Source organism: Anthonomus grandis, chromosome 1 (genome assembly GCF_022605725.1).
Source record: "Anthonomus grandis grandis chromosome 1, icAntGran1.3, whole genome shotgun sequence".
Classification (NCBI taxonomy): Eukaryota; Metazoa; Arthropoda; class Insecta; order Coleoptera; family Curculionidae; genus Anthonomus; species Anthonomus grandis.
Genome location: NC_065546.1, coordinates 54872509 through 55105219, shown reverse-complemented (window position 1 = coordinate 55105219; position 232711 = coordinate 54872509). Strand labels below are relative to the sequence as shown.

The window sequence follows — 232711 nt, the reverse complement described above, 5'->3', positions numbered from 1 at the left end:
TAAAGTTGAATTGGAAAACTTAAAAATTAAAGAAGGTGAAATGTTGGCATTACTGAAAGTGAGTGAAAGTGCAAGTCTTGAGTTCAATTCACAAATTAGCAAGCTAAATATCCTAAATAAAAATTTAATAGTAACGATAAAAACATTAGAAAATGAGTCTTCAACCTATAAGACTGAAATAAACTTGCTACAAAAAGACGTAAACGACTTAACTAACTTAAATAAGAAGATGTTAGACTCCGTAAAGGTGTTGGAGGTTGAAAAAGATACTTGTTATTCCGACATTTGGGCATTGAAGGAACAGTTACAGATATCTAAATCTGTTGTTATTAATTCTACAACACAGCTACCAACTAGGCCAAATACACCTGACGATAGTCGACCTCGGCTTCTCTTTGTTAGTCGAAATTGTAGCAGAGTGTTCCTAAAACATTTACATTTAAAGTTTGAAGCTTACTACAAGGTCCAGTGTTTCCTGAAGCCGGGAAGTTCAAGCAGTGAGGTGATTAGGACAGCATCAAATTTAGTTAAGGACTTTACGAAAGAAGATTTAATAGTAATGTTAAATGTTCTTCATCTGATGTTTTAAAAAATTTAATTCAAAATCATGTTGATACAAACACTTTAGTGATGACGTGATTTAGTGAAGCCCTTATACTTATTTAAACCATAATGTTATCTATAATAGTAATAAGGCCCTTTATCGTACTTTTCATGCAAATAATATTAATCTGTATGGGATTTTAGAGTCTAATCACGCCAGTAACTTTGGTTCAGACTTGGCATCATTATTACATGCACATATTTTCAAATATTTTAAAATTAATATTTCATCGAATAAATTGTCTTTGAATCATCAAATTAATGAGTCTGAACTGATTACTGATCGTGAATTGAATTCTTCTTTTTTATAGACATGTCCACGAAGGTTGAATCTCATTCATGTTCATATTCTACTAGTAAAATTGAAATTAGCTCTTCGAAAAGCTTAAGTATCTTTATTCTTAATATACAATCCCTAAGAAACAAGATGGATGAGCTTCATCTTTTGCTGGACACATGTAATTTTCCTGATATTGTACTTCTGACTGAGCACTGGTTGAGGCCTATAGTGAATGTTTTTTAATATCTGATTATGTTCCTATATCAAATTTTTGTCGTCAACAATCTATACATGGAGGAACCATGATCTTGGCTAGGCAAACAATTGAAACGATTTTTTGTAATATTGATAAGTATGATAATCTTCTGTTAGAGAATGTTTTTGATTTCTCTCTTTTTTTTTGTAAGCGTTTTAATATATATATGCTTTGTGTTTATAGGCCACCTACAGGAGATATTGCTATGTTTCTGGACAAACTTAATTCTCTTTTATCCCAGTTGTCCCTACACTCTAAAGTTATATTGGCTGGTGACTTTAATATCAACTACACTGATGAAACCTTGCCACGTACTTCTCTTTTAAGTATTTTAAATTCTTACGACTTGAAAATGCACGTTCTTTCTCCCACACAAATAACTTCTTCATCTGCAACTACAATTGACTATTTCTGTACAAATTTTGATGACGTTTTATGCACAGTACTCCCATCTGGAATTTCCGACCATGAAGCTATTCTTGCTAAAATGCCATATAATACTGTATCATCTTCATCTCATTATATGGGAAGAATTTTCAGCAGGAGAAATTTCAATGCTTTTTCTGCTGCTACAGCTTCGGTAAATTGGAATGCACTTGAAACGGCTTCTGACCCACTTACTTTTTTTTTTCAAGTTCTGTGTGATAAGATCAATCAGTGCTTTCCTAAAATGAGGCTTAAAACTAAGAAACGAAAACCATGGGTTACAAGAGGCCTTAGAATTTCAGCTAAAAACCTCCGTTTTTTGACTAAATTGTGCAAATATACCACAAATGAAAATATCCTTGTATATCATCAGAAATATCGTAGTCTGTACAGAAAGACAATTAAAGCAGCAAAATCTAATTATTATAGGGATCGCTTAAATATGTCATCAAATAGGCAAAGAGAGTGTTGGTCGATTATTAATGATTACTATTATTGTGATATACCTAATATCTTGCTCAAGGGCATTCGTAGTAACATTGATCCCTGCACTATCTTCAACAAGTGTCGGTTCAGCATTCATTTTTCTTTCATCCTGTCGAACTTACCGAAGTAAAAAATGAAAGCAAACGCCTAAAAAACCATAAATTATCTGGAGCTGATGGGATATCTTCGAGGTTGTTACTCTTTTTGCCTGATTCAGCCTTAAATGCTTTAGTTTCTGCCATAAACAATTCTTTACATATTAGCATTTTTCCTTCATGTTTAAAAGAGGCAGTGGTTATCCCTCTTCATAAGAGTGGAGATTTGGATCAGCCTTGTAATTTCCGTCCCATTTCTATTTTGTCTACCCTCTCTAAGATAGTTGAAAAACTTGCAAAAAGCAGAATTTTGTCCTTTTTACATCATAATGGCATCTTGTCTGCAAATCAGTTTGGATTTTAAGCCGGTAAAGGGACTCATGATGCTGTTTTTAGCATTTTGGAGAGCGTCTATGTGTCCTTGAATTCTGGAGAGTCATCGGCGGCAGTGTTTTGTGATCTATCCAAAGCATTTGACTGTGTGGATCATGGAATACTGTTATCTAGATTGTAGATTGTAGATTGAGAAGGGAGTCGTTTCGGCTGATCCGCCGATCAGCACTGCTACCTGTGAGATATTTTGTGCATAACTCTACTTGTCTTAGTTTGTCTCAAAAAGTCTTAGACTACTGCCGTACAAAGCTATATTTTTGGGAGGTAGTTGTCCCACTTCTTGAGGTGTTGGTTGTACCCCTTCCAGGTACTTGAGCCTCTTGCAGAGTTGGGTCGGGCATTCACAGAGCAGGTGTTCTGCTGTTTCTGTGGCATTGCTGCAGAATCTACATTGGTCGTCCTCTGTTATACCTATTGCCTTTAGGTGATATTTCACTGGGCAATGACCGGTTAGGAGTCCGACTGCTGTTCTGATGTCTGATCTGTTCATGTCTAGGAGCTGTTCAGCTCTTTTTCTAGAAGTGGTTATAAACTTTTTTGCCTGTCTTAGTCCTGGTGCTCTTCTCCAGTGCGACAGCAATTGTTCTTTTTCCCACCTGTTTAGGTCTTCGGTGATGTGGGTCTTCATTAAACCACAGTATGGCTCTGGACCATAGTATGGTGTTTGAGCCCCTTTTTTTCCAAGGCGATCGGCTTCTTCGTTCCCCTCTATACCCCGGTGGCCAGGTAGCCACATTAGTGTTACTTGATTCTTTGTTGTAAGGCGCTTTAGGGTTTGTTTGCACTCCCAGACTAGCTTTGAATCACATTTAAAGGCTTTCAGGACCCTTAGAGCAGCTTGGCTGTCTGATAGTATAAATATACTATAATAAGTATAAATATAATACTCTTCTGCACATATGTCTATGGCAAGCACTTCAGCTTGAAAGATGTTAGGGTATTTGCCCAGTGACTTTGAGATCTTAATGTTGACACGCCCAGTCCTGCTCCTTCTGTTAGTTTGGAACCGTCTGTGTACCATAGCGATGCATTGTCGGCTTTTGGTACTTCTTTTTTCTCCCATGATTGGCGATCATCTATGATCACTTCGAATAGAATTTCTAGATTCAGCATGGCCGTTATGTGGTCACGTGGTTTGCTGGCATTTTCCAGTTTACTGTTATCTAAGCTCGATAAATATGGTTTTAGGGGCGTAGCGTTGCGATGGCTTGAGTCCTATCTATTAAATCGTACTCAGAAGGTTACAGTGTCTGGGCATTTGTCTGCTTCTAGATCCCTAAAATGCGGCGTTCCCCAGAGTTCAATGTTGGAACCACTGTAATTTTTACTGTATGTGGATGACTTGAGTTCATTGAAACTGCAGGGCAAGGTGGTTCAGTTTGCTAATGATACCACCATATTATGGAGCCATGAAAATTCTGATTATATTAAGACTTGTATCCTTGAAGACCTTCAGATTTTATCAGGGTGGTGTGCTTCCAACAGGCTCGTGTTTAATGTAAGAAAAACGTCTATTATGGGGTTTAAGTGCTATGTTCAGGGTCTGATGTTTGACAAAAATTCCCTCTTGCAGAATAAAGAGTGCTGCAAGTTCCTAGGAATTACCATTGATGGTCGCCTTCGGTTTGAAGATCATATTTTACATTTAGCTGGGAAATTATCTTCTGGATGTTTCGCAGTAAGAATGGCAAAACAAGTTGGAGAGGTAAGAGTGGCAAACAAAGCTGGGAGGGGTGGTTGCACGTTCAGTGTACTTTTCACTTATTGAATCTCATATTCAGTATGGCTTGCCTTTTTGGGGTTTAACCAATAAGGGGCTACTTAACATTGTCTTTGTTATTCAAAAAAAAGCAGTTAGATCCCTGTGTTCTGCTAAGTTAAGAGATTCTTGCAAACCCCTCTTCATTTCTGAAAAAATCCTAACTCTTTTTTCACTCTTTATCTTAGAAACAGCTGCTCTTATTCACAAAATTCCCAAACTACCCTCTGACACTGGCCATTTGACTCGTCGTGTAAATGATGTTCCCCTACCTATTCCTACATCTTCCCTTACCAAAAACTCATTAATTTACATAAGTAAAAAAATTTACAATCATGTTCCTCTATGTGTTTTCCTTTTTCTTCACTAGTTTTGTCAACAAGTTTACCTTTATTTAGTAATTGATTGTTTTATTTAGTTATCTTTAATTCAAGTATGTTCAAAAAGTTTTGTCTTCTGTTGTTTAATTTTGTTGATTGTTTTGTCAATTTTTTAAATTGTATTTTTGTTTTGTTTTTTTAGCTTGTAGGATGCTTGTACACAAGATTATTCTTACGTAATATAGCACATTTTCTTTCTTTCTTTCTTTCTTTCTTAGTGATGTTGGAATTTATGGATCATACATATGATTCCTAACCTCACTAATTAGCAGATAAAAAGAAATTAGCGACAAAGATCATATATTCTTTAAGTATTACACGTTAATTCAGTTAATATATTTTATCCATATGGGGAATGCATCGGTGGGATTGATTCTCAAAAAAAAGCAATTTTTTTAGATAAAAACTAAAAAAAAAGGCAATTTTGACTTTAGGTTATGGGCGCTTTTGGCGCGCGAATTCACCGGTGCATACACCGACTTGCACCTGCAGTAACCGAGGCCTTTTAGAATTAACCCGGTACAAAAAAACCCACGTTTCAAAATTAACCGGTGAAATCAGCTGGTTGCGACCGACGATGTATCGGATTTTATATCGGGATTTTAAGGTGGAATCTCGGTTAAATAGATTATTCCTAGGATTCCTAACCTAGTTTTGCGCCTTAGTTTTTGTGTAAATTTTGTTGTTGATATTTTAAGTTTATTTTATTAGTCGAGTGAGAATAGTAGAAGGATAGCAGAAAACATTAATACATTATCTACAAACATAGGAAACTCAGAAGATAAGTACGGTTAATCCACGACATCAGTAGGAATAAGCGAAGGTGCAAAATTGCAAATGTCAACCGAAAGGACCGAAAAAAATTATCGGTCCTTTCGGTTGACATTTGCAACCAATTTTTCGGGAACCGCGTTTCATCAAGCGCGTTATGGAACGGTAACCGGCACAACCGGAGAAACCGGTTAAGTTACGGAACTTACCCTAAGTAACCGAACGGCAATCTGAGATCTACCGAAATCTTTTTTGATTAACCGGTTAATTCAACCGGTGAAGTAATAGTGAATTCTAAGTGCCCTATGTTGAAAATCCGATCGAAAGTGGCGTTGACAGCTGACAGCTTTGACACTTGTTAATTAATGGTGGCTTGTGTGTATGTATGTTTTCCGTTTTAAAACGTTTCTAATTTCCTAATTAAAAACCCTTAAATTAGTAAAATTATTGGCTTTATAGCTAGTAATGTGGACTATATCCCATATTACATAATATTCAGAAGCAGGTAAGTTTATATTTCCAATTTAATTTGCTCAAAAGTAGTTTGTATATGCCTGCATCATAACCTCAAAATAAAAACCCAGATACAGGCAGCATATAAAACCCCAAACAACATCATTTTAAAACTCAAACCGATATAATTCCCAAAATACTCTTGCACTACCCAAATTTAAACAACAAAAAATGCAATTTTATAACGCTGCTTGCATGTATTTCCAGTTAAGTTTCTAAACACCCGGACACTAATATGTCAATGCCACCATATTTGCTGGGCCCCAACCCTTGGGCCCAGATGATGGCTCAGCAGCAGCTCGCGGCGGCCCACGCTCAGGCTCAAGCGGCCGCTGTTCAGGCACAGGCTCACGCTCATGCTATGCAGCAACAGATGCCACCACCACATCCCAAACCCGACATAATGACCGAGGATAAATTACAAGAGAAAGGTATGTGATGTTTTTTTATATTAGTTGTTTATTTACTCAAAAGTCATTTATTAGGAAATGTTATTTTCATACAGGTAATCGGACTTGTTACAGATACAAGAAAATACTTCATTTGTTCGTTTTTGTCTCCTTTTTTTACTAACACTTTTCGTTCTTTGGGTGAGAGGTAAAACGCGCTTTCGTCAGCACTGAATACCTTTTTGGGGTCATCAGTTACTTGATAGAGATCATGGGACGTTAGATACTCCTTTATTTTCTGAAACCATTTACGAATTTGTCCTGAAGTTACACTTTCTCTGGATGTTGTCAAATTTTGCGATATTCTTTGTGAAATTTCCGGATGTCTTCTCAAAAATAGCAGAAACCATTTGTCGCTAGGACGATTATTGTTAGTAAACGATTTTGCCTGTTCTGCATTACTCATGATTTTTTTAACTGAATCTAAAAGCTGCATTTTTGAAACGGGAAAATGTCTTTCAGATAGTTCAATAATCCATTTAACCAATAGGGATTCCTCATGCTTGTTAAGTATTGTTGAGAACCCCATGATACAAACAACTTCAGACTTTCCTTGCATCTTATGAAGTAGGGTTGTCCGTGGAACATGGTGGTTTCGAGCAACCACTGCAACTGGTACACCATTTCTTACTTGCGCCAGTGCAGCTGTCATTTGGTCAGAGGTATAATTTCTTCTAGGCGACATTTCTGAAAAAGCCGAAGGACTTAAATATATCTAGTTTTGGCTCATCCAAATATTGTTATCATTTATCATACATCATTCATCTTACTTTGTTTGAAAAAAATGAATGATTGGCAACATTGTCTTGATACGTATTTCACACTCAAAATGTGATTGGTCAAAAGTATTAAAAACCAATAGTTGACAGTTGTGTCAATAACTGGTGGAAGGAATAGTCCTTGAAATCAGTTATTGACACCTCCATTTTCTTGTAAACAAATAAATATGGGGTATATAATAACAATAGTAATATTAACAAAAATTTACTTACCTTATTTTTTACGCACTAAGGAGCACAAAAAACACCAAAAATTTGGAACACGGGTTTACAACATGAACTGACCTGACAAAATGACTGACCAGAAAATTCTGGAAATATGTTTAGGGTTGCCAGATTTACAGAGGATTGCATAGGTTTCACCTTTAATATGAAATTCAAATGCGTTTTCTTATTTTAGGGAAAATTGTAGAATGGTGTCAATGATTGGTGAAATGTCAATAACTAGTTCTTTACCTTAGCCTCTTGCAACTAAGGGCTCTTTAACACATTTTCTAAAAGAATTACATTGTGATATCTAGGTACTGTCGTTTAAAAAATTCTCACAGGGGAACATTAATTATGATAAATATAAACCTCTTAGCGGACTTTAAGTTTAAACAGATAGATAAATTTAATTAGCTTCTGGAGGAGGGGACATTTGAATTCTCTTTGGCATTTTCTCACGGTTAGTCTCTTTATGTTTTAGCTTTGTATAGATCTCCATTAGGAAAAGCAGATATATTTTTAGAAAAACTAGAAATACTAATATGTAGGTTGCCTATAGACTCTAAAGTATTGCTATGTGGTGACTTAAACATAAACTTTTTAAATAAACAAGATAAGCAAACTATATAAGCATAGACATGGATCAGCCAACTCGTTTTACAGCAGGTTCATCTTCATTAATAGATTATTTCTGTTCTAATCTTGATCAGCACAATATTTATTGCAAAATTGTTAATGCTGGGTTGTCTGACCACAAGGCAGTTCCTGGTTGGCAGATTTCAGGGTGAAACAAGTAAACTTCAGTGCGAGATTAGGTAGATTATATAGTGCAAAAAGTTTTAAAGAATTTCAGTTGAAATGTAGTCTGATGGACTGGCAGAGTGTCCTTGTTGAAGATAGCCCCATGGAGGAATTTCATCAGAAATTGTGTAATTTATTTAATATGTCTTTTCCTCTCATAAGTATTAATTTGCCAAAAAGAAAGTCTTTGTACACCAAGGGTCTTAGAGTGTCTGGGAGAAAGAATATGCGATTGCTACATTATATCATAAATTTTTGATACATAATCAATACTTCTTAAAATATTTTAATAATTACAGAAGACCTTACAGAGCCTTCATTTTAATGGCAAAAAAAACTTACTTTCAAGAAAGAAATAAAAAATCAAGTAATAGGGCTAAAGAATCATGGAGAATCGTAAATACCTTGAGGGGTAAGGCTGGTCATTTTGACTCATCTTTCAAGAGATTTGAAAGCTGACAATTTAAATTCATTTTACTGTACTATAGCTAATAACCTCTCAAAAAGTATACCACAGGTTGGAAATCCCTTGAAACATTTGTCACATGTAGGTGTAACTGACTCTTTTTTTTCTTGCTCCCACTGACATTTTAGAAGTGAGGGAGATTCTTTCTAGAATTAAAAATAAAACTAGTTCAGGTTGGAATAAGATATCTTTGCATATTTTTCTGGCTCTTCCTACAGAGGTGCTGGAGATACTTGTAGCTGCGATAAACACCTCTTTTGTCAGGGGTGTGTTTTTCTCATGCTTGAAGAAGGCTGTCATTATCCCTCTTCACAAGGGTGGAGATCCTAATGATCCATCAAATTTCCGTGCCGTTGCGCTTCTTCCTACATTGGCAAAGGTTCTTGAAAGACTTGTTAAGGTGAGAGTTGTTTCATTTCTTAAGGGACATGATATTTTGAGTATTGAGCAGTTTGGATTTCGACAGGATGTTGGGTTGGCACCGGCGACGCGATTTTCGCATTTCTTCGAGTGCTCTATGATATGTTAAATGCCGGTGATGCTGCTGCAGAGATGTTTTGTGATTTGTTGAAAGCTTTTGACTGCGTGAATCGTGAAATACTGCTGGAAAAGTTAAACAAAAACGGTTTCTGGGGTGTTTTTTAACCTTTATTTTTTTTAGTATACAGAATATCCTTGAGTTCGTTTAGGTTTGTAGGTATAAAGAAGAAGGAATTTGGAACATGAATGGCTGGCATAAAGGAAAGAGGATCCACAGAAGGGTTCAAATTTTGCTGAAGTTGTAGAGCAATATTAGAAAAAAAATTGTTAAAATCATTGGGAGAGACTTCAGGGCATTGTCTTGACTGCGTCACAATTGTGACGAATATCATTAATAATTTTCCAACTCTCCTTATATTTGTTAGATGAACCACTTAAACGGTTGAAGTAGTAAGTTTGCTTAGAGATTCTTATCAGACGACGATACAAGGCTTGGTGAGAATTGAAATAGCTATGAAAAACTGGAGAGTCAGTGAACTTTCTTATTGTGTGAAGAGATCTCAGATTTCTTGACGATACTTTCAAACCCCTCGTGAACCAAGATTTTATAGGTTTGGATTTCGGTTTGATTTTAATCATTGGGAAGGAAGCATCAAAGAGCTTAACAATTTTTGTGTGAAAGGAAGATAAACCGAGAATAGAATTCCAGGACTCAAGAGCTGAAAGTTGACGAAACTTATTAAAGTTATTAATACCAAAAATTCGACTATATCGCTGTGCAGATACACTACATTCCTTTTGTATATTTGCTATTTTACATAATATAAACTCATGGTCTGATAAAGCAGAATTTGCGACTGTACACTCCACGGAGTCATATGGAAAATTAGAACAAATATAGTCAATAGTGGAGCTTGTTGACTGTGTTATACGAGTAGAATCTTTTACATGCATATGTATATTAAATGCCCCCATTAGATGATCGAGGCGCAGAGTAAAGACAGAATTTTTATCATTAAAGTTGATATTAAAGTCTCCTGTAAGAACTACGTAAGCCGCCGATGGAATTTCAAATAAAAGTGCCTCTAATTTTAAAAAGAATTCGCTGCAGTCTCCTAGAGGAGATCTATAAATACAAATTACATATAAGTTTATGGATTTGGAGTAAATTACTATAAATTCAAAAGTAATTTTCTTTAGGAGATGGTTAAATTTATCGACTTGTTGAAAAGAGTTGTGTTCTAAAAAGTTTTTACATAATAATATCATACATCCACCATGAGAAGACAAAATCCGACAAAATAACATAATTTGGTAGATCAATAAGTTCGCCCGGTTTAAGCCAGTGCTCAGTAAGTAATAAAATACTAGGATAGTTTAAGTCAAAATGCAAAAAAAGTGAAAGTTCACTAGTTTTATGTCACAGAGATTGAATATTTGACAACATTAGAGTTAGTTGACTAGGTAAAACATTAGATTGAATGTGTTTTACATTTACATGATTGTTGCTAGCTTGTATGTCAACAGTAGAGAGTTTACTATTCCCAAATGTTACATTGGACTGAGATGTTGACAGTCTTGGTGAAAATTCAATTTAATATTATTTAATTGACGGAAATCAATGAGATAATGTATCATGCGCTCCTTATTTATGTAATGGCCAACAATGGGTACAAGCGTAGTTCCATTTAACATTAAATGTCCAAAAAACCAACTATATTGCATTCTCAAAGACTAAAATAAATCGACCATTGTTCACACACTTAGATATTCAAAATCTACCAGATAAAATACAGGAAGCATCAAATGTAAAGTATTTGGGAATTATCATTGATAGTAACATGAAATGGGACTTACATACTGCACATTTAACAAAAAAATTAAATTTCCTAGTCTACAAATTTTACACTATTAGAAATGTTTTAGACAGAAATATGCTTATAACCATATACCCAAGTTTAGTGGAATCAATACTAAGATATGGAATATTACTCTGGGGCAGTATGCATTACAATTCTTTAAATCCTCTTCAGATAATGCAGAATAAAATATTAAAAATAATCCTTAAAAAACCATTCTAATACCCTACTAAAGAAATTTATAATGAAACCTATATAAACATAAGAACTTTATTCTGTATAACTGTTTGTTGCTTCATACACAATCGTGAAAATATTAGATATCCAATAAACCATAACCAAAACACTAGATCTAATGAAGATAATCAACTAATTCTTCCTGTATGCTATAGTGAGTTTGGAAAGAGATCCATTAAATTTATAGGACCAAAACTGTACAATTTATTACCTAAACATATTAGAAACATCAAAAATAAAAAAAATTCAAAAATAGTGAAGGAATATATTGTAAACAATCTTAATAAGTTTAAGTCTGTTGTATCCTAATATTAGTAGATGCCTTCCCTTGTTAAATTATTTAGGTTACTATTTTATAAATATACTTAGGAGCTCATATTAATGTATATATTTTTTCTTTAAATAAGTTGAACAGAAGAAAAATGTTTATTGTACACTATTCATTTATTACTTCCCATACAGATGCTTGCATCTAGGGGAATATAACTGCATAATTTTGATATTGTAATAACTTATTATAACTGTGTAACTATAATATGATGTTATAAATAAAAAAAAATAAAAAAATTAGGGATTTAATGCATTTTGAGATTTCGCGATGTTGTGACGTTATAAATGAATTAAGTATGGGCCTATTTTTAAACAGAGACGGTCCTATTAAAACTACGTTTGTATTATCTATGTTTCTAAGTCTTTTTTGAATATCCCCAATGCTGCATCGTTTCCCGAGCACTGATTCAAGTGAACCAAGAAACACAACAACGAAGTCCGATTTAGTAAACCGTTCGGAGAATTGGAGAGTCTTTTGAAGCAGGTCTTCAGTCAGCAAATTAGATGTCTTTTGGCAGTTTAGATCATACTTGCTACCAATTGATTTTTTAAAGAGTGACAGATATCCTCTAACATCCGATCCAATGACCAACATTTTGTTCTTCCTGGGATAGCGTCGTTCTGTTTGGTATTGGTAAAGGTATTGCTGGGTTTGGGTACATTTTCTGAGGATGTAGGACAGGATTGAACTCGGGTAGCCTCATATTTTAGACTCTCAACTTCCATACGCTGCGCCGCATTTTCCAGTTCTAGTGTACGGATCGTTGATATCATGTTCTTGCTAGTACTTGTAAGATCTTGTAGGCGCTGATTTAGATCAGTTTCCAAGTCCTTATACTTTTGTATAGTTTCTCTTAGAGTTAGCTCTTCAGATTGGAGTTTTTTTAATTTCATCCTGAAGTGTTATAATTCTTTGGCTTTGTTTTTCCAAATCGGAAGCAAATTTATTTTCTGCCTCTGTGACTAGACTGTCATAATTGGCACTATTACGCCGTAATCTTTCGATGAACCTGTCTTTGAGCTCGAGATCTTTAGAAAGTGTGTCTATTTTTGTGGTGTAGGTAGCTTTTTCTTCTTCCTCTTCTTGTCGTCGCAGCTGGCAACTCTTTGCGCAAATAATTGAGTGACCTCCAATTCTTATAACTTCTGGACATCGTTCCATACAGCTGGGATGATAAACACCAAGACATACTGCACAACAAAATTGCTTGAAGTCTTTTTTACAGCATTTAAAAACTTGCTGCATGGTTACTAGATTTATATGTCAATAACTTTTCAAAATTAGTTTCGGAGGGTTCAATATATTCACGACAGAGGTCAAGTTTAGCAAAACACTCGCGGAAAACGGATATTATTCTATTATTCTGAAAATAGATATTTTGCACGTCGCGTCGATGCGATGTCAGGTCAAAGCAAATCAAAACAAAAGAAAGCATCAATAACGGCGAAGCCGACGAGCAAAAACACGACCGTCTCGTGTGTTTGTTTAGAGTGGTTTAAGTCTTACCTGTCTGGCCGAGTCCAGGGAGTACTTTTCAATGATGGAATATCAGAGGAGTTGCCTGTCAATGCTGGTGTTCCCCAGGGTTCAGTATTGGGCCCACTGTTATTTCTTTTATATGTCAACGACCTTCCCCAAATTTTTACTGAAGGGAGGTTCACTATGTTTGCAGACGATACAACCATCTTATGGCATGATGCATATCCGTCTCAATTAAGCAAAAAAATAACTGCCAGTCTTCACAAAGTAAAAACCTGGTGTGACTCAAATTTGTTGAGTTTTAACGTTTCAAAGACTAATATTGTCAATTTTAAAGGTTCCATTAATAATATTTTTATGGACTTTTGTTTTGTTGCAACCCAACAGTTTAATAAATTTTTGGGTTTAACCATTGATGATACTTTAAAATTTGAGGAACACATCTCTTGTGTTTACAGTAAGGTCTCATCTGGGTGTTATGCTCTTAGAGTGATAATAAATAATTTGGATTTTGCAATATCTAAAAATGCATATTATGTCCTAATTGAGACACATCTTCGGTATGGTATCTCATTCTGGGGGTCCTGTTGGTTTTTCATAACAGAGCATTTACGTGGACTAAGGTCTGCTAATCAGTCCTGTCGTCCTTTATTTCTTAAATGTAAAATTTTGACTTTATGCTGCCTCTATGTTTTGGAAACGGTAACACTTATTTGTGAGAAATTTTGAGGAGACCTTCAGCTCGAAAGACACTATGCGACCCGCCAGGTCTGTTTGCTTGGGTTGCCTATTCCTCACGCTAGTCTTGTTAGGAATTCATTGAAGGTAGAAAACTGTTTAACCATTTACCCTTAAACATAAGACAAATAAAGTGCACAAAAAGGTTTAAAAGAGCATCAAGGACACTTTTTGTAAATAAGGGATTCTATAGCTTGGAGGAGTTTTATGCAGATAATTTGATCTGATGCTTCTTTTAATGTTTCTGTTTATCGCCATTGACGAAATTTTAATTTTATTACATCTAGGTTACTTATGTTGTATTGAATATGTAATTTTAATGTATGACTGTTCTTATTGTATTTTTTAGTGTTTCATATTTTCTCAAGTTTTTTATATTTCTTGGTTCCTATTATAAGTATTATAATTAAATTTTTGTTTTACACTTAAATTTTTGTTTTACCAAATGGCTTTGTCAATAACTATGTTATAATAAAGCTATTTTTGACTTTAAATATTATTATTATTTTTTGTGTGATAAAATTGATGCTTTAGGATATATAAAAGTTCACAAAAGCGTTTTCCTTATGTAGCACAAAAGTGGCAACAGCTGCAATCCAAAAGGTTCGCCGACAAAAGGAAACTGGGATTTATCGAGGCCCAAAAAGAAGACATGCCTCCAGAACATATAAGGAAAATCATCAGGGACCACGGCGACATGAGCAGTAGAAAATACAGACACGACAAGAGAGTTTATTTGGGTGCATTGAAGTATATGCCGCACGCGGTGATGAAACTCTTGGAGAACATGCCGATGCCCTGGGAACAAATTCGAGATGTGAAGGTGCTGTATCATATTACGGGAGCGATCACTTTTGTGAATGAAATACCTTGGGTGATTGAACCAGTTTATATCGCCCAATGGGGGTAACTATTTCCACACACACACACACATATATTTTCATTTATATAATAATAATTTTTTTTTAGCACCATGTGGATTATGATGAGAAGGGAAAAGCGCGATCGTCGCCACTTTAAAAGAATGAGGTTCCCTCCGTTTGACGACGAAGAACCTCCACTGGATTACGCCGATAACGTTTTGGACGTGGAACCTTTGGAGGCCATCCAAATCGAGTTGGACCAGGACGAGGATTCCGCCATCGCCAAATGGTTCTACGACCATAAGCCCTTGGTGGGAACCAAGTACGTGAACGGTTCGACTTATCGCAAGTGGAATTTAAGTTTGCCACAGATGGCCACACTTTACCGATTGGCCAATCAACTTTTAACGGATTTGGTCGATTATAATTACTTCTATTTGTTTGATACGAAAAGTTTTTTTACCGCTAAGGCTTTGAATATGGCGATACCCGGCGGACCAAAGTTTGAACCTTTGATTAAGGATATGAACCCAGCGTGAGTTAATTGCTTGAATATTCGCTGGTAGGTTTAATGTTAAATTGTCTTTTAGGGATGAAGACTGGAATGAGTTTAATGATATTAATAAGATTATCATTAGGCAACCCATAAGAACCGAGTACCGGATTGCCTTTCCTTATTTGTATAATAATATGCCACACTTTGTACATCTGTCGTGGTAAGTAACATTTTGACGATTTTTATGTTATAAAGCCCACATTTAGTTTTTCATTTTGCTCTCTATTAATGAGAAAATGGAATAGCAGTGTGGAAAATTATGTTACATGAATGATATGGTTTCCATTTGGAAGGCTTATAATGGAAAAGCTGATAAATCATGTACAGTATAAGTTTTTAAAGTGCTTGAAACTTCAAGTTTGCATTTTTATCATTTTCATATAAGAGATAAATTTAATCAATCAATCCCTTTATTGTCAAAAAATTTTACAATTTGTAGATATTAAATAAGGTATGGTTGAACACAATAAAACACAAGTGATTTAACTTCAATATCGATTATATTTCTTTTACCGTAATTCTAGGCTTTATGCGTGAGAGCTTATTAAGAACTAACTAAAAAAAAACAAAAACAGTGTTGTTGGCAATATATATTTTTATATACACAAAGAGCGGCATGACTGCTTCATACACAAAAACTCTTATTCAGCTAGATTAGAAGGCCAGTCATTTAGGAAATCGTTTTCTAAACAATCTTTTATAAACATACACGAATATCCTTTTTGCTTATTGACCAACACACCCCCTCAAAAAGATATGAGTTTAAATCTTTTAAAATTTACGGCTTACGGGGAGTAACAATGATCCAACATTTGTTGCATGGGTTAGGGAAAACCCCACAAAAACTTAACCAGATCATAAGCGGTTTAAATTAGTATTTAACATACATTTTAATTATTTGCAATTTACAATTTTACAATTTTAACCATTATTAAAAAAAAATATTATTAAACCTTTTATAGCTTCCTTATTTCTCTTGAAGACCCATTTTTTCTCTTATGTCCTTGTATTGCTGTGGTGGCAAGGACTTTGTCAATAGGTCAGCTTCTTGTTCACCTGTGGGCAAATATTTCAAACAGATAATCTTGTTTTCAATTTGTTCACGAGTAAAATGGTATTTAATGTCGATATGTTTAGAACGTTTATGGTTGACAGGATTATTTGCCATTGCTATGCAACTTTGATTGTCTTCATATAAAACTATTGGTTTAAACATATTGACATTGATACTCATCAATAAAGACCTAAGCCATAAAATTTCTTTTATTGCCTCAAATACCGCCATGTATTTAGCTTCAGTTGATGACGTAGCAACTGAATTTTGTCGCCGTGTAATCCAAGTTATTGTACAATTCTCAAATAACTTAAATAGACAACCTGTTGTACTTCGGCGATCAATTTCATTATTAGCCCAAACGGCATCAACATAGCCTATGGTGATAGTTTTCAATACGTTTGTATACCAATTTTATATTTAATGTTCCTTTAACATATCGCAACACTCGCTTTAAACATAATCATAGTTCTTTATTTCCTTTTGTCTGATATCTACTTAATAGATTTATGGCAGTACATAAATCTGGACTGGACGTGTACAAAGCATTGCGTACATTAAACAGCCAATTAAATTTTTAGAGGGTGCATCAAAACTATCTTCTGAATTTAATGCTGTATAGTTTAATTTTACAGGCAATGGGGTGCTGACGGGGTTGCATTCACTCATGTTAAATTTTTGCAAAAACAGATTTTAAATATACAGTTTGATCTAAAGAAACTTCAGAATTTGACCTATTTATTCTTATTCCTAAGAAATAATTCATTTCTTTTAGATCAACCATATCAAACCGCTTCATCAAAAACTCTTTAAAGCTATTCATTGTTTTTATATCCTTTGTTGCAATTACCAAATCATCGACATATAAAATGATATAAATATTTTTATTTACATTACCTCTGTCAAAAAGATATCAACAATGATCTGCTGAGGAATTTACAAATCCCTTTTCTATCAATACATTATTAAAGCATTCATACCAGCACCGGGCTGATTGCTTTAAACCATACAACGATTTATTTAATTTACAAACTAAATCATTTGTCGGGACTACAACACCGTCAGGAACCCTCATAAAAATGTTTTCTTTTAAAATCCCATTAAGCAAAGCCGCCTTCACATCCATTTGATGTGTCAACAGTTCGTATTGGTTTGCTAACGCAAGAATACACCGGAATGTACTGATACGCGCAACCGGCGCAAACGTTTTATTATAATCCAGAGATTTTCTTTGGCTAAAACCGCGTGCTACTAAGCGACCCAATTTTCGTTACTATCGCCTTTTATTGTAAACACCCATTTACAGTCGACGATATTTACATTATTTGGCTTTTGTACAAACGTCCACGTTTTATTCTGTTCTAAGGATTTGAATTCGTCTTTAATTGCTTTTTCCCATTCAACCCTATTTGGATTATTAGCTACGTCTTGATAACATTGAGGAATTTCATTTTCAGATATTTTATTAAAACCTGTTAAGCAATTATACATTTCAAAGTTATCCTCTTTATAAGAAATTATTGGTTTAGCTTTTAACCTTTCACTTCTCCTTATTTACTGTGAATTATTTAATGTCCCCGGATGATAATAATTATTATCATCTGAGGTACATGGACTTTCATTACCACTATTTGAGCTCATACTTATTTGTTCAGGTACATCCTATAAACTTGAAGATGTTTGACCTTGAGTGCAATTTTTAGGGACACTTCTACTGAGTGTTTGTTTGCACTTCTTACTGTCCATTTCACCAGGAATAAAATTATTTACAGAGTTATTTTCATCAACAACTCCTGTTGATAATTTATTATTTGTACCTATTGGTATATTATTTACCTCTGTATTTACGTCACTATCAATTTCGCTACCAATTTTTACTAATTCATCAAGTTCTAATCTTGATGTTTTATATGAAATTTCATCAAAAATTATATCGCGCGCAATAATGAATTTTCCTGATTTTACATCAAAAATCTTATATCCACTTAGCGCTTAACCCACAAAAATACCCTTAAACGATTTACTATCGAATTTAGTTTTTCTTGTTTTATTATGCACATATGTGGTGCAGCCAAATATTTTTAAGTTACCTACTTTTGGCTTTCTACTATGCCACATTTAATACGGGGTTTTGTCTAAATTTATTGCTTTTGTTGGAGACCTGTTTACTAAATAGGTTGCAGTTAAGATTGCTTCGCCCCAGAAGCGTTTGTCTAGACCTGCACTATGTACAAACGCACGTGCTTTTTCGGTTAAAGTACGATTCATTCGCTCCGCCACACCATTTTGTTGCGGAGTGTATGGCACCGTAAGATTATAATGTTATTCCGTTTTGTTTACAGAAATCTTTCATTTCGCCCGATAAGTACTCCCGACCGTTGTCACAATATAAATTTACTAATTTTGTGTTAAAGTGGGCTTCTCCTTTTAGAACGTAATCTTTAAAACAAATAAAGACTTCTGATTTATTTGACATCAGGTATGTTACCGTATAATGAGTATACTCATCAATAAAAGTTACAAAATAGTTTTTATTGTTTATTGTCGAAGGAGTTATTTTCCCACATACGTCAGAATGCACTATAAATAACGGTCTTTGTGGGTACTTTTTATCTTTAATTTTTTTTTAAAGGGCAGACGTGTTTGTTTTCCGCTGATACACGCTTCACATAATAAGTTAATAGAATTTATATCTTTTAAGCAATTATTATCACTAGCTAGTCCTTTTACTTTAAATTGAGAGAATTTTTCCTTACTTATGTGACCTAATCGCTTATGCCATATTTTATTTTTGTCACAAATAATTTCAGCCACGTGACCTACAGCCCGTGCTGTCTTATACGCATTTTTTTATTAATAACTTTATAATATACAAGTTATTTATGCGCTTACCTTTTATCATTGTTGTTTCGGCTCGTTTGATCTCACACCTCCAGTCTCAGTAAATACAACTGACAGTCTCGCCTCTTGAATGCGCCTCACTGATATAAGGTTGACGGGCACACTGCTGCTGCTGTAGAGGACATCGACCAATTCACCACTATAGCCAAGGGTTGTCGTTACATTTAGAGTGCCAATATGTGTCGCTTCTATAATTGTATCCTTTTGCGCAACACTTATACGAATTGGCTCCAATAGTTCTTTATATGTAGTAAACAACTCCATATTATTGATAATATGTTCTGTGGCACCAGAATCTAATACAAAACGCCCTGATTGTTTTGTATTGGAGCTATTACACATCATAAATGCAAATGACTCATTTATAACAGCTGTCGATACACTGGCCTCCTAATTTCCCTGATTATTTCTTTTCTTAAACTTATTATCATAATGCATTTTTATACTTTGTTTATAAAAATAGCAATCTCGCTTCAAATGATTTTTCCTACCACAATGCAGACATTTTTGCACTTGTTTATTTTTAAATGATTTTCTTGTATGAAATGTATCTTTCTTCTTCCATTTGTCATTTTTTGTTGGAGCTCTAAAATGGAGCGCTTTCATGCTGGTGTCAGCATTTTCCCGTATTAAATACTCCTCATGCTCCATTAGCATACCTTTTACAAATGCTAATGTCAGTCTATCGACAGTCATAGTTTTAATTGCAGCTTTTACAGGTGCATAAGTTGCGGGTAATGAGTTGAGCATGTACCAAACTTTAGTAGTTTTGCTCACCTCCATGCCACAGGCAGTTAAATCACGCACCATTTCTTCTATCTCCATCATGTGCTTTTTTCTGGGAGTTCCTGGTTTAAGCTTGCAATTAAATAAACGATCCTGTACACATAACTGGGTTGACACCTTTTTGCAAGCATATAAGGAATCGAATTTTTCCAGAATTTCCCTAGCTGTTGCACGGCCCCTTGCAAAACGTTCCCATTTTACCCACTCATCAGTTAGTGGTATTGGTAGTTCTTCACTAAGCACTTTACTTGCACCTTGTTCTATTATTTCACTAAGCCTAAATTTCCACATTAAATAGTTTTCTCCATTAAAAAATTTTAAATTACGTTTGGTTACACTAGCCATTGTTTTATTTTATTGTTTTTATTTGCACCAAGATACACAATCACTCGCGATCACTTATGTGTCTGGGCCCATAACCTATTAAATAAGGTATGGTTGAACACAATAAAACACAAGTGATTTAACTTCAATATCGATTATATTTCTTTTACCGTAATTCTAGGCTTTATGCGTGAGAGCTTATTAAGAACTAACTAAAAAAAAAAAACAGTGTTGTTGGCAATATATATTTTTATATACACAAAGAGCGGCATGACTGCTTCATACACAAAAACTCTTATTCAGCTAGATTAGAAGGCCAGTCATTTAGGAAATCGTTTTCTAAACAATCTTTTATAAACATACACGAATATGCTTTTTGCTTATTAACCAACAGTAGACAAAGCAAACAAACAGGTTTGTATTTAAAGATAGCTGTTTTTTCAAAATGTCCAAAAGCCAAAAAACGATTTAAAATTTAAGAGAAATTCTTTTAAGTATTTAAAGTTTCTTACTCTATAGATCTTGACGATATGTGCACTATATGTAACGCAAATGTAAAGCAGAGCTTTAGGCACATATTTTTTGAGTGCGCCCCTCTTCGTCAGGGTCCAATTTCTTCTGATGAGGTTGTATTTAGTGTGCACAACTTTATGTGCTTTTTAAACAACATAATACCTCAAAAAGGTAAACCTGTTGTACAGGGTGGCCAGATAAGAATACAAAGTGCTGTATTTTGGAAACTATTCGTCGTAGAGACTTGCGGTAAAAAATTTTGTGATCAAAAGAATACCGCGGAAAATATTTTCAGATTTCGAAGATGGTCGCGATCTTAAACTTTTTAAGTAATTTTTCACTGAAATCTACCCAGTAAATGTTACGAAAAAATATATGCTTTTTAATGCTCAGCTTTACTCGAGTAATTTTTGTTTTGGCCGGAATAAACCAGTTTCTCGTAGTCGGCTATAAATTCTTTGGAATAATTTATGATTTGGCTGTTTTCTATCTGGAAATATTTCCTGATACCATGCGTCTTGCATGCCGTTCATTAAAATGTACTTGCGCATAAACACAAAGCATATCACGCATCTCCAAATTGGTAAACAAATTATACCTAGGCATTACTTAAAACGATTAGACTTAAGAGAAAAACTTTTTTACTCGTTTTAAAAGTTTTATATGACATTCAAAAAGATTGACATAAATAATACAAACACTTGTCTCCAACGCCAACTGCCAAAGATGCGATTTAAATAAACCAGTAAATAAATGTTATTTAAAATTTTTTTTTGTGTAAATGGTGATTATGTCGAAAATGGTTGCTCCTAGCGACTTTAATAAGGTATACATTTTTTATGTAAAGTTAAAAAAAGGAATTTACTTTGATACTTTTTAAACCGATATACGGGACTGAAAAAAAGTTAGGGATTCTAAAAAAATAAAAACTAACGCAACAAGGGCCCTCTACCGAAAACACGAAAACTGTATACGAAATTTTCTTTTTCTTTTAAAAGACTCGTATGTTCAGTATGTCATATTTGGTTTAGGACCTATGAGAAAAAAATTATAAATCAATTAATACTTTGTCACCCTGTATTTCAGTTACTATAAAGTTAGGATAAGGGAAGTTGGCAAATCACATTATTTTGATGTAAGGAATCTACTGTTGTTCTATGTCCCATTACTTTCTGGACACCCTGTATAACCCTCCACCCTCAGTTGTATTGTTACTTTCACATGTATCATCCTAACAGTAGACAATTCTTTTAAGGTATCACGCTCCGAACGTCGTCTACATAAAAACCGAAGATCCCGATCTACCAGCGTTCTATTTCGATCCGTTAATAAACCCAATATCTCATAGACACGCCGTGAAAAGTTTAGAGCCTCTGCCGGACGATGAGGAAGAATTTATTCTTCCAGAGCATGTCCAATCATTTTTACAAGAAACGCCTCTCTATACAGACAATACTGCTAACGGAATCGCTTTGCTATGGGCCCCAAGACCATTTAACATGAGATCAGGTAAATTACTAAGCATCTTATCGGTCATTTTGTGCACGAAATTATTAAATGTATAGGTCGAACAAGACGAGCCGAGGACGTTCCCTTAGTAAAATCGTGGTACATGGAACACTCGCCGCCCGGACAACCCGTTAAAGTTCGCGTCAGCTACCAAAAACTATTGAAGTATTACGTTTTGAACGCGTTAAAGCATCGACCGCCTAAGCCGCAAAAGAAACGATACTTGTTCCGTTCGTTTAAGTCCACCAAGTTCTTCCAGACGACCACATTGGATTGGGTTGAGGCCGGATTGCAAGTGTGTCGTCAAGGGTACAACATGTTGAATTTGCTGATACACAGGAAAAATCTCAATTATCTTCATTTGGATTATAATTTCAATTTGAAACCGGTGAAGACTCTGACGACTAAGGAGAGGAAAAAGTCACGGTTTGGAAATGGTGAGTAAGATTTTTTTATATGGTTAGTCTGGACAACTTTTTCTTATTAGTAACGCTGATCTTAAAACTCTACCCTAATGTAGATGGTAACTATTAAGGGTGTTCCATCTCATTATTTTCAAATTTTGAGAGAATAAGTTTAGTTACAGTTTAGTACAAGCAAAGATAATTATACTAACGAATAGATAACCCACGTAAATGGCAAGCTGTGAACCGACAAGGAGACATCAATGCTTCCTTAAATAAGAATATTTTATGCGCTAACCGCGTAAGAATCGAAGCGACGTTGACATGACTGATACTGAACATTTTAAATTTTATATAATTCTCTGGCGCCGCGCCGTATAAAGGCAGAACGAGGTATTAGCAAAAATTAAGTTTTGGGAAAATGGATGTTTTAATTAATTTTTAGTTTATTCTTAACATATTGATTTAACTTATTATTAGAAACTTGTGACTATGTTTTTTATCTTATTTATTTAGATACACTGAGATAAAATTGCTTGGACCTTAATATGAGTGAGGTTTTGTCGCCTGCATTATTTGCTTTTGTAAAACTACATAAAATCTTACACCTACCATATTATTGCATTAAAAAAATTTGTAAAAATCGCGAAAAATTGTTGAGTCATCATTTTGGTTTTGTTCGCATTAAAATTAAAACTTCTCCATTATTATTTCAAACGCTAAAATTAAAAAAAATGCGCGTGCCTAGAAAAATAAAATGATTCCAAATCTATAAAGACTTAATTTTTGGCATTTTTTGCATTGATTTGTCTTTGTACTGCATCGCAGAATTATTATTGATAAGGCCTTAATCTTTAAAGTTGACATTTGAAGTTAATTAGGAACAAAGTGGAGGAATATGTTCTAATATGTTTTAATAAAAAATAATTCTCACAAACATTTTAATTAACAAAATCAAAGAAACATTACTAGTACCTATATTATTTTTATGAAAAAAACTTAAAATTATGGTTTAAAGCTAATTAAACAGGACAAAATGCCGGGTTGAATTTTGGTGCATAATTGCCTATATTTTATAACAAAAATTTTAAAACTTCTAATTTTAATAATATAGGTATGTACTTACATAATATATGTATATGTACTAAGTATATGTATATTATACTTCCTACTTAAGTTATTCTAAAATTGGATTTTTATATACATGTAGGTAGTACATATTTACATTTTTATAACATTACTAAAATCTTGGATTCGCAAATAATTAACACTTTTAGACGAAAAAAAAAGACAATTATTCTAATACTTATACTTATATGTACATCACATACATATAATATATATCATCTAATACACCTGTACACCCTGTATATATAATCTAATACAATAGAAATACAAATTATTTTAATTTACAGCTATATAATTGATACAGTTAAGTGTTCAAACTTAAATTGTAGGATTTTTCATAAATATGAGAATACAGGTTAAAAAAAACATAAAATTTGATGCAATTAATGGGTATTGTTTTCTTAATTTTCTCCCTAAAAAATCCACAAACTAGTTAAAAAAATGAGCGGTTGACAAAAAAATTGCAAATAAAATATGCACATTTTTAATAAAGCGTGTCCCTGGATGAACGTAGTCGAAAACCATTTACAAAAGAATTGTTTTCGAAAACAAGAAATTATAAAATCTGGCAATTTGATAGGGTTGATAGGGATGGGGAGGCATACGACTTAAATATTTTTATGCTGGTGGCACTTCCGGTTATACAGGAAGTTAATGCTCATTAGCTTATATTAAATTATGTCTATACAGTGTGTCCCACTTAAAGGTTAGCCACCCCTCTAAAATTTTTGTTTCTTGACCAATTTTCAAAAACTTTTTTTTGTTGGATAGATGGTCAAAAATGGCAAGTTCGACATTTAGAGAAAGCAGGTCATGGCCTACTCGATTCAAGTTTGAAGTGCGAAAAATCCAGAAGTAGTATTAGCGATATTTATTTTTGAAAAATGGTACTGGATTATTGTTCAGTACCACTTAAAACATAAGTGTACCAAATTTGGTACAAGGTGTTGAAATAAATTGGAGTCAAATTTTTAACAGGCGCAATAACATTTTTAATCAAATACGAATATTTTTTAAATATTTTGGCTAAATGGCATGCGCCTTGAGAACACAAAGTTTGGAAATATCCTTCAATAGTAAAAAACATTCATTCATGAATGTTTTTCGTAGATTAAATTTAACGTAGAATTAAAAAATTAATTGAAGTGTAGAGCGTGCCTTTTAAAATAAGGAAGTTAGCAAAAACTTATGGTATAACCGGAAATGCCATCACCATGAACATATTTTAGTCATATGTCTCCATTAGCCTTATCATGTTACCAACTGAAAAAATTGTTTTCGATATATCGATCGCGTCAGTTCGTGGGACACCCTGTATAATGAAGAAAGCTTGATAATAACAAATAATACAAAAAACTATTAATTTTTTAAATTTTTTAGTTTTTGTTTTTATTCTTTTTTTAAAGGCTCGTCCCATTTGCAAAATTTAAATATATTACTGATAACCAAATGATGCACTAAAAAAAGTTTGTGTGAGTAACAAGAATCGTCCTTACTTCCTAGCCAAGTAGAAATCTCTTTTTGAGCAATAATTTTGTTCTTTATTTTGAGACTCAAACAATCTTGCACTTTATATTCAATAAAATGTTTTTTGGACAAAATAAACATCTTTTGGACTGAACTACTATATTTACTACCAATGCAGAAGGCATGTATAAAATGACAAACTTATTTAACGGTCCACTAGTCAAGATAAAAAAATGTTGGTTGTTACCTGTAAATACATTGCAATAAAAAAAGATAATTTTTTAATTTTTATATAGATTTTTGGCTATAAAGCTTAATAAAGCTCACAGAACCGGCGTGAATTGATATATATGTCAAAGGTATTTTGACTATCAAAGTAATAAGTGGTAGAGATTTAAGCTATTTAAATAAGTAAAAAATGTCTATGCGTGACGTGCTATTTTATTGCTGTACTATTTTATAGGCTGTAGATTTTAGTGCTCTTTAATAAATTTTAATACTTTTTTCTCTAAGTTAAAGAGGAAAGCCAATCCCTATAAAAAATAACATGGGATTTCCTGTGTCCCACTTAGCAATGGCAACACTAAGTATACAAAACTGCATGAGCACAAAAAAACGATGGCGCGCAAAAGAGAAATTCTATCAAAAATATTTATATCAACGATCCTCAATCTTCCCCAAAATTGGTATCATATAATACCTACCTATTTAAAAAGAAAAGCGTAACTTATATTTTTTGTCAACCTGATGATCTAAATTTGACGATTCGCTAATTTTTGAGTTTGTATACTTTAAAGTTGGTCAAGATTAGAAGATTCAGTATAATAAAATAAAATAATATATTTTTCGCCTTCACTCAAAAAGTTCACTTTATTGACTTTTACAGATGAGGCAGTAGAATGATTAATAGGGACTAAAATGATGAAGTTTACTACACGAGCTTTAGCAAAGGGAGTAATTTTAAAACGCCTATTTTACTCTAATAAATAACTATTATTATTTTTCATGGTACTATTTTTAAGGTTTTATCTCAAAGTAATTATTGTTTTGTAATTTGACTATTTAAACCGGTATTATATATTTTTATTCTTTAAATTTAATTTTCAGTATTCAAAAATTAACTTTGTACATCACCTCATAGTTTTACCACCTTAGAATTTTTCATTTACCTAAAAGTCAGAAAATTATAGTTTTTGGTTAACTGTAATTTTCATTACCGAATAGTTCCCAATTAAAACTTGAGATAGATATAGATTGTAGGTGATGTTCATTTCACAGGTATTCAGCTGTAACTTTGCGTAAAAATACACGTATTTATACCTGGCTCTTCTAGGAGCCACATTTAAAGACCCTTCGACGTATTTTAACTCGCAGAATTTGAAAATCGTAATAAGAAAACAATGTCGTCAGTCTTTTTTGTTTTTTATGGAATTGTTTTCTTATTACGATTTTGAAATTCTTCGAGTTAAAATACGTCGATTGGCTATCTTCAATTTTTTTTTAAATATACCGGGAAAGTCAAAAAATATGCCGTTTTTCCTCTTAAATGGAACACCCTGTACTTACTTACTAAGGCACTGTTAAGGTTGAGTATGTTTATAGAACTCTAGGACTTACTGCAATTTAAAATCTTATATCTCTAAAATCTATAACTTTCGCAAATACTTGGATTTTTATAAGGAAATTTAAACATCTTTAAGGTAGGATTCTGTCTTCTAGTTCGCCTACAGTCATAATATTGGCATACATTGCCCGACATTATGTATGACAGAAGCAATGACAAAATTTTAAAAAAATAACAGAATTACGTCCATCACAAGAGCGAATAACAAAAATAATATTGTGTTGCTCAGCCAAGTCGCAGCCGCCGAATTAAATTTCGCAACACAGCCAAGCGATCGGCCAGATTTCAACGCGTAATTTCACCGATGGATCCTCGCTCGAAAAGCGGGGATCCTTTTAGGTGGTCAAAAAATTTACACGGGATGGATTTTCTATAGTTTACTATTATTTTCTTTGGTACAAGCTTATGAAAACTTATCTTATTTTACAAATCTGCAATTAGTGTTCAATTCCTCGTAAATAACCCTTAAAAATTTAAAGAATGGAGAAAGAAGAGTTTTCAAAAGCAGTGTGCAAAGCATTAGAGAGTAAATACCTTCAACTCCTGATAACAGCGTTGAACAGCTCTTGGTTTCCATTGGATCGACTAATAAGAACTTGTATATTAGGAGCTGTGTACATCCTCCCTAATTTTGTTGGCAATTTCAACTAACGGACCGGATTTCGCAGATGAATTCCATATGCTTTTCACTATCAGTCAGTATTGCGTTTGTGCGTATTGCAATTTGTGCCCAAGTGATATCCAACACGTGTAGTTTTCAACACGTGTAGTTTTCACAACTTATTTTGACTAAACACTTGTTTAACGTCGCACAATAGCCAGCCAGTTTTTTTCAGGACATTTGGCGACTAGTTACAGCAAAATAGAGAGAATGCCGGGGATGGGTTTGAGGGTAAAACCCAGGTCCGCTCGATTTTACATCAGAATATTGTGCTGACAATACAAAAACTTACTCAAGTAGCAATCTGATATCAAAATATTTCGAATTTGTTGAAAGTGTGTAAATTTAGGCCATCAAATCCATCGTGGTGGCGGATTTAAATAATGGACCGCCGATGTTGGTTAGATTTCTGGTTAGACAGCAACCATTGTTTAAAGTTACCAAATTTACTTTGTTAATCTGATTATGAGGAAAAATTGACATTGGTTTTAAGGCAGTTAGAGTTGACTAGGTTTACTTTTGATAATTTATTATACAGGATTTGAGACCTTTCAGCCATAAAGTAAGAAAGTAAATGTAGGGTGGTCTCTAATGTTATCAAAATTAAATGCCTTACAGAAATCAATAAACGTGGCAGCAGCGTATTAAGGCATAGTGCTAAACTTATTAAAAAAAAGTCGGTTTTCTCGTTCCTTGCGTTTGCAAAACTATTTTTTGCTCTTATTATAATGAAGAAGGAAAGGTCTTCTTAAATTATTGATTTTAACCCAAACTCTTCTGCCCTCTTCTTTTTTAATATTTATCATCGAAACTATGTATATGTAACCTTTTATATAATCCAAAAATTGATGATCTTACATGTGATAAGTTTGCTACCTATTAAGGCTTCAGCATTGGCTGGATTTTTTCGGAACTTACCTTGGTACCGGTACTTCTATAATTTAAGAATTTTAGTATCAATTGTGACTCAAACTTCGTTACCATTTCTCTTACAATTACTTCTGATGATCTCAGTGACATTGATGGTTTTCAGGGCATTCCTAGTTTTGATGCAAAGGATTAAGCTTTCACACTTTCACCTCCTTTGTTTGTACCATATTTGTAATCTCATACTTGAAACTGGAGTATTTTCGGTGACAGATGGAAGCTGTATTTATCGCCTTATATACCGGGTGACACAGAAAAACACTTTTTAACTAATAACTTTTTTACTTTTTAAGTTATAATGAATTATAATGAAATTTGGTATATCCATAGGATAGTTATAAGAGCATCTTTATTAAAACTTTTAACACATTCATGGCACCCTATTTTAAAATTTAAACTCATGATTTTTTCTATGAATATAAAACAAAATGTAGCAAATGCAATATCATTATTCTCAGAATATGATTTTCTATCGAAATACGTAATATTATACCAAGTGTCCCATTTAAAGTAAGAAAATGTGGAAAAACAACTGAATATGTCAAAAGATACTCTTATAAACATTTCATCTGGGGCTCAGACCCCAAAACATCTCTTAAGTTTTATAGAGCTTTTACTAGATCCTTCCTGTTATCTAATCTAGTTCTGCTACCAAAACTAGATTGGATAAAGTCGACCGTATCCAGAATAAAGCCTTGGCACAGGCCTTGCTAGTAGAAACTTATGAGCCACCTCTATATGTATGGAAAAAAATGTTGGCTGAAGAAGTACAGTTTTGCAATAATTTGCTTATTGAAAAAATCCATAGGCTTGGAATATCCAATCTAGCAATAAAATATTGGATTACCAAAAATATCCCTCCGTTACCGGAAGCCTTCGTAAATACTAAACATATTCATCAGCTTATAGAGGAAAATAATGGGTATTGATTTTACAGATTACCATATGGAATCAATCATTTTGAACCACATATTTTAATACCCAACTTTACAGAATGTGTTATGGCAAATAAAAATATATTAATGGACACTCTTAACAAGTTTCCAAACTACTTACAAGTTTACACAGATGATTCTAAGACTGGAGAGGGCACATCTACTATCCCTAAATTAAAGATTCAAATTGGTTTTAGATGTGAAGAAAATGCTTCACGGCAGAAGCATTGGCTATATTAAAGGCTTTGGAATATGTAAACAATACCAATACTCCCTTTAATATGTTAATTCTGTTGGATTCTAGATCAGCCATACAAACTCTAGGTAATAGACATAACTTAAACCATCCAATCATTTTCAAAATTAGAGCTGTTCTGGTAAATCTTAGCCTATATAACAAAAAAATAGTCATTGTTTGGATAAAAGGTCAGTCAGGATTATTGAGTAATGAGTTAGTAGATAAGGAAGCAAAGAAAGCCATTTCATGCAACAACTTTATACCTAAAGTACACTACAGGGACTTATTCCCTTTTATCTACTTAAAATAAGTCTTTGAATGTTGGAAAAACACATTTTTGGAATATGTATCAAACACAAAAAATTACTATACTTCAGTTAGAAAAAGGCTGGACAAAAACACTTTAGTCCTTAGCCATAATTTTCCAAGATACTTGTCAATATCCAATTTTAGGTTTTTGGTAGGACACGGTAATTTCAATCAATAACTATATAAAATAAACATGAAAGACACAAACATTTTGCGATTGTAATAATCAGGTAATTGAGCCTGGTCTCAAGCCATTCAATTTTTAAACATGGAACTTGGAAAACTATCCTCACTTCCAATGTGCCACGCAACCCTTATGGTAGAAGTTACCACAAATAAAAAACTAGAAGCAATTTTTGTTAAATTTTTAAAGCTATGTAAAAACAGAATATAATTCACATAAAAACTAGACCTGCAATATTGAATAGTAAAATTACAATAGTATACTATGTTAGTTTAGAATAAGATATAATTCGAGATGGGATGTAAAATATAAGCTAGTTAAAGACACCCCCTATGTTTTTCCTAGTGTTATTTTCCTTCCTATCCGAGTCACCTTGTATTGTCTTAAATTAAAACAATGCCTTGCTTGGACTCCAAGGCGAGAAGTAAGTGACCCTGTCTAAAATTTTCAAAAGTCAATGTCCTATTCTTTCCTATTAGGTAGTAGATATATAAAAATAAATAAAGTAAATGAGTGTTATAAGCACAGATATTAAAATAATTGATTTCAGTAGATGATTAAGTAAACCAATGAGTTTTTCTAATTTGTTTGAGACACAGGTGTATAGGTGGCTGTGAGATAAGAGCCATCATATAACATGAATACCGTTGTTCCACTTGGATCTTATGGCTAAATGTGCTTGACGCAAGGCCATAAAAAAAGATTTCATCGATATACCAAATTTCATTTGTTTATGTTAAAGAGCAAAATAGTTATTAAGTGTTCCCTTTTTCCTGTGTCACCCGGTATATTACAGCCTCTTGTTCATCCTTCTCCAAAGCATTCAATAGATCACCCTGACACAGCAAGTTTGTAATAGTAGACCTGCCACAACTGAACTTATGCAGTTCACCTAACAGAAGTTCTATGCAATAAAAATTAATTTGGTCATAAATAAGACTGTCTAGAAGTTTTAGAATGGCAGACTGTACGCACCCTTTTCTGTAATTGCATTTCATTTCACTGCTAATAAATCATTTCATTATAGCAGCATCACATTTAAATATGGGCGTAATAAAATTGAGTTTCCACTGGGATGGAAAAACTGTCAAGTCTAAATTGGGGGGATAAGAGAGGGTGCATGCAATTTTTTTTTTCAACTACAAAAAATTTAAACACTGTTTTTTTTTAGCTTTCCACTTATGCAGAGAAATTTTACGTCTCACCAAACTAATAATCGACTCCCATGTACAGTACCGCCTGAATAATGTGGACGCCTTCCAGTTGGCCGACGGTTTACAGTACATCTTTGCCCACGTGGGTCAACTGACAGGAATGTACCGATACAAGTACAAACTGATGAGGCAAATCAGGATGTGCAAGGACCTGAAACATCTTATCTACTACAGATTTAACACTGTAAGTCATTTATGAACAAACGTCATTCAAAATTACAGAGCGATATCGATTTTATGTAATTTCTTCAAACTTTTTGAAATAGTTCTTTAAAATAGAGTATATGCCCATGTCGAATTAGACATTAGACACTTAATCAATTTGGTTTCGTTAAAAATCGCTCCTGTACAGTAAACCTGGGCTTGCCTAAATGATTATTTGTGTCAGCATTTGGATAATAGACGTCATGTTGATGTAATGATGTAATTGACTTCTGCAAAGCTTTTGACCAAATTGACCACTTTGTACTTCTTCATAAGCTAACATTTTGTTGGTTTTTTCTAAGGATTTAGTTGCTTTAATAAAATCTTATTTACGAGGTCGTAAACAATTTGTGGAATATGAAGGCTTTAAGTCTCCCGTATATGAATAAGTCAATAGACTATATTTAAATGTTAATAAATACTCTATTCTCTCATTTTCTAGAAAACTGTTGCCGATCAGTTTTAACTATAGAGCAAATAATGTGGTGTTAACCAAAGTGAATGAGGCAATCGATCTGGGAATTATTTATGATGTGAAATTAAGTTTCGCCAAGCATGTAGCAAAAATAGTTTCAGATTTTGCCAAATTGTTGGGTTTCATTTATGGAAACTGTTGGCATTTTGAAAATATTAATAATTCAAAACTACTCGCTTCTCTTACATACGCTCAAAATTAGAATATGAATCTGTAATTTGGTACCCAATTTATAGCTGATAGATGATATTGAGCGTATTCAGCGCCAAAAAGTGTCTTTCCGGCAAGAGGTTTCCATAGTCAATTATACTTAACACATTGAGTTCCGCGTGCCCACCGGTGGGCATTTCGACTTTGCTTTCTGGGACCACATTCTCACCGGTGGGCACATCGCATCGTTTATTCAGGGACACTATACATTGATTCTGCCTATACCAAACGACGGTCTGGTCCCAGGATGAGCCAAAAAATATATTGGGTTGGGCAGTTTGGATAGTTTAGGTATTTAGTTTATAAGAGTAGAAAAAAACAACATTTGAGTTAATATACCATGTTATATTACCTTAAAACAGGAAAAATACTCTTAAAACTTAAAAATAAATTGTCATAAAAAAACAGTCGTTTTCTTATGTAACCAAAACTTAAAATACCATAAAAATGACTAACCTAAATATAATAAAACTTACTAAAACGACCTAACGTTTGACGAAATACACACTGCCACAAAGAAACTGCTGACACTAAAGTTTTAAGCGTACGCAGCATTGTGAGCCATTGAAATGGTGCTGTAGCATTTAGTGCATCTCTTTCAAGTAACTCGTTTTTGGCCTTCCACTTCCTTCAACGTGCAGCGTTGCGTTAGGCGTAACACTAGGCGTTTGTACCATTTTGAAGTTCGCCTTAGAAAAGTCGCGTATCCTGACATTTGATCCGACAAGTCGATAAAGGCCTTGCCCTGATTATAGTCAACAATTACTTTCGGTTTAATAACTTCCTTTCCTTTCTTTGCTATAGTAACGGTAGAATCATCGTGTTTGGTGCTTAGCATGATGACGTCTCTCTTATCCTTCCACTTCAGGACTACAGTTTTGTCATTACCTTGCCGAGCTACAATTCCACCTCGATTCAACTTTTCCTTTATTACTTCCTGAGGATTACCTTTGCGGTTTGCTCTAATTGTACCAACTAAATGCGTTTTTCGGTCAATCAGTCTTTTGGATAATGATACGCTCGTGTACCAGTTGTCAGTGTAAAGTGTGCGGCCATTGTCCAAAATACCTTCCATCAATTCCATGACTACCTTTTCAGAAACTGCAAATTCACTTGATTTTTCTCTGCCGGTATATACTTTGAAATCCCAGGTGTATCCTCCAGATAGACACACACAACTTGAAAAGCTTTATACCGTAGCGATGTCGCATATTGGGTATATATTGTCTGAAATAAATGCGTCCTCGAAACGGGACGTTACTTTCGTCGATACAAATGTCTTTTTCGGGCATGTAGGAGGACTTAAATTTCTTTTGCAGCATATCAAGAAATTCGGATATTTTGTAAAGTCGGTCATCAGAGGGTCTGTCCTTCTCATTATCACTTACATGGAACATGCCCAAAATACCTTCAAATCTGTTTCTACTCATAATTGTGGGTATGCGATTTTGGTACCACGATTTGGTTGACCAATAATCCCGTAAATGAGGCATTGGAAGAAGAGAAATCCATAATATAATGTCAAAAAATTTTCCAATTTGTAAATAATTCAGTTGGTTCTTTCCCTGCAAAGTCTGCACTAACAGTTGGAACAACACCAACACTCTCATTTCTACGAGCGAATCATCTCTCTGAATCCTCTGAAAATCCGGTAATTTCATCTTCTATTATATGTCTTGACTCGTCGTCGGACAGATTCTCCAGCTCATTTGCCAACTCCTGATCCGATAGATAATTCTTAACCATATTTGCTTAACTCTGAAACAAAAAAACACATTAAAGCTAGTGTCCACGGGTGGGCATTCGGTCCCAAAATGTAAAATAGCATTCTGGGACCACGTGCCCACCCGTGGGTCACCGCAAAAAACTTACAAAAACAGCCAAATGTCGACAGTGTATTGATCTGACATGAGTATTGATCCACAAACAACATAAACTGCAAAAAAATAACTATTAACAAAAAATATCCAGAATGAAAATTTGGTCCCTGGAAGTAAAATCCAAATGCCCCACCGGTGGGCATGCAGGGCTCAACGTGTTAAATAAATGTAATATTATACCCTTAACAAAAAGAAGAGAAATTCTTTCCATAAAATTCTTATACCGGGTGGTGCGTCGCCGAGCATAGGAAATCCTTTGTAAATTTTAAGGGGGTCAATTATTGGCTTCCCTGTACATTTTACAGAAAAAATGTAAGGTAACATTTTGAAGAGACCAATCTGGCAAACCCTCGTGCAAAGTTTCGAATCTTGAATTATTCAATTAAATGTAATTGCAAAATTACCAAATCTTACATTTTTTCTATAAAATGTACAGGGAAGCCAATAATTGACCCCCTTAACATGTACATGGGTTTTCCTATGTTCCGCTCGGCGACGCACCACCTGGTATATTATACCTTTAGCAAAAAGAAGAGAAATTCTTTCCATAAAATTCTTCTATATTCTTATTTATAAGAAGATTGACTTTCCCACCCTTTTGGCTGGATTAAATTTTCGAATACCAAGAATAAACTTTAGACAAAATAATAGCAGTATGACCACAACGAAAAGAAAAATGTTTTTTTTTATTGGGAAATTTTAAGTAAAGCAAATACATTTTTATGTAATGAAATACTAAAAATAATAAAAAAAGTGCATTTACAATTTATGTAACACTTTAATAATTTATGGTAAAGCCTTTGTTTGCAATTACTGCTTCACATCGTCCTCGCGTAGAGTTTACAAGAAGATCTTGGCATCTCGATAACGGGATGCTATGCCAGGAATTGCTAATAACCCTCCAGCGTTCTTCTTGATTTTTTTGGTTTCTCACGTGACACAGCATCCTTAATGTCTCCTCACAAACTCTCGATGGGATTGAGATCTGCGCTCTGCGCAGGCCATCCTAGCATATTAATGTTGTGGTCAATTAAAAATTGTTTACAGAGACGGCTGGTTTGTTTGGGATCATTATCTTGCATGAATACCCACTGAAGTGGCATTTCATATTCTGCAAAAGGTAGCATAACCTCCCGTAAAATATCGACATAAATATGAGATGTCATATTTTTTATCCAATATATTGGTCCTACCCCATATATGAAAAACTGGCCCTATCCATAATTTTAGAACAACCGTGCTTAATCGTCTTAATGGTGTATTTAGGTTGATGGGCGGTATTTAAAGGGCGTCTAACATATGTTCTACGTCCTGTATTACCAAACAAAACTATTTTGCTTCCATCTGTCCATAAAATATTTCGCCATTTAGACGCAGGCCATGCTAAATGTTCCTTGGCAAATTTTATTCTTTTCCTAATTTGGCTTTTATTTAATAATGGCACTTTTCGTGGGATTCTGGCAAACAAATTAGCTTCTCTCAATCGACGTCTTATAGTTCGACTGGTTCCAGTTCTACAAGGTCTTGGAGTTGAGAAGCAGAGGCAAATGGGTTTTCTTTGAGGCTCGAATTAAAAGTTTTTCCTGTCTATTTGTAGTTTTGCGTTGACAATTCTATTCTATTTATTAATTCTAACAGTAGGGTACACGTATTTCGCTCATATTATCAGACCGTAAAAATCGACTACAAACAGTACATGCTTTACGGTCACATTAAACACACACACACTAACCTACTGCTAGAATTAATAAATACTTTTGAGACAGAGGCTTTGTGTAGTTCCTTTTAAATTATCTTTCTTTTTTTGTTATCTGCAATAAAGCATCAACAATTGCCTCAGCTTTACGCCCATCTATACCTTCGTGCCAAAGAACGCAGCAGCTTTTATATTTGGGCTCTTTGACGTTCCTGCAGTTACATGGTAGAGGGAATACTTTCTGAGATAATCGCCTCCAATTACTCAAATCAAAACACAGTAACTCCTGACAAAATACAGTAACTACTGAGTAGTTACATGGTTTTGAACTGAGTTTTGTTTGTTACTGTGTTTTGTAATAGGAAAGGACTGCATTGAGTGTCAGTTATTGTGTTTCGGGCATGCTATATTTTCTATATTTATTATCCGATTTTACCTTAAAAAAAAAGCCAAAAGATAAACTCCAAATCACTAAATAAGTCGATCTTTGCAAAAATGTCAGTTACTGTGTTTCGCAATGGGACAGCCTATAGTTGCTATATATGCTATATTTTAGGGCCCAGTGGGTAAGGGCCCGGGCTGCGGTTTCTGGGCCCCCGGATGGCGCGTGTGGCTCTTTTTCATGCGCGGCATCACGCCCCTGCTCGAACGCTGGCTGGGCAACCTGCTGTCCCGGCAATTCGAGGGGCGACACTCGAAAGGGGTCGCGAAAACCGTCACCAAACAACGGGTCGAGTCCCACTTCGATTTGGAGCTGCGCGCCTCCGTTATGCACGATATCGTCGACATGATGCCCGAGGGAATCAAACAAAACAAAGCGAGGACCATCTTGCAGCATTTATCTGAGGCGTGGAGGTGCTGGAAGGCCAATATTCCCTGGAAGGTACCGGTGTTGTGGTGCTTCATTACCGATGCGACACTTAATGGATATATATTTTTTAGGTGCCCGGTTTGCCGATTCCCATAGAAAATATGATCTTGCGTTACGTGAAAATGAAAGCCGACTGGTGGACGAACACCGCCCATTATAACAGGGAGAGAATCAGGAGGGGCGCCACCGTTGATAAGACGGTTTGCAAAAAAAACCTGGGAAGGCTCACCAGGTTGTACCTTAAGGCCGAACAGGAGAGGCAACATAACTATTTGAAGGTAAAAAGTGTTTTATTAAAGTTGAAAGTAATATAACAATATTAGAAAGCGGCCATTTCAAGCATGTGGACGGGACAAATCACAAAATAGGATATGCGAAAAAAAATGTTGTCAATTTGTTAGGTAATATTTCTTCACCAAAATTAGCAAATATATTCTTTATTAATTAGACAATATTTTAAAAAATATAAATGCAAGCAACATGTTTTTATAGTAGAGATAATAGCAATAAACGACGGTTGTGGACGGGACCGGAAAATTCCGTATCATTTATGTTACATAAAAAAACAACCAAATTTTCTGAAATGGTTGTTTTAAGAAAAAAGATATCGTTTTTAATTTTCAACAAAATACTAGTAAATCACATTAAATGATTAAGAAAGAATTTTTCTTTAAGAATTCGTAACTAAAAAATGATATTTATTGGTTGTGGACGGGACGGTTGTGGACCGGACAAAAAACCTGAATAACTTTAGAATATTTTTTTATAATTTATTTTAGTATAAATAACAATATACAATGTAATACAACTAAATTAAAGGGAATGATTACGACGAATTAGTTCAATAATAAATAATTAATGATTATAATGTTTTGTTACAGATATCTTTCTTATATTGTTTTGATGGGTCTGACCAATTTCCAATATTTTTTCGGACACAGGCCTAAAAAAGTGGCATGATTGGAGCCCTGCAATGGACAGGATACTTTCCCATCGAGCGGTTAACATGTTTTTGTTATCCTGAATCTTTTGGCTTATAACGTAGATAAGATTTATATTGGTTTTACCATTAAGTGCATTAAAAAAGTCTTTGGAATTATTAATAAGTAGTTTTCTACTTTTCACCATTTCCAAGGCTACTCTTGTAAGCTTGCCTCCTACTCCGTCTACAGCCAGATATATCGAAATCTTCATGAAAATGACATAAATTCGATAGAGTAAACTTATTTTTAAACTGTGCTGCACAGCCATCAGAAAATATCGATACAGTTCTCAAAGTACTATAGGCATTTCTTAACCAATGAACTATTTTTTTTAGAAATGCCCAGACTGCAAACTTATCATGTGATAACTCATCACTGATGATAGCAAACGAATGATGGGTATTTTTAGTCCAGGCTACTGCCGTAAATATTGTGACCTGTCTGTGGCTCCAGTGCGCACTTTGTATCTCGTCCTGACTTATACATGAGTAATTTTCTGCGAAGTCTACTTGCAGGACAACTTTTTCTTCATTTAGATTATTTTTTTCTTTCTCAAAATTGCGTTCTTGTGTGGTTTTTAAAAAGCAATGAACTGTAAATTTCTCCATAGATTCTTGCAGTTGATCCAAAGCAGTAAAGTACTAGATACTTCTAATACTTGGGGTTTATGAAGATTGACTTGCCACCTTTTCCATTTTATTTCGGTCTCCAAATCGATATTTAAAGGCACCAAAGCAAATTCAATATCGGTATCACAGTTTGGGCATAAATTATTCATACAGTCGAAATTATCTGTATCGCAACATATGGATGAAAGTAATTCCTTGGAAGATTTTGGAAATTCATGTACATTTTTGAAAATAGCCTCAACCAAAAAATTAAAGTTCGCATGGTACTTGCGTGAGGCATTTGGGAACTTAGCAAGACATGTTTGGGTTGATATTCGTAAAATTTTGTTAGTTTAACATCTATAATTCGGGATTTTCATGTATAAACAACTGATAAGCTTCCTTTACAGTAACATAGTCATGTGCCGCTTTTGCTTTTTTTCTTTGATTCCTGATTCATTTTTTAAAGCGATAACGTCTCTTTTCCCTAGCGCCTGTCTACTTATCACATCCCTGGTGTAAAACCGTTCAACACTTTCCTTAAGTTGGCTTTCCAATTTGTTCCAAGGTGTTACTTTTTCTGCACAGACTAAACTTGTTTCTTTTGGAAATTCGGCATAAAAAAAATTCTTTAAAACCTCCTTTTTTTGCTTCTCAATGGGATTGAGATCCGGACTACATGAGGGCCAATCAAGTACATCCACATGGTTATCGTCAAACCATTTTTTTACAGACTTAGCCGTGTGCTTAGGATCATTGTCTTGTTGCAAAACCCAAGACACCGGCAAAGTTTCATCAGCAAACGACAACTAGTGGTTCTCCATAATATCTTTATATTTTTCTTGGTCAAGAATACTGTCAATTTTCACTAATGGACCACCCTGATAGCATAAAATATTCATTAAATATTTAAAAAAAATGTTTTTTTTAATATTTAGAGCGACAGATCAAATTGATCAAATATTTATTTTAAATATTTCTATTATAAATAATTCATATATTTTTGTAATATTTTTTATTACAAAAATATATAATATTAAAAATATATATTTAAAGACAGATTTTTAAAGAATAATCTGGGTATCCTGATCGCCACCTAAAATCTATTTTGTTAATCCCATAAACTATTTATATTATTTGGGAAATTCTTTGTAAGATTAACAAGTCGATTTTAGGCTACTATAACTGATATTTTTATTCCTTATATATAAGAAACTATTTATTGGTAATTTTAGCGAAATCTGTAGGATTGCTTTTCAAAACTTGGCTTTTTAAAGAAAATTCATTAAGAATAAAACCAATAATGATATAATTTATAGGTATATTTAATAGTCAGTACAAAAAGTTTACATTTTAAATGTGGATTTAATCGTGTCTTTTTAAGCTTCATCTGCGTCTACCGAATACTTCCCTAAAAAAAAAGACAATTTATTATTATGAACTCTTATTGAATACCTTATACACCCGAAATGCATATTGTATAACACATTTCAGTGCTAGCTTTTTTAAATTCCATTTATTTTCAATACTTTTTTTATACTATTAACTTTATCTAAATAAACTCTATAAATTCATTCTGAAATAGGTGGATTTATGGAGAAATTATTAGTACTAATATTTAACTTCAGATGCAAATCATTCAAGCGCTTTTTTCTATAGCGGTATTTTTTACAATATAAAGAGTTACGTTTTTTTATTATCTGCCATAACTGATGATAACTCAGATATAATAAATAATAAAATAAAGTTTCCCTCCCCTCTAGTTACATAAATAATTCACTGTTTAGTAGATAAAGTACCTGAATGGATTCCAAAATAATTACCGTCACAATAATGTTTCACATAAAAATCACAAATTAAATTACTCCACATACAAATAAATCACAAAGTTATCACTTACGCACTTCAAACAAATTGTAATTTATAATAATATGATGATATATTATAATATAATGTAATAACACGGCTAGTCGGCTACTAAACTAAAACAGCACGAAGCAGGGGACGCTCCACGCTCGCATCTCATTGGCTGGTTACGAATGTAGGAACGCATTCGCGACATACCTTTGTTTGTGGTCTCTGTCCTTCTTAAATGTATTTCTGTATAATTTCAAAGGTAACGTATGTCGAAGCAGCCAATTTCACGTATTGATGAATACGGATTGATACTATTTTGGTTTGGCTTGGCAGGGGTAGTCCATAATGGATGGATATAGACCGAACAAAAAAAAAAAATAGGCGCAGCAAATAGCAAATAAAATTAAAACGTTGATCTGTCGAAGTGCGAGGATACCAAGCTGATTATATACAATTTGTATATGATCAGCTTTTGGCGAAATTATTAACAACCAATTATTTTTGAAATATTATTAACTGTATGCCTAACAGATTTGTATACCTACCGATAATTCATTTCTAATAAAAATTTAAAAAAACGATAAATTAATAATAGAAATAAACACTCCGTGGTAATGACATTTTAAAATATTTACTTAACATTTCAAATTTATATTTTCTCGAATATTTGATATAAATCAATAATCGAATATTTATATTATATTTTCATATAAATATTACTTTTTCAATGTATAACAAATATTAGTAAAATAATCAGAACAAATATTTAAAAACAAATATATAATGAATATTTTTTTTAGATAACTATTTAAAATTTTAAAAATCATATGATATTTGTTAAATATAAAAAAAATATTTTACAAATATTTCATGCTATCAGGGCAACACCACGCCACGAAAAACATCCCCATAATTTTATATTTCCACCTCCATGTTTGACTGTGCTGGTTGGATACTTCGGATTATTTTCCGCACCCCTTGGTCTTCTCACAAATACTCTACCATCACTACCAATGCGATTTATTTTTGTCTCATCAGGCCATAATACTTTTTTCCACTCTTTTATGGTCCAATTAATGGTCCAATTAATTAATAGTCCTTAGCGAATTTTAATCTAGCCTGGCGATTTTTCCTCTTTAGCAGTGGTTTCTTGCGAGATACTCGTCCAAATAAGTTGGCCTCATTAGGTCGTCGTCTTATAGTTCGTGATGATATCGCGATAGCTGGAGAAAGTTCTTCTTTAATCTGGTTGGAGGTTAAAAATGGATTCATTTTAGCCATTCGAACAATAGTTTTATCAGTTCGTTGGCTGTTTTTTTTAGATCTTCTCTTGCGTGGACTATTTTCGTACGTTTTATGTTCTTTTATGTGTTTGAGTGCATAGAAAACCATTTTTTTTTGAACATTTTACGTGGTCAGCTATTTTACTATAAGTCCAACCTCTTTCCCTTAGCGTAAAAATTATTTTACGCATTGACGGATCACAATTTTTTTTTCTACCCATTTTAAACTGTGGAAGACACAAAGACAAGGCTTGTAGATACAAAAAACACAAATTGTTACCAGTACCAAAGGTTTGAAATGAACTATACGCGCGTTTATTTTCGTCGTTTCTAAGTTGATGGCCAACTGTGTTATCTATAAATTTTGTTTATATTCTGCATTCCTTACAAATTTCTTAGTGTAATGTCTATAAATAAATTATATATTGCTGTTGTGATGAACAATCAAAATTTTACAACAAGTTGGTTTTAATTTATTTTAAAGAACTGAAACATTGAATAAAGTATTTTTTTTTTAATCGTTTCTAATTAGTTGGCCACCACTGTATAAGGGATTAAAAAATCAATTTTTTGGGAAAAAATGTTTTTTTTTGTTAAAACATCACATAATGTCAATAATTCAAAAACCAAAAAGTTTGACATCTGAAAATTTGTACACGTATTCCTTATTTAAATTTATTAGAGATCTTTTTCAGCGCCTTTTTTTTGGAAAATATACAGGGGATTAAAAAAATATATGTTTTATTTTTTGGGAACAGGTGGAACAGGAACAATTTTATCAAAAAAAAAAAAACAAAATTCCCTTACATCAAGAACCGGAAGACTTTAAAATGTTTACTTGTATTGTTCATTCAAAATTTTGTATTATTTAAAAAAAAAATTATAAAAAAAAGATGATTATCTTTAAATATAAACAAAACCTAACCTATTTACCATTAATTTTTATGCTTAACATTGATACATTCAATACCAGAGATTTTATGTACTACTTTGGCGATACAAATAGAGTTTCACAAAACTGTAAAATACAGTCAAATGTTTTACATACGCATACAATGAAGTTATCGAAAAATTAACAGTAAATATGTTCTCACTATTCACCACGACATACCACTTTAATTTCTCAAATTTCATCTCATAAGGACGGACCGTACATATCCCCTGAAGAAGCGGTAGCCATCTACACCACCACCGTCCATTGGCTGGAGTCGAGACGGTTCGCCCCGATCCCGTTCCCCCCCTTATCCTACAAACACGACACGAAACTGCTCATTTTGGCCCTGGAACGATTGAAAGAGGCGTACAGCGTCAAATCCAGACTAAACCAGAGCCAACGGGAAGAACTGGGACTGATCGAGCAGGCTTACGATAATCCCCACGAGGCTCTTTCCAGGATCAAGCGTCACTTGTTGACCCAGAGGGCTTTTAAAGAGGTTTAAAAAAAAAAACAAAAGCATTTAGATGAATAAAAATTGCTCAAAATGTTTGTTTTTCAGGTTGGTATTGAGTTTATGGACCTGTACAGCCACCTTATCCCGGTGTACGATGTAGAACCTTTGGAAAAAATTACGGATGCTTATTTGGATCAGTATTTGTGGTATGAGGCGGATAAAAGGAGGCTGTTTCCGCCATGGATTAAACCGGCTGATACTGAGCCGCCGCCCTTACTAGTTTACAAATGGTGTCAAGGTAAGGCGCAACATATTTACCGGAAAATTAAAGACTTTTAGTTTTTATACAAAATACAATCATACCGTGCAGAAGTATAGGTACATTATCGAAAAACTCGATTTTTTGTGTTTGCGTTAATTTATTGTATTCAACAGCATTTTAGTATTAAATATTGCATATAAACTAGAACGTTGACTATTTTGTCATGTTTTATCTTCATTATTTCCAAATTTTGTATGACAATATTTAAAAATACCGAAAAATTCATAAGTTGAATTAGATTTCTTTTATCAATGTGTCCACATGGTGCTTTCCATGATTGCATCATAAATTTTTAGTTGCAAATTGTCCCAAGCCACTTTCAAATTGAAATGGCACTGGCAATAATAATAATTTGTCTTTATTCATTCATAGATTGATAACATAAGACATAATTCTAACATTGGCGACGTTCATGTACATTACATGCTCTTCGACGCAACCATCTTATGTATTTAAATATACAACTAACTACTTAATATTACATTTACCTATTGTTATGCTAAATTGATGCAAATACTAAAATAAACAAGCAAATAAAGGTAGCTATAAATACAGGCTATAGAGAATCTTCTACAAGAACACATGTATATAAGATCAAGAGTAATGGCAATAGTCTGAAACAATTTAAGTTCTTACCAGGTCTTAAGTGATAATGCATGATTTCGACATTTCCCCTTAATATTCAAATCCAAAAGACATTGCAAATGCATTTGCGCAACATTTTTAGTACTTACGAAAATCAAAGATAAGAGTCCACATTTCAGTGGCAGCACCTTTAAATTTTCGTTAATTACTGAAAAAAATGTCATCAATGGCATAAAAAAACTTAAAAAAAAAAAACAACTGGTCCCGACAATGTACCGGCCTACATAAACAAAGGTGTGGCTGAGTTTATTGCTTCACCTCTAAAAATACAGTATATTTTTATATACTATATATTTTTTTAATCTTGCCATAAAAAATAACAAATAATCCAGAAGCACTAAAAACTGCAGAAATACCGGTATTTTTTAAGAGTGACAGTAAAAATGACACTAACAATTATAGACCAATTAGTTTAATTAATGTTTTAGCTATAATTTTTGAAAGCATTTTAGTTGATGATTTATATAGTTTCTTAGAACCCAAAATTACAAACTTTTGACATGGATTTATCAGAAGCCATACATATTGATTGTATTGAAGGGGTTCAGGAAAGATTTTTGTGATACCTATATGTATTAAAAAAATAACACATATCCCTTGAAAGTTTCATATAAATCTATATTAATATATCCTTATTACATCCTAAATAATATAAATACAAAGAATGTTAATTAATTATGTAAATTTTACTGTGCCAAAGATTAATTTAAAAATCCCAAATAATTACAAATTATTTAGTGTAGATCCAAATAGTATATCTCCTTTTAATAGAATGATGGTAGTAACTAATGAAACTCTCTGTGAGGGTCAAACAGATCTTTTTAACATTAGTCTCATATATTTAAAGGCTTTGCTATAACTTCTCTATTGTGTTAGCGTTGATTGAATATTTGGGAAGATACGCAATCCTGTGTTAAAAAGTGTACCCAGTCGACTATCGGATTGCCGTTCAGTTTCGTGCACCGTGTGGTGCTGCCGCGAAGCGTCAAATCTAGGAACGATTTATCTTAGCTGCGTGGACTTGGCTTTTGGCTTCTTTGAGTCAGGTTTTCAATGACGCTGGAATCTCCGGTTACGGGGCCGTGTTGGATATTTTTTTAAGATATGGGATGATGCTGCCAACCATGTTTTTATTTTTTTTTTTGAACATACAGCATGGTGTCATTTATGTGGTGGTCAAGTGATAAGTGATATACTTAAGGGTGGAGGCATATTGATTTCTTAAAAGTTAAATTTTAAAAACAAATAATTACTTACCAAAATATGTTTTTGAGACAAAAATTAATACAAAAATATATATAAAAAGCTATTTTTACAAAATTACCAACAAAGTTTAATACAAGTTATAATTCCAACAAACATTATGTTTCCTCCATTTTGTGTTCAAGAGGGTCAAGTTTTTAAATAAAAAGCCCGTTGCACTTAATTAACTAAAAACTAATATACAAAAAATATGTGGAACAAATTTTAAGATATAAGTAGGTTTCACGTAAATATTATAAAGAATAATTGAAATAATTCATCAGACTTAATACCGATGGTAATATAACTTCTTGATCAATAATTTTTTGTAAAAAGTAACCCATTTTGTCATGTGATTCAATATCTGAAAAATTGTGCCGCGTAGTGAGATCTGTAAAGTAAGGGGTTGTGAGTGAGGATGTTAATAGAAATAGAAAATAGGCCACATTTTAAGTTTTAAGCGACACAGGAAAATTCTCAATTACCAGTTGTTACATACTTAAAACTATAAAAAGATACCTAGTAATAAAAAAAGAAACATTTTGTTTAAAGACCCCGCATCACGGTTATACAGGACGTCAATAGAGGTGGTATAATTAGAGGAAAGTTAAGCAATATAGTGTCCTTTTATAATAAAATCTAAATATTTCCTAAATTTTGCAAAAAACTGAAATTTGGCAAAATCATTTTATTTTTTTTTCTGGCGTTATTTCAAGATATATGACAAAAGTATTTATTACATAAATAAGTTATTGTGACCACTTCTTCTGGCCTATACGATGACACCTTTAAATTTAAAATACGACGTTCTGTCTTTAAAGAGCCATCATCAACTTGTTTTGTTTTTCTTTGTCGGCGCTATATTGACCATTTGTAACGACGCGGGAATCTTTGGGCGCCCGGCCGTTTTGTTATTTTTTTAAGACAAGGGCGATGATGATAACAGCCCTTTTATTTATTTTGTTATTGCCGATATTTAAATGCGCTGTGATCTCGCATAAATAACTAGATAAATGTGGTGGTCAAGTAATGTATTGGAAGGTGCTATCTCTTACAACTTAAATTTTATGAACAAATAATTACTTACCAAAATCCTTTTTTGAGACAAAAATAAATAAATAAAAACAAACCAAAAATTCAATAAGCTTTTATTTATTAATTAGAAAATTAACAAAAATATTAAATAAAGGTGATGATATAGGTAGGTTTCACGTAAATATAAAGAGTAAATTCAATAATTAAATATTTTATATCTATATACGGTACTATAGTTTTTTAGAGTCAATAATTTTTTGCAAAAAGTAGCCCGTAATGTGATTTTTGACAATACGGGTGTGTGAAACCAGCCAATATCTCAAAAACTGTGTAGGGTAGTGAGATCTGTGAAGTACACTTTTTTTGGACAAAAATATTGAAAAATAGATACCTGAATAATAAAGAATAGATAACTGAAATTAATATAAAAATAAAATCGCAAAATTTAAAAGGTTTTGAATAAGGGTGTAACAACACTATAAAATATAGAAAATAGTCCACATTTTAATTTGCATAACAGGTAAACACTTAATTACTAATTCTTAAAACTAGAAAAAGTTAATAAGAAAAAAAACAAATATTTTGTTTAACAGTATGAAGGGTCTCATCGCGATTATACAGGAGGTCCAAAGTAAGGATGAGCAGTAAATGGTTTAAGGAGGCGAAAGTTGCGCAATATAAATGCAATGATTGAATAAATGCAATCTAAAAATTGGAAAAATGCCAAATACTTCCTAATATTCAGGAAAAAGGTGAAATTTGGCAAAATGGTTTTTTATTTTTTCTGGCGTTATTTGAAAATATAAAATAAAATCATTTATACATTGTTGTAAACACTTTCTCTCATTTACAAGTTAACACCTTTAACTTTTAAATACGACGTTCCTTCTTTAGAGAGTCATAATCAACTTTTTTTCTTCTTGTCGACGCCATGTTGGCCACTTCCAGTTTTGAATAACCCTTTTACTTTTTTAACGAGGTAATTTCTAGTGAGTAGTTGGAATCATCCCTATTAAATATTATATACCTCTCTCTCTTTTAAATACAATTTCGAATTTCAAAAAATTCAAAACATACTTTATTCATGAATACATGGTACCTACTTGTTGACATGGTACTTCTATGATATAAAATAGGCACATTAATCGACATATTACTAACACATAATTTAAAAACAATACACAATAGTGTGTTCAACATACTAGTATAAACACAAAATGTATTTTCAATTTCAAAGCTAGACGACTTAAAAATTTTTTAGAGTAACATCACAAATTCTAACCTTTACATCATTACTAAAAACTAATTATATACTATTGGCCTAGTCCTAATTATCTTTAAAAAATTCTAATGCTATAAAAATACTTGCTTTTAAGAAGTTTCGTTAAGGACTTTTTAAAGCGAGGAGAACTTCTAGGGACTTTTATGACATTTGGAAAATGATTAAAAATTTGTATGCTCAAGTAAATAAGAGAATTCCTAGTTCACTTTTCGGGATGGGCATTGCATTATTGTATTCTTTTCTGATATTATAATGTTTTAAGGAGCCATTATTTTGAAGATACAATTTATATTTTTTATATATTAGGCAAGCAGACTCAACAATAAACAAGCAACACAAGGAAAGTATCTTTAAATAGGGGTCTGCATGTCCTGTGGAGATTTATGACACTTATATTTAATGGCTCGTTTCCATACTGATTCCATACTGTAGGTATTTTTGTATGAAAGTAAGTTCCAACTTTCAACAACAAAAAAATAGACCGTTTTTGCAGATATCAATCTCAGTTCATTTAAAACCACTCTAACAGCATAACATCGTCTAGCCAGTTTTTGCCTTCTGACATATCTCCATAAAACTTAGGTTTATGATCGATAATAATTCCAAGAATCTGTTAAAATTATTCACTTCCAATTCTTTGTTGTGAATCATGAACAGCTCTGAACATAAAAACTTAACAATTTAGTCTTATCTATGTTTAAAGACAACAAATTAGCATCAAACCACTGTTTAATCATTAATAAATCTTTAGAAATTGTTCTTGTTAATGTGCTTTTATTATTGTCTGCCCATAAGATAGTGGTGTCATCTGCAAAAATAGTGAAGAATCCTCTTATCTGGAGAGACGCCAGGTCATTTATATACAATAGAAATAAAATAGGACCGAGAAACGAACCCTGCTTACTACACAAAGTTCAGACAAACTGCCATTTGGCCAAACAAACTTTTTTCTGTCTAACAAAACAAAATTTTAACCATTCTAGAGCAACTCCCCTAAACTCATATCTAGAAAGCTTACCTAGCAGTATTCCATGGTTGACACAGTCAAAGTCTTTAGAGAAGTCGCAGAATACCGCTGCAGCAAAGTGACCTTCTTCAAGCTCAAATATAATCTCTCCAGGAATGAAAACATTACTCGACATTCATTTAATATGTTATTTTTTTTAATTAGGAAAGCTACCATTCGTACTATTATAACCAGTTTTTCAATAACTTTAAAGGCTTTTTAGGCTTTATTTTTATCTTTTTCATGAATGAATTTCATCATGAAAACAATTATTGAAAATACTTAAAACACTAAAGACCATAAACATAATATATTGATTTAAAATTTTCTTAAAGTAAAAAAAAGAAAAAGAGAAAATGGCTCTCATAGACATGAAGAGACAATATCTCTAAGAGTTCGGATTGATTTTTGTAGAAAAAATAGATTTTAAAAGGAAAGAGATTTTTTTTAAAGATTTTCTAATAAGATTTTGAGATTCCCATTTTAGGTTGTTATAAATCAAAGTCTTAATTAATAAATGCAAAAATTTATCAATATGCTGTGGACATAGGTTTGGTTTATTTATATTTATTTTATCTAGTTATATTTTATAATAATTGACTTGCATATATTATTATTTACTTTTAGAGTATGATAAAGTTCATTAAAGGATTTTATTGTGTTTTAACATAAATTTGAAAAATTCTCTGATGGGTTTATTAGAGAAGATACATTATTTGATCTAACAAAGCTTTTATTAATTAAAAATATTTCTATCTTAAAAAACTGAGAACATTGTTTTTACATTTTCTTACATTATTGCACCCACGATAAGCACACTGATTAATTTTGCCTAAAGGAGCCATTGTCTTACAAACTAAACACATTTACATATATCTATCTATTTGTGATTATGATATCCAAGAAAATTTTAATTTAACTACGAAATTTCAATACGGCAAACACGAACCTGTGCAAAAACTCTCCCACATGACTCAGGGATGATCGGCCGATTACTAATGAGAAGCGACGGACGAAATTATTTTCGCGCATACTGGAGAGAATCGCCATCTATTTTTCACGCATATTTGCGGTCACGCTTTAGCCCATAAGGTTGCGTATCTTCCCAAATATTCAATCAACGGTGTTAGGTTTCTTCTTTTTTTTGTTACCTAGTTGTAGTTTTTGTTAAATAGTAACTTTGCATGTTGTTATGGTAGATGGCGTGTCAAGAGTAAAGTAGTGTCGAACTAGCTCTCCAAAGTTTCTACGAAATATACAAAAATTTGTTGTTTAAGGAGTTCAATGTTCAATGTGTGAAAGTTCCAATAAGCTTTAAGTGTGAGTTAGATTGCTTGTGAAGTTTTGGTCGAGTTTTCCAGTAATTGATGATTATTTGTTTTGCCGAATTGGCGCCATAACATGGGCTTGTCAAGCACGGATTTGAGAGAAATTAAGTCTACCATAGTAGGTACCTTTAATGAGAAATTTCTAGAAGAAATTATAGACAAGGTAGCCGTTGGGGTCGAGAAGAAGTTTGAGGAACGGCTACGTGCCCAGGGAGAGAAGATAGAAGCCCTGGAAAGCTTTTCTAAAGAGTTTAAAGAAGAAAATCTTACCCTGCGCGGATTCATTGAGGGGCAAGAATAAGCAGTGCGTAATATGAATGTGCGCATTCAAGGAATAGCGGTCAAAACTGGCGAAAATTTTAGAGCCAAAGTTATTAGTTTATTTACTAAGAAAATGAAGGTATATATTCAAGACATTGATATTAAAAAATTTCACCGCGTGCCTGATAAAACCACGAGCAACAGACCTCCTGCAGTTTTAGTGCGGTTTACGACGGACGGACGCAGTAAGAATATCGGTGATGAAAAACAAAAAAAATTAAAAAAATTCCGGGATTTTGATTAAGGAGGATCTGACAAAAATGATGCATCTGTTGTTATTTAGTCGTGCAGTGCGGGAGTTTTCGTTTAAAAATGCGTGGGTGGTAAGTGGACATGTATATGTTAATAACAATGCTGTGCATCGCATTTCGCAGGAATCGAATACAGACAAAATAAACACGGCGGTTTAATTATTCCATTGTTATTTGTTAGAATGACATTATCTATCAATATCTGTGAGTAGTTTAAACATTTTTTTAAAAATTAGTACCTATATAAACTCAATTATTTATTTTTCTTCGCCATGGCGACATTTTGGACTTTATTAACTGATACTTGGTGTTCAGAAGTTTTTAATTTTGTAGTAATTTTTTTTGGCTTTCTTATACAAAGTTTGGATTATTTTTTAATTTCTGATGAGTCTCGAAGTACAATGAAGAGCGATAAGACATGTACATACTTTAATTTTCTATTGCTGTTTTATTATTTATGTATAATTAAGATGGGTTTAACGTCATTTATTGGCATTTTTAAGGGTATATTTTGTTGGCTATATATATATTTATATTTGCTTCTTTGCTGTTTAAATTTACTCTTTATTACGTAATACTACTTTCGATTTGATTTATTCTACACTATGGTTGGTACACTAAGACAGAACGCTATTTCACTTTACATGGTCATTTAAATGTGCGCTCTCTTTTTACCAATTTAAATTAGTGGCTGAACTGAATAATTTTGATATTTTGCTTTTATCTGAAACTTGGCTTAATCAAGATAATAATTCCGAGCATTTTAATACACCTAATTACCGGTTAATTAGGAGAGATCGAGTTGGTGTTGTGAAAACTAATTTTACTCTGAAAATGGTAGCTTTCGATTTTGAATTTAATGCAGCTTGAATATTTAATATTTAAAATAAAAACTATGCTTTTGTGTTTTCTATAAACCGCCAAAATTTAATTTGAATCTTTTTTAATTTCCGATTTTGATAATATTTTTTCACACCTTTATCCCACCGGCGATGAAATTTTTTATTTGGGAGATTTTAGCATAAATTTTCTTAATCTGCAAAACCCATTGGTACCCTTATTTGAAAACTATAATTTTGAGCAGATTTAAGAAAATTTGAAAAAAAAAACATTTTTTCTTTGAAAATTTTATACAATAATAGGCACATATTAAGTAAATCCCTTAAACAAAGCTTATGTGAAACTCTTGTGTTCTATCTAATTTTACATACTGTGGCTACGTTTATGGTTTTTCTTTGGGTTTGGAGAGCACGAATCGCATACGGAAGGTGCAGAATGCTTGCTTGAGGTTTATTTGTGGTTTTCACAAGTTTGATCATATTTCACCCCTTATATCAGGACCTTGGGTGGTTAAAGATGAATGATCGTAGAATTTTGCACTTTTCTTGTTTCTTATTAAAGATGCTAAATAATCCGTTTTCTCCCAATTCAATAAAAGAGCGCTTAGTATTTCGAAATACCATTCACAATGTTAATATTAGAAATGTAAAAAAGGTAACTATGCCGCTGCATACCACTGCAATTTTCCGGCGATCCTGTTCATATAACGCTATAAAGCAATACAATTCAATACCGGAATATTATCTTACTCTAAGCCCTAAAAATTTTAAGAGGAAGTACAAGACTTACTTATTTAATCAAAGCAACCAAATTTAATAATATTAAGATTTCTTTAACCTTAAGATTATTGGATTATTTGCATATTTTTTCCTTATCTAATAATTAATGTTTTTAATATATTTTTTGTGTAATAAAATAATCAATGAACTAATAGTGTAGTAATTTAGCTAAAATTAATATATTTCTTATTTTAGTTTAGCTAAAAGATGTATCTAAAATATTATTATAGTGTTTATGTCTGGTTCAGTTGAGTAGCTTTAAGCTAGACTTGCGCCAGACTTAAACTGCATTAACACAAAAATGAGGTATTGTATGAGCATTTATTCATTATGTAGATTTTTGTTTTAATAAAAGTCATTATTTATTTATTTATGCTGTCCCACTTAAGATCGATACAAACCACAGGTGGAGAATAAATAGTGTCCTAAAGGTAGTTTACTCTTGAATCGAACCCTCTATTAAAACGTACATCTATGAGGTATCGCATTTCTTATCCTGGGCAAAATGTGCGCCGTATAACCAAAAAAGAAAAAGATCGCTCAACAAACAACTTATATTGGCTTGTATGCATCTTAAGTGGGGCACCCTGTATGTTTGAAATTACAGCGCAAAAATGATTTAAAAAGTTACTTAAGTGAAAGATTTCAATATGTTGCATTTTTCTATATGATATAGGGCAATGTTTTTCACATATTACCTACGCTTTATATGCAGATGATCTTAAAATCTCAAAAACTATTAATTCGGCTGCTGATGGACTAATGTAATTGTATTTTGTTTTCTAAGAAGCCTGCTTTTCTGCAAGCTAAGTATGATCTTTGCCTAAACAATGTTAAGCTTAAATATTTGGATTATATTAAAGATCTTGGGGTGACATTGGATCCTAAGCTTTTGTTCGAAAAACATCTTGAAAATATTGTACAAAAGGCTTTTAAGAATCTTGGATTCGTTTTTCGAACAACAAAAGGATTTGGCAACGTAAATTCCTTAACAATTTTATTTAATAGTATAGTAAAACCTGCAGTGGAATATGCCACAACAGTTTGGAATCCAATGTACGCCAAATATATTAACCGGCTAGAAAGTGTGCATTCGTAAATTTGTTAATTATAGATTTAACAGAAGACGGCATTTCATTAGTTATGATGATAATTTAAAATTTTATAATATGCAATCGTTGGAGGTCCGGAGAAGGAATTTTGATTTAATATTTATATACAAGACTCTAAACAATATCATTCATTCTTTATCTGTTTTAGAAAAACTCAATTTTAACATCAATCCCTACATCATTCGAAATAGACAAACTTTTGTAGTATTTAGTAATATAGTAGGTATTTTTCCAATTACTTATCAAATTTTCTAATTATTAGATGTACCCGTATGTATAATAGTTTAGAGTTAAAGCATCCTAATAGTAATTAAATCGTGCTTTCTTATTATTGGATAGCATCTTCGGGAGACGATAAAAACTTAGAGTTGGTTCATAGGAGGAGATAGGATAATCCAGACGGCGCACAGTGGAACGCCTATATGGAGATATCGGGCCGTGATATTATTTTATGTGATATTTGTACTTACAGTGATGATTTCACTAAAAACAAGTTTTTATTTATCTTTACTATGCTTCTGATGCTTTTAGCTTTTTTCTGGATGCTTTTTTAAAAAATGTATGACGAAATGGTTTTTTCGCAACAGCTTATATGCTATTTTGGAAATTTTCGAACATGTTTTGTATTTGACGCTCACTTGGAGAATTAAATTTTTTTCTTGCGTTAACGGAATTACCACCTAATAATAAAATAACTTGAATACAAATTCATAATAATTACATATTCAAGCATAATACAATACCTATATTCTGATTTAACGAAAGCTCAAAAGGCTGGTCTAACCATTCCTTATTTTGATTAATAAAGCGTGACTCGACTCACAGCATTTGGTCCACTTCGAATATAATTTTGCACAAAATTTTTTAATTTTTTTTCTACTCCAAATTTTAAATTATCAGTATTAGCTAGCTCTTTTACTTTGTTAACGGCTCTTCCATCATTTTTAAAACTTATTTTGGCATCTTTCAGTATCAGATATAAGTCACGATTTGTTTTAATGAAATCCATATTAAGTATCCTAAATAAAAATAGCACTTAATATAATATAAATATAATTATTAACAATGGCTGAGCAACGAAAAACACTTAATTCGACTCTACTCAGTAATATTATAAATAACATTAAATTTTGAAAGCATTAAAACTCTAGTTAGCAACGCGAATACCTTTGTGCTAATCAACTGTCAAAAAATAACGCTTTGAGCATATATACTGAGATTTTGTTTATTCCATGGCACGTTTGTAGCAGATAAATGTAACATTTTCGTAATTACTGTACTACATCAATTATATTGATATTAATGGTAGAGCGAATCCTGGCGAATCTTAAATGTTCTAGCTTCCAAGACTTTGACCTGTGTATTTTTTTAGAAATTTTACATACAGAGAGCACACTTAAAAAATATCGAAATTCGTAATAGCTTACCCTTAAAGAAAAAACTTGCTGTATTACGATACGAATACCCCAAAGTTTCAATACGATAATAATAATAGGTGATTGCTATGAATTTCAATGCAAGTTAAATGGTAAAAAAATAAACATAATTTTATTCTGTATGTCTCTGATTTTATATTAAGCCGTTCCACTGTGCGGCGTAACTAGCACCGAAATAGACGTAATATTTACAAAAATGCAAGGGTACTAAAAAGAGTCCTCACTAAGGGCAAGAAATATATATCCAAACCTACCGACCATCAAAGACAACTAACGTTAAATAAGGATGAGATCATCAAGATCATGGAAGGGTTTTATCAGAGAGCTGTACAGAGAAGAGAACTAAAACGAAGATATTAGGATCGACACAGTAGAAAATATAGGTGCAAAGGACATTCCAGAAATAAACACTCTTTGAGTTTTAATCTTCTACCGAAGATGCTAACATCGTTAGCGAAACACGTGTCGAGAGTAAAAATAAAGAGTTGATTAGTGGTAAAACTTTCTCGTAATTTAAGGATCATACCAAAGGTTCCAACCATAGGACTGACAAACTAGTGGTAGTTTTTGTTAAATAGTAACTTTGCATGTAGTTACTGTTATAATATGGTGTTTGTAAAGTATTCAATAAATACATAAACGATCGTAAAATAATTGAGTGCAATAAAAAATGATCACATACCAAAAAAAATATTTTCGATAGTGTCCTTATACTTTTGCACGGTACTGTATAAAACTAAAAAATAATGCGAACTATAAAATATAGGTTACATTTGACTTATTGTAAGACACATTTAGTATTAATTTCTCAATTGAATTAAGTCTGTGCTCTTTTTCAGGCATTAACAACCTACAAGACGTCTGGGACGTAAACGAAGGCGAGTGCAACGTCTTACTAGAATCGAAATTTGAAAAACTATACGAAAAGATCGATTTGACGCTGCTTAACAGATTGTTAAGGTTAATCGTGGACCACAATATCGCCGATTATATGACGGCCAAGAACAACGTGGTGATCAATTACAAAGATATGAATCATACGAACAGTTATGGGATCATTAGAGGTCGGTCCTCATAGGTGAATTTAATCCTGGATTAATAGAGAAATGGCTGTTTTTTTTTTAGGTTTACAATTCGCCTCATTCATCACCCAGTATTACGGTCTCGTATTGGACTTGTTGATACTAGGTTTGCAGCGCGCAAGCGAAATGGCCGGCCCCCCGCAGATGCCCAACGATTTTCTCACGTTTCAAGACGTTCAGACCGAAAGTTGCCATCCGATTCGGCTGTATTGTCGTTACGTGGATAGAATCCACATGTTCTTCAGGTATGTCTAGTCTTGCATTTTTTTAAATTTAAATAGATTAATTGGGTTGTTTAACAGATTTTCGGCGGAAGAAGCAAAAGACCTCATCCAAAGATACTTGACGGAACATCCGGACCCGAACAACGAAAATATCGTCGGTTATAATAACAAAAAGTGTTGGCCGAGAGACGCCAGAATGAGATTGATGAAGCACGATGTCAATTTGTAAGTTCGGCCCTGTAAAATATTTTTTTTGTGATCGTGCATGTCTCGGGTATAATTATATTTAAGATTGCATATTTTTTTTTTGCCTTGAAATGCTAACGAACTATTCATGTATATTTGATTTGCATACAGAATAATGAAGAATTACTAAAAAACGTTTGTCCAAGATAAGGATGAACTGCATGAGGATCTCGGAAACGGTAGGAGATACGAGGTCGGTTAAATTAGAGAAAACTTGCGCAATTCTAATTTAAAATTCCGAATACTTCCGGAAATATCCGGAAAAAAAACGAAATTTGGCAAAATAGTTTTTAATTTTTTACCAGCTCTATTTAAAAAGATACCAAAAAACCGAAAGCACTTTTTTATTGCCACACTTTGTGTTTTACAATTTGATCTATAAATAGTTTAAATCCGACGTTTTGTCTCTGAGTTATTATCATCAACTTTAATTTTTTATCTGGACCGAAAAAAAACTACACCCTCTGTATGAAAACCTATTTAATGACAATTACAACGAGGTATGGCATATAATATTTAAAAAAGTTTTATGGTCAAAAAGTCACTTTTTATGAAAATTTGTATTTTGTGTCCTAGTAAACCATGAAGGAGCATTTAAAAAGCATTTAGCGCTTACTCATATTAAAAAAGAGCAAGGATTAACTAACTTACTAAAGCATTTTGACATTTGCTCTCAGCTTTTACTATAACAATAATTTAAGGCTAATAAGAACCATACATATAAGTTACCTCTTATTAATATGACTTATTTATATTAATACAGAATTGGCCAGTATGCCCTGTGCGAGTAGGTACTGGAAAAACAATTTCTACTCATTGCAATGAGATAAAAAGTGTTTTCTCAGTTAATTTGTTTTTGTTATTTAGTGATTTACAGTATTGTGCATAAATATAGCAACGAGCGATGTTTTCAAAAATATTATTTGCTCCTTTATTTCGCGGGTGCATGGGAAAAAAGTTGTATGTCAAAAATAGTGAATTTGAGTAATTCGCACTTGAAGTGTTATTTTGGGCTGTGACTAAAATTTGAAACATATATTTTTTTTTTGCTTAGAATCAAGTAGAATAAAAGGAGCATTTTTATTGTAAAGTAAATAAACTTTTCTAGTGTTTGGTATAAAATAGTATTTACATTTTTTTGACTTACAACATTTAGATTTAGATTAGATAAAATTATTTAGAAGAGCGACTAGACAGCCTTCCACTTGGAATAATTAGTGTTGGTTTTGAGAGTGAAGAGGAACTTCAAGTATTAGTGACCGAAGCTATTGAAATTTAATAGGCTTTCATACAGAAAGTGTAGTTTTTTTCGGTCCATATAAATAATAAAAGTTGATGATGAAATTCAGAGGATTTAAACTATTTATATATCAAATTGTTAAGCACAAAAAGTGGCAATGAAAAAGTGCTTTCGGTTTTTTGGTATCTGTTAAACTAAAGTTGGTAAAAAATAAAAACCCTTTTGCCAAATTTTTTTTTCCGGAAGTATTCGGAATTTTAAAATGGCTGAAACTGTATTTAATTAGGGATCGACATGCGCAACTTTTCTCTAATTTAACCGATCTCGTACCTCCTACCTTTTCCGAGATCCCCATGCTTATCTTGGATACCCTGTATATCCCATATTCATTACCACCTTTTTAACCCACATCCATCATCAGGAATTCTTTTATATTATTGTGAAAAAATTATTACGTTATTTTGAGTGGTTTAAGTTATATTCAAAAACATCCGCGAATGATGTTTCCATTTAAGCCTCAAATTTGGTGGCTCTTGGGCCTTGGACGAAATTGCCTTAACAAGAGTTTTTACGATACAAGGAACCTTCTTTTATCGTTTTATTCGGTTAGAAATAATCTTTCTTTAGACAAAACTCTTTCAAGAATATTCTTACTAATTCATGAAAATGTTCTCAAATTAAGCAAATATTTAGTAGGAAAATTAGGAACGAAAATTATCCCAACCAAAATATCCTAAACCTAAAAAATCCCTAACTACCCAAAGTCTTACCCCCATAATCACGTTTTTACCCTCAAATTTATCCGCAGGAATGCCTTTATATTTGTGTGTAAAAATATTTTGAGGGGTCTCTGACTTATATTCAAAAACGTGGACTTTGGTTGACAAAAATGCCTATAATTCATAGAGTTTTTAAGATACAAGAAACGTTCTGATTTGAATTTATTGGATAAGAGATGCTCTTTCTTTCAATAAATAATCAACCCTTTTAATAATATTCGTATTCATTTATAAAAAAATTCTCCTAAGTAAATATTTACTAGGAAAATATGCCAGGTAGTGCCGTTTAGTACTCTTTCCAAATTCTTTTATTATTATTTTTATAATTTAATTCTATAATGCAGTTCCCTTTTCCCCTTTTATCATGAGCGCAAAAATAATAATGATAATAATAATAAATATTTTTTATTTGCATAGAAGAAACAAAAAAAAATACAAGTTTACAAAATCTAGTAATAAATTTACGCAAATAAAAGGCCTACAAATTCAGAATTCTGCCATGGCAGATTCTGGTCTTTAACATTGTGGCCCCACACTTCATTAAAAAAAATGGTAATGTCAGTAACGCTCATTAACAGTAACGCTTAACTAACAACTGATTAAATACAGCTTTTTCTTTAATTATATACCTAATAAACCTACATATAAAAGTTCTAAATTCTAAATTTGACAGTTTAACATCAAGCAAAACAATACACATTGCAAATAGCCAAAAAACAGATTAAATTTTTTGTCAAATAACAAAAAATAGAAAAATTATTACAGACAATAAATAAATAAATGAAATGATCCCAATACCAAAAATTGTAATAAATTACTCAAGAAAACAACCATTTAAAAAGTTAAAAAAGAAGAACTTAAATTATATACCCTGCTGATTCATTAGATGTACAATCATCCTATTACGAAAAGTATTACAAGAAATTGATAATCGGTCCGGATCCAAATTTAAAGAATTTATTTCATAAGCAAAATTGTAAGAAAATGATCGTTCAAATAACTGTGTTTTATGTCTGGGAATGAGAATAGTATTTCTTCTTAAATTTAAATGGTGTACATCATTTCTGAAAGTTATTTTTTGATAGGGCGGACTACGATATATTAAAATTTTATAAAAAAATGTTAAAGAATGAGCAATTCTTCGATTTTGCATATTAAGCCATCCAAGTTCGTGAAGTTTATGGGAAATGCGGTTTCTCCTGCGAATGCCAAATATTAGTCGAATGCAAGAGTTTTGGAGCTTTTGCAGCCTACCCCTATCCTCATAATGAAGACACCAGCCGTACACTACATCACAGTAATTACATTGTGAAAGGACCAACGAATCACATAAAAGCTTCTTAATATCTTTACTTAAATAGTGTCTATGCAAATAAATTAATTTTAAAGCAAGATATGCCTTTTTAAGAATATTAGACACGTGATGTTTAAAACGAATATTATTATCTACTATAAGGCCCAAACTCTTACATTTGTCAACAACTGGAATTCTTTCGTCCCCCAATTTAATGTTTATACCGTTCAAAATATTATTTACATTAGTTCGATTACCTATGAATATTATAAATGGCTTCGAAGGATTTTATTTTAATAAATGCTTTGAAGAAACATCACAAATAGCTTGTAAATCCTGATTAATTTTAAACTCAGCCATTTTAAAATCTTTTGGTAAAAATGAATAATGTAACTGCGTGTCGTCTGCGTAAAAATGATGGGCACAATGCTTTAATTGAAGATAAAATCTAGACGTGTAAATGATAAAAAACAAGGGTCCTAAAATACTACCCTGAGGCACACCACTTTCAACTTCCAAAGGATCAGATATTTCGTTATCTATTTTAACACGTTCAATCCGATTATTTAAATAAGAGACAATTAAATTAATAGCAGCATCAGAAAAACCAATATAATGAAACAAAGACTTTAAAATTGAGTGGCTAACGAAATCAAAAGCTTTAGTATAATCCAACAACACCAGAGCAGAAATCTTACCATCATCCCTAGCCCGAATTACGTCATCAATAACGTCCGCCATAGCCGAAGTACAACTATAATTTGTTCTAAATCCAGATTGCTTAGATGGTAAAATATCATTATTATTAAGAAAACTACGAATTTGAGAGTCTAGAATGCGTTCGAGAATTTTTGAAAACGTTGGTAAAATACTGATAGACCTAAATTGACTAAAATCCCTTGGATTATGCACTTTCGGCAATGGCAACACAAAGGCTTCTTTCCAGCATTTGGGAAAGTACTTTTTATTAATACACTCGTTAACAATATGTAAAATAAAGGGTATAATAAAAGGACAGCATAGTTGAATTAACGTAATATTAAGATTATCCACCCCGAATGCTTTAGACTTAATACGTAATATAATTGCAGAAATAGTATTATAATCAGTGGGATGAAAAGAAAACTTATTTAAGGTTGGTAATGCATTCTGATCATAAAAATTAATTAACTCATCACAGTTATCAATATTTGTCATTCTTGTACTATCTATAAAATATGAATTAAAATTGTTGGTATTTACAAAAGATTTAGCAATTTGCTTCTGCTTTGATGGCAATATTTTTCTTAGTTCACGCCACTTGTCCTTGTATGTACAATTCTCAAATTTATCACTTTAAAAAGTCCTTTTTTCCGCTCTAATCGCTGTTGTTGTATAGTTTCTAAGCTGTTTGTAATAATTCCATTTAGCTGGCAGTTTAGTTGTTTCAAAATCCTTTAATGCCTTATTTCTTAATTTTTGCAATAGTTTAATATTATATGTCAGCCACGGAGAATCTTTTTTTTTCGAACAACTATAGTTCTAATAGGAGCATGCTTGTCGAACAATTTGAGTAAGTTATTGTTTAAAAAATGTATCTTATCATCTATGGATTCGAATTCATATATTAAATGAAATGGAACAGCCTCCAAATCCTCTTGAAAGTTGTTTAGGTTTATATCTTTTAAGGATCTATAAGATACAATGTGCGGTTGTACAATAGACTCCGTGACATTAAATTCACAAAAAACGCCAAAATGGTCAGAAAATGTAGAGCTTATTATGCCAGATTTCAAAATGCCACCATGATTTGTAAAAATAAGATCTATAATTGAACTAGTGTTGTTGGTCAAACGAGTAGTTGCTCGGTTATAAGCTGCTTAAAATCGAAAGTTTCACACAAAGAAATAAGCTTAGTTGCATGACTGTAATTTAATTTAGATATATCAATGTTAAAATCACCTAGACACGTTATATTATTAAAATTTGAAAAAATGTCAATTAGTGTTTCCTCTAATCGTCCCTGTCCTTGGTTTTCTTTGCTAATACAAAGTGTTTTAATAAAAGAAACTTTTGGATACTCACAAATTCGTAATATCGTAATATAATCACGCTTTTATCCTCAAATCCATCTTCAGGACCTCGTCTATCTATATTCAATAAAAAAAACTACTTTTCCTCAAGACCTAATCCATAAAACGACAACCAATTCACACAACGTTTTCACACCTTATAACGCTTCTTTTCGCCTTAAAGGGGCCGAGCCGTATTCTGGGACATCAAAAACCGCCTGCCCCGCTCAGTAACCACCATCCAATGGGAGAACAGTTTCGTCAGCGTCTACTCGAAAGACAACCCGAACCTGTTGTTCAACATGAGCGGATTCGAGTGCCGCATTTTACCGAAATGCCGTACCCAACACGAGGAGTTCACCCATAGGGACGGCGTGTGGAATTTACAGCACGAGGGCAGCAAAGAGAGAACCGCCCAGTGTTTCTTGAGGGTCGACGACGAGTCGATGAGCCGATTCCATAACAGGGTGAGGCAGATCTTGATGGCGTCCGGCTCCACCACGTTCACGAAGATCGTTAATAAGTGGAATACCGCCCTTATCGGACTTATGACTTATTTTAGGTATGTAAGAGATTTTTTTTAGTTGTATTCTGTTGAAGTTTCAATCTATATCCTCGGTATTTACTGATTTAGGCCCGGTTGTACAAGCAGTGGTTTCACTTAAGTTCTACTAAACTGCAGTTTTTCGTTTAACGTAGTTCAGAGGTTCGTGTGTTGTTCCAGTACAAGTTTAGTTAAACTTGTATTTAAAGTTTGCAATAGCCACATAAAAAAGAAAAGAGTATGCCACAAAAATATTTTCCTAAAAATATATTTTGTATTAGTTGCATTGTTATAATATGTTGTATTAGTTGTCAAATGTTATATTATTTAAATGCACTAGTTAACCCCTTAAAGTTTAAATACAAATGTTCTGAAGCCAATAATTGACCTCCTTAAAATTTACATAGGTTTTCCTATGTTCCGCTCGGCGACGCACCACCCGGTATGTAAAATATAACATTTTAGAAATATGACCCCAAAAAACTTTTGCATTTAACTGTTTTGTAATCTCTGACAGGCTCCGAGAATAGGCATAGGCCCATAATGAGCAGTAGACATCCTGTATAACGACGCTTGCCTTTGCCGCAGGTACTTACCTTAGATTTGTTTGATGTTTCAATAAAATAGTGCCTAATGTATTTATTAATGTATAGTATGATGTATAACGTGATTATTGTTATTTCACATTATTGGTTAACTCTATTGCAGCTGCAAGTTCTTCATTGATGCTTGGAGGATTCGCATCTTCCATAGATAAATATGAAGAACCACTGCAGCCATAACAATAGCCTCCACTTTTTCCCGTTGTAGTCTTATTCCTAAAGAAAGTATAGGGAATCTTCTTTTTAAACTTCCAAAGCATCTCTCTATGGGGGGATTCCTTGTTTAGATTTGAGACTCATTAACATGTTCGGCTCGAGTTTGAGGGTTTAATTAGAGGTTAAACGACTTACCTGTAAGGAAGTTCAATCCTCAATTATACGAGATGGCCCCGTCCGAAAAGATCACCCTGTAGTATATGCTTCTCTCAGCTTGGCCGGCGTAATGTTTATAGAAAGATTAAAAACTGCTGATGTATTAATGACTCTTTGGGTGTCGCCCGACTGAACCCTCATTATGTTTCGATTGTTGTCAGATCGAGGAATTTTGGGATTTAGCGGCAGGCGGGTGGTGATCTTTTCGGACGGGGCCATCTCGTATAATTGAGGATTGAACTTCCTTACAGGTAAGTCGTTTAACCTCTAATTATACTTCGATGGCCCCGTCCTCAAGATCACCCTGTAGATGTTTAGAGATGGTACCTCGATCTGAGTTTAAAATGACATGTTTTGAATGTATAGAAAAAAGTAAAAGAAGTTTTTTTTTTAATTCACTTCAATACGTATGCAAAAATTACCTGACAGTTAATTTTATCGACAATTGTCAGATATTACTTATAGAACGTAACTAAAACATATATGTTAACTACGTACTTTAACTTTTTAATATAAAACTAAATAAGATAAAAATAATAAACCTTACATTCTACATAATTACAAATAATCCCAATTTTATTTATTTGGTACCTTAACTAGTAAAGCTTTTGCAAATTCTGATTTTGGTAGAATAGGTCTATTGTAGAATTTATTAAAAGTGTTGGATTTTTCACTCCACCCAGCTGTTCGTCTGATTCGACTGATGAGTTTCAAGACTTATGAAATAAATTGTGTCAACACCAGCAAGTGTAAGACCTTTTTTAATCCACTTGGAAATGGTTTGGCTTGTAACCGGATGATAAGGTTTTTTAATTGTTAACAGTAATAAATCATGATAGATAGATAGAGATCTATTTCTGATAGATTCTGTGATGATTATATAATGCTTTCATGTCGTTGCTTTGCATAAGCCTGGTTTGTTATTAAAAATGGGGGAGTATAATTATTGGTTGACACTTTTTTGAAGAGGATGTTTTTATTAAATCTGTTATAATGACTTCTACTCTATCATCAAAATAATAAAAGTTAGATAATTTTATTTTTGATAAAGTTTGAGCTCTTTGGCTTGAGGTCAATGCCAATAAAACTATTAGTTTATAGGTTAAAAGTTCTAACGACAAGAAATCTAGGGGCATTAATGAATTTAAATACTCCAAAACAGGATATGTATCCCATGTTTCGTTGTACCTTGGAAAAACTGGTTTTCGACGAAAAACGCCTTTCATGAACCTAGTTACTGATTTGTGATCTATGGTTTCCAGCAGAGTATTTATTGCGGATCTGTGTTGGTTTAGTGTATTATAAGTGCCTCCCTTTTCCAATTCGTTATTTAAAAAATTAATGATTTTATTTGGATCTGCAGTGAAGATATCCGAACCCTGGCAATAGTCCCACCATTTTTTATAGGTCACATTATATTGTTTCAAGGTGTTATCTGCTAATGATGCTATTAAAACATTTATAGCTTTTTTTAGAGAGAAAGGGGGAAAGGCATAGAAAAATGTTTTTGACCAGTCCAGTGTAAATGCGTCAATTGCCAAACTCTCAGGATCGGGGTGCCAAGAAACAAAGTTTTTTTTATTTCTTGTTTTGATATGAGGGAAAAAGGTCAATTTGTGGATTTCCTAAAACAGTTTTTATTTTTAAAAATGCGGAATTACTTAAGGCATATTCGGTGTCCATGTTTTTTTGTCGTGACGCTAAATCTGCTGTAACATTGAATTTGGTGTTTATGTAAGAAGCGAAAATAAAAATATTCCTTAGCTCACACCATTCCCAAATTTGCTGAGATATCGAATTAAGAGCAGGAAATTTTATGCCGCCCATGCGATTTATATATGATACCGCGGTTACGTTTTCTATTCTCATTAAAATATTAAGATTTTGTTTGTGCTTGCAAAAAAAGATTTTAAACCATTAAAAGCAGCTAAAAGTTCCAGATAATTTATGTGAAATTTAGCTTCTGAGCCAGACCAGAACCCTTTTGCTATTTTGTCCTTATACACCGCACCCCCTCCTGATTTACTGGCATCTGTATGAATACAGAAATTATAATCTTTTACTTTTAAAGACATTTCCCCTTTTTTAATATTTTTAAGCCACCAAGAAAAATCCTTTTTAAGATGGGAAGCTATTTCTATTTTAGCTTCATAATCCTCACGGCATATTTTTAATGCCTTAAATTTTTCTCTTTCATAACTCTTGATGTGAGCCCAACTATAAGGAATTGCCGGGCATATAGACACTAAGGTCCCTATGACCCTCACAAATTGTCTTATTTTAATTTTGGATTTATTTTGGAAACCATTTAATTTCTCGACAATTTTCCCCGATTTATCTGGTGGTACTGACATTGTCACATTTTTGCTATTAAAGGTAAAACCTAAATATGTCATGCATTGTTTCGGTTCTAGATCACTTTTTTCTTGGTTTATAATAAAACCGTTGATTGAATATTTGGGAAGATACGCAACCTTATGGGCTAAAGCGTGACCGCAAATATGCGTGAAAAATAGATGGCGATTCTCTCCAGTATGCGCGAAAATAATTTCGTCCGTCGCTTCTCATTAGTAATCGGCCGATCATCCGAGTCGTGTGGGAGAGTTTTTGCACAGGTTCGTGTTTGCCGTATTGCAATTTGGTAGTTGTTAAAAAATTTTCTTGGATATCATAATCACAAATAGATAGATATATGTAAATGTGTTTAGTTTGTGAGACGATGGCTCCTTTAGGCAAAATTAATCAGTGTGCGTATATTAATTAAGACTTTGATTTATAACAACCTAATATGGGAATCTCAAAATCTTATTAGAAAATCTTTAAAAAAATCTAATTATAAACCTCACAGAAAATTATCTATTTTATCTACAAAAATCAATCCGAACTCTTAAAAATACTGTCTCTTCATGTCTATGAGAGCCATTTTCTCTTTTTCTTTTTTTTACTTTAAGAAAATTTTAAATCAATATATTATGTTTATGGTCTTTAGTGTTTTAAGTATTTTCAATAATTGTTTTCATGATGAAATTCATTCATGAAAAAGATAAAAATAAAGCCTAAAAAGCCTTTAAAGTTATTGAGAAACTGGTTATAGTACGAATGGTAGCTTTCCTAATAAAAAAAATAACATATTAAATGAATGTCGAGTAATGTTTTCATTCCTGGAGAGATTATATTTGAGCTTGAAGAAGGTCACTTTGCTGCAGCGGTATTCTGCGACTTCTCTAAAGACTTTGACTGTGTCAACCATGGAAATTGCTCGATAAGCTTTCTAGATATGGGTTTAGGGGAGTTGCTCTAGAATGGTTAAAATTTTGTTTTGTTAGACAGAAAAAAGTTTGTTTGGCCAAATGGCAGTTTGTCTGAACTTTGTGTAGTAAGCAGGGTTCGTTTCTCGGTCCTATTTTATTTCTATTGTATATAAATGACCTGGCGTTTCTCCAGATAAGAGGATTCTTCACTATTTTTGCAGATGACACCACTATCTTATGGGCAGACAATAATAAAAGCACATTAACAAAAACAATTTCTACAGATTTATTAATGATTAAACAGTGATTTGATGCTAATTTGTTGTCTTTAAACATAGATAAGACTAAATTGTTAAGTTTTTATGTTCAGAGCAGTTCATGATTCACAAGAAAGAATTGGAAGTGAATAATTTTAACAGATTTCTTCGAATTGTTATCGATCATAAACGTAAGTTTTATGGAGATATGTCAGGAGGCAAAAACTGGCTAGACGATGTTATGCTGTTAGAGTGGTTTTAAATAAACTGAGATTGATATCTGCAAAAACGATCTATTTTTTTTTGTCGAAAGTTGGAACTTACTTTCATACAAAAATACCTACAGTATAGAATAACATTTTGGAGTTGCATTAGTAAACGGCTTTTTGACTCGATGTTTGTTTTTAAAAAACGAGCCATTAAATATATGTGTCATAAATCTCCACAGGGCATGCAGACCCCTATTTAAAGATACTTTCCTTGTGTTGCTTGTTTATTGTTGAGTCTGCTTGCCTAATATATAAAAAATATAAATTGTATCTTCAAAATAATGGCTCCTTAAAACGTTATAATATCAGAAAAGAATACAATATTCCAATGCCCATCCCGAAAAGTGAACTAAGAATTCTCTTATTTACTTGAGCATAAAATTTTTTAATCATTTTCCAAATGTCATAAAAGTCTCTAGAAGTTCTCCTCGCTTTAAAAAGTTCTTAACGAAACTTCTTAAAAGCAAGTATTTTTATAGCATTAGAATTTTTTTAAGATAGTTAGGAACAGGCCAATCGTATATAATTAGTTTTTAGTAAAGATGTAAAGGTTAGAATTTGTGATGTTACTCTAAGAAATTTTTAAGTCGTCTTGCTTTGAAATTGAAAATACATTTTGTGTTTATACTAGTATGTTGAACCCACTATTGTGTATTGTTTTTAAATTATGTGTTAGTAATATATCGATTAATGTGCCTATTTTATATCATAGAAGTACCATGTCAACAAGTAGGTACCATGTATTTATGAATAAAGTATGTTTTGAATTTTTTGAAATTCGAAATTGTATTTAAAAGAGAGAGAGGTATATAATATTTAATAGGGATGATTCCAACTACTCACTAGAAATTACCTCGTTGAAAAAGTAATTCTTGTTGTAAAAGGGTTATTCAAAACTGCAAGTGGCCAACATGGAGTCGACAAGAAGAAAAAAAGTTGATTATGACTCTCTAAAGAAGGATTTAAGAGTTATTAAACGTCGTATTTAAAAGTTAAAGATGTTAACTTGTAAATGAGAGAAAGCGTTTACAACGATGTATAAATGATTTTATTTTATATTTTCAAATAACGCCAGAAAAAAATAAAAAACCATTTTGCCAAATTTCACCTTTTTCCTGAATATTAGGAAGTATTTGGCATTTTTCCAATTTTTAGATTGCATTTATTCAATCATTGCATTTATATTGCGCAACTTTCGCCTAATTAAACCATTTATTGCTCATCCTTATTTTGGACATCCTGTATAACCGCGATGAGACCCTTCATACTGTTAAACAAAATATTTGTTTTTTTTTCTTATTAACTTTTTCTAGTTTTAAGAATTAGTAATTAAGTGTTTCCCTGTATTGCAAATTAAAGTGTGGCCTATTTTCGATATTTTATAGTGTTGTTACACCCTTGTTCAAAACATTTCAACCCTTATTCAAACATTCATACATTACTTAACCACCACATTTATCTATAACTATCTTTATTGTTATTTATGCGAGATCACAGCGCATTTAAATATCGGCAATAACAAAATAAATAAAAGCGCTGTTATCATCATCGCCCTTGTCTTAAAAAAATAACAAAACGGCCGGGCGGCCAAAGATTCCCGCGTCGTTAAACTGCAAATGGTCAATATAGCGCCGACAAAGAAAAACAAAGTTGATGATGGCTCTTTAAAGACAGAACGTCGTATTTTAAATTTTAAAGGTGTCATCGTATAGGCGAGAAAAAGTGGTCACAATAATTTATTCATTTAATAAATACTTTTGTCATATATTTTGAAATAACGCCAGAAAAAAATAAAATGATTTTGCCAAATTTCAGTTTTTTGCAAAATTTAGGAAGTATTTAGATTTTATTATAAAAGGACACTATATTGCTCAACTTTCCTCTAATTATTCCACCTTTATTGACGTCCTGTATAACCGTGATGCGGGGTCTTTAAACAAAATGTTTTTTTTTTGATACTAGGTATCTTTTTATAGTTTTAAGTATAGTTGTAACAACTGGTAATTGAGAATTTTCCTGTGTCGCTTAAAACTTAAAATGTGGCCTATTTTCTATTTCTATTAACATCCTCACTCACAACCCCTTACTTTACAGATGTCACTACGCTGCACATTTTTCAGATATGGAATCACATGACAAAATGGGTTACTTTTTACAAAAAATTATTGATCAAGAAGTTATATTATGATCGGTATTAAGTCTTATGAATTATTTCAATTATTCTTTATAATATTTACGTGAAACCTACTTATATCTTAAAATTTGTTCCACATATTTTTTGTATATTAGTTTTTAGTTAATTAAGTGCAACGGGCTTTTTATTTAAAAACTTGACCCTCTTGAACACAAAATGAAGGAAACAATGTTTGTTGGAATTATAACTTGTATTAAACTTTGTTGGTAGTTTTGTAAAAATAGCTTTTTATATATATTTTTGTATTAATTTTTGTCTCAAAAACATATTTTGGTAAGTAATTATTTGTTTATAAAATTTAACTTTTAAGAAATTTCAATATGCCTCCACCCTTAAGTATATCACTTATCACTTGACCACCACATAAATGACACCGTGTTGTATGTTCAAAAAAAATAATAAAAACATAATTGGCAGCATCATCCCATATCTTAAAAAAATATCCAACACGGCCGCGTAACCGGAGATTCCAGCGTCGTTGAAAACCTGACTCAAAGAAGCCAAAAGCCAAGTCCACACAGCTAAAATAAATCGTTCCTAGATATGACGCTTCGCGGCAGCACCACACGGTGCACGAAACTGAACGGCAATCCGATAGTCGACCGGGTACACTTTTTAACACAGGATTGCGTATCTTCCCAAATATTCAATCAACGATAAAACCAAGAGATTTTAAAAATTGGATAGTGTAATTTATGTGGTCTAAAAGAACTGAGATGTTTTTGTTTATTAATAAAATGTCATCTAAATATGATATTAAAGTGTCGCCTTTTGATCGCAAATGATGTAAAATCGGTTTTAGAAGTTTAGTGAATAAAAATGGCGCAATCGATAAACCAAATGGTAAACATGTAAAATCGTATTTTTTATGTATTGGTATTAAAAAATATGCGTTGTTTTACCGTTCGATAATCCTCGAATTTAAAATGAGGACAGTTTAAAAAACCATTAAGTTTTTTAAGATTTAATATAAATCTGTACTTTCCATTTGGCTTAACCCTTAAAAAGTATGGAGATATAAACTGGTTTTTACAATATTTACTAATTTGAATAGCGCCAATTTTTAAAAGATTTTGAATGCTATCGTGATATGCTGGTGAGAATTTTATTTTTTGGCGCCCTTTTTTGAGTGGGTTGTTTAAAAAAAAAAGGAATTTTATATCCTTTGACCCAATTTTTGATTTTATGATTATCAGTAATTAGTGTCCAGTTTTTAAAAAATGTTTTACGTACCTCTAATTGTAACGGTTCTTTTTCTGATATGTCTGGTAGGGTTCTTATTTCTTGTATTTCCTGAACTGCTGGGACTGCTTCCGAGGCATCCCATATCTGTCCCCCCTCCTTCCTTCTTGAGTTTTGAATTTGGTCCTGTACTTGGACCGCTGGAAGTTTTTTGGCGTTTTATTGTCTTTGCTTGTACTATGTTTTGTGAAGTCTTTGGCTGACACTTCAACATTTTTTGGTCACTTTTGGTCACTTGTGATTTTTTGTACTTTATCGTTAAAGTAGGAGTTCAGCTGGTATTTTCGGTGTAATGATAAGGTATGGAACATATCTGTAGCCAGCTTGCCGGAGTCCACCAATGCTTGTATAATTGTGGGCTCGGTCCCTTCCCGTTGGGCAAGAATCTTCGTGAGAGCAGAACCCGTGGCGGCGATTCCTTTTCCCATCATTTCTTGCAGATTTTGCAAGAACTTGTCTTTTTTAGTGTCTGCTGGGGATAATAAGGCTTCGACCTCTGGATTAAATTCAGGAGCCTTTAAATGCGGACAGTTGCTTGGCACTTGCCAGGTTTTTGTAAGCGATTTTCTTGTCTCCTTATCAAGGCCTGACGCCAGATAAGATTCCCAGCGTGTCGCAAGTTCCGGTGCTATTTCAGGTCCCTGACTGACGTTATTTGACGGGATAACGCCTAGTATATTATCTAAATTATCAAGCTCTATAGGTGCAGGAGCATCTGTATTTTCAGGACCATTTTGAATGCCCATGGTAGGTCGAGAGGAATCGACTGAGCTTGTAGAGCTTGAGGATGACGAAGTGTCTATGTCGTCATCACCTAGGACCATTTTTATGTTAGGACCAAGAATGTTTAAAAAAAATTTTCTTAATAAGAGAATTTAAAGTTCCAACAACCGATGGATTAAAATCTTACTCAACAATCTGTTAGGTATTAATGAATATAAATTGATAAACATGTCGCTATTAATTTTCACCCATAATAGGGAAAATTAAAGACAATTTGCAAGGGATCTTCTTTACTATATTCTAATGTTATAGTACTAGTGACTAATATATTGGTATTAGTCATTGTTGAATATAAATTAATAATGGACATGTAGCTAATAATATTTACCCATTATAGGGAAAATTAAGATAGTTTGTATACTATTTTTCAACAATGTATTAGTAATTATTGAATATCAATTGGCAGGTATTTTGTACAATTTTCACCCATTATAGGAAAAATAAAGAAAATGATGATAGATCAAAAACTGTCAGTATGATAGGTTTTCCTTATAAATATATAAAGACAAAAAAACATGTAGCTAATATAGGTACTTACTTGAGCAGAAATTATCCAGTAATTTGTGTAATTTAGCCATTTTTCGCCTAACTTTGCCTTTAAATTCACTCACTTTCCGTTTTTGATTCGGCATTTTTAGTATTCGAAAAAAAAACAAACACGGCACAACCAAGCGTAAGAAACATAATGAGGGTTCAGTCGGGCGACACCCAAAGTTATTAATACATCAGCAGGTTTTAATCTTTCTATAAACATGACGCCGGCCAAGCTGAGAGAAGCATATACTACAGGGTGATCTTGAGGACGGGGCCATCGAAGTATAATAGAGATATTATAACATATAACTTGATGGCATAACCACTGTCTGCTAAAACTTTTACAGATTTAGAGGTTATAACATCCTATAATTCTTCCTCAAAACGGATAAATTCCCTTCAACTGACATTTTGATCCTAGAGATATTCCCGCACTAATTTAACCCTCAAAATCAATCCTTGTAAACAGAGCTGTACTAAATAAAAAAAGTCTCATTTAATCTATAGACTAAATAGATCCGCGCGTTGTAAACATAGCTAATGAAAAATACAGTTGCATATCTCGTCAATTTGAGAAAGAAAAGTTGCTCTATATGAAAAATATGAATTAACTGTTTTTTTTTTTCGATAGAGAGGCGGTAGTAAACACCCAAGAACTATTGGATCTCTTAGTAAAGTGCGAGAACAAAATCCAAACTCGAATCAAGATCGGTCTCAATTCGAAAATGCCGAGCCGTTTCCCTCCGGTGGTGTTTTACACGCCGAAAGAGTTGGGCGGCCTGGGCATGTTGTCGATGGGCCACGTGCTTATTCCCCAATCGGATCTCAGGTGGTCGAAGCAAACCGACGTGGGAATCACCCATTTCCGTTCCGGTATGTCCCACGACGAGGACCAACTTATACCGAATTTGTACCGTTACATCCAGCCGTGGGAGTCGGAGTTTATCGATTCGCAACGGGTGTGGGCCGAATACGCGTTGAAACGACAGGAGGCGAACGCGCAGAACCGCCGATTGACGTTGGAGGACCTGGAGGACTCGTGGGATCGGGGCATCCCGAGGATCAACACGCTGTTCCAGAAGGACCGTCACACGTTGGCTTACGATAAGGGATGGAGGATCAGGACCGAGTTTAAACAGTATCAGGTGCTGAAACAGAATCCGTTTTGGTGGACGCATCAGAGGCACGACGGGAAATTGTGGAATTTGAACAATTATAGGACGGACATGATTCAGGCCCTCGGGGGTGTGGAGGGTATTTTGGAACATACGTTGTTTAAAGGGACTTATTTCCCTACTTGGGAGGGTCTGTTCTGGTAAGTAACCTAAAATTATTCAAAGGCTTTCGATGTAATCGATCGTGACTTTTGTTAGTCGCCAAGTTAAAGTTTTATGGTTGCAATGAAGTTGTTCTTTCTTTTTTTAAGTACTCAACGAGTACGTGTCAATAACAATTACTCCGATTCGAAACACATAATTTCTGGAGTTCCTCAAGAATGGATTCTTGGGCCTGTTTCATTCTTGCTATATACTTCGGATCTTTCTTTAGTCGTAAAGAGCTCTGAGGTGTACCAGTACGCTGACGATACTCAGTTAATTCATTATTTCGATCCAGATGACATAGAACAGGCTTCTGAAAATGTAAATAGAGACCTAAACTTAATCTGGCGCTACTCGAAAGAACACAATCTTAATATTAATGCCAATAAGACTAACGTATTACTTTTTGCCAATAAAAATCGTGGTGCTAACGTTGAAAAAAATATATACATTCAATATGATAATAAGCCCTTGGCTTTTACTGAGAGCGTCAAGATTCTAGGTTTAACTATTGATTCTTCTTTAAGATTCCAAGGACATATTAATGCTATCTTGCAGAAGTGGCTCCATGCTAACAAACATATCGCACATGTAATTCAAAAGTGTCACTATACGAAAAATGTAAATTTTTCAGGAGAGCAATTTAAAGTTTTCGGCAAAATGGAAAGACAAATAACGGTGATTATATTAATAATAAATGAACGATTTTTTTATCACAGTGAACGATGTTTTGGCTTTAACCATTTTACTAAACAGGAATGGAAAATAAATTCTTTTATTTGTTTATTTTTTAGTTTTTTTATTTATAGTGTCACTTTTCCATTTATTATATGCAATATTTTTAGAATTTGTCAACATTTTTCAAACCATAAAATTAAAAAAAAAATATAGAAATATGTAGAAAAGCATAATATTATTATATTAAATGGTACATGAAACATTTATTTTTACACACAACCGCTTGAACAAAAAATGATGTAGGTAGGTACTTCTAAAAAATATTTTTTATCTTAACTACTAACTTAACTTAAACCGACCATCTAAATGACCACTTATGCACCGCGAACTTAACTATAGCTTAAAATTTAAACCATTACTGTTATTTTCCATTCAAATTCATACAAAATAGCTGTCGTTTATGTTTAAATTTTAAATTACGGTTAAATTTACACTGTGCCAATAAAAGTTTACATCACTGATACAGAAATGGCACTAAAGCCAAATTAATGGCTATAAAAACAACTGCAAAATTAAAAAATTAATTCCTAAAACAAAATATTCAAAAACCTGGTAAATACAACATAAACACAACTTTAAATATGGACAGCTTCCATTATGAAAAAACAAAATATTTTCGTTCGGTAAATTAAATATAGTGGGTAATTATCATTACAAAATATTATTATAAAAGGAGTGTACATTGTACATAGCATTGAGGTATTAAGGAATTTTCAATAAGACTTTTGATTTCGGACAATTTTAATCTTTCTGTGTAAAGTTTATTTAATTGAAAACTTTTGCGATTTTAACGTGTTGAACGAGGCGCCGAACAACTAATTTGCTTAAAAGTTTGGTGACTGTATGAAGTTTTGTAATATATTTCAATTTGGGTTTGGCTAAACCGTCACTAAACAAAAAATGTCACTATTGCCCGCCACGAGCGTATTAATATTGCGTAAGCCATAATGACACTTGCGCCATCTAGAGATCTCTAATGTAATTATTCAAGATATTTTGTATAGTGACATTGTTGCCGGTGTGGTTCCGAAGAGTTTTATTGTAAAAAGTACATTTTGCAAATATTTTGTATAGTGACACTTTTGGATTACATGTGCGATATTTTAAATTTTAAGACAAAAAAAACTCCCTGTATCGTTAGTATTATCCATTTTAAATTACTGTTTTATCGTTTATTATCCTTGTCTTGATAAAATATCTTGTTATCTTGATAAAACCCAGCGGAAACTGCAACGTGTACAAAATACGTATTGTCGATTTGTGTGTAATTTAAGAAAATTTGAAAAGTTACCCATTGACCTATTAACTCCACTTCAAGAATGGGCTACTTCTTCAACACATTCAAAATTTATTAAAACGATTAAAATAAATTGTGTGAAAGGTTTGTAGTCCTCGAACATTGACCAAAAAGGACCGTGGACAAAAGGAAGAATTGTGGCATTAGATTCGCATATAATCAAGAAAATCTAAATATCTTTTGCACATTCGTAAAATTTCTAGGATTCATTCTTATATAGAAAAAATTTTTCAGGGAAAAAGCCTCCGGTTTTGAAGAATCAATGAAATATAAAAAGCTGACGAACGCCCAAAGATCCGGTTTGAACCAGATCCCGAACCGTCGATTCACCCTCTGGTGGTCGCCGACGATAAACAGGGCGAACGTCTACGTGGGTTTCCAGGTGCAACTGGACCTGACGGGAATTTTCATGCACGGCAAAATTCCCACCTTGAAAATTTCCCTCATTCAGATCTTCCGGGCGCATTTGTGGCAAAAAGTGCACGAATCGATCGTCATGGACTTGTGTCAAGTGAGTTCTTTGTGTTTGGTTAAAACCGATAAAATTGATTTTAATTTAAACGTTTTAAATTGTAGGTGTTCGATCAAGAACTAGACGCTCTGGAAATAGAAACAGTCCAAAAGGAAACCATCCATCCGAGGAAATCTTACAAGATGAACTCCTCGTGTGCTGATATACTGTTGTTTTCCGCTTATAAGTGGAATGTTTCTAGGCCGTCCCTGCTAGCCGATACAAAGTAAGTTTTATAAAGGGGCAACTTAAATTGCTATGGGCTACAATAGTGAAACACAGTTCATGGTCGATCAGACTAATCGCTGCTTCTGCGATCTACAGGCGATCCTTATCCTCTATCCTATAATCTGGATAATATATACCGTACTACCGCATAAAATGTACGCATTTATTTAATACACCCTTGCAAGAGTATTCTTAGAAACACTATTCAATACTTGTTGAACTCAACAATACTCAATGTTGAATTTAAAATTTATTCTGACACTTATGCCAGAAAAATTAATTCTGCCGGATGAAACCTGTAGCGATAATGGATTTCGGAACTTAGATAGGAGTGCCTAAATTCGTTGGGTATCATCAAATTTATCTTTAATTAGCCACCTAGGTTTTTTTCTTTGATTTTCGGGTTTAGGATTAACTAAAACCTGCAACTCACTTCGAGTTAATGTCGTCCATAAAAAAAGAATTGTCGATTGGTTTAAAAGTCATCGTGGGTTAAAGGAGATTTTAAATTTATCCTCCACGTTCGCCGATTGATGTCGAATTATTTATGTTTAATTCTTTTGAAGCTAGAACGATTTTTTTAAACACGAATTTGTTATTTTGAATTTTCGCGGGCAGGTTCACCAACTCTTAACAAATTTTAAAACAAGAATACTGGTTTCAATGTGGAAGTTTTAAATAAATTATAATTGTGTTAACGCTTTATAAAAAAAATACATGAAAATGTATATGAAGCTACAAGCTGTCCAATAAAAAGAATAGAATTGAAAAGAATATGAAAAAGAATAAGAAAGAATAAAATTGTTTTGATTTAAAGTTATCGCCAAAGTATATAGATTTCAGACGTAGAATCACTTCTTTGATCGCCTCGAAATGCCGCCTTTTTTTATAAGCGGTCGTAAATCACTTGTAAACTACGCCGGCACCCCTCGCATGACAGGATACAAGTCCATCTACAAAGTTCACATTAGAAATGCGTTTACGGGGGGCAATAAGGAAAGTATTAAGTTTAATAATATTATTGGGTAAAATCAAGGTTTTTTATTTTAAAATATTTTGATGAGTTTTGACGCTTATTCATTGTGACACATTAAATAAACAACAACTAGGTAATAAGTAATATATTTATGTATGCATCCAGTGGCCATTTTTTCTTTGCTTTTATTTCTTTTTATAATACTAATAAAACGCTTAAATTTGAGTCAAAACCTTGGGATTGTGATGAAAACTGAAATCTGAAAATGAAGTGAAGAATGAAGAAAACTAGAATCCCCTAAAAACCCTTTAATCTTAATAAAGGTGTACCTAATATAAAGGGTGTAAACCTATATGTATACCTTAATTGCCGACTAGTTAAGCTGAATTTATACAGACAAATAGAATAAAATAAGGCCTTATTTGACAATTATGCATTTAAACAGCAAAATAAAATAAGAAATAAGGAATTATCAATCACATGCCAGGTATAGTTCAAGAAATTGACCAATTACATACCAGGTACATTTTATCTCTTTGTCTTTCAATGGGTTTTCTGACCAAAACGCCATGCGTACTTTCGTTTTCAAATAAAAATATAAGATTAGTTGCATTTTGGTCAACTTCTTATTTTATTTTGCTGTATAAATGCCTTATGGGGGTTTGTGTAAATTGAACTCTTATTTTAGTCTTATTTTATTCAATCCAGCATTATTATTCTCAATAATAAAAACGTAGGGTTGTACCGATTATCTTTATTTTTTTGATTGACCTGGTTACTTAAGAGGAATCATTTGGTTCAGACACTTAATTTAGACACCCTTTATTTAATCCTTTACTTGTTTGGGAATTTTCCAAAAATCCACTTTACCTACTATGTAGGTATGTAGAAACCTGGACGTTTATTAGAATGACGTTTATTTCTACCTGGATGTTTACTACCATTTATTATTAAATGGAATATAAATTTGTTGAATCACAGTTGGCTGATCAAAACACATGTAATTAGTGGGAAACTGCAAAAAGGAAAATAATTTTAAAAAAACACTTGATTTATATGTAGGTATATGCATATATTTTTTATTTGTTAATAATCGTAATTGCATTACAATGCATACTTACTATCCTATTACACAGTAAAAAATATTAAATATATTGCTTACCTTATGTTATCATTGGGAATACAAAGAAAAGAAACATTTGGGTCGTTTGAATGTTTTTTTTGCAAAAGATTCAACACAGCAGTATTGTCCGTGAGAAGCCATTACCAAACAACTACTATTAATATAAATTATATTAAAGTAAAAATCCGTAAAACTAGCACTAAATGACAGAATATTAAATTCACAAAAACAAAAAATATTTGCACACTCGGTAAACGCCGAAAATAAACTGAACCGAGTCAACCCTATAACCACGTTTCGTCGACGAACCGGTATAAATCCCCCGCATGCGGGGGATCGATAAACTCCGATAGGCGAGAGGGGCGGCGTCGGCAGGTGCGGATGGTTAGTCGAAAAGGGTCGAGTGACTTGACTGGGTTAGACTGTGTTATCGCCAGTTAAATTGGCCTTGCTCTTTTTCTGGTGCATTTACCAATTTATAAAACAGAACAATCTTAAAATCTGTTGGAAGATTTAAGGAAAGTTTCTTATAGTGTCTTATGCAGAATGTTTTGATCTATCTCTTTCAGCTCTACGACTATTAATAATGCCAATTTAGAGAACGAGAAAAAGACGTGTCGTTTGATTTAGAGGAGAATATTATGTTCAAATTCTTAGTAAGTTTTAATTAATCTATGTATAGTTATCCGAAATACATTACAACTGAGTATTAGTCACAAATCTAGATTCCCAGCTGCTATCAATTTCCTTAAAGATTTTGAAAAAATAACATTGGCCAAAATGAAAAATTCCGAAAACGCTAAAAAAATTTAGGGGGGGGTGGAAAAAGTTGACTCTCCAAGAATGATTTATTTCACGTAACTGGAGACCAATTTTTGGATATTGTCAATGCATCATTGGCCAATGGTGTCTTCTGGAAAACTTCGGGAAAAATTGCCAACCATCATTCTGGTTCCCAAGGCACAAAATATAACGTGCCAATTTAAAGGAAATTGCTTGAAGTGTGTGTAAATGATAAGTTCTATGACAAAAATAATATATTTATTCCTAATCACTCATTTGAATCTGTTCTCCGGTACATATTTCCGACGATTTTCTCAAGGCTATTGAATCTGGTCATTTTTTGTTGGCTGTATTTTTGGATTTTAACAGAGCCTTTGAACCTGTAGATAGCGACGATATAAGGTTAAGTAAGTAAATCTGGTGTGGAATTGAATTGTCGAAACAGTGGGCTGCCAAGGCAGTTATGCATATAGGTCTCTTAATGGACCCGTCATGCCCCACCGGGGGTTACCAGAGCCCAACGGCCTTAGAGAAACCGATAAGGCTCTCTGGTCTGAAGGACTTAAAGTCACTCGGTACACTGAAAGTGTTACCCAAGTATTTGAACATGGCATGGAACCCGTCATGCTGAGACATGCAAGACGTTGGACTCTGTCCAGTTGAGCCCGAATTTTCGCTTTCTTCGTACATGGCCACCAAACGATAGCCCCGTATGCGAGGAGAGGTCTCACAATGCGCAAGTAGATCCAGTGGAGGATCTTGAGAGACAGACCCCAGGTATTGCCGAAAGCCCGCCTGTAGGCCCATAGCGCGCAGGTGGCCTTCTTCATTCTGGGGTCTGCATGATCGTACCAGGAGAGTTTGGGATCTAACTTGATTCCCAGAAATCGAACTGTCCTGGAGCAATGCAGCTGCACGCCACATAGAGATATAACAGGGGGCGTGCCAAAGTTACGTATCGTCGTGAATAGTAGGAGCTCTGCTTTTTTGGGGTTAATCCTGAGACCCCCCCCCGAGAGGCACCATATGTCCACCATACGCGGGGCTCTCATCATCGGGTCCCGCATTGAGACGGCGTTTTTCTCCAGGCAAAGGATTACCACTTCATCAGCGTAGGCCTGTGTGTATAGGCCAGCATTGTTTAAAAGATTTATCAGGCTGTCGACCACAAGGCACCACAAGATAAGGGACAATACTCCTGCGGACAGCCCCTAGCCGCCAACGTTTTGACAATCTCGTTGTTGAGCTGGGCAGATACATGACGTTTCGAGAGCATGGCCTCTATCCAGCTAATCAAACAGGGTTCTGAGCCGCGGCTCTCGAGTGCTTGGCAGATAAATGCGAAAGGGGTGTTGTCGAACGCCCCTTCAATGTCTAGAAACGCACCCAGACAGGCCTTGCCACTAGCCAGAGCACCCTCCACCTTCCTCACAAGGTGGTGTAGGGCCAGGTCCGTGGATTTGCCCGCCTGATAGGCATATCGGTGCACATGCAGTGGTTTTTTGACCAGGATGCTTTCCTTAAGGTACCGATCAATCAGCCTCTCCATCGCCTTCAGCATAAAGCTGGTATAGTAAGAAAAGTTTATAAAGAACCGGTGACATCAACAGGCGGCAAAATCCGCGCATCTCGTTATTCTATCGATGTCGTAGGTCAGATGACTATGTCGAGGTCTGAAGACAGTGGAGGCGGAACACTTGTTGAAATTATTAATATTTATTTGTACTAGAGTTTAAATAGCCCTAGATTTTTAGTAGGTAGAGCTAGCGATATTATAAGTGCGTTTGATTTAGTTGAAATACCAACTAAGAATGCATATATTTGAATTAAATTGCTCCGAGATTCGTTTAAAAAAATGTAGATAAATTAAAATTATATTTTTTAGCATTGTAATGTGCCCATAAAAAATCTAATAAAAAATAGTTTTACTTACAGGAGGATGCAGTTCGCTAATTATTTTTAAAACAGGACTTCAAATAGGTAGCTAAAAATTATTCTTTATTCACATTTTTTTTAAGGATTAGGTATTTTAAACGACTTGTGTAAAGAAACAAATTGGTATAAGCTTAAAGTTCTATTTCATTATTTTACATATTATATATTTTTATTCACTATCAGATAGTGTATTACAACCTAAATCAGATTCATCCGATGAAGACCATTCGATCTCTTCATCAGATGAGCCTGTATTTACTGTAAATTTTAAAGAATCCAATGCTTCATCAAACCCACATTTTTCGAAATGTTTTTCTATGTTGTTTATATGGTTGCAAATATTTATCCACTCATCATTCGAAATTTCCGCAATTTTACTTACCTTTTACAATAAAAATTGGATAGTCTAACTAAAAAAACTATAGTATATGTCACTATTATACTTAAAAAAAACACACAACAGATTTTAAATGCCTTATAACACGATTAACTCACTTCCCGTACGAGACGACACTGAGTAGGCCTTCAAGCTATGTCATAGGCTTTAAATCCCCGGCAGGTACAAAGAAACGAAGTACGGCGGCTGCTTTGTTCTTGCGGTTTCTTTAATAAGAAGCGAGAGAAAATATATTGCGCTCGTCTTTTCTCTCTGCCACCGGATTTTCTATCGATTTTGTGTTGAAAAATGGGTTTGTGCGCATTATGAGCAGCCGGTTCTTTATAAACTTTTCTACCTTTTTATAAGGCTGATAGGTCGGTACGATTTAGGATCTGTAAAATCGCTTTTTCCGGGTTTCGGAATGAAGACGACTTTCACTTGACGCCATAACTTTGGGACGTAGCCCTGAGCAAGGGACGTCCTGAATAGTCTGGCTATGTGTGGGGTTAGTACTTCTAACCCGTTTTGCAAAAGGAATGGATATAATTCATCCATGCACGGAGATTTGAAGGGGGGAAATGTCTTGAGTGCCCATTTCACCCTCTCGTAGGTGATTATTCTTCTTGCAGTCTCGAACTCTAAGCGATTCGGAGCCCGAGAACAGCTAGGGGGATCGCGAGATGAGTTGAAGTCTGGGAAGTGAGTGTGGAGCATGACCTCCAGTGACTCCCGCTCATTGGTAGTAAAGCCGCCACCTGGAAGTGACAGCGACCCCACTTTAGTTCCAGGTTCCTTGGACAGTACTTTGCACAGTCGTGCTGCGGAGGGTGTGTTTTCAACGTCATCGCAGAACCGCCTCCAGCACTGTCTTTTGGAGTCCCTGAGTGTCTTTTTGTATTGCCTTTGAGCTGCGTGGAACGCATCCCAGTCAGTGGCAAGCTTAGTGCGCTCAGCCCTGCGAAGGAGCCGACGCGTAGTGTCACGGTGCTTTTCCGTGTTACTGTTCCACCAGGCATTCTTGGTATTGGCAGGTCTCCGTCTGAGGGGACAGCTGCCCTCGAATGCCGCGACTATCGCACGAGTCAGAGTCGATCTCTGTGTCGGCCGGAAGTGTGTACCTTGCCGGCATGTCCGCAAGACCACCGACTAGTTCCTCTCGAAAGTGGTCCCAGTCAGTGCACCTTGGATTTCTGTAGGCTGGGGTATCGCACCGAGCCTGCTTCTTTAATTCAAAAAGAATGTGCCTGTGGTCCGACATTGTGACCTCAAGGGACACTCTCCATGAGCTGAAAAGGTTCACAGTACTAGGTGAACAGATAGTAAGGTCAATAATTGATTGACCCCTATTGCAGTAGAAAGTTGGGACACTGCCTCGGTTGAGTAGTTCTAGGCCATTTGAGCACAGGAAGTCAACCAGGGAGCGGCCCCTTGAGTTCTCATCTCCGCATCCCCAAAGGCCGTGATGTGAATTCGAATCAATTCAATTCAATTCAATTCTGGTGTGGAAATTAAAATTTAAAACTGGAAACTGCGCTCGGGCCATTATTGTTTTTGTTATATATTAATGATTTGATAATACTAAATTTAAAGTTCATACAGACACATTCTGAAAAAATTTAAATAAAATTCTGCCAATGCATTTCCAGCTGTCATTACACAATGTCTTCTGGCACTTTGTCATATATAGTTTTGACGACAATTGTATATAATATGTTGTTTGGTAATACAATTAAAGCGCGATTAATAATTTATTTAATAGTTCTATTATCTTATATTTTATTTGTCCATGTAGGTTTTGCTTAAGAAGATTGTACTATTAAAAGCTTAATAATTGATTTGCGAAAAAAATTTTGAATTGCCATAGAGTGGAAATTGTCAACATTTAAATTAATAAAAAAAATTGTTAAAGATTTATATAGGTTGGTTTCTTATTTCAGAATTGCGTAAGCTAACAATAAAGCACCTCTGAAGGCAGATTTAAGAAGGAGGAATTTTAATTTTTTTTAGCAATAAAATATTTTTTTAGGGACACTATGGACAATACAACCACCCAAAAATACTGGATAGACGTGCAACTCAGATGGGGCGACTACGATTCGCACGACGTCGAACGATATGCCCGAGCCAAATTTTTGGATTATACCACCGATAACATGTCCATTTATCCATCGCCCACCGGATTGTTAATCGCCATCGATTTAGCTTATAACCTTCACAGGTATGCGGAAAATTCAACACTTCATTTCACTTTTTCAATATTTTTCTATTTAGTGCCTACGGTAACTGGTTCCCCGGCTGCAAACCGCTCATCCAACAAGCGATGGCGAAGATAATGAAAGCGAATCCGGCCCTGTACGTGCTCAGAGAGCGCATAAGAAAAGCCCTGCAGCTTTATTCGAGTGAACCGACCGAGCCGTACTTGTCCAGTCAAAATTACGGCGAGTTGTTCTCCAATCAAATCATTTGGTTCGTGGACGACACCAACGTGTACAGGGTGACCATACACAAGACCTTCGAGGGCAATTTGACCACGAAGCCCATTAATGGGGCCATTTTCATTTTTAATCCGCGGACTGGACAGTTGTTCTTGAAGATTATTCATACGTCGGTGTGGGCCGGACAGAAACGTTTGGGACAAGTAAGGACAAGAATTATATTATCTCATCTATAGACTTTGGCATTTTCTAATATGTCCCAATGTAATAATAATAATAATAATAATAATAATAATAATAATAATACGATATGGGATCTATTTGAGGAATTACCCCTTAGTTTATTAATAATGCATGCAATTAATAAAACACGCAATAAAGCAAAGTTTTCCTTTGCTTTATTGCGTGCTTTATGGACTCTATTTTCGTAATAAAGTTGCTTAGCATTTCGTAGTTTTCCTATAAATCCTTCTGTATGTATTAAAATAAGTATGAAACCAGATGTTAGTGGTATATTTTTTTAAAGTGTGTGTAATCCATGGTTTCTTAGACTTAATTTTTATCTTTTTGAGATAACTTGTGTAAAGTGGGAAAACTCGTATTGAAAATGCTCAAAACAGAGTCACTAAAGTGTTTAAGAGGAACAAAAGAACCATACAGCACCGTCCAATCAGTATTGTTACATATATTTCTAAAGCGTCTAAAATTCGCATTGCTGTAGACTCTACAGTATTTCAATTTTTTTCCTGTTTATTTTCGGTACGCTAAAGACAAAATGCATTCTACTTCAAAACTTTTGGCACCAATTTGGCCGAGAAAGAGCCTATATATAGAGTTTGCAACTCGTTCAATGATATTGATCTGTTTGGAATTACTTCGAATAATTTCAAATCTGTTCTTTCAGATAGAAATGAATTGTGATTGTTAGTTATTTCACCATTTAATATTACCTATTATTAGTTTTATATTGTACCAGTTAATCTGTTGTACATTATTCTCAGAGTTTTACTTCGGAATCTACATTAAGACTGCTTTTCTGTTGCTTTATGAGTTCAAAACTGGAGTTTGGCTGCATTATATGGAACCCGCTTTATCAGAACCATGTTGGTCTTCCTTGAATCTGTTCAGCGTAGATTTGAAGTTTTTGGCCCTCAGGCAGGATGGCAAATATCCAGTCAGAGTGTTTGATCATCGGCAACCATTGGAACGCTTCAATCTACATCCATTACATCTCAGGAGAGTGATCTTCTCTGTAAAATTCCCGCATGTGTTATTGAATGGATTCATTGATAGTCCTGTACTTCTTTTTGGTGTATGTTCCATGGTGTCAATGCCTCATACTGACATCCTGTTGAAATCGCCACTATATACAATATGCGCTATATTTAATCGGATCTGTCACATGTGTGATATCAATTTCTTTGGGGTTCATGTGATTGTCGATATCTTGGTGGATCATGACTCTTGGGATTAAGATTCATGTGTTTAAGTTATAGTTAGTAGGTATGTTGCAGTTGATTTAATTTTGATGAATATGTGATTATCTTGTTAAACTTTTATAATTGGGTTTTTATATCATATTAATAGTAATTTTTTCTAATTTGATTGAACTAAAAGAAAAGGATAGGCATATAGAAAGAATGAGAAGAAACAGTTTGGTGTTTGAAGATGAAGTGTCAGAGGCCGAAAAGAAGTTTTCTTCCTCCCTAGATAATCTACACAAACTTAATGATGAACTTAAAATTGAATTAACAAATTTAAAAACTAAAGAATGTGAGTTACTGTCACTATTAAAAGTATATGAAGAGGAAAAAATAAATTTCAATATAGGAATCAATGAGTTAAATACCTTAAATAAAAATTTAATTGTAACAATAAAAACATTAGAAAATGAATCTGCAACCTATAAGATGCAAATAAATATGTTACAAATGGAAGTTAATGATTTAACTAAGATGAATAAGAATATGATCCAGTCGATAAAGGTGTTGGAAGTTGAAAAAGATACTTGCTATTCCGATATTTGTGCATTAAAGGAACAGCAAAACATATCTAAATTCGTTAATATAAATTATCCAACACAGTTGCCATGTAGGCCAAATTCACCCGTTGATAATCGACCTAGGCTTCTTTTTGTGGGTGGAAACTGTAGTAGAGTGTTCCTGAAGAAATTGCGTCTGAAGTTTGAAGCTAACTACAAAGTCCAGTGTTTCCTGAAGCCAGGAAGTACAAACAATGAACTGATTTATACTGCATCATCTATGGTTAAGGAATTTACAGAAAATGTTATGTTGATTTTAATGTTAAATGGTATTTGCTCATCATTCGATATTTTAAAAAAAATTATACATTTACACAGCAATAGTTTAGTGATGACAAGCCCTTACATGTATCCAAACCATAATGTAATTTATAATAGCAATAAGGCTCTCTATAGAATATTTCACGCAAATAATATTATTCTAAATAGAATTTTAGAGTCTAATCATGCCAGCAACTTTGGATCAGATTTGGCATCATTACTGTATCCCCATATTTTAAAACATTTCAAAAGTAGCATTTCATCAAAAAATGTGTCCACAATAAAACCAAGTAATCAATCTGGACTTCTAGATACTGACTGTAATAGGGATTCTTTTTTATAGATAAATACACAGAAGATGAAGCTCACTCACATTCTATAAATAACATTGAAAATAAGCATGCGAAAAGTTTCAGTAGTTTTATTTTAAATATACAGTCTCTAAGAAATAAAATGGACGAGCTTCATCTTTTACTTGATTCATGTGATTTTCCTGATATTGTATTACTAACTGAGCACTGGTTAAAGCCTAACGAATGTTTCTTAATATCTGATTACATTCCTATATCAATTTTTTGTCGGCAACACTCCATACATGGAGGAACAGCTATTTTAGTTAAACAAACAATTGAAGCTTTTTTCTGTAAAATTAATAAGTATGATAGCTTTCTGTTGGAGAAGGTTTTTGAATTCTCCCTTTGTTTTTGTACGCGATTTAATTTATATGTTCTTTGTGTTTATAGATCACCCACAGGAGATATTGGTATGTTCCTGGACAAACTTGATTCTCTATTATCCCAATTGTCTCTACACTCCATAGTTATATTGGCTGGTGACTTTAATATTAACTTCACTGATGTAAGCTTGCCATCATATCATACATCCCTTTTAAGTATACTGGAATCTTATGACTTGAAGATGCATGTTCTTTCACCCACACGTATAACATCCTCATCTGCAACTACTATTGATTATTTGTGTACAAATTTAAATGATGTGTCATGTAGAGTACTCTCATCTGGTATTTCTGACCATGAAGCCATTCTCGCTAGGATTCCATGCAACACTGTATTTCCTTCATCTCATTATATAGGAAGAATTTTCAGCAGAGCAAATTTTAATGCTTTTTCTTCTACTGCAGCTTTGGTTAATTGGAATGCAGTTGAAATGGCTCCTGACCCGTTTACTTTGTTATTTCATGTGCTATGTGACAAGATCAATCAGTGTTTTCCTAAAAAAAAGCTTAAAATGAAAAATAGAAAACCATGGGTCACAGCAGGCCTCAGAACTTCAGCTAAAAACCTCCGTTTTTTGGCTAAGCTGTGCAAGTTTACAACTAATGCAAACATTATTCTTTATCATCAGAAATATCGTAGTCTATACAGAAAGACGATAAAAGCAGCTAAGGTTAAATATTATAGTGACCGCTTGAATATGTCCTCAAATAGGCAGAGAGAATGTTGGTCAATTATAAATGACTTCAGGCATTCTCACAAGAAAGTTTCAGAACCAGAAGTAAGACCAAATAGTTTAAATGATTATTACTGTAATATTCCTCATTTATTGCTCAAGGATGTGAATACTAATATTGATCCTTTGCATTATATTCAACGAGTGTCAGTTCAAAATTCTTTTTTCTTTTATCCTGTTAGCCTTACTGATGTTACAGATGCAATTAAAAGCTTAAAAAACCATAAATCAGCTGGAGCTGATGGAATATCATCAAAATTACTACTCCTTTTGCCTGACTCAGCATTGAATGCCTTAGCTTCTGCCATAAACAATTCCTTTCATAATGGCTTCTTTCCAGCATGTTTGAAGGAGGCAGTGGTTATCCGTCTTTATAAGGGTGGAGATGTGAGTGAGCCTTGTAATTTCCGTCCAATTTCTATATTATCTACCCTCTCCAAGATAGTTGAAAAACTTGCAAAAATCAGAATTTTATCTTTTTTGCAACATAATTGCATTTTATCTGCAAATCAGTTTGGATTTCAAACGGGAAAAGGGACTCATGACGCTGTTTTCGGCTTTTTGGAGAGTGTCTATGTGTCCTTAAATTCTGGAGAGTCCGCGGCGGCAGTGTTTTGCGATTTATCCAAGGCATTTGATTGTGTAGATCATGGAATACTGCTGTCTAAGCTCAATAATTATGGCTTTAGAGGTGTGGCATTGCAATGGCTGGAATCCTATCTGTCTAATCGTACCCAAAGAGTTACAGTATCTGGATGTTTATTCGATTCCAGATCCCTTAAAACTGGAGTACCTCAGGGTTCAGTGTTAGGACCACTATTATTTTTGCTCTATGTAAATGATTTGGGTTCATTAAAACTGCAGTGGTTCAGTTTGCTGATGATACCACCATTTTATGGAATCATAGAGATTCTGATAATGTTAGAGCCCAGGTTTTTAAGGATCTTAAGATTTTATCGGAGTGGTGTGCTGCAAACAGGCTTGTATTTAATGTGGGCAAAACCTTTATTATGGGATTTAAGTGTGACGTTCAGGGCCTTATGTTTAGTGAAAACTCCCCCTTGCAAAACAAAGAAAGCTGTAAGTTCCTTGGTATTACCATTGATGGTCGCCTTCGCTTCAAAGATCATATCCTAAATCTTGCATCAAAATTATCCTCTGGATGCTTTGCAGTAAGAATGGCGGGGCATGAGCTGGGAGGGGTAGTTGCACGTTCAGTGTACTTTTCTCTTATTGAGTCCCACCTTCGTTATGGCTTGCCTTTTTGGGGTTTAAGCAACAAGGGATTATTAAACATAATTTTTGTGATTCAAAAAAAGGCAGTTAGATACCTATGTTCCGCTGGGTTAAGAGATTCTTGTAAACCTCTCTTTATATCTCAAAAAATCCTAACTCTTTTTTCTCTTTTTATCTTAGAAACAGCTACTATTATTCATAAATGTCCTAAACCTCCCTCTAACACTGGTCATATGACTCGCCAGGTTAACGATTTTCCCTTACCAATCCCTACATCCTCCCTCACCAAGAACTCACTTATATACCTTAGCAAAAAAATTTACAACCATGTTCCTCTATGTATCAGACAAATTTTAGAAGTTAAGAGATTCAAAAAGGAATTAAAATCACTTTTATTATCCAGGGCATATTATAGCCTTGACGATTTTTTTAATGATACCTTTTAACCTGTGCTCTGACATCATTTTAGTGTTTTAGTTTTGTTTCCTGTTAAATAATTTAATTTACTTCTAAATTTTGTTTTATTGACAGCTTTACTTATTTTTTAATGAAATTTATCAAAAAGATGCTTTTTTTTCTCAATCTGTTTTGTTATGATTAATTTTGGTAATGTGTGTAAATTTTATGGTAAAGTGTTTTAGATGTTATGTTTGTTTGAAATTTGAAATTTAAAGTGAATTTGGAATTTTTTAGTTTTTAGGATGCTTGTACACAAGATTTTGTTGTCTTACGTAATATAGCACATTTTCTTTCTTTCTTTCTTTCTTTCTTTTGGATAATATTTGAGATTGTAACTTTTCTTTTTTTTTCTAGGTTTATTTTGCTATTTTTTGTTCTTTAAACTATATTTCTCATTATTTTGCAACTGTTTCCTGTTATTGAGAAAGTTGCCTGTTGTAAATAAAGGTTTATTATTATTATTATTATTGAATAGTACGTTATTGAATTATTGCATTATCTGGCAATATTTCAATAATTGTTTTTTTATTAGGATTTGTTTCCTGATGGACAATAAAACATTGAATTTGAATTATATATAGAATATCCAAGTTATAGCATAAACATTTATAATAAATCTTTCCCTTCAAATCCGGTAAAATAAAGTGAAATTTCCAGCTTGCCAAATGGAAAACGGCCGAAGAAGTGGCCGCATTGATCCGTTCCCTCCCGGTGGAGGAACAGCCCAAACAAATCATAGTAACCCGTAAGGGCATGTTGGACCCCCTGGAGGTGCATTTGCTCGACTTCCCCAATATCGTGATCAAGGGCTCCGAGTTGCAGCTGCCCTTCCAGGCCTGCCTGAAAATCGAAAAGTTCGGCGACCTGATCTTGAAAGCCACTGAGCCCCAAATGGTGCTGTTCAATTTATACGACGACTGGCTCAAGACCATCTCGTCGTACACGGCCTTCTCGCGGTTAATTTTGATCTTGAGGGCGTTGCACGTGAACACGGAACGAACGAAAGTGATTTTGAAACCGGATAAGACGACCATTACCGAGCCGCATCATATTTGGCCCACGTTATCGGACGACGAATGGATCAAGGTTGAGGTGCAACTTAAGGATCTTATTTTGGCCGATTATGGTAAAAAGAACAAGTAAGTTCAGGTTTAAATGATTACTATTAAGTATTTTTGTTTTGTGAGGTTCGGCTTAAAAAATAAGTCCAAATAAGTATGTTTTTGCTATATTCGTAAATCTCCTTTAAAAAAAAACTTTCGACACGGATATTATAGCGAGTTTTATAATAGCGCACAAAATTTGGCGTTCCAGTCGACTCTGTAAATCTTCAAAGAAGTCATCCATGGTTCTCTAAGATACTGTCTTTTAATCCAGATTATATGATAATATAATGTTAATATGATATAACAGTTCTAAATTTACACTATCACACTCAAAAAGAAATCCCTTAATTTAAACCTGTTTATTTTCCTTTAAAGTAATCATGACTTTGATATATTTCTATGAAATATTTCTTTACATCAAAGTTTGTATCTCTTAAACTACATAGACATGGTCCAATTGCTCTTATTTAAGCTATTACATAATAATAATACCTATACTTAATGTAATTATAATTAATAATTAATAGTTAGTTCCCTAAATACACCATAAAATTTTTATTAAAACTCTTTAGTGCATCTGCATTTTTCACCCATTCGGGCAAGGAATTATAATTCAAAATAATCATCTATTATTCTCAAAGAGACTTAAATATATGACCAAAGGGGCAGAAAGTAAGCTCAAAGTCCAAGTCTTATAAATCAAGCGTCTATCTCCGCTTTAGGGCATCATCAGACCTATCTAAATACAAAAACTACACACTGACTCACACTAACATAAATAAAAATATAAAATAAAATAAGTCTACACCATCGTGTATCGTTATTGACCCTAACAAACTTTCGTTTTCGTTTTTAACCAGTTATAATAAATTCGGCATAATCTTTCAGTGTAAACGTGGCCTCGCTCACCCAATCGGAGATCCGTGATATTATCCTGGGTATGGAAATTAGCGCGCCGTCGGCTCAACGTCAACAAATCGCCGAAATCGAGAAACAGACCAAAGAACAATCCCAACTGACGGCGACCACCACAAGAACGGTGAACAAACATGGAGACGAAATTATCACGAGCACCACGAGTAATTATGAAACGCAAACGTTCAGCAGCAAAACCGAATGGAGAGTGCGAGCGATATCCGCCACCAATTTACATCTCCGGTAAGTTTCCGTTAACAGAAAAAATTGAAGAATAGGTTCTGTAATATTGACAATTTTTAGGACGAATCACATCTACGTCAGCTCGGACGATATTAAAGAAACCGGTTACACTTATATTCTGCCTAAGAACGTTCTCAAAAAGTTCGTTACTATATCGGATTTAAGAGCACAGGTAAATAATTTTTATTTCGATTCAAGGGAAAAAAGAGACTCTCTTTGAGGTTCCTGGTTTTTCTTCGTGAGTTGGTAATGCCCATGAATATCAATGCAGTTTGTTAGTTGAGTGTAATTCAAAAACAAAGTACTGTAAAAGAGCAAAGTTCCTTGTCATAATCCATGTCTGATTCCATGTAAAAAGAATTTCAGAAGGATTGGTTTTCGTGCAAAAAATTAAGTGTAAGTTATGAGAAAACTAAATTTCTGCGTTTTTTATCATACAGAGATGGTCTTCCAAATTATGATAGGTTAAATATTCAATTGAACAATAAGATAACTTATATTTCAGCAGTACCTAGCATAAAATATTTAGGAATTACCATAGATGAACAACTCAAGTGGAATATTCATGTACAAAACGTTGCAAATACCTTAAGATCTTTATTATGTAGATTTAAGCTTTTAGATGGAGTATTAAGCTTTTCGCATTTAAAAATAATTTATTATGCCTTGGTAGAATCTCGTCTTCAATACGGAATTTTAACGAATTAATTTTTACGATTTAAGAAGCATAATCAATTTCTATTGTAAACAATTGAAGATCAAGTCACAAGAAACTAACTTTGGCATTTTCATCCCGGCAACACCAGTGCAACTTTTAAATGTTTAATCATATCGTCGGCTAAGTGCGTTAACCTGCTAACTCCATTTTTAGGCCAAATACTGATTTTTATACATTTTAAAGCGTAATTCCGTTTTACACCTATACGAAAAAAGGCTACATCAACTTTTTACTCTAAACCCGAGTAATCGGGCAAACGAAAAACTGCTTCCTTATTGTTTAATTTTTTCGCCGTTGAAAATCCGCTGTCATGCGTTAAACTACACAATAAATATACCTGTTGCCACTCGTACACGTGTCTCCGTTGTTTATACGAATTTTGTAAAAAAATAATAGTAGTTAAAGAATAATTCTAAAGCATTAACCGGCCAAAGGTAAGTACCATTCATGTTATAATATAGTTTATTTGTTATTATAATTATTATAACTTATAAAAAATAGCCTATTACGAATATTATGGAGTTAGCAGTTTTTCCAATTTCATTATATTTATTTTTCTTGATCATAACAGGTTTTCTGTAAGTAAATCCTTAAGGGCATTATTAATTATTTGGATTATAATTACATTTTTAAAGTTATAATTGAGGCTATGAGTGCAAAAACGGACTAACCCCAATATTATTAAGTGCTAAAAAATAGGTTTAAAAAAATACGAAAATGAGAGTGCGCAAAACCCTTCTAAAAAGACATTTTTGTAGATCGGATTAATTGAATGTTCTTGAGTGTTACTTATATTTGCGGAATTTATTTTAAATTTTTGGATATGGCTAATATTCGATTTTTTTATGTGGGTTAGTCCACTCTGCATTTAAAATTGATTGGGTTTTTTAATGGGTTACTATAACTTAAGCTATTATAAGTATTACGTCAAAACCTGTATTACTCGTATTGCCACGAGAATAAATAAAAAAATATAGAAACTTTATTTTTTTATTAAGTAGGTAGTTATTACATACGTAAAGTTTGTTCTTCCTCAATTGGGCCAACTACTTCACCTCCAGTTGCTTGAGCGGATGACCTCAGATTTTTATAAAAATCTTGGTATATACAAGGGATGAATTCCATTAACTCAAGGAGATCTTTATTTTAGCTTCATTAATGGCATTACCATTTGGGTATAAAAGGGGCAGATCCTTAATTTTACTGTGTTAAAATAAACCTCTTCATTATTCGAGTATCCATTTCTATTATGGTAAAAAGATTTTTTTTAGCATGTCTTATGACTGTATGCCAGTCTTGAGGTATAAAGATATGTGGATGGAATTTCTTTTCTTTTTCTATGATTCCGAAATCTTGGTCGCATGGTAAATAGGAATGACCACTTACAAGGAATTTATGATCTATTTCTTCCATAGTAAATAATGGAGATGCAGTAATATAGTTACATATCAATGACATTTTTATATTACGATTCTGACCACCACATTGGTCAGAATACATTATAAGTCTTTTCGATGTAATAAAGTTTTAATGTAATATAAAATACAAAATCCCACCGCTTGCGGCCCCTTCGAAGCAATACTTTTATCCCATACAAACATGAACGAATTATTGCTTCCCATAGCATGTATATTAAAGCAGTAAGTCCATAACTGCCTTTTATAGTAACAATTGCCTGTGGTAAGTACATGTGTAGGAAGAGTCTTCATTAGATCAAAACAGATGACCGCTGCGTTTCCACTTTTTGCCAGTTCAGTGTGTTTTCTTAGGGTGTCTCTAGCACATAAACTTCTTACTTTTAGCAGCACAGTGGACTAACTGAGGATAGTCCACTTTGCTTCTTTAAACTTTTATTAATAATAAAGTTCAATAACCAGTTTAGTGCTGCCATCTCGTAACGAAAGGGAATAGGTCGTTTGGTTCACTGTGCAATAAATAGATTTTAACTTGACGGATAATATTCTATAATACGGTTGATTTTGAATTTTTGTGGGTTAGTCCGATATTGCACTCATAGCCTCAATTATAGTTCTCCGGTTTAGATGATATTCCCTAAATATAAATTTAATAGTCAGTTAGTTCATACAGGGTGATTCCAGTTAAAAGGAAATCATCAACTTTGAAATGACTCTGAAGTTTAAAAAAACTATAAATTCTTAAAAAAATTAAATTATTTTTTTTTGTTAATGTTTTTATTGTTTTTAAATACCAATACTGTGTACCCACTATTGAGTTGCATAAATGTTAGGGAGTTTTGTTTTTATTACGGATGGATCGTTGTTCCGATCGCAGTAGGCTAATAGTACAACTGGCTCAAAATATCTTTACGGAACCCAATGATGATGTTACCTTAGAAGATAATTTAGTTAACGCTGTCGATGTCGACAGTATTTTATCTGCTGGTGAAGAAAATATGGATATTCCGCTGAATCATGTTTTGAATTTGGAAACATCTGTCACTGCCAGTTATACTACAGTACCTGATGTGGAAATAAATATAATGGATTGTTCATACGATAATTCGACTCTTACATTGCATCAAATAGACTGTCCTTTTGCTATAGAAAATGACGATATCACACTATTTTCTTTGATCGAGGAACCAGATTCTGGGATGCTTAAGTCGGAAGTAAATTATACAGAAAAGAAACAAGACACTCTAGAATTAGGTACACCAAATTCCGAATCCTTGACCCACTCGAGAATCAAATACAACAGATTCCGTATCCCTAGCCGAAGACAGTACGAAAAAGAACCATGATATTATAGAAGCAGGTATAACAGATTCCGAATCCTTGGCCGAAGATCAATTAGATCCTGACTATTCAATATCGGATTCTGATCAGAGTAACCATCCTCTGGTTCCCTACTCTGACCATTCTGACTCGGATGAGGCGTTTAATTATCCAGAAAAAAGCAAAAAACGAAAGAAAAGATTCCAGATTGATAAATCTTGGCTTATTGATAAAAATATACTTTTACGGGAGAGAGGTAAACCATATTTGGGAAGAAAAAAGAGTAATAATCAGTGGAGGTGTTTGTGTGAAGTGCAGGTGTCCAGTAACTTCAAAAGGCATACTTAGATGTGCATCAATAGAAGAAGTTGACAGAAAAACAATTTTTAATTACTTTTGGCAGTTGGCGTGGGGAAAAAAAAAGATATACGTTGACAGTTTAGTTAAATATATTCTTCCAAAGAGACAAAGACAAAGAAATATTCCCGACGAATCTAGAAGAGGACAAACATTGGAATATCATTTAAAAATAAATGATGAATTGGTACGAGTGTGCCGATTAATGTTCCTAAATACACTGGGTATTGGAAGATGATCAGTGTTAAATTGGAAGAATATATCAACACCAAAGGAAGCTCCTTATTCACGTAGAAACAGTGAGAAAAAAGCTAAGCCTTTTCAAGATGCCAAAGAAAAACTATTTGAGTTTTTAGATTCCATGCCTTCACTTGAGTGACATTACTGCAAATCTCAAACGGAAAAGAAGTACCTCCTTCCAGAATGGCATTCGAAAAAGGCATTATACGACTTTTATGAAAATGACTGGTGCAAAAATCGAAGTTTAAAGCCACTATCGATAACCATTTTTAATAACGAGTTAAATACACGAAACATCGCATTGTTCTCACCAAAGAAAGACCAATGTGAAAAGTGTACTTACTTCAAACTGGGAAACCTATCAGAAGAAGAGTTTAGCTTATATATCAAGCGGAAGAATGAAGCTCGAATGGAAAAGGAGAGTGATAAACAAAAGCACTCATTTGTATTTACGGCTGACTTACAAGCTGTACTAATGTCACCAAAGTCAAATGTCAGCAGCTTGTATTATAGGACAAAACTGCAAGTTCATAATTTATGTTTCTACAATATAATAAATAAGAATGGTTATTGCTACTTGTGGAACGAAACTGAAGGAGGTGTGAACTCTGAAGAATTTGCAACTATTTGGTGTAATTTCCTTGAAATTACAGTAATGCCTCTTGTAAACAAAAGCAATGATTAAAATATAATAATATACACAGATGGATGTACTTACCAAAATCGGAACGCTTTACTAAGTAATGCACTTTTGAACTTTGCTCAACAATTCAATATTACAATTACACAAACATTCAGAAGTTACATTTAGAAGTAGGGCATACTCAAATGGAGGCAGATATGATGCACTCTACTATAGAACGACGCTTAAAAAAATTAATATCAATGTACCCGCTGAGTATATACAAGTTTGTAGAAATGCTCGTAAAATTCCTACCCCTTACGAAGTAAATTACCTTAACGTCACTTTTTTTAAAAAATTTGATAAAATTGATTTCTTCAAAAGTATCCGTCCAGGAAGAAATAAAGGTGAGGCAAAGGTAACGCAGATTAGAGCATTGCAATATATCCCAGATGGAGGTATATTTTATAAATTAAGTTTTGAAGATACATGGCAAATATTACCCCAAAGAAAATCTTCAAATGTAAGTTCCTGTCCATTTGATAGTCTAAATCAACTTCATACTGAGAGACGTAAAATTTCAAAAAGGAAATTTAATGACCCACAATTCCTAAAAGCAACCCTAACTGTCGACTACCATGAGTTTTATGACAATATTCCCCGTGATTAGTTTGTTTTGTGTTTTAATTTTAGTGATTTAGAATGTTCAAAATAGGAAATTTTTTTAGATCTGATTTTCTGTTCATATTTTCCTTATTACCAAAGAATGTTTTTTTTTGTACTTTTGTTAAAAAAAAAAAAAAAAAAAATAATGATGGTGTTTATTCAAACGTTATGAAAACCTGTTAACTCCTGATTTTGAAATAATAAAACTGAAAAAAAAAACCTGCTATATCTCCTTTAAACCCCAATAAATTAATAAAAAAAAATGTTTTCGTATAATTTATTTATAAGAAATATTCACTTACAATACAATACATTTTTTGGAAACAAAAAATAACTATGTTGTAAATTGTAAAATTATAATGTTTTTTTAACTTCCTGTAAAATGGTAGAAAACGGAGTTAGCAGTTTAACAGTTTAACGCCGACGATATTTTTCTTAAAGAGAAAATTGAAGACAAATCAATTAAATACTTTTAATCTTAAGATTTAGGTACTACTGGAATTGTAATTATTTTTATAAGATCTTTTCACATTTTTTGAAAACATTTGGTCGACTTTCGATTTTTTTCCCAAGAAACCAGTAGTACTCAAATGTTTATTTAAGCTTCAATAAAATGTCTGGAATTTTAGGAAAACACATATAAATTGTAGTCTTTAAGAGTAGACTAGCTTATAAGCCAAAATATAGGAAATCAAAGTAAAAAAAAGTTTGACCCTCATGTTTCAATTGTTTGAATGTTTGGAACTGCCGGACTAAATGATTTTAATTTTTTAAGGGTTCTAAACAGACATAATTAATTTGTGGTTGATTATGGGGAGGGGCTAGAGACGTATTTTTAAAATGCCTAGAAATCGTTCAGAACAGTATCATTAAAATAATTTATAAAAAGCCTTGACTATATTCCTCAGATCTACTGTACAGTGAAAGAAAAATTTTCGATATTCGTCAAATATTTTTTTATATTTTAACATATTTAACAAATATAAGTCAAACATTTCATTAATTACCCGTCAGTATAATACAAGAATTTGTCAACAGAATTCCTCACAAACCACTACAGCTAGGAAGACAATAGGGCATAACATTGTTTTACTTATCTTCTTACCAGATGTTATAATTTCTTACCAGTAGAAATGAGAGGTGTTATTCTAGGTAGCAACTCATTGGGATTGGTTAAAAGTCGGATCAAAAAATTTATTATCCTTTAAAATAGACAGCTTATTGATGGTTTGGTAAATGTTAGAAATTAACATGTCCACTTATATGGCACTTTAATTTTAATCTTGATCTGTGTCTTGCTTTGGTGCAGTACGGTAGAAACAGTTTTTCAAACAATTTGCAAAATACACTAGGTCTCAGTTTGGTAATCCTGTTATAAAAATGTTATGTTGAATTGTTTGATTTCTTTTTGTTTTAATTAGTTTTATGAGTCTTAATTAATTTTTATGCATTGGTATGGAAAGTAAAAATAGGATTTAATTTTTCTTTTTTTTTTAAACGAGCCGATTATACCCATAGTATAGGTTTACTCAATAAGCCTACTTTACTCACATTCCGCAAACTAAAATAAATATTTAACCAATCATCCCAATAGATTTGCGCCTTTTTATACGGCGTAAGTCCCCCGGACAATCCGCAAGTAAAAGAGCTGAGATGTCTGGTGCTGCCGCCGCAATGGGGTACCCATCAGACCGTCCATTTACCGAACACCCCGCCGAACCATCCGTTTTTGAAGGACATGGAACCTTTGGGGTGGATCCACACGCAGCCCAACGAGCTGCCGCAACTCTCGCCCCAAGACATCACCAATCACGCCAAGTTGATGACCGATAATCCCGCCTGGGACGGGGAGAAAACTGTTATTATTACTTGCTCGTTTACGCCTGGTGAGTGGATTGATAATTAATTACACGTTTCGCTAAGGTTTTTTTATTTGTTTACAGGTTCCTGTTCCTTAACGGCTTATAAACTTACCCCGTCAGGTTTTGAATGGGGCAGACAGAACACCGATAAGGGCAACAACCCCAAGGGGTACTTGCCAAGTCATTACGAGAAAGTTCAGATGTTGCTCTCGGACAGGTTCACGGGATTCTTTATGGTACCATCGCAAGGACCATGGAATTATAACTTTATGGGTAAGTTTAACTTCATATTTACATAATTTTAATGCTCTTCAAGACTGTTTGACTCACTTTAAATAATGATCAAATGGCAATTGCAAGGCTTGTGGATCTCTCAAAAGCATTCGACTTGGGATCATATAATATACAAAAAAAATGCTTTTCATTTAATGAACCAGTTATACTCTATTTCAGAAGTGTGTAGAGCAATAAAACCTCATTAGGTATGCAAAAGTGGTACCTGGTGAACCACCAATATTTTATGCCACTACCTTAGTTGGGTATTTAGAGTTTCAATGTAAAATTCTTTCTTTTCGTTGATTGCAGGTAGTGCCACCCGGTTTTGGGTCAATTTATGAGTTTTGCCCATTGTTACCCACTGATAAACATTGAAAACGGTTCGCCAAAGGCGTGCAACTGGGACTTGTTTTTTACCTTATAATTAATGTACTTAAATGCTATTTTATTTTAGAAAGTTACTTTTGTTTAAATGGAATAATATATTTTTTTCACAAATTTATTGAACATAATATGTAGAGTAAAACAGTTGAAAATGTCACTTTTGGATCTGGCACTTTTTGAACAGTGTATAACAATTTTAAATTATAATAGATTGTAGTCTTCTTCGTCATCTGACGAACTGTCATCACCTCTTGACATTATAATTAAAGGATCGACTGTCTGATCGATGAGGTTGTCAAGATTCCACATTTTGTCCTCTTGCTTAATTACATGCTGGACTGCTTTTCGCCAATTCTCTGGTGTCGCTTTCTTAATGGCTTGATCAAACAGTAGCTTAACATCTTTCATTTTAAAAGTCGTGTTTTGTCTTGCTACAAATCCTTTTACCTGCGCCCATATCAGTTCTATAGGATTTAGTTCGCAATGATATGGCGGTAAGCGCAGTACAGTTATATTATATTTTTCGGCTATATCTTCCACGGCGTATTTCATGAAACGAGTTTTGTGTAAGTTTGCTATTGCCAGCAGTTCTTTTTTTATCAAATTTGCTTCAAACGCAATACCTTTTGCAGTCAGCCAATCGATAATTTCTTGCTTTCTCCCACTTGAAGTTGGCGTCTTCTCTATTCGCCGTGAATGATAGCTTGCGTTATCCGTAACCACCACCGAATTAGCCGGAAGAAATTTTATCATTTCACCAAAATAGTCCTCGAAAACGTCTGAGTTCATGTCTTCATGGTAATCTCCTGTGCGAGTCAACTCAAAGGTTAGCAGACCTTCTTTTAAAAATCCCTCTTCGCTTCCAATATGTGTGATTATAAGTCTTTTTCCTTTTCCCGAAGGTACTTTAATACCCGTAGACAGGCCTTCTATGTAAGCTTGGCGAGCACTGGTTATATTTTTGTCTTGCCACATTTTGTGGACTATATAACCTTCGTTAATCCACGTCTCATCAAGATAAAAAACTTTCTTTTGCTCCCTGCGGTACTGCTTGATACTTCTCAAGTATTGTCGTCTCCAACAAACAATTTCGTCGCTCTCCAGTAAAAGTCCTTTGCGGTTATGCTTTTCCCAGGCAAAATCCATATTTTTTAAAGTTTTCCATAAAAGTTTTCTACTTATCAACGGAATACTGTCAACTCGGCCAAGCTCCATTAAAATTTTGTCTAGGGTGGGTATTTCCTTTTTAAAATAAAAAGAGTGAACTTTTCTTCGAATTATACATTTAGCATTTTCATCAAGGACTTTTGTAGGTCGTCCTGGCTTTTGCTTGGGAGATTCCACTTGACCTGCTACTTTTCTTTCCCGCAACAATTTGAAAATGGTGGACTTTCCAATTCCACTCATTCGAGAACATTTTTCAACAATTTCTTGCACAGTAAAACTAGGGTAATCGTGTTTTATGCAATCATGTACATTTAAAATAATAACTTTTTCACTCAGCGATAGTGGAGAATTTTTAGTACATCTTTTCGTTGGACTGAATACCTCCATTTTTTAAATATTGGGATAATAATATTGTGATTACACTACAGCGTAGCAGTGACTACTAACGTTTAAAATATGATTTAAAAGTATTTATAGTCTGTATATATTATTACCTGACCCCATTTTTGCATGTTACAAAGCGTTAAAAGATAGGTACCTATACAAAAGGATTAAAAGTATTTATTTAGTATTTAATCTCTTTCAAAATAAAGTCATTTAATCCGTGAAAATTAAATTCATAAATATTATAAGTACCTGCGCCTATGAACTACCACGAAATGTAGCCAAACAGAACGGAATTCCCCAGTTTATTGCTCTATACACTTCTGAAATAGAGTATAATAAATTGAAAAACCTTCAAAATGAATAAATTTTAATTATATTCAATTTCAGTTATATTCAAATTCATTTGAAGGGTACAGGGAAAAAACCAGATATGTCATTTCTTTTCACATTAGAGTACGTCATATATTTTTTTTGAGCCACCCAGTGTATTTAATTTCCACGCAGAAAAACCCTAATTCAAATATTAAAATCAACGGGTTCGGGCATTTTTTTCAGAAACGGTCCATTTCATTTTTTATTGAATTTATCCGCTACTTTACGGATGCACTGTATATAGCGTTTTTAAATAAATAAACAATTATGTTACAGGTGTAAGACACGATCCGGGCATGAAATACGAACTGCAACTGGCCAATCCGAAGGAGTTTTACCACGAGGTGCACAGACCCGCACATTTCCTTAATTTCTCGTCGCTGGAGGACGCCGACGGTGCGGGCGCGGACGGCGAGAACTCGTTCGCTTAAGGATTTGGTCTGTGATTTTTTTTAATCGTTTGTCTTTTTATAAACTGGTTTATTTCATTGGTTATATAAGTGGGAGTTTACTTTATCTTTCGTAATCGATCAATGAGGATCCCGTCATGTATGTTTAGTCTAATTTTAAGGCCTCCTTGATAATGTAGTGTAAATAAGTCCATACTAAATAAACCTTAAACTTTTTTTAAAAGTTTTTTATTTTTGATAAAATTTCGTTCTAACCTTTAAAGCTTTAATAAGTAGACATACAAAAAAAAAATCTTAAGTGATACAGTAAGATTCTAGCAAAAGCAGTGAGACTGATCATAGAAGTCGAAACTAAGACTACAGTGACTTAGGACACTAAACAATCCTTATCTAAAATAATTAAGTATACATATATGACTAGAATCACAAATAAACGTTATAAAAAGCTCCTTAATTAATAAGTACGATTAAATAAAATTGTACTAATTCGGATTTTAACGCCTGTCATGTAATAAAATATTATCTTCGGGTCGCCTGGCCCCGTTTACTGTGGTGGTCACGGTGCTCTCGGTGGTCGAAATGTTCGTGGGGCGAGACGACGTGCCTCCCATCGAGTGGGCCAAGTAAACTTTGCCTCTGAAAGCGTAGTATCTGGAATAGTTTCGGAATATTATTAAAAAGTGTTATAAGATCAGTAAGGCGGATTTTATTAGTTGCCAGAAATATTAGATGTGTAGGTTTCGGGTGGGAACAATATTTGGTGATAAGCTAAGAAATACTGTTAGTGGCGTGTACGAGGGTGGATCAAATATTAACCGATCTTTAGTCACTGTAATTTATGTATGTCATTGATCGAAATGAACTTTTCTGCAATACCGACTGTTGTTCGCAGTAATTTAATCTCCTTTGCGATGAATGAACAGAAAGTCCATCCGCGTGTCGCGCAACGCAATATTATCAAGTTTCTTGCGAAAGAAAATGTCGGGCCCATCGAAATTTGGAATAGATTGAACTCTCAGTTTGGGGAATCGACTCTCTTAAAAACTCAAGTGGAAGTATGGCACAAAAAATTTCGGTTGAAAACAGCTCCCATCCACGACGCGCACGGACAAGCATCACAAATTTGAACGAAGGCGCTGTCAAGAAGTTTATCTTGAAAAACCGCCGTATTACAATGCAGAAAATCTTGGAATCAGTTATGGAAGCGTCCAGTCAATCATCAAAAAATCCGTGGGTTTTCGAAAAATTTGTGCTAGGTGGGTTCCAATGTTGCTGACTGCGGAACAGAAAAATTATCGGCTCCAAGTATGTGAGCGTCTTTTGGCTCGATGCAAAAATGAAGATGATTTTTTGCTACGCATAGTGACTGTTGATGAAACCTGGTGCCATCACTACACTCCAGAGTCAAAAAGAGCGAGTGTGGAGTGGCGGAGAACAAATGAACCTTGTCCCGTAAAAGCAAAAAACGCAACCTTCGGCCGGTAAGGTAATGGCGACCGTCTTTTGGGATTATAGAGGAATCCTCCTTATCGACTTCCTTCACGATCGGCCTATTCCTATGCCTATTCCGACCTTCTTGAAAAAGTGCGACAGTCTTTTCGATCAAAGAGACGTGGTTGCAGTGTAAAAAACATGCTCCTACTCCAAGATTACGTCAGACCGCATACTGCCAAAATGACACAACAAAAAATACTCAAATTGGGGTGGACTACTTTGGAACACCCTCCCTACAGTCCGGACGTCTCTCCCTGTGATTTCTACTTGTTCGGGCCTCTGAAAGAAGAGCTTGGAGGGCAGCGATTCAGCAGCAACCAGCAGGTCGAAAGCTTCGTTTGTAAATGGCTAGAGAGCCGACCTCGTTCATTCTACGAAACCGGCATGAAAAAATTTCCAATTCGACCTTCTCTAATTTTCTGGAGCCGTAGGAGTCTTTCTGAAGAGAAGATGGATCCAAAGGCGGAGAGGTCTGCTTCAACTTCAGCCGAACCAATACCATAGGCATTATGAAACCGACAGTATAATTTTCTCAGGGAGTCCATGTCAGTGGGAAGTCCTTCTGCGGCAAGCATTAGCTTAATGCTAGTTTTCGTGTGTCCTTCAAAGCATGTACTCGCCGGCAGGTCGTGGAGGTATGCCAGGTAGAGCCTTTAAGTGATTTTAAAATTAAGGGTCCCTCAGTCTGGCCAATAGGTAACATGGCCAATGGCCAACAGTAATAAGCTATTCTCAGGATCAGAATTTTGGGACAGCCTCACTATTGGCGGAGTCGACGGATCCATAAAGGGCTCGTCTTCGTTCATCGTTTTTTTTTCTATTATTATTTTAGAGGGTTTCCGTGCAAGGGACTTACTCGCAACGATTGCTTCCTTGTCTGAAGCAATTCTTAAAGATCTCTCTGGCGTAGCAGTGGCTTCTGGTGGTGGCTGAATCTTGGATTGTTGGTGAATCTGGATGGGTTAAAGCATTCAATTTGTAGCCATCTACAATTGTACCTGCTGGCCACATAGTTGGGTCTTTTAAAGTTTTTAGGTGCTCCTTTTTTTGCACGCCAACTTTGAAGTCTGAGTCTGGACAGTCCTTGTTCTTCAGCATAGGAAAGCATCTAACAAAGTCCGTGGTTTTTAGTTTCTCCTTGACGTAGTGTGCAAGTTGATTTGCTGTATAGGATGAGGGGATCCTAGACACAACCACGTATTCCCATTCCTCTTTTACAAAAGATTTGGAAGGTGGAGGAGTGGTTTTGTTTATGGGAGTCTTCACATCTATAGGCTTTTCCAAATGCTCGGTCTGCGTTGAACTGGATTTTTTTGGTTTCAGGAGGCTACTTCCACTACTCGTGTTTCCCTTAGAAGTTAAATTGTCGATGGAAAGTGCCATTTGGTTAACACTTTTTCGGAGATCACCCATTTCCTTTGCGAGCTCTTCCCTTGATGAGTCGTGTATCTGGACCTTAACAGAATCTCCATGATTATCCAGTAGAATAGACGAGAGATTAAAAATGCCTTGCTTCATTTCCCTGATGGAATGGAATAAGGTTTCTTTTCCGTTTTCAGGAGTTCTTGTATGGAGGCTATGAATTTCATCTATTTTATCGTATAAGGTCTTCCATTTCGAGTCATGGTAGCTCAGAATGTCGTAGATCTCAGATAATACAGGGAACAGTTCGTTGTTCTTTTTTAGGCACGTTCCCAATGCTTCAACAATTTCAAGGGGGATCTGACTTTTTTGTAGATGAGAGACTTTGTCGTGCAAGTATTTGAGTGTCGGAGAGTCACAGACATTGCAAAAATATCTTACATTGTGGCACTTCTGCTGATAAAGCGCTTTTGTCATTGTCTTGTCCAGCCCGGTGCAGTTCATGCAGAAATTCCGGCGACACTCTCCGCTGCAACGAAGTTTATATTTATCCTTATCGGATACGGTTTTTTGACACGAATCACACTTGAACTCAGCCATTTTTTTATTAAGGTGAAGAAAGAAAAAAATATATATAATAATAAAAAATGTAAGATTGTAGAGTAAAAAGTTCAAAGACAAAAACACTTATGTAGGGGTCAATGCTAATTGCCAAAGTCAAGTTCAGTTAAGCGGGAACAAATTTATAAACAGGTAGCACGCGCACAATAAACACTAGCCGCGTCGTCGTAATGTTTTGATGGTTCAACAAACTATGTTGACAAAACACGTGTATTAAACAGGAACTACTTTTAGATCAGGAACAATAACAGTCAAGCGGAACTATTATTTTTTGCAGGAATCACGCACAGCAGAAACGTCAAAAAAAAATCAAAACAGAACAAAACAAAACAAAACATCAATCCGGCAGAGCCAACGAGTGGAAACACGACCGCTTCGTACGACTGCTGCTGAATCAATGAATATTCAAAAGGGAGGGGACTATGTAGAAAAATAATGTAATTTCTTTTTTGTTGACAACTTTTTGCAATAAATTTAAAAAAAAAAGGTCGGTTAATATTTGATCCACCCTTGTATAGGGAAAGTGAGGCTCAAAACTGAGCATCACCAAGAGGAAAAACGACATGTTTTTATGCTTTTTGGTAGTTTTCAAAAGGTTTAATATAACAAATTGTTGTTTATATTTGGAAGAATTTGAAAATCATAAAAAATAATAATTACAAGAAAAACTCAATCTCTGGTCAATTCTAAGTGTTGTTTGATAAAGGTGCTATATGGATGTCTTCAACGGTTTTTCAGTTGCCGACGTTAAAAGGATCCCACTTTAGGCTTTTATCTTTTATTTAACACTTTGCACTCGAAACCTTTTTCGATTGTGAGGCGATTTTGGTCAAATTAGGTAAACATTTTACAGGGACCTAGTCTCCGCAAAGTTCTTATGATGATAACTACTTGCGTCTTCAACAGTTTGAGCTTCAACATCACTCTTAATTTCAGTGTCGCTCTCTATAATTAAAAATTTTTCACCATCCCATACCTCTTACTGCATCATTGTCTTTTCCACAGGATTTTTTCGTTTCGTGGTATAATCCGTTGGAAATTATAATATGTTCTTCATCAAAACCGACAAAATTGGATTCGTCTGAATTCGAGTTGATCTGATCTACGTCGATAAGGCTCAAACATATTTAATTTACTAATGTGTATTACTATAAAATGTAGGCAATGCAGGTGACCAGCTTGTACTTCAAAACCATTGAAATTTTAAATAATATAAGCCAAAAATGGGTCTTAATTACTTGAAAAAGTAGTAGTTGAAGACCGACATATAGTACTCTTATTAAAAAACATTAGAATTGACCATAAAATCCGAAAATGTAATTATAAATAGTACCGTAAACCGGGGTTACTTTGTCACCTTTTGAACACACTTTTACTTGTAACTCCGGTATCCTTCGGAATTTGGGTGGCCAAAAATTATGAGTATACCGACGAAATCATCCTCTACAGCTATGCTAATTTTTTTTATAAAAAGCGATTTAGCTAAAAAAAAATATATTGATGGTGACAAAGTAACCCCTTGGTTGGGGCTACTTTGTCACACTTTGTCACCTTAAACGACGTTATACTGACAAAGAAACCCCAGATATAAGGCTAAAATATATTGGCGTGTGTCATATAGGTAGGTACCTAATTTTTTTTTAACATCCAAATGGTGAAAAACACGAAAAATAAACAACTTGCTTATACAAAAGTTGAAAAATATTTATTTCTAGTAAACAAAACAAGAAAATAGAAAACAAACTTATACATACATTTTGGTATCGGTAGGTAGTAGGCAATTAATGCCTAAATAAACAAGAACTTTGATACACAACCTTAATGCTGTAGTAAACATACAAAAATATTCAACTTAACATAAACTCAACAAAACAAAAAGTAAAAACTTCACTGAGGTTAATCAATACGGCACTAAACGTTAAGGCACTAGACTTTAGTTAGGCACATATTCGTCTTCTTCGTCTGTATGATAGGGATCTTCATCCGAACTATCTTCACATCTATCACAAAAGAAATAGGGATCCCTACTATCATTATTACAGATGCCACAAATTCATTTTTGGCATTTGCAGCATTTTATCCATTCAACTCGATATATTCATGGCGCTCTCGCCTACTTCTAAGGAGGTGATGGACGAAACATTTTGCCCTGGTTCAATTTTTTTTTCCTCGTTTTCTTTTCTTTTCGGGATTTTGAACTCCCCTATGTTCTTTTAACAACTCAACTAAACTTTCGTCTAATGTTCTCCCAATTTCTTTTTCCTGAACAGCAGTATCGGGAAGTTTTCGTAGAACCTCTTGCGCATTACATGGATATAAGCCGGTGGTGCGAAATCCTGATATTAAATTTTGCGACACCGTGTCACTAATGGCCACCCAAAGTCTGTTCAGTAAAATGGGAAATTGTTCTTTTGGAATTGACCCAGGATATCGACTTTCTTCTTCGCCAGCTTTCGAGAATATCACGCCATCTCTTCTTCATTGGTCCGAATACCGCCACATCTAATGGTTGCATTAGCATTGGGAAGAAACGGGCTCATATATATATCATGTTCTTGTGCTGCCTGTACGACACTTGGAGCAAAATGGCTGGCCAAGTTGTCTCCTACGAGGATCACTCTTTTTCCAGGTTCTCTTGTTCTTAGGACATGTGGAAGTAAAATTTCCTTAAACCATATCGCGAATAAGTTGGCGTCAAACCAGCCACTTGGACTATTTTTGTAAACTGTTCCTGGTGGGCCGCCTTTACACCAGTTTTCATAAATATTATTGGCTTTATATACCACCATGGGCGGCAACAAGACTCCACTGGCGCTAACGCAGACCATTATGCTAATGGCTGTCCTGGAATGATTTTGGACACGTTCGACCCTTTTCGAGTTTCGTGGAACAATGACTTTTCGAGCACCGGGGTCATCAGTGACGTTTGTTTCGTCATAGTTATATATATGATCCCCACTAGAGTCTAATAATGCAGGTGTAATATTTGCAAAAAACTTCAAAACATCCTCTTGGTCCACTGAGGATCGGGATCTTTTGATGTTCGAGGCTATTCGAACAGATAAATTGTTTCGTTTGATGAAAGCACTAACCATATCATCCCCAGGGGTGTTGTCTTTTAATACAGGTATAACAATACCCTTTTTGTCAAGGTATTTTTTAATAACAGCCTTTGTTAGTGGAAATCCCCATTCTGCCACGACTCCCAAGGATCTTGATATTTATCCTTCTTCTTCCTTACTGAGGACTGTCGGATGTCCAACAGACTTTGGGTGCCTAGAGTCATGCGTGGGATCCTATAGGTTTGGGCCGCTAATTTTTTGCTCGTACCACTTCGAACGGCCTCCACTGCTTTTTCTAAATTTTCTTCGCTATAGTTGGCATATGGCCGGCTGCCAGCGGTTTTTTCGTAGGTCCTCATGGTTTAATTAGTTACTTGGATTTGTAACAAAAGAACTATCATTATGTTTTAAATTGCAGCCGCACATTTTTCCCTTCATAAAAAAAATAATGGCGCGCTACTGGACGTGACAAAGTTACACCTGGGTGACAAAGTAACCCCGGTTTACGGTATGTTTCATTACGCAATATTTATGGCCTAAATTTTATGTTTTTCATGCAACTGTTTTTTAATTACGATTTTCAAATTCTCTCAGCTAAAATATAGTTATTGGCAATCTTGATTTTTTTTTGAAAAAAAGGGTATTTTTTTGTTAAATGGAATACCCTCGATTTTCCAAAATACATGAATATAAAGTTTAAATTTATATTTATTTTTGGTCTGATAATGCCCTCCCCAGGATGAAACATGTATCACCTAAATAATAAAACCTGATGAAGTAATTATGCAATAGGTTTTTTGAATGGAAATTTTTAAAAGCCTTAACGAAAGAATAGCCAATAAGCAAGACAACATAACAAATTTCTATTTATTTCCTCAATTTTGAAAGTTTCCCAATAAGGATGATACGTTTTCGAAATTGATTTAACTAATAAATTCTCATGAAAGTTTTCTCCTCCAAGCAGTCAACCCAATATTATGTATTCAAGTGTGTTGCCTAGGTTAGGTATTAATAAATTTAATGGTAAATATGAGGACTGGGCTGCATGGAAGGAACCCTTTCTGGCTGTAGTTGATTCGGACATGGTCCTAGATGACAGGCAAAATTTTTTACACTTGCCTGAGAGTCTTGAGCTACAGCTTTTAGATGTTGTAAAGTCTATTGAAATAATATCGGGCAATTATAAGGTTGCTTGGGACACTTTGGTTGAAAGATTTGAAAATAAATCTTTAATAATTTGCAATCACTTAAAATCTATTATTGAATATCTTCAAATAAGTAAGGAATCCTCAAAGGATATTAGAAATTTTCAAGATTCATTAAAAAGTAACTTAAAAATGTTCTAATAATAACTCTTATTTCTAATAATTAAATATGTTCTAAAAAATTAGATCAAAGCTCACGAAGGGATTGGGAAGTTTTTAAAAATGAGCAAGAATTGCCATTTATGAGTAATTTTAATAAATTTTTGACTCGAAAATGTTCAATGTTAGAAAGAATAGAAATCCAAAAACAAAATAATTTTTTTGAGAATAAAAAGCCAAGTAATTTTACTCAAAATAATAATAATCATAATAAACAAAAGTTTTTTTTTCGTTTGTTGCAAGAGAAAGTAAATGTGAATTTTGTGCAGGCCAACATGGTATTCAGAATTTTACAAATTTTTTAAAGTTGTCTACTCGTGAAAGAATTGTTCAATTAAAAGATAAAAAGCTTTGTTTAAACTGTTTTTCTAATAATCATTTTTCCCCAATGTGTAAAGCTCCAAAATGTGGAAAGTGCTTTAAGCCACATAATATACTGCGTCACATTGAATATACGAAGCAAGGGCAAACAGCAACAAATGTAGGTATAGTTATGTCGAAAGAAATTTCTCAGGGTAAAGCCAAGGATGGAAAAGGTACGGTGGTCCGTCAGATAGAGACACAAAATAGTTCCTTAAAGCAATAGTAAATGAAAGGGTTGATAATTCGTTCGAACTTAGTGGGGAAAACTCAAACTCTATGGTAGCTGATGCTAGCACAGCAGTTTTTAATAGTCCGAGAGCGACTGATAATCAAGGTGTTTTGTTGTCAACTGCGGTTGTCATATTGTTATAAATGGAAAATTAATACCAGCTAGAGTGTTACTTGATTCTGGGTCAACAAGCAATTTTATTCGAGAAGAATTTTGCAAAAAGGTGGGCATAAAAATGCAAGAAACAAATCATATTGTTCATGGTATAGGAAAAAATCCTATAAATCTTAATAAACAATAATTCAATCATGCAATAGCATGTATAGTACAAAAGTAAATTGTCTTGTTATTTCCAAAATCACAGATAGTCTACCAAGAGTGTCCTTTTCTAAGGACATATTTAATATTGCAAAAAATTATGAGTTGGCAGATCCAACATTTAATATTTCTAGTGAAATTGATTTGCTTTTAGGCTCACATATTTTTTGATCTGTAATGATAGCAAGTCAACATAAGTAAGGGTTGGGAAATAATATGCCAATTCTACAAAAAAACTAAATTAGGATGGGTTATAGCTGGAAATTACATATCTGCAGAACTTATTGATAAAGTAATAAATAGTTCAGTTAGTTACTTATCTATAAATACAAGAATTGAAAAGCAAATAGCTATGTTCTGGGAAATTGAGGAGGTTGCTTCAAAATGTAAAATTTTGTCAGATGCAGAGAAGTATTGTGAGTTAAATTTTGAAGCCACGACAAAACGTGATTTAGACAATCGTTTTAATGTTACAATACCTTTTAAAGAATCGGTGACAAAATTGAGTAATTCGCATGAAATGGCGTTAAAAAGATTTTATTCCCTTGAAAGAAATTTTTTTGTAAAATTAAGTATTGCGTCAAAACTATATAGATTTCATGCAGGAATATGAATTACTTGGTCATATGACAGAAATTCCACAAAATGAACTAAATTTAAGCACAGGTTATTTTTTACCTCATCATGCGGTAATAAAACCTAATAGTATAATAACAGAATGTCAAGTCGTATTTGATGCTTCTGCAAAAACAGACCAGGGTTCGGGCCCATCCCTAAATCAACTGCAATTTACAAGACCGGCATTGCAAAATGAGATTTTTTCTATTTTAGTTAATTTTAGACAGTTTAAATATATGTAATGTGCGCGGAACACGAGTATATAACTGCGGTAGGGATGAGAGATATGTAGCCGATTTGTTTCGTTTTCTTAACGTTTTCTTTTTTATTTAATACAATATCAAATGTAGTCTAGTAAAAAGTGTTTTCATTTCTACACTAAATAACAACCAACCAGTTAATAATTCTAACATTTTATGGTATATGGTATATTTTTAGTTAGATTGCTCAATTCTTCTTGGATTTTTTGGACCGCATTAAGTGAAATCATTGTTTTATGATAATTTTTATTTAAATAAGTCGATGCACAAACAACACCACACAAATTCATTGACTGTAATAACAATTAAAAAAAAGATCAAATGACATAATTATTATAAGAGTGAGTTATCGTTTTTTTACGTGGGTCATACATATTACTTTAACACTACAGATCTCGATTTCTAACACTACTTGTAACAAAGACAAATAAATTTGACTGCTATGAAGAAAGGCTCTATCTCTAAAAGGGCTCTGTTCTCGGACCAGTTCTCTTCTTGATTTTTATCAATGATCTCTGCTTTGAAAAGCAAACAGGGAATTTTGTGCTATTTCATGATGATACCGCAGTTTTTACAATGGGGAAATGTGAAGCACATGTACATATGCAAGCCCAGTAGAGGCAAAACAACTTTTATTGAACCAAGGGAAGATCCTGACATTTACATTAAGGCATACCATTCTGTGCAACATCACCAGTTAAATTTGTTGGTATTCTCTTGGATGTGACTTTAAAGTGGGATGCTCATGTGGAAAGTGTATTCAGTAGTAGATTTGTTTTATGAAATTTTTAGTTGTTTCTAATGGCACCCTTACAACAGCGTACTCTCAGATAATTAATAACGTTATTGGTCTTAGGGTGTGCTTATGTGGAGAGGATCCACTCGTTCGCAGAGGATCTTTGGTCTCCACAGGGGCGACTGTCTGGTTGTTTTCTTACCACGATATACATCAACACACCAGAAATAATCCCAATTTTGCCTCAATATATTTTCGCCCCCGAAATTATTGCACTTAGTTTGTTTAATAAATTCCCTAGTTCAATTAAAGAAATATAATGTAAATGCATTTAAATGTTATGATAAAAAAGATTGGTTGGTAGAAGCATTTTATATAAGGTAGTAATCTATAGTAAAATTGTACTTATACCCCTTTTATTCTAAACGCCTCAATTGTCTTCGCTATAGGATCTGCACTTACAAGAGATATTAAAATTACGTTATGAATGTTTTTCGGCTAAAAACAGTTAACAGTCTATTTCAAAAGTCAATAATTTATCTTAGTGAGGATGAAGTGTTTATTTCTTTCGATGACATTCTTATTTCAGAAACTTTGGAATATCTGATTGAACTTTTGGAAAGTAATGGTTTCGATAATATCCAAGAAATAAATAAATTATCAAAATTTTGCATGTTATAAAATATTTTTCAATACAAATATTCGTAATATGAACAACTTGAAGGTACAGCCATGAGTAATTTTAATATTCATAACAAAGTTAGGTAGGATATCGAAAAGAAGAAACGAGCTCAGAGATGAATAGATAAAAATTCAGCTCCTAGGGATATAAAAAATCTATTATACCTCAAGTAAATATTGTATTATAACTCATTATGAATTCGTCACAACAATAGAGATTTTACTTTAGTCAGTTGTCCAGTAATTATTGTTTTTTAGATTCCCCTATAGTTTTTTCAAGTTCAAGAAATATTATATTAATTTGTTGTAATTTTGAGTGTACTTGTTCCATTTTTCGTTCATTTTTATTACCGTTTCTCTCATTTCAAAAACATATCATCCCTACCTATTGGAAACCCCGGTAAATGCCACGAGAAACACCAAATTTATATCTTCCTAAACTTACGTATCCCCCATTGGGTATTAATGCATTGGAACAATTACCTGTAAGCGGTCTTCCGATAAAATCTAAAATTGGGACAACACAAACATGGAACTGGACATTTAGACTCTCCTATTCGCTTATCGGAATCACTTGACCCAAAAAACTAAAACAATTTTGGCAGAAATAGTATAAAAAGGGCCTTCCTCAACTGCCTGATGGTGTTCTGCCTGCTCATTCAGTTATCACTTACACACACGCATACACACATAAAAAAAAACAGACAATAAGCTATGTACACATGTGTAAATTCAAAACTGATATGGTCACTTACCGCCTCTTCAATAACCTCCAAGTTTTCTTTTTGAAAACGAATATAAAGAAAATGAAGACGCCATAGAGGGCGTTTACGCAATCAGTGACGATCCAGATTTTGGAATAAGCGCTGTCGGTTTGCCAGTTTACGAACCAGGAGATTATTTCAGTGCTCCAGTTGATCCCCATTGCAAAGGCTAGCTTTATAAATAAATTAAACCTGGAATGCACTTAATTAATTTTGATATTTTCATATAATTAAAAAAAACTATACTTCTTCTGGCTTTTCTCGTATGCGTGCCTCTTGCTGTCGTTATGCTTCAACATCGCGGTTTCCTTCTTCACTTTTCTGATACTGACGGCGGTCCAACTGAAGAAGACTAGATTCGCAATTATTATCAACCCGGCTTCCAAGTATAAGTACCATAAACTGGGCCATCCGGCTGTAAATATTGCAGTTATCAGTTATTTAAAAAATCAATTTTTGACGTTTTAACGTACTTTCCAAAAAACACTTTCCTTTGCCGATTTTCGGGTTGTGAATCGATAAGGGGTCCAGGAACTCCGTCTGGAGTAGGTAAACCAGAATGATTAGCACCAAAGGGACTCCGAAAGCGTAAATGCTGTAGAAACCAAGTTTTTTTATTTCTGAACTACGTCTTCCTCCCACTATGCTTCTTCCACGACTAAAATTAACAGAAAAAATTTTTTGATAAAATTAAAGTAGTAATTTTACAGTTTTGGGGTCTTTTGGCTATAATGCTTTAATTGCTGGGATCAGTGGTGGAGCCTGAAGAGTGAAAAACCCCCTAAATTTTCAATCATAAAAATTCCCATTTAGGTCAATGAGATGCTTTCCCGACAATCCAGAATAAGCGTGAAATAACTGGAAGAGCATGGCTTCAAATTAAATTGGAAAATTATTTCATAACATTAGTCATAAACGAGGATCTAAATACTTTGTTATCATTTTCAAGTCATCGTAATCTTCTTATTAACCCATCTAAGTCAAAACTTATGATTTTTGGTAGAAACAAGGAGAGTGTTGAATCTCTTATAACCATAAGTATAGGTGATGATTCTTTATCTTGTGAGAAAGTTTCAAAAAGTTTAGGGTTGTATCTGGATGTCGAGTTGCGCTTTAAATTCCATATTAAAACCTGTCTACAAAAGGCATATACCGCACTGAAGTTACTTTATCCTCACAGGCATTCACTATCGTAATGTTTAAAAATTAAGCTGACTAACACTTTAGTTTTGAGCCATTTTAGCTTTTGTGATTTGGTTTAGTCACCTTGTCTGGATTTCAGTGAAATACAAAAGATTCAACGGGTACAAAAATCTTGTTTAAGGTACATCTATGGAATTAGAAAGTACGAGCCGGTCTCTCATAAACTAAAAGACTGTTGTAACTGGTTAAATATGACGAAGAAACGCAAATTAAATTCTTTGGTTTTATTTCAAAAAATTATAATTAATAAGTGTCCTCCTTACTTGCTAGTGAAGATTAAATACCGAACAGACGTTCATAACAAAAACAAAGGTAAGGACACAAAGTCACGGTCTCATCCAATCTATATAATTTCTTAAAAAAGCTTAAAAGCTACACGTGTTTCGCTCCTGTCGGAGCATCATCAGGCCTAGACCTACACAGATCACATTACAACTGATGTTGTAGGCCTGATGATGCTCCGACAGGAGCGAAACACGTATAGCTTTTAAGCTTTTTTAAGAAATTATATAGATTGGATGAGACCGTGACTTTATGTCCTTACCTTTATTTTTGTTTTCGTTTGGTCTCTTAGAGAAAAATGGATGATACGTTTCTAGACGTTCATAACTTAAATTTAAGATTTAAAGGGTTAATTACGACACCACCTCACAAGACCAGTTTTTTCAGAAATCTTTCTCTTATAACTTTTATCAGCTTTATAGTGACATTCCTACAGATCTAAAACCTTTATCAGAGGGCTCTCTTTAAAAAAAAAGATAAAATTACTGCTTAGTAGCATTGTGTTTGCTTACGTCTTATGTGATGCTTTGATTAAGGTTTATAATATGTATGTATGTATATAAGTATTTCTTTTTGTACGTTTTGCTTATTTTTCTGCGGGCAACAGTGTTAGTATATAATATTTTTCAATTGTATATTTGTTTTTGAATTCTTTTTTTTTGTTTTCGGAGTCAGACTTGATCTTTGTTTTAATTGTTTTTGGCTCCCTTTTGTAAATTAATGACAAAATTAATATTATATATATTTATGTATCGGATTGTTTTATATGATTTACAAAATAAACACAGTATTATTATTTCATATCCCTGGATGACTTAAAAGATGAAAAATTAATTGTTAAAGTGGTAATAGAGGACAATAGAAAAGGTCGATTTCAATTTGTACCAGAGTTGTGAAATCGGCTAAGTGGGCATGACGTCTGGTACGACTTTATTATCGATGGGCTTAAGGAAGTCTAGTAATATACTATTCCAATTCCTGCATTAGATGTTTTAGCTACTACTATTCCTAGAACCTTGTCTAGACAATCACAGTAAAGAAGGAAGAGACTTAAAATGACTGAAATAAAAGAAAAAAGACTTCGAATGGCTGAGAGAAGCAAATGATCTAGAATAAAATAAAAAATCATTTTAAATTCCTATAATATTATAGAATATATAAATCACAAATCTGACACAATCACACTTCCGGGATAAATTAAACTCCAGGTGAGTACTGTACACGTGGAAATAATTTTAAAAAATTCATATGTTCTTATCCAATTCTTAATTGTTTTTAAATAATAGCGTAATTGTTCATGTTTTTTCTGCTTATATAAGCCGTATATAATTATTTTAATAACTTATTAAATAGTTTATCAGAAATGCCGTAGGTGCCGATTGTTTCGTCCGTTTTGTTGTTTTGACATCTGTATTAGTGTCAGTGTCAATGACGCGTTTATTTTCGAGTTTGTACGATTAAAATCGTATAAAAAAAAATACGGCTTTTGTAAAGGGAATGCTACAGCTACTGTTCAAGAGTAGGGTAGGGCGGGGCTAGTTGATTCACGCACCATATGACAAAAACCTAACACTTTTTAAGGAATCCGAGTGAACACGAAGCTACGTAGACCGGCCGTATTTGTTTATCTCATGAATTTAGTTGATCGCCAGCAATTAAAGCGGAGGTATCGTCAATTTTCTATTTTTGCACGCGAAAGTAAAAAATCGATATTGAATGTGTTTTTGGTCCTACTTCGTTATTTTAAGGTTCTGGACTTCAAAGTAAGTACAATATTTGTTTATAACCGTGTTATTTTAATAATATTTAGTTAAAAAATAACAGTTCTAAATAAATTTTTTATTATATGTTGAATTGTTCGAAAAACGTGTGTGGGGTTAGTTGAGCCAAAATTGACGGGGCAAGTTGAGACGTGGCTCAACTAACCCCCTTTCATGTATTTGTTTTATTTTATGTATAAAATAATATTTTTGCTATATTCCTGTTTTATTTTCAGATGCGTACTTACAAGAGGACGATTTGGAATTGATCGAACGACACTGGGCCGATATATAAAAAAATTAAAGAGTGGAGATGGACCAGACGAAGTAACAATGGGATATGTTGCATCTCGTCAAGTTTTTTCTTTAGAGCAAGAAGACGTTCTTAAAGATTACTTGCTCAAATTGGCATCCATTTTTTATGGTCTATCGCCAATTGATGTTATACTCTATTCCAGAAGTGTATAGAGCAATAAAATGGGGAATTCCGTTCTGTTTGGCTACATTTCGTGGTAGTTCATAGGCGCAGGTACTTATAATATTTATGAATTTAATTTTCACGGATTAAATGCCTTTATTTTGAAAGAGATTAAATACTAAATAAATACTTTTAATCCTTTTGTATAGGTACCTATCTTTTAACGCTTTGTAACATGCAAAAATGGGGTCAGGTAATAATATATACAGACTATAAATACTTTTAAATCATATTTTAAACGTTAGTAGTCACTGCTACGCTGTAGTGTAATCACAATATTATTATCCCAATATTTAAAAAATGGAGGTATTCAGTCCAACGAAAAGATGTACTAAAAATTCTCCACTATCGCTGAGTGAAAAAGTTATTATTTTAAATGTACATGATTGCATAAAACACGATTACCCTAGTTTTACTGTGCAAGATATTGTTGAAAAATGTTCTCGAATGAGTGGAATTGGAAAGTCCACCATTTTCAAATTGTTGCGGGAAAGAAAAGTAGCAGGTCAAGTGGAATCTCCCAAGCAAAAGCCAGGACGACCTACAAAAGTCCTTGATGAAAATGCTAAATGTATAATTCGAAGAAAAGTTCACTCTTTTTATTTTAAAAAGGAAATACCCACCCTAGACAAAATTTTAATGGAGCTTGGCCGAGATGACAGTATTCCGTTGATAAGTAGAAAACTTTTATGGAAAACTTTAAAAAATATGGATTTTGCCTGGGAAAAGCATAACCGCAAAGCACTTTTACTGGAGAGCGACGAAATTGTTTGTTGGAGACGACAATACTTGAGAAGTATCAAGCAGTACCGCAGGGAGCAAAATAAAGTTTTTTATCTTGATGAGACGTGGATTAACGAAGGTTATATAGTCCAAAAAATGTGGCAAGACAAAAATATAACCAGTGCTCGCCAAGCTTTCATAGAAGGCCTGTCTACGGGTATTAAAGTACCTTCGGGAAAAGGAAAAAGACTTATAATCACACATATTGGAAGCGAAGAGGGATTTTTAAAAGAAGGTCTGCTAACCTTTGAGTCGACTCGCACAGGAGATTACCATGAAGACATGAACTCAGACGTTTTCGAGGACTATTTTGGTGAAATGATAAAATTTCTTCCGGCTAATTCGGTGGTGGTTATGGATAACGCATATTCACGGCGAATAGAGAAGACGCCAACTTCAAGTTGGAGAAAGCAAGAAATTATCGATTGGCTGACTGCAAAAGGTATTGCGTTTGAAGCAAATTTGATAAAAAAAGAACTGCTGGCAATAGCAAACTTACACAAAACTCGTTTCATGAAATACGCCGTGTAAGATATAATATAACTGTACTGCGCTTACCGCCATATCATTGCGAACTAAATCCTATAGAACTGATATGGGCGCAGGTAAAAGGATTTGTAGCAAGACAAAACACGACTTTTAAAATGAAAGATGTTAAGCTACTGTTTGATCAAGCCATTACGGAAGCGACACCAGAGAATTGGCGAAAAGCAGTCCAGCATGTAATTAAGCAAGAGGACAAAATGTGGGATCTTGACAACCTCATCGATCAGACAGTCGATCCTTTAATTATAATGTCAAGAGGTGATGACAGTTCGTCAGATGACGAAGAAGACTACAATCTATTATAATTTAAAATTGTTATACACTGTTTAAAAAGTGCCAGATCCAAAAGTGACATTTTCAACTGTTTTACTCTACATATTATGTTCAATAAATTTGTGAAAAAAATATATTATTCCATTTAAACAAAAGTAACTTTCTAAAATAAAATAGCATTTAAGTACATTAATTATAAGGTAAAAAACAAGTCCCAGTTGCACGCTTTTGGCGAACCGTTTTCAATGTTTATCAGTGGGTAACAATGGGCAAAACTCATAAATTGACCCAAAACCGGGTGGCACTACCTGCAATCAACGAAAAGAAAGAATTTTACATTGAAACTAATACCCAACTAAGGTAGTGGCATAAAATATTGGTGGATCACCAGGTACCACTTTTGCATACCTAATGAGGTTTTATTGCTCTACACACTTCTGAAATAGAGTATAGACGCCTAGCCTTCGAATGTGCAACAAAATATAACTTAAACGTTCCTGAACCTTGGAAGATAAATAAAATAGCAGGAAAGGACTGGTTGACGGCTTATTTAAAGAGAAACCCTCAGCTCTCAATAAGAAAACCAGAACCGACAAGCTTAGGTAGAGCAACCTCGTTCAATAAACATAATGTTAATATGTTTTTCGAAAAACTTGCCAACGTTATGGACACATATAAATTTTCGCTATCAAAAATTTGGAACACAGACGAAACGGGCGTGTCTACAATAACAAAACCTTCAAAAATAGTAGCAGCGAAGGGAAAAAGAAACATAGGTGCTGTTACTTCAGGAGAGCGTGGAACTAATGTAACCCTAATTACCGCCGTATCAGTAATAGGGAATACAATACCACCCATGTTTGTCTTTCCCAGAAAAAAATTTAAACCCTATTTTATTTCAAACGGTCCTCCAGAATGCATCGGTGCAGGAAATGCAAGTGGTTGGGTGACTGATTTAGAATTTTATGATTTTATGAAGCATTTCGTTAAACATACAAGCCCTACTAAACAGTCTCCTGTTTTACTTTTACTGGACAATCATTCATCACATTTATCAATTAAGACCGTAGAATATGCAAAGAACAACGAAGTGGTAATGCTTTCATTCCCACCACACTGCACCCACAAACTTCAGCCACTGGACGTGTCAGTCTTCGGGCCTTTCAAGAAGTATTTGGCTTCTGCCCAGGATGCATGGCTTCGTAACAACCCCGGACAGACAATTAGCATATACGAAATACCAAAAATTGTTGCCACAACTTTACCATTAGGAGCTACAAGTTCCAATATAATAAATGGATTTTCAAAAACGGGTATATATCCTTATAATCGTGATATATTTTCTGATACAGATTTCGCGCCATCATATGTGACTGATCGTCCAGTTCCCGAATCTATATCTCAGCCGCCGTCGATAGAAGACATTTCTGCCAGCACTTCCCAAACCATAGCTCCAGAAACACCTGATGACAACGCCATACCATCTACATCTACTGGAGTTTTTTCATCTGAAGGCTTGCGGCCTTTGCCTAAGGCAGGACCAAGAAAAACACAAAACCAGAGAAAGAAGAGAGCTTGCGCGATTTTGACAGACACGTCGGAAAAAGAAGCACTTGCTGAAGAACAAAGGAAAATGAAAAGTTCTGGTAAAGTAGACAAAAAGAAGAAAGAAGCTGCTAAAAAAGCTATTTTAACAGATGTGTCCTACTCAGGTAGGTCCTACGCACTACTGAAAACTAAAGAACGACGGTCCAATATTACTTCTTCACATTCAAACGATGGAAAGACTCTAGGAGTCGTTGCTCGAAAAAAAGAAAACAAGTTTTCCAAGAACATAAAACAGCATAAAATAAATAAGAAATCTTTTTCCCCATTGCCATCATCTGAGTCTGAAGATGATGAATGTTTATGTCTGATGTGCCTAGCAGCATTTACAGATAGTGTTCCGGGTAAAGAATGGATACAGTGTTCCAATTGCAAAAAACGGGCTCAATTAAGGTGCACTCCGGGTACTAGTATATATTATATGTGTATAAACTGCGACAGCGATTAGTTTTTAATTTCCAAAATGTTTAATTTAGTTTTGGTAATAAATTTTTTGAGTATTTCTAAAATTAGATTTTTATTTTTCATCAAAAAACTGACTGATTTATTTTAGGCATATGCATATGAAATTTTGTGATTTGATAAATAATAGTCGTCCTGTTGTATTGCGCATACTTTTTACGGATTAAGCAACATTCATAATACTATCAATAATATTCATGTAAGTCGAAAAGTTACCAGAACTAGAAATTGGTTCCGATGGTCCTATTAGTTGGCCTCCATGATCTCCAGACCTCACATCACTGGACTATTGTTTATGGAGCTGGTTTAAAAATGGCATGTACACAGAGATCGACCCTAATTCGAGGCATTAGAAATTCGGCAGTGTTTGTCAAAGGCATGAATTACTTAGAAAAGCGACAAGGGCCCTTCGCAAACGAAGCTGTTAAAGCAAATTGTTAAAGCAAAGCTATTATTAAAACCATGTTAATGTAGAAAAGTTTGTTTGTTTGTTTGTAATAACGCTATATTTTAAAGCATAAGAACATATGGTTTTTTTTAAACTATATTCACGTGCATAATACTCACCTGGAGTCTGGTGCGTTCTTCCCTACTCACTATATATATAAAGTCAAATCACTACTAGAGATGAACAAATGCTGTGCTTTATTGGTATCATGCGATCCGAGAAAGATGCACCCACTCTGACATAACATTTCCTGAATGGGTGAATGCTGCATTCATCCCGAATCACACAGTATAATTATCACAGCGCTAGCCCTTATCCAAAGAGCATAATTGGAACGATTGAAAAATGGAATCCGTTTGAGAATTTATTCTCTCAATGAATTAATATTTCTGTAGGTCATTATAGAATATAAAGGTCTAATATATTTTGTGCTTTTGGACCAATATAATTGATGTACTCATAGTTTGAATTATTATTACTAAAGAAAGTAAACTTTGTTTATCATGTTTGACTCTAGTGTTGTGAATATGTCCTAGTAGTGCAGCAAGTATTTGGATGTTCATATATGTAATTACAAATGTTCTGATGGGTCCAATTTAGCGTTTTTATGTATAATTTTTAACTATTTTTAGTTGTATAAAGTAAACATTGTTGAGACTCCCTAAACCAAAACTCCATAGGTCAAAACAGATTGATAAACTCCTTCTATTTAAAAAACCCTTATTAGATAAAATTTTTTCTTGATTTTTTCTTTGATTTCTTGAAATTCTAAACTTTTAGGAAATCATGTCGGGATATATGACATTTATCTACATATACGTACAGCAAAGAAGGTATAGGTATTTTAACCGACTGGCCCCTATCAACTTTAGTATATTGTCACATTTTGAGATTTGTTCTAATTATAGTTTTCCCACAATCAATCGATGCGATTTGCAAAGTGCACATTCAACCAAATGTATTTATATGACTGTGCTTTTAATTAACCACCCGCGACATTATTTTACAAATCTGTCACATTTTACTTAAGTAACTCATATTTTGTTTTTTGAGTTACTCTTAAATGCTGCAGGAATATTTCCTACTTTCTCTACAAAAACATATCATCTAAAAAAATAAGCAATCATCGAAACACTGAATTTCTTTTTATGTTTGCTTACCTGAAAGTGAACCAGATATCAAAACAAATGACGTTCAACCAGAAAAAAGAGGTGGTGAACGAGAACAGTGTCAAATATCCTAAAAATTAACAACGTTATCCACGATATCGAGCTATATGAAAAACTCACCTATAAGTATGCATGCCTCGTTTTCAATAAGGGTTATATAGTTTATCAGCACTAATTGTAGATAAGCCAAAAACAGTGTAAGTACATAAATCATTAAGGCATACTGGTACAAATTCTTGTCCGGCAGCAGGGCATATACTATGAACGTGATTGCCAGGAATGGCATGGAGATGAGCATTCCTGAAACAAACAAATTTAGCATTTTAGAGAGAATCAACTTTAGGGGCATTTAGCACATTTATGTAAAAGTTAAGCAATATTCTTATTACAATTAACAATTTCAATATCAATTGAGGATCACTTTTTGTATATATGTGCATATTATTTATACAGGGTGTTGGAAGGTGAGTAGCCAAACGGAAATGGTGAATAGGTGAGGTTACTGGCTATTTAACGCATAGTATTTTTTCGTTTTTCCTCACATTTAAGGAGTAATATATTTTTTCCTTTTTTTGTTAGACTTTCCCCGTTTTTTTACTTTAACCTTCAATTTTTGTTTAATTTTTGGCCAAAATGGCGCACAATTAATTTTATTTTAAAGACTAGTGTTGTCTCATTCAGATTTAGGTAATAACTGAGAAAAATATTTAAAGAGAAACTAATAGTAGAGTAACAAACTTCCTCAAATCAATAGAAAAAAAATGTTACGTCAACTTTACAATGGAAAAAATAATAATAAAAAAAAGTTGTGAAGTTTTAAAATGTGTTAAAAAAAATTCTCTAGTTAATAGTCTTTCTAACGATATGCCGCATGTAAGAAAAATAATTAGGTAACTTAACGAAAAACAAATAAGTTTGTCTTCAAGGACCCGTGAACCAATTTCTTGAAAGCAACCTAATTGAGCAGGTATAAACTTATGCCTCTTTCTAACACTGCTAAATCTGTTGCGCTATCTCTTTCACCGTTCTAAAACAGCTAAACCTCTGTGTCCTTTCCTTTCCATGACCCTTTCCTTTACAGGTTGATTAAAAAAAACATATTTTTTACTTCAAATCGTTTAATTCAAGCCGTAATAATTAAACAGAAAAAAAACCTATTTATGGTGATGGATATTGTCCGAATGACCTAATAGACCCAGACACCCTAGGGAAGAAATTAATTGCCAAAGATAAAAGCATTTTAGCCAGTAAGGGCTAATAATAAAATGGCCGAGGCATGCTGCTTTATGAAGGGCATAAAATTAAGGTTAATTAATTTACCCAAAAACATTTTTAGATAGAGGGAGAGTCATACCGGTAGATTCGGCATCTTCAGCAAGGACTTCCTGCAACTCGGAACTGTTGTTATCGAAACAAACGAAGGCTGTCAGTCCGTTCCGCTCGTCCAAACAATATTCCCCATTCCCGTAACTTTTCCCATTGCTCGGCATCCATAAGTCACCATTTTCTTGGATAAAAAACGCGTCCTCGGGATTATCACGATCCAGTTTAAAAAATTTACACTTTAATATGCCCACTTTGAAACGGCTTATATTACGGCCGGATAATATTGTGGAAAAACTGGTGTGCTTAATGTACAGGGGCACTTGAAAGGGTTCATCGGAAGTTCGTTTTAGACAAATCTTATTTTTTTGTAAAGCGAAACCTAGTTTGCAACACTTTCTTATGCACCGAGTTTCCGCACAACCGCAATTTTCCTGACTTTTCGTCGAGTAAGTCGTTCGGTTTGTATGGCTAATCACACTACATAAATCTTCACTTTGGCATGTCTGGAATAAGAACACCGTAAGCAATAACTTTACCAACATGGAAAGTAATAGGCACATTATATTAGATGTAAGCAAAACATAAATACTAAATCTCTTAAAAGTGGCAGGTTGTATGGAATTTTTACACCACACGTTATCAACAAATTAGAAGAATTTTACAGCAGACCAACTGTAGTCATTGCCCAGTTGGTCTTCAACCCATCATTGTTCCACTCATTGATGCAGTTCGATTTGTAGCAAAAAAATATACCTGAGCGAATGCAAGGCCTTGTAGGTAATACAGATTTCGTTTGTGACAAATAACGTTTTTTGAGGGAGTGTTTTAACCTTAAAATATACAGTGTCATTTCGCACGGAAATCGTTAAAAAAGGTTTATAATAAAATAATTGTTGACGTAAAAACGTGAAAAGTGACTAATTTCATTTTAGCATTTTGTTCAATATCAAATATTGTTAAAATGTAAATACGTTAATTTTTATATTTTTATAGTGTTTGTATTGTTTTGTTCTTATTTTGTAGTCTAAATAGATTAGTTAAGTTTATTTAAACTGTTTACGTTGACTTTATTATTGTCATAGAGTCATTTTAGCTGGAAAACCTAAGAGCTGATTTCGCCTGTGTGTAATGAAGAGGGGCACTGACGTTTAACGTGGGTACTACCAAGCCCCACGTATAAAAACTATCCGGGTACCACGTCCTAAAGAGACCTTGGTAATACTGGGAAAAAATATGCGGCCGTGAATGTGAGGTGGTGTTGGATCCAGTATCCAGTCATACCATCGTGAAACCGAACGTCGCAACTCACTGCAGAGTTTCCCGATTATTGGATTAACAACATTCCAGCAGCAAGTATTAGTAGCAGAAATTATTGATGATGTTATATTAGGATTAGATTAAGTTCAAGCAGACTTATTCCTATATTTTTACAAAACTTTTTGAAGAACCTACTGCGAATTTGACCATAGAACAGAGTATTAAATTACGACGTCTTATTGAAGAAAATTAAGATATGTTTTCGTTGCACTATAAAAGAAAACATATCATCTACCTGGGAGGTACTGATTTCGTGCAGCATCAAATCAACACTGGAGATAATGCTCATATAAAACAAGCACCTACTTGATCATGAACAATCACGAGCTAAACAAGGTGAAGTTTCCTCAACTTCAAGAAATTAGGACACAAAGAGTTATACGTAGATAAGTAAGCTCAGAGTCCTTGGGCATATCTATTTGTGCTAGTAAAGAAAAAGGATCTACCAGATTTTGTGTGTACTATCGGTGACTGTATGATATTATCAAGAAACACAGTTATCTCCTTCCAGAAAGTGACGACATCCTGGACCAGCTATCAGCTTCAATGGTTTTCAACACTGGATCTCAAAAGTGAATAATAGCAGAAGATAAGGAAAATACTATGTTCTGGACTAAAACAGGACTTTGGCAGTTGGTGCCTGGAGTGCCCCATCCATCTTTGAAAGTCTTAGGAAAACTGTTACATCATTATACTGGGAAAAACGTTTAAAGATCACCTAAAGAATATCCGAGAGACCCACCTTCAACTAAGTCCTAAAAAATTTTATTTATTTCAAATAGAAAGTCGATACCTTGACAATATAATATCAGAAAATGGTATTAAGATTGATCCAGATAAAGTAGAAGCAATCAAAAACTGGCCATCTTAACCCAGTAAACACAAGGGCCTTTGCACATATCACAGAAGATGAGTAAATGTACATACATATGAAGAAATGTTTCAAAAGCTAAAAAGCTCCCGTGTATAGATATTATTTTTAGCTCTTAAAACGAAATCTTCAATTTTAACATATACGATTCCTGAACAAACTTTTAAACATTAAAAGCTTAAACATTAATATTTGTATCGTCAACGATTTATTCTTGGATTTGGCCATGCTTCTTTAAAACAGCCAGAAATATTTTCTTGTCCATCGTATTAACATTGACAGTCCTGAAAAATGGTACGCAGCTAGTATAATCCAGGATCAGTGTGATGATCCAGTATTTGGTCTTATTTATGAGCTGAAGTCAACAAATTTCAAAACCAGAATGCAAAGATATTTCTCACAAATCTCCAGAACTAAAAGCTGACTGGGATCAATGCATTCGTTGGTTATACAAGATGGATTATTAAAAAGAGTCTGGGAGAGCGTATAGTTGGAAAAGACATATCTGAGTCCTTCCTAGACGGATTTTAGAAGGATTTAACGGATTCTTGAAGCTGTCCATGGGCGTGCTGAACAGTCGTGAATATGTTGAACGATGATTCCGACAGTGTGAGCAAATTTTTATTAAGCCAAGACTCAAGAACACAGACCAGAGGGAAAATGATGCGGTGTCTTCTTGGTGCACCCTTTAAACGAATTGCCCAGGACGTTTCGCTACTGGCAGCTTCGGAATATATTTTTATGGGTATGGATTACTTTAGTAAGTGAACCGAGGTTTATCTCAGTCCAAACCAGAAAACAACCACATTACCTGAAGTCCTATTTCACAACTGGATATGCCTATTTGGTGTCTCCAGAGATACACATTATTACAACGAGTAAGCCAGTTGCTGGGAATCAATAAGACCCGCACAACCCCTTTACACCCAGTCTGATGGAACGATTGAGAGATTTAATCGCACTTTTCAAACCTATTTGCGAATTGTGATAAGCTTTAAGTATATAAAACAATTCTTATTGGCATCTCGTTCTTCTGCCCACGATCTTATGGAAAGAGCCAGGCAAAAGTTTTCTTCGGTGATAAGCTTCGATTACCTTTGGACATTATTACTCCGATAAGGGTAAAACCCTTCAGAAGTACTTCGATCATCTACAAGAGCGTTTGCAAATAGTCCATGAAGAAGCACGACGAACTCGCGTTATGTAATAAAGGCGAATTCTACTGGTTTTAACCCTGGAGACAGGATTTGATTATATAATCCACAGAGGATGAAAGGCAAGTGACCAAGGCTCCATATGGATTGGGAAGGTCCATTTCATGTGGTCACCAAAATCAGCGATGGGGTGTACCGGATCCACCAACACTCGACAACGAAGATGACAATAATTATAAAAATATTTCGGCTAGTAGCCCCTTATCCTCACTCCAGGTAGCCCTGGAGGTATTAATTAGATCAGGACGATCAAACTTAAGGGAGGAGCAGTGTAATAAAGAATTAAATATTTTAATTAATCTCATGGTTTTTGTACTGGTTTGATCTTATTTTGTAGTTTAAGTTTCTTTAGGGTTCTGCTTAAGTTTAGTGTATTATTTTCACCTATAGTGGTTAGTTTTTAGTAGTTCATCTTGTTTAGGAGACTTATTTGGACACCAATTGAGGTTATTAAGGTTTTATGGTTAACTCGGGTAGTTTAAATTTTCTAGAGTTTGTATACTTGCTTGCTTTGACTGTCAGTATTCTCTTGAGATTGTTGGTGTTTTAATCAGTTGATTTTAATCAGTTTTAATGTTTACCTTACAAACAATTAAACGACAATCAATGCGAGTTAGGTATAAGGTTTGACGTTGTCAATAAACAAAAGAGTGTGAGCCTGACATAAAAGTGTATTACTATTACTAGAGAAAGTGTGTTCTAGGAGTGTTCTTGAATTTCGTTACAATCTAGTACCATCACATTTATTTTATTAATTCTATTACGAACAACAAGTATGTTTCTGCCACCGTTTTGTCGAAGCATGATCTTACCAGTATACTGATTAATAAAGAGTTTCTCAGATGTTTGGTTATACTATACAGGATGTCCCGTATCGTTATGTTCAAATTTGTTATGTTTAAAAAAGTACACTTCATTTTAAGTTAAAAAAAATGCAAAACTTGTAGGTCCCCCTTTTTACTTGTTTCAAAGTTACACGACCAAGCAAAAAATTATTTTTTAAAGTAAATGAAAAATGTTTTTATTAAAAAAAGGTAAATTGACTATATTTTCAAATTGACCACCGCCTTATTGAATGCAGGCTTGTGCCCATAAGCCAACGTATGATGATGACGTAGTTATCCGTATTTGACCACTGTTTCGTCTTATTTGTTCAGCAGCTTGCTGAATACGGTCCAATAACTCAGCCCTTGTATTTAAAACTTGCGCATAGACCAAATATTTCATGTGCCCTCATAAATAAAAATCAAGGGGATTGTGATTGGGTGATCTAGGTAGCCAAGCAACAGAACCACCTCGACCAATCCATCTTGGATAGTGGGCCGTAACCTAGTTTCGTACAGCAATTCCGAAATGCGGTGGAGCCCCATCCATTTGGAACCACATGTTTAGACTACTATTCAGTGGGACATCCTCCAAAAGTCCTTGCAGTTCTTTCATAAGAAACTGTAAGTAACTCTCCGCATTCAACCTTGCAGGAAGCAAAACAGGACCAATCAACATAAGTCATCGATTAAAGCAGCCCAAACGTTAACAGAAAATTCATGTTGAAAATACAAGGACGTACAGCTCTTGGATTTTCTGATTCCCACCTATGCAGGTTTCTCAGATTCATAATACCACGCCTTGTTAAGCAGAAATGATAATTAAGACAGGACTGTCTTAATATCCAGTTAGAATAAACTAGACAAGATCTTCCCCAAGCAAACCTTATACCTTACGATAATGATACGGATGTAAGCCTTCACGGTTTAAATTTCGCCAAGCAGTCATTCGCGGTACTCCGACTCGGGTAAAGATTCGACGTACCCTGATAGTTGGATCTCTTGCAACAAGGTCGCTCGATCGAAATAATAATCACCCAGTCCGCATTCCCAAGATTGTCTGGGTACTTCCAGAAATGTTCTGTAATGAGGAATGCGCCTATTTGGAAAACGATGTTCATATTCGATAACTGCTTGACGAGCACTGCCGTTACAGTAGCCATATACACAAAATGCATGTCAAGAAAATCGGTAGGGCATTTTGATGATCTTAGTCACTCACTAAGAAACCGGAAATAGCTGCCCTGATTATCATAATAAAACAAATTCGTTAGTATTTATTGTGATCTCCGAAAAAAAATTTAGTAGTTTTTGTTTATTTTAGGAACTTATTTGTAGGATTAGGGGAGAGTGGGGCAAGTGCGTTTCTAGATATATGTCGAGCAACCGGCATCATAGCACGACAATGATCAGTGTAGTCATGTAGTGTACATGTCTATTAGCGCGTATTGTGTCCTTAAGCATTTAGCTCAAAATTAGTAAAATTAGGGTAAATATTAACATTTTTTAAATTTTGCGTGTTTTTTTATAATACTTTAAGAGAAATCAATAAGGATTTTCCCCAATTTAAAGGCATTTTCTTAATATTGTATGAAGTGCATACTATAACCTTATATTTGCTTAATACCGCGTTATGCTTAGAATGTTGCCACATTTATCTATCTTTTCAAGATTTAAATTTTTATATTTTAAGAACGATTGGGGTAGCAGTAGAATTTCCTGCTCCATCAGACTGGATGGATGCTGACCTATTTATCAAATTTTTAAATTATTTTATAGGCTGCACCAAAACAACAACAGATTGTCCACGTCTACTGATACTAGATGGACATTCAAGTCATAAGTCCATTAATTTAGTGAATCTGGCTAGAAAATCAGGAGTTTCTATTATAACTTTACCTCCTCATACATCAAATAAGTTGCATCTGGCAGGAGAAATGGATCACTGGCATACAAATCATCCAGGCTCTAGGATCACAGAATATGATATGGCTCCTATTATTAAAAATGCGCTTATTAAGGCTTTTACACCAATAAATATTATCAGGGGTTTTGAAAAAACAGGAATCTACCCATATAATCCAGATGTGTTTCAAGACAGTGACTTTGCGCCAGCCGAGAACATTCTTCAAAAGGAATGTAGGACAGAAAACATTAATCCCGTCGAGGGTCCCGCAATAAGTGAGGAAGTCTTGTTGAGAAAAGATGATATCCAGAGTACTTCTAAAGAATTAGTAAACAATTTTGAACAAGAGGAACCATCATGTAGTTATGTTTCAGTTTCAACTTTAAGCCCAGTTCTAAAACCCTCTCAAAAGAAAGAAAATGCCAAATCCAAATCTAGGCGCATAGAAGGATCTAAAATAATAACCAGTTCTCCTTACAAAGATCAATTGGAAGAAAAATTAAAACCAGTGAAAGCTAAGCAAGTAAAAAAGAAACTAGACGACAAAGCAGGGACAAGTACTAGTAATGGAAAAAAATTAAAAGAAGGAATTTCTAAGCAAAAGAAGCAAAGTGCCACGTCAAGAGCAGAAAAGAAACAACACAACATAAAAACAATGCCGGACGAAGAGAAAAACACATTATGCATTAAATTTACTGTCATGAGACCTACGAAGACACTTGTTATGAAGAACGGATAATGTGCATGCAATGTGGTGCCTGGTTACCTGAGGATTGTTCCGATAATGAGCCAGGTACTAATAATTATGTTTGTGACAATTGTCGTTGATTAATTAGCATTCGGACTCACTTGCCCCATGTGGGTGACTCACTTACCCCTATAACTTGGGGCAAAAGAGTCATTGTTCTTTTTTTGTTTTAAGTTTGATATTTTTCCAAAGAGTTAATGTTTAGTTTATTTTTAAGGTTATGTTAGTTTGAAACCAATTAAACTCTTGTTACAAATGGTGAAAGTTCTTTTATTTCTAAAACTTAGTAACTTTGAAACAAATAAAAATGGACCTACAAGTTTTGCGTTTTTTTTTTACTTAAAATGAGGTTTAAAATTTGAACATACTGATACGGGACACCTTGTATAAGGTTGTCTTTTCGCACCTATTACGTAAAATAAATCTTTACTATTTTAAATTTGGGCGTGGCCTATAACAAAACTTTTCAAAACATTCATACGCCTTTAGAACATATATTCATCTTATTACCTGTTATCTGTCCCCCTAGTAATAATTGGCGCGTTCAAGTTAGCGCAATATCCAATAAAAAGTTACCTTTAAATCGCTTGAAATCAAGATATGACTGAAATGTTTTGACACCTACCGGAGCCGGTAAGAAGCCAATTCTCCGCCTGCTTATCGGCTTGAATGCATGCCAACACCGCCAATTTCCCTTCAATATTGGAAGCGCAATACTTATCCATGGCCAATATGATGGGGTTTGAGCCGGCGCTCCAGGTTAAATTCCCTTGGGCATCTATGGATAGATGTGAATTCAGGAACACCCTGTAGTCCAGACTGCTAAGGCAAACATCCTTATTTGGCACATTAATGATGTGAAACTGAGACAAATCTTGATCGATGACCGTACTTAAGTCGTCTTCTGGATTTACCTTTATTAAGGCTTCTTGGCATGCTATTGAACCATTTTCGTTCACTGTTAAAGTTTCATTTTGTGTGCAGCACCTCCTTAGGGGAGTTTTAGTCGCATCACTTATTACCGCCGAAACATCACGTTTGTGATTATTATCACTGATCGATTGATGAGTGCATTTTAAAAATAGTATTAAAATCACTGTCGCAATACTCTGATGCCTGATGGGGGACATGTTTTAAAATACTGCGGTTTATATACTTGAATTGCCCCGATTATAGATAAGACGGCGTGGCACTGTCATCACATTTAAGATAAAGTGAAATTTCTGAAAACGGCTTCGTAACGTGATGTCGGTTAGCTCATCGTATTTCGCTTGAATTTTGTTTGTTTGATTTTCGCCTTGTGTGCGGATATTCGATCTACACTGCCCGGCGAAAATCCACTGTAAGTTCTATTATCAGTTATAAGAATCGCTGATTAAAATTAGATTTTATTTTGTATGTGTTTGGTCAACAGATACATGAGTGTAGATTTTTTGTATTTACTTAAATATTATTTTAGAACATACCGGATGGCTCAAATTGCAAGGTCGCAGAACAAAATAAATGACACTTTTTCTTTGGTACCTTTTCGAATTGACTTTACGACGTTTCGCCTTTGAACGACCCTCATCAACCTTACATTAGAATATAGCAGATGTTTGAAATTACGTCAAACTTCAATAAAACAGTTATAAGAGCATCTTTTGACATATTCTATGATTTTTCATTACTTCTGGTTTAACAGAAAGTGACGGAAAACAAGTGAATATGTAAAAAGATGCGCTTATAATAATCCAATCAATCTACCAAATTTCATTTGTTTATGTTGAAGAGTAAAATAGTTATTAAGTGTCCCCGTTTTCCTGTGTCACCCGGTATAATGGGCGTAAAAGCTTCTTACTTTACTTACTTACTGTTATGCTCGAGTTTTGCAAAACTTTTGAAAATTATATTTTTAGAAAAAAATCAAATTATCTAATTATATTTTTCTGTGAAAATTTGTTTTTTTGTTTCTAAATATTTTTTTTTTATTTTTTAAATTGATGTTCCATTTTTGGAACACTGGGAACACATAAAACCAACTTTAATTTTTATGAACAAAAGTCAAGTTTAATTTAAAAAATCATAAAATAATTATTAAGTGGACACATGATAGTCTTGCTTGCTTGCTTGCTTGTTTTATGGCACTGCAACGAGGCAATTGCCAGCACAATTTGGAGCGACCTCGATGTTGACTGGCTCTGGACCAAATCGGGACCGCTGACTTGTACTTAATTACTTCAGACTTCCTTTATAGTGCTGTGTGGTATTCCTTCATTTGTAGTGATTAAGTCTATTACTATTAGTATGGACAAACACAATATACATATGTAGGTAAATTGGACAAACATAAGACATCACAGGTTCTGGGATTCTACGGGAAAAAAAAACATAGACAAAACACGAATTGTTGAGCAGAACTATTATAACCGAATTCGATTTATATTCAAAAATGACATAATTAGATCAATTGACTACTCATTTGGTTCAGACAAAACAGTATACATTGTTAAGGGGGTGGGGAAATTCCTTTTAACAAATTCTTTATACAGATCAATATAAGGAATGTAATTTATAGGACATTCCAGAAAGGGATGATTTAAGTCTTCAACAGAGCCACATTCACAATATGGGTTATCTTTAATCTTAAGCTTATATAAATGCTCTTTAGTCAGACAATGGCCCGTCCGTAATCTGATTATTGTGGTTATATATTTTCGATTTTTGAAAGGTACATTTGAAAACCATTTGGTTTTTGGGAAAGTATTTTGTATTTTAGAGTATTGATAGTTCTTACTATGTACTAAAGTTTTCCAGTATACTTTAAACTGATTACTCATTTCATCCTTGATCAGGTTAAAAATTTCCATAGAATCCACTTTACCTATTGTTGCCAATAAATCCGCCACCTCATTACCAGGAATGCCCGAGTGTCCAGGAATCCAAGCAATTCTTATGTCAAAATTGTTCTTATTAGCTAGAGAAATTAACTGCTTGGTTTTGATAGACCAGAAATTGGATTGTTCAGGATATCAAAATCAATTCCATAGCATGCATAATTTGTATCTTTACTTATTCTGTTTAGGTAAGGAAGGAATTTTTGTAAGGCGAATATCAAATATGGAACATTATCAGAGTTAATGTAAGTTGGCAATGTAATCATTTTTCTCCGGATTCTCTGCAAAATCTCTAGTATAGGATGATTAGTTATTGAGGTCAACCTTGCAATGTATTTATTTGCCAATGTATTAATATTTAGACCCTTTTGGTTTACAGGTTTTTTAAAATATCGAGCCAAAGTCCAGGTGGGATCGAATCATTGCTCCAAAAACTGTTAACAGGGTAAGAGGGTCAGATCACCACCAAACCCTACAGACAGCGCGCAGAATGTTAAGTGCTTTTTTAGCCTTATCAGCTATATGGTCAATGTGAGTGTTCCACTTTAGATGTTCTTGCAGAATATGTCCCAGATATTTAACATGGGGTTTATAATCAATAAGATAATTGCCAATATGTATAGGTGGAGGGGGATTTTTACGATTACCCTTTGTGAACCACATTGCTTCACACTTCTCGACGGAGAGGGAGAGATCATTATCTTTTAAAACACAATTAATCATTTCCAATGCTCCATTTATTTTGTTTGTCATAACACTGACATTGGAACCTTTCACAAAAGTCATCAGCATATCCAATTATTTTTGCAGAATCTAAGTTCAATTGAAATAGCTCCAAGATATACAAATCAAAAAGTATAGTGCTCAAAGGAGAACCCTGTGGGAGTCCTTTTGTAGCTAGATATGGGCCCATGAATGTGCCATCAGCCTTTCTGCTGTATAGAAATCTATTCACAATAATTTGATGAATAAGATTGTTAATTTCAATAGGAATTTGAAGATGATTTAATTTATTATACAATTTATATATATTAACATTATCAAATGCAGATTTAATGTCTAAAAATACTGCAATGACAGATTCAGACCGACCAAAGGCCTCAAGGACTGAATTTGAGAGATAAGCAATATTATCATATATGCCCTTGCCCCTCCTAAAACCTAGTTGTTCATGTGTGAAAGTATTTCTGTTTTCAAGGAACCATTCCAATCGATTTTTAATTATGATTTCAAGGATCTTACAGCCACACATTGACAGTACTATAGGCCTATAATTTACCGGTAGGATAGGGTTTTTCTTTGGTTTTAGAATATGAATAATGTTATATTTTCTCCATGCCTCTGGAATATGTCCCTCAAACAGACATTTATTATATGTATTTAGTAAAGTTAATTTTGCTCTTATTGGTAGATGTTTGTACATCGGGTAAGCTGTGTCATCCGTGCCAGGGGCGGACAATTAGGGATGCCGCGAGACACGAGACACGAGATGTCTCGTCTCGTCTCGTCTCGAAGCCATTTTATCTCGTTTCGAAAGTATTTTGTCTCGAATTTCGAGATGAGACGGGACGAGATAAAAATGTTCGAGCCAAGGCGAGACGAGACGAGACGTCTCGATATATGTAAAATGCTTCCAGCAATAATTGGTAAAATTGTCATTAAAATCACGGAATAGGTTTTGATTATTTTTTTAATTCCCCATTATTATACTAATGGGCTTACGCTTTGTGTAACAGGTGGTGTGTAGATTGGAAAAAATATCCTTAGAATTTAGGGGTATGTTTATTTAAATCTCTTGGACCAGCCACGTCTGTTTTTATTTTAGCTGCGCATTTTTTTTCAACTTAACGTTTTTATACAAGGTGTGTCATAAAACGGTGGGCTTTCTTATTTTAAACAAACACCATATATTATTATATTTTTTGAATTTACCAAAAATTTAAGAGTATTACCTGCATTCACCGGACGGAACAGTTGCGTCACTGTTACAAAACTCTATCGAAACCCTCCGAAAAATGGTAAAGTCCAGGTGCAACGATATATTAGTATGGTCACCGGTCAAAACACCAGCATTCCACCTGCCAAATAATGTCATCCACCTTCTATTTACATTGTTACGAGAACAAATTAAGTTTACGTTAAATAAATATATTTTATAAACAGCAACAACAAAAAAATACATTTAAAAAACAATATAACATGACAAGTAAGATATAAGTATAAACTTAATTAGAATATACATTTAGTTCAAATTTATCTATGTACGTAAAATGTTTAGATCAAATTGCTAATAAATACCAAAAGGCATAAATAAATACCCAATAAAAAGCTAAATTTCAGTAGTCAATATTTAGTTTATATTGTTATATTGTTTATATCTTTTAATCTACAAGTGTACCATGAATTTAAGCACAGCAATGAACGAGCCGATTCTGCGTTGAGTCTATTCCGTTGTTTCGTAACAACCAAGCCAGCTTTTTTTATATGGCGTGTAACATATGGCAATGATAAAAAAGAACCTTCTTGGGTAAAATATACTTGATGAGTACTTGAAAATCTAAGGAAAAAAGGGTAATATGTGTATGGCTGCATATAATGACCAAATATTAAATATTGTTACTAATAGTTTTTTTTAATACTTAGTTCTGTGACAACCATGACATAACTTTTTCTTAACGAATAACAAATCAATATTAAATTTATTAAAAATAATATTATTTAATAATTTAATACCTACCTTTCTAATATTTTATTGGTATTTTTCTGCTGTTAATAGGTATGTTGACAACTGTAGCTTAAATGCATATAAAATATTATTTTCAATTTTCCGCTATTGCCGCTTTTATAAAAACACTATGACTGCTTTATATTATTGCTTACTATAGATTGTTGGAAAATGCGTTTTGCATGACTTTAATGGGGTGCTCATATAAATATTTTATTAAATCTTAAAAAAATCTTTCCCAACATGCCTACCTGTCCAATTAATTTAAAAATCGAATATGATTTTTTTTAACTTTCATACTTATCTACCTATAATATGTTTATTGTTTATTGGGGTCTATAAAAAATTTTTAAGTTTTATCCTGGGCTTTTACATAGGTATTAGAACTTTTCGAGACAAAACGAGACGAGATGAGACGAGACATAAGCTTGTCTCGTCTCGTCTCGAAAAATATTTGTCTCGAACTTTCGAGACGAGACGAGACAATTCTTAATCTCGTCTCGTCTCGTCTCGTGGCAACCCTACGGACAATTTTTTATTTCTTAATGCGTTGTTAAATTCATTTAAAGAAAATGGAGTAACACTATTGTCATCCCGTGGTTGCAAGACAACAAAATCGGGATCCGGATTCATTCTCAGACATATTTTGGAGAATTTCTTTTTTAATATCATCTGAAATATTATAGTTGCTTGAAGTATTATTTATATTATTTGAAAATTTTTTAATTTTTTTCCACACATAACTAATATTTGACTCTCTGTTGAGTGTTTGACAAAAAAGCTTAAATTTTTCTTTTTTCTTAATTTTAAGTCTCTTCTTTGTAGTTGCTATGCATTTTTTTGCAGTAAGGTAATTTTCTAATGTGGGGGTATTATTAAAGTTATTTATTGCATTTTTCCTTTCTTTGATCCAGGTAGAACATTCTTTGTCCACGAATTGCCAATGTTCTTAGAAACACCACACTTTTTAGTAGGAATAGCAATATCAGCCGCTCTATCCATGATGTCCATTAATTCATTATAGGTCATATTGAGGTCTTCTGCATCTATTTCTAGTATTATATTATCATGATAAAGTTGCCAGTTCGCTTTATTAAGGTTTCTGGCCATAAAAGGTGCTGTAAAAATTTTCCTTGCGTTGAATTTTAGTGATAGGTTTAGTTCTAAACAGGTCGGGTAGTGATTGCTGTTAGCACAGTCATGTATGACTTTCCAGCAACTGTTTACTGCCAATATACCACTTACCATAGTTAAATCAAGAGCACTAGTATATGAGTTTGGACTTTGTACCAATGTACATGAGCCATCATTGATTACCACCAAATTATTATCTGAGATAAAATCTGCAAATAGTTTTCCCCCTTTGTTGACAGGAGAATCATCCCATAAAGGGTGGTGTGAGTTAAGATCACACATTATAATGGTTTGTTCTATGTTTACACCCTGTATTAGGTCTTCCAATAAGTTGGTAGTAATATTTTTATCAGTATATAAGGTAAAGTTTACCTAGTTGAATGGTAATATATTGGGTTGAGTCAGAGTTGAAGGTTTTTAATTTGTTATAAATGATATTCTTTTTAATACAGGTTGCAATCCCACCATAACCATCTGGTCGATCTTCCCTGATTATATTATATGTTGGCAGAGTAAAATTATAATGTGATTTAAGCCAAGTCTCATTTAGGAATAAAATATCTGGTGATTCCCTATGAATTAATGATATCAAATTATCCGTATTGGAATTAATGCTACGAATATTCCACTGTATAATTTTAAGATTGAATTTGATGTATAATTTTTTAATTTTAAATATCTGTGTGGGAGGTATTAAATGTTGTGTGTTAATTGTATTTATTTAATAGTCTGACAATTCCAGATCCATTTCTAGATCTGGGTTTTGACGGGATAATATGAGTTTTTTTAGGGTGTCAAGATAGTCATCATTTGTTGTATTCATAACAAATTGTATACATGTTTCCATGTTAAAAGGTAAATTGAAATTATGCTGTGCACTAATAGGCTTTTGAGAAGTTACTTGAGAAGGACTTGAAGAATTTGAGCACGAGAAAGACTGTGAATTGATTTGAATTTGAGAAGTGTGGTCAGGATCGGATTTATTAGGTCTAGAGTTAGGAAAAAATAAGCTTTCTTCGTGGAGTTTTCTGTCGTAGCCTTTTTGGACTATTCTTTTTTTATTGTTATTAACTGTAGCAACTTGAGAGTATGCCCTTTTAATAGTGCTATTGTTCATGTTTTGGGTTCTTCTTTGGGAGGGTGTAATAGGTGTTGAATTTTGGGGGTACTGAGATTTGTCTCTTAATATTGTGTTGGGAAAGTCACTTGGATTGTAAACAAATTCTCCTTTGGTGATATAAGATTTTTTGCATGCTTCATTTGCATCATGGAAAGTTACATTTTCAAAAGCCATCAGTTCCTTAATATTTTTTTGTCTTATATATTCTGGACATTTTTTTGAAATTGATTTATGGTTTTCTTTACAAAAGAAACATTGTGTGGTACATGAATATCCATTTTCATCATCCAAATGATTTTCCTCCAGTCCACAGTTAAAACATCTTTCCCGGCCTTTGCAGTTTATTTTTGTGTGTCCAAAACGTAGACATCTATAGCATTGGGTCACTGGAGAAACATATATTGTGACAGGTCTTTCTAGTCTATATAAATTAATAGATCTTGGGAGAAGGATACCTTTAAAGGTGAACAAAACGGAACCTGTGGGTTCATAAGATGTTGTTTTATCCTTAATTACTTTTCTATTTAACCTTTTAACATTAAGAATTTCAATATCTCAATTTGCACTGCATCTTTTTGTAATTTCATCCTCTGATATGTCAGTATCTATTTGTCGTACAATTCCTTTGCATGTAACAAAGTTAAATGGGATAAATATTTTGTAACCCTTATTTATAAGAACTTTATTTTTAATAAAATCATTGGCTGACTGAAAATTAGTAAATTCAATAGATATTCTATTTAGTCCTTTATTATTAATTTTTTTAATGTCTGTTAAATTTAAATTAAATATGTCTCTTGCTATTTTAATATTATTGAATTTTCCTATATTGAAGCCAACCTGTTCTGTAGATTCCAAGTAAACAACAAAGGGACCGGAATCTGTTTTTGAGTAAAAAACTGTGTTATTTATTGAAGAATGTGACTCTGACGACCTTGGATCTATGTTCACGTTTAACTCACATTTACTAGTATCATTAATAACAAAATTACAAGGAATATTTCCCAAAGATTTTACATTTGCTTTGGATACTGGTTGTTTAGCTGGGGGTGATCCGTCCCTCCCTGTGTCACTCATTGTGTAAAAGGATGTAAATTAATGTATTTTATTAATTACCCAATTAGAAGCCAAAAAATATCTCAAAAAAGTCAAAACGAAAGCATATGAAGAAAAATCAAGCTATAAATCAGTTATGCTCAACTTACCCTTTTATAAACAAGCACCACCCAAGTTAGTCGTGAGGAAAAGACTTTTCTTAGGTCGCGAAAGCTTATCTCAGATAAGGCAAGAATTTACGTTGCTGCTACTACCACGGTATTCACAGCACTGCACATGATAGTCCTTAAAACAAGCCTCATGTAAATTGAGGTTACATTTCTCACACATCTTAGTCGAGTTTTTGTGACATAGGGCGCACCTATTCTGTTTTATGGCTGGAATAATCCAATGATTCAAACCATCGTACCTAATTTGATTATGGTTCCGAGCCTCTAACGGCTTTGATGTTTCAATTCAATTAATGAAAAAGAACAAATTTTGCATTATTATGGCCCGTTTCTTCAGACTCATTGGATTTTTTATTTAATAAAATGTAGGGGAGGCTGGCCTAAAATGACATACTAGGGTAAAACAACATAGGTACAAAATCTCCAACTTGGCAACAGTATTTATCGGAATAACTTTATGTCAACAGTGTCTCGACATGTCTATATTACGCGTATTAAAAATATCGAGATTAGTTTGGCGTTAACGTTCATACGGCAGGGCGTGCTTTGTATTTTTTCAAGTCTACAAAATCTTTGTTAACTAAAGTATTTAAAATTTAATTTTTTACGCTCTAACCTAATTACAGGTATGTATTAATCTTATTTATTGGTAAAATAACAACATTTTAAATTTTTTTTTGATAAATAACATTTTTATAAATAAAGGCAGTACGAAATGGAGAAATGGGCTGGCTCAAAGCTTCAAAAACATTTGGCGTACCCCAGGCTACGCTAAGAAGACGAGCATCGGACAAAAATAAAAGAGTCAAAGCTACTGATAAGGGTCTAGGCCGATACGAAACCACGTTTTCCGTAGAGTTGGCGAGAGACATAGTTCAACATATCAAATTATTGGAATCTTGTTTATTTGGTTTATCATGCGATGAAGTTCGTTCCTTGGCGTATCAACTGGCAGAAAGAAATGGAATTGCACACAGGTTCAACTCAACTACTAAAATGGCTGGTTGGGATTGGCTACGTGGATTTAGGTCCAGAAACCCCGATATATCTCTTAGAAAGCCTGAAGCTACTTCGGCCGCTAGAGCACAATCCTTCAATAAACCGCAAATTGCTAATTTTTTTAGAACTTTTCAAGAGACAATTGAAAAAGAGCATATCAACCCCACGCGCACTACTGTCCAAAAACCTAGCCGAATACTTGCTACCAAAGGTCGAAAACAAGTTGGCTTAATTTCAAGTGCTGAAAGGGGGCAGCATATTACAGCTGCGGTTTGCATGAGCGCAGCAGGAGCCTATATTCCCCCATCATTAATTTTTCCCAGAAAAAACTGGAAAAAGGAACTGACCGACGAGGCTCCCTTAGGTACACTAGGGAATAGCCCAGGAGACAGACTGGATCACGGGCGAGATTTTTCTAAAATGCATGCAACTTTTAAGAGAATATTCTAATCCTTCAAAGGCAAATAAAGTGTTACTTCTGGTTGATGGTCATGCTAGCCATAAAACTCTAGATGTTGCACCCACCGGCTGCAACCTTTAGATGTGTGCTTTTTTGGGCCATTAAAAATATTTTATGATCAAGAAGTTACAAAATGGCTAAAATATCATCCAGGCAGAACTGTTTCTTCATATCAGATTGGCGGGTTATTTGTTGCAGCATATGGAAAAGCAGCTACAAATTAAAATGCTGTAAGTGGGTTTATGAAAACAGGAATATGGCCGCTAAACCCAGATATGTTTCCTGATTATCTGTTTAACCCTGCAATGGTCACAGATAGATATCAAGATGGTGATACTCAAGTGGCTAACCATTCATTGAATATAAACAATATTTCAGTTATTCGCCCACAAGACATTTCCCCTCTTCCAAGTTCATCCGGGATACAAGCAAACCCAAGAAAGCGGAAGGCAGAAGGAACCAAAGTGCTTACGAGTGCCCCAATATTAGAGGAACTTAAAGCTAGAGAAGCGGAAAAACAAGCTGCTGAATTTCGCAAAGCCGCGAAACGAACCAAAAAAAATTTAACTCATTTAGTTGAAAGCCCTGAAAGTTTAAAAGAAGTTATTCAAATCAAAGAAGTTGCCAAAGAAAGTAAAAACCGCATAACACGTAAGGCTGCCATAGTAGCATCCGAACACTTTGTCCAATGGACGAAAACTCTGATAATGAAGAGCCGTTTCAAGATGAAGACGACGAAGATGATCCACCCTGCCTATATTGGAACAGTTTGTACTCTATGTCTAAGTCCAAAGAAACATGGGTTAGATGTCAATCGTGCTTGAAATGGGCACATTGTGAGTGTGCTGGTATTTCTAAAAGAAGCAAACAATATGTATGTGAACTTTGTTAGTTTTAACTTGTAATGACCTTATGTACTTATGTAAGTTTCTTATGTCAAACAAGTTGGCTTAATTTCAAGTGCTGAAAGGGGGCAGCATATTACAGCTGTGGTTTGCATGAGCGCAGCAGGAGCCTATATTCCCCCATCATTAATTTTTCCCAGAAAAAACTGGAAAAGGGAACTGACCGACGAGGCTCCCTTAGGTACACTAGGGAATAGCCCAGGAGACAGACTGGATCACGGGCGAGATTTTTCTAAAATGCATGCAACTTTTAAGAGAATATTCTAATCCTTCAAAGGCAAATAAAGTGTTACTTCTGGTTGATGGTCATGCTAACCATAAAACTCTAGATGTTACAAGATTTGCTAAAGAAAATGGATGCATTTACATATTTCTTTTTATATTTTTTTCGCCAGGATTATTCATTTATTTAAAAAAAATTAGGTTATATTCTTATTATAAACCTTCAGTATTATAAATTACTAATGATTTTGTATGTTTACATTAAAAGAATAAAAAAGCAAAAATAAAGTGGTATGTCATTTTAGGCCAGTCTCCCCTATGTACTTGTGGCCTATAGTGTCACTTAAATAATATTTTGACGGAAAACTGACAGTTGCAAGTTCCAAAATGGCGGATCTGCGCTATCTTAGAAATAAAGCGGATTTCTCTTTTTATTGTCATAATTGTTAGATAAAGATAAGTTACTTGGGTACGCCATGCGCCACGCCCAAGTTTTATAAGCAAAGAGAAAAAAAAAGAAGATCGGCGAAAATTTCTTATTTATCTGAAATTTATTTAAGCAATTAATGTATATTAAAATTGGCACTGTTTGTTGAGCACGGTATATAGTGAGCACCTAAAAGCCTTCTTTCCCTGCAACTTTACATCATCCAAATAGGCCATTAAAAATTTGACAACTAAATCAGATAAATACGAAAATAATTCCGACTAGGGGAGCTCCTATGCTCGAATATTATTTAATTAATATTTTTTTTAAGCAGTGTAATTTTAGTCACCCATCTGGGAATTTACTTAACGTTTATGGTAAAAAGATGTTTCGCATGAAGCTTTTAAATTAACATAGAAAATGAATTAATGAACTTGTCAATAAATCGATAATTTATGAGTATTGTTTTTAAATTCTTTTAATACATACATATAATACATAAAATATCAGAGTCAGTTATGAACATATTAATTATATAATGAACGGATTATTTGGGCATTTACATAAAATGCAGAATAAATAAGCAGATTCCAGGATATGCGATCATCAATTGCCATAAATTGGTACATCCTCATTTGGCCGTTTAATGAGAACATTTTTAAAAAACCAGCGAAATTATTTAAAAAAAAAAAACGAATTTTCGACGATCTGTCTGTTTATACTGTCTATATTTACGTAACACTTCAAGAACACCATATGGACCGTGTTTACATACGGTTTAATTATCGCTTTGTATATTGAAAAACCGGTTGATAATGATACGTTATTTACACCATAAAATAATAATAAATTCCCAGTTTTAAAACATTCATTAGTCATATACACCGCCGAGACGAGAAATTCCTAAAAATAAAAGAACATTGGCAACGTCGCTTTTTTATAGGCCCCGCCTTATCAGGACCGCTAATGCCTAACAGACCAATCCGACATTGCTATAGAGAAATATTATTTAAACTGCCTGGAAGTAGAAATTATAGCATTGATAAATTCAATAAAATGCAATTGCCTTGAATGGAAAAAATGGCTTCGACTTCCTGAAAAAAACAGGAATACGTATAAAAAACTCCATAGAAAAACACACATTGACAACGTCGCTTTTGCAAAGGTCCCGCCCTTTTTCATCCACTAGTGTCTTACTGACCAATCATGTGCCTTGATTGCGACCCAAGAATTGCAGACAAGCCAGGTTGCCACTTTTAGCAAGCAACCAATAGCCTGAAGGAAATAAGGATTTTTTCCAGCTGTTTTCATGAATTAAAAAATACAGTAGCAATCAAAAAATGGCTTCAAGTGCTTGGAAAGAAAGAACAAAAGAAATTCAATTGCCTGAATGAAATAACAAGCTTCTGCATGAATACAAAAACAGTTTGGAAAAAGGAACACTAACAACGTCGCTTTTTCAAAGGTCAGGTCCAATTACGCCCACTAAAGCCCAACTGGCCAATCACGTTCCTTGCATGCTCCTCAAGAGATGTATTAAAAGCGGGGTTGCCACGTTCAGCAAAAAGTTCTTTTTTTTAATCATATGTTATTTATTCGAGCTCACTAAGGTATTCAAGGTTGTAACGAACCGACGTTGCCACAGTTACTAATAAATTGAGGAGAAAAAGAGACATGATTTATGAAGTGCCTGGAAGAAATAAGAAATTATTTAACTGTTGTCATGAATTTAAAAAAAAAACATTCATCTTGGAAAAAACATTAAAAATTTCTTTAACTGTCTGGAGGAAACACAAAAAATAGCTTTAACTTCCTGAACAAAACAGGGATACATATAAACACCTCCGTAGAAAAACACACATTGACAACGTAGCTTGTGCAAAGGTCCCGCCCTTTTTCATCCACTAATGTCTTACTGACCAATCATGTGCCTTAATTGCGACCGAAGAATTGCAGACAAGCCAGTTTGCCACTTTTAGCCACACCAACCAACAGCCTGAAGAAAATAAGGAATTTTTTCAGCTGTTTTGATGAATTAAAAAATACAGTAGCAATCAAAAAATGGCTTCAAGTGCTTGGAAGGAAAGAACAAAAGAAATTCCAATTGCCTGAATGAAATAACGAGCTTCTGCATGAATACAAGAAACAGCTTGGAAAAGGGAACATTGACAACGTCGCTTTTTTAAAGGTTAGACCCAATCACGCCCACTAAAGCCCAGCTGACCAATCACGTTCCTTACACGCTCAAGAAATGTATTAAAAGCGGGGTTACCACGTTCAGCAAAAAGTTCTTTTTTTTTAACAATATGTTATTTATTCGAGGTCACTAAGGTGTTCAAGGTTGAAATGAACCGACGTTGCCACAGTTACTAATAAATTGAGGAAAAAAAGAGGCATGATTTATGAAATGCCTGGAAAAAAAAATTAAAAATGTATATTAACTGTTTAGAGGAAACAGAAAAATATTTAAGACTTCCTGGATACACATAAAAAACATATTAGAAAAAAAGAATAGTGGCAACGTCGCTTTGGAAAGGCTGCGCCCTATCACAACCACTAATGCCCAATTGACAATCAGGCGCCGTCCCTCAAGGGTTGAGGAAGAGCGAGGTTGCCACGTTCAGCAATCAATCAATAACTGCCTGGAAGAAATTAGGAATTTTTCAACTGTCTTGATGAATTAGAAAAAACACATAAGGAAAAATACTGCCTGAAGAAAACCACTAGAGATACATAGGTATAGGGAAACATGATTAAAAAAGACTCAAAAACAAAACAGGGAATCCAAATATCTAAAAATATATTTAAAAAAATCAAAGATGTTGCCATTTTTCTGTATAAGCGGCAACGCTGAAGTGAAGACAATATTTTAGACCGAAGAATTTTCAGAAAAATGCTACGTTCCATTTTCCATATACGACTAACGTACCATCGGTCGTCAATCACCCTGTATTTTTTATTTAAGGAAAGGTATCGTTAAAGATTTGGGTTCTAAGTCTAGTTTCTTCTTCTTTTGGATAATTGAGCGTGTGAGATTGTTATAGTATTTTTTAAATTGAAATTTACTTGTGACGAAATACTCAACAAAACTGCTTACTAAGGTGATCAAGGTTATAACAAACCGACGTTGCCACTAATAAACTGTGGAGGAAAGCAGTCGTGACATATGAAGTGCCTGGAAGAAATAAGGAATTTTTTCAACTGTTTTGATGAATTAAAAAATAATTACGTAATAAGCAAAATTGAAAAAAAAAATTAGAGATTTTGTGGTCATGTTAGAGACAAATATGACCGGGACCGTCTCACATTTCCAGAAAACAGACAATTAGATATTTTGCTCGATTTACAAGGAAATCCACATAAATCAACTCGACAAGTTGTAAAAAAAATTAAAAATGCCTTTAACTGTCTGGAGGAAACAGAAAAAATCGCTTCAACTTCCTGAAAAAAACAGGTATACATATAAAAAACTTCATAGCAAAACACACATTGACAACGTCGCTTTTGCAATGGTCCCGCCCTTTTTCATTTACTAATGTCGTACTGACCAGTCATGTGCATTGATTGAGACCCAAGAAATGCAGAAAGCCATGTTGCCACTTTTAGCAAGCAATCAACAGCCTGAAGGAAATAAGGAATTTTTTCAGCTGTTTTGGTAAATTAAAAAACACAGTAGTCTTGGAAACAGCAAAGCAATCAAAAAATGGAAAGAACAAAAGAAATTCTAAAGAAAGTGGTTCACGATGGACTTTGTTTGTTTCAGCTATAAAAAAATACAGTCCACAAATAACCCTTGCTGTTCCCAGCAGCAGAAAAACATTTTTTGGTCGCATCGAGCGGATTTCAAGATTTTCCGGCGATACAAGTACAATTTGGGAGATCAGTAGCCACAACAGGTGAAGACAAATACCAAGGCCGCCTCTACAACGTCAACCAACAATTTGCAAGACAAAGGGACAATTTACCCATAAGTATCCTTTTTAAACAAAACCAGGGATTGGAGGTAAGCCTTTATTCATCACTTGGTCAATCACGGGAAAAGAAGTGCTCCTGTAATATCGGATTGCAGTTCAAGCTGAGTGGCTTTGCCCGCATTAATGTATTGAACAATAGTCAGTAATTAGTGTTAAAAGAGGCATTAATACGCATTTCAATTCATATATTACTAATCAAGTGTCATCATAGTCATCGTCGTCGTTCATACCCACTACTGCATTCCAGAATTCACATATATTCATAATGAAGAGTTATTTTAGAATTTAGTGTACATAGTTTCAATCAGCTACATTCATACAAGTCTTAGCATATACAATTAGAATTTGTAAAGAAGTTCTAATAGTGCAATTCTGTCTAATTAGCAAATTTGTGTCAGAGTACAAAATACATACCTTTGTAATTCATTTGGATCCTCAAGGGCTGCTCATTTTTCACACCTCTTATATTTCTTTGGGAAATTGAACACATTTTTAAACTAAAACAAACCTTGTCGAGTTTTTCATAATGGCACCAAGAAAAGGAGCAAAGGGTAAAAACGAGTTAGATGAAGATGAAACACTACCCCGAATTCAAAATCTAGTAAGAAAGAAGGGTATGATTAATTCAAAATTATCACGTTTATTAAACTATTTTAATTCTTCAAAGGAAAGTGCTAATCCATCAACAATTCTTGAAATTGAATTGAGGTTGAAAGAAATAGAAACAAAATTGCTCACAGAGTTTTCAGAGATTCATTTTGAACTCGGAGGTTTAGATCCTGATAATTTCACTGAACAGGACCTAAATGATTTTGAAACTTTATATTTTAAAACAATTGCTGATATTAAACAATTTCTTTCAATTAAAACAACTTTAAGTGATCAGCAAGTTATACACGATGAATCCATTCATTCTTTACCACCCTATATTACATCCTTACAACGTCAAGTCGTCAGGTCTCTGTTAAAAGGCAAAACACAAAATTGCCTGTCATTGAATTGCCTAAGTTTTCTGGCCAATATGATAAGTGGCTAGAATTTAGGGATTTATACACTTCTCTAGTTCACAAAAATAATTGCCTTGAGCCAATCGGGAAATTTCAATATTTAAAGGCTACACTAGAGGGTGCGGCAGCACAATCAATTCAGGCTATTAACATCACAAATGAAAACTATTTGTCAAAGATTTGAAAATAAAAGATTAATAGTGCATAATCACATTAAATCCTTATTCAATATTTATGATATAAGACCGGATTCTGCCAATTCATTTCGCAATGTACTAGACATTATTTCGAAAAATATGCACTCTCTTAACAATTTAGGTGTTATAACGAACTCTTGGGATCCATTAATCATACATTTAGTAACCAGTAAGCTAGATGTTGAGTCAATCCGGGAATGGAAACAATCAGGCTTCGCTGAAGAACTGCCCTCTTTGGCAGAATTATATGATTTCCTGTCATCTCGTGCAGATTTCTTAGATAAGGTAGCAATGCATAAGGGTAAACCACGCAAAACCTTTATTGTCAATCAAGCGTCAACTTATTACAGTTCTAACTTATGTTGTTTTTATTGTAAACAACAGCATGCAATCTATCATTGTTCTAAATTCCTGAATGAAATAACAAGCTGACAAGTTGTTGCAGATCAGTCGGTTAGTAAATCAGGTGTTATATAATATTTATATAGGAATAACTGGCATCCATATAAAATTCATTTATTTCAGAAGCCCATTGAAAATGATCACATGATCACCGCAGAATAGAGTTTTGAGAAATAATGATGAATATTTTTTTATGGTCCTGTAAATAGGCAAAATTTTCGTTATTGGGCACCAGAAAATCCACATTGGAGTATGGAAAGTCACACACAATTTCCCAAGAAGTAAACCTTTGGGCAGTGATTGTGGGCACGTCAATTGTAGGTCCCTATTTTATTGAGGACGCATTTACCTCTGAAAAATATTTAGGGTTGTTTCAAAATCACATAGTACCTAATTTAATTGCACTTAATCCAAATGGTGAAAACCTATTTGTACAGGCAGATTCGATATGGTTCCAACAGTATGGCGCCCCCCCACACTATTCGCGAACAGTACGAGATTAGCTTACCAATATTTTCCCAAATAATGGGTCTACCAATAGAAGTGATAGAAGTTTAGTGGGCCATGTACGCAAAATGGTATGTGTCAAAACGCGGATCAAGCGTCAGTTGTGTTAAGTATACTTTGACATTTTATCATGAATCGTTTAAGTCAAGAGCAACGTATAGCTATCGTGAAAAGGTATTACGAAAATGCGCAATCGGTAGTACACTCTTCTGGATAATAAGCCACCAAAGCGACAAAAAAGTGCAAGAACCGCTGAAAATATCGCCGCTGCAAGAGAGAGTGTTGACGCGAATAACAATGTGTCTGTTTTGCGCCGTTCTCAGCAATTAGGCATTTCACCAATGTCTCTGTGGCGCATTTTGAAGAAAGTTTAGGCCTACATCCATATAAGATGGTTCTAACTCAAGGATTGAAGCCTGCTGACCATGGTTTGCGAAGAACGTTTACCGACTGGGCCCTGTTGCAGTTGGAACAAAATGCCGATTTTGGGAAACAAATCATCTTTTCAGATGAAGCTCATTTTTGTCTTAGTGGCGTTGTCAATACGCAAAATTGCCGCTTCTGGTGTCAGAACAATCCCCAGAAATTAGTACAGGTCCCATTACACCCGTTAAAAGTGACTGTGTGGTGTGGTTTGCATATCGGTGGAATTATCGGTCCATACTTTTTTGAGGATGCAGGGGGGCGTACTGTGACAGTCAACGGAGAGCGCTACCGCGACATGAAAACAAACTTTCTTTGGCCTGCAATTGATGGTGGAGACTTCGAACAGAATTGGTTTGAACAGGACGGAGCAACATCACACACCGCCCGAGTCACAACTAATTTATTAAGAGAGCGTTTTGAATATCGAATAATTTCGCCACATGGCAATATCAACTGGCCACCAAGGTCCTGTGATCTTACTCCCCTGGACTTTTTTCTTTGGGGATATGTGAAGTCGAAGGTATATTCTAACAATCCTCAAACCATCCATGAGTTGAAAGTTAACATAACTAGGGTTATTCGCGAAATTCAGTCCAACTTGTTAGAAAAAGTGATGAAAAATTGGGTTCATCGTCTAAACGTCTGCCGCCGTAGCCGAGGTGGACATCTTAATGATATTTTGTTTAAAACATAATGTTACATAATAAACTACAACATAGAAATTAACCAATTCGTTTTTAATTTTTAGCAATTTAAACTTATATCATTCTTATTGGTAGATCCTATAGATGGATTGGAAGGGGAGGTTTTATTGAACGGCCTGCAAGGTCGCCAGATTTAACCCCATTGGATTTTTATTTATGATGTTATCTAAATTCTAAAGTTTATTTTGATAAACCTGAAAGTTTAGAAGAAATAGAATTAGAGCCAAAATACAACAAATCCGGCCTCAAACAATAAGTAAAGTATCACAAGAATTTGAATATCGACTTGGTTACTGTCAGGAAGTTAATGGTCAACAATTTGAACATTTATTTAAATTTTTTTGTTTTGTTGTTTTATAAATTGTTCCAAAAATTCATGGTTATTTATAAAAAATTTAATCGCAAATTTCTTAATAAATATTGAGGTTAGGTATAGGACATAGTATACAAAATATACTTTTTCTGTATAAAATTTTATACAGAATTAAAAAATAAAATAAAAAATGGGTGGTTCTATTCAAAATTAAGTTAATACATGAATACATATTTAAAAAAATCGCAAAAAATAAAAATTAACGTGTCCGACTGTTTTTTTTTGAAACACATCCCTGAGTTTTAAATGAATTTGTTCCACCTTACGCGTCCTCACTGTATAACTGAAAATTTCCTCTTTTGAAAATGCCTTGCAAACTTAACAACAGAGAATCAATGAATATGTTCGTAAACAAAACACCCCCCTTGCCCCTGTGCACATGTTAAACTCAAACAAAGTTGAAAGAATTCGTCCATATTCTCAAAGGGACATTAACATAAATAAATCAAAAGAGAACAACACAAAGTCTCGCTGAAAAAATTCTTTTATTTGTTAAAGTGGTGACACGTGTTTCGCTCCTAAGAGCATCATCAGACTTAATGACCGATCTTAAAGTCTTTTGGATCTTAAGGTCTCTCTTTTGATTTATTCAAACAAAGTTGTTGTTTACTAATTCTAGCCTTTCAATGTTCTAAGAAGCAGGAATATTTTTAATACTTGCTGACTGACTTGATGACATAATACAAAAAACACCAATTTTAGTAGAAGGCACATACGCCGTTTTTGCCCGGCCCTATGATATTCACTAATGCCCTACTGACCAATCATGTGCCTTGATTGCGCCTCAAAGGTTGCCACTTTTAGCAATCAATTAACTGCCTGGGCAAATTCAAAACCACTTTAAAAAAAAATGATTGTTGGTCCACCCCGAATAAACATGAACTTACCATAACTCATCTCGATCATAATATCACTGTATTCCTCCTGACAAATGAACGCACTAATCCCGGCATCCTTCGCCTCAAAACTATCGATAAAATCCAAACAGTACTCCTCAAAACCGACACTCAAACTCAAATTCTCCGAACTGATCACCTTTAAATCACCACCGTCCGTGATTTCCAGGTCCAAGGTGACGTCGTCGTACGGGATAAGAATGGACAGTTTCTCGCCACACACGTCCTCCTTTCCATTGTACACCGCCTCCAAATTACTCCCGAATTCGTTCTCCAAGTCCCGTAGAAAGTCCCGGGGACTCGGCAGGCAGGATTTGTTATTATACTCCAGCCCGAGGGGACAACATTTCCGTATTACGGTGTCATTAATTGTCGTGGCATGGCACATTGTCACGTCGTCCGAATGGAGATGGAGAATTATGAAAAATTGTAAAACGATCTCGACGACGGAACAGTAACTCCGCATTGTTATGCCGAACAGTAGTGGCTGATTGGAGAACACATTGGGGAACACACTTTCTCTCTCACTCGCCTGACGACTCTATTTGTTTGTTTGTTTGCTTGATCGTACAGGGTGGACATCCGTTTGTTTTTTTTAATTATATAATGTCTACCAATACATGCACGATTTGGCAACCATTTTAATAATGTATGTGATGCAAGAACGTGAATTTGGTTTCTAATGTGATGGAAGAAAAATTTTCCGAAAATTTCTAACAATGTAAAAAACGAGGCGAAGTTAGGTCAATAGGGAAAAAAATGACGTGGAAGACTGATAATGACAAGGGAACCAAGATGAAAGGAAGGAGAAGGAAAAAAAGTTTGACTTAAAAGGAAGACAAGGAGGAGGAAGATGAAGAAGAAAAAAAACTATGAAAGTTAAAATTTACCAATGCCCCCCTGACTAATTAATAAATTAATAGAAACATCACAATTTTTCTCCAAAGTTGAATTTATTACATTTATCAGGAGGAATTTAGGTCAAGGAGGTCCAAAAGCGGCATCCAAGAGTAAAAATACCAAATAATCGAACACGAAAAGGAGAAGAAAAAGAGAAAAAATAAAAATGCCAAGGGGAAAAAAAGAGGAGAAAGAATAATGAGAAGAGGAAGAGGAAAAATTCTAAATTGAATTTATTTTGTTCATAAAGCATTTATGTCGACAAAGAACAAAAAAGACAGGGAAAATTGAATATGCGAACAAAATCAGGACGAAAAGAAGACGACGAGAAGAATAAATTATGAGAAAAAGAAAAGTGAATTCTCCCCTGACTAAAAAACGAATTAATTTCTTAAAGAAAAATTACAATTTTTCTCCAAAAATTGAATGTATCACGTTCATAAAAAATGTATGTTGAAGAGGTATAAAAATGACATAGAAAGAAAAAGAAGAAGGAGAAAAAAGGAAGGAGAAGTACAAGGAAAAGAAAAAGGTATATATTATGATAAAGCAAAAATGATAAATTTATTGCTTAAAAGCTTGAGTTAAAAGGGCGATGAGGAGGAGGAAAAAACTATTGAATTTAAAATGTATTCTCCGAAAATTAATTAATTTTAAAAAATCTCAAATTTTTCTCCAATAATTGAATTTATCACATTTGTTAGAAATTTACGTCGAGTAGGTACAAAAGTGACAAAAAGAAATTCATTGATTAAACCATTGAGTTAAAAGGAGAACGAAGAGGATGAAGACGAAGAAGAAGAAAAACTATGAAGTTTAAAATTTACCAATGCCCCCTGACTAAGTAATAAATTAATAGAAAAGTCACAATTTTTCTCCAAAGTTGAATTTATTACAATCAGGAGAATTGAGGTCCTAAAGCGACATCCAAGATCGAAAGTACCGAAAAATCGAACACGAGAAGAAGAAGAGAAAATAGAAAAATGCGAAGGAGAAAAAAGAGAAGAAATAATGAGAAGAGGAGTAATTGAATCGCGTATTTCAGAAACCCCAAAAATCACTAATTTATGATATTACAGTTTTCTGTAATTTTTGGTAGTGTATAGGTATACGCACTTGACAGTAAACAGAAACCCCAAAACTCCCTATATTTACTTATATTTAATACCAGTTAAAAATAGCATGTATTGCAGAAACACCAAAATACCAGGAATTTTGGTGTTTCTGAAATATAATATTATTTTTGACATGACAGAAGTTTTTGAGTTTTTTAGGTTATGTATATTATTTGTAATATTTACATGTTGTTTGTTGTTATTACAATAAAAATTATAAATAAATTAAGTTATGGAAACTGAAAATGAAATTTCTACGCGCAAAAGAAAGCGTGGAATACGTAATGACAGTGAATATAAAAGAGATGTCATCAAAAAGTATAGAGTTGAAGGATCTGCCTATAAACGCTGGAGTGGTGCCCTGGCGCCTGCAGTTAACCAAGGACCTGACTGCAAGTAAGTCTTAAAATATTACTAATTAGCTAAATAAGAGCTATTTTTAGGTGTCGCCAAAAATGCTTTTTGCGAATTTCTGAAGAAACACGCATTCAATTATTTCCGAACTTTAGGAGCCTCAACACCAAGAATGAACAAGATTGTCTGTTACAATCGCTTATTTCAGTTCACGAAGTTGCACGTTGAAGGCGTATAAAACCAGCCGATATTTCCTCCAAGCCAGATAGACTAGCATCTTCTGAATATACAGTTCAGGGACCAACAGGTATAAAAAAAAATCTGTAGAAAAGCATTTGTTGCCATTTTTGGCATTAGCAATGATCGCTTACGTCGCTTAACCACGTTGAGACGAGAGGGGCGAGTTCCTATAGATAAACGAGGTAAAAATCAATCTGAAAATGCAAAGTCAGGACTTGTTATAGATTCAATCTTGCAACATATTGCTTCGTTTCGAAAAATTAAACATTTTAATAATGTATAAGTTGTTCGAAAAGGTGCACCCAGAACAGAATGTTAAATATTCGTATTACAAGAAGATTTTCAAAGAACAATTTTCATTATCATTCGGTCGCCCACAAGTCGATACCTGCTCCACATGTGAAGAGTTAGATACTAAAATAAAAAGCAAATTCTTAAATGAAACAGCAAAAAGGGTGGCACTGGCAGAGAAAACTGTTCATAAGAAACGTGCAAACAAATTTTATAACAAACTTAAAACTATTTCAGAACTTTGCAAAGCAGATGATAAAGTAGCTGGTATTTGCATTGATTATATGCAAAACCTGCAACTACCGGTTATTCCTGTCCAGGAAACATTCTATTTAAGGCAACTCACTGTTAATGTTTTATGTATTCATAATCTGAAAGATGATAAGGTAACATTCTATGTGTATCATGAGGGAACAGGGACTAAAGGGCCTAATGAAGTTGTATCATTTTTATTACATCATCTTGACAAAAATCCAGAATTCAAAAATATTGAACAATTTCACTTTTTTTCTGATGTGTGTGCTGCTCAGAACAAGAATCATACCATAGTTAGACTGTTTTCCGCATTAGTTTCAACCAATAGATTCAAAAAGATTGAACAATATTATCCCACACGGGGACATTCATTTCTATACCGTGTGATCGAGATTTTTCCATTCTTAAAAGGAAAATTAAAAAATCAAGACAGGATTTACACGTTAAAAGAGTATGTAGAGCTTATCATAACATCTAACAAGAGTTTGAACCGTTTTACTGTAGTTTTGCCGAATTCTGATGACATATTGAACTTTAAAGGCTGGTGGTCCACCTATTTTAAAAAGACGATGCTTTCTAATGAATCTTTGGGCAGAAATATTCCAAGAGATCAAAAGATTGCTTTTAAAATTTCCAACTTTCGACACTTTATTCATTCAAGTGAACACGATGGAGTTGTTGTTACAAAAGAGTACATAGATGGCTTGCAAAACCATTCTTTTCGGCTACGAAATAGCAACAAGGAACTTATCAGTTTTCCTACAAGAAAAGCGTACCCCGAAGGACATATTCCTATCAATATTAAGAAGATGCAAGATTTGAGAAAACTTGAAAAGTATCTACCAGATAATGAAGAAGTCAAGGACTTTTACAGTGAAATTTTTAATTTGCCTACATGCGAAGGAGATTCAAATGAAACGATTCAACCAGGTGATTGATTACTACAGATATTTTATTCTTTAAGCGTTGTTTATGCCCATGTTTTTGAATAAATATTAATGTAACACATGTTTTATTATGTTAAAATCCTTAAAAAATATGTATATTTCAGAAACCCCAAAAATCCGCTAAAGAAAAAAAGAAAAAAAAATATGTATGAAGCTAAATTTTAGTACTTTTTTATGCAAAATAATTAAACAACATTCTCCTTTATTATTTTATCATAAAAGCATAACGGGTTATTAAAAATATTTCTTGAAATAAAGTTTTTTTAATTTCTCAACATTTTGTTAAAATGAATATTTGGGGTTTCTGAAATACGCGATTCAATTGTAAATTGAATTTATTTTATTCATAAAGCATTTTTGTCGACAAAGTAGAAAAAAGGCAGGAAAAATTGGATATTTGAACAAAAGCAAGACAAAAAAAAGACGACGAGGAGAATAAATTATGAGAAAAAGAAAAGTGAATGCAGACCTGACCGAAAAATTAATTAATTTATTGAAGAAAAATTAAAATTTTTTTCTAAAAATTGAATGTATCACGGTCATAAAAAATGTATGTCGAAGAGCGATATGAAAAGACGAAGATATATTATGATAAAGCAAAAATGATAAATTCGTTGTTTAAAACTTATGTTAAAAGGACGAAGAGGAGGAGGAAAAAACTATTAAATTTAAAATGTATATATGATGCCCTCCGAAAATTAATTAATTTTAAAAAAATCTCAAATTTTTCTTCAATAATTGAATTTATCACATTTGTAAGAAATTTACGTCAAGTAGGTACAATAGTGAAGAAATTCATTGATTAAACCATTGAAAAACAAAGAGGATAAAGACGAAGAAAAAGAAAAACTATGAAATTAAAAATTTATCATTGCTCCCCTGACTAATTAATTAATTAATAGAAAAGTCACAATTTCTCTCCAAAGTTGAATTTTTTACAATCAGGAGGAATTTAGGTAAAGGAGGTCCAAAGGCGACATCCAAGAATAAAAACACCAAATAATCGAACACGAAAAGAAGAAGAAGAAGAGAAAAAATTAAAAGCGAAGGGGAAAAAAGAGTGGAATGAATAATGAAGAATAAATAAGAGGAAAAATTCTAAATTGAATTTATTTTGTTCATAAAGCATTTATGTCGACAAAGTACAAAAAAGACAGGGAAAATTGGATATGCGAACAAAAGCAAGACGAAAGGATGATGACGAGGAGAATAAATTATGAGAAAAAGAAAAGTGAATGCAGCTCTGACTAAAAAATTAATTAATTTATTAAAGAAAAATAAATCTTCAAGAATTAAATGTATTACGTTCATAAAAAAGTTAGAAATTTACGTCGAGTAGTTACAAAAGTGACAGAAGAAATTCATTGATTAAACCATTGAGTTAAAAGGAAAACAAAGAGGAGGAAGACGAAGAAGAAGAAAAACTATGAAATTTAAAATTTTATCATTGTCCCCCTGACTAATTAATTAATTAATTAATAGGAAAGTCACAATTTTTCTCCAAAGTTGAATTTACTACAATCAGGAGGAATTTAGGTCAAGGAGGTCCAAAAGCGACATCCAAGAGTCAAAATACCAAATGATCGAACACGAAAAGAAGAAGAGAAAAAATAAAAAGCCAAGGGGAAAAAAAGAATGAATAATGAGGAAAAATTCTAAATTTAATTTATTTTATTCATAAAGCATTTTTGTCGACAGAGTACAGAAAAGACAGGGAAAATTGAATATGCGAACAAAATCAGGACGAAAAGAAGACGACGAGAAGAATAAATTATGAGAAAAAGAAAAGTGAATTCTCCCCTGACTAAAAAACGAATTAATTTATTAAAGAAAAATTACAATTTTTATCCAAGAATTGAATATATTACGTTCATAAAAAATTTATGTGGAAGAGGTATAAAAGTGACATGAAAAGAAGAAAAAAAAGTAGAAAAAAAGGACGATGAGGGGGAGAAAAAAACTATTAGATTTAAAATTTATTAATGCAGTCCGAAAATTAATTATTTTAAAAAACATCTCGAATTTCGCTTCAATAATTGAATTTACATATTTGTAAGAAATTTACGTCGAATACCAAGAAAATCAGGACAAAAGGAACAAGAAGTAGAAACAAGCTAACGGGAATAGAAGAGGAGGATAAATAATAAGAAAAGTAGGTACAAGAGCGACATGGATTCATCAGGAGGAGAAGAAATTCATTGATTATACCATTGAGTTAAAAGGAAAACCAAGAGGAGGAAGTAAAGGATGAAATACTATGAAATTAAAAATGTATTAATACACTCTGATTAATTAATTAATTTAAAAAATCATAATTGTTTAAATAAATTGAATTTATTACTTTCGTACAAAAGCGACATAGCAGATTGAAAATGCCAAAAAAAATCAAAAGAAAAAAAAAGAAGAAGAATAAGGAGAAGAAAAGGGAGAAGTAGAAAAAATACCGAGAAGAAAAGAGGAGGATGATAAATGAGAAGAAATTCATTGATTAAACCATTGAGTTAAAGGGAAAACGAAGAGGAGCAAGTAAATGGTGAAATACTGTCAAATTAAAAATGTCTCTAATTAATTATAAAAATCATAATTGTTCACACTAATTGAATTTATTACTTTCATAAGGAGTTTACATCAAGAAAGTACAAAAACGATAGTGATAATTCGAAATGTCCAGTAAACCAGGACCAAAAAAGGAAGAAGAAGAAGAAGAAGACGAAGAAAATGGAGGAAAAGAATTATGAGAAAAGAAAAATTTATAAATTGACTGATTAAACCTTTAAGGAGCAGGAGGAAGAAAAGGATGAAATACTGTGAAATTAAAAATGTATTGATGCACTCTGATTAATTAATAAAAAAATATAATGTTTTACACAAATTAAATTTATTTCATTCATAATAAATTAACGTCAAGGAAGTACAAAGACGAAAGGGAAATACCAAGAAAACCAGAACCAAAAAAAGAAGAATAAGAAAAAGGAGAAAACGAATTATGAGAAAAGGAAAAAATATAAATTTTTTAAATAGGGTTTAGTTCACTAAACAGAGTTTAAAGGAACACGAGGAGGAGGAAGAAGAAAATGCAAACCTCTGAAACTAAAATAGTTATTTATGTAACAAGTTTCTAAAATGGTCCTTTTTTTATTAATGGGAAAGTTATCGCATGAGCTGTAGGCGAATACGACAATTCGCGCGAATAAAAAAGGGAGATTTTACACACGTATAACATACAAAATTTTTTCTACTACTGAAGAAAATATTAAAAATAATCAAAAATTCCAAATTACTTTACACACTACCCCGAAAAAAAATTACTTTACGCACTAGTGCAAAAGTAAAAAAAAAACGTCAAAAGATTTTTTGACAAATTATAAATTAAATGTCAAATAACCGTCAAATTACTTTCTACGCACCAGTGCATAAAAAGACTTTTTTCGGCACTAGTTCGTAAAAAGTGAAGCTTTATAAACCCTAGAAAGTGTGTAAAATGAGTACTTAATTTGAAAAAAGAAAGAGCAGAAGAAGAAGAAGGAGAAGGAGAAAAAAAAGAAGAAAAAAGGAAAAATGTTGATAAAGGAAAAAATAATTAATTTATTGACTGAACTCTTGAGTTTAAAGAAAGGCGAGAAGGCGGAAGAAGAGGAAGACAAATTATGAAATTAAATATTAATTAAAGCACCTTTGACTAATTAAATAATTAATAAAAAAAAATTACAACTTTTTTCCAAAATTGATTTTATTACATTATAAAGAATTTATATCAAGGTACCTAAAAAAGCGATATGCAATATGAAAAAAGGCCAAGAATTTCAAGGCAAAGAAAAGAAGAAGAAGAAGAAGCAGAAAAAGAGGCGAGGAAAAATCTTCAAAAAAAAAAAAAGAAAAAGGTGATGAGCAATAAGAAAACGAAAAATTATAAATACATTCATTAAACCATTAAGTTGAAAGAAAGGCAAGCAGGAACAAGAAGACTAATAAAAATTGTGAAATTAAAAATTAATTTGTGCATCCTTGACTAATTAATTAAGCAAAAAAAATTTTTTTTTTTAAATTTATTACAATCATAAGGAATTTGCATTAAAAGGGTACAAGGAAAGGCGAGAAGGAGAAGAAGAAGAGGAGGATAAATGATAAGAAAAAGAAAAAATATTAATTTATTGACAAGGAAGACGAGGACGAGTAAGAAAAATAATGAAGTTATAAATTTGTTAATTCATTTTGACTAATTAATAAATTAATTAATTTAAAAAATCATAATTTGTCCTTTAAGAAATGAATTTATTATATTTATAAGGAAACATCGATCAGTCGATATGAAGTTTTAAAACGCTAAGAAATCACAGAAAAGACGAAAAGCAGAAAGAGAAGCAAAATTAGAACTTAATAAATCCTTAACTAAAGAGAAGAGAAAGCACAAAAAAAGCATGCTATAAATGCCAAAACAAAAAAAAAGAATAAAGAGGAAGAATCAAGAATACGTAATACCTTAGCAACGTAATTTAATAAAAATCCAAAATATACCGCAAAACAGTCCTCGTTTCACCCTGTATTTTGTTTCGCTTTAGAACATCAAAGAGCCCACTAAAATGTTTTAAGCACTTAAAAAATAATTTTTTTATCGATTTTTTTAAATTATAATTAGCGGGAAAAGAATATCTTGTGGCAGATGGCTCAAGTAAAGGTTAAACAGATCTGAAGGCTTTTTTAATGGCTTTTTCATTATATAATACGTAATAGAGGGAAAAAAGTGTAAGAAGAAGAAAAAGCAAGAGTTGTGAATTAGGAAGACGATGATTACCGCTTTGAAGTGATAAAAAATATAAAGTAGCTTATATCACAGCACTCACTCGTCACATTTTTCAGCCGATAACGCACGAAGTCAACCGAGCGACTGACTTGAGAAAAAAAGTCTAATTCATGACGAATAATCCTGAAACATTTGAAAGTTTGTTTATTGTTTACACGGACAATAACGCGAGTAGCGAGTCAGAGTACGGGGGGGTCTGAACTTCACTATAATCAGTGAATTACACGATGATAACGATAAGATGCCGCAGCCCGTCGACTTGCTTACTGTAATAAATCTGTCAGTGGAATCAAATATGCCGATCGTAAAGTTTGTTTTTTTTTTGTTTATTTTGGAAATCATCGGTTCGATGCCGTGATTTTCGGGGGGGAGTAATAATTTTAGTCCGGACCTTTGAGGATTTTAATTTGTACACCCTGTATATTATTACAATTTTTATACACTGTTTTCGGGATATAGCCAATTTAATTTGACAATCTATAGAGCCAAAGTAATTTAACAAAAAAAGAAAACGGATGTCACTTTCCTGTTTGTATTAATCTACTGGCATAATTTTGATTAGTTTTTGACATTTGACAGATATGGCGATTTTGGCATATTTTTTAAAAATAATATAAAATACTTATCAATAGATAGACATTAATAAGTTAAAACAAAGAGCGAAAACCGTTTTTCTCTAAGTTTAATAGTCTTGGTGCTATAATTTATATAAATGTACAAAATAAGCACCTAAGCACTTAATACTTGTGTATGCCTATTTTATATAAACATATTATTAAAGAAATCCGTCCATTTCTACAATGTTCCAGCTCTTTCTTAAAGTTCTTTAAAAGAATAATTTAAGTAGTCAAAGACTACACTACATACACTACAAACTTCTGGGGGTCGTTCAGTGCAACAGAAGAATCCATTTGAGTATAGGACCCAAGTCCGGAAATGCGTCACTACGCCACTACGGCCCTAAGACGCGTTAAAATTTATAAAAAACATTAATTACCTTACAGCAGATCCTAGCTGCATTTATTTTTACCTTTTGTACATGATACCATAACAACAATTGTTTAAAATCAACGCTTATCAATGTCAATTCTCAATGTCATGTTTAAAAATTTTATAGCTTACAATTTTTAAACATTTATTGCTAATGGAAAACTTTACCAATCAAGAATTGGCGGATATGCATTTGGCATAAGGAGCAACAAACTGCAATGCACGAGCAGCATCGCGGTTGTATCATGAACGTTATCCCGAACGACAGCATCCTGGATACAAAAAGTTTATTGCGGTTCATCGGCGGCTCGCTGAGACAAGCATGTTTAATGGCCCGTTTTCACGCTCATGCAATTTGCACCAATTGACTTGTGCATGCCCCATTTGCCCAAGTAAACTGTTGCATGACAACCAAAATCGTTCACTTGCACAAGCCAAAAAGCTTGACTTGAGTGAATCTAGCGCGATCAGATATTTTGCATATGTGGTTGGAGCAAATGCATGAGCGACATGAGCGTATAAACGACACTCCAACTTTTTAAACACAGTTTTCGATCCCGCGTATGCACTTGGACGCCGTTTTCTTGTTTTGACAGGTTTCCGCCGGGTTTAAATTTTCGGTATTGTTTTATTGTTTTTGCTCTGTGTTTTCGCTGGGGTTTTCGGATATTTTGGGCAAATTTATGATGTCAACTAAAGAGAGAGAGTTTATGGGGGAGTTTATTGAGCTTTATAAATCGTTTCCATGTCTTTGGAAAGTAAAATCAAAAGAATACAGTGATAGAAATGCAATAGAAAAGAACTAAAAAAGGTTCAATCTGAGAAGTCCGGTGCCGGAACAGAAGAAATATATGTTCCACATTTATGGTACTACGAGTTATTGAGCTTCCTACAGGACCAGGAAACTCCAAGAGGCACTTTATCAAATATGGACGAAGAAAATGAAACTCAGGTAAAAACACATTCGTTTATTAACTTTTTTAACCGATTTTTTTTAAGAACATTTACAATTTATTGTTAGTTATAGTATACTCATATAAGTATATAGGGCTGCCGTATTTACCTAAATAATATATACTTATACCTATACCTAGTTAATTTGCGTTATTATTTTGATTATACATCATTTTATGTTGCCACAATACATTACCATAACTACTATTAAAATAGTTTTTAAAACTTGTCCTCACATCTTTTGCTTCGGCACTGTGGTGGCGACTGTGACTGCCCGCGAGATTTAATAAATTCTCAGGTTGTGTCCGCAGTCCAGGGGTAGTGGTACCAGTTGTTAGGTGTATATGAGTTAGCCGAATTTCTCCTTAAAAAATTGTGAAGAGCACAACATGCCAGAACAACTTTGTCGATATTATCCAGTTTCAAATTAATGGATGTATGGAATATTCTAAAACGGTTAGCCAAAATTCCAAAGGTGTTTTCTATAATGCGTTTAGCTCCAGATAAACGGTAGTTGAATATTCTTTTTTCATTGTTAAGCTCTCTTTGATTATATTTCTTTAAAAAGTCGGGTCTCATTGCAAAAGCTTTGTCTCCCACAAAAACATAATTTAAAGGAGGTTGACCTGGTACAACTACTTCTAAAGCCGGTAAATTTAGTTTATTCTCGATTAAACCTTTAATAAATTTAGTATTTTCAATGACTCCTCCGTCAGATACTCTGCCGTTTGTTCCTATATCGCAGTAGGTATATGAATTCATAGTTAGCATTTGCAATGCCCATCGAAACAATACTAAAAGTTTTTTTTATAATTAAAGTAATATAAGCCACTTCCAGGGGGCGCTGTAATTTGTACGTACTTTCCGTCTACAGCACCTAAACAATGTGGAAAATTCCATTTCTCTTGAGAGTCCAACGCAATATTCTTCCATTCGGCTGTAGTTTTAGGAAACTACAAAAAAGAGCATAATATTATTTATAATGTTGCGTGCTTCTAACTATAGGGTAATAAAACAAGTTACAAGCTAGTATAATAATTATTATAATATACATATAGGTAATCTGTACTTTTTTTGGTTTTAGGTTTCTAAAATACATGAAACTAATGAAACTCAGCAGGACTTTATTGATGATCATCTATCCGAACCACACACGCCCATGCCAGTATCTGAATATTCTGAACCAAGTACAGCTCGTCCAGCAATACAAGCGTCATCATCAAGGGCAGCAAAAAGGCGCAACCAAAAATATAATGACGTTTTGGATATCATTCAGAAACGTTTTGCAGTGCCTTCAAATATTGATGATAAGTTCAATCATATTGGATTGGCATGGGCATCAAAATTAAAAGAACTTTCTCATGAGCAACGCATTCATGCTGATAAATTAATTAATGATGTTTTTTATGAGGCTCAGTTAGGAACTCTAAATCGCCACTGTGCCATAAATACACAACTGCAACAACAATCACAGGTGTCAAGACAATATTTTCACCAAATGCAACCTGCATCATCATATCAGCCACCTTCACCAGTGACATGGCATCATCAGCAAAAAATTCCATAACCAGTGTCTCATCAGAATCAAACGCCTTATCAACTAGATTATCATCAAAATCAAATTTCTCCACACCAATAAACATGGTTTTATTATCGTCAGCAACCTACACAAACAGGATCTAATTGTCAGCAACCTAAAGCTCCAAGAAATTCTGAATTACCTCCTCCTGAACAAGACGAAGACAGTGAATCGCAAACTGCTGCACAATTTTTAGCGAATTTTACTATATTAATAATATGTTAATAATAGGTTTTACATACCTTTAAATATTCTTGTTTTAATAATGTGTAAATGGCATCGCACGTCTCAGGAATTATCTTGCTGAGGGCGGATTTAGAAATACACGTAGAAAACTTGAGATCCTCATAGGTTCTACCATCAGTTGCCAAAAACCTTAAAGTCGCCGTTTATCTTTCATGTGGCGTGATAGAACTTTGCATAACAGTATCAGTTTTTTGTATTATTGGTGTAAATAAATATAATAAACTTCGATTCGTCTCGTCCATGCGCAGGTAATTACGAAAATCGTCTGGCTGATTAACTAATTCTCGAATTAAATTATTGAGAGTAAGTTGCTCTCTTTTCAATCGAAGATTTATTTGGTCTCCGCTTTTTTGGCTCTCTCAACTTCTTTATTATTAAAACGGCAGCTACTGGAAATACTTCGTCTTCCCGATTCATAGCTTTACTTTAGTTTTATGTTTCTATGCTCACAAACTCACACCCTAATCACTGGTCACTATACATCAGAATACAACTGTTGTAGCTACTTGTGCAATTTGAAATGAACGAAAATGAATACACCAAAGTTTTATTTGCGCAAATTTGCATGTGCAAATCTAGTTTGCGCAAGTGGCATGAACGTGAAAACGGACCATAAGACCAAGATGCATGATACTAGTGTTGCTCGAACCGTAAGAACGGTCGAATTTGAAGAAGAGGTGCTTCAGCGAGTTGCTGATGAACCATTAAATAGCACCCGTGACGTCGCTAAGAATATGAATACGAGTAACGTTTCTGTCTGGCGGGTACTACACGAGCAACAACTCCATCCTTACCACTTCCAGAAAGTTCAAGGTATGACTGCAGCCGATTATCATCCTAGAGTTCAATTTTGTCGATGGCTTCTGTATCACATCATTGCACAACCAAATTTTTTACGATATGTTTTGTGGACCGATGAAGCCTCTTTCACAAGAGACGGTATTTTTAATAGTAGGAATAGCCATGTTTGGGACGAAGAAAATCCTTATGCAATCTTTCCAAGAACATCAGAATCATTGGTCTGTCAACGTATGGGCAGGCATTGTTGATGATTATTTAATTGGGCCATACCTTCGACCGGAAAGGTTAACAGGACCTATTTATCTGAGTTTCTTGGAGGAAGTTCTCCCAGAACTCCTTGAAAATGTTCCACTAATCGTTAGACAGCATGATGGAGCGCCGGCTCACTTTGCTGTACAAGTATGCAAGTATTTGGCTCAGCGGTTTGGGCACCATTGGATTGCCAGAGGTGGAGCAGTGTCTTGGCCTCCTAGGTCACCCGATTTAACGTCGCTCGATTTTTTCTTGTGGGAACATGTAATGTCTTTGGTTTACGAAACTCCAGTAGAATCACAGCTAGACTTAATTTGACGAATAACAGCAGTATTTGAAATCATTCAAAACGAGGATCAAATTTTTAGTGTAGTCCGCCGAAATCATGTGCTGCGTTTAAATCGGTGTATTGAGGTTGGAGGAACAGGACATTTTGAATAATTGTTGTGATGGTATCATATACAAGAGGTAAAAATAAATGCATCAGATCCTATTTAGATAATTAATATTTTTTCTAAATTTAAACGCGTCTTAGGGACGTAGTGGCGTAGTGACGCATTTCCGGACATGGATTCCTATACTCAAATGGATTCTACTGTTGCACTGAAAAACCCCTAGAAGTTTGATCCCATAGTTATGAAACACCCTGTATATTTCTATCTAACCAGTCCAAATGCGTCTGAACCTAGGACAATTAAATACACACTACTAAAAAATATAAATTTTAATGCTTATAATTCCGATTGCTAAAATGGTGAAAAAGGCATTTTTTTAAATGGAACACCCTCTATATATAACATATTTTAAAAGGAAATTGAAATCCCTTTCTAACGAAAAGGAAAATTGGAATATTTTGACATATTTGCCTTACACGGACATGAAAGGTCATGACCAAACAATGCTATGCTATTGACGTTTGACAGTTACATATAGTTGATCAATAATAATGCTGTTTCTTTAAAATAGTTACCTAAAAATTAATTGAAATAGAAAGAAATAGTTATTCAAATAAAGTTTTGATGAATCTATTTATTATTCACGGACAATGTGACAAAATTTTAGCAAGATCATGCCGAAAGTTCAACGAAATGTACCCTATTGTCGTCCAAAATGTTTGCACAGAATAATAAGTTAAGCCTAAATCATCTGCTGGACTCCGGATGGAATCTTAAGTAGGCTAAAACATTCACGATGTTGGCCTCATCAGACGTTACAGGCTTGAGTAAACTTGTATCATTTTTAAGTTGTGAACCAAATTGTATACGCACAAATTTTCTTTTATCCAATTTTTTGTAAATTAGGGTACATTTCGTTGAACTTTCTGCATGTTCTTGCTACAATTTTGTCACATTGCCCATCAATAATAAATAGATTCATCAATACTTCCATTTTAACGAATTTTTAGGTCACTATTTAAAAAAAAACATCCAAGCGGATTTAAAAGGGAAGAAAAACTGCTTTCAAAATAAGTTATAAAAAATACAGGTCCGTATTTAAAAAAAAAAGAAGTTGATAGCCATTGCCAAAAAGATACTAAAAGTCATAAAAAAAATTAAAGGCGAAGTTTTGTAGAGCACCAAAAATTATAAAACTTTGTAATTAAAAGTAAGTTTCTATAATCAATAGTTTTGGAAATAATAATGAAAATAAAATTTGGCGTTTTTTATAAATCGCTCTGTAATTCACGAACTAATAAACATTTTGCAACAGTGTAAAGAGATTTTGAATAAGCATCAAAATTGGCAACTTTTTACTAATTTAACCGCCCTGTATGAAATAGCAATAGTCACACATAGCAAGTAGGACATAGACATCTTAAAGTCCAGTGCAACGATATATTAGAATGGTCACCCGTCAAAACACCAGCATTTTACTTCTCAAACAATGTAAATAGAAGGTGGATGACGTTGTTTGGCAGGTGGAATGCTGGTGTTTTGACGGGTGACCATTCTAATATATCGTTGCACTGGACTTTAATATCACATTTTAAAATTAGCATGTAAATTCCTATTTTCATGAAGAAATTTTTTTTAACCATTACATATTTAAAAATTTGTAATTAAACATAAAAAAGTATTTCCAACGGGGATATGACATCAACAAACTCTTTTAAAAAACTTACCAACTATGCAAGCTTTTACTTTATCAAATTAATTGGAAGCACTATTACTTCTTCTTAGAAAAAAGCTGTCCACAAATATCGCAAACTTTAGGATATTTGGAGCAATTCTCATTATATTACCATTTTTTGGTTTTCAATCCTGTTTTTTTTAGTTACAAGAGTATTCTTTTTCAAATTCAGCACAGCATTTATTTTCTCCACAATCTTGATACTCTTTTTCTTCATAACTGATTTTCGAGTCACTATAACTTTTTCGTTTTACTTGTTATCTTTTAAGGCCTGTCTTTTTTTACATCTTATTGTCAAGAAGTTGTTTCCCTTGTCCTTATTTTAAAGCATTTAATTTTAATCTTTATTTTTTTATTTAACCAACGAAATTTGAACCCATCAAACTTCCAAAGGTCACTTGCATTAATCATCAGTTGATTTACATTTTTATGGTTTGAATCAAGGGAAGCCCGGGTAATAATCAAACGAAACCTGTATAGTTCATCCGTCAGATTATTAAAAATTTAAAAGGAAAGTTGTAATTTTTCTTTCCTATTGCTACATCATTAAAACTATAAAGCATCTGCGTTTCAAAGAAGTGTATATTATCATAAATATGGCTCGGTATGTTTAAAATACGCTTAAAATTGTATATTTTTTTTGTGTCTGTAACAATATGGCACATATTTGATTCAAACAAAAAAAACTGATTTTTCTAAAGTGTTAACACGAGATTTCCCATATTTTTTTCAATCGGCCTTCCGTAATATATATTTTGATATACGTAATTTATTGCCCACGCTAGATAAAGTCAATCCAATACCTCCCACTTATTTTTTTTGCGTGTTATCAGCCATTATCAACAGTTTGTAAATAATATATGGAAATTATCAGCTTTTTTTTTTACTAATGCGACTAAATCCGCTCATAATTGAATCTATGCGTACATAGCTTTAGGAAATACAAGGTGATCACTAATAACATAAAAAACACAACAGTAATCGCGCCCACACAAATTTAAATTTCCCGCCAATGATGCATTTAACGTCTAAATATGGCGCTGCTAAACGTCAAAATCAGGCCAGCCAAGTTCAGACATAGACAGGGCCTTGAAGGCTTGGCCGATTTACCACAGCTTAAATAATTACACAGCTGGAGCACTCCCTCATTTTTACGTATTTGGGCAGTTTGGCGCGCCAGACAGTTCTCGGTTTAAAACCACAGCTTAAATATTTACAGTCTTCCTTATTCTGTGTTAAAACCTCTCAAAACCCGACCACAGCATAAGGAAGACTGTAATTATTTAAATAGTATAATTATTTAAATAGTATAATAGTACTGGAAGAATGTAATTATTTAAGCTGTGACCCGACACCCGTCAGTGCAGTGCAGCAGGCGAACTTGGTTAGCGTGTATGCGGCAAAGCGATATTTATGTGTTCTTACGTTCAGTTGCCAGTGACGGAGTATAATTTAGTTTTTTTTTGGGATTACATTATTTGTATTAATAACTATTATATACTTTTGTGTTTTGTGTAATGGACATTATGGAATCAAACCGAAAGCCCGGAGGCCTGACTTGTGCGGCTAAAAACTGTCCAAATAAAAGTTATAACTGCAATAAAAGTTTTTTTAGATTTCCTACTGATCCTACCAGGTATGTAGTTTTTGTTTCTGAATTATATAGTAGGTATAGATGCGACATTTTTTTAAAAATAGGTATGTTATGGGTTATGGACAATGTAATTAATCTTATATGAGAAATTTTAACAAAAAATAATGACTTACATGCATTAAACCATGCATTTTAGGAATTTTTTTATTGATATTAGGTACCAACCTATCCCATCTCAACCCAATCCAAATACCAATTTTACAAAAATACGCTATCAAGCTTTTAAGTTACTTTTAAGGTTGGGTTTACTGGGGTTGTGGTTTAAGTTGGTTATGATTTAGATAATTAATAGGTATAGGTAGGTAATTTCGCGTTAAAATTAATCACTGTCTATAACCAGTATACGGAGTATTATTAAGAATGTATTTATACTCTATTTCAGAAATGTATAGAGTAATAAACTGGGGAATTCCGCTCTGTTTGGCTAAATTAATAAGGTTTTATTGCTCTATATACATTTCTGAAATAGAGTATAATATAGGAAAGTGGCACTGTTTTCCGCTCACGATCCTCGTATAATATTATTTAACAATATTAATCATATTGAGTAGGTATATATTATAGGCATACAAATTATTAGATGTATATCATTTCATGGTTTTTTTTCTATTTAAGGTCTAAATTATGGGTTATGGCTAGCGGAAGAGGCGATCTGATGTCCAAGTTAGATAGCCTGAATAAAAGCTACCGACTTTGCAGTGTATTGCATTTTAAAACTAAAATGTTTACGAACAAAGTTGAAAGCAGTTTAATTCCTGAGGCTGTTTCAACTATTTTCTCAGCAATGGAAGGTTCTTCAAGATATCAGCATCGGATCATAGCTATAGCCGCCTACCTCTCCAAAACTTAATGTTGAACATCGGCGTTAAAAGACCATTAGAATCAGTAGAAGCAAATACGTGCCCCCCTCCAACTAAAAAAATACGAATTCTCCAGGATATTACGATTCGTCCAGCAAGTATGTGATTATGGGATTAACATTAAAATATACATTAATCACTTTAAATATTTTTTATAAGTACTTACTTAAACTTTAATGTTAATCCCATAATCACATACTTGCTGGACGAATCGTAATATCAAGGGATGAAAATGCTAAATGTATAATTCGAAGAAAAGTTCACTCTTTTTATTTTAAAAAGGAAATACCCACCCTAGACAAAATTTTAATGGAGCTTGGCCGAGATGACAGTATTCCGTTGATAAGTAGAAAACTTTTATAGAAAATTTTAAAAAATATGGATTTTGCCTGGAAAAAGCATAACCGCAAAGCACTTTTACTGGAGAGCGACGAAATTGTTTGTTGGAGACGACAATACTTGAGAAGTATCAAGCAGTACCGCAGGGAGCAAAAGAAAGTTTTTTATCTTGATGAGACGTGGATTAACGAAGGTTATATAGTCCAAAAAATGTGGCAAGACAAAAATATAACCAGTGCTCGCCAAGCTTTTATAAAAGGCCTGTCTACGGGTATTAAAGTACCTTCGGGAAAAGGAAAAAGACTTATAATCACACATATTGGAAGCGAAGAGGGATTTTTAAAAGAAGGTCTGCTAACCTTTGAGTCGACTCGCACAGGAGATTACCATGAAGACATGAACTCAGACGTTTTCGAGGACTATTTTGGTGAAATGATAAAATTTCTTCCGGCTAATTCGGTGGTGGTTATGGATAACGCAAGCTATCATTCACGGCGAATAGAGAAGACGCCAACTTCAAGTTGGAGAAAGCAAGAAATTATCGATTGGCTGACTGCAAAAGGTATTGCGTTTGAAGCAAATTTGATAAAAAAAGAACTGCTGGCAATAGCAAACTTACACAAAACTCGTTTCATGAAATACGTCGTGGAAGATATAGCCGAAAAATATAATATAACTGTACTGCGCTTACCGCCATATTATTGCGAACTAAATCCTATAGAACTGATATGGGCGCAGGTAAAAGGATTTGTAGCAAGACAAAACACGACTTTTAAAATGAAAGATGTTAAGCTACTGTTTTATCAAGCCATTACGGAAGCGACACCAGAGAATTGGCGAAAAGCAGTCCAGCATGTAATTAAGCAAGAGGACAAAATGTGGGATCTTGACAACCTCATCGATCAGACAGTCGATCCTTTAATTATAAAACTCGAAAAACTCATCCATTATCCCAAAGATGCTGGTCATACACTTTTATAAAAGGTAAAAAACACGAAATCTACAGCATCACAAATACATTTAATAAAATAACGAAGGTTACATGTTTCGCTCGACTAGAGCATCATCAGACCTAAACAATAATTAAAATTATGTAACCCGAAAAAAGGAGAATTTAACAAAAACTTACCATAACATACACAAAACACCTAATATTTAAGTAAACAAAGATTACAATAAAGTGGCACTATCTATGTACAAAGAACTCAACTAAACAATCAAATCCTTTATACATTTCAGAAATCTAACCATCATTTAAAAGTCTGGAACTACTTGAGGTTATTAAAAACTAGGTGGCCATCAAAATCAAACCTTTCATTAACACAGGACAGATCTGGGCTTTTAAAAGCTTTACTAATCTCCATTGTCTCCAACAAGTCGAGTTTTTTACTTTTGTTGCATTGATGCAGTATTTTTATATTTTGGCTGTCAGGAAAATCATGTTTGGAGTCGAGAAGGTAATTAGCAAAAGCTGATCTGGTCACTGTGATTTCGGTATTTTTAAATTTATTGTATTGGGCCTTGTGTTCACTAATCCTAGTAGAAATCTTCCTACCAGACTGGCCGACGTACACTGCAGGGCACTCTTTACACCTAATCTCATAAACTCCTGGAAAAGATAGCGGGGGTAGTTTATCTTTAGTTTTAATTAGATGTCTATTTAAGGTATTATTGGTTTTAAAAGCTGGGGTTATGCCAAAGGGAGAAAAAAAGCGGGATAATTGTGACGAAATTGGTCCAAAATAAGTAAACGACCTAAAAGTTTTGATATTGTTTGTTTGTTGTCTAATAAAATTAAATGATAATTTATACTTGTTCACATACTGAAAATACATTTTATATATAGGTTTAAGAGGGAAAAAGTTACTGACTGCTAGTTGTTTAATGGTAAGGAATTCTTTTTTAAAAGCTTCACGAGAAAGTGGGATGTTAAAGAGTCTGTAAAATAAAGAATGGAAAGCAGCAAATTTATGTGAGGACGGTGATGTTGAATTATATTGTATAATATTATCTGTTGTTGCTTGTTTACGAAATATTTCAGAGGATATCTTATTTCTTTCCCTCTTAAGTAATAAAACTAAGAATGGTAAGGTGTTGCTCATTAATTATAATGTCAAGAGGTGATGACAGTTCGTCAGATGACGAAGAAGACTACAATCTATTATAATTTAAAATTGTTATACACTGTTCAAAAAGTGCCAGATCCAAAAGTGACATTTTCAACTGTTTTACTCTACATATTATGTTCAATAAATTTGTGAAAAAAATATATTATTCCATTTAAACAAAAGTAACTTTCTAAAATAAAATAGCATTTAAGTACATTAATTATAAGGTAAAAAACAAGTCCCAGTTGCACGCCTTTGGCGAACCGTTTTCAATGTTTATCAGTGGGTAACAATGGGCAAAACTCATAAATTGACCCAAAACCGGGTGGCACTACCTGCAATCAACGAAAAGAAAGAATTTTACATTGAAACTAATACCCAACTAAGGTAGTGGCATAAAATATTTGTGGATCACCAGGTACCACTTTTGCATACCTAATGAGGTTTTATTGCTCTACACACTTCTGAAATAGAGTATAGATGATTTTCCAAAGGAAAATACACAGGATCATCAGGCTGACTTGTGGCAGCCACCACCGGCGTCGCTGCCACTACCTTCCCCGACAATTTCAACCCAGACCTCTTCAACGTTATCCTATGCGAGTCCCAGAAAAAAAAAACTGCGGAAAAGCGTAAGACACCTAATTAATCAAAATTCCAGAATGAAGAAAGAAATTGAGAATTTAAATACAAAATTAAATAATGTGCTGCAAAATGTCACATTATATGAATATTTAGCAATGACGTATAAATTTTGTGAATCAGATATGGCTATATTTATCAACTGTCAAGTTAAACTAGCACAAAAAAATAAAAGAGGACGGCGTTATTCAGATGAATTTAAGCAGGAGTGCCTGAATATGTACTACTCTGGGCCAAAAGTATACAAATCTATTTTAATGAAAAAATGTTGCTTTCCCCATCCCCAAACCCTTTTTAAAATGATTCGTGGCATATCCATACGTCCTGGCCTACAAAATGATCGTTTATTTACAATGTTGCAGCAAAAAATCAATGGGTTTCGTGAGCAGGACAAATATTGTATGTTATGCTTAGATGAAATGAGTATTAAGGGTACTTTATTCTATGACAGATCATCAGATTCCGCTATAGGCTTAGCCGCAAATGAACAGGGTGTTCAAGAATTTAAACCTGCTATGCATGCTACTGTTTTGATGATAAGAGGTTTATGCACTAAGTGGAAGCAGCCAATCGCTTACTATTTTAGTCACTCTTCTTATCCATCTCAATCACAAAAAATAATTGTTACTGAAGCGATTAGAAAGTTATCCGATATTGGACTAAAAATACCTGTTTTTACTACTGATATGGGGCCAAATAATTTGCAATTAGCAAGCAAATTAGGCATTAAACGCAATAATTGTGACTTTTTTATTGCTGAAAATCAAATATCGTATTTTTTTGACATACCTCATATATTTAAGGCTATTCGAAATATGTTACTAAAATACAATTTTTTTATTGATGGAAATAGTTCTTTATATTTAAATAGAGTTTTATGAAGTTGATAAAAAATATTCTGTTTGTGCAGCACCCAAATTAAGTAACTCCCATATAAACCCTACAAATTTTGAGAAAATGAAGGTGAAGTATGCCACACAAGTATTTAGCGTCACAGTGAGTGCAGGAATAAATTTATATATTAGATTTGGTTACCTTCCCGCAGAAGCAGCTGCTACTTCTGCCTTTATTGAACGAATGGATCAATTATTTGATTTGTTTAACTCATCAAATATAACATCTTCCAAACATTTTAATATGGCTTTTAAGGTTACGCCAATGCAGGTTGACTTTTTAAATGATTGTTTATATTTTTTAAATAAACTAAAAGTGGTAGATAAAGACAATGTTGTTATAACTAATAGAATTAAATCAATTAAATATTTAAAAATAACAATAAAAAGTCTGTTCTCTTTATGGAATCGCCTAAGCTCTACAGGACATTTCAAATTTTTGCTTACGAGGAGACTTAACCAAGATTGCTTGGAGAACACTTTTTCCAAAATTAGACAGCAGAACGGCAATTGTATTAATCCAACGACAATTCAATTCATGCGAAGTTTTAAGAAATTAATTGCTTTAAACCTTTTTCATTCCGGAACCGAAAATTGTGAAGCAGATATTGAACCGATTCTTTTAAGGCTTAGTAAAATACCTTTGAAAATACAGTCTGGCAATGTGCTACAAGTCACAAAATATACTCCACAATTTAAAATAGACACTGACTACCAAAGGGATGATATATTGCAAACTAATTTTGTAAGATATGTATGTGGGTATTTATTAAGAAAAGCTCTTGAAATTCATTGCTGCGACATTTGTAACGTCTATTCAAATGCACACAAAAAACTGGATGATTCTAGTTTATTTATTTTCTTTAAGGCCTATAAAAACGACCCCTTATTCGGAAGTCTTAAAAATCCGCATGATGATTTTGTGGATTTAATGAGCGTCATTGAAAGAATCTTTCAAAGTAATTTTGAAAATTTTATAATCAGGCCAAAAATTTGTGAAAGATATTTGAGCATTTGCAAAGAAATTTGGTACCGACACCCCTGTCCATATTTTCCACTACAATTTGTGATTCATTTATATTTGAGAGTGCGTTTATATTATACCTTTAAACGTATAAATAAAAATTTTAGGCAAATAAATAAGAACAAATTAATAATATGGCGCCATGATTAATACAATAATTTAAACGATGATTTTTAATTTGTAATAATAATGTAAATATATGTATAATAATAGATAATAGATATGTATGTATTATATATAAATTACACTGATGTATTTTTAGAATTAAGGTTACTATTGTATTTAGGTAATTAAATCCTACTTATATACAACAACACTTGAATATTAATTTTAACCATACCTATACCCATACCTACTTCAATAAAAATTTGAAACTAAAAGAAAACATTATACATATTTATCTATTTATAATGCTTTCATAATTTAAATAATAAATATATATTTAAAATTTTGTGTTTTAAAAATTCATTCTACTATACGTGATATACGTCCCTGATCCAAACTAAATCCAAAAAAAAATTCCAACTAAATCACGAATTTGCACAATTCTAATTTTTCATTTAATTATTAATATTATCAATTATTATTAGATTGTTTCATTAGTAGTTAGATTATTTCTAATTATTTCATCATGATATACCATCATCAAACTAAAATTTATATTTTATACTTTACGCATTCGTCCTACTACGTTCCTGACCCAACTAAAAAAATACGTAAATATTCCTAGTCTGACCCCGAGTTTTAAACCGAGCGAAGTCAAATTTCTTTTGTTAAGAATCTGGCCAAGTGCGCCTGCTGGTCTTCCTTATGCTGTGCCCGCAGGGCGGCCTACCCCTTCACTTAAAATTGTTCAGCAAAAGAAAAACTATAATAGGTATTTTAACAATAAGTTTTATGAACATTTTAAATGGCTTACAGGTTGCAAACATATTAATGTTTGTATTATAATAAGTTGTTTCGTTGGGCATGTCTATTATTTTCAAAAGAAAAGAATGTGTGGACTAATGCCGGTTACGCAGACCTGAATAATTTCTCAAATACTGCAGAAAAACATCATCAATCCGAAAATCATCTAAAATCTGCCCTTTCTTTATGCAACTTTGAACAAAATAGGATAGAAGTGAGCCTTTCTTGTCAATTTAAAGAATAAATAGAGCGCCATAATTCTAAAGTGGATAGAAATCGTAACCTAACGCGAAGACTTATTGACATAGCTTACTTTTTGGGAAAGCAGGAACTGCCATTCCTCCGACATACAGAAAATACTGAATCGTCCAACAGGGGCAACTTTATAGAATGCATACGACTTCTAGCTAAATATGATGGGATTCTTGAAGATCATTTACATGCATGCAATGAAAGTGAAAAGAGAAATGTTTTTCAGGATTTTCTAATCGAATACAAAACGATTTAATCTCTTCAATAGCTTTTGTACTCAAGGAAAAAATACGACATGAGTTGAACCAAAAAGAGGTCGTGGCTATTATGATCGATGAGACACCAGATATAAGCGGCAAAGAACAACTTTGTGTAATTTTTAGATATTTTACAGACTCAAATGACATAGTTGATCGATTTATATGATTTATCGACTTAAGTGAAAATCAAGCTGCAGAAGCGGTTACCAAAATAATTACGGATATCTTGAATGACTATAAATGTACTGATAAACTAGTAGCTCAAACTTACGATGGAGCCGCTGTTTTATCGTCTAGTAAAAATGGGGTTCAGCAAAAAGTGCGGGAAATTTCTCCTGCCGCGATATACGTATGGTGCAGTGCTCATATTTTAAATTTAGTTTTGTCGAAATCCTGCGAGAGGGTAGTGGAAACCAAACACTTTTTTGGAACAATTAAAAATTTGGGCACATTTTTCCACACGAGTACCAAACGTTCTGATTTCTATAATCGATTTTGTTCTAAAAAATTACCGCGTGTAGTACAGACTCGATGGGCCTATAATTCCAGAACTGTAAACGTAATTTTCAGTGACCTTTTTAATTTGAAAAACCTATTTAATGATATGCTTGAAAATCAATCAAACTGGGATGGAGAGAATCTTTCGGCAGCTAGAATGTATTTATTTACACTAGAAGATTTTGAATTCAATAATTTTTTGGAAATTTTCAATCAAATATTTGTTCAGACGGATGTAATGTATAATATAATACAGTCGAAACTATCGGATATTGGCTATTGTATTAAAAAAATGAGAGTTTCAAAGAATTTTTGGAAAATTTCTTCATAGAATTCGAAAAAATATATAGTAAATGTGCGAATGCTTATGGCGAACCTCGAAGAAAACGAAATATGGATGATGTTAAAACGCATTACAGGCGAATTTTCAGAGAAATAGTTGACAACATCAAAAGCGAAATTGATGATCGCTACAGGGAAATTAGACTATTAGGTTTTTTTCCGTCTTTTGGATTCTGATTGTTTCGAAACTTTTAGAAATAAATTTCCAGATGAAATATTCAATGGATTAAAATTGAAATACGGACAAAAGTTTGATTTTGAGAGATTGAAAAATGAGCTTAATTGTTTGTATTCATCATCAGAATTCAAAGGCATGAATGCTTATGAAGTCATACGTTTTTGCCAGGAAAAAAAATGTGCGAAGTGTTCCCTCAAATAATCAAATTAGCAAAATTTATCGTAACAATACCCACTAGCTCGGCATCTGCAGAACGTTCATTCTCTGGATTAAAACGCATCCACACGTATTTACGTAATACTCAAGGACAAGAACGGCTTAGCAGTTTATTAATAATTTCCTTGGAGAAAGAACTCTTGCTAGATTTGAAACGTAAGTCGACTTTTTATGATGTTATCAATGCATTTTTGGTGAAAAATCGTCGTATTGAACAAATTTATAAAAAATGATTGTTTCTGTTTCTCAGTTAGTCAGACATTTTTAAATAAATTTGTGTAAATAAAGACAATGTTCCACTTCATCAAGAAAACGATTCTTCTCGACGATTTTCTAATAATAAGTACATTCAAAAAAATTATGCTACCTTATTGCCTAGTGCCTACATACTCTTAATCACAGAATAAACGAGATCGTTTATTCTGTGCTCTTAATGCCACTGCACGCCACTAGCCGCTGTGTGTGGAACTTTGGTGATTTAAAAAATCCAAATTAAAAATATTAATTATTATTAGTGTTTAATAATAGTTTTGGTTATTAAACGAGTTTCACTCTTTCTTTTGCTTTATAATAAAGAATGCAACTCAGTTTCTGCTCATTATAATAATTTATTATATGCATACTATCACTTTATTTTCTTCTGTTAAAATTGAGTAATCACTGGCAACATGGAATACTAAGCATGTTTATTACCAAATTTTCCACTCTGCAAAGCAGCCAATGTTTATTCTAGCGCATTCAATGTTCTAAGCTTAAAAATAAAAAAACAGAGAAATTAAATAAAAACTTTATTCTTTAATACTCCTTTTTACAAATGATTGTATATAATTTGTTATGATTAGAGTCATTAAAAGGAGTAAATATTTAAACGTACACATATGTTATATATTCATTGCTCGAAGTTGTTTAAATAAAATTGTTTTATAAAACGCGATCACACCAAGAGGTTTCAGAGGATCTGATTACCCGGCGCATCCGCCAAAATATTAATTTTTAAGCAACTAGTGAAGCGAATATAAAAATAGCACGCATGCTTCCCATATAGGTTAATTCAATAATAAATCAAAATGAAACCTAAATAAATATCATATGGGAATTTTTGTTTGTGAAAAATTATTAAATTGACGATTGAAGTCGGTTTATTCAGCTGTGAAGCAAAAAAACATAATTTCCTAAATAAAGTTCAGTAAATATCTCATGATTAAACCATAAGCCCTTAATAAAGGCTGATTACCACACCCCCATCCACTCCTTTAATTAGCCATTGTGTCCCCCATTTTCTGGAATATCGTGCTCCGCAGGGAGTACTCTGCTAACGTATTATATTCCTGAAAACCTTTATTCTCTAGACAGGAAAACGTTTTTAAATATTACAGGGAGTGTAGCTTTGATATAGTTATTTAGTAGATAATCACGAAATAAGAATCTCTTCCGCGTTGCCAAGTCTACATAAAAATTAAATTTTAGAAGCAGGTATATTTCCTATCCATTCGATCACTCTGGTCAAAATGGCGGTGTGGGTTTATTTTATTGGGTATTACGTCCCTTATAGCAAAAATCAATTCAGAAAATACTATGTTCATTAATTCTTTTTGGTAATGGCCTACAGGTTTCATCTATGTAAAATTTACGACAAATACAAGGAATTTTATAAATTACATTATTATTAAATTCATTTTCAGTGAGAAGGTTTAGTTTTTGTTAATAAATATCGTAATGTGTTTTGTGATTTAAAAATACTTCTTACTGTTACTGTTAAATGGTAAAATAAGATTTGTCGTAAAAATTGGTTGATACAATTTTATACGTGGATTATCAAACACTTTAAAGCAATGGCGGTGTTCTATTTGCGGTTTTGATCATCTGGTGGCTTGCCGTTATAAAATGTAGTAAACGGTACTATTTTTATTATTTTGAATGGCACACACCCACGAACTTAATAAATATACCTGGACTGCTAATGCATATGGCCACGATACCCAAAAATGACCACTGCCTGTTTGACGGTTTTTGGCGATTTGTAAACGACGCTTGGGTATATCGTCCGCAACAGGCGATATAGTTTCCTCCTTATTTAATACGTGGATAGTGTATCACCATCTTTATTTAAACGTATTTGGTTCACTGTTTTTCAAAACCGAATTCTTGTGTATTGTCTGTCTGTGTTTATGATAGTTTTTTATTTTTACTAAATAAACCCTTGCTAATTACAAACCCTCATAAAATCATCTATATTTTGATTTTTATAGATGGTTTTACCTATTAATGTGGAAACACTGTACATAGAAGGAAATTAAAAGTCGTAATAGTAAAAATAGAAAAAAAGGATTTTAACTGAATTTGTTAAGTAAATACAAGCAAAAATTTAAATGAAGATCATTATTTTCATGGTATTAGGATTTATAAGATTCAAGATTATCAGAAGAATAAAACAAATATTTTTAAGTGCATGCATCTATTCCAGGTTGATTGAACTTTGTCTCATTTTAGGTGAGGATTACTTTCTTTCAGAAATTTTAACGAAATTATTAAAGAAGTACAAGAAAAATCACAGATCTAAGGCAACTATCTTAAAGTCTTAACAAAATGTAACTTTCTATTTTGTAAACATAACCTGTTAGGAGAGACAATAGACTTGAAGATGATTTCGGTGAGTATATGGTCGATTAATTCAGTGATGAGTAAAAATCTCGTGATCATTTTTCATCCATTATCACAATACAGACAAATGACAGATGGCTAGTAAATAAGTAGGTCGTAATTTTTTTAAAAATTAATTCCAGGCAGTATTTAGGTAATTTCTAAAGGTATAGCAATTATGAATTACGTTTCTATTGAGTAGTTGCTTCCTGTTGAGTAGTTTTTGCAAGCTTAATTTAGGGGCTGAAGATATCTACCATGTAATAGATAGTTAATAATTCTCACCTTCCTCTCAATATTTCTCACTCTTAAAGTAGAATGCAACCCCAATTTTCTGGGACATATTTATAATTTATTCCCCTTAAAATAAAAATCGCCTGGAATAAAATTTAGGCTAGGCAGTAATTTCTGTTTTTTCTTGCCCTGATAAAATAATTTCTGGATATTTCTCTTCCTCAAAGTGGAGTGCAATCCTAATTTCCTAAACTAAAATAACTTAATTCAGTCAGTAAATTCTAGGATTTTAGGGATTTTGGCGTATTTTTCAGAAGAACCTAAAAAGAACACCAAAGAATCCCAAGGCTCATAATTCCTTAATTTTGATTATTAGAAACAGGTATATTTACTATTCCATAAGTGATAAATGATTTTGTTTCTTACAGGCACTCCTGTACTTAAAATGCCAATTTCTCGACGCCTGTTATAGGGATTTTACTGTTTTTTTTGAGAAGAGTCTAAAAAAACCTACAGGGAATCTAAAGTACCAATAATGCCTTAATTTTGACTATTAAGAACTGATATATTGACTGTTCTATAAGTAATAAATAATTTTTTTACTTACAGGCACTCCTGTACTTAAAATGCCAATTTCCCGACCCCTGTTATAGGGATTTTACTGTTTTTTTCAGAAAAGTCTAAAAAAAAGTCCAAGGAATCTTAAGTACCAATAATGCCTTAATTTTGACTATTAAGAACTGATATATTCACTGTTCCATCAGTGATAAATAATTTTATTTCTTACAGGCACTCCTGTACTTAAAATGCCAATTTCCCGACTCCTGTTATAGGGATTTTACTGTTTTTTTCAGAAGAGTCTAGAAAAACCTACAGGGAATCTCAAGTGCAAATAATGCCTTAATTTTGACTATTAAGAACTGATATATTCACTATTCCATCAGTGATAAATAATTTTGTTTCTTACAGGCACTCCTGTACTTAAAATGCCAATTTCCCGACTCCTGTTATAGGGATTTTACTGTTTTTTTCAGAAGAGTCTAGAAAAACCTACAGGGAATCTTAAGTGCAAATAATGCCTTAATTTTGACTATTAGGAACTGATATATTCACTGTTCCATAAGTGATAAGTAATTTTTTTACTTACAGGCACTCCTGTACTTAAAATGCCAATTTCCCGACTTCTGTTAAAGGGATTTTACTGTTTTTTTCAGAAAAGTCTAAAAAAAAGTCCAAGGAATCTTAAATACCAATAATGCCTTAATTTTGACTATTAAGAACTGATATATTCACTGTTCTATAAGTGATAAATAATTTTTTTACTTACAGGCACTTCTGTACTTAAAATGCCAATTTCTCGACTCCTGTTATAGGGATTTTACTGTTTTTTTCAGAAGAGTCTAAAAAGAACTTCAAGGAATCTTAAGTGCCAATAATGCTTTAATTTTGACTATTAAAAACTGATATATTCATTGTTCTATAAGTGATAAATAATTTTGTTACTTACAGGCACTCCTGTACTTAAAATGCCAATTTCCCGACTCCTGTTATAGGGATTTTACTGTTTTTTTCAGAAAAGTCTAAAAAAAAGTCCAAGGAATCTTAAGTCTCAATAATGCCTTAATTTTTACTATTAAGAACTGATATATTCACTGTTCTATAAGTGATAAATCATTTTGTTTCTACAGGCACTCCTGTACTCAAAATTCTAATTTCTCGGCCCCTATTATAGGGTTTAAACTGTTTTTTTTTTAGAAGAACCTAAAAAAGCCTCCTAGGAATCCTAGGGAGTGATAATTCCTTCATTTTGAATATTCTGTGTCAATTCAATGTCCTATAGGTGATAAAAAAAATATTATTACCATTTAGATACAGTTAAATATAAAATTGTAAAAATATTTAATTTATGTTGAGAAAATTCAAAGAGGGCTTAGGATATTGAACTGAATCTTGACACATGGAATTATAGCATAGAAATACACCTCTTAGATTTTTTCAGCCGCCAGTGGCGTAGCTATGACTAATTTCAATACATTAAAAAAAATAATAACACGCCATTTAATGGATAAAAATATTATGGTTTTTTATTAGTTAGTAGCCCCTATATATTTTGCTATAAACTGAGATTAAGAATTTATTTCACGTACTAATTTCTCCATAAATGTCTATACATTTCTGGATATTTCTCACCCTCAAAGTAGAATTCAAACCCAATTTCATAGAAGAAATTAATAATTAATTCCAGGCAGTGATTTTTCAATATTTTTACCTTGATGAAGTAATTTCTGGAGTGGGAGTAGGTTAATTAAAGTAAAAGATCATTGTTTAATAACCAATCATTGTTAATAACCTCTCAAAAACTTTAATTGTTTTGTTTCCGTACAATTGGCACAACTGAAATTTGTCAGAGTGACCAACATCAAAAGGCCACAATCACGCAAAATGGCGTCCCCGTAGTAGTGGTCATTTACTTTTCATTGAATTGGCAGTCCAGGTATATTAATTAAGTTCGTGGACACATCCTATAGGGTAAAGAGAGGAGAGACCAGACGCACAGCAGGAGAGAGAGATATTGTATATATCGTGGCAACAATGGCCACTTTGATAAAGTACACGCACCGACATTCGACTTCCGCAGTTTCTTAGTTTATGTGCTCCATGATTTATTATTGTTTTTAGTAGTGACAAGTGGTCATTGTTTTCAAACAACCAAAAAATTTTGCAAGGTGTATTTTGGTCACTGAACAAAGCATTTTCAAGTGAGTTTTTTAACTGAATATTTTGCACTGTAATCATTAAACGGGTTTTCTGAAATAGAGCTAACCTAAAAACAATAGTCCATAATGTTGCGTTTCATAGAAATAACGTGGTCCATCTCTCCTATAATTTTAGGAGAGATGGACTAATTAATGTTACAGAAAGATGCCTAATGAGTACACTTGAAAGAGAAACGTAGCTCCAAGGGCTACTTGGAGCGCTGATGATTTACATCCAGCTATAACTGCGGTAATATCCAATGACATGAAGCAACTAGGTCTTATATTATACCCAAAACCACATTAAGACGCAGAATAGCTACGAATAACGGAGCGGCTGGGCCCTGATGGCTCCCTGGGTAAAACTACCTAGAAAAAGCTGTCCAAACATATCAAGAAACTACAAAAACACGGCTTTGCGCGTACAAGAACTGAGGTGATGATAATGGCGTTTAATCTGGCAGAATTACTTAGAGTTAATATTAATATTGTAAATATTGATATCCAGTTACTGATATACAGGGTGTTTCTTAACCTATATGCATAAATTTGGGAAATTATTGCTAATGATAAATAATGACTAAGAGTGAAAAAAAAATTAAGTAAAATATTTTTAGTTTCTGAGATAATTCTTTTTTTTTCACAAAAATGTAATAACTTTATCAGGTGGAATTTTGTTTTCAAATTAAGAAGTAAACAAGTCCGGATGATGTTTATTATGTTTAGTAGTACCTACTACAGGGCAACATGGGGGAGCTTATTAGACCTAGGCGCATTTTAAATCTGGAGAATTTGATTTAAGATATCATCGAAGAGCATCCTGACATAAGCACTAGAACAATCGCAACGCAATTTGGATTATCACCAGTCACAGTTTTGGCGAATTTTTAAGCATGAATTACTGTATCCATTTCACGTCCAAAGGGTACAAGCTTTACCTCCAAGGGATCATGCGCCTCGAGTAAACTTTTGCGAGTGGTTGTTACATCAGCAGCAGTTAAACCCAAACTTTTCCAGGAACATTTTAGCTACGGATGAAGCAATTTTCACACGCAATGGTATTCACAATTTTCGCAACACGCATTTTTGGGCAGTTGAAAATCCACATGACATTCGGCGAACAAACTTTCAACAACGATTTTCAGTAAATGTGTGGGCCCGAATTGTAAACGGAATACTTATTGGCCCTTTCATTTTGGATAATCGTCTAACTGGTGCTCTTTATTTACAATTCTTGCGATAAAATTTGCCGGTACTCCTTGAAGAAGTCCCTCTTCACATTAGGCAGAATTTGTGGTTTCTTCACGATGGTGCTCCACTACATTTTGCGCGACCAGTGCGACGGCATTTGGATCGAATGTGCCCCGAACGATGGATAGGCCAAGGTGGTCCAATTGGATGGCCTCCTCGATCACCCGACCTTAATCCTCTTGACTTTTATTTTTGGGGCCACCTAAAATCTCTGGTGTATGTAACCGAAGTTGACAATGAACAAGAATTAAGAAATCGGATATTTACTGCCGCCGAGGAAATTCGACTACAACCTGGATTAGCTGCTGTCTGCAACTCTTGGATTAGGCGTGCTCAATTATGTATTGAAAGTCATGGAAATAACTTCGAACAGTTACTATAATAGTTAATAAACATTTATTTTGGAGAATTTACGTTTTTTTTAAATTTTAATTAATAAGTCGTTTATCTCCGTAACTAAAACTATTTTACTAAATGTTTTTTCACTATTAGTCATTATTTGCCGTCAGCAATAATTCCCCAAGTTAATGCGTATAGGTTAAGAAACACCCTGTATTCAGCGTCCAGGCAAAGCTGGTAGAGTATGGTTGCAGTCATTTCTACGAAGAAATCCAGACATTAGCGTGTACATACAAAGCAGAAAACACCGATTGTCGAGAGAAACTGTGCGTGAATACTTTGTATTACTGCAGACGGTTCTTACCGAAAATGGATTATTAGAATAAACCTGGGCCACATTTTAATACTGGGCTTCAATTCAATGTGATTGCAGCAACGGGTTTAAAAAGTGTACCATCCATTAGCCCCGGTGAAAAGGGTGAAACCATCAGTTTTATAGCTTGTTGCAATGCAGAGAGAGTGTATTTTCCCCCTTTTTGTATTTTCAAGGGGGAAAAACAAAAAAATGAATGGGCAGAAGGAATGCCACCATCAGGATCTGAAATATGCATGTCTGAGAAATCAGCCTATGTCAACTCAAAAATATTTATTCAGTGGTTAACACATCATTATTGCTGTTGGATGGCCACACTTCCCACACTACAAACATCGATGCCTTAGAATTTGCAACAAAAAATTATATAGTTTTATTTTGTCTTCCCCGCACTGCACCCATTACCTTCAACCCCTTGATCGAGCCTTTTTTAAGAGTTTCAAAGGATTGTATTATGAAACATGTCGACGCACAGTGATGGCCCGTCCAAATAAAAAGCTGAACCGGCTGCAATTTGGTAAAATCCTAGGAGAATCTTGGGGCAAAACCGCTACCGTGAATAACGAAATATCGGCTTTCAAAGTAAAAATCCGGTAACATTCAATCCAGATATTATACCGGACTATGCGTTTTTACTGCAGCAAATAATAGAGCCCGTTCATCAGAATGCTGGAAACGAAACTGTGGAACAAAATAAGCCAATGCCAGTTTCTCCTCAACCCCAACCAGGATGCTCACAAATTCTCCGCCAAAGGAACGTCCAGTAACCAGGTTTCCCTCAACCACGATGTTCTGGGATTTACCGCAACACCAACAACAGTAAACTAGGTCCTCCAGCCGTGTCGGAAATAACGCCTGGAAAAGCTCTTGACCAGGTGTCTTACCGGCTTACATTAGATATAGAAAGAGGTGGAAGAAAAAAAGCGTAAAGTGTCAGAGACAACCAAAAAGTCAAAGAAGCCTAAACGGTTGGAAATTCGTGAAAAAAACACAGTAGTCTCTTCTTCAGAGTCCGATGATATGTTTTTAAATGATTTTTCTAGTGAAGAAGAGTGTTTCACTGATATGGAAAATGAATGCGTTGGATTGCAGCCAAGACTATCGACAAACGAAGAAGAAATGCGTTCTTTGTTCAAGATGGGTGCACGATAGTTGCACTTCTTATAGCAACGTTTGGCAAAATTGTGGCGTCAGTGCTACAAAAAAAAAGTAATAAAATTCAAGGTCCATCTATCCTTCCAAGTAATGTCCAACTCTCCTGGCCTGAGTAGGATAGACAGACTGATTTCTAGTTTCAATTTTTTATTTTTTTATACCACTAGGATGAGTGTTTATGTTTTTTAACTGAATAACAAGAATGTCAAAGTTTATGTATATTATCTGTATTTTTTATATGTTTGTATTTTTTTTAAATAAAGAAGACATTTTATGTTTTGTAAAACGTGTGCTATCCCTCCTCGCTTTACCCTATATTATTACATTGCACAAGAATTTTGACGGATCACATGCTATGCTTTGGTGAAACAGTTCTGGAGATTAGACAATTGATTTTTTTTTAATTTGAGATGTTTTACTTAAAATTATTTAATGAAAATGCTGTCGCATTGCTATTTTTTTATTATGTAAAGCTTTCTGCTAATGTAGATTTTGGCACATGTCAAAATCAATATTTTGACATTAGACAAATGACAGTTTAAACATAAATTAATTATTATATAAAATAAAAATTGCAAACCGTTTGTCTCTAAGTTTACTAAACTCTCTGAAAGGAAAAATTTTCAATCGCCTATAACTCAAAAACGGGTTTCGATACTATGATTTATAATAACGAAAAGGGGCACAGTTCTCACTAATTTTTTTTTAAATAAATATTTATGCATGACCTCAAATCAGATTACAATAAATCTGGCACCAAGGTCTTAAATATTTAAATATAACAGAGATAACAATTTTGAAATTATAATAACAAAAGCTTTAACAATTTGGGTTTTTTTTGTTCTCTCAGAAAACCTTTGGGTTACAATATTCAACCTATTCATTTATCTTTTCAAACACCGTATTTGGTATAACAATAAATATTTGTATACACTTGTAAATCGGAGAGTGCTACTGTAATTTTTTTGTATGTCCACAGTTCGCTCTTTCGTTTGTTCTTATATTATACCCATGAGAGTCCTTATTTTAGTTAAGAGTAGAATTTGTTTTTATAAGTTTTTTCTGCATTTTGTATAATAGTTTAGATTGTTCAAAGTAAAACAGTGGATTACGATTGAGAAAACAGTATGTAAACTATAGTCAACGCTTTTGACATTCGATAATGTTGATAGATTATCGTTAATACTGAAATTTTAACATAAACCGATGGCACTCACCCCAAAAATTCGGCGAATTCATCATTTTCTCAACATTATCAGACTGTAAACAGTGTATCAGTCCCACGTTAAAGTCTTCATCGATCGCATCTAAGCAAAAAAACTCCGTGGAAGCGGCGGGAAACTCTCCATAATCATCTGACACCTCCAAAGTGTCATTCCTCAAGTAAAACTCCATGTCGTCTTCCATGTACGGCATCGTGAAGTAAAAGTTTTCCGGACAAACTTTGCCGTGATATAAATCAGGGTTAGTCCAAGTGACTTCGAAGGCCCGACCGCCCAATACGTGGGGATGGACTTTTTTTGCGAAAGTCTCAAGACTATCGACCAGTTCAGTTTTAACGCATTTAATCTCCTCGGCGACGATCAAAATCTCATCGAATCGACAACATTTCCTAACGACAATGTTCCCGGTGATGTTTACCAAATGATAAATCGGCACACTTATCACGTTGATAACAATAAAATTAACGTTAATTAAGAATAAAAAGAGATACCGCATATTTTATTTTTGTTTTTTTGGTTTTTTTTTTCGAATCCCGCGACCGGGATCGCGCGCTAAAATTTGGACTGGAATAAGCCAAATGTAGATTACGTTGACGGTAATATTAAATAATTATTTTTATTGGACGCGGAGATGTAGGAGGAGGGATATTAGAGTAATTAATGTCTGTTTTCGTACAGCCGGGAACAAGGGTGCGTGTGCTCGTCACGCCGTCATTTATGCGGAAAACAAACACATTAGGATAATTCGGGTCACGTGTTAATCGCCGGCATAACAAATGAACACCAACACTAAAAAGAGACTTTAATTTCCTTTATGAGAATAAACCAAAAAAAAGCGATTATTTTTATTATCTTATTATACATATCTTTATTTTTAATGAGATACCCTATGTATATCATTGCACTTCCAAACTCTACATGAAATGCTAAGAAGTATGATATGACAGGCCATTTTGGATATATCAGCGAATGAAATGTTCAAAAATGAGTTTTTTAGATTGGATTGCATTTGACATTTCCATTACGTTTAAATTGCCATGGAAAGTTATTTTATTTGGTCATTTAATTGGACTCTCTACAGACGAGAGACAACATTTCGTTAGGATCGTCTATGATCGATGATTCTCATGCCTTAAAGGGGGTCAAAGGAAACTCTTATCGATTGTACCGCCGAAAGATAGCATTATTACGGTTACTTTTTTACCTGAATCATCATTTATTTACTGGTCAATATTAGAATGCATTTAATTAGTCAAATTTTATAATATCATTATTATATCCAATAAAATTACAAATAGAAAACCTTCTATCTAATTTAACCATTTATTTTGCGTATGTAAAGTACAAAGTGAATAAATGCCTTCTATAAATATTGAATTAATTCTTAATTTGGTACACAGGTAACTTGTCGCACTATTACCATTTCAGGTCTTTATTGTTGATGTTGTTGTATGTCTTCATTGTTGAATCTCCACAATTGTTCAATTCAATCAGTATGCACTGAGAAAAACAGGTTAGCTAAACATGTTAGTTGACATTTTTTAGTTACTATTACTATAAAATTTGTTGCTTCAATTTTTATGTCTCTATTGTTCCAGCTCTTTTAAATTAGTTGGACCTTGCAAGCTACTACAACTAACTATATCAGCTCCAAAAACGACTATTTTTTGTAATAACATATCTTACTACTAATTTATTTGTGGAAACGATTCTTCATTATTTTCCAAGAACGTTCAATAAAAAACAACCAAAACATTACTACAAATTTAGTTGTGACAACCTGGTTCAAACAACTAATGTTTGTTAGTTCATCCTTCGGAAGCTTTCGGACCCAAGATTTTAGGAAACAATACTTATTGCACGTAGTGCCTCGGCCCCGAAGTTTGACGGATCACTTTCAGTCTCATCATATATCATTACCACATGTATGAAGCTTGTATGGTGAAAATCGGAATCGTATGTGGGCCATTTTGCTTGGCAAAATTGACAGGAAGCTGACAGATAGTTGCTGACATTGACTGATAGAACATCATTTGTCATTGTCATACCATTTGAGTTTGTTGCAAACGTGGGTTGAGTTTGCTATTTGTTTTAAGAATGTTATTTTAAATTCATGACTTTTTTTCTAAAAAGTTCTCTTCCAATATTGGGAGTGATGTTTTAATTGATTTGCAGGAAGCAATTCCAGGTTTCTGGTAAGAAAATCTGATTTTATTTATTACTATTATGTTTTTGTATTGTCAATCTTTAGTCTTTAATAAAATCAAATTCAGTTGATTTCAATGAAGAAGTTACACTTTTCAAGTATTTAATTTTTAACTTGATTATTATAAATACATATTACAAAAGGTCTGGCCTCTCATTTTCTATTCCACTATTAAAAATTGATTAAAATTTTCCTGAAAATTTCCATATTTTAAATGGTGAGAAACATAGTAATAAAATATTTTTTTAAGTTTCTTCAGTCCCCATTACAAGAAAAACATGGAGAGCGATATACAATGTAAATTTTATTAAGACTTTGAGCTATAGAATTTCTTCTGATCAGTTCTCTCCACAAATTTTAATAATGCTGATACTGCTGGCTTTACACTACAATACATATTTATTTAAACATTTATTTTGTCTTTTTTTCACATGAATCATTTAGTAAATTGATTTATAAGGTTTGCACTGCCTATTTTTTAATTTTATTTCATGCTCGTATCATCCTGTGTTCACTGAGACGAGACACAGGTATAGAGACTAAAGGACCTGAGCACCCGGAATGGATCAGAATTAATGTTTTTCTTTTAACTTGTGTTTTTTTAAGAGTTTCTTTTTATTTTATGTAAACATCTGTCCTTGAATTAAGTTTTTATTAATATTATAGTTCGAAGATATGTTGTTAGTATTATAAGAAACCAACAAATTTATATAATACTAGTAAGTGATATATGTTTTTACTAAAAAGTTGTTTTCATTTTCAAAGATTTTATTTTGTTTTGTAGATGGATATATTGTTTCTTTAGATAATACTCTGCTATAGAATTTTTAATTAATTTTTAAAATCTGTTTAATTATTCTTTAGGAAACCGATACAAGTACATATTAAATAAGGATAATTCATCCTCTATTGAATCTATGTGTAAATAAAATGAGGATTTTAGATGTATGATGAGAAAATAGCACAAAAATTTGTGTGCAGTGCTAACAAAATACTTTTAAATATTTTTAGATTAATTCTAATTTATATAATGTTTGTTATAATAAATTATTGTATATTATGTATATCATTTTAAGTAATTTTTTTTCAGGAAAATTAAGTAATAAATGGATTAAAGAAAAACATTGTTTTATTTCTATTTGTCCAATTGGTGATATGTCGTACACTATTGTTAGTACACTGTCGTAGATTATTGCAGTAAATACTACTGCAATAATAAGTGTAACTGGCATAAACAGCCCGATTCTTCCTGAAGAAAGACTTGTGATTACCATTTTTATTAAAATACCATTTATTAAACCAACGCATAATAGTAACAAATCTTTCTAAAAAGTTATTGACAATCATTCAAGACATTCTATCTATCTAAAAGTTAAGAAAATCATTTATTGATAATGTTTATCCTGCAGATTTATCATAGATTGTAGTTGAAAAATTCGTATGTTGTGCAAAAGGCTGCATAACTTGTGGAGTGTACGCGGATGAGGAAGAATACGAACTTCCAACATACGGAGAAACTTGAGGAGTCGGTACAGAATATGAATCATATGTGTATGTATATTCTTTAACAAGTTGTTGCACACGCCCTCTGAATGACACTACTAAGGACTTTAAGTATCTAAGCTTTTCTTTTCGAATGGGAGCCTCAACTGTAGGAAGTATTATATCTGAAACTAGTGGTAAAATTGCATAAGTTGCAGCCCGAACATATGCCTATTCCAACAAAGAAAACTTTTAAAATGATGGTCGAAGACTTTTACAATATATGGAAGTTTCCCCACGTAATAAGTGCCATTGATGGAAAACATGTCCGCGTTATTTGTTCAAAAAATTGTCCTGGGTTTATGTTTTTTAACTATAAAAAATATTTTTCTGTTGTACTTCAAGCGACTGCAAATGAAAATTACAAACTGATTGCTATAGACGTAGGTGGTTATGGAAAGCAAAGTGACGGCGGAACTTTCCAGTTCTCAGATTTTTATAAATTATTAACCACAAAAGAAATCAAAATAGCTGTACCTTCTAATCTTCCAGGCACAAATACGAAGGTACCCTATGTTTTTATAGAGAATGAAGCTTATCCACTTTTAGAATTTTTACAAATCTTTTGGTGGAAAAAATTTGCCTATTGATCATGAATGCTTTAACAACAGACTCTCCAAAGATCGAAAAACAATCGAATGTACTTTTGGAATACTATAACTGCAAAATGCCGTTGTTATCTGCCACTGCAATGTGGCAGATAACATTATTAAATGCATTTGTATTCAACATAACACCATTCTTGATAGAGAAAATTTTCAAAGACACTTAATTAACCCATTACCGCATACTGTGCCAAATTTGTAACATGTTTTTTAAACCTAATTTTTAAATAGGCATTGTGGTTTTATACCGCAATTTGTCCCATATTTGGCACCTTCGCTTCTTTATTTTCAATTAATATTGTCGCCAACTAGCGCTTATTTTGTGAATTTGGTCAGATCTTGTTTAGCCGCCGGCTTCCACGTGTTACAACGTTTATTTACAAAGTTGAAGTGATCATAAAACACATAAATTTTATTTTTTTTGTAAAATTATCTATGTTTTGGTAAGTATTTATTCATGTGATCTGGGTATAATTACGCCCTTCATTGCATATAGTTGTCAATTTTTTATCATTTATTTACTTGTGCCATATTTGACGCAACTTGCAGGAAAGGAAAAAATCATTTATTTTTTCAGATGGATCCAAAACGGTTTTACGGTACTAAAACTGTTGATATTCCAAATCAAAGTGGTAGTGAAGATGAAAATTTGACAGACGACAACCTTTACCAAAACAGAACACTATTTTCCAGCGTCCAGCGAAGATGAACAGATTGAGAGAGAAGTTGAGGATGTCATAATTTGTGAAACCGATTATTCTGATAGTGAAGATGATGTTTCCCTTTCAACCTTAGCTGCAGAGTACAAAAAAAAGAAAATGAACAAGGTGATTCTTGAATGGGAAAAAAATATATGAAGGTAGCTGAGGAAAACAAATTATTCAAAGGAACTGAATCTTTGGGAATCGATATTTTGAATTTTGATGGTATTTTTGATTTTTTCAAGCTTTTTTTTACTGATGAAATATTGGTGTATATAGCGGAACAGACTAATTTATATGCTATCCAATGTAGGCCTGAAAAACCAGCAAATATAAGCAAGGAAGAAATATATATTTTTGTTGGAATTTACATATACGTACGTCTGTAGCACACCTGCCATATACTAGAACTTATTGGAGCAGTACCTTGGGTACAACTGCAATAACCGAAGCTATGACATGCAATAGATTTGAAAAAATAAAACGTTTTATTCACTTCAGTGATAATACAAAGCAGCAACACAATCGTGATGAACCTGACTATGATAAGCTTTTCAAAATCAGTCTCTTTTTAGAAAAAATGCGAGAAAGATGCTTGTTCCAAAAGAAGGACATCTTGCAGTTGACGAACAAATTATTCCTACAAAAGCTTGATGAACCCTAAAGCAATATAACCCGAAAAAACCTTATAAATGGGGTTACAAAGTATTTGTACTAGGTGGAGTATCAGGCTTCAGCTATGATTTTAATTTCTTTTCTGGACCAACTAAGTTGCAGGCTCATCAACCAGATCTTGTAGCAGGTAGTAATGTGGTAGTAAAACTGACACTCGTTCCAAGGAATCAAAATTACAAAGTTTTTTTTTATTAATTGGTTTACGAGCCTTCCACTACTTGTTTATCTCAGCAAAGGGGGCATTTTGCCTCTTGGTACTGTTCGCAAAAATCGAATTCCAGATTTTGATTTTCCTAAGGAATCTCCAATAAAAAAAAGGAAGGGGCACGGTTGTTGAAAAAGTCCATTTTTGTAAGTTTCTACGGCATTTCACGTCTTCATTATGATTGCCACAGTTACATTGCCACAGAAAGTTATTTTTCGCATAAAATTGGACACTCCAGAGACGGCAGTTAGAGTACTATTACGATCGTTAATGGTCCATGACTCTCGAATAAGTTTTTATGCCTTAAAAGGGTCAAAATCCACTTTTAGGGTTCCCACTGTAATTGGCTTTTATTCAACTACTTTGACTACCATGGAAAGTCATTTTTCTCATATAATTAAACTCTTCACAGACGACAGGTGTCCACTACGGTTGTCCATTATCCATGTCTCTCAGCTGGGTTTTCATGGGAAAAGGGACCAAAAGTCAATTTTTAGGGTTTCTACCGCATTTCGCGCATCCACCGTTTTTTGTTTCCAAGATTTTGCGAAAATTTGGAAAATGCTGAACTTAATAAAGTATATAAATATAAAAATAAACAGTGTAGAAATAAAATTAGGCTTAAAATGTTGACGATAACTTGATGACAACTATTAATTAAATTTTAATTAATTTAAGTTATTTTAAAATTCAAATAGTTCCGTCGAGACTGTTTTAAATTATAGGCGTTTTATAACCCAAGAATTTTATGATTTTTTGACACAAAATTGAATATTCTAAAACACATATGAAGTTGTTTTTAGATACCAACTTATATTTTTTTTTGAGAAATACCGAAACTATAAGGCAGTTACATTTAAAAAAATGTTGAACCTAAAAGTGAGTACCTAAAAAATAGAAAAGAAAACAGCTCAATTGCTTGGAAAAAAAACATAATTGGCTTAATATATTTTTTTTAATTTCTTTCGAGATTTTTTAGTTTTTTTTTTTGGTGACAATCGACCAAGTGACCAATCGCCAAGGATCTTATTTTATAATTTTTTTTTAAAATTGAGTCATTGCAAGTGATTTGAGTCAAGGCAAAATAAATATATTTTATATTTAGGAAATATATTAAGAAAAAAAACCATAAAGTTTATTTCGTCTTAAAATTATATAATCTTATTAATTTTTTCAAAGCAGCTGTTTCTTGTTTGAACAAAATATCAATAGATGCGTGAAGAACACCTTGAAATGCCTTTAAATAAACTGAATTTTTTAAAAACCTTAAAACTTATCTAATAAATTTATTAGAAGAAACTGTGTTTCAAATTTAGAGCACTTTATCCCTAGAAATTTCAATTTTTTTAAGAAATTTTTTTCAACTTCCAAGGCTAATTTTTCCGTTTTTGAAATGCTTCATAAAAAATCCTTGAATAAGCATCTAATCAGTTTATTAAAGGAATCCGTGTTCAAAATTTCATATCTCTTACTGTCTTCGTTTCAGAGATATGAGCACTTTGTCCCTAGAAATCCCATTTTTTTTATAAGAAATTTTTTCTCAATTTCCAAGGCTAATTTTTCCATTATTAAAATGTTTCGTGGAAAACTCTAATATAGGTGTCTAATAAATTCATTAGAAGAAAATTCTAAAAAAGTCCCAATTTTTTTAAAGGAATTTTTTTCAATTTTCAAGTTTAATTTTTCATTTTCTATAATGTTTCGCGAAACACCCTAAAATAGGTCCTATAGTGTCCCTAGAAATCCTAATTTTTTTTAAGACGTTTTTTCTTAACCTCCAAGGATAATTTTTCCAATTTTAAAATGTTTTTTTGAAAAACCCTATAACAGACGTCTAATAAATTTATTAGACATCTGTTGAAGACAGTTATTTTTCTTTAAAGGAGGTCAAAAGTCCACTTCTAGGGTTTCTACCAAATTTCACGTCTCTAGTACGACTTGAACTGCCATGGAAATTTATTTTTCTCACGTAATAAATGCTCTACCGTCGAAAGATAATATTCCATTACGGTTGTCTATGATACATGCCTCTCTGGCTTTTCATTCCCTTAAGAGGGTTTCCATTACAACCTAATATGTCAATAGAAAGTTATTTTTCTCACGTAATTCGACACTTAAAAGACGACAGATCAAATACCATTACGGTCGTTGATCATCCTTGAATCTCAGAAGGCTTTTCATACCTAAAAGGAGGCAAAGTTCAATTATAGGGTTTCTACCGCATTTTATGTCTCTATTACGACCTAAATTGCCATGGAAAGTTATTTGTCTGATGAATTGGACACTTCGCAGACGACATCAGACAACATTTCATTACGATCTATGACTCTCAAATGGGTTTTTATGTCTTGAAAAATTAGGTCAAATGGTGAAAATATACCACTAATAATTGAAAAAACAGTTATAGGAATACTTACCTACAGTGTCGGACTCAGATTCGAGCTCATTGACAAAACAGCCGACCATGATCGGCTGAAACTCGCCATTTTCACCAACCGAATGCTCCAAACAAAAATTGCCATATGACAAACTCGTCTGAAGGTCCAGAACGTATACGGAAGTATTGAGGAACTGAAATTCCCCTTTCCCGTAGCTGATCGGGGAGCTGTTCTCCAAACACTGAAAGTCTCCCGAAAGTCTCTCTACTAAACAAAAACGGTCTTGTTTCTCTTCTTCTTTTAAGCCTAAAAAGGCATTTAGAACATTCGGGACGATAACTGCCGGATAATTCCCGTTGGTTTGGCACGTTTCCTCGATAAAAACCCGATTTCCCGAACAACATTTTACGAAACAATTCTCAAGTCGCACAGGAACGAAGAATTTAATTAACAGCGTCAGGAATGTTGTTACATGGAGTTTCGTCATGGTCACGGCCCACACTGTGAACACGAAGTTCGCTCCCCAATTAATTGGAGAAAAAGTGGTTTCCGATAAAGGGAGAACGTTTTAATGGCATTTTTCCTTCAAGAAAATGTCAACAGTTTGACCGATACGTCTGCGAGGGCTATAAAAATAAAACCCCATTAAGTTCGCCCTGTGCCTGTAATAACCTGATTAGATTTTTATCTATATATATAAATATTAACACCGAGTGTTTTACCGCCAAATAATTTGAAAATTAAATTTCCCAACCCTGCATAAACGCATTTGCCATGACGACATTAATTCAGAAGGCTTTAACATAATCGTGGCACACTACTTGATTAAAAATTTTCAGTGGCCATTGAAATTACTAAATATTAAATTTATTTTACCAAAATTACTGGGAGGTGTAACTAGGGGGGTAAATCCGACTACATTCGATAACACGACCACAAATTAGCACCGAGAAAAAAACTCACTCACATCTCGTGCTATTAAGAAACGAGTACTAAAACGTGTCTGCGCGCTTTATTGCCACTTTTGCGGCATTAATTAACAATGTATATTTGTCTAAAGACATCTTTTGTTTAACCGAGCAATAATTAGATTTGTTCTTTGTGGCATCGTATTTCAGATAAAATAAGATCGTAAAATAATTTAATTGCCTCGACTGGCCCATATGTCACGCTCATGTTTTATCACTGGGACCATATACAACAATCGTTAATGGAAAGTAAATAAAAGTTTAATCTATAATGTATGTAATATATTACACCCAGGTTTAGTATTATACTGTCTTCAATCTGCTTATCATCATCTGTAAAGGCGAGCATCGGTATAATTTTTTTTTTTTAAGTTTAATTTACTGGCTTGAGAATAAACACTCGAAAACCCAATTTTTTTTTCACATATTACTAAAAAAATTTGAATAACGTATGACGTGCGAAGAAACACCTTCTGACAGTGAACGCTAAGACTCCCCCGTTAATGTTATTTGCGCGAGGTACGTAGAGAAATCTGTTTGAAGAGGGCGACATCTTACGGTGCATTACACAACGACACAAAAGGAGTTTTTACGTGTGTGTTCAACACAAATAGTACAAACGTGTATACTAACCCTAACAATTTTTGACATATTACTAATATAGAAAACTAGATAAAAATACACTCACCGCCATTTTTGTCTCAACTCAGACAGGTACTCCGAGAACCATTGATTCGCGTCAACTGTCATTAGTGTCATTTACGTTAGTGTCCCTATATGAGCTAGTTGTATGCTATGCAGTCTCATTAAACCTCAACTTCCCAATAAAGGGGATTTTTATTTGTAGAACATTAATATTACTTCATGTGTGTTCACGTTTATATTAAGATTCTATAACTTGTACAAACCAACGATTTGTTGCATAGGGTGACTTCGCCAGTAAGCCGGACATAACCAGTTAGCGGACAAATGGCCTTTAACTTCAAATAATAACATATACGCGAAATTTATAGATGGTGTAAATGCACGTCACTGTCCATCCATGTTATATGCGCAGACTCAAACATTTTAAGCAACATAACCTAAAATATTCATGATCCAAACGACCGTTAAAAATCAGCCTGTTAAGTGTCTGTGATGTTCATTAAAAAAAAAATAGTAGAAGTGCACATTTGTATGGTAAGTTAATATACCTAATTAGGTTTTAAATCATCAATTCTAGACGTGTATGTATTAGTCATAGCATAAAGATGCGAACTATTCTTTAAAACAGCGAGATTTTTCTCATTTATTTTAAAAAACGTGGTGGTCGGATATTGGAATATATTGTCTGCCAAATTTCCAGTAGGCGGACAGGTGTCCCCTTACCGGTAAATTTAATCATTAGTGTTTGCATCTTTATCTGTTTTGTGAAAAGTATGTATCGGTGTTTCTTTTTATTAACAATGGAAAATGGTATTTTAGTTTGTACTAGCTAGTGGAACTAGCCAACGGACACTTTTTTGTACCATGTTTTAAAAATAAATGCACACATGTTTGTGTCCGACCACTGGGCTTTTTCGTTTTCGGTATTGTTTCCAGTATTCGTCCACATATTTTTTTCTATGTTTCTTTCCCTAATTTAGGATTTTTCTCGTTAAAGGTGAAAAACAAGCCATGAATTCCAATAAAAAACGAACAGGAGCTGCTTACTCAGAAGATAATTTCATTGCCGCCTGCCAAGAAGTCCGCAACGGCCAAAAATTAAAAGAAGTTTGTCGCCAGTATGGTATTCCGAATTCGACTGTCCTGGACCGGATTAAGGGTCGTGTAAAAATGGACGTTAAATGTCGTATGGGGCCTGATCCAGTTTTGAGTACCAATAACGAAGAAAAAATAGTAACATGGTTAACAACCTTAGCAAAATGTGGATTTCGTTTGAAAAAAGAGGAATTATTACTAGCAGTTCAAAAAATTGTTAAAGAGGGTAACTTAAATACACCATTTAAAAATGGACACCCTGGCCAGAAATGGTTTTCTGGATTTCTAAGAAGACATCCAAAATTGGCAATGACGTCAGCAGAATCACTGGATTCTTCAAGAGCCAAAATAACCAAAGAATAATTTAGTTCCAAAATTTAGAAAAATATCTAGAAAAATGTGGCTGTGCTGATCTATTAAAGGATGCAAGTCGAATTCCAAATGCCGACGAATCAGGTTTTAGTCTTTGTCCTAAATCTGGCAAAATATTAGGACTTAAAGATCATAATGTAAATAATGTAAAAAAAGGAAACGAGAAGGAGAATCTCACGGTTCTAATGACAATTACAGCCAATGGCAAAATATGTCCGCCTGTAGTTGTTTTCCCTTATGTACGGCCGCCAAAAGCAGTCGTAGACAGCATGCCTGAACATTGGGTTTTGGGAAAATCTGAGTCAGGTTGGATGCGTTCGGATATATTTTTTGAATTTGTTGCCAACAGCCTCAATAATTGGTTGACTGAACAAGATATACAGAGACCCATTTTATTTTTAGTGGATGGTCACCGCTCCCATATGTCTATGGAAATAAGTCGATTTTGTGACGAAAATCAAATTATCCCCCCAAATGCAACGCATTTAATTCAGCCAGCAGATGTTTCAGTATTCAAGCCTATGAAAGAATATTGGCGACAATATCTACGAGAATGGCAAGCAGAACACAATAAAATTGTTACTAAAAGTGAGTTTTGTCCTATAGTCCTTAAGGTTTTAAAACACCCAAACATGCTGACCAACATAAAAAATGGGTTTAGGGCTTGTGGACTTTATCCATTTGACCCAGAGGCCCCAGATTACAGTAAATGCGTACAAAATACGCTTGAAGACATGCAGCAAAATGACAACCTTAATGAAATGGTAAACCTTAAAACCAAAATAACTTTAAAATATTTAGAAAGTGCATTAAAAGTGATAACTATTTTGAAACCGGATTTGCTGGAAAATGGAATTGATATTGATGTTTTGTTAAATATGATAATAATGTTGAAAATGGATGAAGCTGAAGAAGAAAAGGTGAAGCGTCCTGACGTAATTTTAGAGGAACATAAAGAAGTTTTTAATGATGAAATGTTGGAACCAAACTTATTAGAAAATATGATCGAAGTTGAGTATGAGGTTGGCTATGACGGAATATTGGAGCCAGTTGCTAACGATGAACCCAAAATTGTGGTCTTAGAAAATCGTCTATTGCCAAGCAATCCAAGCATGGTTAATATTTATGAAAACCCTCAACCATCTACGTCCAATCTTCAATTAATTGAAAATGCGGACAAAACTAAAAGTATTACAACGGAAAAGCGTCTGTTGCAAAGCATGGCAGTTACTGATGAAGACCCTCAACCATCTACGTTCGTTTTTAAAGTAATTAAAGCCACAGGAAAAACAGGAAAAAATACACTGGACAAAAACATTACAAATAAGGAAAAATCAGAAAGTGACAGAAAACAAAATACAAAACCAAAGTTGAGTTAGCTTTTCAAAAACATCTTAGGTTTCCAAAACCATTAGAAAAGAAAATCAAAAAAAAGCGAAATAGTAACTTTCCAAGTGCAATTTCATCTAATGAATGGAGGAAACAGTATGAAGAAAAATTAAGACAAAAAGAGGAAAAGGAAAATTCAAGGAAGAAAAAAAAAATGAAGGTGAAACTAAAACAGGAAAAAAAACAGTGCAAAATAGAAAATCATTAGCTACGAAAAATCTTAATGACCTTGTTAACTTAGAAAATGATAAGCAAAGGTGTGTAAATTGTGAAGAACTTTTGGACAGTGACGCCGAAGCCGAAAATGACAAAAATGTTGGTTGCGACAAATGCCCTAGGTGGTATCACATGGGATTTACAAAATTCAAAGGTTTACAATATTCTGATGTTCAATATCAGGATTTTATTTGTGATTTTTGTATTGACGCATAAATAACAGATGTTTAGTTGTTCTAGAAATTTGTTTTTATTTTACTGCCAGTATTGTAATAAGTAATAAGTTTTGTTTTAGAAATGTTTAAGATTTATTTTATATCTTTTATTTCTGTTCCTTAAGAGTTTTATATTTTATTTAATATTTTTTTTGTTTTTAAGAGATTTCTATTATTCGGATCTTGAAATTCATAATTTCTTTATTACGGCTCTGTGCGATATCAGCCCTGTCCGACAACCGGCATAGCCCGGTCGACTACTACCGACTGCTAAGCTATACAACAAACCCTTATTTGTAAGGTTTCAACAAAAAAATATTTTTTGGCATCAATTTAAAGTTCACTTTCACGTTACCTGTCCGAGCACTGGCGAATTCACCCTATTATTAATATCTATACAAAAAAAAATAACTGCTTTTTGAAGCTAGAAAACAAGGTAAAAATGTCCAATCAACTCACCGCCTTTGATGGTGTTTTTATGCAGAAAAAATTACACAAAATGTACGTGGTAAGCGATAAAATCATTTCATTCAAAACGAGTTTTTCCGGGAAAAACTTGTCATTTTCGCGATAAGTACCCCGACAACCTTTAACTCGCGTCAACTGTCATTACATCTATATTAGCGTTGCCAACCAAATTATTTTAAAAAAAGTCCCTATAAGTTAATTAGTATGCAGTCTCATTAAACCTAAACTACCCAATAAAGGGGATTTTTATGTGTAGAACCTCAATATTGTTTCAAATGTGTGTACAAACCAACGATTTTTTTTATATATAACTAATACCTATACAAATAAAATAAATGCTTTTTGAAGCTAGAAAACAAGGTAAAAATGTCAAATCAACTCACCGCCATTGGTGGTACTTTTAGGGAGAAAATCACATACTTCGATTAAAGCAGCAATGTTCACTTAATGTTAAAATTTACGGTAACATTTGGTTTAAAACGCGAGACATATCCTCAAACCACAATTAATTGTTTATATTACATTATAAAATGCTTAGCTTAGGACTATATTTATATTTAAGAAATCGCTTGTAATTTATCGTTAGCATTAATATTGTGTCAAAGCCTCGGCTAATACCGTTGCTGTTCATATTTCTGTTCACCTAGTTTTAAGGCCCTTTTGTATCAATAAATGTTTTTTAAAAGTCCGTTCGTCGATATCTGAATTTAACTGGCGCTGCGAACAGGATAGTGCAATTTTACCCTTTATCGGTTTACCGTTGTGTAAAAGTGATTGTCAAACCTTAGTGCACTATCCATCAAGAATCTGAAGACATCGACCAACCCCAAGTACCGCAACCCTTGGTACTGCGACCCTTTTGGAGAAGACCAAGCCGAGAAACTGCTAAGCCGCCTACCGTGTTGTCAGGGACCTAGCTGATCCAAGTGCTGCCTTCCCAAGCATCTCATCTGGACCAGAACGATTCAAGCCACACCTTTATAGGGACTCCTTTGGTTGTGAACCTCTACTGTGCAAGCTCTATGGGTCATCCCTTGATTGTACTGTAAGTTTTTGTTTGAATTGCCATTATCTAATGTCTAGTCCATATCCGTCACAAAAATTAAAAAACATATTAATACGAAATAGGGCATCTTTAGGATTAGTAGTTGAAAACGAAAATTTAAATATTTCTAATTTAAATAGTCAAAATATTTCCGATCAAAATAATTTAGATAGCATAAGTAACCTATTAGATAACTTAACTTTAGATTCTAATTTATCTAAACCTAATTTAAATATTAAAATGGAAAACATAAGATTCCACACTTCTCTCTTACCAACCTTCTCTGGAATTCAAAACCATTTGGAAAGTTTTATAATATCCATAGATGAATTTTACCAATTATATTTTACAATTGATGGTATTGATCAAAATAAAGTTGTTTTAGCAGCCATTAAGTCAAAGTTAATTGACAATGCTCGAGACTTTTTACTTTCTAGACCAGATTTAGATTCATGGCCTTCAATTAAAGAGGCCCTAAGGATAAAGTTCGGTGATCCTATCACTTATCAAATTTTACACCAACAACTACAATACTTTAAGATCAATAAAAATGAAAGCATATTACAATTTGTAGATAGACTCAAATCCTTTGTACAAAGAATTTTTTCTAAATTACATTGCGAAGTCTCAGATGTAAATGCGAAATTAATTTTAATTAATCAAATAGAAAAAACTTCGGTTTTAATTCTGACAGCCAATTCGCCTCAGACATTAAAAACGATGTTAATGTTACAACGCCCTAATACACTTGATGATGCATATACGCATGTAATTAACTATAATATGATTGAATCACAGGTAAATTTTTCAAATCTGTCTAATGTTCATAATAACCAATTTACTAATAATAATAATCATAATTCCTATGTAAAACAAAATAGCTTTCAAAGTCCCGTAAGATTACTATCCCAGAATCAACCCCCCATGACATTCCCCCAGCAACAATATTTCAGTCATAATTCCAAAAATTATAAAAGTCCCAAACACCAATAATTCAATCAATCTAGAAATTAGACATCTTCAAGATCCTAAGAAAATCCAAGAAGATATCATCAAACCAATACATTTTCATGACCTAGCACAACATGTTCCAATGCACAATTATGTTCTTACGACAATATCAATCATTCTTTTATGCTGCTTAGCATTGATCATCTACCATTGGCAAAAACAAGGAAGAAAGAAGGCTATCCCTTTGAGAATCCTGCAGAGACTTGTCAACGAGGACGTTGACAGAACTGAGGGTGGAGGAGACATATCCTCAAACCACAATTAATTGTTTATATTACATTATAAAATGCTTAGCTTAGGACTATTTTTATATTTAAGAAATCGCTTGTAATTTATCGTTAGTATTAATATTGTGTCAAAGCCTCGGCTAATACCGTTGCTGTTCATATTTCTGTTCACCTAGTTTTAAGGCCCTTTTGTATCAATAAATGTTTTTTAAAAGTCCGTTCGTCGATATCTGAATTTAACTCGCGTTTTTTCCATTTACGTCAGAGTTTCCAACCAAACTTATTTTAAAAAAAATCTCTATAAACACTTTACATAAAGGAGGAGATAAAGATCAAGCCTCAAACTATCGTCCAATTGCACTTCTTCCAACCCTCTCAAAGATCATAGAACGCCTGTCTAAAAAAAGGTTTTTGTCATTTTTGTTTAAATATAATATCTTAACCCCTTATCACTTTGGATTTCTGAGCAAAAAATTCTTCCTATTTAACAGCGTTTATTCAAATATCAACAAAAATTACTTTTTCTTTTATTTAAAGATGTTTAATTAAAGTGACTTTTCAAAGGCTTTCGATTGCGTAAACCACATTATTTTAATTAACAAATTGTAGCACTATGGATTCAGAGGTATATCCCTTCAATGGTTTAAGTCATATTTGTGCAACAGAAGTCAACTTGTAAAGGTCGATACGTCAAGATCTTCTTGTAAACCAATTGAATGTGGGGTACCTCAAGGTTCCGTTTTGGGTCCTATGCTCTTTCTGCTGTATATAAGTGACCTGGCCAGCCTAAACATAAGCGGAAAAATCTATCTTTTTGCTGATGATACTAGCTTCACTTGGAGCAATCCGAATGCAATGGCACTACATACAACAATTTCCAACGACTTGGTCTTCATTAAATCGTGGTGCGATTCCAATCTTTTATGCCTAAATCTCTCAAAAACTAAAGTCTTATCATATAAAACGACCATTCCTCCATTTATTTTAAACAATACCAGTTTGGAGGTCTGTCAAGTTCTTGGGTCTTGTTGTGGACGGCTCTTTGAAATGGGACTTTGAACTTCAAAAGAGAGCGCTTCGCTACTTATTAGGACTTGATAGTATAGAGCTTACTGCCAAGTAAATTTTATAAAATATAAGATCCTTACTCTTCCCTCGTTATTTATATTTGAATCTATCTGCCTTATCCGCAAACATATGTCGCAGATTCCAGAAAGACTATCCCACAGCTATTCACTAAGGAACGTTGATCATAATCTTCATCTGCCAATTCCACGGTCGGAATTAGTAAAGAACTCTATACTTTATGCAGCAATAAAAATGCACAACCATCTGCCTTCTGTAATAAAATCGATGACTACTTTTCGATTATGTTTTCGCAATGCCCTAAAATCTTTACTACTGCAAAAAGCCCTATATACAGTAGAAGACTTTTTTAATATTTCCTTAGCACACACACTGGCGTTATTAGCTACCTATCATTTGCAAAATGTTTGCCTGCTTTTTATTGTATGTTTTATTTTATTGTATGATTTTTTTTTGATACTAAGGTTTTTGACAATTTTATACATATAATTGTGTGTATATTTGTATATAAACATTATTTTATTTATTTATGTATTTCGACCAAATTGTACAATTTGATAATTTGTACAGTATTTTTGTTTTGTTATGTAAAGTCCAGTTCAGAGATCTATTAGAATCTTTGATGTGTCGCAGATGCCGCACTAACTAGTCCGTGCGTCTATGTCGTATTTATTGTCGTATGATATACATGTTTAAATGGCAAAATGTTATTTAATTTATCTATGAAATCATTTTAAATATACATAAAACCCCATGTTGTACACTATTTTTTATTTGTCTTTCAAAAATCATTTTAAACACTTGCAGCACTCCCAGACTGTCACCTCTTTTTAGCTAGTCTATTAAACAAAAATAAAACACCTGCGATCTGGCGATTCCTACTGTTGTGCAAGTGATTGTGTATCTCTCTCTATCCCACTGATTTTAAGGATTACGGGGCCGTACGCAGATAAATTTTTGGGCCGTTTTTGTATTATTTTCGTCGTGTTTTTAAAGAGATCTTTAAGGATGGGTCTATCGCCTTTAATAGTTGGGGAGGGGAGTCATATGAGGTTATTATTTGATGTGTTTTGCCGGTTTTGCTTTTTTACACGTTTATTAAAGTGGAGAACTTAGAATTTGGCCTGTATTCGTCTAAATTTTTTTTAGTGTAAGTTTTTAATGTAAGGAAGCGTGTTTTTTTATTTGTGTTTGTGGATTTGTTTTAATATGATACTTAAAGACCTTAAAATGTTTCGAACCTGTGAAAATAGGCAGGAAAATTTGGCAAATGAAGAGGACAGGCTTATGGAGACCGTGGGTGCACAAAAAATACATTAATATTTGTGGTGAAAACAATAAGAGTGATCTGGACAGTGATTTAGACTCATATAGTTCTGATGGTTCATTTTCTTGTGTTGAGGAAGCAGAGGAAGAAGCCAGGGAAGTAAATGCTATAGGGGAAAATCACGGGGTTTTAAAACGTAATTGTTTAAGTACAGACGCCAAATAAATTTGTTTAAATGTCTATAACAATCTAAGGAATGATGCTCAGATCACAAATGATTGTAGTGCTTTGCAAAAAACAGCGTTTTTAATAGGAGTTCCATATAGTACAATATGCTATTTTGTAAAAAAAGGGATTAAAGACAGAGAAAAAGGAAAGATGCAGGATAATCAAAGGGACTTGACATGGACATTGCCAAATTGCTAAGGGAATGTATTCGTCTAAATTTTTTGCAGTTTTTACTGTGAGGAAGTGTGTTTTTTTATTTGTGTTTGTGGATTTGTTTTAGTATTATAACTGCCCCTCTTTACCCTTCAGTGACACAATAAAGACTACTTCTTCCACCATTCTCTGGGAAAAACCCTTTTTTGCTATAGTAAGAAAAACACTGTTTTTATTAAGAAAATAAGTCTGAAATTTTGTTTTTTACAGCTTACTTCCCTCTGTTGTCACAGTTGAGGATCAAATTTCGTGTTTGTCTAGAAACTTTTTTTGACGAAGAAATTTACAACAAGTCACATTTTTCTCTTACATAATAATAACCACAGTAATTTTTTCAAGAAGGAAAATGTCAAAATTTTGCAATTATTGATTTATGGATTATTCTGAAGATTTTTTTAATCTTTTTTAAAGAAATGACTAAAATCCACTAGCTAAAAGCCCAGAACATTGAAATTTCATCCCAGGAGTGCCTGTGCCAAAAAAAAACATTTGTCCCTTATTGGCACCCCAATATTTTAAATTTTTTAAAATCAATATTTTTTCAATTACTGATTTATGGCCATCTCTTTTCTGAAGAAATGATTGGAATTTATTCATTAAATGTCAAGACAATGGAATTTTCATTCCACGAGTGCCTGTAAAAAATAAAATAACTTGTCCCTTATTGACACAATAATATCTTGAGTTCTAGTAGTCAAGATTTTGAAATGATTGATTTATGGACTACTCTGAAGGCTTTTTTAGTCTTTTTAAGAAACGCTTGAAATTCATTTACTAAAAGTCAAAAAATTGGATTTTTTGTTCCAGGAGTGCCTGTAAGAAAAAAATAATTTGTCTCTTATTAGCCGGCCAATATCTTGAATTCTAGTAGTAAAAATTTCGTTATTATTGATTTATTGACTACTTTGAAGACTTTCCTAGTCTTTTCTATAAAAATAACTAAAATTTAATAACTAAAAGTCGGAAGAAAATGGACATTTTATTCCAGAAGGAAAAAATTCGTCTCTTATTGGCATCTTACTTATACCTTGAGTTCTAACAGTCAAAATTTTCCCGTTATTGATTTATGAACTACTTTAAAGGTTTTTTTATTCTTTTTTGAAGAAATGACTAGAATCCGTTTATTAAGAGCCAAAAAAATTGCATTTTTATTCCAGGGGTGGCTGTAAAAGACAAAATAATTTGTTTCTGGTTAGTACCCTAATATCTTAGGGTTCTATTGATTTCATTTTGAAATGAATGAGTTATGGACTGCTCTGAAGGCTTTTTTAGTTTTTGTTAAAGAACTTACTAAAATCCATTTTATAAAAATCAAGTAATTGGAATTTTTATTTCAGGAGTGCCTGTAAAAACATAATAATTTGTCAACATTTATATGAGATAAAAGTATACTTATCTCATTCCTTTATGAGCTAGATAGAGATAAACTTATGTGTCAAAAAGATATTGATACATTTTAATATTCAAACGTTTTTTCATAAAAAACATTTAAATAATAGAGTGTTTATGGGTAAAAAAATTGAATGGGTTTATAGAAAACGATAGTCAACTGATCAAAAATTAGTAAGTCCCTATCACGAATTTTGTTCCAATCTTATCTTTTGGCTCATTGACAACATGCAGCAATATATGCCCTTCAGCGACACAATAAAGACTGTTTCTTCCTTCATTCTCTGGAAAAAAGTCCCTTTTTTGCCATAGTAAGAAAACCCTATTTTTATTAATTAAACAAGTTTAAAGTTTTGTTTTTTTCAGCTTACTGCCCTTGTTTGGCCTGTATAAGATTTTTAGTTTTTAGTATAAGCATTTATCTTTGTTAATTTTCATCTAATCTCTCCTATTATGCACAATAACTAAATATGAGGCAAACAAATTAATAAATATTACATTCAGGATGTAAAGTGTGTTTTTTACAAGTAAAACTTGTGTCTTTTAAACGCCTAAGATATAGAGAGCTAGATGATTTTTAATGTAAAAGTTGATTTTAAAAAATATACTTCCACTTTTCTGACTACATAATTATTTTTTATCAAAAGAGATTGGTACGAAATATAGAGATGGGGGTTTTCACGAGTATATTATTATAATAATATATCATAATATGTATTAATTAAAAAAAAACAATAATAAAGGACATGAATATGGCAGCCAAAATCCCCATTAATAATCACCACCAAGTAAAAATAAATCTCAATACCCAAAAAAAGGAAATATATAAAATTTGAAGACAAACCAAAACATTTTACTTTTTTGTGTCAAACAGTAAATATTTAATGCCTTAATACACAGAATAAATGGGCCTAAGTAATTCGTACCACCTATTCTCTCATCACTTGTTATAAACACCCCACTGATGGCGCTAAAAACTAAACTTATTAAATTAAAATTTTTGGTTAAACTCATTTTACGTACTTAAATCTTACTTATATTTAAATTAAATATTATCTACCTATCAACTATCCTGAATTTCTAACTTAATAAAACTAATCCCAAGAATCCCGAATAATAAATTTAAAGTCCGGACCTGTGCAACTCTTCACGCTTGAGTGCCTGTCACTCAGGACAGACGTCTAACAAAATAGTACGTGGGCGCATGTAGTCAAATTTTAGGAATCAAATGTATAAATTCTTAAAAAAATGCTTAAAACATTTATTTATTTAATGGAATAATTAAATATCGCTTAGAATATTACTTTATGACTCTTTCCACATAAAATTTTGCGATTTAAACATGCATGTCATGTGACAATTCAAGCAACACCGGCACACGTACTATTCGCGGCACATCAAAGATTCTAATAGATCTCTGAACAACTGAACTATACCTATTTACTTTGTGTGTATTTTGTCTGAGTATTTTTTTTAATGTTTATTTGTTTATATTTGTATTTTTTTTCCTTTAGCTTTGTCGATAAAATGTAAATTTTCTGACAATAAATCATTTTGATTGATTGATTGACTAAATGTGTCTATGGGCAAATTTAACAGAATAAAATATGAAATAGTATTTTATTCTTTGCTTAGTTATTATACAGACTCTCATTAAAATCGGAAAATTCTTGGCTTATATTAGAAAAGGAACCACTATATCTTTTAAAAATAATTTAAGATGAGATTTAGTGGTGCGGTTGGCAACATTGTACCCAAGGCAATCTTGGCTCAAATAAACCATTTGCATAATAAAACACCGATTTTCACATAAATAAAACGCGAAAAAAAAACGCTCAATTTGATAATTTCTCAACCGATAGGCCGCCAAAGTCTGTAATAATAATCGCGACTTCTTTAACTCGCTTTGACAGCTGTTCAATCATAAATATTTAGCGCGCGAATAAATCAAGCTATACCCATTATGCGATGTTGCCTATGTTTTTTTGTAAGCTTTAACGTGTCAATAAGACTTTGGTTTTACGAATCTTAACCCAATTGTAGCAGTCTGAAAAAAATAATTTAGCCTACGTACATATATAAGATGAATTGTTAGAGAGAGACAGATTTATATTAATAATAACATCTTAGAGAAGAAAGTGCAAATACATAGTTGAATTTCCCGCCAAATCATACGCCAACCCCGATGTTTTATTTTAATATGGCAAAGGTAAACGTCAAAATAAAGTCATATTTACACGATTTTCTAGGCCTAGTAAAGACATAAAATTGGCAGGTATGCATCTATTTGGAAACATTGAACTGCGAATTTCTTTAACTGGCTTTGACATCTGTTCAATCATAAATATTTTGCGCGCGAATAAATCAAGCTGACTTTGCTTAATTAATTATGCGATGTTGCCAATGTGTATTTACAATCTCTAACGTGTCAATAAGATTTTGCTTTTACGAATTCTAACCTAATCGTGATAGAAGCCCTTAATTAACGAATTGAGAATCATATATTTTCTTAATTTTTTCGCGTAATGCGTAATTCAATCTAAGCAATCCGACGACGTACAAGTCAAACTTCCAAAGGCGGCTTTGCTCTTTAACAATGAAGTGAAATAAAAATGACACCATTTTTAAAATGTTTGAATATTTATAATATTAACAAAAATTTGATGCGACGTTGCCAATATATCCAAGACTAGAGATTTTTTAAGTAACTTACCGATTCCGCTGGCTTCGACCTCTTCCTCATTATTACTAAAACAAACGAGAGCACCAAAACTCATTTCGGAATTTTCGTCGTTTTTAAAAAAATCAACGCAATACTCCGTGCTATTATGAAAACCGTGAGGTTCATCGATACCGTTGATGTGCAATTTGTCACCCCGCAGGTCAGTGGTACCATTTTCGATACCTACAAACACCGGGTACGACTCGTCCCTACAAATGAAACCGTCAAAAACAATTTTCAACGACGAATTATTTGAAATATCGAAAGCCGATTTTAATTCAGACTCGAGATCAACCGTTGAATTATCTTTGCGACACGTTAAGTGCATCGAATGGTCTTCCGGGCAACACTTTCGGAAGCGTAACTGCGTCTCATCGCCCATTAAGCCACGAAATTGCGAGAAAACAATGAGAAAACTGACAAATAATTTGGAAAATATCATGCTTCCGATTTATAACTTAGGGCGATCAGAAGTAACTAAGCAGGAAAGTAAGTAAGAATGAATGTAAAATCTAAATTTAACTTTTCGGTTTTCTTAAAGCCGCTTAATACATAATATTGTTGGACGTAATAAGTACACGGCAATCAAAAAAATATTTACTTTAGGATCATGATTGTGTAAATATATGGCGATGAGAGACTTATTAGGTCATATAAATAAACGTTGTATGGTTCATCTTATTTCTTTAAAATAAAATTTAAACCGATTTTAAAACATTTATAATATAAATAAAATATAAGATTAAAACCTACTCTTTGATATGAAAAAATCATTCTTACATTTAATATAGGAACTCAAACTAGAACAGAAAATTCCAACATCTGAATTAAAAAAAAACCTTTATTAATAGCACTAGGCTAGCATCAATTTCATACATTGGTTTAACTATATAACAATTAAAGTTTTAATATATTGCTTACATTCCCTTTTAAAGCTATTTATATTATTGCAGCTCTTTATATTGTTTATGACATTGTATTGTTTTAAAACTTTAAAATATAAAGTATTTTGACCTGCACCAGTATTTACCCTGCCTATGTAAAAATGAGCTTTTGATCTTGTATTGTGTTGATGAATGTCACTAACAAACTTACAGTCTTCTACTAAATGACTTGGAACTAAGTGGTGTAACATTTTATAAATAAATATCATTGTGTTGTAAGAGGCGGTCTGTCTTACACTCAATACATTGGCACAGTTCAACATTTCTGTCCTTATATAACGACTGCAACCAAGAAAATTCTTAATATACGATTTTGTTTTTTTTGTAGTAAATCGATTTCGGTGTTATTAATTAAAAATAAAAGAGTTGAACAAAAGCAAAGATGAGGAGCAATGATTTGTCTTGTATACCTACAGTTAATTTGGCCCACACACCTAAATTTTTTGCTATTTTGTTTGTTATGTAGTTAAAATGGTCTGAGAATGTTACATTTTTATCAATTATACAATCTAAGTATTTAAACTTGTTGACATATTCTATAACTTCATCGCAAATTAACACATCATGTACTATGTTTATATTAGTATATTTATTTTTTATAATCATGGATTTTGTCTTTTTAGTTTAAAGTAAATTCTACTTAATAGAATAATAAATGTGTAGCCTATAGGTGAAGCTAAACTATAATTAAAACTATATATTGTAAAAAAAAAGTCCAGTTCAGAGATCTATTAGAATCTTTGATGTGTCGCAGATGCCGCACTAAATAGTTCATGCGTCTATGTCGTATTTATTGTCGCATGATATACATGTTTAAATGGCAAAATTTTATATAATTTATCTATGAAATCCTTTTAAATATACGTAAAAGCCCATGGTGTACACTATTTTTTATTTTTCTTTCGAAAATGTCAATTTTTAAAAAGGAAATAATATCACAAGAAAATAAATTTAAAAAATTGACCGCGGACTAAAATCCAAGCATTTTACAAATCATTTGCAAAATGCTTGGATCAATCATATCATTGGATCATACTTGCAGCACTCCCAGACTGTCACCTCTTTTTAGCTAGTCTATTAAACAAGGATAAAAAACCTGCGATCTGGGGATTCCTACTTTAAGTTGTGCAAGTGATTGTGTATCTCTCTCTATCCCACTGATTTTGAGGATTACAGGGCCGTACCCAGATAAATTTTTGGCGGATTTTGTATTACTTTTGTCGTGTTTTTAAAGAGATCTTTAAGGATGGGTCTATCGCCTTTAAAATAGTTGATTTAAAATTCAGGATGCAAAGTGTGGTTTCTTTATAAGTAAAACTTGTGTCTTTTACACACATAAGATATAGACAGCTAGATGATTTTTAATGTAAAAGTTTATTTAAAAAATATACTTCCACTTTTCTGACTACAAAATTACTTTTTGTCCAGATGTTGGTACTAAATATAGAGATGGGGTTTTCATGAGTATATTATTATAAGAATATATCATAATATGTATTAATTAAAAAAAAAAACAATAATAAAGGACATAATAACCCGTTAATAATAACCACCAAATAAAAATAAATCCCAATACCCAAAAAAAGGAAATTATAAAATTTGAAGATAAACCAAAACATGTTGGCCTTTTGTGTCAAAAAGTAAATCTTTAATGCCTTAATCCACAAAATAAATGGGCCTAAGTAATTCGTACCACCTATTCTCTCATCACTTAAACATCCCACTGATGGCACTAAAAACTAAACTTATTAAATTAAAATTTTTGTTTAAACTGATTTTACGTACTTATATCTTATAGTTAAATTAAATATAATCTTGCTATCAACTATCCTGAATTTCTAACTTAATAAAACTAAACCCAAAAATCCCGAATAATAAAATAATAATAAATAGTTTTAAATACAAATAAATTTTATGGCCGGACCTGTACAACTTTTCACGCTTGAGTGGCTGTGATTGAGGTCAGACGTCTAATAATAAGACCAAAATAGTACGTGGGCACATGTAGTCAAATTTTACGAATCAAATGTATAAATTCTTTAAAAAATGCTTAAAACATTTATTTATTTAATGGAATGATTAAATATCGCTTAGAAAACAAGAGCTCTTTAACCTATCTTCACTTCTTTTGGGAAATCACGACGAATCCGTCTAGATCCAGATTCATGATTCCCCCAAACAAGAACTTGCCAAGGAAATGGAAGATTTACGGAAGAATATTAATCAAATGGCCCTTAAAATAGAAAAGTTGACAGTTAAGGAAAAATAAATCCCTAAATACATTCCACCATTAGCAAAAAGATCCATTTCCATTTCTATACATACCGATTAGGAATCAGAAGTTTCGCCCCCTATAAAAAGAATAACGGTTTCACCTCAGAAAACCATAACTTACTAGGGAAGAATGGCATTACTTAATCGTCTCCAATATTTCTCCTGACTATACAGTAAACCGGCTCGCGCACTACGTTAAAGATAAGCTCCAGACTAATGCTTTTATTCGATGTTTTCCCTTCCCGCAAAATGAAGACAGTGTGAACTCCAGCTTTAAAGTAGGTGTCCAAAACAAGGATCTTTTTAGCCAACTAAAAGAGACGAACGTGTCGTCTTTTGCTCCTGAACTCGTAGATTGTACGGTTTTTAATTCCGGATTTTCTGATCATGAAGCTGCACTAATAAATTCTAAAGGCAAAAACACGTTACGTAAATTAGGCCGTGTTTTTGGCAAAAATTATTTCTTACAATTCAAGAAGAGATTGGGATTTTCTAAAGATTTCTTAATTTTATAAAGTCTTTATTAAGTATTGCAGATAAGTCGTTTCCTCTTAGACCTATCAAAATTAAACATCATAAGCCATGGACCACTAAAGGCTTACGTGTTTCTGCAAAAAACATCATCGCTCAATATCACACCTGAAAAAATTTACAGGCAGCGTATTTTTTCATAACTATGTCAAGCTTTATAGAAAAATGTTGCAAAATGCAAAAGATATTTAGTATAATGAAAGGATGATCGAATCAAGTAATGTTGCCAAAGAAACATGGTCTATTGTAAATGAATTAAGAAATAAGACTTCTTCATCTAGCACTATCCCTACTTTACCTGAGGACCTTAATCACTACTTTGTTATGTTAATGTAGCTAAAAATCTAATGGCTACCATAACACCTTCTCACGATCCTCGTTCATATCTCCCAAATGAAAATTTACACAGCTTCTTTTTTACCCCCATTGTATCAACAGAGCTTCAAACTACAATAAATGAAATAAAAAACAAATCATCATCTGGTACAGATGGGCTCACTCTCAAAATGTTTTCCAATCTGCCAAATTGCACCTTAATCCATCTATTAAACTTAATTAACAAGTCATTCCAAAATGGAGTCTTTCCTACCTGCCTTAAGACTGCAATAATTTTTCATTTGCATAAGGATGGAGATAAACAAAAAGCTTTAAACTATCGCCCAATCACACTCCTTCCCACTTTATCAAAGATCATTGAACGATTGGTTAAAAAAAGGCTCTTATCATTTCTGTTTAAATATAAAATTCTTACTCACTAATTTGGATTCTTGAGTAACAAGTGCACAAATGGTGCTATGTTTTCTCTCTTTAATAGTGTTTACACCAGTATAAATAATAATCATTCAACAGCAACAATTTTTTGTGATTTCTCCAAGGCTTTTGATTGTGTAAACCATAACATCTTAATTGACGAATTGAATCACTATGGGTTCAGAGGAACGCCCCTTGAGTGGTTTAAATCGTATCTCAGTTACAGAAATCAGCTTGTAAAGGTTGATACGACGAAGTCTTCTTGCAAACCAATAGAATGTGGGGTACCTCAAGGTTCAGTCCTGGGCCCTATTTTGTTTCTGATCTTTATAAATGACATGGCAAATCTTAACATCAGTGGCAAAATCTGTCTTTTTGCTGACGATACTAGCTTTACGTGGAGCAATCCGGATGCTAGGGTACTACATGCTACTATTTCTAATGACTTAATTACCATTAAATCGTGGTGCGATTCTAATCTTCTGTGCCTAAATGTCTCAAAAATTAAAGTCTTATCATATAAAACTACTATTCAACCCTTTGTACTTAACAACACCAGTTTGGACGTCGTTGAATCTGTGAAGTTCTTGGGACTTAATGTTGACTAGTCCCTAAAGTGGGACTTGCATATTGATGCCTAATATAAAAAATTAAGTTCAGCATGTTTTGCCTTAAGATCAGTTTCCAGGGAATTAAGTTTTCAAACATCAAGAACAGTTTATTATGCTCTTTTTGAGTCACATCTACGTTACGCCCTTCCATTCTGGGGCACATGCGGTGTGACTCAATTTGAGCGCATGTTTAAACTCCAAAAGAGAGCAGTTCGGTATCTGCTTGGACTTAATAGCAGAGCTCACTGTCAAGAAATCTTTAAAAAATATAAGATACTTACTCTTCCCTCTTTATTCATATTTGAATCTATTTGCTTAGTACGCAAACATAAGTCAGAAATGTTAAGTAGGTCGTCTCACAATTATTCACTTCGCAACGCAGTGCATGATCTTTATCTGCAAACCCCTCGGTCCGAGTTAGTAAAAAGCTCTATTATATACAGAGCCAAAAAGATGCATAATCATTTGCCTTTGGAAATTAAATCAATTACTTCTTTTCCTCGATTTGATAATGCTTTGAAGGCGTACTTTCTAGAAAAAGCCTTGTACGCCTTAGTGGAGGATTTTTTTCTAGGATAACTTTTTGGGTATCACACACACACTGGCTCTTTTTATATCTTAAAATAGAGAATATATTAGTTTTTTTTTCTTTAATAAATGAATTACACTTTCATTCTGTATTTAATTAATTTACTGTTATTGACTATTGTATTTATTTTTATTGACATTTTATACATGATGATGTAAATTGACCAGGTCATTGTTTTTGTACAGTTTTGCATGTATTTATTTTGTTTGTATATTTATTTTTATTTTGTGTGTTTTGTTTTGTTTTTATATGTTTTTTTTAATTAGCTTTGTCTACAAAATTTTGCAATTTTTTGACAATAAAGCATATTATTGATATTACTTTATGACTGTTTCCACATAAAATTTTGCGATGTAAACATGCATGTCATGTGACAATACAAGCAACACAGGCACACGGACTATTCGCGACACATCAAAGATTCTAATAGATCTCTGAACTGAACTATAGCTGTGAAGTTCATGTGTTGCATAATAAAGGGCGCAAAGTGTGGTGAAATGTGAACTCAGACGCCAGGTTTTATGTTAATTTTATCTATTGTTCTTGTTTATTCGCGAAACCCTTTACATTCCTACATTTTTGAAAAAATAAGCACCCTTTTTAAGATAATGGAGTACAAAAAAGAAAAGCCAAATTCGAGTGTCAACCAATATGTCTACATTTGTTATAAAGCAGTGGTGGTATTTAAGATTTTAATCTTGCTCGCCATTTTCAGTACCAAACCTAAACTAAATGTGCTTTGATGAACGACGCAGAAAAAAATAGATAAATGCGGAAATCTTATTAAAAACATTATTCTGCTATCTGCTCAACGGATTATGTTTATAAAGCAAACCATTGCTCAAAAGGCTTCTACATTGGCTTATAAAATATACACATACTCAGGAGCAGAAATTGTAGAAGATTGTATTGTGAGTATAAGCAAAATTTTATGTCCAAAAATTAAAGAGTAAGTTTGAGTCTGTCAGCTTATCAGCAAAAAACAGTAACAACATGATTTGATGCCATTGCATCTAGTTTGTCGACTCAATGTAAGCAGCGTATAGAAAACTTAAAATATTTTTTCGTGACGACAGATATGACGGATAGAAGTGATACTGCACATTTATTAGTCTTCATTAGACGCGTTATGACGAATTTAATATTACTGAAGAGCCTAGCTTGTTTGCAATCGATAGACGGAAAAATAATGGAGCAAATAATTTATAATGAATTTTTCGAAGGTCTACAGATGGAACCCCAAATATGGTTGGAAAAAATTCCGGATTTTCAGATATTTCTCGAACCAGAATCCTAATCACGATGTTGTATTTTTACATTGTATAATTATCAGGACTTCCTTTGATCATCGCTAGATATTTTCTTGATGCCGTTTAATGTAGACCCGCATAATGTATCTCCAGAATTGCACTTCGAATTTATTGAAGTGTAGTGTGGAACCCATTTAAAATAATTGTTCTTGAATAATACAAAACTAGATTTTTATAGTGCACTGCCGAAAGCTGAATTCCCAAAGATGATTGCTCATGCCCAAAAAATTATGATAATATTTGTCTTATGTGTGCGAACATACTTTTTCGACTAGGAAATTGCGGAAAAAATCAATCAGAAACCGATTGACTATTGAACACCTTTTCGCACTACTCAAAGTTGCTTTATCACACCTGGAACCTGCTTTCGAAAATATTATAGAAAAATCAAAAACAATTTTATATGTCTCACACGTCTACCATGGCATGGCCTTCAAATAAAAGTTAAAATAAATATTATTTAAGGTAAAAGGTAATTTGTAACACTTGTTGGTAATAGTATAATAATTTGGTTAAAATCTTTAACACAAAATGCATTTTTTTAAATAATTTAGGCCCTACTCTAAAAGTCCTTAAACTTTATGGCCTCTTATTAAAAAAGTTTGCCCACCACTGCTGTAGACCATTGTTTAACCACTGATATATATGTTTTTAAGTTCAGTATTTAAATTTTCTATTATTTCTGCTGCACTGTCCCCAATACAATAAATAATTGTGTCATCTGCAAAAAGTTGAATTTTATACTTACGAACTATGTTTACAATGTCATTTATGTACAATATAAACAACGTGGGGCCCAAGACTGTACCGTGTGGTACACCATACACTGTTTCTTTGGTAGAGGACTCCATTGAACACTTGTTGGCGATCCCTTAAGTAGTATTCAAACCATTTGAGGATAGGCTCACCCATGCCATACTTTTGTAGTTTCAGTAGTAGCAACTGTTTGTAAAGCATTTTCACTTGAATTTTTTTCTGATAACCTACACTAAGTATATTATTTTCTTCTATACAATTTACAATTTGTTCATTCAGGCACATCTCGAGTAGCTTTTCATAGGGTGGGACTATGTTTATAGATCGAAATTCCTCACATTTGTTGGTCCCACTAATTTTCTCAATTGGGACAATTGGAAATGTGCCAAACTCCAGGCTTTGGTTAATTACATTCAGCATTTTGTCTCCAACTACTTCAAATGACATTTTTAAAATTCTTACGGTAATGCCATCGGTGTTGCTTTCTTTATTTGTCATAAGACTTATAATTTAGATAATTCTAACTTGCAAAATTATTTCAGCTCATGTTTACACATTATATTTTGTATAACATCTTCATTACTTTTATTTCTGGGTATATTTTCTGCCATTTCTTAAATACTATCCAGAAAGAAATTATTTAAACTTTCACAGAGATCTTTTTCTCTAACAATCAAAATATTAAATATTATTTCCTTTTTATTTTTAACATATCCGCTATGGCTAATTAGTTTTTTTAATGATTTCCACATTTCCTTAAAGTTATTTTTTACTTCATCAGTAGTAACTGATCTAATGAATGATACTACTTTATTACGTTCCAATCCAATCTTCCTCGGTTTTGGTCCAAATAGCTTTTTTGTATAAGTTATCCCGTGTTCCTAATTCATTTTCTATATCCGGATTCCACCACATTTTTTGACATCACTTATATTTATTGTTTGTTCAGGGATTACCTCATTTAAGGTCACTATCATATGATTTATTAGAGAATCAGCTAAAGTATTTATATCTAAACAATCTGATGGGCATACTATATTTATTAGTTTATATTGAAAATTAGTTGAGTTCAGTTATTCGTAATTTCTGTATGTTACAGTTATATTACTACTTTTCTGTCGACCAAGAAGTAAAAATACATTAATAATTAAATGGTCAATAATTTTGGAAGAATGTTGCACTTCTTACCTTAAATCCTTATTATTTGTGAGAAGAAGATGTATTTTTGTTGAAGATATAGGTGTTATAAGTGTTGACTAATTGATATATTCCATAACTCTTTATTAAATTGTTTAATTTATTGGCATTAAAGCAATTGTTTGCTAAATCTATATTAAAATCTCCCAGCATTAGGAATGTGGCATCCAGTTTCAAGTTTTCTAAGCAACCCTCTAATTTTTCTTTATAAATATGGCATTACTTATGCTTGGTGAATGAGATAAACAATATACATATATAATATTTATGTTTTTCTATCGTAATTTCAATTCCCGATAACCACGTATTGTTGCTAAAATCATAATTAGCTATTTTTTTATATATATTGCTATGCCTCCAGTATGTGGGGTTGAAGAAAGATTGTTCATTGTGTTATATCCATCTATTTTTATTTCATTTCGAGTAAAGTCCTCTGTTATGTGAGTTTTGGTTATAGACTCTTTTATATATGGCACAGTTTTTATCATAAACATGGTGATCAAAACTGACGTTCGGTATTTTTAGGACTGCATATTTACAATTTGCACAATTAACAATATTTGATTGACATTCCTCAAATCTATGATTACCAGCACATTTTCCACATATGATATTTTGAGCTTTGCATTATTTTGCAAGATGACCAAATTTGAAGCATTTAAACCATTGGATGACATTTATGTGGTCAAAAAACTTGTATGATTTCCAACCAATAGATAATCTATCTTTCTTTTGCATAAGACTGTATGTATTTGGATCTACTTCTAAAATGACACTTTCCTTTCCTCTTTTCCCTTTATAATGTGTTACGACTGAAATTTTTCGTGCAGACATGTCTGTGTTTATGGCATTCTGATAAACAATTTTCTCTAAAAAGTGTTCCTCATTATTTAGGAGTTTTTTTTCTATGTTTACAATTTTTAATTTCGGGCAATTTTTTCCGGGTTTATATAGTCATTGCCTAATTGATGTTTTATGCTTTCTTTCATGGGAATTGACAAGTTTCCCATTCATCAAAAAAGGCTCATTTTACACACTTGTTACATAAATAACTATTTTCTACTACCGTGCGTAAAGTGCTCACTTTACACACTTCCCAGGGTGTGTAAAGTTTCACTTTTTACGCACTAGTGCCTTAAAGTAATTTGACGTTTATTGGAGTGCGTAAAAAGTAATTTGAGGTCCGGTAAAGTTACCGGTAAGGGACGTCTTAAAAACGATTTTTTTTGCAATTTTTTTTATAGAATGTTGAGTGTGGTCAAAATATTGATAAAAAAGTGAGGATAATTGGAAAAAACCAAAACTTTGAAATTACGATAATCGGACTAGTACAGTAGCCATTCCCGTTAAATAATAAAATAATATTTGTTGACGTATGTGACATTTGACAGTCTTTTTTTATTTATGAATTAATCCGTATTTACATATTTGATATTTCTGATTTGCGTGTGGAAATTTGTGCTTATGACCTAAAGAAGTGATGTAAATCCTTCTAAGTTACAGAATTTGGTTACTTAAGGCCTTAAATGTGAATTAATAGCATAATATATAATGGTCAACGTGATGGCTAATCACAAATAGAGTGTAGTTAAGCCGGGTGTAATTGTAAATTATACGTAAGTAGAAAATCCTTTAAAATTTTTAAGATTTTGCATTTTTAGCATTTTGGACAAACCCAGTTCGAGTAATTTGACGTTTATTTGACATTTAATTTATAATTTGTCAATAAATGTTTTAACGTTGTTTTTTAACGTAACAGTATGTAGTCGCTAAGTATAAAAACACATTTGTTACATACATAAACATTTTGTACAAAAAACGATATTTAAAAAATAGTATTGTAAATCTCCAATTTTAGTTTTTTATAATAAATATATACCTACAGACATCAATATCTTTTTAAATCAATTTTGTATCCCAAAAAAAGTTTTTTTTATACAATTTTAAAGTTAAGATTTGATAAAACTGTCCCACTGCTGTATTTACCCTAATTAGAGAAAGACAGGCGTATTTGATAGTCATCAAAAAATTCAAACTTCCCGCCAACAAGGATGTCAACCCCCATGGCTATTTCCCCTATTCGCTAGGCCTATAAACGGCCAAAAATTGTCAATTATGCACATATTTGGAAAGATTGAACTTTTAAATCTTAATAACAGCCCATTTAATTAATAAATTAATATATTCATGAATATCTCCGGTAATTCCCAGTTAGTTTAGTCAAAGTTTACAGAAATATACAGAATATACTATATTAGACATTCTGTAAAGGGCAATCTCAAATTTCCAAAGGTAGCGTTGTATTATCTTTTACCACTAGAGAAACGAAGATACCATAGTATGTCATCATTATCAAAAATGGTCTACCGCCGATGACGTGTGCTTTCAACATGCAAAAATGGCGGTAAACGTTAAAATAGAGTAATTTTTATATCATTCGCTAGGCTTACCCAGAACACAAAATTGGCTGAGATGGCACATATTTTGCAAAATTAACCCCTTAAATCATAAAAACAAATTTTCATTTTAAAAACAAGCTTTCCATAAACCATTAACCCAAAGGTTACTTATACTTCAAACGTTTAAAACCAATTTTGCCAATAAATAAAAACAATGATGACTACTGTTTTGCCGCCATTTTTTAAACATACAAAACTTTTCTTACCATAACTGTGCAGTACCAATATAGGTTCATCACAAAATATCCCAATAAACACACTGTTGCCACTTGCACGGACGTTCTCCAAACAAAACTTATGCTGGGACATGAAGACTTTCTGACTTAGAAGTTCGCCATTTTCTTGCAAATGAAACTCGTGGGTCTGATAAAAATAATCGGAAGAACAATTCGCAAGAGTTTCACTTACCGAACCGACACTCAGCACCGCGTTAAAACTCTCTATGTACCCGCTGTACACAGACGGAGCAAAAACTGAATTATTATCAAAGGTACATTCTCCATCTATTAACGAATAGTCTTTTTGGCAACATTTCGGCACACACGAGATGGTCTTATCGCATGTCTTATTGGTGAAATTAAATAACACTTTTGAGTCACTTTTAAGGCACGTTAAGAGCAGCATTATCCATAAAAACCACATTTTTCGTTGAAAAGTGTTGAATAATTACTAGTGAGAGGATATAAACATGATATACACACCCACTGACAGAAGATATGTAAATTTACGACTGAGGGACGTAATTGGCAAAACTAATTAGAATTAAAGGATATAATTTATATTATTGTTCATTATTCTTAGATTTATGGGTTTTCCTTCCGAGAATTCAAGTTTTATTCATCAGGTATTTAAATACTTTAGAGATATTGCATTTTGAGAGCACTAGGATTCACTACATGAAAAGTTCAATATTTTCTAAACTAATGATTAAATTGGTTTGGACCCAAAATATTAATTTTAGAGCAGAATACGATGCTTTTTATTGCATGACAATGCTTCAAGTAGTTTTTGAGATATTACTGTTTGAAGAGAGAAGTTACCTTGGATCTCAGATTATGTTCTTACCATACATAAACTCATCTTGATATGATTAATAATCAAAAGAAACGACTTACTGTAACGGAACTTACTAATAACTATGCAATTTTCATTAAAAGACTTTTTTCACAAGCCGCACCTCTTTGGTTTTGCTATATTAATTAATATAGCCATAAGGCAATTTACTGCTTTCAAATGGAGTTTAATTGGAAAAAGAAAATTGACAATTGTTATTTTATGACCCTTTATGCAAGTCCCTAAGGTGTTGAATTATGGGGACATTGAAATTTGTAATTTCTTTATTACTTTCTCGTTAGAAATCTGATCAGGGGAATAAAGTATTAAAATAAACACAAAATGCATTTATTTGTTGTTTTGCCATGCATATTACTTTCAAAGAATTTTAAATCAAACAAGATTCATGGCAAAAATATTAGTTTACATTGGCATAAATCGTTTGAAAGTTGTATATTTTCGGCAACAATTTATTAATACTGTGGTTATTTTTAGTACGCCGATATTTGAAAACAAACTGTGAGGTACATAATTATGTCGATGGGTTTTAGTTAAATTTTTTTAAAAGTTCTTTTGATTGATTTAGGTGGATAAAGTTAGCTATAAAAGAATACTATGGCAATGGATTTATTATTTTCGAGAAGCTTTTTTAGTTTAGTTAAGAGAACGGTTAGTACTACCAAAAATCTGATTTCACTATTAAAGTACATAGAAAAAATTGTTATGCAGTGCGAGTCTGTAACTTGGAATAAATTATCGATAATAAATAAATGGGAGCGTGTTCGGAAAAACGCTCGGACACGTCAATTGAGATTGTAAGTTGCGCATTTTTTATAATAAAAAGTTTTTATACAGGGTGTGTCATGTAGACGGAGCTAATACCAACTTTCTTATTTTAAATGGGACACCCTATATGTTATTATACTTTTGGATTCTCCATAAAATTCCATCCAACATTTTGATGTATTACATGCCATACCTTTATTCGATTGTTTTTAAGATACAGGGCGTTAAAGAAAATATATTTCATAAACTTAAAGAGGGTTCTTTTAAATCTTTTTCTTTAATAAGTGTTTAAAATGTAAACCATTTACTATTTGGCAATGCTTTAAACGTACTACAAATTCATTTTTAACGTTTCTTATGCATTCTGGAGAAATGTTTCGACACTCTGGCCTTATTCTAGTTTTCAACTTCTCAATATTTGCCGGCTGTAAACTTTAGATTTCAAATATCCCCATAGGAAAAAATCCAGCGGGTCAAATCATGCGATCTTGGTGACCATTCAAAAGGTCCTCTCCTGTCAATTCATTTGCCTGGAAAAATAGTATCCAGATAGTTTCGAACAGGTCTTGCAAAATGGGGAGGCTCACCATCTTGCTGAAACCAGATGTTTCTATTCGGCATATCAGCCTCTATTGGTTCAGGGAATAAAGCAGCTAGTAGATGAAATCAGAAAAAAAACTAAAATGGCAGTTACTATGCCTTATTATAGTCATTCTTTAAATTTAACTTTATCAAAACGTATAAAGATTCAGGATATTAAAAATTGTTTTGGAATTATGAAAGAAGTTATTGCCTTTTTTCTGTATCTGCAAAAAGAAATTATTTATTAAAAAACCACTTAGATACCGAATTAGGGGGACTTTGTGATACTCGATGGGTAGAACGGCATGAAACTATATATTTCCAAAACAATTTCGTATTTATTAAAGAATTACTAGAAAATATAAAGAGCTGGAATGAAAATATTTCTAGTCATAAGTCTAACATTTTATTAAATAGTTTACTAGCATCTCCATTTGTAAGTGCTTTAAAATGAATAAACGAGATATTCTCAACAATAGCATTGAGCAATCTTTTTCAAAAACAAAGCTTGGATCTGGTTTCCGCTAAAAACCTTATTATTGATCTTTTGAAATGATTAAAAACCAAAAGAGAAAACACTGATATTAATTTTAATAGAATATGGAACGGCGAATAGGCCGAGAGATTTGACATAAATTTACAAAAACCCAGAATAGTGTTCCAGCAAACAAAAAGGCCAAATTATAATGTGGAAACGGTTGAATAATATTATCGGATAAGTCTATACATTCCATTAGTAGATGATATATTTCAGATTTAAATTTTCGTTTCAGTAGTGAAGCAATAACAGTTTTTAATCTTGCAATTTTATTACCAAGCAATTTACTTAAATCCGACAATGAAACAATTAATTCATATGTGAGTAGTCTATGGAAAACCTATAATCACATTTTATTTAACCCTGGAATACTATCGCTAATTCATGGGTTGCTTATACTATTGCTACGTAAAATTTACGTATATATTAAAATACTTGAACAAACTCTTAAAAGGATAGCCTAGCAGAAAATAAAAGGCTTGAAAAAATACTGTTTTTATAAATATATATTGAACATAAAATTCATAAACGTGGATAAAAAAGGTAGAAGAAAACTAAAAATATTACTGACATATTTTAATTTGAAGCTCCTCACAAATCGATTTTTTGCATTTGGGACAGTAGATAACTGTCATAGGTCTCTTAGCTGAAGGACAAGTTAAACAATTTTTTCTCTTTGGTTATCCTCTGCAATAGGTTCTATATATTTTTCTTGTTCAGTCATATATAAGTTTGTCTACATAATGGTTTTCCCCCTTGCCAAATAATATTCTGAAAATATATTACATACGGGTTAATACATGCCATGTTAATTATGTTATAAAAACAAAAACTCAAAGGTCATCGTCTAGTTTTACGGTTAGTATAACATATTTTGGCACATTTATTTAAAGGTATCAACTGACCCTTTAGTTGAGTTGTAAGTTTCTATAATATATGGCTTTTTTAAATCAGGTTTAATTTTTCCAATAGTGGTGTGCATTCTGGAAATAAGATTTACTGTTTTATTTTGCTTTGCTTTATATGAAACTAAAGTAGTTTTGTGACTATATACAAAAATTGTAGTTCCAACTTGTCGTTCATTTTTATTTTCTTTATTATTTATAGTGGCAGATGGGCTTTATTCTTTCGAATAGTGCCTACTACCGTAAGACTAAATGACTTTGCTATAAACCGATCTACTAATGGCACAGACGTAAACCATATATCCATGGTACGTTTCTGTAGTTCAATGAATAGGCTTCGTAAGCTGCTCCACAAAAAAAATCAACTAATGGTTTACCATATGTATTTGTTGATTTACCCAGATATGGTGAGGCGTTAATTAAATATTTCGTCGCCTCATCACAAAGCATTACAATTTTTAGACCATACTTTGACAGTTTATTTGAAATGTACATCCTGAAAGGACATTTTCCTCTAAACCCTACTAATTGTACGTGCCTCGTTTGTAACTTCTTTTACGCAGTCAGAAATTCAAAGCGTCCCTTGCTTGAAAAAGTTTTATTAAAGCCAAATCAGTCTTTTAAATCAGCAGAAAGTATGTATGGACTCAAAAGCGATTTAAGTTCTACCAGATTTGTTTCAGATACAGTTTGTGATGCCACTTTATAATTTTTATTTTGTCTTATAATTTCCTGATTTGTGTAAAATAAGACATTGTTTAAAAGTGTATCAAGAAAAAATCACTGAAAGTGTGTAACTGGTTGTAGCAATTCCTTAGCCTTTTGTGTTGGATCTGGTCTCACATGATCAATATTTATAGATGGTATTTTTCCTCTCTTTTTAGGTTAAGTTTTCCACATACAACCATTTTTGCCTAGTAAATTTTTAACCTGTGAATCAACTATGCAGTCTAGAGTGAGTAACTTCATCAGGCGTTACTAGGTTATCCTAAAATAGGCATTACAATATATGTGTATATATATTAAAAAGCAAAAAACAAACTTACCGAAGTACTTGGGGTAGACAACCTTGCTTGAACAATATTAGAGTTTTGACGTCTTTTGGAAATTTAAAAAGTACCTGGCTAACAAAAGGTTTCCTCAATGTCGTTCTTACCAGGAGCAAAATTAGGATCGGCTACGCTATCGTCAGAATCACTACCTAACCACACATCTGTTAAACTTTTTGAGATATTTTTGGTAATCTAATACTGCTTATCACTATTACCACGTCAAAATTACGTCCTAAATAAAATACGGTTAATACTATTGCTACGTAAACAATACGTGTCGGCTTTAAGAAATTTGGCTTCAGCCAATACTGTAAATACACAGATCAAACTAGTTCAGGCGTGTCATACTCCTGATAGACCGCTCAAAGCACTACTGAGCGCTAAGGTGGGAGAAGGTAATAAAATTGTAGTGACAAGCTAAATAGTGCTGTCCGCACGTAAATATTACGTACAATAGCATTCCAGGGTTAATAACGATATGTCAACCTGTGAAACCGCATTCAAGTTTAAAATTAAGCTCTGGAAAATGAAGCTCCTGGGGGGGAAATCGACAACGACAAAAGATAAAAAAGAACTTTCCCTAATAGATATATTTAAATTGTGTAATAAAGAGGTTTATCCAAACTACAGTACAAATTTTAATCACTCTTTCGGTTAGTGTAGCGTCAAATGAACGCACGTTTTCAGCTTTACGCAGATTGAAGACATGGCTGAGAAATAGAATGTTAAATACAAGAACGACTTTTATATTTAGCATTACTTCATGTACATACATTTCGATCTAGACATTAGTATAGAAAATATAATCAATCGTTTTTCGAAATCAAAGCATAGATTAGATTATGTGTTCTAATTTACCTATAATAAAAAGTGTATCTATTATTCTGGATCTTACTAACAATGCACTTATGTTCATTTTACTTAATAATTATATAAGCAACTTAAAAAATATATACTTATAAAAGACTTTTATTTTAAACAATTATCATCAACATTAACTACATTTATACTAGCAAGTGCCCCCCCCTAGTCTGGTTTGTTGAAGTTCTGGATCCGCCTCTGAGCTTATTATGCTATAAGGGTGGCCAGGATTAATTTAGGGCAGCATATTACAACAAGAATTTTTGTTGAGTTGGTTTTGCCTTCGTAGTTTTAGTTATCTATTTATACAGCGAAGCCAATCACATGTTTTGGTGTATAAAAACATTTCGTATCTAAATAATCGTTGGTCATTTTTTATTTATTTATTTTTAATTATATTTACAAGATTTAATTCACTTCAAGAATGGACTTCTACTTACAAATAAAATAGTTTGTATATTCACTTTTTATCTTTTTTTTTGTAATTATTACAATAAGTAAAATTCTATTAATTCCGGTAAGTTTCTATTTAAAAAAGTCTATTTGAGGAGTGACTTATCAAAGCGCATTATGTCACCTAAATACAGTTTCTCAATAATGAGCAAAAACGATTTACAGCTAAACCAAAATGGTTTAGAATAAAATAATGTGTAAAATCGAGAATTATACATCCGCAGCTATAAAAAATTACGTTGTTCAAATCAAAAAGAGCAGAGGTTTTTAAAAAAAGTAATAAAATTCTAGGACAAAATGCGCTTTGATTCATCATATAGGACAAAATGCGTTTTGATAAGTCACTCCTCTAAATATGGAATTTGAAATAATACCTATTTTTTAGTTTTTTAGTTAGAATTTATTATTTTACGTTTTTTTCATTAGTATTTTAACAACAAATAAAAATATGAAACCTATTTAGGGGTTTTTAATAAAATTCAATGCAGGAGAAAGATTTATTTGTTAAAAAAAAACAAAAGGTTTTATTCTTATATTTTAGATATGTTTTAATTCCTTTTCTTCCTCAAGACAAAGACACTCGTCTTCCGGATCGTCAGCGTCGTCTATAACCTCCAAATTTTCTTGAAACACCTTATTGTAAAAACGGGAGGTGGATAGTGGAATAATTTCTTCCCAATTCAATCCAAATCTTTTTTCTAAAAGCATACGTATATAATACTTCTTTTCCGGTTTCATATTATTAGACAGGGGTCGAACGGAACGCATTTTCAAGTCTTTATTGAAGCTATAACCTCTCTTGCAAATTGATAAAAACTGTTTTGAGGTGTCGTCGTATTGATATGTTGGCTCAAGTTTAATTTTAATTTCTATCTCTTTATTAGTTCTTAATTTTTGAAGAAAGATCCTTTTCATTTCACTTATTCCTTCAACTTTTTTAAGAATTTTAGTTAAACCTTTATAATCTTTTATATGCCAATCGGTTCCTAAAATTTTGATATCTGCAACCTCTTTATAAATTCTGTGGTATCCACTAGGGTCAAGAATTTCTTTAACTCTTGGCATTTTCTTTTCAACTTGGCCAAAGACTCGAAAGAGTATGAGTGGCCGCGAACTGGAAAGGAAAAAGTTATATTTTCTACGTGTTGCGGAAACTCTTTAAGCATCCAATAGGCAAGAGCGTGCATGACATGTTGGTTCTTATTTTGACCACCACAACCATCTGCAAAGAGCCGAATGGTGTTAATGGTATCATCCAACTGAATATTCTGCAAGAAGTTGGTTAAGGCTGAGTTATTTCCTCAGATCCCCGACCAGCCTGTGTTTCGTCCCATACATAGAACTGCGGATGTTTCATTTCCACATCTGTTACGCAAAAACAATATAAAAAAAAAAGATACCTGGTGTGCATAAAAACACTCTCCAATAGTAAGTTTGGGTAAAGGCTGGACTTGCTGTAAGTCAAACACATACGTGACACTGTCGTATGGTTTACCCTTTATCAGCTCATGAAAAGCCTTAGCCTTTTTGCCTTGTGAATAGCCAAACAGGCAATTAAATGTTGCTTTTCTTGCCCGTCTGCACAGGATTGTATCACAGATCTAGTTCTTAAACAGCAGCTACAAGTATCACAAGCCGGTGAACCGAAACCCAAGTTAAATTTTGTTGAGAAGATTTTTGAAAAAAATTTCTTTTTAACCCTAAGGTGTTCCTCCACGCTATCATCGTACATTTTAAATAACTTATTAACACTAAGGGTAGAAGGCAGATAAAGTCTCTTACTTTTATTCCTAGCATATTGGCTTTCACATGCTTTTAACTTCGAAATAAATTCCTTCCTTTTAATGACTTTTCAGAAAACCTAATACTTTTGCGATCTCCCCCTCTCTTGTTTATCACACCTGTTTCAGTTCTTATACCTTCTGCAATCGTGTTTAATCTTCTTTGACCAATATTAAACAATTTTTGGAAAAACTTTGTTTTTCATTTTCTGCAGATAATAAAAAGTACTTTACCGCAATAATGTGACGCTGTTTTTTTCTTACTGGACCTCGAGGACGACTATGCAGAGGTATTTTCACATCCATCAAAAATGACAGTGTCTTGTCTTGCTCTCTTCTATCTGGTTTAAAAAATACAGTCCTTTTTGCTCTGGCCAGAACATTTCGCAGAATCCCAAGCCACCCAAATCGGCCCTCCCTGTGTTGGCAAGGAGAATGAAAATTTTGTAGTAGTGGATCTTTGTCTTTATATCTGCAAATAAAAAATTAAAAAAATTGGTTAAAAAAGTTCTAATGAAATGATAGGTCTATAATACGATCACTGTTTCTACACATCAGTAACATCCTTTTTTGTAATCCTATTAGCATAGAATATTGTGAAAACTAACTTTAATACACTTATACACCATCATACACATACAGATACACACTATACACATTATTACTTACCTATTTTCATATTCTTGTTCTCTTTTATGTTTTCGTTTTAACCTTTTGCGTGAACTCTCACTATGCTCACCTACCGACACACCTTGATTCATGTTTTATTTTGGTTTTAAACAACAAAAAGTGCATGTACTTTACTTACATTTAAACACAAAAAAAGCAGCAGCACGTGTAACAAAACAAACAATAACAACGTAACTATAATACAGATATATATAATTATAGATTGACAGATACAATAATTATAGATTGACAATAACAATGCCGGCTGGTAGCGCTGCCAAGCAGTAAATGGACATAATGCGAAATGAAGCGGTTAAAAGTCAAGACATAATGCGGTTTGATGCGTATGACAGATTTTGCCTTTAAATTACTATGGGACAAAATTGGATTTGCTATATTCTCTATATGGGTATGCCTGCATCGGGCCTTTATGAGTTCAGAACCACTTCAAACTCATTTTTGTCCTAGATTGGACAAAATGCGATTTGATAAGTCACTCCTCATTTCTTCTTGAGTTTGTAAGCTGACCTGATTTTGAAAGAACCCTCTCAGATGAAACCGAAGTACTAGGAATCCATAAATACGCCGTTATGGCAATTTATGAATTGAAAAGAAATTTACAATAACTTACCCATCTCGTTCATTTGCCTCTGCTTCTCGATTTTCTTTGCATCATCCATCTCTTCGGACGTCAACGTTTTACAAGAGAGTACCACGGCCGTGCCGTCGCTTAAATGATCAGCGCAAAAATCACTCACGAAGGTATAATGAAAATTTAAATCCATGTAAGGCACATAAACCGTCATATTTTCGAATAATCGAACGCCCTCTGAGATGGGCGACGGGATCGAAATCTGAGTTCTCGCATCACAATCACGATCCGGTAAAATTCTCACTGTTTCGGTGAAAAATGGATGAAGCAACGGCTCTTTTACCGACTTACAATAGGGAGGATCGTCTTGGATGATGCTGGTTTTATTACAGCATTTACGGATACACTTTTCAGTTTGGCATATTTCCGGAAGGTTTAAGGCAAAAATCGAATGAATTGTATGAAAAAAGAGTAAAAGTCTCATATTGACAGTAATGGGGGAAAAAAGTTTTATGGCTTATGGAGTCGCACTGACGGCATCGTTCAGACCATTTTTATAATATGCGATAGATTACTTGGATTATGAGTGGTGCGGTTTAAATAATCGATAAAAGGTTAATGAATAAAAATAGTAACAAACCCACTTCCTTGTTCGGTTTCCTTTTTGGGCATGGCACGTTATTTTTTATAATATCTAATCTATATATAATATCTAATGTCTATTTTTTATATACAGGGTGACAATTTCAAGAGTAGCCATGGCTTATAATTTTTAAACCGTAAAAGATATAAAAAAAATGCTTAAAACCGTTTCTATAGTAACAAGGGGGAACCAAAATGATGAATTTTTTAGGGATATACTATCATCCCCCTAACCCCCAGAGCCACCCCCTTAAAAATTTTAAATTGGAAGGGTAGTCGAGTGATACCTTGTTTGAAAGGTCTATTAATTCCCTAAATTTTGCCGTCTTACTCATTAAAATCAATGCAACCATTTCCGAGATATGTATGTCCTTTTAAATGTTAGTCAATTCATTTTATTATCAGAATAAAAATATTTATTCTGATACTAAAATGAATTGTTAAAAGCCAAAACAAAACTCCAATAAATAGTACACTTATACTGAAATTATTGAATTGTCGGAATGGTATTTGGCGATGTAAAAAAAAGGAAAATTTTCGATGCCTGCCATTCTCGAAATATTTGTTGTTTTTTGTTTATTTAAATTTTGCCTTAAAATGTTCAATTTTTGGTTTGGTTAGTAATATCGTGGTTCTTTTTGTGATTTAAAGTTCTCTCACTGCTCTAGTTTTATTTTTACAATGGTTTATACGATCGCCGAAAGAGTTGAAATGATATTTATTTATGGTTCTCAAAATCGCTGTTTTCGTAGAAGTGCCACAATATTTAATGAGAGGCACCCAGATAAGCAGGTTGGGCATTATTACATCCAGAAGTTGGTAAGAAAATTTGAAGAAACTGGGTTTGTAGGTGATATAAAGAAAAATCAGCCAAGAATACTGGATGAAGCAACTCAGATTGAGGTTCTTGGGCATTTTGCTATGGATCCTGGTATGTCGACTCGTCAAGCAGCAGCTGCCACAGGAGTGTTTCGTGAATCAGAACGAAAGATATTAAAAATTAATAAATTCCATCCTTACAAGCTACAGATTGTTCAAGAACTTGGTGATGACGATCCAGACAGGCGGATCGAATTTTGTGAATTAATGACCCAAAAAATAATAAATGAGCCACGTTTTATAAAAAAACATTTGTTTCAGTGACGAGTGCACTTTTTATTTAAACGGTAACGTTAATAAGCAAAACTGCCGTTACTGGAGTGATGAGAATCCCCATATTTTTAGGGAAGGGCACACCCAATATCCCCAAAAAATAAATGTGTGGGCCGGAATTCTAGGGAATAATATAATTGGGCCATTGTTTATTGATGATAATCTAAATGGAGAAATTTATGCTGAAATGTTAGAAACAACTGTTGAGCCTTTAGTAATAACGGAATTGGAAAACCAAAGGGATAAAAATGGAGATCTTGTTCTTGATGAAAATTTATTGCATTTTCAACAAGATGGGGCCCCACCACATTATGTATTGCCTGTTAGAGAGTGGCTAGATAATCATTATCCAGACCAATGGATTGGTAGAAGAGGACCTATTGAGTGGCCGCCAAGATCGCCAGATCTCACCCCTCTCGATTTATTTCTTTGGGGTCACCTAAAATCGGTCGTTTTCAAAACGCAGCCTGCCACCATCAAGAAGCTAAAACAAAGAATTACACAAGAGTGCCGATTATTAACAACTGAAGTTTTTAGAAATGTTCGTCAAGAGTTTGAAAACAGATTGTACTTTTGCTTGCAAAATAATGGAAGCCACTTTGAGCATTTAATAAAATAATAAATAATAAAT

At 33.3% G+C, this 232711-nt stretch overlaps 3 protein-coding genes across 7 annotated transcripts; 2 read left to right on the top strand and 1 right to left on the bottom strand.

Annotated features, from left to right (window-relative positions):
- Window positions 1-5795: 5795 nt before the first annotated feature.
- LOC126745673 (pre-mRNA-processing-splicing factor 8) lies at window positions 5796-101280 on the top strand. Its single transcript, XM_050453635.1, has 27 exons — window positions 5796-5954; window positions 6170-6393; window positions 14361-14694; window positions 14758-15186; window positions 15242-15367; window positions 22041-22294; window positions 22351-22731; window positions 31343-31569; window positions 36407-36733; window positions 36793-36999; window positions 42595-42885; window positions 42949-43141; window positions 55282-55506; window positions 55568-55769; window positions 55827-55973; window positions 61543-61920; window positions 72038-72721; window positions 74995-75271; window positions 75337-75497; window positions 82722-82913; window positions 82967-83333; window positions 89255-89736; window positions 90592-90861; window positions 90922-91033; window positions 97794-98085; window positions 98143-98334; window positions 100924-101280. The coding sequence occupies exons 2-27, from the start codon at window positions 6198-6200 to the stop codon at window positions 101076-101078; spliced, it is 7101 nt and encodes a 2366-aa protein (XP_050309592.1). The 5' UTR covers window positions 5796-5954; window positions 6170-6197; the 3' UTR covers window positions 101079-101280.
- On the bottom strand, window positions 101258-151257 carry LOC126745737 (G-protein coupled receptor Mth2-like). 4 transcript variants are annotated; one of them, XR_007663670.1, is made up of 8 exons: window positions 123293-123849; window positions 122059-122238; window positions 121930-122008; window positions 113403-113587; window positions 113176-113344; window positions 112921-113121; window positions 112649-112752; window positions 101559-101708 (listed from the first exon to the last, which is right to left on the bottom strand). XR_007663670.1 is itself a non-coding variant. In XM_050453733.1 (7 exons), the coding sequence occupies exons 1-7, from the start codon at window positions 151188-151190 to the stop codon at window positions 101552-101554; spliced, it is 1446 nt and encodes a 481-aa protein (XP_050309690.1). In that variant the 5' UTR covers window positions 151191-151257; the 3' UTR covers window positions 101258-101551. The 4 variants fall into 4 exon arrangements, 3 of the variants coding, with proteins under 3 accessions (XP_050309690.1, XP_050309685.1, XP_050309677.1); XM_050453733.1 differs by lacking the exons at window positions 112649-112752; window positions 123293-123849 and adding an exon at window positions 150716-151257 and having other exon boundaries at window positions 101258-101708; XM_050453728.1 differs by lacking the exons at window positions 112649-112752; window positions 123293-123849 and adding an exon at window positions 130770-131362 and having other exon boundaries at window positions 101258-101708.
- LOC126745759 (uncharacterized) lies at window positions 116021-120511 on the top strand. Of its 2 annotated transcripts, none has more exons than XM_050453747.1 (2): window positions 116021-116177; window positions 116411-120511. In XM_050453747.1, exon 2 carries the CDS (start codon window positions 118892-118894, stop codon window positions 120305-120307), a length of 1416 nt encoding a protein of 471 aa, XP_050309704.1. In that variant the 5' UTR covers window positions 116021-116177; window positions 116411-118891; the 3' UTR covers window positions 120308-120511. The 2 variants fall into 2 exon arrangements, with proteins under 2 accessions (XP_050309704.1, XP_050309712.1); XM_050453755.1 differs by having other exon boundaries at window positions 116411-120499.
- Window positions 151258-232711: the final 81454 nt, after the last annotated feature.

What these genes read in the sequence shown, in the direction of transcription:
- LOC126745737 (XM_050453720.1), bottom strand. Translation starts at nt 123,824, where the DNA reads ATGTGCCTATTACTTTCCATGTTGGTAAAGTTATTGCTTACGGTGTTC. An exon ending in TGAAGATGCCGAATCTACCG is followed by an intron (nt 122,239 to 123,292) that starts GTATGACTCTCC and finishes TGTTTGTTTCAG; the next exon opens with GAATGCTCATCTCCATGCCA. An exon ending in AGGAAAGTGTTTTTTGGAAA is followed by an intron (nt 113,345 to 113,402) that starts GTACGTTAAAAC and finishes CAATATTTACAG; the next exon opens with CCGGATGGCCCAGTTTATGG.
- LOC126745673 (XM_050453635.1), top strand. Translation starts at nt 6,198, where the DNA reads ATGTCAATGCCACCATATTTGCTGGGCCCCAACCCTTGGGCCCAGATG. An exon ending in GGATAAATTACAAGAGAAAG is followed by an intron (nt 6,394 to 14,360) that starts GTATGTGATGTT and finishes TTCCTTATGTAG; the next exon opens with CACAAAAGTGGCAACAGCTG. An exon ending in AAAGTCACGGTTTGGAAATG is followed by an intron (nt 22,732 to 31,342) that starts GTGAGTAAGATT and finishes GTTTTTTTTTAG; the next exon opens with CTTTCCACTTATGCAGAGAA.
- LOC126745759 (XM_050453747.1), top strand. Translation starts at nt 118,892, where the DNA reads ATGTTTTTCGAAAAACTTGCCAACGTTATGGACACATATAAATTTTCG.